The following is a 221,043-nucleotide window of genomic DNA, read 5'->3' as shown; positions in this document are numbered from 1 at the left end:
CCCCCACATACACCCTCACCCCCACACATTGACCCCTACATTCACCCTCCCCCCACACATTGACCCCACATACACCCTGACCCCCACACATTGACCCCACATATCCTGACCCCCATACATTGATCCCACATACACCCTCACCCCCACACATTGGCCCCACATACACCCTGACCCCCACACATTGACCCCTACACCCTGACCTTCACACTGTAAGGGTGTGGATTGATACATGGAAGTGTGATATCATGGCTGTCACAGAAACATGGTTGAAGGATGGACAGGACTGGCAACTCAACATTCTGGGGTATAGGATCTTTAGGCGAGACAGAGGAGGGTGTAAAAAGGGAGGTGGTGTCGCACTATTAATTAAGGAGTCAATTACTGCAATAAGGAGAAATGATGTGGAGATGCCAGCATTAAACTGGTGTGGGCACAGTAAGAAGTCTCACAAAACCAGGTCCAACAGGTTTATTTGATAGCACAAGCTTTCGGAGCGCAGCTCCTTCATTAGGCGAGTGGAGAGGTGGGTTCACAAACACGGCATATATAAACAGAAACACAATTGCAAGATAATGGCTGGAATGCGAGTCTTTACAGGTAATCAAGTTTTTACAGGTACAGACAGTTTTTTAAAAAGTTAAAGTTTATTTATTAGTCACAAGGAAGGCTTACATTAATACTGCAGTGAAGTTACTGTGAAACTCCTCCAGTCGCCACAATCTGGCGCCTGTTCGGGTCAATGCACCTAACCAGCACGTCTTTCAGATTGTGGAAGGAAACCGGAGCACCCGGAGGAAACCCACGCAGACACGGTGAGACCATGCAAACTCCACACAGACAGTGACCCAAGGCTGGAATTGAACCCGGGTCCCTGGTGCTGTGAAGCAGCAATGCAAACCACTGTGCCACCGTGCCGCCCCTGCGTGAGTGGAGAGGGGGATAAATACAGGTTAAAGAGGTGTGAATTGTCTCAAGCCAAGACAGTTAGTAGGATTTTGCAAGCCCAGGCCATATGGTGGGGGTTACATGTAGTATGTCATGAACCCAAGATCCCGGTTGAGGCCGTCCTCATGCATACAGAACTTGGCTATCAGTTTCTGCTTGCCGATTCTGCGTTGTCATGTGTCTTGAAGGCTGCCTTGGAGAATGCTTATCCGAAGATCGGAGCTGAATGCCCTTAACTGCTGAAGTGTTCCCTGACTTGGAATATAGTGTTCAATTCTGGTTGCCACACTACCTGAAGGATGTGGTGGCTTTGGAGAGGGTACAGAAAAAAATTACCACGATGTTGCCTGGTATGGAGGGCATTAGCTATGAGGAGAGGTTGGAGAAACTTCGTTTGTTCTCATTGGAATGACGGAGGTTGAGGGACGACCTGATAGAAGTCTACAAGATTATGAGAGGCATGAACAGAGTGGATAGTCAGAAGCTTTTTCCCAGGGTGAAAGAGTCAATTACTAGGGGGCATAGGTTTAAAGTGTGAGGGGCAAGGTTCAGAGGAGAGGTACAAGGCAAGTTTTTTTACACAGAAAGTAGTGGGTGCCTGGAACTCGCTGCCAGTGGAGGTAGTGGAAGCAGATACGAAAGTGACTTTTAAGGGGCGTCTTGACAAATAGGATGTGATTATCCCTCTCTTCACTCGCACTGTCTATACCTGTAAAGACTTGATTACCTGTAAAGACTCACATTCCAACCATTACCTTGCAATTATGTCTCTGTCTATATATGATGTGGAGATGCCAGCGTTGGACTGGGGTGAACACAGTAAGAGTTTTAACAACACCAGGTTAAAGTCCAACAGGTTTATTTGGTAGTACTTATGGTATTTGCTACCAAATAAACCTGTTGGACTTTAACCTGGTGTTGTTAAAACTCTTACTCTGTCTATATATGCCATGTTTGTGAACCCACCTCTCCACTCACCTAATGTAGGAGCAGTGCTCCAAAAGCTCGTGATTCCAAATAAGCCTGCTGGACTTTAATCTGGTGTTGAGACTTCGTACTGTGCCCACCCCAGTCCAACGCCAGCATCTCCACATCATAACTTCAAAATTTTAAGCTGCTTGATCTCATTTCCAGTTCTTCTTCATTGCAGTGTTAATGTAAGCCTTACTTTTGACTAATAAATAAACTAACTTTTAAAGAAAGGAGGGAGACAGAAGGCAGGAAATGATAGAGCAGTTTGAGCAAATGGCATAGAACAGTTACAGCACAGGAGGTCATTCAGCCCATCGTGTCTCTGCTGGTTCTGCAAAGAAAGAATTCAATGTAGCCCTGCCCATTCATCCTTTTCCAATAATAATCCAAATCCCTCTTGAATACTTTCAGTGAACCTGTCTCCACCACACTCTCAGGCAGTCCATTCCAGATCCTAACCACTTGCTGCATGAAAAGCTTTTTTTTGTGTCTCCATTGCTTCTTTTGCCAATTACCTTAAATAGGGCGGCACGGTAGCAGAGTGGTTAGCACTGCTGCTTCACAACTCCAGGGACCTGGGTTCGATTCCCGGCTTGGGTCACTGTCTGTGTGGAGTTTGCACATTCTCCTTGTGTCTGCGTGGGTTTCCTCCGGGTGCTCCGGTTTCCTCCCACAGTCCAAAGATGTGCGGGTTAGGTTGATTGGCGATGCTAAAAATTGCCCCTTAGAGTCCTGAGATGGGTAGGTTAGAGGGATTAGGGGGTAAATATGTAGGAATATGGGGTTTGGGCCTGGGTGGGATTGTGGTCAGTGCAGACCCGATGGGCCAAATGGCCTCTTTCTGTACTGTAGGGTTTCTAAGATTCTATGATTTATGTGCCAGAGTGTCATAGAGTTTTACATCATGGAAAGAGGACCTCCGGCCCATTGTGTCCATGCCAGTCATTAAGCACCAAGCTATTGCAATCCCATATTCCAGCACTTGGTGGGTCGCCTTGTATGCTATGGCATTTCAAGTGCTCACCTACATACCACTTAAATGTTGTGAGGGTTCCAGCCTCTCCCACCCTTTCAGGCAGTGAGTTCCAGATTCCCAATGCCCTATGGGTGAAAAAGCTTTTCCTCACATCTCCTATAAACCTCCTGCCCCTTAACATAAATAAAAAACAAAGGACAGTACAACACAGGAACAGGCCCTTTGGCCCACCAAGTCTGTGCTGACACAGATGCCTTTTTAATCTAACATTTTCTTGCCTCTACTTGGACCATATCCCTCTATTCCCAGCCTATTCATGTATCTAACCAGATGCTTCTTGACCGTTGTCACGGAATCTGCTTCCACCACCTCCTCCAGCAGCACGTTCCAGGCATTCACCACCCTCTGTGTGAAAAATTTGCTCCTTACATCTCTTTTAAACTTTCCCCCACTCACTTTCAACTTATGCCCCCGAGTAATTGACCCTTCAACCTTGGGAAAAAGACTCTGTCATACTCTTGCGCCATGGTAGCACAGTGGTTAGCACTGCTGCTTCACAGCTCCAGGGACCTGGGTTCGATTCCCAGCTTGGGTCACTGTCTGTGTGGAGTTTGCACATTCTCCTCATGTCTGCGTGGGTTTCCTCCGGGTGCTCCGGTTTCCTCCCACAGTCCAAAGATGTGCGGGTTAGGTTGATTGGCCATGCTAAAATTGCCCCTTAGTGTCCTGAGATGTGTAGGTTAGAGGGATTAGCGGGTAAAATATGTAGGGATATGGGGGTAGGGCCTGGGTGGGATTGTGGTCGGTGCAGACTCGATGGGCCGAATGGCCTCTTTCTGTACTGTAGGGTTTCTATGATTTCTTGCAAACCTCTATCAGGTCTCCCCTCATCCTCTGACACTCCAATGAAAATAATCCAAGTTTGTTCAACCTGTCTTCATAGTCCATATCCTCCAATCAGGCAACATCCTGGTAAATCTCTTCTGCAACCTTTCCAATGCATCAACATCCTTCCTGTAGTGTAGCGACAAGAATTGTACACAATACTTCAATTGCAGCCTAACCAAAGTCTTATACAGGCTGCAACATGATTTTCCAATTCCTATACTCAATGCTCCGACCAATGAAGGCCAGCATTCCATACGCATTCTTGACCACCTTGTTCACCTGAGTTGCCACCTTCAGGGAACTGTGGATCTGCATGCCTAGATCCCACTGTATGTTATTATTTCTAAGGGTTCTACCATTTACTGTATACTTTCCTTCTGCAGTAGACGTTCCAAATCACATCACCTCACATTTGTCTGGGTTAAATTCCATCTGCCATCTTTCGGCCCAGTTCTCCAGCCGATTTATACCCTGTTTTTTCCTCTGACAATACTCCTTCCTATCTACTACTCCTCCAAATTTACTAATCAGACCAGCTACATTTTCCTCCAATTCATTTATATATATTACAAACAACAGAGGCCCCAGCACTGATCCTTATGGAACACGGCTTGTCATAAATCTCCAGTTAGAAAAGTACCCTTCCGCTCCTATTCTCTGCTTTCTATGCCCAAGCCAGTTTTGTATCCATCTTACCAGCTCACCTGGATCCCATATGACTTAACCTTCTGTATCAGCCTGCCATGAGGAACCTTATTGAAGGCTTTACTAAAGTCCATGTGTGCAACATCCACTGCCCTGCCCTGGTCAATTTGTTTTGTCACTTCCTCAAAGAACTCAATCAAGTTTGTCAGTTTCCCAGATTGTCTCTTCTGCCCTTCTTAAACAGAGGAGCAATGTTAGCTACGCTCCAATCCTCTGGTACCTCACCCGTGGCTAAAGAGGATACAAAGATTTTGGCCAAGGCCTCAGCAATTTCTTCCCTCGCCTCTCTCAGTATTCTGGGATAGACCCTATCTGGCCCTGGGGACTTGCCCACCTTAATTTTTTTCAGAACCTCCAATACTTCCTCCCATTTTGCTTCAAAATGTCCTAGAATGTCAACATCCTCCTTTCTACACTCACTATCCACCGCATAATCTATGCTCCCTGGTTATTGACCCCGCTGCTAAAGGGAAATGTTCCTTCCTATTCACCTTAACTCTGCCCCTCATAATGTCATACACCTCAATCAGGTCCCCCCTCAGTCTTTTCACTCCATGGAAAACAACCCCAGCCTATTCAGTCTCTCTTGATAGCTGAAACACCCTATCTCAGGTAATATCCTGGTGAATCTCCTCTGCACCTTCTCTAGTGCATCCTTCTTACAGTGTGGCGACCAGAACTGCACACAGTATTCTTGCTGTGGCCTAACCAGCGTTTTATACAGCTTCAACATAACCTCCCAGCTCTCATATTCAATGCCTCAGTTGATAAAGGCAAGTTTTTTATATACCTTCTTAACCACCTTATCTACCTGTCCTGCTGTTTTCAGGGATCTATGGACATGCACCCCAAGGTCCCTCTGATCCTCTGTATTTCCTAGTGTCCTACCATTCATTGTGTATTCCCTTGCCTTTTTATTCATCCCAAAATGCATTATCTCACAGTTTTCGGGGTTAAATTCCATTTGCCACTGTTCTGCCCAGCTGACCAGCCCGTCTACGTAATCTAAGGCTTTGCTCCTCACTATTTACCACACCACCAATTTTTGTGTTATCTGCAAACTTACTTATCAAACCTCCTACATTCATGTCCAGATCACTAATGTACGGTACAGACAACAAGGGACCCAGCACCGATCCCTACAGCACACCACCGGACACAGGCTTCCAATCATAAAAACAACCTTCAACCATCACCCTCTGCCTCCTGCCACTAAGCCAATTTTGGATCCAGTTCGCCAAATTGCTCTGGATCCGATGGGCTCCTGCCTTCTTCATCAGTCGCCCATGTGGGACCTCGTCAAAAGGCTCACTGAAATTCATATAAACAACATCATTTGCACTACCTTCACACCTAGTCACCTCCTCGAAGAATTCAATCAAATTTGTAAAACAGGATCTCCCTCTGGCTCTTGATCCTTCTATCAATGTGAACTTATTTTTGCCTATCCACTCTGTTCAGAACCCTCATGATTTTGAATACCTCAATCAAAACTCTTCTCAACCTTCTCATATTGAGAAAAACAGTTCCAGCTTCTCCAATCTACCTATATAACAGAAGTTATTCATCCTTTGGATCATTCTCGTTGATCTTTTCTATATTATCTCTAATGCCTTCACATCTTTCCTAAAGTGTGACACCCTGAACTGCATGTAAGACTCCAGTTGAGGCTAAACCAGTGTTCTACACAAGTTTAGCATAATTCCAGAGAAAAAGCGGGGTGCGATAGACCAGTTAGCCTCATAGTTTTTAAGTTTATTTTATGTGTCACAAGTAGGCTTACATTAACACTGCAATGAAGTTACTCCAAAAACCCGCTAGTCGCCATACTGCGACACCTGTTCAGGTACACCGAGGGAGAATTTAGCATGGCTAATGCACCGAACCAGCATGTCTTTTGGACTGTGGGAGGAAACCAGAGCATACAGAGGAAACCCACGCAGACACGGGGAGAATGTGCAGACTCTGCACAGACAGTGGCCCAAGTTGGGAATTGAACCTGGTTCACATGCCACATTCTCTCGAGTCATAGAGAAACTAAACTAATCCCAATTTGCCTGCGTTTGTCCCATATCCTGTCTGCTAGAGAAAATGCTAGAATCCATTATTAATGAGATAATAGAAGGACATTTAGAAAATTATAATACAATCAGGCACAGTCAACATGATATTTGAAAGGGAAATCATGTGTGACAAATTTTTTAGAGTCTTTTTAGAGTCCTTTAGAAAGGAATAAACTCATTAACGATAGTGAGCATGGTTTTGTGAGAGGGAGGTCATGCCTCACTAACCTGGCGGAGTTTTTTGAAGAAGTGACTAGAATGGTTGACAAGGGAAGGGCCGTGGATGTCGTCTATATGGACTTTAGTAAAGCGTTTGACAAAGTCCCTCATGGTAGGCTGGTGAAAAAGGTTGGATCTCATGGTCACAGAAGACAGAGGGTGGTAGTGGAAGGGTCTTTTTCCGGCTGGAGGCCTGTGACTAATATCGGGCAATGGGACCCTGTGCGAGAACCTCTCCGGCTATGTCGAGGGCATCCTGAAACCCATTGTACAAAGAACCCCCAGCTTTTGTCGCGACACGACGGACTTCCTACAGAAACTCGGCACACATGGAGCAGTTGAACCAGGAGCGCTCCTCGTCACAATGGATGTCTCAGCACTCTACACCAGCATCCCCCATGACGATGGCATTGCTGCAACGGCCTCAGTGCTCAGCGCCAACAACTGCCAGTTTCCAGATGCAATTTTACATCTCATCCGCTTCATCCTGGACCACAATATCTTCACCTTCAACAACCAGTTCTTCATCCAGACACACGGAACAGCCATGGGGACCAAATTTGCACCTCAATATGCCAACATCTTCATGCACAGGTTCGAACAAGACTTCTTCACCGCACGGGACCTTCAACCGGTGCTATACACTAGATACATCGATGACATTTTCTTCCTTTGGACTCATGGTGAACAATCACTGAAACAACTCTATGATGACATCAACAAGTTCCATCCCACCATCAGGCTCACCATAGACTACTCTCCGGAATCGGTTGCATTCTTGGACACGCGCATCTCCATTAAGGACGGTCACCTCAGCACCTCACTGTACCGCAAGCCCACGGATAACCTCACGATGCTCCACTTCTCCAGCTTCCACCCTAAACACGTTAAAGAAGCCATCCCCTACGGACAAGCCCTCCGTATACACAGGATCTGCTCGGATGAGGAGGATCGCAACAGACACCTCCAGACGCTGAAAGATGCCCTCATAAGAACAGGATATGGCGCTAGACTCATTGATCAACAGTTCCAACGCGCCACAGCGAAAAACCGCACCGACCTCCTCAGAAGACAAACACGGGACACAGTGGACAGAGTACCCTTCGTTGTCCAGTACTTCCCCGGAGCGGAGAAGCTACGGCATCTCCTCCGGAGCCTTCAACATGTCATTGATGAAGACGAACATCTCGCCAAGGCCATCCCCACACCCCCACTTCTTGCCTTCAAACAACCGCACAACCTCAAACAGACCATTGTCCGCAGCAAACTACCCAGCCTTCAGGAGAACAGTGACCAAGACACCACACAACCCTGCCACAGCAACCTCTGCAAGACGTGCCGGATCATCGACACAGATGCCATCATCTCACGTGAGAACACCATCCACCAGGTACACGGTACATACTCTTGCAACTCGGCCAACGTTGTCTACCTGATACGCTGCAAGAAAGGATGTCCCGAGGCATGGTACATTGGGGAAACTATGCAGACGCTGCGACAACGGATGAATGAACACCGCTCGACAATCACCAGGCAAGACTGTTCTCTTCCTGTTGGGGAGCACTTCAGCGGTCACGGGCATTCGGCCTCTGATATTCGGGTAAGCGTTCTCCAAGGCGGCCTTCGCGACACACGACAGCGCAGAGTCGCGGAGCAGAAACTGATAGCCAGGTTCCGCACACACAAGGACGGCCTCAACCGGGATATTGGGTTTATGTCACACTATTTCACATAAATATTTCTGCTTTTTTCCTCCTGAGTCTTTATCATGCGATCCTAGAATCAGAATTTATGTCACACTATTTGTAACTCCCACAGTTGCGTGGACCTGCAGAGTTTCACTGGCTGTCTTGTCTGGAGACAATACACATCTTTTTAGCCTGTCTTGATGCTCTCCCCACTCCCATTGTTTTGTTTCTTAAAGACTGGATTAGTTGTAAGTATTCGCATTCCAACCATTATTCATGTAAATTGAGTCTGTGTCTTATAAGTTCTGTTTGTGAACAGAATTCCCACTCACCTGAAGAAGGGGCTCAGAGCCTCGAAAGCTTGTGTGGCTTTTGCTACCAAATAAACCTGTTGGACTTTAACCTGGTGTTGTTAAACTTCTTACTGTGTTTACCCCAGTCCAACGCCGGCATCTCCACATCATGACTAATAGTGTTCCGCAGGGCTCTGTATTGGGACCTCTGCTGTTTGTGATTTATATAAACGATCTGGAAGAAGGTGTAACTGGGGTGATCAGTAAGTTTGCGGCCGACACAAAATTGGCAGGACTTGCAGATAGTGAGGAGCATTGTCAGAGGCTACAGAAGGATATAGATAGGCTGGAAATTTGTGCAAAGAAATGGCAGATGGAGTTCAATCCTGATAAATGTGAAGTGATGCATTTTGGTAGAAATAATGTAGGGAAGAGCTATACGATAAATGGCAGAACCATAAAGGGTGTAGATACGCAGAGGGACCTAGGTGTGCAAGTCCACAGATCCTTGAAGGTGACATCACAGGTGGAGAAGTTGGTGAAGAAGGCATATGGCATGCTTGCCTTTATAGGACGGGGCATAGAGTATAAAAGTTGGGGTCTGATGTTGCAGATGTATAGAACGTTGGTTCTGCCGCTTTTGGAATACTGCGTCCAGTTCTGGTCGCCACACTACCAGAAAGACGTGAAGGCTTTGGAGAGAGTACAGAGGAGGTTTACCAGGATGTTGCCTGGTATGGAGGGGCTTAGTTATGAGGAGAGATTGGGTAAACTGGGGTTGTTCTCCCTGGAAAGACGGAGGATGAGGGGAGACTTAATAGAGGTGTATAAAATTATGAAAGGCATAGATAGGGTGAACAGTGGGAAGTTTTTCCCCAGGTCGGTGGTGACGTTCACGAGGGGTCATAGGTTCAAGGTGAAGTGGGGGAGGTTTAACACAGATATCAGAAGGACATATTTTACACAGAGGGTGGTGGGGGCCTGGAATGCGCTGCCAGGCAAGGTGGTGGATGCGGACACACTGGGAACGTTGAAGACTTATCTAGATAGTCATATGAACGGAGTGGGAATGGAGGGATACAAAAGAATGGTCTAGTTTGGACCAGGGAGCGGCACGGGCTTGGAGGGCCGAAGGGCCTGTTCCTGTGCTGTATTGTTCTTTGTTCTTTCGAGGATATAACTAGCAAAATGGATGAAGAAGGGCCTGTAGATGTAGTGTACTGGGATTTCTGAAAGACATTTAATAAGGTGTAATAACAAAGGTTACTTACAAAATAAGAGCTCATGGTGCAGGGGATAACTTTAGATTGAGGTTTTTTTTCTCCCAGAGGATCATTAGTCTGTGGAACTCTCTTCCCCAAAGAGCAGTGGAGGCTGGGTCATTGAATACATTCAAGGCTGAGTTAGACAGATTTATGATCGACAAGGGAGTTGATAGGGTGACGGATAGGAAAGTGGAGTTGAAACCACAATCAGATATCTTATTGAATGATGGAGCATTTGAGGGACCAAACTCCTGCTCCTAATTCTTGTGATCCTGTGTTGATGCATGTTTTTCAGACTGGAGAAACATTTATAGTGCAGTTTCCCACTGATCGGCATTTGGACACCTGCTCTTCCTGATGTATATTAATGATCTGCACCTTGGTGTATAGGGCACAATTTCAAAATTTGCAGATGATAAAAAACTTGGAGGTATTGTCAACTGTGAGGGAGATAGTTAGAACTTTGCAAGGACACAGACAGGCTGGTGACATAAGGGGATATGTGACAAATGAAATTTAACACAGAGAAATGTGAAGTGATTAATTTTGGGAGGAAGAACACAGAGACACAACATAAAATAAAGGATACAACTTTAAAGAAGGCACAGGAACAAAGGGACCTGGATGTATACGTGCATAAATCTTTAAAGGTGGTAGATACTCTTCGGTAGCAAAAATAGGTCGGCAGATTATTTCAATGAGTGTAAATTGAGAAATGTAGATACTCAGTGAGACCTTGGAGTCCTCATGCATCAGTCACTGAAAGTAAGCACGCAATACAGCAGGTAATAAAAAAGACAAATAGCACGTTGGCTATCATAGCAAGAGGATTTGAGTATAGGAATAGAGATGTTTTACTGCAATTGTATAGGGAGTTGGTGAAGCCACACCTGGAGCATTGTGTGCAGTTTTGGTGTCCCAATCTGAGGAAAGATGTCCTTGCTATAGAGGGAGTGCAGTAAAAATACCAGGCTGATTCCTGGGATGGCAGGTCTGTCATATGAGGAGGGACGAATCGGTTAGGATTAAATTCATTTGAGTTTAGAAGGGCATCTCGTATTCCTGTCTGGCACAAAAGCAAAATGGGTAAGAGAGCCAATCCATGACTTACAAAAGAAATTAGAGAGAGTATCCGATCCAAGGAAGAAACATACAGATTGGCCAAGAAAAATAATAGGTCTGAAGATTGGGAGCAGTTTAGAATTCAGCAAAGAAGGCCTAAAGGATTGATTAAGGGGAAAATACAATACGAAAGTAAGCTTGCAGGGAACATAAAAACTGACACACAGAGTTTCTGCAGATACATGAAGAGAAAGAGGTTGGTAAAGACAAATGTAAGTTCTCTGAAGACAGAAATGGGGGAATGTATAATAGGGGACAAAGAAATGGCTCAGCAACTGAATACATACTTTGGTTTTGGCTTCACAAAAGAGGACAGAAATCATATACCAGAAATGTTAGAAAATGCAAGATTTAGTGAGATAGAAGAACTGATTTTTTGAGGAAGTGACAAAAACGGTTGATGAAGGAAGGGCCGTGGATGTCGTCTATATGGATTTCAGTAAGGCATTTGACAAAGTCCCACATGGCAGGTTGGTTAAGAAGGTTAAGGCTCATGGGATACAAGGAGAAGTGGCTAGATGGGTGGAGAACTGGCTTGGCCATAGGAGACAGAGGGTAGTGGTCGAAGGGTCTTTTTCTGGCTGGAGGTCTGTGACCAGTGGTGTTCCGCAGGGCTCTGTACTGGGACCTCTGCTATTTGTGATATATATAAATGATTTGGAAGAAGGTGTAACTGGTGTAATCAGCAAGTTTGCGGATGACACGAAGATGGCTGGAATTGCGGATAGCGAAGAGCATTGTCGGGCAATACAGCAGGATATAGATAGGCTGGAAAATTGGGCGGAGAGGTGGCAGATGGAGTTTAATCCGGATAAATGCGAAGTGATGCATTTTGGAAGAAATAATGTCAGGAGGAGTTATACAATAAATGGCAGAGTCATCAGGAGTATAGAAACACAGAGGGACCTAGGTGTGCAAGTCCACAAATCCTTGAAGGTGGCAACACAGGTGGAGAAGGTGGTGAAGAAGGCATATGGTATGCTTGCCTTTATAGGACGGGGTATAGAGTATAAAAGCTGGAGTCTGATGATGCAGCTGTATAGAACGCTGGTTAGGCCACATTTGGAGTACTGCGTCCAGTTCTGGTCGCCGCACTACCAGAAGGACGTGGAGGCATTGGAGAGAGTGCAGAGAAGGTTTACCAGGATGTTGCCTGGTATGGAGGGTCTTAGCTATGAGGAGAGATTGGGTAGACTGGGGTTGTTCTCCTTGGAAAGACGGAGAATGAGGGGAGATATAATAGAGGTATACAAGATTATGAAGGGTATAGATAGGGTGAACAGTGGGAAGCTTTTTCCCAGGTCGGAGGTGACGATCACGAGGGGTCACGGGCTCAAGCTGAGAGGGGCGAAGTATAACTCAGACATCAGAGGGACGTTTTTTTACACAGAGGGTGGTGGGGGCCTGGAATGCGCTGCCAAGTAGGGTGGTGGAGGCGGGCACGCTGACATCGTTTAAGACTTACCTGGATAGTCACATGAGCAGCCTGGGAATGGAGGGATACAAACGATTGGTCTAGTTGGACCAAGGAGCGGCACAGGCTTGGAGGGTCGAAGGGCCTGTTTCCTGTGCTGTACTGTTCTTTGTTCTTTGAGGGAGATCAATATTAGTAGAGAAATGGTGCTGGAAAAATTGATGGGATTGAAGGTGAATAAATCCCCAGGGCCTGATAATCTACATCCCAGAGTAGTTCAGGAAGTGGCTCTAGAAATAATGGATGCATTGATGGTGATCTTCCAGGATTCTATAGACTCTGGAACAGTCCCTGCAGATTGGAGGGTAGCTAACGTCACTCCAATATTCAAAAAGGGAGGTCGAGCGAAAACAGGGAATTATAGACCAGTGAGCTTAACGTCAGTAGTGGGGAAAATTCTCGAATCCATTATCAAGGACTTTATAGCAGAGCATTCAGAAAGCAGTGGCAGGATCAGATAGAGTCAGCATGGATTTATGAAGGGGAAATTATGCTTGACAAATCTGTTGGAATTCTTTAAAGATGTAACAGTAGAGTTGACAAGGAGGAGCCACTCAATGTGGTATATTTGGACTTTCAGAAAGCGTTTGACAAAGTCCCGCATAGGAGATTATCGTGCAAGATTAAAGTGCATGGGATTGGGGGAAAGTGTATTGAGATGGATAGAAAACTGGTTGGCAGAGAAGAAACAAAGAATAGGAATTAATGGGTCTTATTCAAATTGGCAGGCAGTAACTAGTGGGGTGCCACAGGGATCGGTGCTGGGATCCCAGCTATTCACAATATATATTAATGATTTGGTTGAGGGAACAAAATGTAACATCTCAAAGTTTGCAGATGATACCAAGTTGAGTGGGAGGATGAACTGTGATGAGGATGAAGAGATCCTTCAGCACGATCAAAACATTGAATGTATTCAAGGCACTTGGGATCAAAGGTTATGGGGAAAAAGCAGGATTAGGCTATTGAGTTGGATGATCAGCCATGACCGTAATGACTGGCGGAGCAGGCTCGAAGAGCCAAATGGCCTCTTCCTGCTCCTATGTTTCTAGCTGGTTGGGTGAGTGGACAAATCAATGGCAGATGCAGTATAATTTGGATAAAAGTGAGGTTATTCACTTTGGAAGCAAAAACAAGACGACAGATTACTACCTGAATGGCTGTAAATTGGGAAAGGGGGGTGTGCAGCAGGACCTGGGTGTCCTTGCGCACCAGTTGCTGAAGGTAAGTATGTAGGTGCAGCAGGCGGTAAAGATGGCAAACGGTATGTTGGCCGTCATTGCGACAGGTTTCTAGTACAGGAGCAGGGATGTGTTGTTGCAATTATACAGGGCCTTGGTGAAGCCACACCTAGAATACTGTGTGCAGTTTTGGTCTCCTTTTCTGAGGAAGGATGTTCTTGCTCTCGAGGGAGTGCAGTGAAGGTTTACCAGGCTGATTCTGGGAACGGCGGGACTGATGTCTAAAGATTGACTAGGTTAGGATTGCTTTCGCTAGAGTTCAGGTGAATAAGGGGGGAATCTCAGAGACTTATAAAATTTTAGGACTAGACTGGGAAGATGCAGGGAGGATGTTCCCGATGGTGGGGGAGTCCAGAATCAGGGGTCACAGTCTGAGGATTCGGGGTAGGCCATTTAGGACGGAGGTGTGGAGACATTTCTTCACCCGAGGAGTGGTGAGCCTGTGGAATTCATTGCCACAGGAAGTAGTTGATGCCAAAACATTGAATGTATTCAAGAAGCGGCTTGATATAGCACTTGTGGTGAATGGGATCAAAGGTTATGGGGAGAAAGCAGGATCAGGTTATTGAGTTGGATGATCAGTCATGATTGTAATGAATGGCAGAGCAGTCTTGAAGGGCCAAATGGCCTCCTCCTGCTCCTATCTTCTATGTTTCATAGAAACTTATAAAATTCTAACAGGATTAGACAGGGTAGATTCAGAAAGAATTTTCCCTATGGTGGGGGAGTCCAGAACTAGGGATCATAGTTGAGGATAAGGGGTAAATCATTTGGACTGAGGTGAGAAATTTATTCACCCAGAAGTGCTGAATCTGTGGAATTCATTACCATATACTATATTAGGAAAGATTACAGGGCTATAGGGAAAATAAAGGGGACACTATGGCACAGTGATTAGCACTGCTGCCTCACAGTGCCAGGGACCTGGGTTCAATTCCGGCCTCGGGTCACTGTCTGTGTGCATATTCTCCCCGTGTCTGAGTGGATTTCCTCCAGGTGCTCCGGTTTCCTCCCACACTCCAAAGATGTGCGGGTTAGGTTGACTGGTCATGCTAAATTGACCCTAGTGTCAGGGGATTAGCAGGATAAATATGTGGGGTTACAGGAATAGGGCCTGTGTGGAATTGTGTTTGGTGCAGCCTCAAAGAACAAAGAAAAGTACAGCACAGGAACAGGCCCTTTGGCCCTCCAAGCCTGTGCCAATCATGAGGCCTGCCTAAACTAAAACTGTATGCACTTACTGAGTCCGTATCCATTCAGTCCCATCCTATTCATGTATTCGTCTAGTTGCCCCTTAAATGCTGCTATCGTACCTGCTCCCACCATCTCCCTGGGCAGCGCGTTCCAGACATTCACCGTCCTCTGTGTAAAAGACTTGCCTCGCACATCTCCTCTAAACTTTTCCCCACGCACCTTAAACCTATGTCCCCTAGGTTCTTGACTTTTCTACCCTAGGGAAGAGAATCTGGCTATTCACTCTGTCCATGCAACTCATAATCTTGTAGATCTCTATCAGGTCACCCCTCAACATCCGTCATTCCAGTGAGAACAAACCAAGTTTTTCCAACCTCTCCTCATAGCTAATACCCTGCAGACCAGGCAACATCCTGGTAAACCTCTTCTGTACCCTCTCCAAAGCATTCACATCCTTCTGGTAGTGTGATGACCAGAATTGTATACAATATTCTAAATGAGACCTAACTAAGGTTCTGTACAGCTGCAGCATGACCCACCAATTTTTATACTCAATGCCCTGACCGATGAAGGCAAGCAGCCGTATGCTTTCTTGACTACCTTATCCACCTGCGTTGCCACTTTCAGTGATCAGTGGACATGTACGCCCAGATCTCTCTGCCTGTCAATACTCCTAAGGGTTCTACCATTTACTATATAATTCTGACATGCATTGGACCTTCCAAAATGCATTACCTCACATTTGTCCGGATCAAACTCCATTTGCCATTTCTCCGTCCAAGTCTCCAACCGGTCTATATCTTGCTGTATCCTCTGACAATCCTCCTCACTATCCGCAACTCCATCAATTTTTGTGTCATCTGCGAACTTACTAATCAGACTAGCTACATTTTCCTCCAAATCATTTATATATGCTATGAATAACAAAGGTCCCAGAACTGATCCCTGTGGAACACTGCTAGTCACAGCCTTCCATTCAGAAAAACAGCCCTCTACTGCTACCCTCTGTCTTCTATGGCCAAGTCAGTTCTGTATCCATCTTGCCAGCTCTCCTCTGATTCCGTGTGACTTCACCTTTCGTACCAGTCTACCATGAGGTACTTTGTCAAAGGCTTTACTGACGTCTATATATACAACATCCACTGCCTTTCCCTCATCTATCATCTTCGTCACTTCCTCGAAAAACTCGATCAAGTTAGTGAGGCGTGTTAGTGTTCCTGTGCTGTACTTTTCTTTGTTCTTTGAGTCCGCACCAAGCACAATCGCAATCAGGCCTTATTCCCGTAAGCCCACATATTTACCCTGCTAATCCCCCTGACACGAGGGTCAATTTAGCATGACCAATCAACTCGATGGGCCAAATGGCCTCCTTCTGCACTGTAGGGATTCCATGAATTCTATCTATAAAGGGACTAATTGATTTTACCAAAGAGTTGGCACAGGCACGCTGGTCAAATGGTTTTCTGTGCTGTTAGTTCTCTGAAAGGTTACTTATTTTGTCCTGGTGATTGATTTCTAATTTTGTGTACAGCATTCATTCCAGTGAGTGCTCCTTTCACAATTCTTCACCTTGTCTACAAAACAAAATCCTGAATTTTTGTATTGAGAAGTGATATTGAAGGGTCGACAGCCTTTAGCTGAAAACAAATCACTAAGTAAAGCTGCCTTTAAAGGGAACTAAAAGAATGATGCATCTGTTAAAGTCAAATTATGTGTATTTTTAAAAAATGCTAATTGTGCATGTTTCCTCAACCCCCAGCACTGCGGAGCCCAGGACCCGTCAACAAACTGGAAAGACAGAGTTTGGCAGCCTGTTCTTGAATCCTTATCAAGCTCAGGGCCCAGTGATAACAATACATAGTAACTTAAAGACATTCAGAGCTGCTTCAGTCATGCTACTCTTGCTACTATAAGTAAAATAGTCACAAAATAGTTACAAATTTAAAGTTGGTTTGTGTAAGATTCTTACACAATGTTACATCCCATTTTGTGTAGCTAGGAACAATAGTAAGCTGGAGCCCAGCCTAAAGCAGTCATGTTACAGAGCAGTGGCACCAAGTCTGTACCTGATCCAAGTGGAACAGACTGAGAATGTAAAATCCCTTGTGGCTTCTCTGTTTTCTCCCAATACTTGAACAAATCATTACTTGTCGTCAGCAAGCCAGCCTTTTCATGCACAAATGTCCTGTCAGATTGAAATAAAACTGAATCAAGATCTTTTCAATTAGCTATTTTCATCTCAATCACAATAAATTGGAGGAACAGCAATAAAAATATAAAATATCAGCCCTTGTACAAAATAATGTTACAATAGTGGGAATTGAATATTGAGCAGTATTTGACATTTCAAAGGGGCAGGACAAAAGGAAAAGGAGATGGGGTAGTTCTGTTAATAAATCTATCATTAATAATTTATCATTAAGGAAGAAATAGCAGGACACCTGGAAAAGAATGGTTCAATCAAGCAGATGCAGCATGGATTCATGAAGGGAAAGTCATGTTTGATTAATTTACTGGAATTGTTTGAGGATATAACGAGTGCGGTTGACAGAGGGGAACCGGTGGATGTGGTGTATTTAGATTTCCAGAAGGCATTCGATAAGGTGCCTCACAAAAGGTTGCTGCATAAGATAAAGGTACACGGAGTTGGGGGTAAAGTGTTAGCGTGGATTGAGGATTGGCTATCTACCAGAAAGCAGAGAGTCGGAATAAATGGGTGCTTTTCCGGTTGGCAATCAGTGACTAGTGGCTTGCCGCAGGGATCGATGCTGGGGCCTCTCCTATTTACCATATACATAGACAATCTGTAGGAGGGGACCGAGTGTAGGTTAACAAAGTTTGCGGATGACACAAAGATGAGTGGGAAAGCAAATTGCGTGGAGGACACAGAGAGTCTGCAGAGAGATTTGGATAGGCTGAGTGAGTGGGCAAGGATCTGGCAGATGGAGTATAACGTTGGTAAGTGTGAGGTTATCTACTTTGGAAGGAATAATAGTAAAATGGACTATTATTTAAACGGTGAAAAATTACAACATGCTACTGTGCAGAGGGACCTGGGGGTCCTTGTGCATGAATCACAAAAACTCAGTTTGCAGGTGCAGCAGGTAATCAAGAAGGCAAATGGAATGTTGGCCTTTATTGCGAGAGGGATGGAGTATAAAAGCAGGGAGGTCATGCTGCAACTGTACAGGTGAGGCCGCACCTAGAGTACTGTGTACAATTTTGGTTCCCTTATTTAAGAAAGGATATATTAGCTTTGGAGCGGGTACAGAGAAGGTTCACCAGGTTGATTCCAGAGATGAGGGGGTTAGCTTATGAGGAGAGATTGAGTAGACTGGGCCTGTACTCATTGGAGTTTAGAAGGTTGAGGGGAGATCTTATAGAGACATATAAGATAATGAAGGGGCTAGACAGGGTAGAAGCAGCGAGGTTATTTCCACTTACAATGGAAATAAGAACTAGGGGGCAGAGCCTCAAAATAGGGGGGAGTCAATTTAGAACAGAGTTGAGGAGGAACTTCTTCTCCCAGAGGGTAGTGAATCTTTGGAATTCTCTGCCCAATGAAGCAGCAGAGGCTCCCTTGTTAAATGTGTTTAAGTCACAGATAGATTTTTAACCATTAAGGGAATCAAGGGTTATGGTGAGCAGGCGGGTAAGTGGAACTGAACCCACTATCAGATCAGCCATGATCTTATTGAATGGCGGAGCGGACTTGAGGGGCTCGATGGCCTACTCCTGCTCCTATTTCTTATGTTCTTATAAATGATGAGATCAGTACAGTGGTGAGAAAATGATTTTGGCTCAGAAGATCAAAATGTAGAATCAGCTTGGGTGCAGATGGGAAATAGCAAGGGGCGGCACGGTAGCACAGTGGTTAGCACTGCTGCTTTACAGCTCCAGGGACCTGGGTTCGATTCCCGGCTTGGGTCACTGTCTGTGTGGAGTTTGCACATTCTCCTCGTGTCTGCGTGGGTTTCCTCCGGGTGCTCCGGTTTCCTCCCACAGTCCAAAGATGTGCGGGTTAGGTTGATTGGCCAGGTTAAAAATTGCCCCTTAGAGTCCTGAGATGTGTAGGTTAGAGGGATTAGCAGGTAAATATGTGGGGGTAGGGCCTGGGTGGGATTGTGGTCGGTGCAGACTCGATGGGCCGAATGGCCTCCTTCTGTACTGTAGGGATTCTATGATTCTATGAAATAAGCAACTTGTGGAAGTGGTTTATAGATCCCCGAGCAGTAGCTACACTGTAAAAAACAAAGAGCATAAATCAAGAAATAATGGGAACTTGTAATGAATGTTCTGCAATATTCATGGGAGATTTTAATCTTAATATTGACTGGACCAATCAAATTTGCAAAAATTGCCGTGTGCCCTAGTTCAAAGACTGTATTTAGGACTGCTCCTTAGGACAATATACTGTGGTACCAACCAGAGGAAAAGCTAATTTAGAAACATAGAAACACAGAAAATAGGAGCAGAAGTTGGCTGTTTGGTGCATCAAGCCTGCTCTGCCATTCAATAAAACCACGGCTGATCCTCTATCTCAACACCATACTCCACTACTCTCCCCAAACCTCTTTGCACCTTTAGAGACCAGAAATCTTATCTATTTCCTTCTTAAATATATTCAGTGATATAGTCAGGCCCCCACAGCCTTCTGTGGTAGAAGATTCTGCAGATTCACCACCCTTAGAGTGAAGACGTTTCTCCTCATCTAAATCCTAAATGGTCTACCCTGTATTGTGAGACTGTGGCCCTTGTCCTATACTCCCCAGTAAGAAGTCTCACAACACCAGGTTAAAGTCCAACAGGTTTATTTGGTAGCAAATACCATAAGCTTTCGGAGCGCTGCTCCTTCGTCAGATGGAGTGGAAATGTGCTCTCAAACAATGCACAGAGACACAAAATCAAGTTACAGAATACTGATTAGAATGCGAATCCCTACAACCAGCCAGGTCTTAAAGGTACAGACAATGTGGGTGGAGGGAGCATTAAACACAAGTTAAAGAGATGTGTATTGTCTCCAGACAGAACAGCCTGCAAGTCCAGGAGGCAAGCTGTGGGGGTTACTGATAATGTGACATAAATCCAACATCCCGGTTTAGGCCGTCCTCATGTGTGCGGAACTTGGCTATCAGTTTCTGCTCAGCGACTCTGTGCTGTCGTGTGTCGTGAAGGCCGCCTTGGAGAACGCTTACCTGAAGATCCGAGGCTGAGTGCCCGTGACTGCTGAAGTGCTCCCCCACAGGAAGAGAACAGTCTTGCCTGGTGATTGTCGAGCGGTGTTCATTCATCCGTTGTCGTAGCGTCTGCATGGTTTCCCCAATGTACCACGCCTCGGGACATCCTTTCCTGCAGCATATCAGGTAGACAATGTTGGCCGAGTTGCAAGAGTAGGTACCGTGTACCTGGTAGATGGTGTTCTCACGTGAGATGATGGCATCCGTGTCGATGATCCGGCGCGTCTTGCAGAGGTTGCTGTGGCAGGGTTGTGTGGTGTCGTAGTCACTGTTCTCCTGAAGGCTGGGTAGTTTGCTGCGGACAATGGTCTGTTTGAGGTTGCGCGGTTGTTTGAAGGCAAGAAGTGGGGGTGTGGGGATGGCCTTGGCGAGATGTTCGTCTTCATCAATGACATGTTGAAGGCTCCGGAGGAGATGCCGTAGCTTCTCCGTTCCGGGGAAGTACTGGACGATGAAGGGTACTCTGTCCACCGTGTCCCGTGTTTGTCTTCTGAGGAGGTCGGTGTGGTTTTACGCTGTCGGAGCTGTTGATCGATGAGTCGAGCGCCATATCCTGTTCTTATGAGGGCATCTTTCAGCGTCTGGAGGTGTCTGTTGCGATCCTCCTCATCCGAGCAGATCCTGTGTATTCGGAGGGCTTGTCCATAGGGGATGGCTTCTTTAACGTGTTTAGGGTGGAAGCTGGAGAAGTGGAGCATCATGAGGTTATCTGTGGGCTTGCGGTACAGTGAGGTGCTGAGGTGACCGTCCTTAATGGAGGTGCGCGTGTCCAAGAATGCAACCGATTCCGGAGAGTAATCCATGGTGAGTCTGATGGTGGGATGGAACTTGTTGATGTCATCATAGAGTTGTTTCAGTGATTGCTCACCATGACTCCAAAGGAAGAAAATATCATCGATGTATCTAGTGTATAGCATCGGTTGAAGGTCCTGTGCGGTGAAGAAGTCTTGTTCGAACCTGTGCATGAAGTCGTGCAAGGAGCAAATCTTTGCAGGCCAACCTTGTGAGATCGTTGTTGATGACATCCTGGTTTGGGGTGGTACTATGCAAGAACATGATGTACGTCTTTGTCTCATCCTTGACAGAATCAGGTCCATACAATTGGAGCTCAATCCTGCAAAATGTAGATTCAGGGCCAACCAGGTTCCTTATGTGGACCATTTACTCACAGCCGATGGCGTGAAGTCCAATCCAGACAAGACAATGGCTATATGACAGATAGAAGTCTCACAACACCAGGTTAAAGTCCAACAGGTTTATTTGGTAGCAAATACCATAAGCTTTCGGAGCTTGCTGCTCCTTCGTCAGATGGAGTGGTCTCTGTTCTCCAACAGTGACAGATGGCCATTCCTGTGGACAAGTACACTTCACAGTATTTTCTTACTCTGACAAACTATCATTCTAAGTTCATCCCATGTTATAGTGAGGTCAGTAGACTGCTTTGCCATCTTCTCCACCGGGATATTGAATGGTACTGGCAACAGCATCACACAGTGGTCTTCAACAGACTCAAACAGGCACTCAAAGCCCCAACTGTACTGTAATACATGGACATTTCAACACCTGTACAGCAGATGCCTCCCAGCATGGAATTAATTAACTGAAGGGGAACTAGAGAGTCGGACCAGTAAGACTCAGAGGAAGAGCAGGCAGGGTGTGGTTGCTGATCAAAGAGGGTCTGGTGGACTGAAGTGCATTGGTTTCAATGTGAGAAGTGTAACAGATAAGGCAGATGAACTTAGAGCTTGGATTAGTACTTGGAACTATGATGTTGTTGCCATTACAGAAACTTGGTTAAGGGAGGCAGCTTAACGTCCCAGGATACAAATGTTTCAGGTGGGGTAGAGGGGGATGTAAAAGGAGTGGGGGAGTTGCACTACAGATTAAGGAGCTGTACTGCGGGAGGACACCTTGGAGGGCTCATACAGCGAGGCAATATGGGTAGAGCTTAGGAATAGGAAGGGTGTAGTCACAATGTTGGGGGTTTACTAAAGGCCACCCAACTGCCAGCGGGAGATAGAGGAACAGATATGTTGGCAGATTTTGGAGCTGTGCTCGGGTTGTTGTGGTGGGTGATTTTAACTTTCCCAATATTGACTGAGACTCACTTAGTGCTAGGGGCGTGGATGGGCAGAGTTTGTAAGGAGCATCCAGGAGGGCTTCTTGAAACAGTATGTAGATAGTCCAACTAGGGAAGGGGCCGTACTGGAAATGGTATTGGGGAATGAGCCCGGCCAGGTGGTCGACATTTCAGTAGGGAAGCAGTTCGGGAACAGTGACCACAATTCGGTAAACTTTAAGGTACTGATGGATAAAGATAAGTGTAATCCTCAAGTGAAGCTGCTAAATTGGGGGAAGGCTAATTGCAACAATATTAGGCAGGAACTGAAGAATGTAGATTGGGGGCAGATGTTTGAGGGCAAATCAACATCTGGCATGTGGGAGGCTTTCAAGTGCAAGTTGATAGGAATTCAGGACCAGCACATTCCTGTAAGGATGAAGGATAAGTATGCCAAGTTTCGGGAACCTTGGATAACGAGAGATATTGTGAGCCTAGTCAAAGAGAAAAAGGAAGCATTTGTCAAGGTTAGGAGGCTGGGAACACACGAAGCAATTGTGGAATACAAGGAAAGTAGAAAGAAACTTAAGCAAGGAGTAAGTAGGGCTAAAAGGGGTCACGAAAAGTCATTGGCCAGCAAGAGTAAGGAAAATCCCAAGGCTTTTTTTTTTACATATATAAAGAGCAAGTGGGTAGCCAGGGAGAGGGTTGGACCACTCAAAGACAAGGGAAGGAATCTCGCATGGAGCCAGAGGAAATGGACGAGGTATTAAATGAGTACTTTGTGTCAGTATTCACCAAAGAGAAGGCCTTGGTGGATGATGAGCTGGGGGAAGGGTGTGCAGATAGTTCGGGTAATCATAGAATCATAGAAACCCTACAGTGCAGAAAGAGACCATTTGGCCCATCGAGTCTACACCGACCACAATCCCACCCAGGCTCTACCCCCATATACCCACATATTTACCTGCTAATCCCTCTATCCTATGCATCTCAGGACACTTAGGGGCAATTTTTAGCACGGCCAATCAACCTAACCCGCACATCTTTGGACTGTGGGAGGAAACCGGAGCACCCGGAGGAAACCCACGCAGACACGAGGAGAATGTACAAACTCACAGACAGTGACCCAAACCAGGAATCGAACCCAGATCCCTGGAACTGTGAAGCAGCAGTGCTAACCACTGTGCTACCATGCTGCGAATGCAGGCATTCCAACCATTATTTTGTAAATTGAGTTTGTGTCTTTATATGCCCTGTTTGTGAACAGAACTCCCACTCACCTGATGAAGGAGCAGCGCTCTGAAAGCTTGTGGCTTGTGTTACCAAATAAACCTGTTGGACTTTAACCTGGTATTGTGAGACTTCTTACTGTGCTTACCCCAGTCCAACACCGGCATCTCCACACTACAGGGAAGGACCCAGAAGATTGGAAAATAGCCAATGTTGTTCCTTTGTTTAAGAAGGGTAGCAAGGATAACCCTAGTAATTACAGGCCGGGGAGCCAAGGTCTCGTTGAATATCTACCTCTCTCAGTTTGCACCCATTCAAATAATAATCTACCTTCCTATTATTGCTACCAAAGTATTTATCCACATTATACTACATCTGTCATGCACATGCCCACACGCTCAGCCTGTCCAAATCACGCTGAAGCATCTCTGCATCCTCCTCACAGCTCACCCACCCACCCAACTTTGTATCATCTGCAAATTTGGAGATAATAAATTTAGTTCCTTCTTCCAAATCATGAATATATAATGTGAACAGTTGGAGTCCTAGCACAGATCCCTGTGGAACCCACTAGTCACTGCCTGCCACTTGGAAAAAGATCCACTTATACCAACTCTTTGCTTCCTGTCTGCTTTCTATCCATCTCAAGACATTACTTGAAATCCCATGTGCTTTAACTTTACATTGTAGTCTGCGATGTGAGATCTTGTTTAAAGCCTTCTGGAAGTCTAAATAGACCACATCCACTATACTTCTCAGTCAATTCTATTAGTTACATCCTCAAAAGAATTCCAATAGATTTGTCAAACATGATTTCCCCTTTGTAAATTCATGTCGACTTTGTCTGATTATACCACTGCTTTCCAAATGCTGAGTTCTGAAATCCTTGATAATGGACTCCAGCAACTTCCCCAGTGCTGACATTATGCTCACTGATCCCTGTTTTCTCTCTACCTCTCTTTTTGAATCACGGCCAGTTTTTATGTTCCCCGCTGACTTACTTTCATACTCGAGAGGTGGCGGATGGAGTTTAATGCGGAGAAGTGTGAGGTAATTCACTTTGGTAGGAATAACAGATGTGTTGAGTATAGGGCTAACGGGAGGACTTTGAATAGTGTGGAGGAGCAGAGGGATCTAGGTGTATGTGTGCATAGATCCCTGAAAGTTGGGAATCAAGTAGATAAGGTTGTTAAGAAGGCATATGGTGTCTTGGCGTTTATTGGTAGGGGGATTGAATTTAGGAGTCGTAGCGTTATGTTGCAACTGTACACAACTCTGGTGCGGCCGCACTTGGAGTACTGTGTGCAGTTCTGGTCCCCACATTACAGGAAGGATGTGGAGGCTTTGGAGAGGGTGCAGAGGAGGTTTACCAGGATGTTGCCTGGTATGGAGGGGAGATCCTATGAGGAGAGGCTGAGGGATTTGGGATTGTTTTCGCTGGAAAGGCGGCGGCTAAGAGGGGATCTTATTGAAACATATAAGATGATTAGAGGTTTAGATAGGGTGGATAGTGATAGCCTTTTTCCTCTGATGGAGAAATCCAGCACGAGGGGGCATGGCTTTAAATTGAGGGGGGGTAGTTATAGAACCGATGTCAGGGGTAGGTTCTTTACCCAGAGGGTGGTGAGGGATTGGAATGCCCTGCCAGCATCAGTAGTAAATGCGCCTAGTTTGGGGGCGTTTAAGAGATCCGTAGATAGGTTCATGGACGAAAAGAAATTGGTTTAGGTTGGAGGGTCACAGTTTTTTTTTAACTGGTCGGTGCAACATCGTGGGCCGAAGGGCCTGTTCTGCGCTGTAATGTTCTATGTTCTATATGTTCTACTCTATTTTCCCTTTCTTAATCAACCCCTTGGACCACCTTTGCTGAATTTTAAACTTCTCCGAATCCTCAGATCTATTGCTTTTTCTTACCAATTTGTATGTCTCTTCTTTGAATCCAATACTATCTCTAATTTCCCTTGTAAGCCATGGTTTTGCCATAGTTCCCATCCCAACTCTTGTGCCAAACAGGAATAAACTACTTTTTGAGTTCTCCTATTTGTTCCTTTAATGCCTGCCATTGCCTGTCCACTGTCTTTCCTTTCAGTAATGTTTCCCAGTCCATCATAGCCAATTCGTGTTTCATACCATTATAGTTACCTTTATTGGGATTCAGGACCCTGGTCTCAGAATCAACTACATCACTATCCACCTTGACAAAGAATTCCACCATATTATGGTCACTCATCTCCAAGGGTTCTCTCACAACTAGATTGCCAACTAATTCTCTCTCACTGCACAGTACCCAGTCCAAGATGGTCTTTTCTCTTGTTGGTTCCTCAACGTATTGGTCCAGAGACCATCCTATATACACTCTAGAAATTCCTCCTCTATTGTACTGTGACTAATTTGACTCTCCCAATCTATATGCAGATTAAAGTCACCCATAATCATAGATGTTCCTTTCACAGATGCATCTCTGATTTCCTGTCTAATGCAATTCCCAACATTACCACTACAGTTTGGTGGTCTGTATAACACTCCTACAATTGTTTTTTGCCCCTTGCTATTTTTTTTAACTCAACCCATATACATTCCACATTATCTATGCTAATATTTTTCCTCAATATCGTAACAATATCTTCTTTAATCCACAATGCAACTCCAACACCTTTTCCTTTCTGTCTCGCCTTCCTAAACACTGATAACCCTCAATGTTTACTTCCTATTCTTGGTCACCTTGGAGTCATGTCTCCATAATGCCAACTATATCATAATCCTTTACATCAATCTGTGCAATTACTTCATCCATTTTGTTTTGAATGTTCCAAGTGTAAAAAAATATAAAAGTTGGGAGTGTTATGGTAAGGTTATATAAAGGCATTGGTGAGGCCGAATTTGGAGTATTGTGTACAGTTTTGGTCACCTTGTTACAGGAAGGATGTAAATAAGCTTGAAAGAGTGTAGAGAAGGTTCACAAGGATGTTGCCGGGACTTGAGAAGCTGAGTTACAGAGAGAGATAGAATAGGTTGGGACTTTATTCCCTGGAGCGTAGAAGATTGAGGGGAGATTTGATAGAGGTGTATAAGATTTTGATGGGTATAGAAAGAGTGAATGCAAGCAGGCTTTTTCCGCTGAGGCTCGGGGAGAAAAAAACCAGAGGGCATGGGTTAAGGGTGAAAGGAGAAAAGTTTAAAGGGAATATTAGGGGGGGCTTCTTCACGCAGAGAGTGGTGGGAGTGTGGAATGCGCTGCTGGATAAAGTGGTAAATGTGGGGTCACTTTTAACATTTAAGAAAAACTTGGACGGGTTCATGGATGAGAGGGGTGTGGAGGGATATGGTCCAAGTGCAGGTCAGTGGGACTAGGCAAAAAATGGTTCGGCACAGACAAGAAGGGCCAAAAGGCCTGTTTCTGAGCTGTAATTTCCTATGGTTCTATGAGTGTTCAGGTACAAAGCCTTAAGATGAGCTCTTTTAACATTACTTGTCCTGTTCCTGTGTCCTTATCTGACTCTGGCCCTTGATTACTCTGCTTATCAGAGCAACTCCCTTCTCCAAGACAACCTCCCCCTGGGAGGAAGTAGCCCCTCTGGGACTACTTCCTCCCAGTCCTCTAATACTCTGGGACGGCCTCCCCCTTCCTCTAATACCCATACTCCAGGACTGCCTCTCCCAGTCCTTCCATACCATGCATTGCTTCTCTCCAGTGATCTAAAACCTCAGAACTAATTTCCAAAAGGCGTTTGATAAGGTGCCCCATAAAAGGCTGCTGAAGAAGATTAGGGCACACGGAGTTGGGGGTAGTGTGTTAAAGTGGATTGGGGACTGGCTATCCGACAGGAAGCAAAGAGTCGGAATAAATGGGTGTTTTTCCGGTTGGAGGAAGGTAACTAGTGGCGTGCCGCAGGGATCGGTACTCGGGCCGCAACTGTTTACCATTTATATAGATGATCTGGAGGAGGGGACGGAGTGTAGGGTAACGAAGTTTGCAGACGACACAAAGATAAGTGGAAAAGTGAATCGTGTGGAGGACGGAGAAGATCTGCAGAGAGATTTGGACAGGCTGAGTGAGTGGGCGAGGATATGGCAAATGGAGTATAACGTTGATAAATGCGAGGTTATACACTTGAGGAAATAATAACAAATGGGATTACTATCTCAATGGAAACAAATTAAAACATGCTACCGTGCAAAGGGACCTGGGGGTCCTTGTGCATGAGACGCAAAAGCCCAGTCTGCAGGTACAACAGGTGATCAAGAAGGCAAATGGGATGTTGGCCTATATTGCGAGGGGGATAGAATATAAAAGCAGGGATGTCTTGATGCACCTGTACAGGGCATTGGTGAGGCCGCAGCTGGAATACTGTGTGCAGTATTGGTCCCCTTATATGAGGAAGGATATATTGGCATTGGAGGGAGTGCAGAGAAGGTTCACCAGGTTGATACCGGAGATGAGGGGTTTGGATTATGAGGAGAGGCTGAGGAGATTGGGTTTGTACTCGTTGGAGTTTAGAAGGATGAGGGGGGATCTTATGGAGACTTATAAGATAATGCGGGGGCTGGATAGGGTGGAGGCGGAGAGATTCTTTCCACTTAGTAAGGAAGTTAAAACTAGAGGACACAGCCTCAAAATAAAGGGGGGTCGGTTTAAGACAGAGTTGAGGAGAAACTTCTTCTCCCAGAGGGTGGTGAATCTCTGGAATTCTCTGCCCACTGAGGTGGTGGAGGCTACCTCGCTGAATATGTTTAAAGCGCGGATGGATGGATTCCTGATCGGTAAGGGTATTAAGGGTTATGGGGATCAGGCGGGTAAGTGGTACTGATCCACGTCAGATCAGCCATGATCTTATTGAATGGCGGGGCAGGCTCGAGGGGCTAGATGGCCTACTCCTGCTCCTATTTCTTATGTTCTTAACTACCTCTCCCAGTTGTCTAATACTCTGGGATTACGCACCCCCCCCCTCCCCCCCCCCCACCCACCCCGCCCGCTAATCAGAAGAATGGAATCCCTCAATCCCGGTTTTGTGGGTAAACTTGACCACATACCCTCATCATAGTCTTTAGCGGCACAGTGGTCAGCACTGCTACCTCACAGCACCAGGGACCCGGGTTCGATTCCAGCCTCAGGTGACTGACTGTATGGAGTCTGCACATTCTCCCACAGTCCAGAGATCTGTAGGTTAGGTGGATTAGCCATGGTAAATGTGCAGGACTATGGAGATAGGGTGGAGGGTCTGGGTAAGAATCTCTTTCAGAGAATTGGTACAGACTTGATGGGCCGAATAGTCTTCTTCTGCACTTGTAGGGTTGCTATGGATGGAACAGGATGTGTCCGATGAGAATTTAAATTTGAGGTCCTTAATTTAAGGGCAGAAGTTCTGAAGAAGGCTCATGTGGACTCAAACCCGTGGGCGGCTGGTGGCACAGTGGTTAGCACTGCTGCCTCACGGCACCAGGGACCTGGGTTCAATTCTAGCCTTGGGTCACTGTCTGTGTGGAGTTTGCACATTCTCTCCGTGTCTGCATGGGTTTCTTCCAGGTGCTCTGGTTTCCTCCCAAAGATGTGCAGGTTAGGTGGATTAAGCATGCTCAACAGCTCCTTAGTATCAGGGGGGCTAGCAGCGTAAATACTTGGGATTACAGAATAGGCCCAAGTGGGACTGTTATCGGTGCAGGTTCGATGGGCTGAGTGACCTCCTCCTTCACTGTAGGTACTCTATGATTCTCTGATGTCATCTCTCCAATGTAGGATGATAAACTGATGACTTAAACTGTTTTATCCCAAGCTGTTCATGACTTCCCGAAACAACTGACATGAAATTCAAACCCTGATCGGACCGTATTTTGTTTGGTAAATCATGTCTTGTAAAGAATTTGGTCAACTCTCCTTCAATCCTCTTTGCTGTGATCCCTTATAATAGTATCACTCCTAGGAATCTAGGAGATACATCCATGATTATCAGCAAGTATTAAATTTCCACTTTTGGCTTATGGAGGGGCCCTACATAATCAATTAGGTCCCTTGTAAAATGGTCTTCAAATGCTCAAAGAGGAATTAAAGGTGCAGGGCTAATTACTGTTCAGGTTTCCCTATCACCTGACTTATGTTACATGCTTGACAGAACTTGTATCTTTCTTTGATTTTATTTTATTTTATTTATTGTTGTCACATGTATTAGTTTACAGTAAAAAAGTATTGTTTCTTGCACACTATAAAGACAAAGCATACCATACACAGAGAAGGAAAGGAGAGGGTGCAGAATGTGGACAGTCATAGCTAGGGTGTAGAGAAAGATCACTTAATATGAGATAGGGCCATTCAAAAGTCAGATGGCAGCAAGGAAGAAGCTGTTCTTCAGACTTTTGTATCTTTTTCCCAACGGAAGAAAGTGGAAGAGAGTCTGTTTGGGGTGCGTGGAGTCCTTGATTATGCTGGCTGCTTTTCCAAGGCAGCAGGAAGTGTAGACAGAGTCAATGGATGGGAGGCTTGTTTGTGTGATGGATTGGGCTACATTCACAATCCTTTGTAGTTTCTTGCAGTCTTGGACAGAGCAGGAGCTATATCAAGCTGTGATAGAACCAGAAAGAATGCTTTCTATGGTGCATCTGTAAAAGTTGGTGAGAGTCGTAGCTGACATGCCAAATTTCCTTAGTCTTCTGACATGTTAAACTGAGACCCTTATCTACCTCCCAGTGGGATGTAAATGATCCCAGGGCACTAGCAGAAAGCAGAGCAGTTAATCCTTGTCTCCTGGCCAATATTTATCCTTGTGTCAATAACTCAAAAGCAGGCTATCTGGTCATAGAGTCATAGAGGTTTACAGCATGGAAACAGGCCCTTCGGCCCAACTTGTCCATGCCGCCCTTTTTTAAAAAAAACCCTAAACTAATCCCAATTGCCCGCATTTGGCCCATATCCCTCTATACCCATCGTACCCATGTAACTATCGAAATGCATTTTAAAAGATAAAATTGTACCCGCCTCTACTACTACCTCTACATGAGGGCCCTTTAAAGGAGGAAATCTACCGTCATTTACCCAGCCTGGTCATTGTCACATTGCTGCTTTTGGGAACCTGAAAACAAATTAGCTGCTGTCTTTCCTGCAGTAGAACACTTTGAACTGAAGCAAAGTACTTGGGATGTCCTGAGATTGTGTTAGGTGTTATATAAGTAGGTTGTTTTCTCTGGAGCAAAGAATACTGAGGGGCAAACTGATTGAGGTGTTCAAGATTATGAGGGGCATGGACAGAGTGGATAGGGAGCAGCTGTTCCCCTTAGTTGAAGGGTTAGATGCAAGGGGACACAAATTAAAAGTGAGGTGTGGGAGGTTTAGGGGGGATTTGAGGAAAACCTTTTGTACCCAGAAGGTGATGACAATCTGGAATGCACTGCCTGGGAGGGGATAGAGGCGGATTGCCTCACATCTTTTAAAAAGTACCTGGATGAGTACTTGGCACGCCATAACATTCAAGGTTGTGGGCCAAGTGCTGGCAAGTAGGATTAGGTGGGCAGGTCAGGACCTTTCATGCGTCGGTGCAGACTTGATGGACCAAAGGGCCTCTTCTGCACTGTGTTATTCTGTGATTGTGTGACACACAGGCATTGGTGGGCTTTCTTAACTATTGTGTTGACAATGGGGGATCAGGACAGGTTGTTGGTGATCTGGACACCTAAGAACTTGAAGCTGTCAATCATTCCTACTTCATCCATGTTGATGTAGACAGGGGCATGTTCTCCACTACGCTTCCTGAAGTTGATGACAATCTCCTTCATTTTGTTGACATTGAGGGAGAGATTATTGTTGCTGCACCAGTTCACCAGATTCTCTATCTCATTCCTGTACTCTGTCTCGTCATTGTTTGAGATCCGACCCAAGGTGATGTTGTCTGCAAACTTGAAAATTGAGTTTGAGGGGAATTTGGCCACACAATCATAGGTGTATAAGGAGGAAAGGAATGGCCATATAAATAATGTGGCTCCCAGTGTAGGTCAGAGTCTGGAATCCTGTGGTGAGTAACTCACCTCCTGACCCCCCACAAAGCCTATTCACCATCTACAAGGCACAAGTCAGGAGTGTAATGGAATACTCTCCATTTGTTTGGATGGGTGCAGCTACAACAACACTCAAGAAGCTCAATACCATCCAGGACAAAGCAGCCCCGCTTGATTGCTACACTTTCCACAAACATTCAATCTGTCCACCACCAATCAACTGTAGCTGGACTGCATAAAGGTGACCTCTATACAAGAAAGCCAGATATGATCTACGGAGATCCAACAAAGATGCTGGTTGGAGTCCGTGTGGCTAGTCCCAGGCTAGCCACACAGACTCCCACCGACTATGACAAGGTTTGCAAGACATAACAGGTTACAAGATGAAGGCATGTAGAATTGCCAGCGCCACTGAACCCCTCCCCAATGATTCAACACATTCTATGCCCATTTTGAGCAAGAGATCAGCGAGAGCATGCCTTCCAGTCCAGAATCCTCAGCCGAACCCGTATCTGAGATCACCATCGCAGATGTCAGATTAGTTTTCTCGAAAGTCAACCCACGGAAGGTGACTGATCTGTATGGGGCACCCAGTCAAGCACTCAGATCCTGTGATGACCAGCTGGGGGGATATTTGCTGACATCTTTAACCACTCTTTACACCAATCTGAGGTCCCTATCTGCTCCAAGAAGATGACCATCATCCCTGTACCAAGAAAAGCCAGGCAGTGTGCCTTAATGATTATCGTCCGGTGGCTCTGACATCCATCATTGTGAAGTGCTAAGAAAGGTTAGTCATGGCACAAATCAATCCGACCTCCCAGATTGCCTGGATCCACTGCAGTTCGCCATCTCCCTGGCCCTACACTCAATGCTGGAATACCTAAATAACAAAGACACCTATGTAGGAATCCTATTTATTGACAACAGCTCAGTCTTCAACACCGTTATTACGACTAAATTCATCTCCAAACTCCGTGACCTGGGGCTCGGCTCCTCCTTCTGCGACTGGATCCTGGACTTCCTAACCCATAGACCACATTCAGTAGGATAGGCAACAACACCTCCTCCACGGTCATCCTCAGCACCGGTGCCCCACAAGGCTGTGTCCTCAGCCCCTTACTATACTCCTTAAACATCTATGACTGTGTAGGCAAATTCCCCTTCAATTCAATTTTCAGGTTTGCTGATGATACTACTGTAATGGGTCAGATCTCAAACAATGATGAGACGGAGTACAGGAAAGAGATAAGGAATCTGGTGCAACGACAATAATCTCTCCCTTAATGTCTGCAAAACAAAGGAGATGGTCATCAACTTCAGGAAGCGTAGTGGAGGACATGCCCCTGTCGGGGGAATGAACTGGAAATGGTCACGAGCTTCAAGTTTCTTGGTGTCCAGATTACCATCAACCTGTCCTGGTCCCTCCACCACAGTAGGGGGCTGAGAACACAGCCTTGTGGGCACTGCTGTTGAGGATGATCGTGGAGGAGGTGTTGTTGCCTATCCTTACTGATTGTGGTCTGTGGGTTAGCAAGTTCAGGATCCAGTCACAGAGGGAGGAGCCGAGGCCCAGGCCATGAAGCTTGGAGATGAGTTTTGTTGAAATACTGATGTTAAAGGCTGAGCTGTAGTCAATAAATAGGAATGTGACATAGGTGTCCTTGTTATCTAGGTGTTCCAGGGTTGAGTGCAGGGCCAGGGAGATCGCGTCTGCTGTGGACCTGTTGCGGCGGTAGGTGAACTGTAGTGGATCCAGGCAGTCCGAGAGGCTGGAATTAATTTGTGCCATGACTAATCTTTCGAAGCATTTCATAATGATGGATGTCAGTGTCACCAGATGATAGTCATTAAGGCACGCTGCTTGGCTATGCTTTGGTACCGGGATGATGGTCGTCTTCTTGCAGCAGATAGGGACCTCAGAATGTTGTAAAGAGAGGTTGAAGATATCTGTGAATACCCCCGCCAGCTGATCCGTGCAGGATCTGAGCGCTCGTCCGGGTACCCCATCCGGGCCAGTCGCTTTCCGTGGATTGACCTTCGAGAAAGCTGATCTGACATCTGCAATGTTGGCCTCAGATACAGGTTCATCCAGGGCTTCTAGGGTAGATGGCAAGCTCTTGCTGACTTCTTGCTCAAAATGGGCACAGAATGCATTGAGCGCATCAGAGAGAGGTGCGTTGGAGCCGGAGATTTTACATGCCTTCATCTTGGAGCCTGTTATGTCTTGCAGACCTTGCCATAGTCGGCGGGAGTCCGTGTGGATAGCCTGAGACGCTAGCTTGGTCCGGTACTGTCTTTTGGCATCTTTGATGGATCTCCTTAGATTGTATCTGGCTTTCTTGTATAGTAAGAAGTTTAACAACACCAGGTTAAAGTCCAACAGGTTTATTTGGTAGCAAAAGCCACACAAGCTTTCGGAGCTGCAAGCCATCCCCACACCCCCACTTCTTGCCTTCAAACAACCGCACAACCTCAAACAGACCATTGTCCGCAGCAAACTACCCAGCCTTCAGGAGAACAGTGACCATGACACCACACAACCCTGCCACAGCAACCTCTGCAAGACGTGCCGGATCATCGACACAGATGCCATCATCTCACGTGAGAACACCATCCACCAGGTACACGGTACATACTCTTGCAACTCGGCTGACGTTGTCTACCTGATACGCTGCAAGAAAGGATGTCCCGAGGCATGGTACATTGGGGAAACTATGCAGACGCTGCGACAACGGATGAATGAACACCGCTCGACAATCACCAGGCAAGACTGTTCTCTTCCTGTTGGGGAGCACTTCAGCGGTCACGGGCATTCGGCCTCTGATATTCGGGTAAGCGTTCTCCAAGGCGGCCTTCGTGACACACGACGGCGCAGAGTCGCTGAGCAGAAACTGATAGCCAAGTTCCGCACACACGAGGACGGCCTCAACCGGGATATTGGGTTCATGTCCCACTATTTGTAACCCCCACAGAGTTTCACTGGCTGTCTTGTCTGGAGACAATACACATCTTTTTAGCCTGTCTTGATGCTCTCTCCACTCATGTTGTTTTGTTTCTTAAAGACTTGATTAGTTGTAAGTATTCGCATTCCAACCATTATTCATGTAAATTGAGTTTGTGTCTTTATATGCTCTGTTTGTGAACAGAATTCCCACTCACCTGAAGAAGGGGCTTGCAGCTCCGAAAGCTTGTGTGGCTTTTGCTACCAAATAAACCTGTTGGACTTTAACCTGGTGTTGTTAAACTTCTTACTGTGTTTACCCCAGTCCAACGCCGGCATCTCCACATCATTTCTTGTATAGGTCAGTATACCCTGACTTGACCGCATGAATCGGTTGGAGTAGCAGTTGGATGCAATTAGGAGCATGCAGGTGGTGGAAAGTGTCATAGACAGGAGCTTTAGAGATGTGGTCACACCCAAGGTGCAGGCAGATAGATGGGTGACCGCTAGAAAGAGCAGGCAGTCAGTGCAGAAATCCCCTGTGGCTATCGCCCTCTCTAACAGGTACACCGTTTTGGATACTATTGGGATCCCCCCAATAGTATCCATTCCTATCAGGGGAAAACAGCAGCAACCAGGGCAGTGGCACCACGACTGGCTCTGTTGTTCAGCAGGGAGAGTCAAGGCACAGAAGAGCAATAGTTATAGGGTACTCTATAGTCGGGGGCACAGACAGGCGTTTCTGTGGCCGGGAAAGAGACTCCAGGATGGTATATTGCCTCCCTGGTGCCAGGGCCAAGGATGTCTCTGAACGGGCATGGAACATTCTGAAAGAGGAGGGTGAACAGCCAGAGGTCGTGGTACACATTGGTATGAATGACATAGGCAGGAAGAGTGACAAGGTCCTGGAAGAAGAGTTCAGGGAGTTAGGTAGTAAATTTAGAAAGAGGACCTCTATTGTTGTAATCTCAGGATTATTTCCTGTGCCACATACCAGTGAGGCTAGGAATAGGAAGATAGTACAACTAAACATGTGGCTAAAGAACTGGTGTAGGAGGGAGGGGTTCAGTTATCTTGATCATTGGGATCTCTTCCGGGAGAGGTGGGACCTGTACAAGAAGGACGGGTTACACCTAAACTGGAGGGGCACCAATATCCTGGCAGATAGATTTGCTAGAGTCACTCGGGAGGGTTTAAACTAGTATGGCAGAGGGGTGAGAACCAGAGCAGCAGGAGAAATAACTGAAGGAGAGCTACAGACTAAGGCCAGTAATGATGAAGAGGTAGAGCAGGCAGGAAGTAGTTGTTGAACACAGCGGGACTGGTGGTCTGAGGTGCATTTGTTTCAATGCCAGGAGTATAACAGGTAAGTCAGAGGAATTTAGAGCTTAGATTAGTACTTGGAAATATGATGTTGCTATTACAGAGGCTTGGTTGAAAGAGGGACAGGATTGGCAGCTGAACATTCCAGGATCTTGATGTTTCAGGCAGGACAGAAGGGGATGTAAAAGGGGTGGGGGAGTTGCATTACTGGTTAAGGAGAGTATCACAGCCGTACTGAGAGAGGGCACCTTGGAGGGTTCGGGCAACAAAGAAAAATGGGTAGAGCTCAGGAATAGGAAAGGTGCAGTCACAATGCTGGAGGTTTATTACAGACCTCCCAACAGCCAGCAGGAGATAGAGGAGCAGATTTTGGAAAGATGCAAAAACAACAGGGTTGCTGTGGTGGGTGATTTTAACTTTCCCGATATTGACTGGGACTCACTTACTGCTAGGGGCTAGTTTGGGGCAGAATTTGTATGGAGCGTCCAGGAGGGTTTCTTGAAAACAGTATGTAAATAGCCCAACTCAGGAAGGAGCCATATTGGACCTTGTGTTGGGGAATGAGCCCGGCCAGGTGATTGAAGTCTCAGTAGGAGAGCATTTTGGGAATAGTGATCATAATTCCGTAAGTTTTAAGATGTTTGTGAATAAGGACAAGAGTGGTCCTCGGGCGAAGGTGTTAAATTGGGGGAAGACTAACTACAACAACATTCCAACGCCAGTCCAATGACGGCATCTCCACATCATGGCTACCAGCGACACCGCAAACCGTGCGCTCAAAGTGGACTTCTTACTGTGCCCACCCAGTCCAACGCCGGCATCTCCACATCATAGCTACAACAACATTAAGCAGGATCTGGAGAGTGTAGATTGGGGGAGGCTGTTTGAGGGCAAATCAACATCTGACATCTTTCAAATGTCAATTGATTGGAATTCAGGACCTGTTAGGATGAAGGGTAAGTGTGCAAGTATCGGGAACCCTGGATAACGAGGAATATCATGAACCTTGTCAGAAAGAAAAAGGAAGCACTCGTAAGGTCTAAAAGGTTTAGGACAGATGACGCCCTTGAAGAATATAAAGAACATAGGAAGGAACTTAAGGAAGGAGTTAGGAGGGATAAAAGTGGTCATGAAAAGTCCTTGGCAAACAGGATTAAGGAAAATCCTAAGGCATTTTATATGTATGTAAGGAGCAAGAAGATAGCTAGGGAAGGGGCTGGTCCACTCAAGTATAGTGGAGGGAATCAATGCATGGAAACAGAGGAAATGGGCGAGATACTAAATGAGTACTTTGCCCCAGTATTCACCAAAGAGAGGGACTCGATGGATGAGGAGCCTAGGGTACGGTGTGCATATATTGTGGGTCATGTCGCTATCAAAAAGTATGAGGTATTGGGCGTCTTAAAAAGCATTAAAGTAGATAAGTCCACAGAGCCTGATGGGATCTACCTCAGAATACTGAGGGAGGCAAGGGCGGAAATTGCTGGGGCCTTGACAGAAATCTTTGTATCCTCATTGGCTACAGGTGAAGTTCCAGAGGACTGGAGGATAGCCAATGTTGTCCATTGTTTAAGAAGGGCAGCAGGGATAATCCAAGACATTATAGGCCGGTCAGCCTTCCGTCAGTGGGAAGGAAATTATTGGAAAAGATTCTTAGGGACAGGATTCACTCACATTTGGAAAGAAATGAACTTATCAATGATAGACAGCATGGTTTTGTGAAGGGGAGGTCGTGCCTCACTAACTTGATCGAGTTTTTCGAGGAAGTGACAAAGATGATAGATGAGGGAAAGGCAGTGGATGTTGTCTACATGGAGTTCAGTAAAGCCTTTGACAAGGGACCTTGTGGTAGACTGGTACAAAAGGTGAAGTCACATGGGATCAGTGAAGAGCTGGCAGGATGGACACATTTGGAGAAAAATGTAGCTGGTCTGATTAGTAAGTTTGCAGACGACACAAAAATCGGTGCAGTTGCAGATAGTGAAGAGGATAGTCAGAGGATACAGCAAGATATATACTGGTTGGAGACTTGGGCAGAGAAATGGCAGATGGAGTTTAATCTGGATAAGTGTGAGATAATGCCTTTTGGAAGGTCCAATGCATGTAGGAATTATACAGTAAATGGTAGAACACTTAGGAGTATTGACAGAGATCTGGGTGTACATGCCCACCGATCACTGAAATTGGCAACTCAGGTGGATAAGATAGTCAAGAAGGCATACGACACGCTTGCCTTCATTGGTTGGGGCATTGAGTATAAAAATTGGCAGGTCATGCTGTACAGAACCTTGGTTAGGCCTCATTTAGAATATCGTATACAATTCTGGTTGTCACACTACCAGAAGGATGTGGATGCATCGGAGAGGGTACAGACCAGGATGTTGCCTGGTCTGGAGGGTATTAGCTAAGAGGAGAGGTTGGATAAACTTGGTTTGTTCTCACTGGAACGACGGAGGTTGAGGGGTGACCTGATAGAGGTCTACAAGATTATGAGTGGCATGGACAGAGTGAATAGTCAGATGCTCTTCCCTAGGGTAGAAAAGTCAATTTCGAGGGGACATAGGTTTAAGGTGCGTGGGGAAAAGCTTCAAGGAGATGTGTGAGGCAAGCTTTTTACACAGGGGGTGGTGAATGTCTGGAACGCACTACCAGGGAGGTGGTGGGAGCAGGTACGATAGCAGCATTTAAGGGGCAACTAGACAAGTACAAGAATAGGGTGGGAATGGAAGGTTACGGTCTCTGTAAGTGCATACGTTTTTAATTTAGGCAGGAATCATAATCGGCGCATGCTTGGCGGAAGATGGTTGTGGTGGTTGGAGGTCAATCATTTCACCTCCAGGACATCACTACAAGATTTCCTCAGGGTAGCATCTTACACCCAACGATTTTCAGTTACTTCATCAATGACCTTCCTTACATCATAAGGTCAGAAGTGAGGATGTTCACTGTTGTTTAGCACCATTCACAACTCCTCAGATATTGAAACACCAAGGGGCAAAAAACATTCATGGGGGTGGTATACAGACCACTAAACTGTAGTGGTAGGTAATGTTCGCATGAGATAGGAACTCAGAGATAAAGAAACATAAAATCATAGAATCGCACCGACCTCCTCAGAAGACAAACACGGGACATAAGAACATAAGAAATAGGAGCTGGAGGAGGCTATCTAGCCCCTCGAGCCTGCCCCGCCATTCAATAAGATCATGGCTGATCTGAAGTGGATCAGTTCCACTTACCCGCCTGATCCCTATCACCCCTAATTCCCTTACCGATCAGGAATCCATCTATCCGTGATTTAAACATATTCAACGAGGTAGCCTCCACCACTTCAGTGGGCAGAGAATTCCAGAGATTCACCACCCTCTGAGAGAAGAATTTCCTCCTCAACTCTGTCTTAAACTGACCCCCCTTTATTTTGAGGCTGTGCCCTCTAGTTCTAGCTTCCTTTCTAAGTGGAAAGAATCTCTCCATCTCTACCCTATCCAGCCTCTTCATTATCTTATAGGTCTCTATAAGATCCCCCCTCATCCTTCTAAACTCCAACGAATACAAACCCAATCTGCTCAGTCTCTCCTCATAATCAACACCCCTCATCTCTGGTATCAACCTGGTGAACCTTCTCTGCACTCCCTCCAAGGCCAATATATCCTTCCACAAATAAGGGGAACAATACTGCACACAGTATTCCAGCTGCGGCCTCACCAATGCCCTGTACAGATGCAGCAAGACATCTCTGCTTTTATATTCTATCCCCCTTGCGATACAGGCCAACATCCCATTTGCCTTCTTGATCACCTGTTGCACCTGCAGACTGGGTTTTTGCGTCTCATGCACAAGGACCCCCAGGTCCCTCTGCACAGCAGCATGTTGTAATTTCTTTCCATTTAGATAATAATCCAATTTGCTATTATTTCTTCCAAAGTGAATAACCTCGCATTTGTTAACGTTATACTCCATCTGCCAGATCCTCGCCCACTCACTCAGCCTGTCCAAATCTCTCTGCAGACCTTCTACGCCCTCCACACGATTCACTTTTCCACTTATCTTTGTGTCGTCTGCAAACTTTGTTACCCTACACTCAGTCCCCTCCTCCAGATCATCTATATAAATGGTAAATAGTTGAGGCCCCAGTACCAATCCCTGCGGCACGCCACTAGTTACCATCTGCCAACCAGAAAAGCACCCATTTATTCCGACTCTCTGCTTCCTGTCGGATAGCCAATCCCCAATCCACGCTAACACCCTACCCCCCAACTCCATGTGACCCAATCTTCTTCAGCAACCTTTTGTGAGGCACCTTATCAAACGTCTTTTGGAAATCCAAAAACACTGCATCCACCGGTTCCCCTCCGTCACCCGCATTAGTCACATCTTCATAAAAATCCAACAAGTTCGTCAAGCACGACTTTCCCCTCATGAATCCATGCTGCGTCTGCTTAATCGAACCATTCTTATCCAGATGGCCTGCTATTTCTTCTTTAATGATGGATTCCAGCATTTTCCCAACTACAGACGTTAAGCTAACCGGCCTGTAGTTACCCGCCTTTTGTCTATTTCCTTTTTTAAACAGCGGCGTAACATTAGCCGTTTTCCAATCTGCCGGCACTACCCCAGAATCCAACGAATTTTGATAAATAACCACTAACGCATCCACTATTACCTCTGACATTTCTTTCAGTACCCTGGGATGCATTCCATCCGGGCCCAGGGACTTGTCCACCTTCAGTCCCGTTAGTCTACCAAGCACTGCCTCCCTGGTAACATTAATTGTACTGAGTACCTCTCCTCCTACCAACCCCCTATCGTTAATATTCGGTAAACTATTTGTGTCTTCCACTGTGAAGACCGGCAAATAGAGTACCCTTCGTCGTCCAGTACTTCCCATGAGCGGTGAAGCTACGACATCTTCTCCGGAGCCTTCAATATGTCATCGACGAAGACGAACATCTCGCCAAGGCCATCCCCACACCCCCACCCCCACTTCTTGCCTTCAAACAACCGCACAACCTCAAACAGACCATTGTCCACAGCAAACTATCCAGCATTCAGGAGAACAGTGACCACGAGACCACACAAGCCTGCCACAGCAACCTCTGCAAGACGTGCCGGATCATCGACACAGATGCCATCATCCGTGAGAACACCATCCACCAGGTACACGGTACATACTCTTGCAACTCGGCCGACGTTATGCTGATATGCTGCCTGATATGCCGCAGGAAAGGATGTCCCGAGGCATGGTACATTGGGGAGGCCATGCAGACGCTACGATGACGGATGAATGAACACCGCTTGACAATCACCAGGCAAGAGTGTTCTCTTCCTGGTGGGGAGCACTTCTGATGTGGAGATGCCGGCGTTGGACTGGGGTAAACACAGTAAGAAGTTTAACAACACCAGGTTCAAGTCCAACAGGTTTATTTGGTAGCAAAAGCCACACGTGTGGCTTTTGCTACCAAATAAACCTGTTGGACTTTAACTGGTGTTGTTAAACTTCTTACGGGGAGCACTTCAGCAGTCACGGGCATTCAGCCTCTGATCTTCGGGTAAGCATTCTCCAAGCGTTCTTCATGACACACGACAATGCAGAGTCGCTGAGCAGAAACTGAGAGCCAAGTTCTGCCCACATGAGGACGGCCTCAACCGGGATCTTGGGTTCATGTCACACTATCTGTAACCCCCACAACTTGCCTGGGCTTGTAAAATCTCACTAACTGTCCTGGCTGGAGACAATACACATCTCTTTAACCTGTGCTTAACCTTCTCTCCACTCACATTGTCAGTACCTTTAAGACTTGATTACCTGTAAAGACTTGCATTCCAACCATTATCTTGTAAATTGAGTTTGTGCCTTGTTTGCCCTGTTTGTGAACACAACTCCCACTCACCTGATGAAGGGGCAGTGCTCCGAAAGCTCGTGCTACCAAATAAACCTGTTGGACTTTAACCTGATGTTGTGAGACTTCTTACTGTGTTTACCCCAGTCCAACGCCGGCATCTCCACATCCCAGGTAACTCCTCACAGGCCATTGGGCTGAAGCATGAAGCCGAGCTCCCTCTCTGCACTCAGGCTGCCGGATCCCAGGCTCACCTGGAAACTACATCTCCCAGGGAGCTTTGCTGCCGCGCGCCTGCGCAGCAGCACGTGACCGGGTCACGCGATCTGAAGATGGCGCTCGAGCCGCAGTCCCCGGCCTGGCAATTTGACCGATTCGATGATGGATCCCAGAGTGAGTGAAGCCGCCCCGGGGAGAGAGGAGGAAAGAGCCCTGGGGAGAGACCGGGACCGAAGGGGGACGGATGGGTGGCTGGGTCGGTGTGGCGGGCTCCCCTCCCCCCGCCGCTCTCCGCCTCTCCCCGCGTCCCCCCCCGATCCACCCCCGTTGTCTCCCCCCCCCCCGTTGTCTCCCCCCCCCCCCCCCGTTGTCTCTCCCCCCCCCCCCCCGTTGTCTCCCCCCCCCCCCCCGTTGTCTCCCCCCCCCCCCCGTTGTCTCCCCCCCCCCGTTGTCTCCCCCCCCCCCGTTGTCTCCCCCCCCCCCGTTGTCTCCCCCCCCCCGTTGTCTCCCCCCCCCCCCCGTTGTCTCCCCCCCCCCCGTTGTCTCCCCCCCCCCCGTTGTCTCCCCCCCCCCCCGTTGTCTCCCCCCCCCCGTTGTCTCCCCCCCCCGTTGTCTCCCCCCCCGTTGTCTCCCCCCCCCCGTTGTCTCTCCCCCCCCCCCCGTTGTCTCTCCCCCCCCCCCGTTGTCTCTCCCCCCCCCCCCCGTTGTCTCTCCCCCCCCCCCCGTTGTCTCTCCCCCCCCCCCGTTGTCTCTCCCCCCCCCCCCCCCGTTGTCTCTCCCCCCCCCCCCCGTTGTCTCTCCCCCCCCCCCCCCCCGTTGTCTCTCCCCCCCCCCCCGTTGTCTCTCCCCCCCCCCCCGTTGTCTCTCCCCCCCCCCCCCCGTTGTCTCTCCCCCCCCCCCCCCGTTGTCTCTCTCCCCCCCCCCCCCCCCCGTTGTCTCTCCCCCCCCCCCGTTGTCTCTCCCCCCCCCCCCCGTTGTCTCTCCCCCCCCCCCCCCCCGTTGTCTCTTCCCCCCCCCCCGTTGTCTCTTCCCCCCCCCCCGTTGTCTCTTCCCCCCCCCCCGTTGTCTCTTCCCCCCCCCCCCGTTGTCTCTCCCCCCCCCCCCCGTTGTCTCTCCCCCCCCCCCCCCCCGTTGTCTCTCCCCCCCCCCCCCCCCCGTTGTCTCTCCCCCCCCCCCCCGTTGTCTCTCCCCCCCCCCCCGTTGTCTCTCCCCCCCCCCCCGTTGTCTCTCCCCCCCCCCCCGTTGTCTCTCCCCCCCCCCCCGTTGTCTCTCCCCCCCCCCCGTTGTCTCTCTCCCCCCCCCCCCGTTGTCTCTCCCCCCCCCCCCGTTGTCTCTCCCCCCCCCCCCGTTGTCTCTCCCCCCCCCCCCCGTTGTCTCTCCCCCCCCCCCCGTTGTCTCTCCCCCCCCCCCCGTTGTCTCTCCCCCCCCCCCGTTGTCTCTCCCCCCCCCCCCCGTTGTCTCTCCCCCCCCCCCCCGTTGTCTCTCCCCCCCCCCCCCCGTTGTCTCTCCCCCCCCCCCCCGTTGTCTCTCCCCCCCCCCCCGTTGTCTCTCCCCCCCCCCCCCGTTGTCTCTCCCCCCCCCCCCCCGTTGTCTCTCCCCCCCCCCCCGTTGTCTCTCCCCCCCCCCCCGTTGTCTCCCCCCCCCCGTTGTCTCTCCCCCCCCCCCCCCCCCGTTGTCTCTCCCCCCCCCCCCCCCGTTGTCTCCCCCCCCCCCCCCCCCCCCCGTTGTCTCTCCCCCCCCCCCGTTGTCTCTCCCCCCCCCCGTTGTCTCTCCCCCCCCCCCCCGTTGTCTCTCCCCCCCCCCGTTGTCTCTCCCCCCCCCCCCCCGTTGTCTCTCCCCCCCCCCCCCCGTTGTCTCTCCCCCCCCCCCCGTTGTCTCTCCCCCCCCCCCCCCGTTGTCTCTCCCCCCCCCCCGTTGTCTCTCCCCCCCCCCCCCGTTGTCTCTCCCCCCCCCCCCCGTTGTCTCTCCCCCCCCCCCCCGTTGTCTCTCCCCCCCCCCCCCCCGTTGTCTCTCCCCCCCCCCCCCGTTGTCTCTCCCCCCCCCCCGTTGTCTCTCCCCCCCCCCCCGTTGTCTCTCCCCCCCCCCCGTTGTCTCTCCCCCCCCCCCCCGTTGTCTCTCCCCCCCCCCCCCGTTGTCTCTCCCCCCCCCCCCCCCCGTTGTCTCTCCCCCCCCCCCCCCCGTTGTCTCTCCCCCCCCCCCCCCCGTTGTCTCTCCCCCCCCCCCCGTTGTCTCTCCCCCCCCCCCCGTTGTCTCTCCCCCCCCCCCGTTGTCTCTCCCCCCCCCCGTTGTCTCTCCCCCCCCCCCCCCCGTTGTCTCTTCCCCCCCCCCGTTGTCTCTTCCCCCCCCCCGTTGTCTCTTCCCCCCCCCCGTTGTCTCTCCCCCCCCCCCGTTGTCTCTCCCCCCCCCCCGTTGTCTCTCCCCCCCCCCCCCGTTGTCTCTCCCCCCCCCCCCCGTTGTCTCTCCCCCCCCCCCCGTTGTCTCTCCCCCCCCCCCCCGTTGTCTCTCCCCCCCCCCCCCGTTGTCTCTCCCCCCCCCCCCGTTGTCTCTCCCCCCCCCCCCGTTGTCTCTCCCCCCCCCCCCGTTGTCTCTCCCCCCCCCCCCCCCGTTGTCTCCCCCCCCCCCCGTTGTCTCCCCCCCCCCCCGTTGTCTCTCCCCCCCCCCGTTGTCTCTCCCCCCCCCCCGTTGTCTCTCCCCCCCCCCCGTTGTCTCTCCCCCCCCCCGTTGTCTCTCCCCCCCCCCCCGTTGTCTCTCCCCCCCCCCCGTTGTCTCTCCCCCCCCCCGTTGTCTCTCCCCCCCCCCCGTTGTCTCTCCCCCCCCCCCCGTTGTCTCTCCCCCCCCCCCGTTGTCTCTCCCCCCCCCCCGTTGTCTCTCCCCGCCCCCCGTTGTCTCTCCCCCCCCCCCCCGTTGTCTCTCCCCCCCCCCCCGTTGTCTCTCCCCCCCCCCCCCGTTGTCTCTCCCCCCCCCCCCCGTTGTCTCTCCCCCCCCCCCCCCCGTTGTCTCCCCCCCCCCCGTTGTCTCTCCCCCCCCCCCCCCGTTGTCTCTCCCCCCCCCCCCCCGTTGTCTCTCCCCCCCCCCCCCGTTGTCTCTCCCCCCCCCCCCGTTGTCTCTCCCCCCCCCCCGTTGTCTCTCCCCCCCCCCCGTTGTCTCTCCCCCCCCCCGTTGTCTCTCCCCCCCCCCCGTTGTCTCTCCCCCCCCCCCCCCGTTGTCTCTCCCCCCCCCCCCCGTTGTCTCTCCCCCCCCCCCCCGTTGTCTCTCCCCCCCCCCCCCGTTGTCTCTCCCCCCCCCCGTTGTCTCTCCCCCCCCCCGTTGTCTCTCCCCCCCCCCCCGTTGTCTCTCCCCCCCCCCCCCGTTGTCTCTCCCCCCCCCGTTGTCTCTCCCCGCCCCCCGTTGTCTCTCCCCCCCCCCCCGTTGTCTCTCCCCCCCCCCCCCGTTGTCTCTCCCCCCCCCCCCCGTTGTCTCTCCCCCCCCCCCCGTTGTCTCTCCCCCCCCCCCCGTTGTCTCTCCCCCCCCCCCCGTTGTCTCTCCCCCCCCCCCCGTTGTCTCTCCCCCCCCCCCGTTGTCTCTCCCCCCCCCCCCCCGTTGTCTCTCTCCCCCCCCCGTTGTCTCTCTCCCCCCCCCGTTGTCTCTCCCCCCCCCCCCCCCGTTGTCTCTCCCCCCCCCCCCCCCCGTTGTCTCTCCCCCCCCCCCCCATTGTCTCTCCCCCCCCCCCGTTGTCTCTCCCCCCCCCCGTTGTCTCTCCCCCCCCCCCGTTGTCTCTCCCCCCCCCCCGTTGTCTCTCCCCCCCCCCGTTGTCTCTCCCCCCCCCCCGTTGTCTCTCCCCCCCCCCCGTTGTCTCTCCCCCCCCCCCCCCGTTGTCTCTCCCCCCCCCCCCGTTGTCTCTCCCCCCCCCCCCGTTGTCTCTCCCCCCCCCCCCGTTGTCTCTCCCCCCCCCCCCGTTGTCTCTCCCCCCCCCTCCCCCGTTGTCTCCCCCCCCCCCCGTTGTCTCTCCCCCCCCCCCCGTTGTCTCTCCCCCCCCCCCCGTTGTCTCTCCCCCCCCCCCGTTGTCTCTCCCCCCCCCCCGTTGTCTCTCCCCCCCCCCCCCCGTTGTCTCTCCCCCCCCCCCCGTTGTCTCTCCCCCCCCCGTTGTCTCTCCCCCCCCCCCGTTGTCTCTCCCCCCCCCGTTGTCTCTCCCCCCCCCCCCCGTTGTCTCTCCCCCCCCCCCCCCCCCCCGTTGTCTCTCCCCCCCCCGTTGTCTCTCCCCCCCCCGTTGTCTATCCCCCCCCCCGTTGTCTCTCCCCCCCCCCCCCGTTGTCTCTCTCCCCCCCCCCCGTTGTCTCTCCCCCCCCCCCCCCCGTTGTCTCTCCCCCCCCCCCCCCCGTTGTCTCTCCCCCCCCCCCCCCCCCCCGTTGTCTCTCCCCCCCCCCCCCCCCCGTTGTCTCTCCCCCCCCCCCCCCCCCCCCCCCCCGTTGTCTCTCCCCCCCCCCCGTTGTCTCTCCCCCCCCCCCCCCCCCGTTGTCTCTCCCCCCCCCCCCCGTTGTCTCTCCCCCCCCCCCCGTTGTCTCTCCCCCCCCCCCCCCCGTTGTCTCTCCCCCCCCCCCCGTTGTCTCTCCCCCCCCCCCCCCGTTGTCTCTCCCCCCCCCCCCCCCGTTGTCTCCCCCCCCCCCCCCCCCGTTGTCTCCCCCCCCCCCCCCCCCCCGTTGTCTCCCCCTCCCCCCCCCCCCCCCGTTGTCTCCCTCACCCCCCCCCCCCGTTGTCTCCCTCACCCCCCCCCCCCGTTGTCTCCCTCACCCCCCCCCCCCGTTGTCTCCCTCACCCCCCCCGTTGTCTCCCTCACCCCCCCCGTTGTCTCCCCCCCACCCCGTTGTCTCCCCCCCCCCCCCCCCCCCCCGCGCGTTGTCTCTCCCCCCCCCCCCCCCCCCCCCCCCCCCCCGGCTCTCCCCGTCTCCGGCTCTCCCCGTCTCCCCACCTGTGGGGGGTGCAGGAACGGGAGCAGGAGTGGGGAGGGGGGGTGCAGGAGGAGGGACGGGGTGGGGGTGGGGGAGACCGGGGCGAGGAGAATGGGGGAGGGAGAATGGGGGAGCCCTGGGTGGAGGGGGGAGCATTGGGGGGTGGGGGCTGTGTGGGGAGGGGGGTGGTGGCGAAGGAAGGAGCCCGGGGCGGGGGTAAGTAGGAGGGAGCCGCGTGGGGGGCGGGGGTGGAAGGAGGGATCCCGGTTTTGGGGGAGACGGAGGGAGTCTGGGGGTGGAGCCGGGGGGAGGGATCCTGCGGGGGAGGGGGATGGGGGGACGAGGCAGGGGGAAGAGGAGGGGGGGGAAGAAGAGGGGAGTGGGGGGGGAAGAGGAGGAGAAGGGAGCCGGGATGGGGAAGAGGAGGGGGGGCGGTTAAGGGGAGGAGAAGGGAGCCCGGGGGGAGGGGGTGGGGGGAGGAGAAGCGAGCCCGGGGGGAGGGGGTGGGGGGAGGGGAAGGGGAGGAGGAGGGAGTCCGTGGTGTGTGTGGGGGAGGGGGGGAGGAGGAGGAGGGAGCCCAGGGTCAGGGGGAGCCCGGGGGGAGGGGGAGGAGGAGGGAGGCCTGGGTGGGGGTGGTGGAGGGAGCCCTGGTGGCAGGGGGTGGGTGGGGGGAGAGCCCGGGGTGGGAGGAGGAGGAGGGAGCCTGGGGAGGAGGAGGAAGCCCGGCGGGGGGTGCGGTGGGTGAGGGGGAGGGAGCCCGGAAGGGGCAGGGGTAGGGAGCACGGTGTGGGGGGGGAGAGAGGAGGAAGAGGAGGGAGCCCAGGGGTGGTGGCGGGAGGGAGGGGGTTGCTCCTGGGGGCGGGAGGCGGCCCCCCGGTGTAGGGGCGGGAGGCCGGGCAAGGGGGAGAGGCGGGGGGAGGGAAACCCCGGGCATGGGGCGATGGGAGGAGTGACCCCGGGGGAGGGGGGAAGGAGGGCGGCCGCCCCCAGAGGGGGGAAATGGAAGTGGGGAGAGGGTGGCGGCCCCTGTAGGGGTGGGAGGGGAGTGGGGTCCACTGGGGGGGGGGGGTTGGGAGGGGAGTGGGGGGTCGGGGGGGGGGGGAGGAGGTGGCCCCCGTGGGGGGAGGGGAGGGAGGCGGCCCCCGTGGGGGAGGGGGGGTGGGGGTGGGGGGAGTGGGGAGGCTCCCATGGGGGAGGGGGTGGGGGGAGGGAAGCGGCCCCCGTGGGGGTGGGGGGAGGGAGAGGGAAGCGGCCCCCGTGGTTGGGGGGGGGGGTGGTGGCCCCCGTGGGAGGGGAGGGAGGCGGCCCCCGTTGGAGGGGGGGGGGGGGAGGGAGGCAGCCCCGTGAGGGATGGAGAGGAAGGGAGTGAGGCAGCCTCCGCGGGAGGGGAGTGAGGCGACCCCTGCGGGTGGGGGGGGGGGGGGGGTCAGGACCGGCGGCGGAGGGGAATGGGGTGAACCCCCTGGCGGAGGGGGCAGGCCCCGGAGTTGGGGAGGGGCCCCGGGGTTGGGGGTGGGTTCCCTGGGGAGGGGAGGTTGAGGGGGAGGGATCCCGGGGGAGGGGGATGCATCCCGGAGAAGGGGACGGGGAGAGTTCCTGGGGAAGGGGAGGGAGCCCGGGGAACGGGGAGGGAACCCTGGGCAAGGAGGGGGAGGGAAACTCGGGCAAGGCGGGGGGGAGGGGGAGAAACCCCGGGCAAAGGGGGGGGGGTCCCTGGGTGGGGGAGACCCAGGCGAGTGTGGGGGGAAACCGCGGGGGGGGAAACCCCGGGCGAAGCTGGTGGAGGGGGGGGGAACCCCGGGTGAGGTGGGGGGGGGGGGGGGAACCCCGGGTGAGGTGGGGGGGACCCCGGGTGAGGTGGGGGGGGGGGGAACCCCGGGTGAGGTGGGGGGGGGGGAACCCCGGGTGAGGTGAGGGGGGGAGAAACCCCGGGCGAGGGGGTGGGGGATGGGAGAAACCCCGGGCGAGGGGGGTGGGGATGGGAAGGAGTGACCCCCGAGCGAGGGGGGTGGGGTGGGAGGAGTGACCCCTGAGCGAGGGGTGGGGGGGGGGGGATGATGGGAGGAGTGACCCCCGAGGGGGGTGCGGGGATGATGGGAGGAGTGACCCCCGAGGGGGGTGCGGGGATGATGGGAGGAGTGACCCCCGAGGGGGGTGCGGGGATGATGGGAGGAGTGACCCCCGAGGGGGGTGCGGGGATGATGGGAGGAGTGACCCCCGAGGGGGGTGCGGGGATGATGGGAGGAGTGACCCCCGAGGGGGGTGCGGGGATGATGGGAGGAGTAACCCCCGAGGGGGTGCGGGGATGATGGGAGGAGTGACCCCCGAGGGGGGTGCGGGGGATGATGGGAGGAGTGACCCCCGAGGGGGGTGCGGGGATGATGGGAGGAGTGACCCCCGAGGGGGGTGCGGGGATGATGGGAGGAGTGACCCCCGAACGAGGGGGGGATGGGAGGAGTGATCCCCGAGCGAGGGGGGGGGGGGGGATGATGGGAGGAGTGACCCCCAAGCGAGGAGGGGATGGGAGGAGAGACACCGAGTGGGGGGGTTGGAGGAGCACAGACCTGCAGGCTGGGAGGAGGAGAAGGCGAGACCCGTGGGTGGGGGTGGGTTACGTGAGGTGGGGAGGCCACAGAAACCTCTCCAAGCGCCTGCTGATTCATTTTCTTCATTATTCCCCACCCCAAAAGTTAAACGGACCAGCCTGTAGTTACTTGGAAATGCCTTACTTCATTTCTTCAATCGGGATGTCACATTCGCTCCTCTGCAAGACCCAAACTTTTGCCTGATTGGTCTTCGACGGCAAAGTTAAAAATGTTAAGCAAATGCTCAATTTTCCCCTTAAATGGCAATTGATGCATACATCCTGCTGCTCTTCACTTAATATTGACGGACTGGATGAGGTTATCTGTCCAATCTCAGTTGTAGCAAGAAGTCTCACAACACCAGGTTAAAGTCCAACAGGTTTATTTGGTCGCAAATACCATAAGCTTTCGGAGCACTGCTCCTTCGTCAGCTTACCCCAGTCCAACGCCGGCATCTCCACATCAATCTCAGTTGGACAATGTTGTAAACACCAGAGTTTGTAAAAGGATAAAACATGCAATTTCCTCAGGGGAGAGGATAGCAGAAGCATTACGATGCTTTGGCACGTTCTGGCTTTGCTTTGACTTCGAAAGGGTTAATGAGCCATAGCTCAATTTTTTAAAGCCAGACTATCAAACTATGGCCAGCAAAGTATTCTAAATGTTTAAAATTTCTGCCTCTTTATTTAGGAATCCATGCTGAAGTACAGCTGAAGAATTACGAAAGATTTCTTGAAGAATACACCAATCAGTTGAAAGGAATTGAAGATGCGTTGGATGACTCTATTGGGGATGTCTGGGACTTTACTCTGGATCCAATTGCTCTTAAGGTATGTCTTGGGAAACTTTGCATTTAACAGTCTAGATTTTTGACAATTGAATCGAGTTTAAGTGGACTTCTGAATGTTGATTTGCTGAATTGGGGATGTGAACCAGTGTAGTTCCCTCTACTTAGGATTTGTAACATTTGTGAACAGGGCAAAAATCCATGAGGCTCTTCAATCGATTGAGGAATCATTACTGAGCACCACAGAATCTAAACCAGGAAGTATAAATTTGATTTTAAAAAAGGAAAGCACAAAGATTGGGGCAGAAAGATAGGATTGAGAGAGAGAGATAAGAGATGAGAAAAAGTAAAAAGAAATCTGAATTTCCCTCTTTATTTGCACTGATCACAGAATTGTTACGGCCAAAAAGGAGGCCATTCAGCCCATCATGTCTGTACTGGCTCTCCAAATGAGCATTATGGCTTAGTGTCTGACATTCTCCTGCCTTTCCCCGTACACTATTTCTAATCAAATAATCATACAATACTCTCTTGAATGTTTCGATTGAACCTGCCTCCACCATACTTAGAGACAGTGCATTCCAGAACTGAGCCACTCGCTGTGTGAGAAGGTTTTTCTCGCATCACATTTGTTTCTTTTGCAAATCGCTTTAAATCTGTTTCCCCTCATTCTTGATCCTTTTACAGGTGGGAACAGTTTCTCCCTATCTACACTGTCTCATGATTTTGAATATCACTATTAAATCTCTTAGCCACCTTCCCTCCAAAGAGAACAGTTCAAATCCCTTCAATCTATGCTCATAACTGAAGTCTCTCATCCTGGAATCATTCTTGTAAATCTCTTCTGCGCTGTCTCCAATGCATTCACGTCCTTCCTATAGTGTGGCACCCAGAACTGTACACAATACACTAGCTGAGGTCTAAGTAATGTCTTGTATAAATTCAGCATAACCTCCTTGCTCTTGTATTCTTTGCCCCTATTAATAAAGCCCAGGGCTTTATCAATATACTTTATGAACTGCTCTCTCCACCCATTCTGTGCCTTACATTGTGTTGTTTGTTTGTGTTCTTTCTTCCAAAATGCATCACCTCACATTTACCCACATTGAACTTCATCTGTCACCTATCTGCCCACTCCACCAATATGTCTATCTCCTTTTAAGTTCTACACTGTCTTCCTCACAGCTTACAATACTTCTAAATTTTGTATTATCTGCAAACTTTGAAATGTCCCATGTACTACCAAAATCTAGATCATTAATATATATCAGGAAAAGAAAGGATCTCAACACCGATCCCTGGGGACCACCACTGCAAATCATCTTTCAGCCTGAAAAATATCCATTGACCATTACTCTCTGCTGCCTATTATTCAGCCAATTTTGTATCCACATTGCTCCATTTGTATCCCTTTGCCTGATCAAATGGCAGATATCATCAGGATGTCATATGATCAATCCCTTTAAGTGTCTTGTTCCAACATGCATACACAACTTTACAGTAGAGGTTCCTGTAATGAAATGCAGTATAACTTTTAACAATCAAAATTCTCAACATGAACAATTAATAAACACAGCAGTCAATAGGTTAGATGCTTCGGAGGACTTCAATTTCTGGGTGGTTGTCAGCAAATATCAGGTGTCTGCTTTTTTGTGTTGACTGCAACCTCTGGTGTTTTGGTTTAGTTTGGACGCTGTCCATGGTTGTCTTCACCAGAGTTGACATAGTAATTAGAGGTTGACTCAGTGTTGAAGTGTTCGCAACAGAGGTACTGTCTTCCCCACTTGTTTTGGGTATTGTCAGGTTCTCTAATATGTCCAGATCTTCGCTTGGCACAACTCGTTGCAGACTCTTAATTGATTCTGTCTCTGACAAACTGGTGCTGCTGTCAAAAGTTAGTCTGCATGGCTACTCCACACTACATCGTCTCGAGTTCGTATGGTGTAGGAGACCGGTCCTGTCTGTGCTAAGACGGCACCAAGTATCCACTTCTCACTGGTGGTATTGTTCCTGGCCTTTTTGAAAAACACAGCACTTAGATCTGTTCTCACATTATATAATCTGACTTTGCTGTTTCCTCTCAGTAATTTCTCTTGTCTTAAGCAGCGTCAGCAAATCAAACACTGCATAATTGGTGTTTTATAACGAGCAATGCTGGAGAACTTTGGGTTGTCAAATATGCAGTACGTCATCAGGAATTGGCTCAGTCATTTAGACAATGAACCTTGCTCTCCAGTTACCTTCAATGAATGTTTGATCATCATCTGTACAAACTGTTCTGCCAGCTCATTTGTGGCAGAATGATAAGGAGTGGATCAAATATGTTGATTCCTGTTCTCCTTTAAATAGTTTGTGAATCCTTGCGAAATGAACTGCGGCCCATTGCCACTCACAAGTTGTTCAGAATAATAGACTCTTCCTAAAATCTCACCCAGTCTTTGTTGTTCTCTCCGAGGACTTTATCTTAATGGCAACTTCAGGCCATTTCGAGTGTAAGTTGACCACGATGAGAAACATACCCCTTTAGAATAGTCTGGCATAATCAATGGCCCTTCTGGCCATTGCTATGGGTGTAATGGCACTCGTGGTGGCAGGTTCCGAACTTTACCTCAAGGTGAAAACATCTTTCTCCTCGATTTTGGTATCGAGCCCTCGCCACCAAAAATAGCTCCTGGTTATCTCCTTTATCCTTACTATACCACAGTGACCTTCGTATAGTTGGATTAGTGCATGTTTCCTTAATAATGGTGAAATGATGACTCTCATTCCCCAGAAGAGACAACCAGCTTGTATGTGTAGTTCGAGTCTTTGACTGATGTATGGCTTCAACCTTGGGTTTGCTCCCACCGTCTTGCCACAAAGTACATCCCTAAACTTGTCAGTTATGGATCATTTGTAGTATACTTAACTTGTCCTGTGGTTACAGGAGTGTTATCAACTTACTCGGCTAGAAAATGTTTCCACTCGGATTGTTCATTGACGACTCGTTGGGTAAAGGTAATCGGGAGAGTCCATCAACGTTTCCATGGAAATTTGATTGACGATATTTTATCGCAATGCCCATCTCTGCATCCGGCCCACTGCCAGAGATGGAACCCTGGTATGTGAACCAAATATCATTGTCAATGGTTCATGATCTGTTAATAATGTTAATTCCCTTCCATATAGGTATTACTAGAAATGTTTGATACCTATGGATTCCTATGGAAAATGATTCCTAGGACTTGTTGCACTATCTGTGCACAGTATATTTCTGCTTTGTTCAAGGATTTCGATGCAAACGCTATTGGCTTCTCTTCACCATTGAGAATCATGTGAGAAACCGCTGCCCCCACCCTGTAAGGTGATGCGTCACAAAGTTAAATTTAGATCAAAGTGTGTCAGGACTTTTGACTTTAGTAGTGCCTCTTCAGCTTGTACGAATTATTTCTTGCACTGATCCACCCATTTCCTGTTTGGGCAAAATAAGTTGTGTAAAAGATGGGGACAAACCTTCCATAATTTACTAAGTCCAAAAAGGAATGAAGTTGATTGATGTTTTGAAATGCAGGTGTCTCAGTAATGGCTTTGACTTTTGAAGGCGATTTGTGCAGTCCCTTTATGACATGTTTATGACATGACCCCGTAATCTTCTATCTCCGGAGTGTGGTACCTAGGTTGTGAAGATGTTCTTTCTCGTTCTTTCCAGTAACTTAATATATCATCTATCTAACACTGGACTTTTGATTCGCTTAAAATTTGATCCATGGCACATTGGAACAAAGCAGATGCAGATGTGATGCCAAATGGAAGCCTTTTATACCGAAACAACCCTTTATGTCACGATTGTCAAATATTGTTGTGAATTTGGATCCATGTTCATCTGGAGATGAGCTTGACTGAAAATTTTACTGAACTTGTTTGATTTGATTTATTATTGTCACATGTATTAGTATACAGTGAAGTTGTGGCCTCGAGCCAACCCAGCAAATAAATCATCAATCGGAAAGAGGGTACTCAGTATCGGATTGATAGTGACTTCAAAATGCGTACCAATCATCCCGGGTACATAAGAACATAAGAAATAGGAGCAGGAGTAGGCCATCTGGCCCTTCGAGCCTGCCCCGCCATTCAACAAGATCATGGCTGATCTGAAGCGAATCAGTTCCACTTACCCGCCTGCTCCCCATATCCCTTAATTCCCTTATCGATCAGAATAATTTCTTGCACTGTACTATCGACGTGACCCTATCACTCACATTAACGGGTTTGAAGACTCCCTCTTGACCAACTATTCTAATTCTGCCCCTACCTTAGACCCGATGACCTAGCTTTTAAGCATCTTGCTTAACTCTTGTCCTTAATTTTTAACTTGACTGAGATCCCCTTCTTGCTTTCTAGCTTCCCATTAAAGACAATGGCATGTTTCTTTAAAATCTTTGGTAGACCTGCTTCGGAATCTGAAATGAGATTTATCTCACTCAGTTTAATCTGATCGTTTCCAGCCAGGTTCTCCCCAATAATGCTGGATAATTTCCTTTAACAATGTGCTGGGACAAGGCAATGGTCTTCCACTCAACTGTATGTTTACACCGATATGGCTCCTTAATGGAACCACTTCTCTAATGTAGTTTTTAATGTTATCTTTGATTTTGAGGCAATTTATCGTAGTTGTTCTTGGTGAACAGTTTCTGCTACCAACAAAACTGCTGCTCCGGTCCCACCTCCATTTTCACTGGTTCCAGTATCGATTTGTTGTACCAGCAATTGGCAGTACGTTCAATTACCGTTTCATCTGCTGATTGTAATTCTGGGCTTTTTTTAACGCCCTTATTGTATAATGGAAAGGATACTTTTCCTTCTATTTGGTTTTCCATATGATGCATAGAAACATAGAAAACTACAGCACAAAACAGGCCCTTCGGCCCCACAAGTTGTGCCGAACATATCCCTACTTTTAGGCCTACCTATAACCCTCCATCCTATTAAGTCCCATGTACTCATCCAGGAGTCTCTTAAAAGACCCTATTGAGTTTGCCTCCACCACCACTGACGGCACACGATTCCACTCACCCACCACCCTCTGTGAAAAACTTCCCCCTAACATTTCCCCTGTACCTACCCCCCAGCACCTTAAACCTGTGTCCTCTCGTAGCAGCCATTTCCACCTGGGAAAAAGCCTCTGAGAGTCCACCCGATCTATGCCTCTCAACATCTTATATACCTCGATTAGGTCTCCTCTCATCCTACGTCTCTCCAAGGAGAAAAGACTGAGCTCCCTCAGCCTATCCTCATAAGGCATGCCACTCAATCCAGGCAACATCCTTGTAAATCTCCTCTGCACCCTTTCAATCATTTCCACATCCTTCCTGTATTGGTTCTTGCTTTTTATAGATCTTGCTTGAAACTTGTTTCTTCTCCAACAAGCATGTTCACTGTGCTCCTTTCTGCCACAATTTCTGCACTTTACATCTTTGCTCCAGCAACTTACTGCTGCATGCCCAGTGTTTGCACATCGGTGGCAATTTCAAACCTGTGTCTGTGTTCGGGTCACAGGCTTTCTTGACTGCCATTTCCATTGAGATTGCGACTTCTAAAGCCGTCTCATGGTTTAGGTTAACCACTTTTGGATTACTTCTCTTCTTAACCCACACATTAGTCTGTCTTTAATGGCGTCATTCAAGACATCCCAGAATTCACAGTATGGTTCTTCAAAGTAGCTATGAACTGTGATTGATTTACCACCTTGTTGGTTATGCTAATGGAACTTGAACGTTTGCGATGACCAACGGTTTAGGTGAAAAGTGGCCCTGCAGTATTCCCACCATCTCACCATTTTTTGAGCCTGGCTTTTCCAACTGTACCAGATTTCTCAGGAGGTTGAATGTTTTCCCCCCTCTCCCCACTGAATTCGGGAAGTTTGGGACTGCAATATGTGCCACAATTTTATTCGCTTGGACAAAATAATCAAATCTTTCAGTATATGAGCTTCACCGCTCGGTGTTCTCATCATAAAGTCCCACAGTGCCAAAGATTTCTGCTTAAAATCTAAAGTCTTTCTGGATATCTGCAATGTGGACCAATGATTTTTCTCCTGTTCCACTGGATTTCTGCAATTCTTTCTCGGGTGTTTGTGGTGTGGATCAACGACCTCGATACTAGTTTTCTTTGTGGTATTTTTTAAAGGATAGGCTTGCAGACCACGAAGGTACAAACAGGAGCTTTATTGGAAAGGTATTTACTCTACAAGCTGTTATGGTAGACTGCCCATTTGCCCACACAAACATCCAATGAGGTCACCAGGCATCACATGGTCAGTCCCTTAAAGTGCTCTTATTCCGACTAGGAACAACATGAATGCACAATACTTCCCTCCAGTCTGAAATGCAGCCATTCACTGTTCTTTGCTCCTGTCCTGTAGACAATTTCATATCCACACTGCCACTGTCCGTTTAATCTCATTTTACCAAGAAAATTGTATTTTTATTAAATACTGTTTTCTCTGAATAATCCCCTCAATATCTTTTATCAAAATTTAAAACAAATTAGTCAAACACCATTTGCTTTTGACAAATGAGTGCCAACTTTCATTTATTAACCCATATTTTTGAGTGGAAATTAATTTTGTCCTGGGTTATTGTTAGTGTCTTCACCATACTATCAGGCTGATTGCCTGTAGTTGTTGGATTTATCCCTTTTCTTTTAGAATAGGGATGGAAGATTCACTTCCTATGGCATCTTTCCCAGACCTAAGGAGCTTTGGAAGACTGCGGCTAGAGTTGTCGCTATTTCAACTCTTGTTTCTTTTTTGATCTCATCTGAACAGGATGATTTTTCTATTTCGAAGTCAGCCAAATTTTTAAGTACTTCCTCTCTATATACTTTTATCCTAGACAGTATCACTACTGTCTCCTACTTGCCTGTGACATTGGCTGTACAATTGCAAAATCGCGTAATGTTAGACATGCTCTGTGTTTTGCAAGCACGTGTTGGTTGAGTTTCATGTTGCTATTGTGCAAGAGCAACACGAGTGCTATTTTCTCCCTCAATCTTTCAGTCATTATTTGCTGTTCACATACTGTCTAATCTTGTGGAATCATGCACTACTTCTTTCAAATTGACACTATCTCTAACTTATTTAGCCACGAATGGTTGTCCTTCCCATAGTCTGTCTTTCTGCCTGTAAAAAAGGCTTTCCCATAGTCTGTCTTTCTGCCTGTAAAAAAGAAGGATAGGAAGGGTAGGATTCGAGAACCGTGGATAACCAGGGAAATTGAGCGATTGGTCATAAAGAAAAGAGTGCCGTACGTTAGGTCCAGGCAGCTAAAAACGGAGGGAGCTCTGGAGGAATACAAAGAAAGTAGGAAAGAGCTCAAACGGGGAATTAGAAGGGCAAAAAGGGGTCACGAAATGTCCTTGGCAGACAGGATTAAGGAGAATCCCAAGGCATTTTATTCATACGTTAGGAGCAAAAGGGTTGTCAGGGAAAAAATCGGACCTCTCAGGGACAGAAGTGGGGAATTATGCTTAGAGCCCAAAGAAGTTGGGGAGATCCTAAATGAATACTTTGCGTCGGTATTCACAAAGAAGAGGGATGTGTTGACTGGGAGTGTCTCAGAGGAGAGTGTTGACCCGTCAGAGAAAATCTCCATTACAAGAGAGGAAGTGTTAGGTTTTTTAGGGAATATAAAGACTGACAAATCCCCAGGGCCTGATGGAATACATCCCAGGCTGCTCAGGGAGACGAGAGATGAAATTGCTGGGCCTCTGACGCAAATCTTTGTCTCGTCACTGGACGCAGGTGAGGTCCCAGAGGATTGGAGGATAGCTAATGTGGTCCCGTTATTTAAGAAGGGTAGGAAGGATAACCCGGGAAATTATAGGTCGGTGAGCTTGACGTCCGTGGTGGGGAAGTTGTTGGAGAGGATTCTTAGAGATAGGATGTATGCGCATTTAGAAAGGAATAAACTCATTAACGATAGTCAGCATAGTTTTGTGAGAGGGAGGTCATAAGAACATAATAAGAACATAAGAAATAGGAGCAGGAGTAGGCCATCTAGCCCCTCGAGCCTGCCCCGCCATTCAATAAGATCATGGCTGATCTGACGTGGATCAGTACCACTTACCCGCCTGATCCCCATAACCCTTAATTCCCTTACCGATCAGGAATCCATCCATCCGCGCTTTAAACATATTCAGCGAGGTAGCCTCCACCACCTCAGTGGGCAGAGAATTCCAGAGATTCACCACCCTCTGGGAGAAGAAGTTCCTCCTCAACTCTGTCTTAAACCGACCCCCCTTTATTTTGAGGCTGTGTCCTCTAGTTTTAACTTCCTTACTAAGTGGAAAGAATCTCTCCGCCTCCACCCTATCCAGCCCCCGCATTATCTTATAAGTCTCCATAAGATCCCCCCTCATCCTTCTAAACTCCAACGAGTACAAACCCAATCTCCTCAGCCTCTCCTCATAATCCAAACCCCTCATCTCCGGTATCAACCTGGTGAACCTTCTCTGCACTCCCTCCAATGCCAATATATCCTTCCTCATATAAGGGGACCAATACTGCACACAGTATTCCAGCTGCGGCCTCACCAATGCCCTGTACAGGTGCATCAAGACATCCCTGCTTTTATATTCTATCCCCCTCGCAATATAGGCCAACATCCCATTTGCCTTCTTGATCACCTGTTGTACCTGCAGACTGGGCTTTTGCGTCTCATGCACAAGGACCCCCAGGTCCCTTTGCACGGTAGCATGTTTTAATTTGTTTCCATTGAGATAGTAATCCCATTTGTTATTATTTCCTCCAAAGTGTATAACCTCGCATTTCTCAACGTTGTACTCCATTTGCCATATCCTCGCCCACACACTCAGCCTGTCCAAATCTCTCTGCAGATCTTCTCCGTCCTCCACACGATTCACTTTTCCACTTATCTTTGTGTCGTCTGCAAACTTCGTTACCCTACACTCCGTCCACTCCTCCAGATCATCTATATAAATGGTAAACAGTTGCGGCCCGAGTACCGATCCCTGCGGCACACCACTTGTTACCTTCCTCCAACCGGAAAAACACACATTTATTCCGACATGCCTCACTAACCTGGTGGAGTTTTTTTGAAGCAGTGACTAGAATGGTTGACGAGGGAAGGGCCGTGGATGTCGTCTATATGGACTTTAGTAAAGCGTTTGACAAAGTCCCTCATGGTAGGTTGGTGCAAAAGGTTGGATCTTGTGGGATAAAGGGGGAGGTGGCTTGATGGGTGGAGAACTGGCTTGGTCACAGAAGACAGAGGGTGGTAGCGGAAGGGTCTTTTTCCGGCTGGATGCCTGTGACGAGTGGTGTTCTGCAGGGCTCTGTATTGGGACCTCTGCTGTTTGTGATTTATATAAACGATCTGGAAGAAGGTGTAACTGGGGTGATCAGTAAGTTTGCGGACGACACGAAAATGGCTGGACTTGCAGATAGTGAGGAACATTGTCAGAGGCTGCAGAAGGATATAGATAGGCTGGAAATTTGGGCAAAGAAATGGCAGATGGAGTTCAATCCAGGTAAATGCGAAGTGATGCATTTTGGTAGAACTAACGTAGGGGGGAGCTGTACGATAAATGGCAGAACCATAAAGGGTGTAGAGACGCAGAGGGACCTGGGTGTGCAAGTCCACAGATCCTTGAAGGTGACGGCACAGGTGGAGAAGGTAGTGAATAAGGCATATGGCATGCTTGCCTTTATAGGACGGGGCATAGAGTACAAAAGTTGGGGTCTGATGTTGCGGTTGTATAGAATGTTGGTTCGGCTGCATTTGGAATACTGCGCCCAGTTCTGGTCGCCACACTACCAGAAGGACGTGGAGGCTTCAGAGAGAGTGCAGAGGAGGTTTACCAGGATGTTGCCTGGTATGGAAGGGCTTAGTTATGAGGAGAGATTGGGTAAACTGGGGTTGTTCTCACTGGAAAGAATGAGGATGAGGGGTGACCTAATAGAGGTGTATAAAATTATGAAAGGCATAGATAGGGTGAACGGTGGGAAGCTTTTCCCCAGGTCGGGGGTGACGTTCACGAGGGGTCATAGGTTCAAGGTGAGGGGGGGGGGAGGTTTAACACGGATATCAGAAGGACATATTTTACACAGAGGGTGGTGGGGGCCTGGAATGCGCTGCCGGGCAAGGTGGTGGAGGCGGACACACTGGGAACGTTTAAGACTTATCTAGATAGCCACATGAACGGAGTGGGAATGGAGGGATACAAAAGAATGGTCTAGTTTGGACCAGGGAGCGGCGTGGGCTTGGAGGGCCGAAGGGCCTGTTCCTGTGCTGTATTGTTCTTTGTTCTTTTCTCACTGCGATGCATCTTTTCTGAGTATTCGGAAATATCATCTTAAATATATCTGCCACTGCATCTCTATTGACCTATCCCTTAACTTAATTTCCCAGTTCACTTTAGCCAGCTGTCTTCATGCCCTGATAATTGCCCTTATTTAAGCTTGTAACAAAGAACAGTACAGCACAGGAAACAGGCCCTTCGGCCCTCCAAGCCTGTGCCGCTCCTTGGTCCAACTAGACCAATCGTTTGTATCCCTCCATTCCCAGGCTGCTCATGTGACTATCCAGGTAAGTCTTAAACGATGTCAGCGTGCCTGCCTCCACCACCCTACTTGGCAGTGCATTCCAGGCCCCCACCACCCTCTGTGTAAAAAACGTCCCTCTGATATCTGAGTTATACTTCGCCCCTCTCAGCTTGAGCCCGTGACCCCTCGTGATCGTCACCTCCGACCTGGGAAAAAGCTTCCCACTGTTCACCCTATCTATACCCTTCATAATCTTGTACACCTCTATTAGATCTCCCCTCATTCTCCGTCTTTCCAAGGAGAACAACCCCAGTCTACACAATCTCTCCTCATAGCTAAGACCCTCCATACCAGGCAACATCCTGGTAAACCTTCTCTGCACTCTCTCTAACGCCTCCACGTCCTTCTGGTAGTGTGGCGACCAGAACTGGACGCAGTACTCCAAATGTGGCCTAACCAGCGTTCTACACAGCTGCATCATCAGACTCCAGCTTTTATACGCTATACCCCGTCCTATAAAGGCAAGCATACCATATGCCTTCTTCACCACCTTCTCCACCTGTGTTGCCACCTTCAAGGATTTGTGGACTTGCACACCGAGGTCCCTCTGTGTTTCTGTACTCCTGATGACTCTGCCATTTATTGTATAACTCCTCCCTACATTAACACTCGTCTTGGGGTCCACACATCTCTTCCTCAAGCTGACATGCCTTCACTGAGTCATTAGTTAATCCTGTCTCATTGCACATTACCGGATCTAGTGTAGCCTGCTCTCTGGTTGGCACTAGAACATGCTGCTCTAAGAAACTGTGCTGAAAACACACTATGAACAAATCATCCAGGCTATCTTTGCCAATCTGATTTATCCAACCTATACTTAGATTAAAATTGCCCATGATTAACACTGTAGCTTTTTCATAATCTCCCATTATTCGTCACTGTATATCCTGTCCTTCAGTGTGGTTACTATTAAGAAGCCTGAAAACCGCATCTCACCTTGACTACTTCTCAGTTCAGCATCTGCAAGAGAAATGTCATGAACAAAGGAGACTACAGTATATATATCGTTCTTCAATCTCACTAAGGCTTTTGACCTGTGAAGCAGTCATTTAAGTTGATGGAAAAAATTGTCTGCTGCTTTAGCTGCTCAAAGTGATCTTTTTCTGTAACAACATGATGGGTAAGGTCCGCTATGATGGGGCAATATTAGAAACCTTTGAGACCTGCAGTGGGGTCAAACGGTTGTGTTCTAGCACTGACACGCTTTCGCATATTCTTTTTTAGCTGTTATATAGCTTCAAACATCTACCTAGGGTGTCTACTTATACCAGAACTGATGGAAAGTTGCTCGGCCTTGCTTGCCTGAGATACAAGACAAAGGTGCCCAAGTCGTCATCAGATGACTGCTCTAGCCTGACAATTGCACACTCAGGGAATGTTTTCAGCAGCAGTTGGACAGACTCTTTCATGCTTCCATGGAATTTGATTTAACCATCAGCATCAGGAAGACATGGTTGCTGTCATCCATCAAAATTGACAATGTGACACTGGATGTTGTTTATGGCTTCACATACCCAAGCTCCACTATCAGCAATCTGTCACTTGACACTGAAAGCAACTCGTGCTTCGCAAAAGCGGTTATGTCCAAACTGGGTAAGAGTGTATGGAACAACAGCACCCTGACTGAGAACAGCAAATTGAGTCTACAAAGCCTGTATCCTCAGTATATTCCTCTATAGTGGTGAGACCTAGACAACAGATATAAGGCAGGAGAAAGGACTGAACAATTGACATCTTCACTGTCTCCGACATGTCCTGCTAAGAGATGCTGAGGATAAGATGCCATTAAGATAAGGAGATGAGGATAAGGAATGTGCCATTTCCATTAGTATACTCTCATTGTTAAGTCAATGATGTTTGCGATGGATTGGCCACAGTCATCAGATAGATGACAGCTGTGTGCCCAAGGACCATCTGTATGACGAACTGGTCACTGGATCAAGGTTTCTTGGACGTCCAGCCACGTCCGGTGATGCTTACCACAGTTGACCGCCATGGTGCTAACCATTGTCTTAAGAGGCAGAAGGCTGCAATTTTCCATTATTTTATCTATTTTCATGCATTTTCTTTGTGCCTTTGTTCAATTTTTCAGTTCTCCACTATATTTCTTTGTTCAACCAAGTTCTGTGTTGTCACTGATTGTAAGCTGCCTTTTTACATTTCATTTTAATTTTGATACCTTTAATCAACAATAGAGCTCTAGTTTGGATTCCGCTTCTTTTGTGCCTGTGGAAATTTGCCCAGTCCGTCTCTGAGCTATTTTCTCTTTGAAGGTCTCTGCCTATTTACTGTCTTAGCACCAGTCTTCAATTGCAATCCACTTTGTGGGCCAAATCTTCAGTTTACTGTAATTAGCGATCCTCTAGTTGAGTATTTTCACATTTAATATTTGTTTTTTTTTCTTAACTAATTCATGTCTTAGCACATTTGGAAAGCATTGGCAGAGGCAAAGAACAGAGCAGGGATAATTGCAAGGGGTACAATTTTAAGTGCACATTACTGATCAAAGGCAAAATACTGCGGATGCTGGAATCTGAAACAATAACAGAAAATCTCAGCAGGTCTGGCAGCATCTGTGGAGAGAGAATAGAGCCAACATTTCGAGTCTGGATGACCCTTCATCAGAGCTGGTTAAATTGATTACTGATCAACTTGTTTTCGGTATCATTTTTTTGAACCTTTTTGTGGTTGAGTTTTACATTCCAGTAATGTGAAACTGGAAGTTAGGGTTGCTTTAGTTATTTTGGAACCACTTGATCTGACTTCGAGTTATGAGAGTTTGGAGTATTTTGAGGTCTATGAAAACCTGGTACTAAAGTAAGTTTCTAAACCATTGGACAACTGAGGTGATGAATCAGCCAGTAGGTTACACCAAAGCTGAGGGGTCTATGTGGTTAATGCTTTGGTTATTTGGAATCTAAGGAGCTACCTCAAATGTCCCAGTCACTTTTTTCAACTAAGTTAATGTTGGGCCAGGGAAGAGTTGAAAATCTGTAGAGAAGTCTACTTTCAGCCAGGATTTGCAGCCACCTTTTCAGAGAGCTGATCATGATGCTCAGACTTTTGTTATAGGTAAGCACAGGAAAGCTTGTGACAGTTTGAATCATCTTGTATGCCGTTTGAGACAGTTTGTTTACTTTTGGTTGTATCGGGATAAATGCGCAATATTTCTAGGCTGGTTAAACATTATGATGCCACTTGCAGCCTGAGAGGAGCCTGTTGAATGTGAAACTGACAGGGCTACTTTCTGATCTGATGCACTGAATGTGCTGGTGATGGGGCCAATCTTTGTGCAAAGTAGTGCAATATGGGCCATCCAAGATTGATGCATGATGGGGCAGCATAGACAATGTCAATTAAAAGTCAGTTTGAAATATTTACATTGAAGGGGAAATGTCTATTTAGGGGAAGTGATGGCGTAGTGGTATTGACACTGGACTAATAATCCAGAGACCCAGGGAAAACTGCCATCCTTGCCTAGTCTGGCCAACATGGGATTGAGGGTGATTTAGTGGTTTGGATCAGGAATTGGCTAGCTGTAAGAAAACAGAGGGTGGTGGTTGATGGGAAATATTCACCCTGGAGTTCAGTTACTAGTGGTGTACCGCAAGGATCTGTTTTGGGGCCACTGCTGTTTGTCATTTTTATTAATGACCTGGATGAGGGCGTGGAAGGATGGATTAGTAAATTTGCAGGTGACACTAAAGTCGGTGGAGTTGTAGACAGTGCGGAGGGAAGTGGCAGGTTACAGAGGGTCATAGATAAGCTGCAGAGCTGGGCTGAGGGGTGGCAAATGGAGTTTAATGCGGAAAAGTGTGAGGTGATTCACTTTGGAAGGAGTAACAGGAATACAGAGTACTGGGCTAATGGTAAGATACTTGGTAGTGTGGATGAACAGAGGGATATGGGTGTCCATGTGCATCGGTCCCTGAAAGTTGGCACCCAGGTTGATAGGGTTGTTAAGAAGGCATACGGTGTGTTAGCTTTTATTGGTAGAGGGATTGAGTTTCGGAGCCAGGAGGTCATGCTGCAACTGTACAAAACTCTGGTGCGGCCGCATTTGGGGTAGTGCGTACAGTTCTGGTCGCCGTATTATAGGAAAGATGTGGAAGTGTTGGAAAGGGTGCAAAGGAGATTTACCAGGATGTTGCCGGGTATGGTGGGAAAATCGTATGAGGAAAGGCTGAGGGGCTTGAGGTTGTTTTCGTTAGAGAGAAGAAGGTTAAGAGGTGACTTAATAGAGGCATACAAGATGATCAGAGGATTAGGTAGGGTGGACAGAGAGAGCCTTTTTCCTCGGATGGTGATGGCTAGCACGAGGGAACATAGCTTTAAATTGAGGGGTGAGAGATATAGGACAGATGTTAGAGGTAGGTTCTTTACTCAGAGAGTAGTAAGGGCGTGGAATGCCCTGCCTGCAGCAGTAGTGGACTCGTCAACATTAAGAGCATTCAAATGGTTATTGGATAAACATATGGATGATATTGGAATAGTGTAGGTTAAAGGGGCTTTAGATTGGTTCCACTGGTCGGCGCAACATCGAGGGCCGAAGGGCCTGTACTGCGCTGTTCTGTTCTATGTTCTAACATGTGACTCCAGACCCACAGCAGTTTGTGTGACTCTTAACTGCCCTCTGAAATGGCCAAGTGAAACACTCCAGTCAAGATACAGTTAGGAATAGACCACAAATGCTGGCCTTGCCAACGATGACCACATCCCATGAAAGAACAAAATAAAAACAAAGTCTTCTACAGCTAGTGGGTAACAAGGTTGTGACTAGCTGTACTATCAAAGAGAACAAGACAGTCATTTTACACATTGTGTGTGCAGTTCTGGTCGCCATACTATAAAAAGGAATATGGAGACACTGGAGAGGGTGCAGAGAAGATTTACAAGGCTGAGTCCAGAAATCTGAGACTTTACATAGAAAAGCATTGTCAGGCGAGGCCTCTTCTCTCGGGAGACGGGGGGGGGGCTGGAGGCAGACTGATGAATGGTGATCTAAATGGAATGTTTAGAATTCTGAAAGATTTTATCAGAATGGATGCAGAGTAATCAGTTTCTCTTGTGGGAAAGAACATAACGAGGGGCCATCAATAAAAATAGTAACCAAGAAATCCACTAGAAGGGATAGAACGTAGAGCTAGCTGCTGTATTTTGGTATGTGTTCACAAACACACTGAAAAGCTGCGACCTTCAAAAAATCTTTGTGTTAGCATGTGAGTGAATAGATTACTGAATTTGTGCATGTGTAGGTGGGTAACGGTAGATGAGGTAAGTGGGTAAGGGGGTCGGTAGCTAAGATAGGTGATAAGTGGGTCGGGTGGTAGGCATTTGATACGGTGCAACATCAGAGTTACTACACAAACTAAAAGCCTATGGTGTATGGGGAAACACAAAGATGTGCAGGTTAGGTTGATTGGCCATGCTAAAAAAAACAAATTGCCCTTAGTGTCTTGAGATATGTAGGTTAGAGGGATTAGTGGATAAATATGTAGGGATATGGGGGTAGGACCTGGGTGGGATTGTGGTCGGTGCAGACTCGATGGGCCGAATGGCCTCTTTTTGTACTGTAGAGTTTCTGTGATTTCTATGATTACAGCGCAGTACAGGCCCTTCGGCCCTCGATGTTGCGCCGACCTGTGAAACCAATCTAAAGCCCATCTAATCTACACTATTCCAATATCATCCATATGTTTATCCAATGACCCTTTAAATGCCCTTAATGTTGGCGAGTCCACTACTGCTGCAGGCAGGGCATTCCACGCCCTTACTACTCTCTGAGTAAAGAACCTACCTCTGACATCTGTCCTATATCTATCACCCCTCAATTTAAAGCTATGTCCCCTCGTGCTAGCCATCACCATCCGAGGAAAAAGGCTCTCTCTGTCCACCCTATCTAATCCTCTGATCATCTTGTATGCCTCTATTAAATCACCTCTTAACCTTCTCTCTAATGAAAACAGCCTCAAGTCCCTCAGCCTTTCCTCATACGACCTTCCCACCATACCAGGCAACATCCTGGTAAATCTCCTCTGCACCCTTTCCAATGCTTCCACATCCTTCCTATAATGCGGCGACCAGAACTGTACGCAATACTCCAAGTGCGGCTGCAACATAACCTCATGGCTCCGAAACTCAATCCCTCTACCAATAAAAGCTCACACACCGTATGCCTTCTTAACCCTATCAACCTGGGTGCCAACTTTCAGGGATCTATGCAAATGGACACCGAGATCTCTCTGCTCATCCACACTACCAAGATATCCTCAGAGGGGTGAGAACGTGGAACTCACTACCAGAGGGAGGAGTTTGGAGTGAACGATACAGATACATTCAAAGGGATATGAGATACACGTGAGGGAGAACATAAGAACATAAGAAATAGGAGCAGGAGTAGGCCATTTGGCCCTTCGAGCCTGCCCCGCCATTCAACAAGAAGGGAATAGAGTGTTACCATAGTAAATTTAGAGAAGATGGGAAGAGGTATGAGTGGAGAATAAACACCAGCATAGACTGCTTAGGCTGAGTGGCATGTTTCTGTGCTGTATATCCTGTGTAAAATTCCATCTAAATATTGCAGTTGCTGCCTTTCCTGAGAGGGGACTTTATTTGTTCAGGACCATTCGTCATAGCAAGTGGAGTTGTTCATTGGCTGAAATTCAAACAAGTCTGGCAGTTTATATTCTAAATTGAATTTGATTTTAAAAGAAGCAAAAGAGAAAACTATTGGTAAAAATGACTGAAACTTGGATTGTCATAAAAACTGAATTGGTTTCCTAATGGCTTGTAGGGAGGGAAACCTGTCTCAATCTAGATTTTTTTATGACTTCTGTACTCTACCAACTCTTAACTGTCCTTTGCCATACACTGTAGTGGTTCAAAATAGCTGCTCACTGTCTGTTGTACATGTAGGTATTGGGCAGAGGTATAGGTAAGACTTGCTATGGCTGAATGCTGTCAATACCTGCTTGGAACCTTGGGTGACTGGCACCATATAAACGTATCCCAGCAAGGGAATTACTGCCTTGACAGGATAGGAAAAAGTAGCCACGAGGAAACTAGAATGTTCGTGTTGTGCAATGTTGACTCTTACAGCATGATTAAGTCATCTACATCATTGTCACATCAAATAAACATGTTAAACTCTTCTGGTTAAATAATTTTTAAACATGTTTTTCTTTTATTTAGCTTTTGCCGTATGAACAATCCTCATTACTGGAACTTATTAAAACTGAAAACAAAGTAAGTAACTTGAAACCAGTCTGCATTGGGACTGGGTGGGGGAGGGAGGTGTGAGGTGAGGCGGGGAGAGGGATGGGGTTGATTTGATTTATTATTGTCACGTATTGGTCTACAGTGAAAAGTATCGTTTCTTACGTGCTATGCAGACAAAGCATACCGTACATAGAAAATGAAAGGAGAGGATGCAGAAGTGTTACTGTCAAAGCTAGGGTGTAGAGAAAGATCAACTTGATGTGAGGTGGGTCCATTCAAAAGTCTGATGGCAGAGGGAAGAAGCTGTTCTTGACTCGGTTGGTACGTATCCTCAGACTTTTGTATCTCTTTCTTGGTGGAAGAGATTATGTTCAGGGTGTGTGGGGTCCTTAATTTTGCTGGCTGCTTTTCCAAGGCAGCAGGAAGTGTAGACAGAGTCAATGGATGGGAGACTGGTTTGCATGATGGACTGAGCTTGATTCATGACACTTGTAGTTTCTTGCAGTCTTGGACAGAGGAGGAACCATACCAAGCTGTGATACAACTAGAAAGAATGCTTCCTGTGTTTTATCTGTAAAAGTTGTTGAGAGTTGTAGCGGACATGCCAAATTTCCTTAGCCTCCTAAGAAAGTAGAGACGTTGGTGGGCATTCTTAACTATAGTGTTGGAGAGCAGGTTGTTGGTGATCTGCATATCTAGAAACTTGAGGCGGGGCAGGGAGTTGTGGGGGTTGGGTCAGAGCCAAGCGGTGTTGGGTTGGGCAGGGTGGCGCAGGGTTTGGCTGGGTTAGAATCCCTACAGTGCAGAAGGAGCGTGCACCGACAACACTCCCACCCAGGCCCTATCCCCGTCATCTCTACTAACCCCCTGGTACTAAGGGGCAATTTAGCATGGCCAATCCATCTAACCTGCACATCTCTGGACTGTGGGAGGAAAGCGGAGCACCCGGAAGAAACCCACCCATACACGTGGAGAACGTGCAAACTCCACAGACATTTACCCAAGCTGGGAATTAAACTTGGGTCCCTGGTGCTGTGAGACAGCAGTGCTAGCCACTGTGCCACCATGCGGCCCTTGTTGGGGCTGGGTGGCACTGGGTTGAGTTGAGGCAGTAACAGTTTTAAAACACCAGGTTAAAGTCCAACAGGTTTATTTGGTAGCAAATATCATAAGCTTTCGGAGCGCTGCTCCTTCGTCAGATGGAGTGGAAATGTGCTCAAACAGGGCACAGAGACACAGACACAAAATCAAGTTACAGAATACTGATTAGATTATGTCACATTCTGTCACCCCCACAGCTTGCCCCCTGGACTTGCTGGCTGTCCTGTCTGGAGACAATACACATCTCTTTAACCTGTGCTTAATGCTCCTTCCTCCACTCACATTGTCTGTATCTTTAAGAACTGGGTGGCTGTCGAGATTTGCATTCTAATCAGTATTCTGTAACTTGATTTTGTGTCTCTATGCCCTGTTTGAGAGCAAATATCCACTCCATCTGACGAAGGAGCAGCGCTCCGAAAGCTAATGGTATTTGCTACCAAATAAACCTGTTGGACTTTAACCTGGTGTTGTTAAAACTGTTACTGTGTTTACCCCAGTCCAACGCCGGCATCTCCACATCATGAGTTGAGGCAACATGGAGTTGGGTTGGAGTGAGGTTGGGTTGGGAGGGGCAGCAGGGGGTTTGGATTGGGGCAGTGTGGGTGTGGCGCGGGGGTGGGGTGGATTGGAATGGAGTGGCATGGGATTCGGTTGGGGCAGCATGTGGCGGGGGTGCCACTCTGTAGGCTCAGGGTGGGAACAGATTGGAGAATTGGGGAGACAGCATGGAGTTGTGGGGGGAGGATATGAGAGGAAGGAAAGCGATTGGAGCAGCAGGAGAGGGAGATTTAAAATAAGGATCTTAGCAATAAAGGGTTTTATATAGTTATAGAATTAACAATTTGGCAAAAAGGTAATATTTCTAATATTGGGATTGAGATGTGGCAATGTTTTCTATTGAAACCTGGAGAGCAGCTGTTACAGACATTCAATAAATCTATAACTGGCTGGTGCATCATGCAAACAAATTGAAGTTTGTGTGTTGTTAAATGGTTCAGTTTTGCTCAGTTTCTGTAACTTTGAAGAGTAGATTTGTACAAAGTATTTCTGTGGAATGTTTCTACTCAAAATCAAGATGGTGACTTTTGTGTTGGATTCAAATGTGCTGATGCCAAATTTAAATGTTTAGCAATCAAAATGGACAACTGTCAAATATCTAACATTGAGTTAGTAGTTCCTGCATGTAGATAGTGGCTATGATTGGAATGATTGCTAATTAAGTGGAAACAATCTTTTGTAGGTCCTGAATAAAGTGATTACAGTTTATGCTGCTCTTTGCTGTGAAGTGAAAAAGTTGAAATATGAGGTAAGAGAACTTATCACGTTTCGTTTCCCCTCAATGCAGCTTTGTTTAAAATTAGTTTGTTGCGGCAGAGATGTATTTTAGCAAAATCCATTATATCAGATATTTTTAAAGTATATTAATGACTTTTGTGTCTTTCAGGCTGAAACAAAATTTTATAATGGACTTCTCTTCTATGGAGAAGGAGGTTAGTCATGCTCTTCTTGAAATCTGTCCATTTGCATCCTCAGCAGGAGGGTGCACCTATGCAGAATGTGGTAGAGAGGGAAGGGAGTGAACAGATGTTGTGATGTAACATAGAGTCAGTATTGAGTTCCTGTGGATAGATTTTAATTTGCTATGGCGGAAACTCAACAATAAAACCTCAAAGGTGGTAATGTCTGGATCATGCGCAACTATTAAATATCTAGCATATTGAGTTTGTTGCTGCATGTGGATAGTGCTATGATTTGAATGGTTAATCAGAGTAGAAATTTGAAGATAGAGATGATCTATGTGGTAAAAGCACCGTGCAGGAGGGAGGGCTTCAGATTCATGAAATATTGTGACTGATTTTGCTGCAGGAGGCACCCATTCAAAATACCCAACAGGACCAGTGCCCTCACAAGGAGGTTCACTAATGTAAATTAAACTTGCAGGGGGGTGAGAACTGACGTGTAGAAGTAGGAGAGGAATAAGGTGTACAAAGGGAGTGTGATGGATAGTATTTGAGAAAGAGGGAGTACGATATTTGATAGGAGCAGACTAAGAAGGAATATGAGGAGAACAAAGACAAATTTAGAATGTGCATGTATTAGGTTGGTGAGACACTAGCACAAATATCCTTGTGAGAATATGGTGCAGCGGCAAATACTGAAACATTGCTTAAACTTAGTATTCAAAGATGACAACTATTGGGAAGAAAGGAATAAAGGAAGCCCCTCCCGTAACCCTCATTTATCCTGCTAATCCCCGATACTAAGGTCAATTTAGCATGGCCAATCAACCTAACCCGCGCATCTTTGGAAAGAGAGGATGTCATTGGGGAAAGGGCAGAATTCATTTAGTAAGAGTTAAGAAACAAGAAGTCATGATTGGGCCCCTGGGTGTGTTGTATATGTCTTCAAATTGAGAGAGAAAGGAGCAAATCTGCCAGAAAATCACAGATGTGCAAGAATTACAGCATAGTGATATTGATCCAAGGAACAATTGGGATAGCAGAATAAAGGGTAAGGAGAGGGAGGATTTATTTAACTGGTATGTTCTCAGTCTAACTTTGAAGTCGGCAATACTGGATGTGGTGCTGGGGAATGAAGTGGGCTTAGTGGATCAAGCCATTTTCAGAGGAACACTTGAGCATGATGATGGTTATGTCATAAGCTTTAGATTAGTAAAGAAGAAGAAGTTGTTAGAAGGTATTCTGAGCGACAGGATCTACTGGCATTCAGAGAAGCAAGGACTGATTAGGGACAGTAAGCATGGCTTTGTGAGTGGAAAATCATATCTCATGAATTTGATTGAGTTTTTTTAATGGGTAACCAAGAAGGTAGATGCGGGCAGTGCAGAGGTTTGTTTTTCAAACTGGAGGCTTATGACCAGCGGTGTGCCTCAGGGATCGGTGCTGGGTCCACTGTTATTTGTCATTTATATTAATGATTTGGATGAGAATTTAGGAGGCATGATAAATTTGCAGATGACACCAAGATTGGTGGCACAGTGGACATTGAAGAAGGTTATCTAAGATTGCAATGTGATCTTGATCAATTGGACCAGTGGGCTGACGAATGGCAGATGGCGTTTAATTTAGATAAATGCAAGGTGATGCATTTTGGTCAATCGAACCAGGGTAGGACTTACTCAGTCAATGGTAGGGCATTGGGGAGAGTTATAGAACAAAGAGATCAAGGGGTACAGGTTCATAGCTCCTTGAAAGTGGAGTCACAGGTGGACAGAGTGGTGAAGAAGGCATTCGGCATGCTTGGTTTCATTGGTCAGAACATTGAATACAGGAGTTGGGACATCTTGTTAAAATTGTACAAGACATTGGTGAGGCCAGATTTGGAATACTGTGTAAAGTTCTGGTCATGCTATTGTAGAAAGGATATTATTAAACTAGAAAGTGCAGAAAAGATTTACTAAGATGCTACTGGGACTTGATGGTTTGATTTATAAGGAGAGGCTGAATAGACTGGGACCTTTTTCCATGGAGCGTAAGAGGCTTAGGGGTGATCTTATAGAGGTCTATAAAATAATGAGGGGCATAGATCAGCTAGATAGTCAACATCTTTTCCCAAAGTTAGGGGCAATTAAAACTGGAGGGCATAGGTTTAAGGTGAGAGGGCAGAGACATAAAAGGGTCCAGAGGGCAAATTTTGTCACAGAGGGTTGTGTGTGCCTGGAACAAGCTGCCAGAGGTAGTAGTAGAGGCGGGTACAATTTTATCTTTTAAAAAGCATTTAGACCGTTATATGGGTATAGAGGGTTATGGGCCAAATGCGGGCAATTGGGACGCACTTAGCAGGGGGTGGCATGGACAAGTTGGGCTGAAGGGCCTGTTTCCATGCTGTAAACCTCTATGACTCTATGAACAAGAAACAATCTGCAGTAAAGTTTCTTTAAATTGGGAGAGAGCTAACTTCAATGGATCTAGCCAGGAGTTAGCTGGGAGGCAGCGGTGAAAGCAGACCTGAAAGGAACCCAGGTGTGGTCTCACCAGTGCCCTATACAACTGAAGCCCAACCTCCCTGTAAGAGGAATTTTCTGAGTTGTCCCGCTGGGGTGTCTTAATAGAACATAGAACAGTACAGCACAGAACAGGCCCTTCGGCCCACGATGTTGTGCCGAGCTTTATCTGAAACCAAGATCAAACTATCCCACTCCCTATCATCCTGGTGTGCTCCATGTGCCTATCCAATAACCGCTTAAATGTTCCTAAAGTGTCTGACTCCACTATCACTGCAGGCAGTCCATTCCACACCCCAACCACTCTCTGCGTAAAGAACCTACCTCTGATATCCTTCCTATATCTCCCACCACGAACCTTATAGTTATGCCCCCTTGTAATAGCTCCATCCACCCGAGGAAATAGTCTTTGAACGTTCACTCGATCTATCCCCTTCATCATCTTATAAACCTCTATTAAGTCTCCCCTCAGCCTCCTCCGCCCCAGAGAGAACAGCCCTAGCTCCCTCAACCTTTCCTCATAAGACCTACCCTCCAAACCAGGCAGCATCCTGGTAAATCTCCTCTGCACTCTTTCCAGCGCTTTCACATCCTTCTTATAGTGAGGTGACCAGAACTGCACACAATATTCCAAATGTGGTCTCACCAAGGTCCTGTACAGTTGCAGCATAACCCCACGGCTCTTAAACTCCAACCCCCTGTTGATAAAAGCTAACACACTATAGGCCTTCTTCACAGCTCTATCCACTTGAGTGGCAACCTTTAGAGATCTGTGGATGTGGACCCCAAGATCTCTCTGTTCCTCCACAGTCTTCAGAACCCAACCTTTGACCCTGTAATCCACATTTAAATTAGTCCTACCAAAATGAATCACTTCACATTTATCAGGGTTAAACTCCATTAGCCATATTTCAGCTCAGCTTTGCATCCTATCTATGTCTCTTTGCAGCCTACAACAGCCCTCCACCTCATCCACTACTCCACCAATCTTGGTGTCATCAGCAAATTTACTGATCCACCCTTCAGCCCCCTCCTCTAAGTCATTAATAAAAATCACAAAGAGCAGAGGACCCAGCACTGATCCCTGTGGCACTCCACTAGCAACCTGCCTCCAGTCCGAAGATTTTCCATCCACCGCCACCCTCTATCTTCGATCAGATAGCCAGTTACCTATCCACTATGCCACCTGTCTTGTACTCGGTTGATCTCACACAACCAATACATAGGCTACGAAAGACAGCATGTAGTTAAAGAATGCAAAGGAGTTTTATTTGCTAATGCGTGCATCAGGAGAAAGATACAGTCAATGAGTGTTGACTATCCTCTCTGCCTTAACATTACAGACATAGAATTGATATACTGTCCTCAACCGTTCAATATCCCACCCACCCTGTCTCTCAAACTGGAGGGTTCAATTACAATATTGCACAGGCAATTACACCTTCGGCCATAATGTTCCATTTAGGATCTTCATTTAGGAACTCGCCCATCTCTTGTGGATCCGCACAAGATTTCTCGAGGAATTAAGGGCTATGGGGCTATGGGGAATTAAGGGCTATGGGGAGAGAGCGGGTAAATGGAGTTGAAATCAACCATGATTGAATGGTGGAGTGGACTCGATGGGCCGAATGGCCTTACTTCCGCTCCTATGTCTTATGGTCTTATGGTCTTATAGATGACCTTGTTGATCCTTAAGAGGCCCTACTCTCTCCCTTGTTACTCTTTTTGCCCTTTATGTATTTGTAGAAGCTCTTTGGATTCTCCTTTGCCTTGTCTGCGAAAACAATTTTGTGTCCCCTTTTTGCCCTCCTGATTTCGCTCTCAACTCTACTCCTACACCCCCTATACTCTTCAACAGATTCACTTGATCCCAGCTGCCTATGCATGTCATGTGCCTCTTTCTTCTTGACCAGGGCCTCAATGTCCTGAGTCATCCAGGATTCCCAACTTCTGCCAGCCTTGCCCTTCACTCTAAGAGGAATGTGTTTACCCTGAACCCTGGTTAACACACTTTTGAAAGCCTCCCACTTACCAGACGTCCCTTTTCCTTCCCACAGACTCCCCCAATTAACTTTTGAAAGTTCCTGCCTGATACCAGCAAAATTGGCCTTGTCCCAATTTAGAATATTAACTTTTGGGACAGACCTATCATTCTCCATAGCTATCTTAAAACTAATAGAATTATGGTCACTGGTCCCAAAGTGATCCCTCACTAACACTTCTGTCACCTGCCCTTCCTTATTTCCCAAGAGGAGGTCAAGTTTTGCCCCCTCTCTAGTCAGGCTATCCACATACTGAATGAGAAATTCCTCCTGAATACACTCAACAAATTTCTCTCCATCCAACCCTCTAATACTATGGCTGTCCCAGGCAATGTTGGGAAAATTAAAATCTCCGACTATTACCACCCTATTTTTCTTGGAGCTATCTGTAATCTCCTTACATATTTGCTCCTCAATTTCCCGCTGACTATTTGGGGGCCTATAGTACCCCTATCAAAGTGATTTCCCCCTTATTTCTCAGTTCTACCCATATAGACTCAGTGGCCGAACCCTCTGATATATCCCCTCTCAGTACGGCCGTGATGTTTTCCCTAATCAAAATTGCAATTCCCCCTCCTCTCTCACCTCCTGTTCTATCTTTCTTATAGCATCTGTACCCTGGAACATTGAGCTACCAGTCCTGTTTCTCCCTTAGCCATGTTTCAGTAATTGCTATAGTATCCCAGTCCCACGTACCCATCAATGCCCTGAGTTCATCTGCCTTGCCTGTCAGGCCTCTTGCATTGAAATAAATGCAGTTTAATCTGGACTTCCCTTGCTCTCTGTCTTGCTTCTATCTGATCTGTCTGATACTAGGATTACTGACACTGCCTTTACTAATTAATGTGTTCTCTTTAACTTCCGTGCTGTCCTCAAACTTCTCTTCTGTCTCTCTACTGCTTTGAATCCCACCCCCGGCCAAACTAGTTTCAACCCTCCCGAGTGCTCTAGCAAATCTCCCCACCAGGATGTTAGTCCCCCTCCAATTCAAATGTAATCCATCCCTCTTGAACAGATCAGCCCTTCCCAGAAAAGATCCCAATGATCCAAAAATCTAAATCCCTGCCCCCTGCACCAGCTCTCAAGCCAGGCATTCATCTGCCTAATCCTCCTATTCCTACTCTCACTAGCACGTGGTACCGGTAGTAGTCCTGAAATTACTACCTTCGAGGTCCTGCACGTTAGCCTTCTGCCTAACTCTCTATATTCACATTTCAGGACCTCATCCCTTTTCCTACCTATGTCGTTGGTACCAATATGTACAACGACCTTTGGCTGCTCCCGCTCCCCCTTAAGAATGTCCTGCAGTTGCTCAGAGACGTCCTTGACCCTGGCAGCAGGGAGGCAACACACCATTCTGAAGTCTCGATTGTGGCCACAGAAACGCCTGTCTGTGCCTCTAACTAGCGAGTCCCCCTATTACTAATGCTTGCTAGCTCTTTGCCCGACCCTATCCCACAGCAGAACCAGCTGTGGTGTCACAGGCCTGGCTACTGCTGGTATCTCCCCCTGACAGGCTATCAACAGCATCCAAAGTGGTATACCTGTTTGAAAGGGGAATAGACACAGCAGACTCCTGCACCACCTGCCTGCCTCTCCTGGCAGTCATCCCATCTACCTGTCTGAACCTGTGATGTGACAACCTCCCTGTAACTAGTGTCTATCACACTCTCTGCCTCCAGTATGCTCCACAGTGCATCCACCTGCCGCTCCAACCGAACAATGCGGTTTGTGAGGAGCTGCAGCTGGACACACTTCCTGCAGACAAAGTTGTCAGGGAGACCAGATTGCTCCCTAATTGTCCACATCTGGCAGGAGGAGCATGCCACTGCCCTAGCTGCCATATTGCCCTTATACGGATAAAAGAATTGCAACTCACCTCTCCCTTGCTTGTGGTCCTCCTGCCGACTTTTTTTTTGGTTAGAGGAGGAGGGAGGGAAACATTGAAGTAGTGTTTGGGGTTTAACTGTCCCTTCACAGCAGCTCCTCCACAAACCACCACCTGGTCACAGTGACTGCACTTGTGCAAATGTGACCTGCAACCGCCAATCACCTTCGCCAGTAAGTTAGCTTTATACTCAGATACGCTCTGCTCCGCCCTCCGACCGCTCCCTGCAGACTAGGCCACGGATCCCCGAGCTAAGTTAGTTTTATACTCAGTTATGCTTTGCTGAATATACTCCCATACATTTCAGAACACTAATTAGACTTGCTCCTGCATATCCCAAGCAGATAAGGACGAACTGCTCACTATGCTCCATTGTATTAAAATAATTTGGTCTGTCTATCATTATGTTTCCCATCATGCTGAGCAGCTAGATCATTGTTTGGTCAAGGTTCACAAACACATTAAGCATTCAGTTTAATTTCATAATACTTTGTTAAATTATGGTTATACAGTTTATAATATATAGTTTATTATATAGTTGAATCTCATGAAGAGGAAGAAGGAGACTTATGTAAAGGTGAGATGTGAAGGCTCAGTTAGGGCGCTTGAGAGTTACAAGTTAGATGGGTAAGATGGGTATAGAGGGATATGGGCCAAACGCAGACAATTGGGATTAACTTAAGGGTTTAAAAAAAAAGGCGGCATGGACAAGTTGGGCCAAAGGGCTTGTTTCCATGCTGTAAACCTCTATGACTCTTACAGATGCTGCCAGACCTGCTGAATTTTCCAGTATTTTCTCTCTTGGTTCCAGAAGCAGTACCCTTGAGGAAGATCACAGCAAAAGCTATGATTAAAGAGTTAGTACAATTTATTGCTAGGTAGGAATCAAATTTGCTGTCACATTTCAGGAGGTCATGTATACTTTCGGGATAAAACAGATGAAGTCATCTGCTTATCATCCACAGTCCCAAGCACTTTGCAGACAAACCTTAAAGATCATGTTATGTTGTTTGCAATCAAGGATCCATCAAATGAGTCAACTGTGTTTTGAATTAGTCTGTGGGCATGAAGTTAAGGACAACTTTAAACGCATCAAAGATAGATTTTTGGCACAGGAGGAGGAAACTACCCTCATTGATTTTGTGTTGAAGTTCCAACAGAGGCTGTCAGAAAGTTGTGCAGTAGCTGGAGAAGATTGTGATGTTTCTCAGCAGATGATGAAAACTAAAGTGGATAGAACTGCTAAAGCCTGTAGCTTTAACCAGGGGATCAGTGTTTTGTTACCTTGGTCTGATGATCTACTGGAAGACTACAGTGTAAAGAGATGAGTTATGTGGTCAGTGACTGGGATGGAAGAGTAAAAGAGCATGTCGTGTGACCATGTTGGCGATACAGTGATCATGAGAATAGTCAGCCCAGGTACTGGAAAAGGGAGATGGTGATAGCCCTACCTGTGTTGAACCAGCTGATGAGCAAGATTGATTTGCTGAAGGGCAATTGGATGTGGTTGCGGTGACAGAGACTTGGTTGAAAGAGGGACAGGACTGGCAGCTGAATATTCCGGGGTACAAGTGTTTTAGGCGAGACAGAGGAGGGGCCATAAGAGGTGGTGGAGTAGCGGTATTAGTTGGAGAGCATATTACAGCGGTGCAGAGGGAGGACAATTCAGAGGGGTCGTGTAACGAGTCACTCTGGGTGGAGCTTAGAAACAGGAAAGGCGCAGTCACTATGTTGGGGGTGTACTACAGGCCCCCCAACAGCCCAAGGGAAGTGGAAGAATGGATATGTCAGGAAATACTGGATAGGTGCAGGAAAAATAGGGTTGTTGTAGTGGGAGACTTCAATTTCCCTGGTATAGACTGGAAATCGCTGAGGGCAGGGACTCTGGATGGGGAGGAATTTGTAAAATGTGTACAGGAGGGTTCGTTGGAACAATATGTAGACAGCCCGACTAGAGAGGGGCTATACTGGACCTGGTACTGGGGAATGAGCCCGGTCAGGTCTTCAAAGTTTTGGTAGGGGAACATGTGGCAAATAGTGACCACAATTCTGTTAGCTTTAGGATAGTGATGGAAAAGGATGTGTGGTGTCCCAAGGGTAAGGTGTTGGATGGAGGGAAGGCTAACTTTAGTGGGATCAGGCAGAAATTGTTCTTTGTCCTTTGAATATTAGCAAATATCCTTGATTGATCAAGCTAAAGAAATTGGAAGAATTTTGTAACCCAGACTGTTTGTTTCAATATAAAGTCATGCCATTTAGTATGAAAAATGTGTTGGCAATATTTGAAAGACGAGCCAACCAGGTGATTGTTGGGATGACTAATTGTGTGGTGTACATCGATGACCTTTTGAGGTACAGTGATACTGGGAGTGATCATGTTAGGCATTTTGGAGCCCTGTTTGATCAACTGCCCAGAGCTAACCTTGTCATAAATCTATCATTTGGAATATTTCAGATAGCTCAGGATGGCCTGAATAAGGTGCCAGGCTTGGATAAGCACTTAATTCTAAATCAGGAGGACATTTTGTTTTGTAACATTTACTGAGATAGATTAATGGGCTGGAATTTTACTGCCACGCCCGCCGCAGCTCGCAGAATGGAATTCTCCGTTGGCCTCGGGCGGGATTTTACGAGCCTCGTCTGAGCGAGATCGTAAAATCCGACCGTGGTGTCTGTTATTGGCAGGTTTTTCCTGTGGATTTGGGAACTAGTGGCTTTGAATACTTCAAAGCAAAATGAACAAAGTTAGATTTCACTTGAGTGTTTTTGGAGCTTCATCTCAGATCTTGGTTCATAGAATCATAGAAACCCTACAGTGCAGAAGGAGGCCATTTGGCCCATCGGGTCTGCACCGACCACAATCCCACCCAGGCCCTACCCCCATATCCCTGCATATTTACCCACTAATCTCTCTAACCTACACACCTCAGGACTCTTAAGAGGCAATCTTTAGCATGGCCAATCAACCTAACCCGCACATCTTTGGTTAAGACTAATATTCAAATGACAGTAAAGGGAAAGAGAACCCTTTAAAATTTGTTAAACAAATTGAATTGGACTTGAGGCTGCAATACATTGCTATTACCAACTTGCTGCTACACTTGTTACGAATGTTGATTTTGATGTGTCTGTGCAAATTCCATGTCAACATATCACTGATGTGGAGTCATAACTTGAATTTATAACTGCAAAGCTGATAGCTGCTTTTGGCTCTTTCCTCGGTCAGTGTCCAAATGCAACAAACCCTGGACAATATCGAGGCTTGGGCTAAAAGTGGTGAGTAACATTCATGCCACACAAGTACCAGGTAAGGACAGCATGGTGGCACAATGGTCCACACTGCTACCTCACAGCGCCAGGGACCTGGGTTCAATTCCAGCCTTGGGTGATTGTCTGGAGTTTACATGTTCTCCCAGTGTCTGCATGGTTTCCTCCTGGTGCTCCGGTTTCCTCCCACTATACGAAGATGTGTATGTTGGGTGGATTGACCATTGGCATGGGAATAGGATGGAGGGAAGGGCCTCGGTAGGATGCTCTTTGGGAGCTTTGGTGCAAACTCAATGGGCTGGATGGTCTCTTTCTGCACTGCAGGATTCTATGTTTCTAATATTTATCTCTCTGCCCTGCCTTGCAACCTGGAAGGGTCCAATAACCTTGTTTTCTGTTCTAGTTACAGATTCGGGTATCGTGGAAGGAGAGTCTCAAATCCAGATGGGCAGGTTTATTTCTTTTTTACAGGTATGCTCCCTCTCTTTGGTTCACAGTTGTTTGTCCGTGCTTGTTATAAGGAAATGTGTGTGTTTACAAGCTGCTTTGACGCATTCCTCTCTGGGGAAGAGCAGTTGGTCTATATCGAAACCATTTCTGAGAGTCTAGCTTCATCATTTTTGCTTCAAATCTGGGGAAAATGGACTAATATTTTGTAGTCCCTTCTGTCATCATGTTTTAATCATCTCTGAGCTGTGCTGGATTTTAAGCTATTCAAGTTCCTAGTGCTCTTTTAGAAAGCAACATTCCTATGAACTGTTCCTGTTTGATCTTGATCACTTATTTTCATTATACTCTGAAATATTCCTTTTGATTACTTTCAAAAACTCTGTGCCCAGAGTGTGGTTGAGGGTATGAGACTCTGGCTCCACTGTGTGGTATCACTTAGCAGAATCCCAGACATTACTGGTACCTGCGTAACTCAGCCACTTCAGGGATTGGATGAATTGCCTTTGTTATTTCTGCTTTCCCTTTCTCTTACATTCAATGTATGCCTTATTCTCAAAAATCTGCCCAACAAGCTGCACTAATGCATCCTGAGGAATCCTGCTGAATCCTAATTATGGAGGACGATCTCCCTATGACTGAACATAAAAGCAAACTAATCCAGCAGGTACTGGAAAAATTGCAAGCTCCATGTATAATGCTAATTTAGGACTTAAGTAGGTTAGGGAATACTCAAATGAAAGGCTAGTCAATCTGTAATTGACTAGCTCTTATATGGCATCTGGGTGTTCTTTGGGCTAAAACCAGAAATTGACATGAATTCAGAATTAAACCTCGAGCTGAATGAAATAGAATTTTATTGAAACAATGAGTATTCATTCTGTGTTAGCATTATAGAATAAGTTCTTGTTAAGATCCTTGACCAGAAACCCCCAATTTACAAACATACAAACTAGGAACATGAGCAAGCCACTTGGCTCCTCAAGCCTGCTCCACCATTCAACAAAATCATGGCTGATCTGATTGTACCTTCAACCCCACATTCAACCCCACCCCCGATGACCTTTTACCCCTTGTTAATCAAGAATCTATATACTCTGTCTTAAAAATATTAAAAGACTCTCTAGTTCCAAAGACTCGGACCCTCTGAAAGAAAAAACGTCTCCTCATCTCTGTTTGAAATGACTGGCACCTTATTTTTAAGATGTGGAGATGCCGGCGTTGGACTGGGGTGAACACAGTAAGAGTTTTAACAACAGGTTAAAGTCCAACAGGTTTATTTGGTAGCAAATACCATTTGCTTTCGGAGCGCTGCTCCTTCGTCAGATGGAGTGGAAATGTGCTCTGTGTCCTGTTTGAGAATGTCTCTGTGCCCTGTTTGAGAGCGCATTTCCACTCCATCTGACGAAGGAGCAGCGCTCCGAAAGCTAATGGTATTTGCTACCAAATAAACCTGTTGGACTTTAACCTGGTGTTGTTAAAACTCTTACCTTATTTTTAAACAGTGACCCAGGTTCTGGATTCTCCGACAAGCAGAAACACCCACTCCATGCCCACCCTGTCAACACCCCCCAGGATTTTAAAGGTTTCAATCAAGTCACCTCTTACTCTTTTCAACTCTAGTGGACACGCACCTAATCTCTCCAATCTCTGCTCGTAAGACAGCCCACATATTCCTGGTATTAGTCTAATAAATCTTCTCTGAAATGCTCTTAACGCATTTGCAGTTTTCCTTAGATAAGGAGGCCAGTTCTGTACATAATACACTAGATGTGGTCTCACCAATACCTTATACAACTGAAGCATTACCTCCCTACTTTTGTAATCAATTTCCCCCTCAATAAATGATAATGTTCTCTTAATGTTGCTAATTACTTGCAGTGCCTGTATTCTAGCCTAAATTGTTGGTAAGATCCAGTTAGTGACCAATAATGTATAAAGTGGACAAAAGTTAAGGGAATAAAACCACAAGATTCCAAGAGTTTTGGACAAAGAAAAATAAACTTTACAAGGTCAGAAAGATAAAACAATTTACAATATCTATTCCATATTCAGACATTCTGGGTTAATATGTGAATTAATAGGCAAACTTGGTCGAACCTACAGCATTGCACAGTAAGTACTGGTGGAGGTTTTGTGGTTGACTAATACACAAACATTAAACCATCCATCTCTATTAGTTGCGAAATGTTGAATAAAAGAGATGATTTTTTTGTTCCAAATTGTCTGATTTAAGAGTAAATACATCTCTCTGAAAGCTGCTTTCACAGTTGCTGCTTACAACCATCAAACAGATAAACCACAAAATTAGAATTTAACTCTGCATTGTTTACCTGCAAATTCCTGACTCCCACCACTTCATGCCTGATATGGGCATTTCCTATTGACTGGCTTCCTTGGACATACTGCTGTGGCATTGTTTCCTGTTCTCCATTACCCTGACCTCTGATCAGAGTACTTGCCTATCATTCACTTCCTTACACATACCCTCTTGTTTACTGGTTGACTCCATTTCTCTGTCTGTGAACAGCAATGCAAAATATGTATCAGCATTTTATCGAATAGATGTTTTTACAGGACTGTGGGTCAGTGATTAGAAACTTGCAAACGAGCCATTGGGGAGACAGTAGAGTTTTATGCAGTGACGCACATTTTTTGTGCATGTCTGTACTTTTTGTATTTTGAAGTCCCGACAAGACATGACCTCATCGAAAATACTTCTGATCCTTGGCATTAGTTAAGATGGTGATCTGAATGGTGCAGCAGCATTAAACGCTCAAACAAATTGGAGTCTAGTGGTGAGCCCTTTACATCAATGTTAAGGCATCAGGCGATGTCAATCACCGTGTTACACTGGAGGTTTTTTTTCACAGTCCAGTTTCATATGAATTGGCGCACTCCATTTTAATTTTCTCCCAAATATCATTGTTCAGATCTAGTGAATTATGATGTTTGGTTTCTGTACACAGCTAACCTGTCCTTCCTATGAAAGTAGATATTGCTGAGATCTTTGAATAGTTAGTTGGTAGTCTTTTTGAAACAGGACAATTTCCTGGTTTATTTTCTTCTGGTGCAGTTGGTGGCATTCTCACTTCTAACAGCAATGACCTATATTTAGTTAGTGCCTTTAATATAATTAAATCTCCCAAGCATTTTATTTTTAAAAAATATTTTTTATTAGAGTTTTTCCATTTTCACCAATAACACAATCGCTCTCAAAACTGGTACAATACAGCTTGATCATTTCTTCATAAAGGGGCCCAAAGACATGCAAGTTAGGAGGATTGGGCATGCTAAATTGCTAAGTGTCGGGGGACTAGCAAGGTAAATACGTGTGCTTATGGCAATAGGGCCTGGGTGGGTTTGTGGTTGGTGCAGACTCGATGAGCCAAATGACCTCTTTGCATCGTAGTGATTCTATGAATTATGGTCTGGGGTGTATAACCTAAAGGGATGGTGGATTGGGACTCAGTAGTAACTTTCAAAAGAACATTGGATAGACACTTGAAAAGGGCAAACTTGCAGGATTATGGTGAGAGTAGGAGTGAGACTAATTGACTAACTCTTTCAAAGATGGCGCTGGAGTGTGGCGACTTCTTGCATGCTGCGTCCAGCATACCCCCTCATTCTATCTTTTACTCTCGTTCTATGCTTTTAAAACTCTATTCTTATATTAAGTTGATCTTCCTCTATGACCATAGAACCATAGAAAATTACAGCTCAGAAACAGGCCTTTTGGCCCTTGTCTGTGCCAAACCATTTTTTGCCTAGTCCCACTGACCTGCACTTGGACCATATCCATCCACCCCTCTCATCCATGAACCTGTCCAAGTTTTTCTTAAATGTTAAAAGTGACCCCGCATTTACCACTTTATCCGGCAGCTCATTCCACACTCCCACCACTCTCTGCGTGAAGAAGCCCCCCCTAATATTCCCTTTAAACTTTTCTCCTTTCACCCATAACCCATGCCCTCTGGTTTTTTTCTCCCCTAGCCTCAGCGGAAAAAGCCTGCTTGCATTCACTCTATCTATGCCCATCAAAATCTTGTACACCTCTATCAAATCTCCCCTCAATCTTCTACGCTCCAGGGAATAAAGTCCCAACCTACTCAATCTCTCTCTGTAACTCAGCTTGTCAAGTCCCGGCAACATCCTTGTGAACCTTCTCTGCACTCTTTCAACCTTATTTACATCCTTCCTGTAACTAGGTGACCAAAACTGTACACAATACTCCAAATTCGGCCTCACCAGTGCCTTATATAACCTTACCATAACACTCCAACTTTTATACTCAACTTTTAAACCTCTACACTCTAGCTATGACTATAACACTATATTTTGCACCCTCCTTTCTTTCTCTATGTACAGTATACTTTGTATAGTGCGCAAGAAACAATACATTTTACTTTATACTAATACATGTGACAATAATAAATCAAATCAAATACCTAGAATAGATATGAAGGGCTGAATGGTATGCTGTGTTAGAGTCATAGAGGTTTACAGCATGGAAACAGGCCCTTTGGCCCAATTTGTCCATGCCGCCTCCTTTTTTAAAACCCTGAAGTTAGTCCCAATTGCCCACATTTGGCCCATATCCCTCTATACCCATCTTACCAATGTAACTGTTTAAATGTTTTTTAAAAGAGAAAATTGTACCCGCCTCTAGTACTACCTCTGGCAGCTTGTTCCAGACACTCAACACCCTCTGTGTGAAAACATTGCCCCTCTGGTCACTTTTGTATCTTTCTCCTCTCACCTTAAACCTCTAGTTTTAGACTCCCCTACCTTTGGGAAAAGATATTGACTATCTAGCTGATCTGTGCCCCTCGTTATTTTATAGACTTCTATAAGATCACCCCTCAGCCTTCTATGTTGCAGAGAAAAAAGTCCCAGTTTATTCAGCCTCTCCTTATAACTCAACCCATCAAGTGCCAGTAGCATCCTAGTAAATCTTTTCTGCTATTGAATGATTTTATGATTCTAAATAGCTTCAGCAGCAATTTTACAATTTGCTTTTTTCAATGTAATCTTGGTGAGGAGTGTGAAATTTTTAACCCCCACAACACAAATGCTAGTCGAGAGGAAAGCTGCTGTGGTTTCTTGCACTGGTGAGGTGGCAGCTCGAGGGTTGTCCTGGCTTGGTTGCTCTAATATTGTGGGGGTTGGGGATCTCTGAGAAGTTACCATGAAATGGCCCTGAAACAGTCGCTTTCTTGAAATTGTCACAAGTTTTAAACAGGAGAGTTTTGAGAGAATGACTGAGTGCAATCTTTTCCACTTTTAGGATTTATCTTGTTTTATTACAAGATGTTACGAAGTGGTGATGAATATTGTCCAACAGCTGGCTTCAGTCTACACTAGCAATAAGTAAGTAAACTCTTCATTGTGTCAGTACATCAGTACATTAGATAATTGGAATGAGTGAAGAGGGAATGCTTTATTGCATTTTAAAACTGTTACCAAAACCTTGTGATCAAGGTGAGTGATGTTGGTGCTGGGGAATGGAAGACTTTCACAGAATCACAGACTCGTACAGTGTAGAAGAGGCCCTTTGGCCCATCGATTTTTGCAATGACATGCGAGAAACACCTGATCTCCAACATAATCCCATTTACCAGCAATTGGCCCATAGCCTTGAATGTTATGTGCCAAGTGCTTATCCAAGTACTTTTTAAAGAATGTGAAGCAACCTACCTCTACTGCCCTCCCAGGCAGTGCATTCCAGACCATCACCACCCTCTGGGTAAAAATATTTTTCCACTCCTAAATCTCCTGCCCCTCACCTTGAACTTGTGTCCCCTCATAACTGACCTTTCAACTAAGGGAACAGCTGCTTCCTATCCATGCCCCTCATATCAGATCGCCTCCTAGGTCTTCTCTGCTCCAACGAAAATAACGCGAGTCTAACCAACTTCTCTTAACTTAAATGTTCCATCGCAGGCAGCATCCTGGTAAATCTCCTCTGCACCCCCTCCAGTGCAATCACATCTTTCCTCTAATGTGGCAACCAGAACTGCACACAGTACTCTAGCTGTGGCCTCACCAAAGTTCTATACAACTCCAACATGACTTCCCTGCTTTTGTAATCCAAGCCTCAATTTTTAAAGGCAAATGTCCCATATGCCTTTTTCACCGCCCTACTAACATACCCTCCCGTCTTCAGAGATCTATGGACAAACACATCAAGGTACCTTTGTTCCTCAGAACTTCCTAGTGTCATGCCGTTCACTGAATATTTCCTTGTCAAATTTGTCCTTCCAAAGTGTATCACCTCACACGTTTCAGGATTAAATTCCATCTGCCACTTATCTGCCCATTTGACCATCCTGTCTATATGTTCATGTAACCCAAGACACACACCTCACTGTTTACCACCTGGCCAATTTTTATGTCATCAGCAAATTTACTAACCCAACCTCCCCAAATAGTCATCTATATTACTTATATAAATAATGAATAATAACCCAGCACAGATCCCTATGGTACTCCACAGGACACGGGCTTCCAGTCACTAAAGCAGCCTTCTGTCTTCATCCTCTGTCTCCTACAACTGAGCCAACTTGGAATTCACCTTCTGAAATTACCCTGTTTCCCACATGCATTTGCTTTCTTTATAAGTCTCTAATGTGGGGCCTTGTTGAAATCCATATAGATTACATCAACTGCACTACCGACATACCTCCTCAAAAAATTCAATCAAATTTGTCAGGTGTGACCTCTCCCTCATGAAGCCATGCTGACTATCCCTGATCAAGCTTTGCCTCTCAAATGGAGATAGATTCTCTCCTTCAGAATTTTCTCCAATAATTTTACTGCCGCTGACGTGAGACTCGCTGGTCTGTAGTTTGCTGGCCTATCTCGGCAACCCTCCTTAAATGGCGGAACCACAGTAGCTGTTCTACAGTCCTCTGACACCTTTCCTGTAGTAAGAGTTTTAACAACACCAGGTTAAAGTCCAACAGGTTTATTTGGTAGCAAATTACCATTAGCTTTCGGAGCGCTGCTCCTTCGTCAGATGGAGTGGAAATCTGCTCTCAAACAGGGCACAGAGACACAAAATCAAGTTACAGAATACTGATTAGAATGCGAATCTCTACAGCCAACCAGGTCTTAAAGATACAGACAATGTGAGTGGAGGGAGCATTAAGCACAGGTTAAAGAGATGTGTATTGTCTCCAGACAGGACAGCCAGTGAGATTCTGCAAGTCCAGGCGGCAAGCTGTGGGGGTTACTGATAGTGTGACATAAACCCAAGATCCCGGTTTAGGCCGTCCTCAAGTGTGGAACTTGGCTATCAGTTTCTGCTCAGCGACTCTGAGCTGTCGTGTGTCGTGAAGGCCGCCTTGGAGAACGCTTACCCGAAGATCAGGGGCTGAATGTCCATGACCGCTGAAGTGCTCCCCCACAGGAAGAGAACAGTCTTGCCTGGTGATTGTCGAGCGGTGTTTGTTCATTCCAAAGCATGGTACATTATCCCAAGGCATGGTACATTGCTGTAGCGTCTGCATGGTTTCCCCAATGTACCATGCCTTGGGACAATGTACCATGCTTAGGGATGAATGGACACCGCTCAACAATCACGAGGCAAGACTGTTCTCTTCCTGTGGGGGAGCACTTCAGCGGTCACGGACATTCAGCCTCTGATCTTTGGGTCAGCGTTCTCCAAGGCGGCCTTCACAACACATGACAGCGCAGAGTCGCTGAGCAGAAACTGATAGCCAAGTTCCACACACATGAGGACGGCCTAAACTGGGATGTTGGGTTTATGTCACACTATCAGTAACCCCCACAGCTTGCCTCCTGGACTTGCAGAATCTCACTGGCTGTCCTGTCTGGAGACAATACACATCTCTTTAACCTGTGCTTAATGCTCCCTCCACTCACATTGTCTGTATCTTTAAGACCTGGTTGGCTGTAGAGATTCGCATTCTAATCAGTATTCTGTAACTTGATTTTGTGTCTCTGTGCCCTGTTTGAGAGCAGATTTCCACTCCATCTGACGAAGGAGCAGCGCTCCGAAAGCTTATGGTATTTGCTACCAAATAAACCTGTTGGACTTTAACCTGGTGTTGTTAAAACTCTTACTGTGTTTACCCCAGTCCAACGCCAGCATCTCCACATCATGACTACCACCTTTCCTGTGGCCAGAGAGGAATTAAAACTTGGGGTCAAAGCCCCTGCACCCTCCTTCCACAGCAGCCAGGGACGTAATTCACGATCTGGACATTTGTCCAGTTTTAAGCCTGCCAACACCTCCAATACCTTGTCCTTCCCTATGTTAATTTGCACAAGAGCCTCTCATCTCCTGCTGAGTTCCATACCTTCATCCTCGTTCTTTTGGGTGAAGGTGGATGTGAAGTATTCATTCAGCACTCTACTGAATGTCCTCTGGCTCTACTTACAGATTGCCTCCTTGATCCTTAATTGACCCTACTCTTTTCCTGGTTATCCTCTTGCCATTGACATGCTTGTAGAATATCTTGGGATTTTCCCTACTTTTACCAGCCAGAGCTTTCTTACATTCCTCTTTGCTTTCCTAATTGCTTTCTTAAGCTCCACCCTGTACTTTCTATACTTCACGAATGCCTCTGCTGATTTGCTCCCCTTTTACCTGCTTAAAGCCTTCCTTTTCCTTCTCATCGTATCCTGACTATCTCTGGTCATCCATCGTTCTCTGGGCTTGTTCCTCCTTTCTATCACCCCAGAGGGAACATGCTGGGCTTGTAACCTCCCCATTCCCTTTTTGAACATGCCCCACTGTTCTTCTGTAGATTTCCCCGTTATCTGTTTCCAGTCCACCATGGTCAGACCCTGCTTTATTTTATTCAAATCCACTCTTTCCCCCAATCCAAAGCTTTTATTTTTTTGCAACTTGTCTATTACTTTGTCCATAACAAGCTTAAATTGTACCATGTTGTGATCACTCACCAAAATGCTCCCTCACCACCGCCTCAACCACCTATCCAGCTTCATTCATAGAAACATAGAAGATAGGAGCAGGAGGAGGCAATTTGGCCCTTCGAGCCTGCTCCGCCATTCATCACGATCATGGCTGATCGTCCAACTCAATAGCCTAATCCTGCTTTCTCCCCATAACCTTTGATCCCATTCGCCCCCAAGTGCTATATCTAGTCGTCTCTTGAATACATTCAATGTTTTGGCATCAACTACTTCCTGTGGTAATGAATTCCACAGACTCACCACTCTTTGGGTGAAGAAATGTCTCCTCACCTTCGTCCTAAATGGTCTACCCCGAATCTTCAGACTGTGACCCCTGGTTCTGGACTCCCCCACCATTGGGAACATCCTCCCTGCATCTACCCTATCTAGTCCTTTTAGAATTTTATAAGTCTGAGAACCCCCCCTCATTTGTCTGAACTCCAGGGAAAACAATCCTAACCTAGTCAATCTCTCCTCGTACATCAGTCCCGCCAACCGTGGAATCAGCCTGGTAAACCTTTGCTGCGCGCTCTCAAGAGCAAGAACATCCTTCCTCAGAAAAGGAGATCAAAATTGCAAACACTTTTCAGGTGTGGCCTCAGCAAGGTCCTGTATAATTGAAACAATGCATTCCTGCTGCTGTATTCGAAACCTCTCGCAATGAAGGCCAACATACCATTTGCCGCCTTTACTGCCTGCTGCACCTGCATACCCTTCAGTAACTGGTGCACAAGGACACGCAGGTCCCGCTGCACACCCCCCCCTTTCCCAATATCCAGCCATTCAGGTAGTAAGTAATCTGTCATCTTGTTTTTGCTTCCAAAGTGAATAATCTCACATTTATCCAAATTATACTGCATCTGCCATTGATTTGCCCACTCACCCAACCTGTCCAGATCATTCTGAAGGATCTCTGCATCCTCGTCACAGTTCACCCTCCCACCCAACTTGGTATCATCTGCAAACTTTGAGATGTTACATTTTGTTCCTTCATCCAAATCATTAATTTATATTGTGAATAGCTGGGGTCCCAGCACTGACTCTTGTGACACCCCACTAGTTACTGCCTGCCAATTTGAAAAGGGCCCATCCTCAATTCCTACTCTTTGTTTCCTCTCTGCCAACCAGTTTTCTATCCTTCTCAATACACATCCCCCAACCACATGCGCTTTAATCTTGCGTGATATTCTCTCTGCGGGACTTATCAAACGCTTTCTGAAAGCCCAAATTAACTACATCGACTGGCTCCCCCTTGTCAACTCTACTAGTTACATTTTCAAAGAATTCCAACAGATTTATCAAGCATGATTTCCCCTTCATAAATCCATGCTGACTCTGTCTGATCCTGCCACTGCTTTCTAAATGCTCCACTATGATGTCCTTGATAATGGATTCGAGAATTTTCTCCACTACTGGTAAGCTTACTGGTCTATAATTCCCTGTTTTCCCTGTACCTCCCTTTTTGAATTTTGGAGTGACATTAGATACCCTCCAATCTGCAGGGACATTTTCCGAGTCTATAGGATCCTGGAAGATGACCACCAATGCATCCACTATTTCGAGATCCAGTTCCTTATGTACTCTGGGATGTAGATTATCAGGCCCTGGGGATTTAACCGCCTTCAATCCCATCAATTTTTCCAGCACCATTTCTGTAACAATATTGATCTCCCTCTCACTATATCTTGCATTCTCCAACATTTCTGGTATCTGATTTGTCTCCTCTTTTGTGAAGACAGAATCCAAGTATGTATTCAGTTGCTCAGCCATTTCTTTGTCCCCTATTATACATTCCCCATTTTCTGTCTGTAGGGGGCCTACATTTGTCTTCACCAACCTCTTTCTCTTATATCTATAGAAACTCTTATGTCAGTCTTTATGTTCCTTGCAAGCTTATTTTTGTATTGCATTTTCCTCTTAATTTTAACTGGACTTAATTCCCCAGATTAAGTACAGCACTGCGCCATCCCTTGTTGGACCCTCTGCATATTGACTTAAAAAGTTCTCCTATATGCATTTCAAGAAATCCGCTCCTTCCAATCCCTTAACACTGACTATCCCAGTTAATGTTAGGAAAGTTGAAATCACCTAATATAATTACACTATTGTTATTGTTTTTGCACACCTCCATGGATTGTGTACATATTTGTTCCTTAATTTCCCGCTGAATATCTGGGGGTCTATAATAAACAAATGCTATGTCCCTATTCTGCTAACAGTCTGTGTCCATGCTCCCTGCTGAATTAGTTTAAATTCCTCCCAACATCACTAGCAATCCAGCCTGCAAGGATATTAGTCCCGCTCTGAACAAAGAACAAAGAAAATTACAGCACAGGAACAGGCCCTTGGACCCTCCAAGCCTGCACCGAACATGCTGCCTGACTGAACTAAAGCCCCCTACTCTTCCGCAGACCACATCTATTCCCATCCTATTCATGTATTTCCCCTTAAAAGTCACTCTCGTACATGCTTCCCCTACCTTCCCCGACAGTGAGTTCCAGGCACCCACTACCCTCTGTGTTTAAAAAAAAACTTGTCTCGTGCATCTCCTTTAAACCTTGCCCCTCGCACCTTAAAGCTATGCCCCCTAGGAATTGACTCTTCCACCCTGGGAAAAAGCTTTTGACTATCCACTCTGTCCCATATTCTTGTAGACTTCTATCAGGTCGTCCCTCAACCTCCGTCGTTCCAGTGAGAACAAACCAAGTTTCTTCAACCTCTCCTCATAGCTAACGCCCTCCATTCCTTCCTGGTAAATCTTTTCTGTACCCTCTCCAAAGCCTCCACATCCTTCTGATAGTGTGATGCCCAGAATTGGACACACTGTTTTAAGTGCGGCCTAACTAAGGTTCTATAAAGCTGCAACATGACTTGCCAATTTTTAAACTCAATGCCCCAGCCGATGAAGGCAAGCATGCCGTATGCCTTCTTGACTACCTTCACCTGTGTCACCATTTTCAGTGACCTGTGTGCCTGTACACCCAGATCCCTCTGCCTATCAATACTCTTAAGGGTTCTGTCATTTACTGTATATTTCCCATCTGCATTAGACCTTCCAAAATGCATTATCTCACATTTGTCCGGATTAAACTCCATCTGCCATCTCTCCGCCCAACTCTCCAACCGATCTATATCCTGCTGTATCCTCTGACGATCCATCGCTATCCACAATTCCACCAACCTTTGTATCATTCACAAACTTACTAATCAAACCAGTTACGTTTTCCTCCAAATCATTTATACAGCAAAGTCCCAGCTCTGATCCCTGAGGAAAGCCACTAGTCACAGCCCTCCATTTAGAAATGCACCTTTTCACTGCTACCCTCTGTCTTCTATGTCCGAGCCAATTCTGTATCCACCTTGCCAGCTCACCTCTAATTCCATACGACTTCACCTTTTGTACCAGTCTGCCATGAGGGATCTTGTCAAGTCCATGTAGGCAACATCCACTGTCCTATATGGATCAATCATCTTTGTCACTTCCTCGAAAAACTCGATCAAGTTAGTGAAACATGAGCTTGCCTTCACAAAACCATGTTGCCTCTCGTTAATATGTCCACTTATTTCCAAGTGGGAATAAATCCTGTCTTGAAGAATCCTCTCCAATAATTTCACACCACTGACGTAAGGCTCACTGGCCTGTAATTATCTGGATTATTCTTGCTACCCTTCTTAAACAAAGGAACAACATTGGCTATTCTCCAATCCTCTGGGACCTCCCCTGTAAGAGTTTTAACAACACCAGGTTAAAGTCCAACAGGTTTATTTGGTAGCAAATACCATTAGCTTTTGGAGCGCTGCTCCTTCGTTAGATGGAGTGGAAATCTGCTCTCAAACAGGGCCCTGTTTGAGAGCAGATTTCCACTCCATCTGACGAAGGAGCAGCGCTCCAAAAGCTAATGGTATTTGCTACCAAATAAACCTGTTGGACTTTAACCTGGTGTTGTTAAAACTCTTACTGTGTTTACCCCAGTCCAACACCGGCATCTCCACATCATGACCTCCCCTGCAGCCAGTGAGGATACAAAGATTTCTCTTAAGGCCCCAGCAATTTCCTCCCTTGCCTCTCTCAGTATTCTGGGGTATATCCCATCAGGCCCTGGGGACTTGTCTACTTTAATGTTTCTCAAGAACCCCAATACCACTTCCTTTTTGATCTCAACATGACCTAAACTATCTATATACCCTTCCCCAGACTCATCATCCACCAAGTCCTTCTCTCTGGTGAATACTGATGCAAAGTATGCATTTAATACCTCGCCCATTTCCTCTGGCTCCATGCATAGATTCCGTCCCCTGGTTCAGATGTAGACTGTCCCACTTGTATAGGTAGGTCTCACCTTCCCCAGAAACGGTCCCAGTGATTATAAAACCGTTCCTCCTGCACCAACTCTTAAGCCACGCATTCATTTGTGCTATTCTCCTATTTCTGTGCTGACTAGCACATGACACAGGAGTAATCCAGTAATTACAACCCGACGAAGTCCTGGTTTTTGGTCTAATGCCTAACTCCCATAATTCTTGATGGAAGACCACATCCCTCTTTCAATTTATGAGACTAATAGATAGGTAGCTGTTAAAAATTATACATCATCATGTTTAAGTATTTTCATCAGTAAATGTTCTGCTAGTTATAGCTAAACAGTATTGTTAAATAAAGTTTGTTTCAATAACTTCCTAGTGGGTCAATAGAATCATACCTGGAATAAAACACCTTATGCTCACACTAATGTCAAAATCAAAAAATATTGCGGTCTAAGATAACTTCATAATATACCTTGGAGTTTCTAATCTGGTCCCTAACATAAGGTTATGGCTTTGGAAGGTGCTGTTGAAGGAACCTTGGTGTGTTGCTGCAGGGAGCCTTGCATGCAGTACATGCTGTTGCCATTTTATGTCAGTGGTGGAAGGAGTTCATGTTTAGCTTGATGGATCAAGCAGGCTGCTTTGTCTGGATGGTATTGAGCTGCTTAAATGTTGTTGGAACTGCACTGATCCAGGCAAATAGATAGGATTCCATCATGCCCCTGTCTTGTACCTTGTAAGTAGTGGACAGATTTTTGGGACTGAGGAGAGGAGATAGATATATCTCTAATAGATATATTTCTAATTAAAAAATGGGTTAAAGGGACATGAAGAACAGATAGGAAGGTGGATTTGAGGCCAGAGGGAGATCAACCATTATCTGATTGAATGGTGGAGCAGGCTCGAGGGGCTGAATTTGCCTACTTCTGCTCCTAATTCCTATGTCATTGGTACCAACATGTACCATGACTTCTGCCTTATGATCCTCCCCCCTTCAGCATGTCCTGCAGCCGTTCAGTGACTTCTGGGATCCTGGTGCCTGGGAGGCAACACATCAATCTGGAGTCACGATGACGACCACAGTAGCGCCTATCTGTTCCCCTTACTATAGAATCCCTTATTACTATTGCCCTGCCCCTCTTCCTCCCCTCCTGTACAGACAGGCTGCTTGTGGTGCCAGGAGCTTGGCTCTGTCTGCACTCTCTGGAGGAACCAGAGCCCTCATCAGTCTCGAGAATGAAATACCGATTTGCAAGTGGGACCCCAGGAGACTCCTGAACTACCTGCTTGGACTGCCTGGTGGTCTCACATTTTCCCATACTAACATCCATTGTCAGCCTTAAGTTGTAGAAGTTGTACTCTGCTTTCACAATGTATTTTAATCTCATTCCAACTGCACTAAAACAGCAGGTCATTTCTCATATTAGCCACACCGCTGTCTGAGCAGAAATGCTTGTCGTCGTGTCAGATTTGTCACAGCCTATGCTATAAATTCAAACCCAGAAGTAACGTGATCAGAATTGCTTCCAAGGCAATTGTAAGACCTGGAAAGATACAAGGCAAATTAGCATTTCAACAGCAAGTGTTGTATTTTCAATGTTTCATGTTTGTATTTGATTTGTATTTAATTATTTTATTTTCTAATTTGCATTTGATTTTTAGTATCCACCAAGGCAGCATGGTAGCACATTGCCTCACAGCGCCAGGGACCCGGGTTTGATTCTGGTCTTGGGTCACTATGGGGAGTTGGCACGTCCTCCCTGTGTCTGTGTGGGTTTTCTCCGGGTGCTCTGGTTTCCTCCCACACTCCAAAGATGTACGGGTTAGGTCGATTGGCCATGCTAAATTGCCTCTTAGTGTTAGTTGGATTAACCATGGTAAATGTGCAGGGTTACGGGGATAGGGCTGGGGATTGGGCCTTGGTGGGATGCTCTTTGGGAGAGTTGGTGCAGATGCAATGGGCCGAATGGCCTCTTTGTGCACTGTAGGGATTCTATGGATTCCTTTTAATTGCAAAATAGCTGAAAATGTTTTTCAGAGGATCCTCCCAGGCACTGAGGATCCTTTCAACCATTTACCTCTGGAGTTTGACTGGAGTTCAGGTTAGGTTTTTTTGAGTCATTGGCATTTTCTGTCCCTGCAGTGTTCTTATTCATTCCTTTTAAATTGTAGGAATAAGTTATGTCCATAATTTAATAAATATGTTGTCCATTTTCTTTATTTATTCATGGGATGTGGGCATCACTGACTGGGTCAGCATCTGTTGGCCATCCCTAATTGCCCTTAAACTGAGTGGCTTGCCAGGCCACTTCAGAGGGCAGTTAAGTGTCAGCCACATTGTTGTGGGTCTGTATGCTATACCAGATAAGATGGCGGATTTCCTCCCCTAAAGGTGTTTCCCTAAAATCTCTTGTGAGAAACGTACTAAAGTTTAAATTTTACTATTTGTCCTAATTTCCATCCTCAATGTTATTAAAGCTTTCCTTTTCCTTAGAACTGCACCGAAAGTCATAGAAACAACAGGGGTTCATTTCCAGGTGAGTTAAAATGAAAATGGTCTAGGTTAGCATTTCCGTGATCATTGTTAAACATAATTTGATGTTGAATAAGTTACTATTCTGCTGATTCATTCATGGGATGTGGATAGCACTAACAAGGCCAGAATTTGTTGCTTGTCCCTAATTAATTGAAAAATTAATTCTTGAGCTGTTGCAGCGTAGGTACACTGAGTGCTGATAGGAAGAGTGTTCCAGGTTTTCATCCAGAGACAAGAATATAATTCCAACTCCGGATTGGGATGGGAACTTGCAAATGGTGGCATGCCCCCATGGATACATGTCATTTCCTTCCTTGTTGGTAGAAGTCACAGGTTTGGAATGTGCAGTTGAAGGAGGCTAGGGAACTTGCATCTTGTAGATGATGCATGCTGCTGTCAGTGTGCACTGGTGGTGGGGGGAATGAATGCTTGTTGGAGTGCTGTCAATTGGGCTGTTTTATCCTGGATACTGTTGAGGCTCTTGAGTGTTGTTGGAGCTGCACTCATCCAGGCAAGTGGAGAGTATTCCATCATGCACTGACTTGTGCCATGTAGATGATGGGCAGGCTTTGGGAGTGAGGAGGTGAGTTCCATGCCACAATTCCTAACTTTTGACCTGCTCGAGTAGCCACAATTTACATGATTAGTCCAGTTATGTTTCTGGTCAATAATAACTACGCCCCCTGGCCTCCAGGATGTGAGGGATTTAGTGATGGTAATGTTATTGAATGTCAAGGGGGGTCGGGCGGAAGCGATGGTTAGATTCTCTTGTTGGCGATAGTCATTGCTTGGCACTTATGTAATGGAATGTTATTTACTACTCATCAATCCAAGCCTGAATATTTTTGTAGTCTTGTTGCATGTGGGTATGACTGCATTCGTACACAAGGCGTTGTGAATGGTACTGTGCAGTCATCAGCGAATATCCCCACTTCTCATCTTATGCTGGAGGAAGGTCACTGATAAAGCTGCTGAAGATGGCCAGGGTTAGGACACCACCCTGGGGAACTCCTGATAGGTTCTGTAACTGAGATGATTGGCCTCCTGCAACCACAACAACAATCTTTGTGTTAGGTATGACACCTACCAGTGGAGAGTTTCCACTTGATTGCCATTGAGTTCAAATTTTCCTGGGCTCTTTAATGCCACATTCGGTCAAATACTGTTTTGATGTTGAGGTCTGTCGACACCTCACCTCAGGAATTCACTCCTTTGGCCCATGATTTGGACCACGGCTACAGCGAGTTTTGCAGCCTAGTGGTCTTATTGAAACCCAGATTGGTGAGCAGGTTATTGGTGAGTAAATGTCACTTGATAGCACTGTCAACTACACCTTCCATTGCTTTCCTAATGATTGAGAATAGAGTAATGTGGTGGTGATTAGCTGGATTGAATTTATCCTGCTTTTTATGGAAAAGACGTAACAGGACAGTTTTTCATATTGTCATTTGGAGGCTGGTGTTGTCGGTGTTTTGGAGCAAGGCTTTGAAAGGTGTGTGCAAGATTGAAGTTGGTTGCTTTCTGTTTAACTGTGGAGATGGTATCTTTGTGCAGTAATGCTGAAAATGTGTATATATACATACTGTTGCAGACTGTATATGAACACCTTGGAGAGCTGTTGGCTGTTCTCCTGGTTTTGGATGAAATCATCGCTAATCATGTTACCTTGAAGGACCACTGGATCATGTACAAAAGGTTAGAATGTGAAGAAAAAAGAAAACACAAATTATTTCACTAGTTTATTAATAATTTAGTTTACTGACAGATTATGTTTGTCTGCTAATTTGCCATACCTCAGTACGAGAGCATGGTTTGGACCTGATTCTGTGCATGCTGTAATTCTCAGTTTGAATTGCCTTTCAAGGAGGGCTTGCAGCTCAAGTAAGATGTTTCCACATGATAGATATTATAAGAACAAGTCAGCAAGGCCACTTTCTCTAATAGTTGGCTGACGTTGGGCTGTCCTACTCCTGTCATAGCTGGACCAGTGTTCTCTCTCAAGCTGTGCAGCAGCACAATGATCCATGAAGTGGATCATTACAACCACACACACGCTGCTGGTTAAATGAGGTTTACTATAGAACCATGGAAAAGTTACAGCGCAGAAAGAGGCCATTTAGCCTATTGTGTCTGCACCAGCCCAAAAAGCAAAAAAAGGAACTAGTCACTCATTTTAATCCCACTTTCCAGCACCTGACCCATTTGCAGGTTACAGCATTTCAGATACAGATATCTTTAAATGAGTTCAGCACTTCAGTCTCGACCACCAATTTATGCAGTGAATTCCAAATACCCACCACCTTTGGGGTGAAAAGGTTTTTCCTCACATCTCCTCTAATCTGTCTACCAATCAGTTTAGTTTAAAACCTTCAGCTAGGGGAAACAAGTCTTTGCTGTCTAGGCCCCCTCATAATTTTGTACACCTCAATTAGGTTACTCCTTCGTCTCCTCTGTGCTGAGGAAAACAACTCTAACCTATCCAATCTCTTCTCAGAGCTGCAATTTTCAAGCGCTGGCAACATTTTTGTAAATCTCCTCTGCACTCTCTCCAGAGCAATTATGTCCTTCCTGTAATGTGCTGACCAGAACTGCACACTAAATTCCAGCAGTGGTCTAACCAGCGTTTTATACAGTTCCATCATTCCATCCCTGCTTTTGTATTCAATGCAAGTGCACAGGTCCCTAAAGATAGCAGTACAGGTAGATAAGTTTGTAAGATGGCATATCATTGACAGAGGTATAGAATACAGAAGTAGGGATATAATGATGAAACTGAACAAGATACTGGAGACCACAGCTGGAGTGTTGTGTGCAGTTCTGATCACCACGTTACAGGAGGAAGTGATAGCTCTGGAGAGAGTGCAGAGCAGGTTTACTAGAATGTTGCCAAGGCTGGAGAATTGTAGCTATGAGGAGAGATTGGAGAGGTTAGGATTTTTTCCCTGGGAACTGAGAAAGCTGAGGGGGTGACATGATTGAGGTATACAAAATTGCGAGGGGATAAATGCGTGGCTCAAAGATTGGTGTGGGAGGAATGAGTTTGAATTCATGGGACATTGGCACCAGTATTGGGGAAGAGGGACCTGTTCCAATGGAACAGTCTTCATCTGAATCATGCTGGGACCAGAGTCCTGGCGAATCATATAACTAGAGCTGTAGGTAGGGCTTTAAACTAAATAGTTGGGGGGAGGGTTCAGTTGTATGGGGAATTAGAAAACCAAAGTTAAAGGAGAGGGTAGAAGTGCAGGTTAATGGAGCTGAGAGCTCAGGAGAGGTTAGTAAAGTTTCCAGACCATGTAAAGAACAGAGTATAGCAGGTGGCAGGAATCTAACCTCAGGCAGAGCAAAAAAGGTGACAAGTATGAGAAGGGAGGTGGTCAATGCAGGACTGAGGGCGTTGTACCTAAATGCGCGCAGTATACGGTAAATGAGCTTGTTGCGCACATTGAAATTGGCTTTTAAGATGATGTGGGCATCACAGAGACGTGGCTGCAAGGGAATCAGGGCTAGGATCTAAATATCCAAGGATATGTATCATATCGGAAGGGCAGGCAGGTGGGCAAAGGAGGCAGGGTTGTATTGTTAGTAAGGAATGAAGTTAAATTGATTGCAAGAAGCGATATAGGATCAGAAAGCATAGAATCTCTGTGGGTAGATTGAGGAATCGCAAAGGTAAAAAGACCCTGATGGGAGTTATGTACAGGCCCACTAGCAGTAGTCAGGATGTGGGACAGAAAATAAATCAGGAGATAGAAAAGGCATATAAAAAAGGCAATATTACAATAATCATGGGGAACTTCAATATGCAGGTGGACTGGGAAAATCAGGCAGATAGTGGATCCCAAGAAAAGGAATTTGTGGAATGTCTAAGAGATGGTTTTTTGGAGCAGCTTGTGACAGAGCCTACTTGGGAACAGGCAATTCTGGATTTGGTGATGTGTAATGAGGCAGACTTGATTAGGGAACTTGAGGTGAAGGAACCTTTAGGAAGCAGTGACCACAATATTATAGAATTTACCCTGCAGTTTGAGGGGGAGAAGCTGGAATCAGATATTACAATTAAATAAAGGTAACTACAAAGACATGAAGGAGGAGCTGGCCAGAGTTGATTGGAAAGGGAGCCTAGCAGGGAAGACAGTAAAACAGCAATAGCAGGAGTTTTTGAGAGTTATTCGGGAGACACAATAGAAATTCATCCCAAGGAGGAGGAAACAAGCTGAGGGGAGGACGAGGCATCCATGACTGACAAGGGAAGTCAAGGACAGCATAAAAGCAAAAGAGATAACATGCCAAGTGGCAAGGATTAGTGGGAAGCCAGAGGATTGGGAAGCCTTTAAAAGCGAGCCGAACAAAACTAAAAAAGCAATAAGGGGGGAGGAGATGAAATATGAGTGTGAGCTAGCTAATAGGAATAGTTTTTTTTCAATATATAAAAGGTAAGAGAGAGGGAAAAATAGACATTGAACCACTGGAAAATGAGGCTAGAGAAATAATAATAGGAAACAAAGCAATGGCAGAGGAACTGAATCGTTACTTTGCTTCAGTCTTCACGGTGGAAAACACCAGTGGGATGCAAGAGCTCCAGGAGAATCAGGGGGCACAGGTGAGTGTAGTGGCCATCACTAAGGAGAAGGTTCTGTGGAAACTGAAAGGTCTGAAGGTGGATAAATCACCTAGACCTGGTGGACTACACCCCAGGGTTCGAAAAGAGATAGCTGAGGAAATTGTGGAGGCATTGGTGGTGATCTTTCAGGAATCACTGGAGGCAGGGAGGGTCCCAGAGGACTGGAAAGTAGTGAATGTAACACCGCTGTTTAAGAAGGGAGGGAGGCAGCAGGCGGGAAATTATAGGCCGGTTGGCCTGACTTCAGTCATTGGCAAGATTTTAGAGTCCATTATTAAAGATGAGATCGCAGGGTAGAACCATAGAAAATTACAGCTCAGAAACAGGCCTTTTGGCCCTTCTTGTCTGTGCCTTGGTACTTGGAAGTGCATGATAAAGTAGGACTGAGTCAGCACGGGCTTCGTCAGGGGAAGGTCATGTCTGACAAATCTGTTAGAGTTCTTTGAGGAAGTAACAAGGAAGTTAGATAAAGGAGAACCAGTGGACATGATTTATTTAGATTCCCAGAAGGCTTTTGACAAGGTGCCACATAGGAGACTGTTAAATTAGTTAAATGCCCATGATGTTAAGGGTAAGATCCTGGTATGGATAGAGGATTGGCTGACTGGCAGAAGGCAGAGAGTGGGGATAAAGGGGTCTTTCTCAGGATGGCAGCTGGTGACTAGTGTGCCTCGGGGGTCAGTGCTGGGACCACAACTTTTCACAATATACATTAACGATTTGGAAGAAGGAACTGAAGGCACTGTTGCTAAGTTCGCAGATGGTACAAAGATATGTAGAGGGACAGGTAGTATTGAGGAAGCGGGGGGGCTGCAGAAGGACTTGGAGAGGTTAGGAGAGTGGGCAAAGAAGTGGCAGATGGAATACAATGTGGAAAAGTGTGAGGTTCTGCACTTTGGAAGGAGGAATGGAGGCATAGACTATTTTCTAAACGGGAAAATGCTTAGGAAATCAGAAACACAGGGACTTGGGAGTCATTGTTCAAGATTCTCTTAAGGTTAACATGCAGGTTCAGTTGGCAGTTAGGAAGGCAAATGCAATGTTGGCATTCATGTCGAGAGGGCTAGAATACAAGAGCAGGGATGTACTTCTGAGACTGTATAAGGCTCTGGTCAGACCCCATTTGGAGTATTGTGAGCAGTTTTGGGCCTCGTATCTAAGGAAGGATGTGCTGGCCTTGGAAAGGGTCCAGAGGAGGTTCACAGGAATGATCCCTGGAATGAAGAGCTTGTCGTATGAGGAACAGTTGAGGACTCTGGGTCTGTACTCGTTGGAGTTCAGAAGGATGGGGGGGGATCATATTGAAACTTACAGGATACTGTGAGGCCTGGATAGAGTGGACGTGGGGAGGATGTTTCCATCAGTAGGAAAAACTAGAACCAGAGGTCACAAACTCAGGCTAAAGGGACGATCCTTTAAAACCGAGATGAGGGCAGAGAGTAGTGAATCTGTGGAACTCTTTACCACAGAAGGCTGTGGAGGCCAGGTCATTGAGTGTCTTTAAGACAGAGATAGATAGGTTCTTGATTAAGAGGATCAGGAGTTATGAAGAAAAGGCAGGAGAATGGGGATGAGAAAAGTATCAGCCATGATTGAATGGCAGAGTAGACTCGATGGGTCGAGTGGCCTAATTCTGCTCCTATGTCTTATGGTCTTATAGAGATAGAGTAGACAGGAGGGAGCTGTTCCCTTGGCAAAGACTTCAAAAGCCAGGAGACATAGATTCAAGCTCAGTGGCAGAAGGATTAGAGAGGACATGAGGAAAAACCTTGTTTAGTCAAAGGGTGATGGGTATCTGGCATTTGCTGCCTGACTTTAAAAAGTACCTGGATCTGCATCTTACGTGCTGTAAGTTGCAGGGCTATAGGCCATGGGAATATGGGGATTAGAAATGTTATGTGCTTTATCATTTCTGTGGTTCTATGGTACACACAACCATCAAATTAAACCACTTAAATTTGTACCTTATTTTTAATATTTTTTAATGCCAACACCTAAAGCTGCCTGTTTCCTGACATTTGTCAAATTGAAACAAAAAATTCCTTGTCCTGAGCCAGTGTTACAAATTCAAATTTTCTGTCAAATGACTAAAATATAAGCTATAAAAGCTAATAAATGCGCCTCATGTTTGGTCGTGCAATGGTTATTTTACTGAACTTAAATCTAGAGGCTGAATTCAAATGTCATCTTGGTAAATTTAAAATTGAATGTAGTAAATTTGTTGATTAAATGTAACCACGTCGAAGGCTGGGTGAAATTCTTCCTTCCATAACTTTATGAAAATACATATATTATTTGGGTTTTTCTACTTGTGGCACATATGCACACGCAACTTGATATGTGAGGACAAAGACAGTGAGAGTGAGGCAGAAGGAGACTTAGACAATTCATCAGTTGAACCTCCTGGTATTCAGTTAAGAACATAAGAACATAAGAAATAGGAGCAGGAGTAGGCCATCTGGCCCTTCGAGCCTGCCCCGCCATTCAACAAGATCATGGCTGATCTGAAGCGAATCAGTTCCACTTACCCGCCTGCTCCCCATATCCCCTAATTCCCTTATCGATCAGAAAACTATCTACCCGTGATTTAAACATATTCAACGAGGAAGCCTCCACCACTTCAATGGGCAGAGAATTCCAGAGATTCACTACCCTCTGAGAGAAGAAGTTCCCCCTCAACTCTGTTCTAAACCGGCCCCCCCTTATTTTGAGGCTGTGCCCTCTAGTTCTGGTTTCCCTTCTAAGTGGAAAGAATCTCTCCACCTCTACCCTATCCAGCCCCTTCATTATCTTATATGTCTCTATAAGATCACCCCTCATCCTTCTAAACTCCAACGAGTACAGACCCAATCTGTTTAATCTCTCCTCATAAGCTACACCCCTCATCTCCGGTATCAACCTGGTGAACCTTCTCTGCACTCCCTCCAAGGCCAATATATCCTTTCGCAAATAAGGGGACCAAAACTGCACACAGTACTCCAGTTGCGGCCTCACCAGTGCCTTGTACAGTTGCAGCAAGACCTCCCTGCTTTTATATTCTATCCCCCTCGCGATAAAGGCCAACATTCCATTCGCCTTCTTGATCACCTGCTGCACCTGCAGACTGAATTTTTGCGATTCGTGCACAAGGACCCCCAGGTCCCTCTGCACAGTCGCACGATGTAATTTTTCTCTATTTAAATAATATTCCAATTTACTATTATTTCTTCCAAAGTGGATAACCTCACATTTGCTAACGTTATATTCCATCTGCCAGATCCTCGCCCACTCGCTCAGCGTATCCAAATCTCTCTGCAGACTTTTCGCGTCCTCCACGCAATTCGCTTTCCCACTCGCCTTCGTGTCATCAGCAAACTTGAATACCCTACATTCAGTCCCCTCCTCCAGATCATCTATGTAAATGGTAAACAATTGAGGCCCCAGCACCGATCCCTGCGGCACGCCACTGGTCACCAACTGCCAACCAGAAAAGCACCCATTTATCCCAACTCTCTGCTTCCTGTTAGATAGCCAATCCCCAATCCACGCCAACACCTTACCCCTAACTCCGTGTACCCCAATCTTCTGCAGCAACCTTTTGTGAGGCACCTTATCGAACGCCTTCTGGAAATCTAAAAACACCACATCCACAGGTTCCCCTCTGTCAACCGCACTAGTGACATCTTCATAAAAGTCCAGTAGATTCGTCAAACACGACTTTCCCTTCATGATCCATGCTGCGTCTGCTTGATCGAACCATTCTTATTCAGGTGCTCTCTTATTTCCTCTTTAATATGGACTCCAGCATCTTCCCAACTACGGACGTTAAGCTAACCGGCCTGTAGTTACCCACCTTTTGTCTACTTCCTTTTTTAAACAGCGGCGTAACAGTAGCTGTTTTCCAGTCAGCCGGCACTACCCCAGAGTCCAGCGAATTTTGATAAATTACTACTAACGTATCTGCGATTACCTCAGCCATTTCTTTCAGTACCCTGGGATGCATTCCATCCGGGCCCGGGGACTTGTCTACCTTCAGTCCTATTAGTCTACCAAGCACCACCTCCTTAGTAACAGTAATTGTATTAAGGACCTCCCCTCCCACCAACTCTCGATCTCTAATATTCGGCAAACTATTTGTGTCTTCCACCATGAAGACCGACACAAAGAACTTATTTAAAGTCTCAGCCATTTCCTCGTTTTCCACTATTAAATCCCCCCTCTCATCTTCCAAGGGTCCAACATTCACTCTAGCCACTCTATTCCTTTTTATATACTTGTAAAAACTTTTACTATCATTTTTTATATTTTGAGCTAATTTAGTTTCATAATCTATCTTTCCTTTCTTAATCGCTTTCTTAGTCGTTCTTTGTTTTTCTTTAAAGCTTTCCCAATCCACTAATTCTCCACTATTTTTGGCCACTCTGTACGCATCTGAGTTTATTTTAATACTCTCCTTTATTTCCTTCTTTATCACCGGAATATATTTTTGCTGAGTACTTAAAAAAATCTCCTTAAAAATCCTCCACTGTTCCTCAGCTGTCCTACCTACCAGTCTGCTCGCCCAGTCTACATTAGCCAATTCCACCCTCATCCTATCGTACTCCCCTCTGTTCAAGCAGAGGACACTGGTTTGGGACCCTACTTTCTCACCCTCCATCTGTATCAGAAATTCCACCATATTATGATCACTCATCCCAAGAGGATCCTTCACAAGAAGATCCTTAATCCTACCTGTCTCATTGCACAGATCCAAGATAGCTCGCTCTCTCGGAGGTTCTGTAACATACTGTTCAATGAAACAATTCCGACAACATTCCAAGAACTCTTCCTCAAGCCCTCCACGTCCAATTTGAGTCGACCAATCAATATGTAGGTTAAAATCCCCCATGATTATTGCCGTTCCACTTTTGCACGCATCCATTATTTGCTTGTTTATAGCCCTCCCCACCTCTGAGCTATTATTTGGGGGCCTATAGACCACGCCTACCAGTGTCTTTCTCCCCCTACTATTCCTTATCTCCACCCACAACGATTCCACGTTTTGCTCCTTAGAGCCTATGTCGTCTCTCACTACCGTCCTGATATTATCCTTTATTAACAAAGCTACCCCACCTCCTTTTTCTACCTGTCTATCCTTCCTAAATGCCTGATAACCCTGTATATTCAGTTCCCAGTCCCGGTCACCCTGCAACCACGTTTCTGTGATGGACACTAGATCATATTCATTTGTATGGATTTGTGCCATCAACTCGTTTACTTTGTTTCGAATGCTTCGTGCATTCAGGCAAAGTGTCTTTATGCCAGCCTTTATCTGGACCCGGTTTGTTGAAGCGCTACTAACATCTCCCAAGCCCTCTCCTCCTTTAGCTAGTTGTTTATTCACTATACTCCTGGCATTAGAGTAGACACCTCTCAATCCTATGGTCTGACCTCTCCCCTTCTCTGTTCCCAGTCCACCTGCCCTCTTGCACTGCCTATAACCCTTCTCTGTTTGCGAGCTACCTTCCTCACTCTCAGTCACGTCGCTTTGATCCCCTCCCCCCAGTTAGCTAACATTGAAATATTAGGACAGTTACACAACATTCTCATACTTAGAGATAGAACAATGAGAAGATCAAATGAGGTTACTTACAGAATTTAAAGGAATTTGTCAGGATAAACAAGGATGTACAACTTTAGCCATTTTCTCAAAACTAATGAATTAAGTTATAACCAATCTTCCTAACTGTGTGGTTTACCTGGACAATGTATTGATTTACAGCACTGGGAAAGATAATTTAAAACAATCGGAAGCCCTCTTTAAACAATTAGAGCGAGGTCGCAAAGTGCAAGTTACCTCAGGCATATCGCAGGGCAAGGACAGGTGTTGCCAAGAACAGTGAAAGTCCCGGATTTGGTGGAATTTTCTGCCCTTTGTGCCAAACTTCACAATAGCTGCTCCACCAACATATTTACTGCAAAATAAGGCAATGGTAATGTGGTCAAGAGCGTGCCAGACAGCTCGCAAGAAGTTGAAGGCAATTGTACCCTAATGAACCAGTGTTGGCTGCCTCTAACTTCATTGAATTCTTCAAGGTTGCATTCGATGCGAGTGACTTGGGGGTGTGTGCAGCCTTATAAGGTGAATCGGGCATGGAGAAGCCAGTGGGTCTGATTCTGAAAAAAAAATTAAATCGGCATCAAAAAAAAGTATTTGACAGAAGAAAAGGAAACTCAGAGTGTTACTGGTTCTTAAACATTTTAGAAATGGCTGTAAAAAAAAAACAGATCCCATTTTATATACGCTGAAATAATCCCTTGGCCCGTATAGAAAAGTTTAAGACTCAGAATGTTGGACTGTTCTGATGGAATGTTCTAATACAGCCTTATCACTTAACAGTTGTTCATTTTGCTGGAAAGGTTAATATAATTGTTGATATGTTATCAGGGATATGGGGCAGAATTCTCCAAAAAATTTCTAAGTGTTGAATTCGCATGAAAACTGGAGTAATTCACGCTGGTTCTTTCAGTGGGAGTTCGGAGAAGAATCTCCCACAATCCGTGCACTGCAGAGGCCACCAGTGTGAATATCATTAAATTTAGGAGATGGGGCCTATCCCCGCTGGAGAGGGGGATATCAGCATGCTGAGCAGGCTACAGCATATGCGCTGATCTGTCAACGCCAAGATTGGTGCATGTGCAGTGGTCCAACACTGACGGCCTCCCGATTGCTGGCCAGCTAAATCACCAATGGCACCCTCCCCACCCCGAATGGCCTGATTGTCGGCCGCCTGACCCCCCCCCCCCCCCCCCCGCTGCAATTTCCAGTCCCCCCGACAGTAACCCCCTCAGCAGGCTGACTGCCCGCCCTGATCGCTGGCCTCCCTTCTTCCCCCACCGATCATGCCTGCAGAGTGATAGCAGAACACACCAACCCCCCCATATGCCCTGCCCTCTGGGAACTGCCCGTGCCTGATGGGCAGTACCAAGGTGCCCTTGGGCATTGACACTTTGCCCCTTGGGCAGTGCCAGGGGGCCCATGCCCAGGTGACATCTCCATGTTGCCCAACCCTCTGGGGCCCATGATTGCCCCCCCCCCCCCCCCCAATCTTCATTCCAGCGGTGTTGGGCCACTAACTCCCCAAAAGTGGGGAACTATTCTAAACCCCGCTGGAGTGAAATACTGTGGCGGCGGGGCGGGAGATGCTAGCGGGCCCGGAGACTTCAGTCCCTGGCCCGCTAATTGTATTTAAATTATGTTAAAATAACTGTGTAAATGGTCCTTGCGCCTCCCCGCCGATTTCCGGAGCGGAGCAGATGCTGCCGGAAATCCGGCGCTGGGAGATGCAAGTGGGTCACGAGCGTTTGCGCAAATCGGCTGACACAAGAATCTCCAGGCCCGTTGCGCTAAAAGGTTAGTTTAAAAATTAGCGCAGCAGGGTGGGAGAATGGCGGCCATGATTTATGTTAGAAATATTGGAAATAAAGAAGAAAGAATGCAGTATGGGTCCTACATACAGTGAATGAAAATAAGTGAGGGCATGTTTGAACTTTTTAAACTTGTAGTATATATTTTTCCTGTGCACTTTTCAATGAAAAGTCCCACCGTCACATTTGATAGGTTCTACTCCTTCACATCTTATCCTCTTGCTCTTCACATACTTGTAGAATGCCTTGGGGTTTAATGCCTTGAGAGTTAACAAAGAATTTTACTGAAGCTTCATCTGAAAAGACTTCCAGACATCCACTGCTCTGTCAGATCAACAGTGTCAAGACCTTTTCAAACTTATCTTTTTTTTATAGTGTTCCCTTACGCTAACCTCTGCAGAGACTTTATTTATCTTGTCTTTTGTTTTGTATGCGTGTGTTAGGATTTTAAAAGGGGGTTCATTACATTTCCAGATTGTAAACTTTACGTTAGCCAGTTTTGCAACATATTTTTTAAATAATTTTGTTTCTTAGTAAATCAATTATTCTGAGTTTATTGAAAGAAGCCCGAGTGAAGTCTCTTTTGATCTAGATCTAGTCGTAGTGAAGGTAAACAACTGGTCATTTTGGTGAGTGAATTAAAGATTTCCACTATTAACTTGGAGTAATGGGGCTAGAGAATCTGCACACCGACTCTCCCAACAGATCATTTTATCCAGGCCCACCCACCCCCATTCCTGTAAACCCATGCATTGACCCCACTAATTACCGAACCTACACATCTTGGGACACTAAGGGACAATTTAGCTTGGCGAATCCACCTAACCTGCACATCTTTGGATTGTGGGAGGAAACCAGAGCACCCGGAGGAAACCCACGGAGACATGGGGAGAATGTGCAAACCCCACGCAGTCATCCAAGGCTAGAATCGAACCCGAGTCACTGGCACTGAAGCTGCAGTGCTAACCACTGTGCTGCCCATTGCCACTCTGTTGTAGACTGATTGAGATTGATTGATATGATTAGTCAACAACTCGATTATTGAGGCTGCCAGGATAGAAGGTAGCAAACTAGATGGATCTTGGTCTTTCCTGTCAGCAATTTCTCTCATATGTTCCTCTTCCATTCCCCTACATTAGAAACTGCTCCCCAGCGATGTTCCTTCTAATTTTTCTATCGACATATGAAATGAATTTTATGTCCTTTTATCCTTTGTGATTTAATATTAATGTTCATCCAATCACCTGTTGACCACGTTTCAAAATGGTGCAAGTGTCCCCAATCAATGTTATGACCAGAGTGGAAGGAGTGTGCAGATTTTCCATTACTCCATAGGTCACAGCTATAGTGTAAATGTTTCACTCACTCACTAAAATGGCTGACTGTTTACCTTCGCTCCTGCTAGACCCAGAGTAAAAGAGTTTTAACCAGGCTTCTTTCAACAAACTCAGAATAATTGATTTATTATAAAACAAAACCTTTTTTAAAAACAATTTGCAAAACTCTTTAACGTATAATTTGTAATCTGCAAATGTAACAATTTACCCTCTTAAAATCCCAGCGCGCACGCACATGCACAAACGTATTACAAGACCAGTGCAGGAAGGTGATGTGTAGTGGTATTGTCACTGGACTAGTAATCCAGCGACCCAGGGTAATGCTTGGGTCTTCGGTTTCAAATCCTGCCACAGCAGATGGTGAAATTTGAACTCAATTAAAATCTGGATTTAAAAATCTAATGATGACGATGAAACCATTGCCAATTGTTCTAAAAACCCATCTGGTTCACTTGTGCCCTTGGGGAAGGAAATCTGCCGTCCTTACCTGGTCTGACCTGCACGTGACTCCAGACCCACAACAATGATTCTTAACTGCCTCTAAAATGGCCTCGCAAACCACTCCGTTCAAAGGCAATTTGGGATGGGCAATAAATGCTGGCTCAGCCAACGTTGCCCGCATCCCATTAGTGAATAATGTAGTGGTTAATGTAAGGCAACACTTTAAAAAGGATAAAGTTTGAAACGGCCTTATGCTGTCGATTGGACAAAACACTGGTCAAGACATTATCTGGAAGTCTTTTTGGATGGATCTTTGGTGTAACACTGTCTTTGATAACTCTCACTTGTTGCGGCTTTGCATGCTTCTGACACAGGTGAGTTATTCTGAGATGAGAATTTTCTGGCTGATGGTGAACAGCCATTCAGGACCGCAAGCAATACTGATGGAGAGAGAGACAATCTTCCTTCAGTTTGTTATTCAGGCACATGCTCGCATTGAGTTCAAATTAAAACATCCAGCAAGAACCTTTCCCACATGTGCTTTCAGTCAATTAGCAGGATTCAACAGACTGGCAACAGAACAATAATTGTTTACTCACCAGGTGTCTTGTTGGTCATCGAACTGAAACCATGTGATGTTTTGAAAAAAAGCAGCTTGCTTGCAGACCAAAGTGAACTTGTAGTCTTTTTTTTTAAAAAGCCAATGGAGTGTGTTCAAATGATTGTGTCCTTCCAGTTTAAAAAAAAGTTCTTCAAGATATCGATTCCTCTATTGTTCTCTAGTTTGCATTCTTGAAATTTGTTCAGAATTCTGGATACAGTTATGTGAAGAAAATCAGTCTCATTCTAGACAGAACTGTACTTTGTTAAATGTGTACCTCAGTTGGGCAAGGAGGTTAATTGCAGGGTTTCATATTTGTGAGCATTTACATCTGCGTTTTTGGTGATTTTTAGGTTACTGAAATCAGTCCACCACAATCCGTCAAAATTTGGAATTGCTGAGGAAAAACTAAAACCGTTTGAAAAATTGCTGTTAAAGTTGGAGGGTCAGTTGCTGGATGGCATGATTTTTCAGGTCAGGGTCTATTTGATTATAGCTGGTCAGCACAGTAAAATAATGAAGTACATTACTAACAAAAATAAATTTCCGTTTACATTTAATCAAAATGCAGTCTTAATCCCGAACTTAATATTCTTAAACAGCTTGTTGTATGCATGTGAGATGACATGTTCTCATAATCATTTTTGTATTGAATGTGTTCATTCTGTAGGCCTGTGTTGAACAGCAGTTTGATACAAGGAATGAACCAACCTCCGTCTCAAAAAATAGCATGTTTGCCGAAGAGTTTGCCCACAATATTCGCACTATTTTCACCAATGCAGAATCCAAGCTTGGTAAGAACTTGTTGTACTTCAAAGTATAAGGGCTGGTTTTCCTGAAAGTGTAACCGAGCCACCATCCCATCCCTTTTCCTGGCCATACTAAAGCTGAACCAAACCATTGTAACCACAGTGTCGTTTTTAACCTTGAGCTCACCTTCCAACTCCATATCCTTCATCATTAACCATAACCACCCTTTTCTGGCTAAACTCAGTCCATCTGGTGAAATCTTCAGTTCGTCATTATGGCAAAGAAAGAGGCAATCAATCCATTGAACCCATGCTAGTTCTCTATAGAAATTCAGTCTTGTCTTCCCCTTAGCCCTACACTTATTTCCCATAAATACGCATCCAATTTTCTTAACCATTTATTGTCTCTACTTCCACCACCCTCATAAACACCAAGTTCCTGATCATTCCCACTGTGTTAAAAAAAAATGTTCTTCACAACTCCATATTTTGCTCAAAACCTCATAGTTCCATCCTTTAACTCTGACAGCATCAGCTGATGGGAATTTTTTTTTGTCTGCCTTCTATAAACGTGTCACAGACATGTAAACCTCGATCACATCTCCCCTTCAATTGCCATTACTCCAAGGAGAACAACTGTAGCTTTTCCAACCTAACCCTGTAACTAAATTCACTAATTCCTGGAATCATTCTGATAAATCTCCTCTGCTCAGGCTCAAGCACCCTTACATTCTCCCTGATGTGTGGTGAACAGAATTGGAGGCACTTCTCTAGTTGTGGCCTAACTAGAAGCTTTTATGCAAGGTTCAGAATTGTGTTTGTAGTCTATGGGTCCCAAGATCCTATGTACTTTGCGAACGACTCTCTGAATACCCTACTGTCTTCAAAGATCTGTGCACATGAACCTCATTCCTCCACTCTGCACACTATTTAGAACTATGCCATTATGTTGCCTTTCCCTCTTCCTTCTGTCAAAATGCATCACATTTCTCCCGCTCCCATCAGTCGCTTGTTCCCCAATTCTGCTCATCTATCTTGTTACAGTTGATTGGTGTCATCCTCAATGTAAGCCACACTTCAAAGTTTTGATCATTGACACAGTTTTATTCTGTATTCCAGTATCATAGTCATTATTTCATTTTCTATATATGCAACAGGAAACTTAGGTGTGGGAGTAGGTCATTTGGCCCTTTGATTTATTTAGTGTGATCATGGCTGTTCTCTCAACTCCACTTTGATGTCTGCCCCTCTCACCCTCGACTCCCTTGCTGATTAAAAATCTGTCTAGTATAGCCTTTTATAAAATTAAGATCACCCCTCGGTCTCCTACACTCTAGGGTAAAAAGGTCCCAGTCTATCCAGCCTCTCCTTATAACTTCAAGTCCTGGTAGCATCCTAGTAAATCATTTCTGCACTCTTTCTAGTTTAATAGTGTCCTTTCTATAATAGGGTGACCAGAACTGTACACAGTATTCCAAGTGTGGCCTTACCAAATCTTGTACAACTTCAACAGGACATCCCAACTCCTGTATTCGATGTTCTGGCCAATGAAACCAAGCATGCCAAATGCCTTCACCACCCTATCCACCTGTGACTCCACTTTCAAGCAACTATGAGCCTGTACCCCTAGATCTCTTTGTTCTATAACTCTCCCAACACCCTACCATTAACTGAATATGTCCTGCCCTGGTTCGATCGACCAAAATGCATCACCTCGCATTTATCCAAATTAAACCCATCTGCCATTCATCAGCCTACCGGCCCACTGGTTTATAATTTAGTTAAAAACCTTTTCAAATAAGGAGACCAAAACTTCTCAATATTCCAGATGTATTCTCACCAATGACCTGTACAGCTGCAGTAAAACTTCCCTGCATTTACATTCCATTTCCCTTGCAATAAATGCCACCATTCTATTTACCTTCCTAATCACTTGCTGTACCTGCATACTAACGTTTTGTAACTCTTGTGCCAGGACACCCAGATCCCTTTGTATCACAAAATGTGATCCCTCCCCATTTAGATAATATGCTGCTTTTCTATTCCTGTTGAAGTGAAAAAGTTCACATTTTCCCACATTATACTTCACCTGCCACATTTTTGCTCACTCACTTTAGACTTTACCATTTGGCCCTTTGAGCCTTCTCCACCATTCATTTTGATCATAGCTGATCATTAAGTTCAATATTCCACCTTCCACATTGTATTCCATCTGCCACTTCTTTACCCACTCTCCTAGCCTGTCCAAGTCCTTCTGCAAACCCCCCCGTGTCCTCAATACTACCTGTCCCTCTACATATCTTTGTAACATCTGCAAACTTAGCAACAGTGCCTTCAGTTCCTTCTTCCAAATCATTAATGCATATTGTGAAATGTTGTGATCCCAGCACTGACCCCTGAGGCACACCACTAGTCACCAGCTGCCATCCTGAAAAAGACCCCTTTATCCCCACTCTCTGCCTTCTGCCAGTCAGCCAATCCTCTATCCATACCAGGATCTTATCATTAACACCATGGGCTCTTAACTTATTTAACAGTCTCCTATGTGGCACCATGTCAAAGGCCTTCTGAAAATCTAAATAAATTACATCCACTGGATCTCCTTTCTCCTGTACCTGTGCTTACTTTCAGCCACTGATGCATGAGGACACCAAGATCTCGCTGAGTATCCACCTCTCTCAATTTACAGCCATTTAAATAGTAATCTGTCTTAATATTGCTACCGAAGTGGATAATCTCATATTTATCCAAGTTAGACTGCATTAGCCCACTCACTCAGCCTGCCCAAATCATGCTGAAGCATCTCTGCATGCTCCTCACAGCTCACCCTCCCACCTAACTTTGCATCATCTGCAAATTTGAAGCTGGAATTGCGGATAGCGAAGAGCATTGTCGGGCAATACAGCAGGATATAGATAGGCTGGAAAATTGGGCGGAGAGGTGGCAGATGGAATTTAATCCGGATAAATGCGAAGTGATGCATTTTGGAAGAAATAATGTAGGGAGGAGTTATACAATAAATGGCAGAGTCATCAGGAGTATAGAAACACAGAGGGACCTAGGTGTGCAAGTCCACAAATCCTTGAAGGTGGCAACACAGGTGGAGAAGGTGGTGAAGAAGGCATATGGTATGCTTGCCTTTATAGGACGGGGTATAGAGTATAAAAGCTGGAGTCTGATGATGCAGCTGTGTAGAACGCTGGTTAGGCCACATTTGGAGTACTGCGTCCAGTTCTGGTCGCCGCACTACCAGAAGGACGTGGAGGCGTTGGAGAGAGTGCGGAGAAGGTTTACCAGGATGTTGCCTGGTATGGAGGGTCTTAGCTATGAGGAGAGATTGGGTAAACTGGGGTTGTTCTCCTTGGAAAGACGGAGAATGAGGGGAGATCTAATAGAGGTATACAAGATTATGAAGGGTATAGATAGGGTGAACAGTGGGAAGCTTTTTCCCAGGTCGGAGGTGACGATCACGAGGGGTCACGGGCTCAAGCTGAGAGGGGCGAAGTATAACTCAGACATCAGAGGGACGTTTTTTACACAGAGGGTGGTGGGGGCCTGGAATGCGCTGCCAAGTAGGGTGGTGGAGGCAGGCACGCTGACATCGTTTAAGACTTACCTGGATAGTCACATGAGCAGCCTGGGAATGGAGGGATACAAAGGATTGGTCTCGTTGGACCAAGGAGCGGCACAGGCTTGGAGGGCCGAAGGGCCTGTTTCCTGTGCTGTACTGTTCTTTATTCTTTGTTCTTTGTTAATACATTTAGTTCTCACTTCCAAATCATTAATATATAATGTGAACGGGTCCTAGCACAAATCCCTGTGGTACCTCATAATTGCCTGCCAATCTGGAAAAGACCCATTTATGCCAACTCTGCTTCCTATCTGCTAACCAACTTTCTATCCATCTCAAGACACTACCCGCAATTCCACGTGTTTTAACTTTACATAGGTCTGCTATGTGAGACCTTGTCAGAAACCTTCTGAAAGTCTAAATAAATCACATCCTCCAGTTCTCCTGGGCCAATTCTTCTAGTTACAGCCTCAAAGAATTCCAATAGATTTGTCAAGCATGATTTCACCTGTGTAAATCCATGTTGACTTTGTCTGATTATACCACTGCTTTCCAGATGCTGAGCTATGGAATCCTTGGTAATGGACTCTAGCAACTTCCTCAGTACTGACGTTAGGCTCAATGGTCTATAGTTCCCTGTTTTCTTTCTACAGTTTTGGGCTTACTTTACCTAGCCTCCAATATGTAGGAACCGGTCCAGAGTCCAAAGAATTCTGGAAAATGATCTCCAATGGATCAACTATTTTTAGGGCCACTTCCTTAATCATAGAAATCATAGAAACCCTACAGTACAGGAAGAGGCCATTCGGCCCATCGAGTCTGCACCGACCACAATCCCACCCAGGCCCTACCTCCATATCCCTACATATTTACCCACTAATCCCTCCAACCTACACATCTCAGGACACTAAGGGCAATTTTTAGCATGGCCAATCAACCTAACCTGCACATCTTTGGACTGTGGGAGGAAACTGGAGCACCCGGAGGAAACCCACGCAGAAACTAGGAGAATGTGCAAACTCCACACAGACAGTGACCCAAGCCGGGAATCGAACCCAGGTGCCTGGAGCTGTGAAGCAGTAGTGCTAACCACTGTGCTACTGTGCCGCCCCAAGTCCTCTGGGATGAAGATTATCCAGCCGTGAGATTTATCCACCTTCAATCCCCAATTTCAATTTCCCCAAAACCATTTCTCTACTAATACTGATTTCCTCCAGTTCGTCATTAAAACTTGTTTCTCTCAGAACTTCTGGTATATTATTCATGGCTTCATAACTTCCAAAGTATTGTTTTTTGGAAGAAATTTGTTCAGTTCAAGCATGATGTTTAGCATCTGTTTGATTTTGTATTTAATTGAAAGTTCTGTAACTATTATATAATTCCTTGAAGTTTTTAATTGTCCTTCCTATTTACACAGGCGAGCCATCAGAAATTGACCAGCGAGATAAGTATGTCGGAGTTTGTGCACTTTTTGTGTTGCACTTCCAGATTTTCAGAACATTAGATAAAAAGCTGTACAAATCCTTATTAGATGTTTGCAGGAAGGTGAGTGCAGTCTGCTTTTTGGAATGTTTCACTCGGCCTTTTCAATCCAATTACTTTCTGGGTATTGATTGATGTATTTGGCTCATTGTAGGTACCTGCCATCACACTCACTGCCAACATTATCTGGTTTGCTGATCAGTTCCTGCTATGTAAAATGGCATCTGCTGCCAAGATTGCAGAAAAAAAGAATCTACAATCTATTAAAATTCAGAGAGAAACTTTCCTGCAACAGAAGGCTCAAACTCTGTCCAAGTAGGTTTCTGTTTGTCCATTATTGCTACTGTATAATGTATATTTCAGATACATCACATTGTTGAAAGTACTGCATAGATTCACCAGGATAACGCCAAGGGTTATGAAAGGAGACCATTTCCACTGGAACTGAGAGGACAAGCAATTTAATAATAGGTTTTAAAATAAATGCCAAGGGATATGATGGAGTAAATAGGGATTAGCTATTTCTTCTATCTGGGAAGGCAGTGACAAGGGGTCGCCTGTGGAGCAAATTTCTTTGGTATATAGGATTGATTATGACTTGTAGTTTCCAGATAACGTGTTTTTATCCCTCCCCACCCCACCCATTTCATATCGGGCAAAAATGTAGGTGAGGCATGTGTTTTTAGTCATCTTGTGCATTCTAATCAACGGTTTCTCAGCACCAAGGTGGTTATTCATTACCCCATAGCAAATTCAATAAAATATGCAGCCAAGGCACTTTCACCACTTCTGAGAACAAATTACAGAACTCACCTGCTCCTTGTCCAGGAGAACTTTAATCTGCAGACCTGTTTTTCAAGGCCGAAAGTTGTCTCATTACACTTCGCACAACTTGTAAATTTTTTAGGTCTTGTTACAAACATATGAATTAGGAGTAGATCATTTAGTCCCTCTAGTCTTCTTCACCCTTCAAAAAGATCACGGCTGATCTGATTGTGACCTCATCTCCCTCAGTCCCTCGGTTCTAGTCCCTTCCACAAGGGGAAGCATCTTTTCAGCATCCACTGTCTCAAGTCCCCTCCGGATCCTATGAATAAGATCATGTCTCAATCTTCTGAACTCCACTGGGTGCAAGCCCAGCCTCTCCTACCCTGCCATCGCATGTCTCAGTTGAGTGAACCTTCTCTGAACTGCTTCTAATGCACTTGTATCCTTTCTTAAAGAAGATCAAAACTGTATGAAATGTACAGGCAGCAAGGAACAGATCAGATGTTCGAGGCGTATAAAAAGTGCAAGAAGCTACTTTAAGAGGGAAATCAGGAGGGCTAAAAGAAGACATGAGGTTGCTTTGGCAGACAGAATGAAGGAAAATCCAAAGAGCTTCTATAGGTATGTTAGGAGCAAAAGGATAGTGAGGGATAAAGTTGGTCCTCTTGAAGACCAGAGTGGTAGACTGTGTATGGAACCAAAAGAGATGGGGGAGATACTAAATGGTTTTTTTGCATCCGTATTTACTGAGGAAGCAGGCATGGAGTCTACGGAAATAGGGCAAACAGGTAGGGAGGTCATGGAACCTTTACAGATTAAAGGGGAGGAGGTGCTTGCTGTCTTGAGGCAAATCAGAGTGGATAAATCCCCAGGACTGGACAGGGTATTCCCACGGACCTTGAGGGAAGCTAGTGTTGAACTTGCAGGGGCCCTGGCCGACATATTTAAAATGTCAGTATTCACAGGGGAGGTGCCGGATGATTGGAGGGTGGCTCATGTTGTTCCGTTGTTTAAAAAAGGTTCCAAAAGAAATCCGGGAAATTATCGGCCAGTAAGTTTGACGTCGGTGGTGGGCAAGTTATTGGAAGGTGTGATAAGGGATAGGATCTACAAATATTTGGATAGACAGGGACTTATTAGGGAGAGTCAACATGGCTTTGTGCGTGGTAGGTCATGTTTGACCAATCTATTAGAGTTTTTCGAGGAGGTTACCAGGAAAGTGGATGAAGGGAAGGCGGTGGATGTTGTCTACCTGGATTTCAGCAAGGCCTTTGACAAGGTCCCTCATGGGAGGTTAGTTAGGAAGGTTCAGTCGCTGGGTATACATGGGGAGGTAGTAAATTGGATTAGATACTGGCTCAATGGAAGAACATAGAACATAGAACATAGAACATTACAGCGCAGAACAGGCCCTTCGGCCCACGATGTTGCACCGACCAGTTTAAAAAAAAACTGTGACCCTCCAACCTAAACCAATTTCTTTTCGTCCATGAACCTATCTACGGATCTCTTAAACGCCCCCAAACTAGGCGCATTTACTACTGATGCTGGCAGGGCATTCCAATCCCTCACCACCCTCTGGGTAAAGAACCTACCCCTGACATCGGTTCTATAACTACCCCCCCTCAATTTAAAGCCATGCCCCCTCGTGCTGGATTTCTCCATCAGAGGAAAAAGGCTATCACTATCCACCCTATCTAAACCTCTAATCATCTTGTATGTTTCAATAAGATCCCCTCTTAGCCGCCGCCTTTCCAGCGAAAACAATCCCAAATCCCTCAGCCTCTCCTCATAGGATCTCCCCTCCATACCAGGCAACATCCTGGTAAACCTCCTCTGCACCCTCTCCAAAGCCTCCACATCCTTCCTGTAATGTGGGGACCAGAACTGCACACAGTACTCCAAGTGCGGCCGCACCAGAGTTGTGTACAGTTGCAACATAACGCTACGACTCCTAAATTCAATCCCCCTACCAATAAACGCCAAGACACCATATGCCTTCTTAACAACCTTATCTACTTGATTCCCAACTTTCAGGGATCTATGCACACATACACCTAGATCCCTCTGCTCCTCCACACTATTCAAAGTCCTCCCGTTAGCCCTATACTCAACACATCTGTTATTCCTACCAAAGTGAATTACCTCACACTTCTCCGCATTAAACTCCATCCGCCACCTCTCGGCCCAACTTTGCAACCTGTCTAAGTCTTCCTGCAAACTACGACACCCTTCCTCACTGTCTACCACACCACCGACTTTGGTGTCATCAGCAAATTTGCTAATCCACCCAACTATACCCTCATCCAGATCATTAATAAATATTACAGTAAGAGTTTTAACAACACCAGGTTAAAGTCCAACAGGTTTATTTGGTAGCAAATGCCATTAGTTTTCGGAGCGCTGCTCCTTCGTCAGATGGAGTGGAAATCTGCTCTCAAACAGGGCATACAGAGACACAAAATCAAGTTACAGAATACTGATTAGAATGTGAATCTCTACAGCCAACCAGGTCTTAAAGATACAGACAATGTGAGGGGAGGGAGCATTAAGCACAGGTTAAAGAGATGTGTATTGTCTCCAGACAGGACAGCCAGTGAGATTCTGCAAGTCCAGGAGGCAAGCTGTGGGGGTTACTGATAGTGTGACATTAACCCAACATCCCGGTTTAGGTCGTCCTCGTGTGCGGAACTTGGCTATCAGTTTCTGCTCAGCGACTCTGCGCTGTCGTGTGTCGTGAAGGCCGTCTTGGAGAACGCTTACCCGAAGATCAGAGGTTGAATGCCCGTGACCGCTGAAGTGCTCCCCCACAGGATGAGAACAGTCTTACCTGGTGATTGTCGAGCGGTGTTCATTTATCCATTGTCGTAGCGTCTGCATGGTTTTCCCAATGTACCATGCCTCGGGACATCCTTTCCTGCAGCGTATCAGGTAGACAAAACTGGCCGAGTTGCAAGAGTAGGTACCCCATCAGTCTTGCAGCAGACACAGAGGAATTCATCAGGCGAATGAGGCTGCAGGAGTTGTTCCACAAACCCCAAGAGGCCAACAACGAACACAATGGGACAGCCAATGAACCGGAACAGCCGACAGAGAGACCCGCAGTGCAACCGAAGAGGAAAGTGTCGAATTGGACTCCTCCGGAAGGCCGCTGCCCTCGACTTGACATGTATGCCCAAGCCATCAGGAGGTGCGTCAACACCAAATTCATCAGCCGCACTCACAAGACAGCCCTGAACATCAGCCAAGCACAACGCAACGCCATCCACGCTCTCAAGACCAACCGCAACATTGTCATCAAATCAGCAGACAAAGGAGGGGCCATCGTCATACTGAACAGAATGGATTACTGCAAAGAAGTGTACAGACAACTGAACAACGAGAAACACTACAGACAGTTACCCACAGATCCGACCAAAGAACACACCCGTCAACTCAACACTCTGATCAAGACCTTTGATCCAGACCTTCAGAGCACCCTCTGTGCTCTCATCCCACGTACTCCCCGCGTTGGAGATCTCTACTGCCTCCCGAGGATACACAAGGCAAACACACCCGGCCGTCCCATCGTATCGAGCAATGGGACCCTGTGTGAGAACCTCTCCGGCTCTGTCGAGGGCAACCTGAAAACCCATTGTACAAAGAACCCCCAGCTTTTCTCGCGACACGACGGACTTCCTACAGAAACTCAACGCACATGGAGCAGTTGAACCATGAGCACTCCTCGTCACAATGGATGTCTCGGCACTCTACACCAGCATCCCCCACGGTGATGGCATTGCTGCAACGGCCTCAGTGCTCAGCGTCGACAACTGCCAGTTTCCAGATGCAATTTTACAACTCATCCGCTTCATCCTGGACCACAATGTCTTCACCTTCAACGACCAGTTCTTCATCCAGACACACGGAACAGCCATGGGGACCAAATGCGCACCTCAATATGCCAACATCTTCATGCACAGGTTCGATCAAGACTTCTTCACCGCACAGGACCTTCAACCGATGCTATACACTCGATACATCGATGACATTTTCTTCCTTTGGACTCATGGTGAACAATCACTGAAACAACTATATGATGACATCAACAAGTTCCTTCCCACCATCAGACTCACCATGGACTACTCTCCGGAATCGGTTGCATTCTTGGACACACGCATCTCCATTAAGGACGGTCACCTCAGCACCTCACTGTACCGCAAGCCCACGGATAACCTCATGATGCTCCACTTGTTCAGCTTCCACCCTAAACACGTTAAAGAAGCCATCCCCCACGGACAAGCCCTCCGTATACACAGGATCTGCTCGGATGAGGAGGATCGCAACAGACACCTCCAGACGCTGAAAAATGCCCTCATAAGAACAGGATATGGCACTCGACTCATCGATTGACGGTTCCAATGCGCCACAGCGAAAAACCGCACCGACCTCCTCAGAAGACAAACACGGGACATGGTGGACAGAGTACCCTTCGTCGTCCAGTACTTCCCCGGAACGGAGAAGCTACGGCATCTCCTCCGGAGCCTTCAACATGTCATTGATGAAGACGAACATCCCGCCAAGGCCATCCCCACTTCTTGCCTTCAAACAACCACGCAACCTCAACAGACCATTGTCCGCAGCAAACTACCCAGCCTTCAGGAGAACAGTGACCTCGACACCACACAACCCTGCCACAGCAACCTCTGCAAGATGTGCCGGATCATCGACACGGATGCCATCATCTCACATGAGAACACCATCTACCAGGTACACAGTACATACTCTTGCAACTCAGCCATCGTTGTCTACCTGATACGCTACAGGAAAGGATGTCCCGAGGCATGGTACATTGGGGGGACCATGCAGACGCTACGACAACGGATGAATGAACACCGCTCGACAATCACCAGGCAAGACTGTTCTCATCCTGTGGGGGAGCACTTCAGCGGTCACGGGCATTCAGCCTCTGATCTTCGGGTAAGCGTTCTCCAAGGCGGCCTTCACGACAGCGCAGAGTCGCTGAGCAGAAACTGATAGCCAAGTTCCGCACACATGAGGACGGCCTAAACCGGGATCTTGGGTTTATGTCACACTATCAGTAACCCACACAACTTGTCTGAAAGTTGGGAATCAAGTAGATAAGGTTGTTAAGAAGGCATATGGTGTCTTGGCGTTTATTGGTAGGGGGATTGAATTTAGGAGTCGTAGCGTTATGTTGCAACTGTACACAACTCTGGTGCGGCCGCACTTGGAGTACTGTGTGCAGTTCTGGTCCCCACATTACAGGAAGGATGTGGAGGCTTTGGAGAGGGTGCAGAGGAGGTTTACCAGGATGTTGCCTGGTATGGAGGGGAGATCCTATGAGGAGAGGCTGAGGGATTTGGGATTGTTTTCGCTGGAAAGGCGGCGGCTAAGAGGGGATCTTATTGAAACATATAAGATGATTAGAGGTTTAGATAGGGTGGATAGTGATAGCCTTTTTCCTCTGATGGAGAAATCCAGCACGAGGGGGCATGGCTTTAAATTGAGGGGGGGTAGTTATAGAACCGATGTCAGGGGTAGGTTCTTTACCCAGAGGGTGGTGAGGGATTGGAATGCCCTGCCAGCATCAGTAGTAAATGCGCCTAGTTTGGGGGCGTTTAAGAGATCCGTAGATAGGTTCATGGACGAAAAGAAATTGGTTTAGGTTGGAGGGTCACAGTTTTTTTTTTAACTGGTCGGTGCAACATCGTGGGCCGAAGGGCCTGTTCTGCGCTGTAATGTTCTATGTTCTATGTCTCCTGGACTTGCAGAATCTCACTGGCTGTCCTGTCTGGAGACAATACACATCTCTTTAACCTGTGCTTAATGCTCCCTCCACTCACATTGTCTGTATCTTTAAGACCTGGTTGGCTGTAGAGATTCGCATTCTAATCAGTATTCTGTAACTTGGTTTTGTGTCTCTGTATGCCCTGTCTGAGAGCAGATTTCCACTCCATCTGACGAAGGAGCAGCGCTCCGAAAGCTAATGGCATTTGCTACCAAATAAACCTGTTGGACTTTAACCTGGTGTTGTTAAAACTCTTACTGTGTTTATCCCAGTCCAACGCTGGCATCTCCACATCAATGGAAGAAGCCAGGCAGTGGTTGTGGAGGATTGCTTCTCTGAGTGGAGGCCTGTGACTAGTGGTGTGCTGCAGGGATCGGTGTTGGGTCCGTTGTTGTTTGTCATCTATATCAATGATCTGGATGATAATGTGGTAAATTGGCTCAGCAAATTTGCTGATGATACAAAGATTGGAGGTGTAGTGGACAGTGAGGAAGGTTTTCAAAGCTTGCAGAGGGATTTGGACCAACTAGAAAAATGGGCTGAAAAATGGCAAATGGAATTTAACGCAGACAAGTGTGAGATATTGCACATTGGAAGGACAAACTAAAGTAGAACGTACAGGGTAAATGGTAGGACTCTGAAGAGTGCAGTTGAACAGAGGGATCTGGGAATGCAGGTACAGAATTCCCTAAAAGTGACGTCACAGGTGGATAGGGTCGTAAAGAGTGCCTTTGGTACATTGGCCTTTATAAATCAGAGTATCGAGTATAGAAGTTGGAGTGTTATGGTAAGGTTATATAAGGCATTGGTGAGGCCGAATTTAGAGTATTGTGTACATAGATCATAGAATCCTACAGTGCAGAAAGAGGCCATTCGGCCCATCGAGTCTGCACCGACCACAATCCCACCCAGGCCCCCCCCCCCCCATATCCCTACATATTTTACCCCCTAATCCCTCTAACCTACTCATCTCAGGACACTAAGGGGCAATTTTAGCATGGCCAATCAACCTAACCCGCACATCTTTGGACTGTAGGAGGAAACCGGAGCACCCGGAGGAAACCCACGCAGACGCGGGGAGAATGTGCAAACTCCACACAGACAGTGACCCGAGGCTGGGAATCGAACCCAGTTTTGGGTCACCTAGTTACAGGAAGGATATAAATACGGTTGAAAGAATGCAGAGAAGGTTCACAAGGATGTTGCCGGGACTTGAGAAGCTGAGTTACAGAGAGAGATTGAATAGGTTGGTACTTTATTCCCTGGAGCGTAGAAGAATGAGGGGAGATTTGATAGAAGTGTATAAAATTATGATGGGTATAGATAGAGTGAATGCAAGCAGGCTTTTTCCACTGAGGCTAGGGGAGAAATAAACCAGAGGGCATGGGTTAAGGGTGAAAGGAGAAAAGTTTAAAGGGAATATTAGGGGGGGCTTCTTCACGCAGAGAGTGGTGGGAGTGTGGAATGAGCTGCCGGATAAAATGGTAAATGTGAGGTCACCTTTAACATTTAAGAAAAACTTGGACGGGTTCATGGATGAGAGGGGTGTGGAGGGATATGGTCCAAGTGCAGGTCAGTGGGACTAGGCAAAAAATGGTTCGGCACAGACATGGGCCAAAAGGCCTGTTTCTGAGCTGTAATTTTCTATGGTTCTATGTATAGTGTAATCCAGATGGGGTTTCAGCAATGCCCTGTACAAATGTAGCAAAACATCCCTACCTTTATATTCTATTCCCTTTCCAGTAAATGATAGCGTTCCATTTGTCATCTTAATCACATGCTCTACCTGCATACTAATTTTCTGTGATTCAAGTATGAGGGCACATAGATCCCTCTGTGCTGCAGCACTCTAATTTCTCAGGTACTGAAGGGCAGCAGCCTCTTTATACTATTTGTATTGTGGTCCCCCCCCCCCCCAAGAAACTGCGAGGCGGTCATAGGCCTTCAACTGGGTGAACAGCTTCAGATTCTGAATAAGATCCAACCACACTGTCTCCTGCAAATTATGTCATTGGCTTCTGTGCATCTACGCACAAGTGTGTATGTGCAGACTGGTATCGGCGGCCATCTTTCACAGCTATCTTTTGTTGGCAGTAAACTATGTTAAATAATATACTGCTTTTCTGTCCCAGCCAAAGTGTGGAGGTGCCGGCGTTGGACTGGGGTGGGCACAGTAAGAAGTCTCACAACACCAGGTTAAAGTCCAACAGGTTTATTTGGTAGCACGAGCTTTCGGAGCGCCCCTCTTTCATTAGGTGAGTGGAGAGTTGGGTTCACAAACAGGGAATATATAGACACAGACTCAATTGCAAGATAATGGTTGGAATGCGAGTCTTAACAGGTAATCAAGTCTTTACAGGTACAAACAATGTGAGTGGAGAGAGGGTTAAGAAAGAGGTGTGAATTGTCTCCAGCCAGGACAGTTAGTGAGATTTTGCAAGCCCAGGCAAGTCATGGGGGTTACAGGTAGTGTGACATGAACCCAAGACCCCGGGTGAGGCTGTCCTCGTGCGGAACTTGTCTATCAATTTCTGCTCAGCGATTCTGCATTGTCCTGTGTCGTGAAGGCCGCCTTGGAGAACGCTTACCCGAAGATCAGAGGCTGAATGCCCGTGACTGCTGAAGTGTTCCACGACAGGAAGAGAGCTCTCCAGACTGATGATTGTTGAGCAGTGTCCATTCATCCATTGTCGTAGCGTCTGCATGGTCTCGCCGATGTACCATGCCTCGGGACATCCTTTCTTGCAGCGTATCAGGTAGACAACGTTGGCCGAGGTTGCAAGAGTATGTACCGTGTACTTAGTGGATGGTGGTCTCATGTGAGATCATGGCATCCGTGTCGATGATCCGGCACATCTTGCAGAGGTTGCTGTGGCAGGGTTGTGTGGTGTCGTGGTCACTGTTCTCCTGAAGCGGGCAATGGTCTGCTTGAGGTTGTGCGGTTGTTTGAAGGCAAGTAGTGGGGGTGTGGAGATGGCCTTGACGAGATGCTCATCTTCATCGATGATGTGTTGAAGGCTCTGAAGGAGATGCCGTAGATCTTCCTCTCCAAAGAGAATAAGAGTGGGAAACTGCAGGCCGGTTGGCTAAACATCTGTCAGAAGAAGTGTTAGAACCTATTATTAAAGAAGTCTTTGATAAATTAAAGGTAATCAGGCAGAGTTGACATGGTTTTGTGCAAAGGAAATCATGTATAACTTATTTATTTGAGTTCATGTAGGAAGTAACATGTCTGTGGATGAAGGGGATGAACTGGCGGATGTACTATACTTAGATTTCCAGAAGGCATTTGCTAAAGTGCCACATCAAAGCTTATTGCGGAAAATAAAAACCAAATCGTGGTGAGGGGGTGGCGTGATTGAGGTATACAAATTTGTGATGGGTAGAGATAGAGTAGGAACCTGAGTTCAAAAACCAAGAGTCATAGTTTCAAGCTAAGTGGTAGAAGGATTAGAGGGGAATGAGGAAAATCTTTTTTATGCAGAGGCTGGTGGGTGTCGGGAATTTGCTGCCTGAGTTGGTGGTGGAGGCAGAGACCCTAAACTTGTTGAAAATGCACCTGGATCTGCATCTTAAGTGCTGTAAATTGCAGCGCTATGGACCATGTGCAGGAAGACAGGGATTAAAAAAGGGCACCTGGGTGTATTTGGGTCAGCATGTGCTGTTGTCATTTCTATGGTTTAGGGGTAACATTGGCATGGATAAAAGATTGGCTGGCTAACAGGAAGCAGAGAGGAGGTATAAATTAGTCGTCTTGAGGTTGGCAAGATGTAATAAATGGTGTGCTACGAGGATCACTGTTGGGACCTCAACTGTTTGCAATTTCATAGAATCATAGGATCCCTACGGTGCAGAGAGAGACCATTTGGTCCATCAGGCCTGCACCAACAACAATCCCACCCGGGCCCTATCCCTGTAACTCCACGTATTTACCCAGCTAATCTCCCTGACACTAAGGGGCAATTGAGCATGGCCGATCCACCTTACCAGCATATCTTTGGACAGTGGGAGGAAACTCCCACAGGAGGAAACAATAAGTGGCTTGGGTGAAGGGATGAATAGGGTGGTTACCAAATTTGCTGATGACACAATGGTCGGGAAACAAGTTGTGAACAGGGTGTGAAGTTGCAACAAGATATAGATAGGTTGTTAGTGGGCAAAGATCTAGCAAATGCAGTATAATGTGAGAAAATGTGAAATTGTCCATTTTGGCAGAAAGAATAAAAGAGAAGCATATTATCTAAATGGTGAGAGATTGCAAAACTCAGATGCAGAGGGATCTGGGTGAATCGCAAAGGGCTAGTATACAGATACAGCAAGTATTTAGGAAACATTATCGTTTATCGCGAGAGGAATTGAATACAAAAATAGGAGCCTATGTTTCGGTTATACAGAGCAATAGTGAGACCACATCTGGAGTACTGTGTACACTATTGGTCTATTTATTTAAGGAAGGATGTAAATGCCTTGGAAGCAGTTTAGAGAAGGTTTACCAGACCATGACCTGGAATGGGCAGGTTGTCTTAGTAAAGGTTGGAGAGACGAGGCTTGTATCTGCTGCTGTTTAGAAGAATAATTGGTTGAAACATATAAGATCCTGAGTGGTCCTGAAGGGTGAATGTGGAGAAGATATTTCCTCTTGTGGGAGTATATGGTACTAGGGGTCACTGGTTAATAACTGGTTAAAATTGAGATGAGTTGAAATTGTTTCTCTGAGGGCCGTGAGCCTTTGGAACTTCCTGAAATGATGGTGGAAGCAGCGACTTTGAATATGTTTAAGGCAGAGGTGGATAGGTTCTTGGTAAGTAAGAGGATGATAGATTATCGGGGTTTATGTGATGCAAACTTGAGGTTATATTGGCCATGATCTTATTAAATAGATCGAGGGGCTGAATGGCCTACTGCTCATTGTTTGTATGTTAATCCAGCAATTTCCTGATAATAGGTGTGAAACTATAACTGGCCTGTAGTTTCCTGCTTTCTGCTTCCTTCCTTTCTTGAACATAGGAATCACATTGTATATTTTCCAATCTGATGGGACTATTCCAGGATCTAGGGAATTTTGGCAAATTAAACCCAATGTTTCTATTATCTCAGCAGCTACTTATTTTTAAAACCCTAGGATGAGGTAATCAGGATCTGGGTTTTGTCTGATTTTGGTTCTAGTCATTTTCTTGATGCGCTGTCCCTGATTGCTGTAATTTCCTTGCTCCCACTCTCCGTGTATATGTGGGATGTTGTTTGTGTCCTTTTCAGTGGAGACGGATGCAAAATATATGTTCATTTCAACCCCATTTCCTTATTTTCCATTATTGGTTCCCTAGCTTCATTCTCTGGAGGACCAATGCTCACTTGACTCTTTGCTTTTTTAGGTACCTGTAGAAACCCTGTTCTTATATTCCTAGTTAGCTTTCTCTTGTGCTTTAATTTCTCTTTCCTTATTAATTTTTTTAGCCATTCCTTTCTGTTTATGTTCTGTCCAATCCTCTGACCTGCCACTCATCTTTGTGGAATTATACAATGAACAGCACAGGAACAGGCCCTTCGGCCTTCCAAGCCTGCGCCGATCGTGCTATCTGTCTAAACTAAAACCGTATTCACTTATGGAGTCCGTATCCTTCCATTCCCATCCTATTTGTGTATTTGTCCAGTTGCCCCTTAAATGCTGCTATTGTACCTGCTGCCACCACCTCCCCGGGCAGCGCGTTCCAGATATTCACCACCCTCTGTGTAAAAAAAAAAACTTGCCTCGCACATCTCCTCTAAAAGTTTCCCCACGCACCTTAAACTTATGTCCCCTAGTACTTGACTTTTCTACCCGAGGGAAAAGCATCTGACTATCCACTCTGTCCATGCCACTCATAATCTTGTGGATCTCTATCAGGTCACCCCTCAACCTCCATCGTTCCAGTGAAAACAAACCGAGTTTATCCAACCTCTCCTCATAGTTAATACCCTCCAGACCAGGCAACAACCTGGTAAACCTCTTCTGCACCCTTTCATTCTGGTAGTGTGGTGACCAGAATTGAACACTATTCTAAATGAGGCCTACCTAAGGTTCTGTACAGCTGCAGCATGACCTGCCAATTTTTATACTCGGTGCCCTGACCGATGAAGGAAAGCATGCGCATGCCGCCTTGACTATCTTATTCACCTGTGTTGCCACTTTCAGTGATCGGTGGACGTGTACGTCCAGACCTCTCTCCCTGTCAATACTCCTAAGTGTTCTACCATTTACTGTATAAATCATACATGCATTGGACCTTCCAAAATGCATTAGCTCACAACTGTCCAGATTAAACTCCATCTGCCATATCCCTGCCCAAATCTCCAACAGGTCTATATCTTGCTGTATCCTCTGACAATCCTCTTTGCTATCTGCAACTCCACCGATTTTTGTGTTGTCTGTGAACTTACTAATCAGACCAGCTACATTTTCCTCCAAATCAAAGGTCCCAGAACTGAACTCTGTGGAACACTGCTAGTCACAGCCTTCCATTCAGAAAAGCACAATTATGCACTTTTTCTTTATCTTTGGTTAGCCATGGATGGTGTGTCCTTTCTTTTGATTCTTTCTTTCTTGCTGGAATATGTCTTTCCTGAATATTCTGAAATATCTCTTTAAATGTCTGCCACTGCATCTCTGTTGATCAATCCCTTAACTCATTTTCCCAGATCATTTTGGTCAGCTCTATCATCTTGCCCTCAAAATTCCTTTTATTTAAGTTTAAAACACTGGTCTTAGACTCACTCTTTTCTTGACTTTTCTACCCGAGGGAAAAGCATCTGACAATCCACTCTGTCCATGCCACTCATAATCTTGTGGATCTCTATCAGGTCACCCCTCAACCTCCATCGTTCCAGTGAAAACAAACCGAGTTTATCCAACCTCTCCTCATAGTTAATACCCTCCAGACCAGGCAACAACCTGGTAAACCTCTTCTGCACCCTTTCATTCTGGTAGTGTGGTGACCAGAATTGAACACTATTCTAAATGAGGCCTACCTAAGGTTCTGTACAGCTGCAGCATGACCTGCCAATTTTTATACTCGGTGCCCTGACCGATGAAGGAAAGCATGCGCATGCCGCCTTGACTATCTTATTCACCTGTGTTGCCACTTTCAGTGATCGGTGGACGTGTACGTCCAGACCTCTCTCCCTGTCAATACTCCTAAGTGTTCTACCATTTACTGTATAAATCATACATGCATTGGACCTTCCAAAATGCATTAGCTCACAACTGTCCAGATTAAACTCCATCTGCCATATCCCTGCCCAAATCTCCAACAGGTCTATATCTTGCTGTATCCTCTGACAATCCTCTTTGCTATCTGCAACTCCACCGATTTTTGTGTTGTCTGTGAACTTACTAATCAGACCAGCTACATTTTCCTCCAAATCAAAGGTCCCAGAACTGAACTCTGTGGAACACTGCTAGTCACAGCCTTCCATTCAGAAAAGCACAATTATGCACTTTTTCTTTATCTTTGGTTAGCCATGGATGGTGTGTCCTTTCTTTTGATTCTTTCTTTCTTGCTGGAATATGTCTTTCCTGAATATTCTGAAATATCTCTTTAAATGTCTGCCACTGCATCTCTGTTGATCAATCCCTTAACTCATTTTCCCAGATCATTTTGGTCAGCTCTATCATCTTGCCCTCAAAATTCCTTTTATTTAAGTTTAAAACACTGGTCTTAGACTCACTCTTTTCTCCCTCAAACTAAATGTGAAATTCAATTATATTATGATCACTGCTACCTGGGCACCTTCACGATGGGTTCATTAATTAATCCTGTCTCATTGCACATTACCAGATTTAATATTGCCAGCTTTCTGGTTGATGCTAAAATGTGCTACTGTAAGAAACTGTTCTGAGAACACGCAACGAATTCATCTTCCAGATTACCTTTGCCAATCTAATTTGTGTATAGATTAAAATTACCCATTATTATTATTTCTCAGCAAGTCTGACAGCATCTGTGGAGAGAGAACAGAGCCAACGTTTCAAGTCTGGATGACTCTTTGTTAGAGCCATTTCAATCATCCTTTTAAATGTTAGCTCTGTTCCCTCTCCACAGATGCTGTCAGATGTGCTGAGATTTTCCAGCATTTTTTGTTTTTATTTCAGATTCCAGCATCTGCAGTAATTTGTTTATTTTTCCCCTATTATTTCTTTCTGTATATCCTATCCTACAGTGTGGCTACTGTTATGGGGCCAAAAAAACCATTCCCACAACTGATTTATTTTACAATTTCTCATCCCTGTCCAAAATGAATCTACATCTTAGTCTCCAAAACCCAAGTTCATCTCTCTATTCTACCAATGGCTTGCTGAATTAACTTTTCAGCACTCCACTTTTTCATAACTCCACTTTTTCATAACTTCCTGTCCTTCCTAATTGTCATGTATCCTTGAATACTCAGGTTCCAGTCTTCATCCTGCAGTCATGTCTCTGAAATACCTATCGGATCATACATATTCATTTTAATTGATGCTGTCAATTCATCTGTTCTGTTATGAATGCTACTTGCATTCAGAAACAGAGCCTTTAGTTCTGTCTTTTTACCTTTTTTGTAACCTCTCGGTGTACTTCCTGGTGCACTCTTCACTTTGTGTACACTCTCCCATCACACTCTGATTATCATTTCCCTTATTCTTACCTCTGGTTGTGGGGGAGGGGGGCATTATTTCAGATTAGAGCTAGGCTATTCAGGGTGATGTCAAAAAGCACTTCTTTAAATTACTTAGAAATCTAAAACTCTTGTCCTAAAAAGCTTTTACGGTTGAAGATCAATAGAATGTGTCGAAACTGAAACTGTTAGGTTTTTTGAGTAAATAATCTTAAGGGATATGGATAATAAGATAATAAGATCATAAGACGTAGGAGCAGAAGTAGACCATTCAGCCCATCGCGTCTGCTCTGCTATTCAACGAGATCATGACAAATCTGACAATCCTTAACGCCACTTTCCTGCCATATCCCCATAATCTTTGATTCCTTTACTGACTAAAAATCTGTCTCGTTTAGCCTTGAACATACTTAACGAACCAGCCTCCACACCTCTCCACGGTAGAAAAGTCCACAATTCACTACCCTCTGAGAGAAGAAATTCCTCATCTCTGTCTTAAATGGGTGACCCCTTAGTCTGAGATTATGCCTTCTGGTCCTAGATTCTCCCACAAGGGGAAACATCCTCTCAGCATCTACCCCGTTAAGCCCCCTGAGAATCCTATATATTCTCAATAAGGCTGCCTCTCATTTTTCTAAACTTCAATGAGTACAGGCCCAATTTACTCAACCTCTCCTCATAAGAAAATCCCTCCATACCAGGATCAACCTAGTGAACTTTCTCTGAACTGCTCCAATTCCAGTATAAAGGAACCAAAATTGTTCACACTATTCCAGGTATGGTCTAACTAGTACCTTGTATAGTTTAGCGGCAGGCCCCCGCCCCCCACCCCCTCCTCGGCGCGCCCCACACCCAGCCTTCTGTTCTGAAAGTGATCATTCAGCCCATCCAATCTTACAACATGGGGTGGCATGGTGGTTAGCACTGCTGTCTCTCAGCGCCAGGGACCTGGGTTCAATTCCGGCCTCTGGTCACTGTCTGTGTGGAATTTGCATGTTCTCCCCGCGTCTACGTGGGTTTCCTCCGGGTGTTCCGGTTTCTTCCCACAGTCCAAAGATTAGGTTGATTGGCCATGCTAAATTAGCCCTCGTTTCAGGGGGATTAGCAGGGTAAATCTGTGGGGTTACAGGAATAGGGCCTGGGTAGGATTATGGCTGGTGCAGACTCGATGGGGCGAATGGCCTCCTTTTGCACTGTAGGGATTCTATGATTCTATCTGTGAAGAATGGTTACTTGGAATTTGTTATAAGAGGATACTTGGGGTCAATGGGAAAATGCAGGCGAGGATAAGTACTCTATTTGAGTAGGTTTAATCTTTTCTGATTGAAGTATATTATTATTTTGTAGAGATGTGCAGTCATATTACTTGTTTGTAAGCTCATGGATGATGAAAATGGAATCCATCTTGTCCAAGGTGCAGAGTGTGGACAAGTTTACTGAGGATCTGTCCAACAGATGCAACATTTTTATACAGGTAAGAATTTAAAATCTGATTTATTTACTGCTCAAGATAAAGGCAGATCATGAATTTTGTTGGTTTGGAAACTAGCTGGGATCTTAAAATTTTTGTGCATTTTCTTAAGTATTCTGGGCCTCGGTTTTGTATGAAAATTGACAATTGGTGTCTTAAGTCATATAATGGCCCAGAATTTGCTGAAATAATAATGGTGTCTGAGTGATGCACACCATTTTTAATGTGCAAAATGTCTAGCATCTCATGACGGGGAAGAAAAACTCCCAGCAATTGCCAGAAGCCACTAGTTGCAGGGCGATTATATGCTGTTCCATCATTTATTTCTTTCATTTATGGGTGTCGCTGGCCACGCCAGCATTTTCCACCTATTCCTAATTGTCCTTGCGAATGTAATGGTGAGGTACTATCTTGAATTTATATAATCAATGTGCTGTAGGTATACTCTTGGAACTGTTAGGAAGCCAATTCCAGGATTTTCACCCAGTGACAATGAAGGATGATATGATTCCAAGTTAGGATGGTCTGTGGCTTAGATGGGGATCTTTCAGATGGTGGTTATTCCCATGCATCTGCTGCCTTTGTCCTTCTAGGTAATACATGTGATGATACTGTGCCTTTAAGAAATAGAGTCATAGAGGTTTACAGCATGGAAACAGGCCCTTTGGCCCAACTTGTCCATGCTGCCCTTATTTTTTAAAAAAACCCCAAGCTAATCCCAATTGCCCGCATTTGGCCCATATCCCTCTATACCCATCGTACTCATGTAACTATCTAAATGCTTTTTAAAAGATAAAATTATACCCACCTCTACTACTACCTCTGGCAGCTTGTTCCAGACACTCACCACTCTCTGTGAAAAAATTGCTCCTCTGGACACTTTTGTATCTCCCCTCTCACCTTAAACTATGCCCTCTCGTAAACCTATGCCCTCTCGTTTTAGACTCCCCTACATTTGGGAAAAGATATTGACTATCTACCTTGTCCATGCCCCTCATTATTTTATAGTCATAGAGCCATAGCCATAGAGGTTGACAGGATGGAAACAGGCCCTTCGGCCCAACTTGTTCATTGCGGCCTTTTTTTTAAACCACTAAGCTAGTTCCAATTGCCCACCTTTGTCCCATATCCCTCTAAACCCATCTTACCCACGTAATTGTCTAAACACTTTTTAAAAGACAAAATTGTACCCGTCTCAACTACTGCCTCTGGCAGCTTGTTCCAGACACTCACCACCCTCTGTGTGCAAAAATTGCCTCTCTGTGCACTTTGTATCTCTCCCCTCTCACCTTAAACCTATGGCCTCTAGTTTTAGACTCCCCTACCTTTGGGAAAAGATATTGACTATCTGGCTGATCTGTGCCCCCCATTATTTTATAGACCTCTATAAGATCACATGTATTTGTATAAATGTATTTGTGTCATGTTTCTTGTGAAGATTCAACTCTGTTTAACAATTCTGAGCATGCAGAAGAATAATTGCTCCTAATTATGGGAGTGTTTGTTTTAATCTTGAGTAAATACAGTTTTGTTATTATCGGTTTGTCCTTTAGGGTTGCAGAGTAGGGTTTCATTAGGTTGATTGACAAGAAGAAAATCATGTGAATGGGAGGAGCTAGGCTTCCTTTGAATTTGTACAGAGCAGTGTCTCTGCCGGCCTCTGCTATAGAAAATGCGTATCTCTCTCCCGAGGTCTGCAAAAGACACCAAAGGTGTTTTCTCCCCCTCTCTCTGGTGTTCTACTGTTTGAAGACAGGTCCTTATCTGTAGGCTGTTGCCTGAGAGTCAGAAAACACATGTCTCTCTGCATCTCTGAACAGAAGAATCAAAAGGCTGGAGTACTAGCAACCTACGTATGCCTGTGTGGTTTGTTAACTGAACCTGAAGAGGAGCTGAAGTCTTTGGGGGATATTGCTTAAATTGGAACTAATTTATAGCTAGCTGTTACGAATTATACCTGTCATGCTCAAGTATTTTGATTAGTTATGCTTATTCTGCTAGTTATAACTAAATAGTATTGTTAAATAAAGTTTGTTTTAATAAAAGCTTCCTAGTGGGTCAATAGAATCACACCTGGAGTAAAAGAGTAAAACACCTTATGCTCACACTAATGTCAAAATCAAAAAATATTGCGGTCTATGATAACCTTGGAGTTTCTAATCTGGTCCCTAATATAAGGTTATGGCTTTGGAAGGTGCTGTTGAAGGAACCTTGGTGCGTTGCTGCAGGGAGCCTTGCATGCAGTACCTGCTGATGCCATTTTATGTCAGTGGTGGAAGGAGTTCATGTTTAGCTTGATGGATCAAGCAGGCTGCTTTGTCTGGATGGTATTGAGCTGCTTAAATGTTGTTGAAATGCACTGATCCAGGCAAATGGATAGTATTCCATCATGCCCCTGTCTTGTACCTTGTAAGTAGTGGATAGATTTTTGGGACTGAGGAGGCGAGATCGATATATTTCGAATAATAAACAGGTTAAAGGGACATGCAGACCAGGTAGGAAGATGGATTTGAGACCAAGGAGAGATCAGCCATGATCTTTTTGAATGATGCAGCAGGCTCGAAGGGTTGAATCTGCCTATTTCTGCTTCTAATTTCTTTGTCCCTATGAGTTACTTATCTCAAAATTCCCAGTGTTTGATTTACTCTGGTAACCACAGTATTTTTATGCTGGTCCACTTCAGTTTCTGGTCAATGGTAACCCCCAAGTGGCGATAGTGGGAGATTCAGCAATGGTAATACCATTTGAATATCAAGGGGAGATAAGAATCTCTCAATGGAGATGGTCATTGCCTGGCCCTTATCAGCATTTCAGGAATGCTGCTCACCTTCAGCTGCCACAGTTTCATGCAGGAGAAGGGAATAGAGGGTTACAATTGTAGATTCAGTGGGAAGAGATAGGAGGGGGTTAAAGTGGATCATGAACACCAGGATATCCTGGTTGAACTGAATGACCTGTTTCCATGCCGTGCTTTCTCTGAATCTATCCTGTGAATCCATTCATGGAGTTGCTGCATTTGAGCATCATTGTCCTTTACGGCACAGTAACATAGTGGTTAGCACTGCTGCTTCACAGCTCCAGGGACCTAGGTTCGATTCCCGGCTCGGGTCACTGCCTGTGCGGAGTTTGCACATTCTTCCCGTGTCTGCGTGGGTTTCCTCCCACAGTCCAAAGATGTGCAGGTTAGGTTGATTGGCCAAGCTAAATTGACCCTTCGTGTCCCGGGATGCGTGGATTAGTGGGTAAATAGGGTAAGAGGGATTAGCAGATGAATATGTAGGGATACGGGGATAGGGCCTGGGTGGGATTGTTGTCGGTGCAGACTCGATGGGCCGAATAGCCTCTTTCTGCACTGTAGGATTTCTATGGATTTAAATGTAACATCGAGAGTAAAGAATTACCAGCAGATATCCTTTTAACAATGTGATAACTGCCAATCATCTTAACTGACACAGGAAGTGAATTTTAAAAGTGGGGGGTCCACATTCCTTCAGGGAGTAAATTGTTCGAGATATTAATGTCAAATTGTACATTTTTATTTTGTAGATGTCTTTTTCCTCTTTCCTTTAATCTAATCTATCTTTCCCTTTCTATTTCTGTTCCTGATTTGATATTGAATTCACCCACTTAGCTCTGTTTATTCTTCAATCTTAAATTTCAGAGGTTAAGGAAATGCCCCATTGGCCCTGGATTTTGCCACGATTTCAGATGTCTCCTTGCTGTTTGTAGTTTGTACTTCCAGCAACTTCGAGCAAAGCATTTGCAGCTGAAGATTGCAGGAAAATGTCTAACTAACTAGCTTGGTACGCCATGAGATGCTCCACTCCAACAGATTTTGGATCCATTATGCTTGTGAACTTGAATTGACATCGTTTGTAATCAACTATAAATGAATGCAGTGTGGTATGTTCTATGGAAGACCAACTCGAATTTAACCTTTTTTTTTGAATCTTTAGGGTATTCTTTATGCAAACAGCCTCGGTAATATTGTCCGAACCACAATGAATCTATACATGTCCATGCAGAAACCCATGACCAAAACATCTGTGAAAGCTCTATGTAGACTTGTGGAACTTTTAAAGGTAAGCAGTTAGAAATATAGGCCACTTAATATCCGGTTCATTTATTTATTAATATCATGAAAATTGAGCTTAGATTTTATTTCTTTTAACTTCATGTGAGTAAAAAGTGATTTTTAATTATCTGTATGAATAACTGCAGAATTGACCAGAGGTGACCATTTCTATTGCACTTTTCATGTATTCTCCGTCAGATTTTTTTGATACCATGGCAGACAGTTCATTAATTTCCCACTTGCTATTTTAACTTCTCCACATGAAATTTATTTATGTACTTGCATCTTCTAATGGCACTCTGGGATAGTGGGGTTGTAATGGATATTGGTAGATAGTCTATTGCCGGAAATGGAGACAGAAAGGTCAAAGAAGAGAAGGGAAGTGTCTGAGATGGACCAGGTGAAGGTGATGGAGGGGTGGAAACTGGAAGCGAAGTTGATGAATTTTTCCAGGTCCGGATGAGAGCATGATGTGGCACCAAAATAGTCATCGATGTACCGGTGAAGGAGCTGTGGGAAGGGGCCTGGGTAATCCTGGAACAAGGAATGTTCCACATACCCCATAAAAAGACAAGCGTAGCTAGGACCCATACAGGTATCCATTGCTACACCTTTGATTTGGAGAAAGTGGGATGAGTGAGAAAGGAGTTGTTGAGAGAGAGAGAGAGAGAGAACGGGTTCAGCCATACAGAGGAGAGTGGTGGTGGATGAGGATTGTTCAGGCCTCTTTTCAAGATGTATGTACACTTGAGCCTCCTCCCAACATTCCTCACTAAATCTACCATTGTAAGCATCAATACTCTTCTACATAAAGAACAAAGAACAGTACAGCACAGGAAACAGGCCCTTCGGCCCTCCAAGCCTGTGCCACTCCTTGGTCCAACTAGACCAATCGTTTGTATCCCTCCATTCCCAGGCTGCTCAACTGACTATCCAGGTAAGCCTTAAACGATGTCAGCGTGTCTGCCTCCACCACCCTACTTGGCAGCGCATTCCAGGCCCCCACCACCCTCTGTGTAAAAAACAAAATCCCTCTAATATCTGAGTTATACTCCGCCCCTCTCACCTTGAGCCCGTGACAACTTGTGATCATCACTTCTGATCTGGGAAAAAGCTTCCCACCGTTCACCCTATCTATCCCCTTCATAATCTTGTACACCTCTATTAGATCTCCCCTCATTCTCCGTCTTTCCAGGGAGAACGCCCCCAGTTTACCCAATCTCTCCTCATAGCTAAGACCCTCCATACCAGGCAACATCCTGGTAAACCTTCTCTGCACTCTCTCTAACGCCTCCACGTCCTTCTGGTAGTGCGGCAACCAGAACTGGACGTAGTACTCCAAATGTGGCCTAACCAGCGTCCTATACAGCTGCATCATCAGACTCCAGCTTTTATACTCTATACCCCGTCCTATAAAGGCAAGCATACCATATGCCTTCTTCACCACCTTCTCCACCTGTGTTGCCACCTTCAAGGATCTGTGGACTTGCACACCTAGGTCCCTCAGTGTTTCTATACTCTTGATGGCTCTGCCATTTATTGTATAACTCCTCCCTACATTATTTCTTCCAAAATTCATCACGTCGCATTTATCTGGATTAAATTCCATCTGCCACCTCTTCGCCCAATTTTTCAGCCTATCTATATCTTGCTGTATTGCCCGACAATGCTCATCGCTATCCGCAAGTCCAGCCATCTTCGTGTCATCTGCAAACTTGCTGATAACATCAGTTACACCTTCTTCCAAATCAATTATTTATATATATATCACCAAATAGCAGAGGTCCCAGTACAGAGCCCTGTGGAACACCACTGGTCACAGACCTCCAGCCGGAAAAAGACCCTTCGACCACTACCCTCTGTCTCCTATGGCCAAGATGTGGAGATGCCGGCGTTGGACTGGGGTAAACACAGTAAGAAGTTTAACAACACCAGGTTAAAGTCCAACAGGTTTATTTGGTAGCAAAAGCCACACAAGCTTTCGAGGCTCTGAGCCCCTTCTTCAGGTGAGTGGGAATTCTGTTCACAAACAGAACTTATAAGACACAGACTCAATTTACATGAATAATGGTTGGAATGCGAATACTTACAACTAATCCAGTCTTTAAGAAACAAAACAATGGGAGTGGAGAGAGCATCAAGACAGGCTAAAAGATGTGTATTGTCTCCAGACAAGACAGCCAGTGAAACTCTGCAGGTCCACGCAACTGTGGGAGTTACAAATAGTGTGACATAAATTCTGATTCTAGGATCGCATGATAAAGACTCAGGAGGAAAAAAGCAGAAATATTTATGTGAAATAGTGTGACATAAACCCAATATCCCGGTTGAGGCCGTCCTTGTGTGTGCGGAACCTGGCTATCAGTTTCTGCTCCGCGACTCTGCGCTGTCGTGTGTCGCGAAGGCCGCCTTGGAGAACGCTTACCCGAATATCAGAGGCCGAATGCCCGTGACCGCTGAAGTGCTCCCCAACAGGAAGAGAACAGTCTTGCCTGGTGATTGTCGAGCGGATAACCTCACGATGCTCCACTTCTCCAGCTTCCACCCTAAACACGTTAAAGAAGCCATCCCCTACGGACAAGCCCTCCGTATACACAGGATCTGCTCGGATGAGGAGGATCGCAACAGACACCTCCAGACGCTGAAAGATGCCCTCATAAGAACAGGATATGGCGCTAGACTCATTGATCAACAGTTCCAACGCGCCACAGCGAAAAACCGCACCGACCTCCTCAGAAGACAAACACGGGACACAGTGGACAGAGTACCCTTCGTTGTCCAGTACTTCCCCGGAGCGGAGAAGCTACGGCATCTCCTCCGGAGCCTTCAACATGTCATTGATGAAGACGAACATCTCGCCAAGGCCATCCCCACACCCCCACTTCTTGCCTTCAAACAACCGCACAACCTCAAACAGACCATTGTCCGCAGCAAACTACCCAGCCTTCAGGAGAACAGTGACCAAGACACCACACAACCCTGCCACAGCAACCTCTGCAAGACGTGCCGGATCATCGACACAGATGCCATCATCTCACGTGAGAACACCATCCACCAGGTACACGGTACATACTCTTGCAACTCGGCCAACGTTGTCTACCTGATACGCTGCAAGAAAGGATGTCCCGAGGCATGGTACATTGGGGAAACTATGCAGACGCTGCGACAACGGATGAATGAACACCGCTCGACAATCACCAGGCAAGACTGTTCTCTTCCTGTTGGGGAGCACTTCAGCGGTCACGGGCATTCGGCCTCTGATATTCGGGTAAGCGTTCTCCAAGGCGGCCTTCGCGACACACGACAGCGCAGAGTCGCGGAGCAGAAACTGATAGCCAGGTTCCGCACACACAAGGACGGCCTCAACCGGGATATTGGGTTTATGTCACACTATTTCACATAAATATTTCTGCTTTTTTCCTCCTGAGTCTTTATCATGCGATCCTAGAATCAGAATTTATGTCACACTATTTGTAACTCCCACAGTTGCGTGGACCTGCAGAGTTTCACTGGCTGTCTTGTCTGGAGACAATACACATCTTTTAGCCTGTCTTGATGCTCTCTCCACTCCCATTGTTTTGTTTCTTAAAGACTGGATTAGTTGTAAGTATTCGCATTCCAACCATTATTCATGTAAATTGAGTCTGTGTCTTATAAGTTCTGTTTGTGAACAGAATTCCCACTCACCTGAAGAAGGGGCTCAGAGCCTCGAAAGCTTGTGTGGCTTTTGCTACCAAATAAACCTGTTGGACTTTAACCTGGTGTTGTTAAACTTCTTCCTATGGCCAAGCCAGTTCTCCTTGTATCCCATGAGCCTTAACCTTTTTAACCAACCTGCCATGTGGGACTTTGTCAAATGCCTTACTGAAATCCATATAGACGACATCCACGGCCCTTCCTTCGTCAACCGTTTTTGTCACTTCCTCAAAAAACTCCTCCAAATTTGTAAGGCACGACCTCCCTCTTACAAAACCATGCTGTCTGTCACTAACGAGATTGTTCCGTTCTAAATGCACATACATCCTGTCTCTAAGAATCCTCTCCAACAACTTCCCTACCGCGGAGGTCAAGCTCACCGGCCTATAATTTCCCGGGTTATCCCTGCTACCCTTCTTAAACAACGGGACCACATTCGCTATCCTCCAATCCTCAGGGACCTCACCTGTGTCGAAAGAAGCGACAAAGATTTCCGTCAGAGGCCCAGCAATTTCATCTCTTGTCTCCCTGAGCAGTCTAGGATAGATGCCAGGTCCTGGGTTTTAATGTTCCCTAAAAAATGTCAGTTTTAATGTTCCCTAAAAAACCTATCACTTCCTCCCTTGTAATGGAGATTTTCTTTAACGGGTCAACACCTCCCTCCGAGACACTCCCGGTTAACACGTCCCTCTCCTTCGTGAATACCGATGTAAAGTATTCATTTAGGATCTCCCCTATTCCCTTGGGTTCTAAGCATAATTCCCCTCCTTTGTCCCTGAGGTCCGATTTTCTCCCTGACAACTCTTTTGTTCCTAATGTATGAATAGAATGCCTTAGGATTCTCCTTAATCCTGCCTGCCAAGAACATCTCGTGACCTCTTTTTGCCCTTCTAACTCCCCGTTACTCTCTCTGTATTCCTCCAGAGCTCCATCTGTTTTCAGTTGCCTGGACTTAACATATGCCTCCCTTTTCATTTTAATCAGATCATCAATTTCCCTGGTTATCCACGGCTCTCGAATCCTACCTTTCCTATCTTTCCTTTTTACAGGCACATGCCTGTCCTGCAGCCTTATCAATTGTTCCTTAAAAGACTCCCACATGCCAGACGTGGACTTGCCCTCGAACATCCTCTCCCAATCAACGTCCACCAATTCCTGCCTAATCCGGCTATAGTTAGCATTCCCCCAATTTAGCACCCTGCCCATAGGACAGCACTCATCCTTGTCCATTACTATCCTAAAGTTAACATAGTTGTGGTCACTATTTGCCACATGTTCCCCTACCGAAACTTGATCTGACCGGGCTCATTTCCCAGAACTAGGTCCAGTATAGCCCCCTCTCTAGTTGGGCTATCTATATACTGTTCCAAAGAACCTTCCAGTATGCATTTTACAAATTCCTCCCCGTCCGGAACCCCAGCTCTAAGCACCTTCCAGTCTATAGCAGGGAAATTAAAGTCCCCCACTACAACAACCCTAATTTTTCTGCACATATCCAGAATCTGCTGACATATCCTTTCCTCCACTTCCCGTGGGCTGTTGGGTGGTCTGTTGTACACCCCCAGCATAGTGACTGCACCCTTCCTGTTTCTGAGTTCCACCCACAGTGACTCAGTACATGACCCCTCTAAGTTGTCTACCCTCTGCACCGCGGTAATATGCTCACTAACTAATATCGCTACTCCCCCACCTTTTTTAGCCCCTCCTCTGTCTCGCCTAAAACACTTATACCCCGGAATATTCAGCTGCCAGTCCTGTCCTTTTAACCAAGTCTCCGTCACCGCAACCACATCCAAATTCCGCGTAAGCATTAAGGCCCTAAGTTCGCCTGTCTTACCTGTTACGCTCCTCGCATTGAAGCAGATGCACTCCAGACCTCCAGGCTCACTCAGGTCATCCTCCTCCAGAGTGCTCCTCCTCTTAGCTAGTCTTGCCCTGGCCTCCAGCTCAACCCCAGCCTCAGTACTTACTGACCTACTGCTTTGTTCCCCACCCCCCTGCCACGCTAGTTTAAATCCTGCCGAAACACACTAGCAAAGCTCCCAGCCAGGATAGTTGCTCCCTTCCAGTTAAAGTGTAACCCATCCTTTCTGTACAGTTGTCATCCTGACTTGAAGATTTCCCAGTTATCTATGAATTTAAAACCCTCCCTCTTGCACCAGTCCTTTAGCCATGCGTTCAACTGTAGAATCTCTCTGTTCCTAGCCTCACTTGGACTAGACACCGGGAGCAGTCCAGAGATTGCTACCCTGGAGGCCTTACTTTTTAGCCTAGCACCCATCTCCCTGAATTTCTCTCGTATGACCCGCCTGCTCTTCCTACCTACATCATTTTCACCAATGTGTATAATTACGTCCGTTTGACTACCTTCCTTTTTTAATATGATTCCAACCCTCTCGGAGACATCCAGTACCTCGGCACCAGGGAGGCAGACTACCATCCTCGATTCCCGTTTGCTCCCACAGAACCGCCTGTCCGTGCCTCTAACCATTGTGTCCCCCACCACTATCGCTCTCCTAAACCCCTTCTTTCCCTTCCGAACCCCTGAGCCTGTCTCTGTGCAGACGATCTGGTCCTCGTGGCTTACCCCTGGAGGGTCATCCCCCTCCTCAGAATCCAAAACAATATACCTATTTTGGAGGGGGACAACCACAGGGGATCCCTCCACAGACTGCTCACTCCCTTCCCTTATCCCATCTGTTGCCCATCCCTTTCTTTTATGGGAGACTGCCACTGGGGTACTTTCTGGCACATCACCCTTCTGACTATTACCTCTCCTAACTGTGACCCACATGTCTTCCTTCCGAGACCCTGGTGTCACTACCTGATTATAACTTCTATCTATTAATCTCTCATGTTCCCTCACTAAACTGAGGTCATCGAGCCGCAGCTCCAGCTCCCTTACACAATCCCTCAGGAGTTGCAGTTCCACGCATCTGGCACAGATATGGACTTCCGGGAGGCATTGGCTTGCCTACTTTCCCCTTAAATGCATCTATATTAATTGTTTAAAACATGCCCTATTGTAGTGAATTTTACGTTCGTACCACCACTGAGGTGGACTGTGGCAGGAAACCCATGCAGCCACAGGAAAATGTGCAAACTCCACACAATCACCCAAGACTGGAATTGAATATGGGTCTGTGGCGCTGTGAGGCAGCAGTGGTAACCACTGCACCACCATGTCAATACAGAAACTATCAATCATAGTTTTATGGTCACCATTACTGAGACTAGCTTTATGTCCCTGATTTATTAACTGAATTTGAACCCTTGTCCCCATAGCATTAACTTGGGCTAATGTCCAGTGACATCACTATGCAACCATCTCCCTATATCTAACTGCTGTCCTCATCTTTGGACATGGCGTCAACTTCCATTTAAAAAAAAAATAATAATTTAGTGATGTGGGCATTGCTGGCTGTCCAGCATTTATTTCTCATCTTTAATTGCCTTTAGGAAGATGGTGGTGAGCTGCCTTCTTGAACCCTGTGATGTAGGTACACCCGCTGTGCTTTAATTCTTTTGACCTCCGAATCAATGCTTGTCTGACACCCTGTTGTGAATGAGTTGCAATTTTCTCCAGTTAAACATTGGGAAAACCAGAGAATTTTTTTTTCCAGCTCATGCCAGGACTCTTGACACTGCCATCAATGTCAACTCCAGCTCTGTCTTGGGTTGAATCAGACTGTTCACAGCATCAATGTGCTCTGAACTTTGAACTAATTTCCCCTCAATCACATAAAACACCTTCCACAGCCAGAACATCACTTGTCTCACCCCCGACCTCAGCCTATCTGCTGCTGAAATTCTTATTGATTTCTTTGTCAGTTCCAGACACCACTAATTCAATGTTCTTGCCACCTTACGTTATCCACCTATTGTAAACGTCAACTGAACAAAGGTCCTGCTGCCCATAGTCAAGTGACAAACCCATCCCCATGCTTGCTGACCTACACTGGTTTCTAATCCCACTTATCATTTATTTGCCTTGTAATCGTACCTGGTGATCCTTCTAAACCTCTGTGCCTCCCTTTCCATGTTTAAAAATCCCATGCAACCTACTCTTGACCAAGATTTTGCTCATCCATCACAATATCTATTCTTTTGGTTTCGCATCTTTTCCTGATTGTGCCTCTGAAGTGCTTGGGATATTTTCCTATGCTAAAGATGCTCTGTAAATGCAAGTTGTGTAAAGTATTCATCAGGAGAGATATTTTGGTGGTTCTAGTATCTATTGGAAGTTTGGGCAATCCAGTTTAAGATGCCCAAGATCCAATTGGTCGGTATTGATAGTACTCAGTCGGAACATAACTTTGCTGGGAGCTGATTGAAATGTTTTCTGATAATTTTTTTAAGGTAGGTTATCAAGTCCTCACTAATTAAAGCATGTAAGATGTGTTATATTTTGAACGGATTTATAACTTACAATAAATTATTTGGCATTCTTGTTTTTTAGGCAATTGAGCACACTGTCCATAGGAGAACAATGGTTATCGCAGATTCTGTGTATCATATTGCTCACAGCCTTCAGCATCAAGCCCTTAATTCAATAGCCATTGCTAAGGTTTGTACATTCAATTTCTATATACATTGTGTTTTTGTGGGGCGGTTAATGTTAGTCTGAGAGCTATGCATTCACTATATGTGAAGATCGGTGCCTTTTCCTGTATCAGTTTTCTATTCTTCTGCAGCTCAGGTGATTCAGCAACAGCTCGTGCTTTTTGAATTGTTTAATTTGTCTTGGTGTTGATGCTTAAAAACCTTTGTAAAAATGTCAATTTCTGACCTCTGGGAGAGTTAGCGTTCCTTTGGATCCACAGTAATGGGGAGATAAACCAGGGAAAAATATTTTAAAAACTTTCATCTGTAACTACCCAGTTTGGAGCTTTAATTTAAGAATTATATATACTGTGGGTAAAACACAATAGCTGCAACTTCAGACAGTCTGAGCTTGAATTTTTTAAAATAAGTGTATAACTACTTTGGGAATCTTGTTGCCTATGCCAGCTTGTGTTGAAGATTTAGATTTCAGGCCAAGAAGATTGGTCATTTGGAAGATAGTTGATTATATTGTTATGGAGTCATACAGTACAGAAGAGGCTCTTTGGCCCATTGAGTCTGCACTGACAAAAACTACACTAAATCTACACTAATCCCACTTTCCAGCACTTGGCCCATAGCTTTGAATGTTATGATATTTCAAATGCTCATCCATGTACTTTTTAAAGGTTGTGAGGTTTCCCACCTCTGCTACCCTCCCAGGCAGTGAATTCCAGATTCCCACCAGCCTCTGAATGAAAAACATTTTCCTCAGATACCCTTTGAATCTCCTCCTTAAAATTATACCCCCTTGTTATTGTCCCTTCACCGAAGGAAAACAGCTGCTTCCTATTTACCCTATCCAAACACCTCATAATCTTATACACTTCAATCATGTGCCCCCTCAGCCACCTTTGGCCTAGAGAAAATAATCCAACCCTATCCAGTCTCTCCGAACTCAAATTCTCCATCCAAGGTAACATCCTGGTGAATCTCCTCTGTACCCCTTCTAGTGCTATCACATCCTTCCTATAGTGAGGTGATCAGAACTGCGCACACTACTCCAGCTGTGGCCCAACCAAAGTTTTGTGCAGCTCCAACATAACTTTTCCATGTGCCTTCTTAACTACCTGTCCTGCCGCCTTCAGGGATCTGTGCGCAAGCACCGTCACCCCTAGATCCTCTGTGACTCTCAGCATTCTAGTATCCTGCCATTCATTGAGCACTCCTTTGTCTTGTTACTCCTTCCAAAGTGCATCACCTCTCATTTTTCAGGATTAAATTCCACTTGCCACTGATCTGCCAACCAGTCTATATCTTCCTGCAATCTAAGACCATCTTCCTCACTATTAACCACCCTGCCAATTTTCGTATCATCCATAAGTTTACTTATCATCCCTCCCACATTCTCATCTACATAGTTTATATATATCACGAACAATAAGTGTCCCAGCACTGATACTTGTGGTATGACACTGGCCTCCAGTCGCACAAACATCCTTAAACACTGAAGATAAGAACAGGGGGAGGCCACTTGGCCCTTCGAGCCTGCTCTGCCATTCATTATGATCATGGCTGATCGTCCAACTCAATAGTCTCATCCTGCTTATGCCCATAACTTTTGATCCCATTTGCCCCAAGTGCTATATCCAGCCACCTCTTGAATACATTCAATGTTTTGGCATCAACTACTTCCTGTGGTAATGAATTCCACAGGCTCACCACTCTTTGGTGAAGAAATGTCTCTTCACTTCTGTCCTAAATGGTCTACCCCGAATCCTCAGCCTGTGACCCCTGGTTCTGAATTCCCCCACCATCAGGAACATGAAAGTAGTAGAAAGGGTCGAGAGCTTCAAGTTTTTAGGTGTCCAGATCACCAACAACCTGTCCTGGTCCCCCCATGCTGACACTATAGTTAAGAAAGTCCACCAACGCCTCTACTTTCTCAAAAGATGAAGGAAATTTGGCATGTCAGTTACGACTCTCAACAATTTTTACAGATGCACCATAGAAAGCATTCTTTCTGGTTGTATCACAGCTTGGTATGGCTCCTGCTCTGCCCAAGACCGCAAGGAACTAAAAAAGGTCGTGAATGTAGCCCAATACATCACGCAAACCAGCCTCCCATCCAATGACTCTGTCTACACTTCCTGCTGCCTCGACAAAGCAGCCAGCATAATTACGGACCCCACGTACCCCGGACATTCTCTCTTCCACCTTCTTCCTTCAGGAAAAAGATACAAAAGTCTGAGGTCACGTACCAGCCGACTCAAGAACAGCTTCTTCCCTGCTGCTGTCAGACTTTTGAATGGACTTACCTTGCATTAAGTTGATCTTTCTCTACACCTTAGCTATGACTGTAACACTACATTCTGAACTCTCTCGTTTCCTTCTCTGTGAACGGTATGTTTTGTCTATATAGCGCGCAAGAAATAATACTTTTCACTATGTTAATACATGTGACAATAATAAATCAAATCAAAAACATCTTCCCTGCACCTATCCTGTCTAATCCTGTTAGAATTTTAACACCAGGTTAAAGTCCAACAGGTTTATTTGGTAGCACGAGCTTTCGGAGTGCTGCTCCTTCATCAGATGATGCAAGTCTCTATGAGATTCCCCCTTCATTCGTCTGAACTCCAGCAAAAACAATCCCAATCTAGTCAATCTCTCCTCATACATCAGTCCCGTCATCCCCGGATCAACCTGGTAAATCTTTGCTGCATTCACTCGAGAGCAAGAACATCCTCAGCAAAGGAGACCAAAACTGCACACAGTATTCTAGGTGTGCCCTCACTAAGGCCTTGTATAATTGCAACACATCCCTGCTTCTGTATTCAAGACCTCTTGCACTGAAGGCCAACATACGATTTGCTTTCTTTACCGCCTGCTGCACCTGCATGCTCACCTTCAGTGACTGGTGCACAAGGACACCCAGGTCCCGCTGCACACTCCCCTCTCCCAATTCGCAGCCATTCAGGTAGTAATCTGCCGCCTTGTTTTTGCTTCCAAAGTGAATAACCCTCACATTTATCCAAATTATACTGCATCTGCCATTGATTTGCCCACTCACCCAACCTGTCCAGATCATTCTGAAGGATCTCTGCATCCTCATCATAGTTCACCCTCCCACCCAACTTGGTATCATCTGCAAACTTTGAGATGTCACATTTTGTTCCTTCATCCAAATCATTAATTTATATTGTGAATAGCTGGGGTCCCAAGACCGATCCCTGTAGCACCCCACTAGTTACTGCCTGCCAATTTGAAAAGGGCCCATTAATTCCTATTCTTTGTTTCCTCTTTGTCAACCAGTTTTCTATCCATCTCAAAACACTCCCCTTACTTTCATATTGTATTTTCCCCTTCTTTATCAATCCCTTGGTCCTTATTTGCTAAATTCTAAACTGCTCCCAATCCTCAGACCTATTATTTTTCTTGGCCAATCTGTATGCTTCTTGTATCGGATACTCTCTCTAATTTCCTTTGTAAGCTATGGATTGACCCTCTTATCCATTTTGCTTTTGTACTAGACAAGAATAAACAGTTGCTGCAGTTCCCCCATGCGTTCCTTGAATGTTGCCATTGCCTAACCATTGTCATCCCTTTAAGTAATTCTCCCCAATCTATCAAGGCCAACTCACGCCTCATATCTTCATAGTTTCCTTTATTAAGATTCAGCACCTAGTCTCTGAATCAACTATATCAGTCTCCCATTTTGATAAAAGATGCTATCATGTTATGGTTGTTCATCCCCAAGGGGTCTGGTACAATTAGATTGGCAATGATTCCCTTCTAAGATGGGAATCTAAGATGGCCTGCTCTTTTATTTGAATTTAATTTGATTTATTATTGTCACATATATTAGCATACAGTGAAAAGTATAGTTTCTTGTGCGCTATACAGACAAAGCATACCGTTCGTAGAGAAGGAAACGAGAGAGTGCAGAATGTAGTGTTACAGTCATAGCTAGGGTGTAGAGAAAGATCAACTTAATGCAAGGTAGGTCCATTCAAAAGTCTGATGGCAGCAGGGAAGAAGCTGTTCTTGAGTCGGTTGATACGTGACCTCAGACTTGTACCTTTTTCCTGAAGGAAGAAGGTGGAAGAGAGAATGTCCGGGGTGCGTGGGGTCCTTAATTATGCTGGCTGCTTTTCCGAGGCAGCGGGAACTGCAGGCAGAGTCAATGGATGGGAGGCTGGTTTGTGAGATGGATTGGGCTACATTCACGACCTTTTGTAATTTTTTGCGGTCTTGGCAGAGCAGGAGCTATACCAAACTGTGATACAACCAGAAAGAATGCTTTCTATGGTGCATCTGTAAAAGTTGGTGAGAGTTGTAGCTGACATGCCAAATTTCCTTAGTCTTCTGAGAATGTAGAGGCGGTGGTGGGCTTTCTTAACTATAGTGTCGGTATTCCTCCACATATTGATCAAGAAAACCATCCCGTATGCACTCCAGGAATACCACCTCGACGGCATTGTGGCTAATATTTGATTTGCCCAATCGATGTGCAGATTAAAATCATCCATGATCACTGATATTCCATAATCATATACATCTCTAATTTCATGTTTAATGCCATTCCCAACATGGCCACTGCAGTTTGGGGTCTATATGTGACACCCACTAATGCTTTTTGCACCCTTGGTATTTCTCAACTCTACCCATACAGACTCCACGTTGTCAGAGCTAATATCCTTTCTCACTATTGTGTTAATTTCCTCTTTAACCAGCAGCTACTCCATCACCTTTTCCTTTATGCCTGTCCGTCCTAAATACTGAAGACCCTGGGACATTCAATTCCCACCCCTGGTCACCCTGCAGCCATGTCTCTGCAATGCTAATTATACTGTACCCGTTTATATCTATCTGCACGATTAGTTCATCCACTTTCTTGCAAATGCTCCGCGCATTAAGGCACAGAGCCTTTAAGCTTGTCTTTTAAACATTGTTTGTCTCGCTCCCAATATTTTTCTCTCTTGTCCTGTTTGAATTTTGTCCTTGGATTCTCTGCCTGTCACTTACGTTATTCCCTTTTCTACCTTTTGTTTTTGTCCTTGCTCCCTCCTTCTCTGACTCCTTACATAGGTTCCCATCCCCCTGGCATATCAGTTTAAACCCTCCCCAACTGCTATAGCAAACAGTCCCCCTAGGGCGTCAGTCCCAGTCCTGCCCAGGTGTAACCCATTTAACTTGTACAGGTCCCACCTTCCCCAGAACCGATCCCAATGCCCCAGGAATCTGAAACACTCCCCCGACACTAATTCTTCAGCCACATATTCATCTGATATATCCTGTCATTTCTAGTATAAAATCATAGAATCCTGACTGTGCAGAAGGAGGCCTCTCGGCCCTTCAAGCCTGCATTGACTGCAGTCCCACCCAGGCCCCATTCCCATAACCCCATGCATTCACCCTACTAATCCCCTGACACTAGAGCAATTTAGCATTGCCAATCAACCTAACTCGCACATCTTTGGAGTGCGAGAGGAAACCAGAACACCCGGAGGAAACCCACGCAGACACAGGGAGAATGTGCAAACTCCACACAGACAGTGACCCAAGGCCGGGTCACTGGTGCTGTGAAGCAGCAGTGCTAACCACTGTGCCACCCAAGTAAGTTCTACTGAGTAGCACGTACCACCGGTAGTAATCCTAAGATCACTGCCTTTGAGATCCAATTTCTTAACTTCCTAGCTCCTTGTATTTGTTTTTTACCTATGTCATTTGTACTGATGTGGTGGCCTTCTGCCACCACCCTCAGCCTCCTACCACTAAGCCAGTTTTGGAACCATCCTGCCAAGTTACTATGGATCCCATGTTTTACCTTCTTTATCAACCTCCCATGTGGCGGCATGGTGACACAGTGACTGGCACTGCTGCCTCACAGCGCCAGGGACCCGGGTTCGATTTATGGCTTGGGTTACTGTCTGTGTGGAGTCTGCATGTTCTCCGTGTCTGTTGGGTTTCTCTGGGTGCTCCGGTTTCCTCCCACAGTCCGAAAAATATGCTGGTTAGGTGCATTGGCCATGCTAAATTCTCCCTCAGTGTACCCGAACAGGCGCCGGAGTTTGGCAACTAGGGGACTTTCACAGTAACTTCATTGCAGTGTTAATGTAAGCCTACTTGTGACACAAATACATAAATAAACCTTGTTAAAGGCTTTGCTGAAATCCACATAAACTACACACCTGGTCACCTCCTCAAAAAATTCAATCAAATTTGTTAGGCATGACCTCCCTTTGACAAAGCCATGCTGACTATTCCTGATCAAACCTTGCTTCTCCAAGTGGAGATTAATTTTCTGCTTCAGAATTTACTCCAGTAGTTTTCACCACTGATGCGAGACTCATTGGTCTATAATCCCTTGTTCCTTCAGAAAAGAGTGATATCTGATAAGAAGTACAGTGAGCGACGTCTGGATGTGTTGTCAGCTCTGGTTTTGGCTGAAAATGCTCTCAATGGACCTAGTACCAAAGAACGTAGGCTAGTAGTTGCACTAGCGTTAAGTGTGGGAACGCAGATGGTAAGCATAATGTGTTGCATCTTAAGGAACTAAAGATAATTGTTTCTTTGAAATGCAAGTGTAACATTTACATTCTCCGTATTATTAAAGTTAAATTATGATATGAAACTTTTTCAATGCATGTCATTAACTGGTTCTGGGGTATTTGTTTAAGGTCCTGAACATTGTAATCTTTCAAATCCTACTAAGAGGTGATGTTCACTCGCTCCTTATCTAACAAGGGCTGGTTGCTCATTTTGGTTTCTGCAGAAAACATTCCGAGATGAAGAATTATTAGTATTGCAAGTAGTGCTGAAGAAATTAGACCTGATCAGTGAGCTGAGAGAGAGGTGAGCAAAACAGAGAGAAAGCGTTCACGTTACGAGCTACTCTGGGCCAAGTAGCAAAGTTTAAATCTTTTTGATGTGTTTTGCAGGATTCAAGTTCTATGTAACTGCAACTTCTTATACTGGCATCGAACCATTTTCCCCATCTACTTGGATGATGTTTATGACAATGCTGTAGATTCTGCAAGAGTGCATGTAAGGGCGACAAATTGTATTGGTGATTACATAACTGGACGGCTTGGATTAATGAGAATTGCAGGATTCATTTCAATGTACAGGAGTTAACTGTTTCTGTATATTGGATGATATATGCTTATTACTAACAAAACAGATAGCATTCAAAAGTAAAGACCATGTTACTGGACCAGTAATCCAAAGAATGAGTGTTCAAATCTCACCTTGGATTTGACCATTTCAAATAAGTTTGTAATTTTAGAAACTTAAACACAAGGCTGGTATCAGCAATGGTGACCATGAAACTTTAGAATTGTTGTAAAACGGTAACTGGTTCACAAATGTCCTTTAGTTGAGGAAGCTGCCATCCTTTCTCCGCCTGGCCTGAATGTGACTTCAGTCCCATGCAAATGTTGTTAATTGTTGACTGCCCTCTGACGTGATCGAGCAAACCACTCAGTTGTATCAAACTGGAACAAAGAATAAGAACCTGCTTCTCAGGATAACTCGGAATGAGTAATTTATGCTGGTTTTGCTACAATGCCCACATCCCAAAAACGAATAAATGATTTTGTATGGAACAAGTTTGAAAGATATTTTTATACAACCTGAATGCTAGAACCATATGTTTAAAAGTGCAGGTAGTGTTTCGAAACCGGCAACCTTGGGACTGAGTCCATGCCAGCTTTTGGACTTTGCCAGTTTTTGGGTTGGGCAATTTGGGCCGGGTTGAGCCAAGGGTTAACATAGAACATAGAAAAGCTGCAGCACAAACAGGCCCTTCGGCCCACAAGTTGCGCCGAACATGTCCCTACCTACTAGGCTTACCTATAACCCTCTAGCTTACTAACTTCCATGAACTTATCCAAAAGTCTCTTAAAAGACCCTATCGAATCTGCCTCCGCCACCTCTACTGGCAGCTGATTCCACGCACCCACCACCCTCCGAGTGAAAAACTTACCCCTAACATCTCCTCTGTACCTACTCTCCAACACCCTAAACCTGTGACCTCTTGTGGCAGCCATTCCAGCCCTGGGTAAAAGCCTCTGAGAATCCACTCTATCAATACCTCTCAACATCTTATACACCTCTATCAGGTCACCTCTCATCCTTCGCCTGTCCAAGGAGAAAAGACCTAGCTCTCTCAACCTATCCTCATAAGGCATGCCACCTAATCCAGGCAACATCCTTGTAAATCTCCTCTGCACCCTTTCTATGGCTTCCACATCCTTTCTGTAATGAGGCAACCAGAACTGGGCACAGTACTCCAGATGGGGCCTGACCAGGGTCCTATACAGCTGCAGCATTATCTCCCCATTTCTAAACTCAATTCCTCTATTGATGAAGGCCAGTATTCCATACGCCTTCTTAACCACAGCCTCTACCTGCGACGCCGCTTTGAGCGTCCTATGAACCCGGAGCCCAAGATCCCTCTGTTCTTCCACACTGCCAAGCGTCTTACCCTTAATATTATATTCTTTCATCCTATTCGACCTGCCAAAATGAACCACCACACACTTATCTGGGTTGAAGTCCATCTGCCACTTCTCCGCCCAGTCTTGCATCTTATCTATGTCTCGTTGCAACTGCTGGCATCCCTCTACACTATCCACAACACCACCAACCTTTGTGTCATCAGCAAACTTGCCAACCCATCCTTCCACTTCCTCATCCAGGTCATTTGTAAAAATCACAAAGAACAAGGGTCCCAGAACAGATCCCTGGGGCATTCCACTGGTGACCAACCTCCATGCTGAAAAAGACCCATCGACAACCACTCTTTGCCTTCTGTGGGCAAGCCAGTTCTGAATCCACAAAGCAATGTCCCCTTGTATCCCATGCCCCTTCACTTTCTCAATAAGCCTTGCATGGGGCACCTTATCAAACGCCTTGCTGAAATCCATATAAACTACATCTACCGCTCTTCCCTCGTCTATGTGTCTAGTTACATCTTCAAAAAATTCAATTAGGCTCGTAAGGCATGATCTGCCTTGGACAAAGCCGTGCTGGCTATTTCTGATCATACTATTCCTCTCCAGATGTTCATAAATCCTGCCTCTCAGGATCTTCTCCATCAACTTACCAACCACTAAGGTTAGACTCACCGGTCTATAATTTCCCGGGCTATCTCTTCTGCCTTTCTTGAATAACGTCCACAATCCTCCAATCCTCCGGAACCTCTCCCGTCTCCATTAACGCAAAGATCATCGCCAGAGGCTCAGCAATCTCTTCCCTTGCCTCCCACAGTAACCTGGGGTACATCCCATCCGGTCCCGGCGATTTATCTAACTTTATCTCACTAGGTCTGTACTGCAACTACCAAGATCCTTTTCCACTGTGAATACTGAAGCAAAGTATTCATTGAGTACCTCTGCTATTTCTACCGGTTCTATACAGACTTTCCCACCGTCACATTTGATAGGTCCTACTCCTTCAGATCTTATCTTCTTGCTGTTAACATACTTGTAGAATGCCTTGGGGTTTTCCTTTATCCTGTCTGCCAAGGCCTTCTCATGACCCCTTCTTGCTCTTCTAATTTCCCTCGTAAGTTCCTTCCTACTAGTCGTATATTCTTCTAGATTTCTAACTTTACCTAGCTCCCTGAACCTTTTGTAGGCTTTTCTTTTCTTCTTGACTAAATTCACTTCAGCGTTCGTGCACCATGGTTCCTGTAACCTACCATAACTCCCCTGTCTCATTGGACAAATTTTCCTTGAAAATTTGCCACATTTCTTCTGTACATTTCCCTGAGAAAACCTTGCAATTTATGCCTCTAATTTCCTGTCTAATAGCCTCATAATTGCCCTTACTCCAAATAAACACTTTCCTAGCTTGACTGATCCTATCTCTCTCCAATGCTAATGTAAAGGAGATAGAGTTATGATCACTACCACAAAATGCTCTCCCACTGAGAGATCTGACACCTGCCCAGGTTCATTCCCTAATACCAAATCAAGTACAGCCTCTCCTCTTGTAGGCTTATCCACATACTGTGTCAGGAAGCCCTCCTGGACACACCTCACAAACTCTTCCCCATCTAAACCCCTTACCCTAGGGATATTCCAATCAATATTTGGGAAATTAAAATCTCCCATCATGACCACTCTGTTACTATCACTTCTCTCCAGAATCTCCTTCCCAATCTGCTCCTCCACATCCCTGCTACTATTGGACGGCCCATAGAAAACACCCAGTAAAGTTATTGGCCCCTTCTTGTAGGCTGGTGAAAAAGGTTGGATCTCACGGAATAAAGGGGGAGGTGGCTAGATGGGTGGGAGAACTGGCTTGGTCACAGAAGACAGAGGGTGGTAGTGGAAGGGTCTTTTTCCGGCTGGAGGCCTGTGACTAGTGGTGTTCCGCAGGGCTCTGTATTGGGACCTCTGCTGTTTGTGATTTATATAAACGATCTGGAAGAAGGTGTAACTGGGGTGATCAGTAAGTTTGCGGACGACACAAAATTGGCATGACTTGCAGATAGTGAGGAGCATTGTCAGAAGCTACAGAAGGATATAGATAGGCTGGAAATTTGGGCAAAGAAATGGCAGATGGAGTTCAATCCAGATAAATGCGAAGTGATGCATTTTGGTAGAAATAATGTAGGGAGGAGCTATACGATAAATGGCAGAACCATAAAGGGTGTAGATACGCAGAGGGACCTGGGTGTACAAGTCCACAGATCCTTGAAGGTGACGTCACAGGTGGAGAAGGTGGTGAATAAGGCATATGGCATGCTTGCCTTTATAGGACGGGGCATAGAGTATAGAAGTTGGGGTCTGATGTTGCAGATGTATAGAACGTTGGTTCGGCCGCATGTGGAATACTCAGTTCTGGTCGCCACACTACCAGGCTTTGGAGAGAGTACAGAGGAGGTTTACCAGGATGTTGCCTGGTATGGAAGGGCTTAGTTATGAGGAGAGATTGGGTAAACTGGGGTTGTTCTCCCTGGAAAGACGGAGAATGAGGGGAGACTTAATAGAGGTGTATAAAATTATGAAAGGCATAGATAGGGTGAACGGTGGGAAGCTTTTCCCCAGGTCGGTGGTGACGTTCACGAGGGGTCATAGGTTCAAGGTGAAGGGGGGCAGGTTTAACACAGATATCAGAAGGACATATTTTACACAGAGGGTGGTGGCGGCCTGGAATGCGCTGCCAGGCAAGGTGGTGGAGGCGGACACACTGGGAACATTTAAGACTTATCTAGACAGCCATATGAACGGAGTGGGAATGGAGGGATACAAAAGAATGGTCTAGTTTGGACCAGGGAGCGGCATGGGCTTGGAGGGCCGAAGGCCCTGTTCCTGTGCTGTATTGTTCTTTGTTCTTTGTTTGTTGCGAACCTCCACCCACAGAGATTCCGTAGACAATCCCTCTGTGGCATCCATCTTTTCTACAGCCGTGACATTATCCCTGATCAACAGTGCCACTCCCCCACCTCTTTTGCCGCCTTCCCTGTCCCTCCTGAAATATCTGAAACCCGGCACTTGAAGTATCCAGTCCTGTCCCTGAGATTTCCAAGTCTCTGTAATGGCCATCACATCACACTTCCAAGTAGTGATCCACGCTTTAAGCTCATCCATTTTATTCACTACACTCCTTGCGTTAAAATACACACATCTCAACCCTTCGGTCTGAGCGCTCCCCTTCTCCGTCACCTGCCTATCCTCCCTCTCACACTGTCTACAAGCCCCTTTTATTTTTAAGCTAACCTTCTCTCTCCCAGTCACCTCATTTTGATTCCCACCCCCCCAACCATTCTAGTTTAAACACTCCCCAGTAGCCTTAGCAAACCTTCCTGCCAGGATATTGGTCCCCCTGGGATTTAAGTGAAACCTGTCCTTTTTGTACAGGTCGCACCTGCCCCTAAAGAGGTCCCAATGATCCAGGAACCTGAATCTCTGACCCCTGCTCCAATCCCTCAGCCACGCATTTATCCTCCACCTTATTTCGTTCCTTTCCTCACTGTCTCGTGGCACAGGCAGCAATCCCGAGATTACTACCTTTGCGTTCCTTCTTAACTCCCTACCTAACTTCCTATATGCTCTTTTCATAACCCCTTCCCCTTTCCTGCCTATGTCAGTGGTACCAGTATGCACCACGACCTCTGGCTCCTCTCCCTCCCACTTCAGGATTTCTTGGATACGGTCAGAAACATCCCTGATCCCGGCACCAGGGAGGCAAACCACCATCCGCGTTTCTCAACTTCCTCTACAAAACGCCTGTCTGACCCCCTCACTGTAGAGTCCCCGATCACCACTGCCTTCCTCTTCCTTTCCTTACCCTTCTGTGCTACAAGGCCGGACTCCGCGCCTGAGGCACGACCACTGCTGCTTCCACCAGGTGGGCTGTCCACCCCAACAGTACTCAAACAAGAGTACTTATTTTTAAGGGACACAACCACTGGGGTACTCTCTCCCACCTGACTTTTCCCTTTCCTGACTGTGACCCACTTGCCTGCTTCTTGTGGCCCCGGTGTGACCACCTGCCTATAAGTCCTATCTATCACCACCTCGTTTTCCCTGACCAGATGAATGTCCTTGAGCTGCAGCTCCAGTTCCCTAACTCGGTCCCTTAGGAGCCGCAGCTCGACGCACCCAGCGCAGATATGCACTTCTGGGAGGCTAGGAGACTCCACGACCTCCCACATCCAGCACTGAGAACAGCAAACTGGCTTCACATTCATAATGCCCCTTTTCCTCAGATTCCACAGGGAAAGAACTTAAGATTTAAAAGTTGAAGCAACTCAAAACTGAACCTACCCTCCCTCGCCCGTTTCCTCCTAAGCCCATTGAGCCAAAGCCCTTCAGCTCTCACTCTGCTACCTGCTCACTCCGCTGCCCGCTATAACGCTGCCTGCTGAATAGTGCGTTCTCCTCTTTAACCCTCACTTGAACTACCGACTGACTCCAGGCACATGCGCACAAAACATTAAGAAAAATCGCTCTGTCTTCCTGCTGTTTAAAAAGTGTCCATTCTGTGTTCCTTCTCTGTTAACTGTCTCAACTCCCTTGGTTGCTCGGACCATGCAGAACATGGGAAAATGATGTGGAGATGCCGGCGTTGGACTGGGGTGAACACAGTAAGAAGTCTAACAACACCAGGTTAAAGTCCAACAGGTTTATTTGGTAGCAAAAGCTACTAGCTTTCGGAACAGGCTGTCCCTTCGTCAGGTGGGTGGGAGTTCTGATCACAAACAGGACACAAAGACACACACTCAATTTACATGAATAATGATTGGAATGCGAGTCTTTACAGCTAATCAAGTCTTAAAGGTACAGACAATGTGAGTGGAGGGAGCATTAAGCACAGGTTAAAGAAATGTGTATTGTCTCCAGACAGGACAGCTTGTGAGATTTTGCACATCCAGGCAGGTTGTGGGGGTTGCAGATAGTGTGACATGAACCCAATATCCCGGTTGAGGCCATCCTCGTCTGTGCGGAACCTGGCTATCAGTCTCTGCTCAGCGACTCTGCGCTGTCGTGTGTCGTGTTAGCTGCATTGGAGAACGCTTACCCGAAGATCAGAGGCCGAATGCCCGTGACCGCTGAAGTGCTCCCCAACAGGAAGAGAACAGTCTTGCCTGGTGATTGTCGAGCGGTGTTCATTCATCCATTGTCGTAGCGTCTGCATGGTTTCCCCAATGTACCATGCCTCGGGACATCCTTTCCTGCAGCGTAACAGGTAGGCAACGTTGGCCGAGTTGCAAGAGTATGTACCGTGTACCTGGTGGATGGTGTTCTCGCGTGAGATGATGGCATCCGTGTTGATGATGCGGCACGTCTTGCAGAGGTTGCTGTGGCAGGGTTTTGTGGTGCCGTGGTCACTGTTCTCCTGAAGGCTGAGTAGTTTGCTGCGGACAATGGTCTGTTTGAGGTTGTGCGGTTGTTTGAAGGCAAGAAGTGGGGGTGTGGGGATGGCCTTGGCGAGATGTTCATCTTCATCAATGACATGTTGAAGGCTCCAGAGGAGATGTCGTAGCTTCTCTGCTCCGGGGAAGTACTGGACGACGAAGGGTACTCTGTCCACCGTGTCCCGTGTTTGTCTTCTGAGGAGGTCAGTGCGGTTTTTCGCGGTGGCGCGTCGGAACTGTCGATCGATGAGTCGAGCGCCATATCCTGTTCTTATGAGGGCATCTTTCAGCGTCTGGAGGTGTCTGTTGCGATCCTCCTCATCCGAGCAGATCCTGTGTATACGGAGAGCTTGTCCGTAGGGGATGGCTTCTGTAACGTGTTTAGGGTGGAAGCTGAACAAGTGGAGCATCGTGAGGTTATCCGTGGGCTTGCGGTACAGTGAGGTGCTGAGGTGACCGTCCTTAATGGAGATGCGTGTGTCCAAGAATGCAACCGATTCCGGAGAGTAGTCCATGGTGAGTCTGATGGTGGGATGGAACTTGTCATCATATAGTTGTTTCAGTGATTGTTCACCATGACTCCAAAGGAAGAAAATATCATTGATGTATCTAGTGTATAGCATCGGTTGAAGGTCCTGTGCGGTGAAGAAGTCTTGTTCGAACCTGTGCATGAAGATATTGGCATATTGAGGTGCGAATTTGGTCCCCATGGCTGTTCCGTGTGTCTGGATGAAGAACTGGTCGTTGAAGGTGAAGACATTGTGGTCCAGGATGAAGCGGATGAGTTGTAAAATTGTATCTGGAAACTGGCAGTTGTCGGCGTTGAGTACTGAGGCAGTTGCAGCAATGCCATCATCGTGGGGGATGCTGGTGTAGAGTGCCGAGACATCCATTGTGACGAGGAGTGCTCCTGGTTCAACTGCTCCATGTGTGCTGAGTTTCTGTAGGAAGTCCGTAGTGTCGCGAAGTACTACACTTCTTGCCTTCAAACAACCGCACAACCTCAAACAGACCATTGTCCGCAGCAAACTACCCAGCCTTCAGGAGAACAGTGACCACGACACCACACAACCCTACCACAGCAACCTCTGCAAGACGTGCCGGATCATCAACACGGATGCCATCATCTCACGCGAGAATACTATCCACCAGGTACACGGTACATACACTTGCAACTCGGCCAACGTTGTCTACCTGTTACGCTGCAGGAAAGGATGTCCCGAGGCATGGTACATTGGGGAAACCATGCAGACGCTACGACAACGGATGAATGAACACCGCTCGACAATCACCAGGCAAGACTATTCTCTTCCTGTTGGGGAGCACTTCAGCAGTCACGGGCATTCAGCCTCTGATCACCGGATAAGCGTTCTCCAAGGTGGCCTTCACGACACACGACAGCGCAGAGTCGCTGAGCAGAGACTGATAGCCAGGTTCCGCACACATGAGGACGGAGTTATTGTGTCCCTGTGTAATGCAGCACCTAGAGTCATAGAAACACACAAAAGGCCCTTCAGTCCGGCCATCAAGTTCCTATCTATTCTAATCCCATTTTCCAGCCCTTCGTCCGCAGCCTTATATGCTATCGTGTTTCAAGTGCTCATCTGAATGCTTTTTAAATGTTGAGGGTTCCTGCCTCTGCCACCCTTTGAGCATTGAGTTTCTAGCCCAACAAGCTAGGAAGTTATTTTACTTATTTAAGAGTAAAAATTCATGCATGGCAGCTTTACAAAATGTCTGGCTTTCAGACATTGCAAGAGTTTGGATAGCCGTATTTCAGACACTGTACCTGTATTTGTGTATGAATGATGAATGGTATTGATGTAGAGCAATTATCCTTTTGAATTTTGCATTTAACTTCCGTTCCTTGAAATGACATGCTAGCAAATGATCATGAGCCTAATCAAATTTAACTCATGAAACAGAGATTATCTAGGTTCCCCTCCCTCTCCCTTAATTGACCAAGTTTAAGAAGCCACGTCCTGTAATTTAACAGAATGTTCGAACCTATAATTAGTATATTTCAATCATCTCTTTCAAGATTAAATTGAATGAAGATTATTGATTTGAAAATGTGCTTTTTAAATGAAGTGGATTCTATCAATGACCAGGGATAGATATACGATATGTTGGAGAAGTATGTGGCGGACTTGATATAAATTTGAAAATATACTTAGGTGCAAAAGGTTAATTTGTTTTGTATGATCTGATATTTGACATTTTTTAGTACATGTTCAGTGCTTTGAGGGATTGTGTCTCACCCATGATGCATGCAAGACATCTGGAATCCACTCAAGTGTTGCTGGAATGTTTTGATAAAGAAATCATGGATGTCCTAAACGAGGTAACTGGTATGAAAGTACAAAATATATTTTTTGTTTTCAGTGTAATATGGATGCATTTAAAATAATGCCCCTGGTTTAGAATTTGGTGAATTCAGATCTTTACCTGCATTTAAAGTATGAATTGAAGAACTTTCATGTTTTTAGTTTTTATCCAATGAAATCTTTACAGTGCAGAATGAGGTCATTCAGCCCATCGGGTTTGCACTGACTCTCCGAAAGAATATTCTACCTAGACCCACTCTCTTGCTTTATCCCATAATCTTGCACGTTCTTTCTTTTCAGATAACAATCCAATTTCATTTTGAATGCTTCAATTGAACCTGCCTCTCGGGAACGTTTGTTGCAGACTCCAAGCACCTTCTGGGTGAAAAATCTATTTCTCACATCACTTCTACTCCTTTTGCCCATTATTTTGAATCTGTGCCTTTTAGTTCTTGATGTACTCTTGAGAGGGAACAGTCCATAGCCCTAAAGATCTCGAATCAAGTTCTTTTATCCAAGGAAAACAGACCCAATCTCTTGAATTTATCCTCATAGATGTAATACTGTAAAATGACCTTAAGTAGTCAATGTTCAGGTAAGAATGTAACCATCCTACCATCTTTTTCAAAACTTGAATTAAGTTTGAGGTGCCATTGGTGAACTTATAAATGAACCATTCAGAAGTCATTGATGGCACAGAAGTCTAATTAGGTTTATATCTCTGTAGAGCCACTCCCCATACCTCATAACCCCATAAGTTTATTTGTCCATTTAGTTTCCTTTTGAAATCATTCATTATCTCTGCTTCTACCACCCTTCTAGACAATGTTTTCCAGGACATTACCACTTGCTGTGTGTAAAAGCAAAAAAATTCTTCCTCACATTTGCTCTGCATCAATTGTCCAAAATCTTAAATCTATGTTGCCTAATCCTCATGCCATCAGTTTTACTTTGTTTACCTTATCTAAACCTGTCCTAATTTTGTACATTTCTATCAGTCTCCACTCAATCATCCCTCAATTTCCTTTCCTCCAAAGAGAACAACCCCAGCTTCACCACACCTAACCATTTAGCTGAAATCCCTCATCCCTGGAACCAAAGTTAAAGTTTATTTATTAGTCACAAGTCGGCTTACATTCACACTGCGATGAAGGTACTGTGAAAAAGTCCCCTAGTCGCCACACTCCGGCACCTGTTTGGGTACACTGAGGGAGAATTTAGCATGGCCAATGCACCTAACTGATGAGAGGATGCAAAGGAGATTAAGCATTCTGGTTAACCTCCTCTGTGCCCTCTAGGACCCTCGCAGCCTTTCTGAAGTGTAGTGATCACAACTGGATTAATACTTTAGTTAGGGTCTGTAAGGGAAAGTTTCTCGCTTCCTACCAGCACATGACAAGCAGGCATGAGTACAGTACAAAAGGCAACACAAACTTAATTCTCTGTTTAAAATAACAAAATCCACAGGCCTGGGGAGAGACAGCTGCTCGTCAACTGCTCTGCCTGGCCATTGTGCGCTTTACAATTTATAGGGTTTTGAACTTCGCTCCAAACATATGGTAATAGGCTCATCATTTACTCCCAGTTACATGATCAGTGCCTGCTAATAACACAAAGCAGTGGCACAATAGCAAGATATTAAAAAGCCATTATAGATAGGTGGAATTGGTCTGTGGCTGATGATGATGTGAACCCATTTCCCTGGGCTGATCTCTTTCTGGAGGGTTCCCTTTGTGTTTTGAGCTTCTTACATAATCTATTCAGTTGAGTTATTGTCTATGCTTTCCCTGCCTGGAGTCTAAAGTGATGAGGCTGTCTGAAGTGATTAAGGGGTGCCCATGAGTCATCGCATTGCTGTGAGCTGCTGATAATATTTTAAAATAAATTTGATATACACGCGTAAAAATGTCCATGATATTAAGCATAAAAGTCGTCTTAAGCATAAAGGTCGCCCCCTTCAGGGTCGAACCAGAAATTGATTAAACCTTAGCATAACTTGCCTGCTTTTGCACTTGATGTCTCTGTATATGAATCACATATGTTTTGCTAACTGCTCTCTCAATATGTCCTGGACCTTTGAGGACCTGTGCATATGATTCCCCAGGTACCCTTACCCCTGACTATAGTACCTCTCCCTATCCCTTTTGCCAAATGCATCACACTCCTCTGTATTAAATTCCATTGCTACTTGTTTGTCCATTCTAATCTATTTGTGTCCTGCTGCAGTCAAATGTTGTCATCCTTGCTGTTTGCCACACCTCTAACTTTGGTATTATTGACAAATTTTATAATTTTACTCCATATTCCAATATCCAAGTCATCTACTGTGTTTTATAAATCTCTCAATATAAAATATTAGCATGCCCTTGCTAAAGTTAGGGTGTGATTTTCATGACGGCTCGCTGAAGGAAATGTAGCTTTGTTTCCAAATGTGGACATTCCATGGCAGGGGGTGACCCATCATGCCTGTCATTGTACTGGAGTTAGAGGTTTTGAGGGGGCTGAGAGTGGTACCAGACTGACTGGTTGAGATTCTGGTTCTTCAATCTAGTTTCATAGTTGGAAAAGTTCTCTAACAGGGAAGGTTACAATTTCACTTGGTTTTAGCATCCTTTAAGAAAGGTATCTATCATAGTTTTTATCTGTCTGGACTATTTTGATTGGTCAGTTTAAGGGCATGTTAGAGGGTCTATACTAGTGACTGATGCTGTATGAATCTAACTCTTTCAGAAAAACATCAACCATTAGCAGTTTTATTAAAATGAGGCAGGATCTCACCAAGGTAGACTGGGAACAGCTTCTGGTGGGGAAAATCTACAGCGGAGCAGTTGGGGGGGGGGGCGGTATTCAAAAAGGAAATGGGGAGTGTATAGGCCTAGTATGTTCCCTTTAGGGTGAAATGTAGGAGCAATAAGCCCAGAGGGCCCTGGATGTCTAGGAATATTCAGGACTGGATAAGAAAAAAAGAGATGATTTTAGCAGGTACAAATCAGCAAAGGCCTAAGTGGAGTATAGAAAATGCAGGACAGAACTCAGGAAAGCAATTAAGAAAGCAAAGATGGGATGTGAAAAATGACTGGCGGGTAAGATTTGGCAGAATCTGAAGATTCTATAGGTATAGAGGGATAAAAGATAACCAGGCGAAAGACTAAGGTTCATTAGGGAGCAAGGAAGCAACCTTTATGTGGAACTGGAGGACAATGGTAGGGTGTTAAACAAATATTTCACATTTGTCTTCACTCAGGAGAAGAAGGATGTGGGTACAGAATTCGGAAAGAGGGACAGTGAGGCAGTATTAGAGGTTTTGGGGGGCTTTAAAGTGGACTAATCCCCAGGTCCAGATGAGTTGTTTCCCAGGCTGCTGCAGGGAGTTTGTTTATTTGGTTTGACCTAAAAAGAGGGCAAGGGAGGAAATTACAAGGTCTCTGACCCAAATTATTAATTTCTCCCTGGCCACAGCAGAGGTCATGATGTGGAGATGCCAGCGTTGGTCTGAGGTAAACACAGTAAGAAGTTTAACAACACCAGGTTAAAGTCCAACAGGTTTATTTGGTAGCAAAAGCCACACAAGCTTTCGGAGCCTTAAGCTCCTCCTTCAGGTGGGTGGGAATTCTGTTCACAAACAGGGCATATAAAGACACAAACTCAATTTACAGAATAATGGTTGGAATGCGAATACTTACAGCTAATCAAGTCTTTAAGATACAAACAATGTGAGTGGAGAGAGCATCAAGACAGGCTAAAGAGATGTGTATTGTCTCCAGACAGGACAGCCAGTGAGACTCTGCAGGCAAACCTGTTGGACTTTAACCTGGTGTTGTTAAACTTCTTACACAGCAGAGGACTGGGGGACAGCTAATGTGGTTCCACTTTTCAAGAAGGGTGGTAGAGATAAACCAGGAAATTATAGACCAGTGAGTCTCCATCATTGGTAGGGAAACTATTGGAGAAAATTCTGAAGGAGAAAATTAATCTCCACTTGGAGCAGCAAAACTGAATCCGAGAGAGATGGTGTGGCTTCGTCAGAAGGAGGTAATGCCTAACAAATTTGATTGCATTTTTCGAGGAAGTGATCGGGTATGTAAATGAGAGTAGAGCAGTTGATGTAGTTTATATGGATTTCAGCAAAGCCTTTGACAAGATCCCACGTGGGAGACTGATAAAGAAGGTAAAAGCACATGGGATACAAGGTAAGTTGGCAAGATGGATCCAAAACTAGCTTAGTGATTGGAGACGGAGGATGGTGATAGAAGGCTGTTTGTGTGATGGAGGTCTGTGTCCAATGGCATAGAATAGGGATGGGATCAGTGCTAGGTTACTTATTGTTCATGATACACAACAAGACAAGGGGATATTTAGTGAATGGCAGGACACTAGGAATCTCAAAGGGATCTCGGGGTGCTGTGCACAGATCCCTGAAGTCAGCAGAGCTGGAGAATAGGATAGTTAAGTAGACATATGGGACACCTGCCTTTATTAGCGGTGGCATAGATTCTTAGAGCAGGGAGGTGATTTTGGAGCTGTACAAAACATTGGTTCGGCCACAGCTGGAATACTGTGAATTCTGGTCACCTCACTATAGGAAGAATGTGATTGCACTGGAGAGGGTACAAAGGAGATTCACCAGGATGTTGCCTGGGATGGAGCATTTGAGCTATAAGGAGAGACTGGATAGGTTGGATTGTTTTCTTTAGGAAGGTCGGTAAGTCCCCTGGGCCTGATGAAATATATCCTAGGATTCTTTGGGAGGCAAGGGATGAGATTGCAGAGCCTTTGGCTTTGATCTTTGGGTCCTCACTGTCCACGGGGATGGTGCCAGAGGACTGGAGAATGGCGAATGTTGTTCCTCTGTTTAAGAAAGGGAATAGAAATGACCCTGGTAATTATAGACCGGTTAGTCTTACTTCGGTGGTTGGTAAATTGATGGAAAAGGTCCTTGGGGATGGGATTTACGACCATTTAGAAAGATGCGGATTAATCTGGGATAGTCAGCACGGATTCATGAAGGGCAAGTCGTGCCTCACAAATTTGATTGAATTTTTTGAGGAGGTAACTAAGTGTGTTGATGAAGGTAGGGCAGTTGATGTCATATACATGGATTTTAGTGAGGCGTTTGATAAGGTCCCCCATGGTCGGCTTATGATGAAAGTAAGGAGGTGTGGGATAGAGGGAAAGTTGGCCGATTGGATAGGTAACTGGCTGTCTGATCGAAGACAGAGGGTGGTGATGGATGGAAAATTTTCGGATTGGAGGCAGGTTGCTAGCGGAGTGCCACGGGGATCAGTGCTTGGTCCTCTGTTCTTTGTGATTTTTATTAATGACTTAGAGGAGGGGGCTGAAGGGTGGGTCAGTAAATTTGCTGATGACACCAAGATTGGTGGAGTAGTGGATGAGGTGGAGGGCTGTTGTAGGCTGCAAAGAGACATAGATAGGATGCAAAGCTGGGCTGAAAAATGGCAAATGGAGTTTAACCCTGATAAATGTGAGGTGATTCATTTTGGTAGGACTAATTTAACTGTGGATTACAGGGTCAAAGGTTGGGTTCTGAAGACTGTGGAGGAACAGAGAGATCTTGGGGTCCATATCTACAGATCTCTAAAGGTTGCCACTCCAGTGGATAGAGCTGTGAAGAAGGCCTATAGTGTGTTAGCTTTTATTAACAGGGGGTTGGAGTTTAAGAGCCGTGGGGTTATGCTGCAACTGTACAGGACCTTGGTGAGACCACATTTGGAATATTGTGTGCAGTTCTGGTCACCTCACTATAAGAAGGATGTGGAAGCGCTGGGAAGAGTGCAGAGGAGATTTACCAGGATGCTGCCTGGTTTGGAGGGTAGGTCTTATGAGGAAAGGTTGAGGGAGCTAGGGCTGTTCTCTCTGGAGCAGAGGAGGCTGAGGGGAGACTTAATAGAGGTTTATAAAATGATGAAGGGGGTGGATAGAGTGAACGTTCAAAGACTATTTCCACGGGTGGATGGAGCTATTACAAGGGAGCATAACTATAGGGTTCGTGGTGGGAGATATAGGAAGGATATCAGAGGTAGGTTCTTTACGCAGAGTGTGGTTGGGGTGTTGGATGGACTGTCTGCAGTGATAGTGGAGTCAGACACTTTAGGAACATTTAAGCGGTTATTGGATAGGCACATGGAGCACACCAGGATGATGGGGAGTGGGATAGCTTGATCTTGGTTTCAGATAAAGCTCGACACAACATCGTGGGCCGAAGGGCCTGTTCTGTGCTGTACTGTTCTATGTTCAGAGAAGGCTGAGGGGGGACCTGACTGAGGTGGCTAAGATTGAGGGGGATGGATAAAGGAGTATTCCCCTTAGAAGGACAACTAGAAGAGGGCAGCAAAGGAGTCTGGGAAGGGTTTTTATTTTAACTTTAAAAGTCAGTTACCTGGGTGGTTCCCCCTCATTGATCCACTGGAGCAAGCTGAGAGGGGTGATTGAAAAGCAGCAGTGCTGGTAAGAGATTAATTGGATTAATTGAATTGTTTATTTATTTAATTAGTCAGCTAGTGTGTGTATTTTTTTGGCCTTTACTTTAACAGCAGTTTTTCAAGTTTAAAGTGAAAACTAGAAGAGGGCAGCAAAGGAGTCTGGGAAGGGTTTTTATTTTAACTTTAAAAGTCAGTTACCTGGGTGGTTCCCCCTCATTGATCCACTGGAGCAAGCTGAGAGGGGTGATTGAAAAGCAGCAGTGCTGGTAAGAGATTAATTGGATTAATTGAATTGTTTATTTATTTAATTAGTCAGCTAGTGTGTGTATTTTTTTGGCCTTTACTTTAACAGCAGTTTTTCAAGTTTAAAGTGAAAACTAGAAGAGGGCAGCAAAGGAGTCTGGGAAGGGTTTTTATTTTAACTTTAAAAGTCAGTTACCTGGGTGGTTCCCCCTCATTGATCCACTGGAGCAAGCTGAGAGGGGTGATTGAAAAGCAGCAGTGCTGGTAAGAGATTAATTGGATTAATTGAATTGTTTATTTATTTAATTAGTCAGCTAGTGTGTGTATTTTTTTGGCCTTTACTTTAACAGCAGTTTTTCAAGTTTAAAGTGAAAACTAGAAGAGGGCAGCAAAGGAGTCTGGGAAGGGTTTTTATTTTAACTTTAAAAGTCAGTTACCTGGGTGGTTCCCCCTCATTGATCCACTGGAGCAAGCTGAGAGGGGTGATTGAAAAGCAGCAGTGCTGGTAAGAGATTAATTGGATTAATTGAATTGTTTATTTATTTAATTAGTCAGCTAGTGTGTGTATTTTTTTGGCCTTTACTTTAACAGCAGTTTTTCAAGTTTAAAGTGAAAACTAGAAGAGGGCAGCAAAGGAGTCTGGGAAGGGTTTTTATTTTAACTTTAAAAGTCAGTTACCTGGGTGGTTCCCCCTCATTGATCCACTGGAGCAAGTTGAGAGGGGTGATTGAAAAGCAGCAGTGCTGGTAAGAGATTAATTGGATTAATTGAATTGTTTATTTATTTAATTAGTCAGCTAGTGTGTGTATTTTTTTGGCCTTTACTTTAACAGCAGTTTTTCAAGTTTAAAGTGAAAACTAGAAGAGGGCAGCAAAGGAGTCTGGGAAGGGTTTTTATTTTAACTTTAAAAGTCAGTTACCTGGGTGGTTCCCCCTCATTGATCCACTGGAGCAAGCTGAGAGGGGTGATTGAAAAGCAGCAGTGCTGGTAAGAGATTAATTGGATTAATTGAATTGTTTATTTATTTAATTAGTCAGCTAGTGTGTGTATTTTTTTGGCCTTTACTTTAACAGCAGTTTTTCAAGTTTAAAGTGAAAACTAGAAGAGGGCAGCAAAGGAGTCTGGGAAGGGTTTTTATTTTAACTTTAAAAGTCAGTTACCTGGGTGGTTCCCCCTCAGTAGTAGTTTTTTTTTCTCTCGGGCCCCTAGCCCTATAAATTGGTGCAGTGGAGATACCCGATCCTCTACACTGGTAGAGGATCCCACCCTTCCATCCTCCTCTAACCTAATTATAAGTGTGGGGAAGTTTTTTTGTTTTCTTTTTTTTCTTGCTGGTAATGGCTTCAGGGATGGCAGTTCAGGCAGTATGCTGCATCTCCTGTGGGATGTATGTGGTGAGGAAATCCAGTAGTGTTTCAGGAGATTTTAGTTGTAAGAAGTGCATTAGATTGCAGCTTCTGGAGGAGCGTGTAAAGGAGCTGGAGGGGGAGGTAGAGGAACTCCGCATAATTCGGGAGGCGGAGGTGGAAGTTGATAGGAGTTATAGAGAAATAGTAACTCCTAGAAATGAGGCTTGGGTTAATGCCAGGAGGAGGGGTAAGAAGCAATCGGGAAGACAATCCCCTGGGGCGGTTCCCCTCCATAATAGGTTTTCGGTGCTGGAGGCTACAGTTGAGGAGGAATCAACTGAGCATAGAGAGCAGATCTCTGGGGGTGAGCCGAGTGAGAAAGCTCAGGTGGTTAGGGGCTGTAAAAGACTGGGCCTTGTGATTGGGGACTCCACAATTAAGGGGACAGATAGGAGGGTCGGAACTAAAGGTAGGGACTCAGGGTTGGTGTGTTGCCTACCAGGGGCTGGGGTCCGGGATGTGTCTGACAGGGTATTCAGGACTCTTAGGGGGGAGGGAGATAAACCACAAGTTATTGTACATGTGGGGACACACGACATAGGGAGGATAGGGGAAGGGGATATTAGGCAGGGATTTATGGAGTTGGGGTGGAAACTAAAGGCCAAGACTGACAGAGTGGTTATCTCTGGACTCTTGCCTGTACCACGGGATAGTTTAGAGAGGAATAGGGAGAGGGAAGGTTTGAATTCATGGCTGAGGGGATGGTGCAGGAGGGAGGGGTTCAGGTACTTAAGCAATTGGGGCTCGTACTGGGGAAGGTGTGACCTCTATGAGAAGGATGGTCTACACCTTAATCAGAAGGGGACCAATATCCTGGGGGGTAAATTTGCTAAGGCCATGCAGGGAGGTTTAAACTGATTCGGGGGGGGGGAGGGATCCTGAGTAGTGGGGCTGAAAGTGAGGGATGCATGGATGGGGACTGCAATGCACGGCATTGCAGAGGTGGGGTGGAGCAGGGTTTGAAATGTGTATACTTCAATGCCAGGAGTATTCGCAATAAAGTGGGTGAACTTGCAGCGTGGATCAGTACCTGGGACTTCGATGTTGTGGCTATTTCAGAGACATGGATAGAGCAGGGGCAGGAATGGATGCTGCAGGTCCCGGGGTTCAAATGTTTTAGTCGAAGTAGGGAAGGAGGTAGAAGAGGGGGAGGAGTAGCATTATTGGTCAGAGATTGTATCACAGTGTCAGAGAGGAGGTTTGATGAGGACTTATCTGTTGAGGTAGTATGGGCGGAGATTAGAAATAGGAGAGGAGAGGTCACCCTGTTGGGAGTCTTTTATAGACCTCCTAAAAGTTCTAGAGAGGTTGAGGAAAGGATTGCGGAGTCAATCCTGCTTAGGAGTGAAAGTAATAGGGCAATTGTTATGGGGGATTTTAACTTGACTAATATTGACTGGAATTGTTGTAGCTCTAGCTCGTTAGAGGGGTCAGTTTTTGTTCAAAGCGTGCAGGAAGGTTTTTTGACTCAGTATGTAGACAGGCCAACTAGAGGTGAGGCTATATTGGATCTGGTGCTGGGAAATGAGCCAGACCAGGTGCTAGACTTGGAAGTTGGTGTGCATTTTGGTGATAGTGACCACAATTCGGTTACGTTCACCTTAGTGATGGAAAGGGATAGGCATGAACCTCGGGCCAGTGGTTTTAGCTGGGGGAAGGGTAATTATGAGGCTATTAGGAGAGAATTAGGAAACATAGGTTGGACTAGGAGATTACAGGGACTGGGAACGTCCGACATGTGGAGTTTTTTCAAGGAGCAGCTACTGCGAGTCTGTGATAGGTATGTCCCTGTCAGGCAAGGAGGAATTGGTAGGGCTAGGGAACCGTGGTGCACCAAAAAAGTTTCTTTGTTGGTTAAAAAGAAAAAGGAGGCTTATGTTCGGATGAGACGTGAGCACTCGGGTAGTGCACTAGAAAGCTTTAGATTGGCTAAGAGGGAGTTGAAGAGCGAGCTTAGAAGGGCTAAAAGGGGACATGAGAAGACTTTGGCGGATAGGGTTAAAGAGAATCCTAAGGCGTTCTATAGGTATGTCAAGAACAGAAGGTTGGTTAGGGCAAGTTTAGGGCCAGTTATAGATGGCAGAGGGAAGCTATGTGTGGAACCGGAGGAGATTGGTGAAGCATTGAACCAATATTTCTCTTCGGTGTTCACGCAAGGGGACATGAATATAGCTGAGGAGGACACTGGGTTGCAAGGGAGTAGAATAGACAGTATTACAGTTGATAAGGAGGATGTGCAGGATATTCTGGAGGGTCTGAAAATAGATAAATCCCCTGGTCCGGATGGGATTTATCCAAGGATTCTCTGGGAGGCAAGAGAAGTGATTGCAGAGCCTCTGGCTCTGATCTTCAGGTCGTCGTTGGCCTCTGGTATAGTACCAGAAGATTGGAGGTTAGCGAATGTTGTCCCATTGTTTAAGAAGGGGAACAGAGACTTCCCCGGGAATTATAGACCGGTGAGTCTCACTTCTGTTGTCGGCAAGATGTTGGAAAAAATTATAAGGGATAGGATTTATAGTTATTTGGAGAGTAATGAATTGATAGGTGATAGTCAGCATGGTTTTGTGGCAGGTAGGTCGTGCCTTACTAACCTTATTGAGTTTTTTGAGAAAGTGACCAAGGAGGTGGATGGGGGCAAGGCAGTGGACGTGGTATATATGGATTTTAGTAAGGCGTTTGATAAGGTTCACCATGGTAGGCTTCTGCAGAAAATGCAGATGTATGGGATTGGGGGTGATCTAGGAAATTGGATCAGGAATTGGCTAGCGGATAGGAAACAGAGGGTGGTGGTTGATAGTAAATATTCATCATGGAGTGCGGTTACAAGTGGTGTACCTCAGGGATCTGTTTTGGGGCCACTGCTGTTTGTAATATTTATTAATGATCTGGATGAGGGTATAGTTGGGTGGATTAGCAAATTTGCTGATGACACCAAAGTCGGTGGTGTGGTAGACAGTGAGGAAGGGTGTCGTAGTTTGCAGGAAGACTTAGACAGGTTGCAAAGTTGGGCCGAGAGGTGGCGGATGGAGTTTAATGCGGAGAAGTGTGAGGTAATTCACTTTGGTAGGAATAACAGATGTGTTGAGTATAGGGCTAACGGGAGGACTTTGAATAGTGTGGAGGAGCAGAGGGATCTAGGTGTATGTGTGCATAGATCCCTGAAAGTTGGGAATCAAGTAGATAAGGTTGTTAAGAAGGCATATGGTGTCTTGGCGTTTATTGGTAGGGGGATTGAATTTAGGAGTCGTAGCGTTATGTTGCAACTGTACACAACTCTGGTGCGGCCGCACTTGGAGTACTGTGTGCAGTTCTGGTCCCCACATTACAGGAAGGATGTGGAGGCTTTGGAGAGGGTGCAGAGGAGGTTTACCAGGATGTTGCCTGGTATGGAGGGGAGATCCTATGAGGAGAGGCTGAGGGATTTGGGATTGTTTTCGCTGGAAAGGCGGCGGCTAAGAGGGGATCTTATTGAAACATATAAGATGATTAGAGGTTTAGATAGGGTGGATAGTGATAGCCTTTTTCCTCTGATGGAGAAATCCAGCACGAGGGGGCATGGCTTTAAATTGAGGGGGGGTAGTTATAGAACCGATGTCAGGGGTAGGTTCTTTACCCAGAGGGTGGTGAGGGATTGGAATGCCCTGCCAGCATCAGTAGTAAATGCGCCTAGTTTGGGGGCGTTTAAGAGATCCGTAGATAGGTTCATGGACGAAAAGAAATTGGTTTAGGTTGGAGGGTCACAGTTTTTTTTTAACTGGTCGGTGCAACATCGTGGGCCGAAGGGCCTGTTCTGCGCTGTTATGTTCTATGTTCTATAACAAGGGGACATAATTTTAAAGTGAGGGGCAGGAGGTTTAGAGGGAATTTGAGGAAAGATTTTTTTTCACCCAGAGGTTGGTGGGTGTCTGGAAGGCACTGCCCAGGAGGGCAACCCTGAAGGTATGTGGATGAGCATTTGAAACGTCATAACATTCAACGCTGTGGGTCAAGTGCTGGAAAGTGGGATTAGTGTAGATTTAGTGTAGGTTTTGTTGGTGCAGACTCAATGGGCCAACAGACCTCTTTTGTACTGTATGACTCCATGATATGTTGCTAAATCTGTTAAAGAAATTTTATTTATTGCATTCCTCCTCTGGCTTCCTCATCCTTTCATCTCTTCTCCAACAGCACCTTTTGGATAAGCTCTGTAAGGAGATCGAGAAGGATCTGAGACTGTCTGTGCACACGCATTTAAAATTGGATGATCGAAACCCATTCAGAGTTGGCATCAAAGACTTGACAGATTTCTTCTCTATCAAACCAATCCGTTTCTTTAACCGATTCATTGACGTCAAAGGTTAGCTTCTGTTCAGATTGTGGCTTGTTCAATGACTGTTTATTAAACATCACATTGTGTGCGGTTGGCAACAGATAACGTCAAGCTAAAAGTAATTTTCACAAATATTTATTACAGCATATGTAACTCACTATTTGGACAAGACTTTCTACAACCTGACAACAGTGGCTATTCATGACTGGGCCACCTACAGTGAAATGAGGAATCTAGCAGCCCAGCGCTACAGTCTCTCCATGACTGAAGCACACCTTCCAAGTCAGACCTTGGAACAGGTAAGTGCTGAGCTGTTTCTAAGTGTGTGGAATTCACATTGGTTTGTATTGATGAATGGGAAGACATATGGCTGATTGATGTTTGACACAGTGACACCTGGTGCTAGACTGTGGCAGGACCAGGGAATCCAGATCTAATTTATTTTTAGCTCATTATCCATGTTTAATTTTACGTGCTGATAGCTTGATTAAAGCTTCTATTACAATGTAACTATTTACCAGTAAAGTAAAGCTAGTGAAAGTAATTGCATCATTCTAAGATGGGCGGCACAGTGGTTAGCACTGCTGCCTCAAAACTCCAGGGACCTGGGTTCAATTTTGGCCTTGGGTGATTGTGTGGAATTTGTATGTTCTGTGTGGGTTTCCTCCGAGTGCGCTGGTTTCCTTCCACAGTCCAAAGATGTGTGGGTTAGATGGATTGGCCATGCTCAATTGCCCCTTAATGTCAGGAGAATTGGCAGGGTAAATCATGGTGTTATGGGGATAGAGTCTGGGTGAGTTAGTTGGTGTAGGCTCGATGGGCTGAATGGGCTCCTACTGCACGGTAGGGATTCTATGATTCCTAACATGATTTCTTATTGTTTTCAGGGATTAGATGTTCTTGAGATAATGCGAAATATCCACGTGTTTGTTTCAAGATATCTCTACAATCTCAACAACCAGGTACTTTTTAAGGAGCTGATGGCATAGACATTTGAGATGCATTGTTAGGAGAAACTTTAATCGTCAGAATCACCGGATTTTCAATGTTTATAAGTCGACTTGATTATATTTCTGATTTTTCTGAACTCCATTCATGCACAAGTTGAAGCAATGTACAAATCCAGACCAGAAAAATGGCTTCAATTCATATCTTTTTTGGTACATTTATCTATGAAATAGAAAAATCATACAATTTTTTTAGCAAATCCAAATCTGGTTCACTAACAAACTTATAACTGACGTGACTCCTAAGACCACTGTGAAACCGTATGTTGGCACATGATGCGCCAGTCCCAAACATTTATGCTCACTGACTCTGTAGTTACAGTGAGCAGCTGTGTTCCTGCCATTTCCTCCCATATATTTCACAACTTCCAAATTGAATGCTGCCATACAGGATTGATGTGACTTACTGGAGGCATTTTGGTACGAGGCATAGATTATCACAGAATAGTGATAATGCAGAAGGAGGCCATTTGGCCCATCATGCCTGGACTGGCTCTCTGAGCAACTCACTTAGTGCCATTCTCCCGCCTTCTCCCCATAACCCTGTATGTTCTTCCTTTTCAGATAACCGTCAATCTAATTCCCTTTTGAATGCTTCAATTGAACCTGCCTCCACCACACTCACAGGTAGAGGCTTATAAGCCCTCACTCCACAAAAGTTTTTCTCATAACACTTTTGCTTCGTTTACCTATTACTTTAAATCTGTGCCCTCTCGTTCTTGATCCTTTCACCATGTGGGAAGTTTTTTCTGATCTACTCCGTCCAGATCCCTTCCCAATTTCTCCAATGTTAGTGCTTAGCTGAAGTTCCTCATCCCTGGGATCATTGTTATGAATTTTTTCTACATCCTCTCTAATTCTAGGCTTCATTGAGAATAGTTCTGGGCACCTTCCTAACGTCCTGCCACCTTCATGACATACCCGGGTCCCTCTACTCCTGCACCCCCTTTAGAGTTGTACCCCCTATTTTATATTGTCTCTCCATGTTCTTTCTACAAAACTGAATCTCTTCACATTTCTCTGCACTGAATTTGATTTGCCCCTGGCTATGTCTTTTTGAAGTTCTGTACTATCCTGCTCAACGTTGACAATGCTTCTGAGTTCTGTAAACTTTGAAACCGTGCTCTGTACACCAAGGTCTGAGTCATTAATATACATCAGGAAAAGGAAGGGTCCCAATGTTGACCCCTGGGAAAGACCACTATAAATCTTCCTCCAGCTGGAAAACCTCCATTAGCCACTACTCTGTTTCCTGTCACTCTGCCAATTCCATATCCACGTTGTTACTGTCCCTTTTATTCCATGAGCTATAACTTTGCTCTCAATTCTGTTGTGTGGCAGTGTATTAAACCTCATGACATTCTGATCACCATTCCCAAGGACCTGACCCAGAGTTACCTGATCTAACTCGATGCCCAGCAGCACCAGTTCCAGCAATACCTCTGCAGCATCAGCTGCCTAACAGCCAGCTGCAAGAGAGAGTCCGTACACTGCAGGAATTCTATTCCCCTTACCATCCCAGTTGATGTGTTTGGATTTACTTATAAGGCGCTGGTGTCTAAAACCCACTTAAACGGTAGATAAGTTGAAGTGGTGTATTAGATAAAGCTTCTGGAGAAAAAGTCTCATACACCAAAAGATGCAATGAATTAAATTCAGATTTATTGTATGTTACAGATCTTCATAGAACGCACAAGCAACAATAAACATCTGAATACAATCAACATTAGGCATGTTGCAAACTCAATCCGTACGCATGGGACAGGCATTATGAACACAACAGTAAGTCCTTTCTGCTTGGGTGAATTTTTAAAAGAAATGTACTGGAAGAATGTGCACAATTTGGTGTTACTGAAGGTTTATGTAGGTTCATCATTGCCTCTTGGCCTTTATATTCTATACCTCGAGTGATAAAATCTAGAATTCTAGTAGCTTAGTTTTTTTACAGCCTTATCGGTCTACGGTGTTGTTTTTTTTATCTCCTGTAAACCTGCATCTCCAACTGTCCCTTCTTTTCCACAGTACCAAGCCTACATCCAGTCGGTACAATTATTGCTATCTAAAAAACAAAGTAACGTTGCTATGTTCCCAGCTAACCATAAGCTGCTGTCCCCTTTAAGGGGGAGAGCTGACTGGTGGTGATTTAACCTGATGATCACCGCACCTTAGGAGAGGGGCAAGGTTGAAAAGGCGGGACCTTCATGAATAACCTCGGCCAGTATGGGAATTGAACCCGTCACTCTGCATCACAAATCAATTGTCCAGCCAACTGAGCTAAGCCAACCGCGATGTATCTACCTCCGCCTTAAATATACACAAGGACACTGCCCTCATGGCTCTCTGTGGCAAGGAGTTCCAAAGACACTCAACCCTCTGAGAGAAGAAATTCCTCCCCATCTTAGTTTTAAATTGGCACTCCTTTTTCTGAGACTGTGCCCTCTGGTCCTAGACTCTTCCATGAGGAGAAACACCCTCTCATTATTTACCCTGCCAAGCTCCTTAAGAATCCGATATGTTTCAATGAGGTCACCTCTCATTCTTCTCAATTCCAATGAGCAGAGTCCCAACCTGTTTAACCTTTCCTCATAAGACAATCCATCCATAGCGGGGATTATCCGAGTGAACCTTCTCTGAACTGCCTCCAATGAAATTATATTCCTTGAATAAGGGGACCAAAACTGCTCTCAGTACTCCAGATGTAGTCTCACCAGTACCTTGTACAGTTGCAGCAAAACCACCTTACTCTTATACTCAAACTCCCTTGAAATAAAGGCCAAAATTCCATTAACCTTCCTGATTACCTGCAGCACCTGTGTGCGAGCTTTCTGTGCTTTGTTTTTTGTGCACAAGTACCCCCAAGTCCCTTTGTGTTGCAGCTTTCTGCAGTTTTTCTCCATTTAAACATTATTCTGTTCTTTTGTTCTCCCTTCCAAAATGAACAACTTCACATTTTCCCACATTATACTCCATTTGTCAACCTTTTGCCCACTTAACCTATCAATATCTCTTTGTAAACTGTTTGTATCCCTCTTGCAACTTGACTTTCCACCTATTTTTGTGTTGTCTGCAAATTTGGCCAAAGTACATTTGCCCCCTTTCTCCAAGTCACTAATATATTGTAAATAGTTGCGGTCCCAGCACTGATCCCTGTGGAACCCCACTGGTTACAGGTCGCCAACCTGAAAAAGGATCCCTTATCCGCACTTGGTGTTTCCTGTCCATTAGCCAATTCGCTATCCATGCCAGTATACAACCTCCAACACCATGGGCTTCTAACATATAACTTAACCTTTTGTGAGGTATCTTGTTGAACACCTTCTAAAAGCCTTAATACAACACATCTACTGGTTGCTTGAAAAATTCTAATAAATTAGTGAGAAACAATTTTTCTTCCATGAAGCCATGCTGACTGTTTGATTAGATTATGATTTTCCCCATGTGCTACTATTACTTCCTTAATAATTGATTCCAACATTTTTCCAATAATAAATGTGAGATTAATTGGCCTATAATTACTACTTATTGCCTCCCTTCCTTTCTGAATAGGGATGTTATCATGGCAGTTTTCCAATCCTCTGGTAGTTTTCCAGAATCCAAGAATTTTTAGAAAATTACAACGAATGCATCGACTATCTCTGTAGCTATATCTACAAAGTGGTAATGTTATAAAACTGGCAATCCAGAGGCCCAGCTAATACTCTGGGTACATGTGCTCAAATCCCAATTTGACAAATTCAATTCGTGAAGTGATGCATTTTCGTAGGAAGCACATGGAGAGACAATATAAAATAAGGGATAAAATTGTTAAAGGGGTACAGGAAGAGAGGACAGGTGGAGGGAGCAGTTAGTAAAGCATATAGTGTACTGGGCTTTATTAATAGGGGCATAGAGTACAAGAGATTATGTTGAATTTATATAAGACACTAATTAGACCTCAGCTGGAATATTGTGTACTATTCTGAATGACACACGAGGACGGATGTGAACACATTGGAGAGAATGCAGAAGAGGTTCACAAGTGTAGTTTACAAATGTGATGTGAGAAAAAACTTTTTCACACAAGTGGTTGGTCTGGAATGCACTGCCTGAGTGCGTGCATGTTGGGGTGGCGGGGGAGGGGGGGGGTGGGTGCGTGCGTGCATGTTGGCGTGGGGGGTGGGTGCGTGCGTGCATGTTGGGGTGGGGGGTGGGTGCGTGCGTGCATGTTGGGGTGGGGGGTGGGTGCGTGCGTGCATGTTGGGGTGGGTGCGTGCGTGCATGTTGGGGTGGGTGCGTGCGTGCATGTTGGGGTGGGTGCGTGCGTGCATGTTGGGGTGGGTGCGTGCGTGCATGTTGGGGTGGGTGCGTGCGTGCATGTTGGGGTGGGTGCGTGCGTGCATGTTGGGGTGCGTGCGTGCATGTTGGGGTGGGGGGTGGGTGCGTGCGTGCGTGCATGTTGGGGTGGGGGGTGGGTGCGTGCGTGCATGTTGGGGTGGAGGGGGGGGTGGTCAGTGTGTGCTGCATTCAATTACTAGGGGGCATAGGTTTAAGGGGCAAGGTTTAAAACAGATGTACGAGGCAGATTTTTTACAGAGTAGTGGTTGCCTGGAACTCGTTGCCAGGGGAGGTAGTGGAAGCAGATACGGTAGTAACTTTTAAGGGGCGTCTTGACAAGTACATGAATAGGATAGGAATAGAGGGATATGGTTCCTGGAAGGGTAGGGAGTTTTAGTTAGGTCGGGCAGCATGGTCGGTGCAGGCTTGGAGGGCCAAAGAGTCTGTTCCTGTGCTGTATTTTTCTTTGTTCTTTGTTCATTGGGGTGGGTGCGCGTACAGGTTGGGGTAGGGGTTGGTGTGTCCGTAATGAGTACTAGATGGGGCTACTGGTTACGTTGGAGTCGGTGTGTGCGTGCGCGTGTACTGTTCCTGGTGATTTGTGTGCACCAGGCAGGGTGGCGTGGTCTGACTGCCACAGGATACGGCAGAAGACCACAGTCGGATCCAGAGAGAAATGTTCTTCAGTGCGTGCTGTTAGTGTCCAAGTGCTTCACCGAGTGTCTGAATATATATGAATAATTTAACATTTGAAGTTTTCACACATTGATCACTCAAACTGTATCCTTGTGATTTATATTCCAGGTCAATTTCACCTACCAATTTCTGAGGAAAAAGTTTTACATTTTCAGCCAGTTCATGTATGATGAACACATCAAATCTCGCCTCATCAAAGATATTCGATCCTTTAAGGAGACAAAGGACCAAAATGATCAAAAGGTGTACTTGCTAAAATATTGAAGTTTAGTTTATTTTGTGTTCAATGCCCTTGAATGTGCACTGTTTCAGTGATACATTCCAGGTGATCAGGTTAGGGATCTAAATGGAAAATATACCAACCGTTGTACTTTCTGATCCATTACAAGCAGCCTGACTCCTGTGGGAGGAGGAATAAGTGGGAAGGGGGGAAATTCAGAGCAAAGAATTACACAACAAACTTGATTCAGTCATGGTCTGGTCAGATAATTTCAAGTAATTGGTGGACGGATTAGAGGGGACATGAGAATTATTTTCATCCAGAGGTTGGTGGAGACTGTCTGAAGCAGAGGCAGAGTCCTTGCAATAAAAGCAATATTTGGTGACCTAAAGTTGGAGTATGGGATTAACTTGGATAGGTCTTTTCAGCTGCCAGAGATGTGGTGAGCTGAAAGGCCTCCTCTTGTGCCACAACTCTTGTGTTTCAATGAACCAATTTACTCTCATTCACAGTATCCATTTGACCGTGCAGACAAGTTTAATCGTGGCATCAGAAAACTTGGGCTAACTCCAGAGGGACACAGTTATCTTGATCAGTTCAGGCAGCTCATTAGCCAGATAGGTAAGTGACTGAAGGAAATTTTTCAATGCAAGTAAGATTGGAATTACAATGCAAGAATAAAAAAGCAGAGTACACTTAAATGAAGAACGGCTGCTGAATTCTGAGGTGTAGAGAGAACTAGATATTTTAATGCATGAGTCGCAAAATGTTAGTATGCAGGTACAGCAAGTAATTAAGGTGGCAATTGGAATGCTATTCTTAAATTACGGGAGGAATTGAACATAAAAGTAAGGATGTTATGCTTCAGTTATACAGGGTATTGGAGAAACCACATCTCAAATACTATGTGCAGTTTTGATCTTATTTAAGGTAGGATGTAAAGATGTTGGCGGTGTTTCAGAGGAGCTTTACCAGATTGATACCTGGAATGAGCAAGTTGTTTTATGAGGTCACGTATTTCGGCATTTTTTTTGTCGAACCCCCTGCTCACTTTTATACGTGAACATGTTGGCCTGGACACAGGAGTCGATAAAACTAACTATTTAATCCCACTGTCCTGGAATTGTGTTGGGTGTGAAGATTTTCCAGATTGATTGTGAACTGTACTTGGAATTCCTCTCCGACTTTTTTAGAGCTGAGACATTGTTTTCCTTTTGGGTCTTGTGATGCCTTGATAGTTTGTCACCAATGGAACAAGTTGATGATCTGTCCAGCAGGCATTAGTCTCCCGCATGGATCGAGTGATACAGATATCATTGAGATCTTTGATTTAGTAAGAAGTCTCAACACCAGGTTAAACTCCAACAGGTTTATTTGGAATCAGGAGCTTTCAGAGTGCTGCTCTTTCAACAGGTGATTGGAGAGGTAGGTTTCACAAACAGGGCATATATAGACAAAGACACAATTGCAAGATAATTGTTGGAATGCGAGTCTTTTCAGGTTACCAAGTCTTTACAGGTACAGACAGTGCGAGGACAGCTAGTAGGATTTTACAAGCCCAGGTCAAATGGTGGGGGTTACATGTAGTGTGACATGAACCCAAGATCCTGGTTGAGGCCATCCTCATGCATGCGGAGCTTGGCTATCAGTTTCTGCTCGGTGATTCTGCATTGTTGTGTGTCTTGAATGCTACCTTGGAGAACACTTACCCGAAGTTCGGAGGCTGAATGACCTCGACTGAAGTGTACCCCGACCGGATGGGAAATCCTGCTTGGTGAGTGTTGCGTGGTGTCTGTTCATCTGTTGCCGTGGTGTCTGCATGGTCTCGCCGATGTACTAAGCCTCAGAACATCCTTTCCTGCAGTGTATGAGGTAGACAACATGGGCCGAGTCGCACGGTATGTACCGTGTACCTGGTGGGTGGTGTTTTCACGTCTGATGGTGGTCTCCATGTTGATGATCTGGCACATCTTGCAGAGGTTGCCGTGGCAGGGTTGTGTGGTGTCATGATTGCTGTTCTCTTGAAGGCTTTGTAGTTTGCTGTGAGGAAGGGTCTATTTGAAGTTGCACGGTTGTTTGTAGGCGAGTATGGGAGTGGCCTTGGCGAGATGTTCATCTTCATCGATGACATGTTGAAGGCTCTGAAGAAAATGTTGTAGTTTCTCCACTCCGGGGGAGTACTGGACGATGAAGGGTACTCTGTCCATCATGTCCTGTGTTTGTCTTCTGAGGAGGTCAGTGCGGTTTCTCACTGTGGCAGGTCGGAACTGTTAAATGATGAGTTGACTGCCATATTCTGTTCTTAGGTCTTTTAGCATCTGTAGATGTCTGTTGCGTTCCTCCTTGTCTGAGCAGATCCTATGTATATGGAGGGCTTGTCTGTAGGGGATGGCTTCTTTACTGTGTTCAGGGTGGAAGCTGGAGAAGTGGAGCATTGTGAGGTTATCCGTGGACTTGCGGTAGAGTGAAGTGCTGAGGTGACCGTCCTTGATGGAGATGCATGTGTCACAAATGCAACCGATTTTGGAGAGAATTCCATGCTGAGTCTAATGGAGGGATGGAACTTGTTGATGTCATCATGATAGAGAAGTTCCGCACGCATGAGGACAGCCTCAACCGGGATCTTGGGTTCCTGTCACACTACATGTAACCCTCACCATTTGGCTTGGGCTTGCAAAATCCTACGAACTGTCCTGGCTTGAAGACAATTCACATCTCTTTAACCTGTGATTATCCCTCTCTCCATTTGTACTGTCTGTGCCTGTAAAGACTTGATTATCTGAAGAGACTCACATTCCATCCATTATCTTGCAATTACGTCTTTGTCTGTATATGCGTATTTGTGAAACCTACCTCTCCACTCACCTGAAGGAGCAGTACTCTGAAAGCTCGTGCTTCCAAATGAATCTGTTGGACTTTAACCTGGTGTTGTGAGACTTCTTACTGCTGCCTTACCCCAGTCCAATGCTGGCATCTCCACATCATGGCTAACATCTTTGATCTAAACAGTTACATAATCCAGGAGGTGCCAATGCTTTGATGGGGGATGCCTCCATGTAATTTTGAATTTGTCCTTCTGGCAGAAAGGGTGTTTGTTATAACAAGGTCATGCTGAGCACATTTTATCATAATTTGCAGTGACATTCCCCAGTGGTTTTTCTCCAGATATCAAAGTCTTCACTTTGTTTTCATGCTGACATTTATGTTTTCTGCCTACTGCACAGTTCCAGTGAAGGTAAGCTTAAGAAACAGCACCTCTTTCTCAAACAGGCTCAGCTCTAAAGAAGTCTGACCAAAGAGAGGAATTCCAAATACAGCTCAGTCAATCTGGGAAATCTTCACCCACAACCCAATTCCAGGGCAGTGGGATCAAATAGTCAGCCTTCAGAACTCAACATTGAGTTCCTCAATTTCAGTCCATGATCTTAGAGCTCATTTTGTTTTCGGTTTGATGGTTGGGCCTTTTCTTTTGACTCTCCTCATGACATTGTTGATGACATGGATTCACCTGAATCAGTCTTATCTGGATCCTCCGTAACACGATCTGCCGTGTATAGTTAGTGCTGGTCAATCAATTCCTCCAAAATAACTGAAGCAGCAACAACCACCTTATTTTCCCTGATCCCCACTCCAACTGTCCGATGCACTTGTTTTCAACAGCCTGCACTGAACACTGGGTAATCTGAGCTCAAATGGCTCTGTCTTCCATTTGGTTTCAACCAGTTTCAGTTTTTGTTTACCTCAAAACCTGAAATTGCAGTTTGCCTTTCAGTTAGTTTAACTGAAAAAATAGAAATTTTAAAAACCCCGGTCAGTGCACCCAACAGAACATTCAACAACTCATCTGCTCTCACACATACTCCCACTGGTCCTACAAATAGTATAGATGCATGATTATCCTGGATAGCTAGATAAAGGGAGAGAGGAATAGAAAAATATGTTTAATGTGGTGAGTTAAAGTAGAGGCTTGTGTGTAACATGAATACCAGCATGAAGTGGTAGGGTCAAATGATCTGGATTCATGCTGTTCTGTATATTCTACATACCTGTAGAGGATTAATCTCTTCAATGAACACAGTTCATAGGGAGAAAAGTAAACTGGTTGTTTACTTATATCAAAAGTGTCTGTGGTGTGATGAAAATATAAGTTGTGGAATAATCTGTGCTTGTTATAAGAGAGCATCTGATGTTTGGAGGATGAGTGTGTGCATTGTTTTCCTACTCAATGGTTTTTCTTTTAGGAAACGCAATGGGTTATGTTCGGATGATTCGATCTGGTGGACTACATTGCTGTAGTAATGCAATAAGGTATCAAATACAAAAGTATATATACAGTTCAAACCTGGTACAGCCAGCACCGAACTTACATTGACTCAATCCTGCTTCAGATTTGTTCCAGACTTGGAGGATATTGTGAACTTTGAGGAGCTTGTGAAAGAAGAAGGACTTTCAGAGGAAACTCAAACAGCTGCCAGGTAACGTCAGCAGTGATTGGCTACAGTTGAAATCGCACCTTAACCCTGGAGAGGTACTGTCAAAACAAGTAGCATCAGTATGATAGTTAATCAAAATTGCACATTTGCTTCCTTGTTTTCCAATCATCCCAGCTGGAATATTTTGATCAATTCAGGGCAAAAATTTGTAGAAGGATGTGAAAGCTCTAGCGAGTGAAAGGAAGAGATTTACTAGAATGGTTCCTGGGATGAGAGGTTACAGTTAGGTGGATAGACTAGAGAAGCTGGTGTCCAACCCTCTGAGAGCGGAGAAGGCTAAGAGGAGATTTGATAGAGGCATTTAAAATCCTGGAGGATTTCGATAGAGCAAATAGAGAATTTATTTTCAGTGATAAAGGGGTCACTAACCAGAGGACATCATTAAAGGTGATTTACAGGGGGTGACATGAAGAACATTTTTAGAACTGGAGAAAAAAGAACTCAGAACAGGAGGAACAGAGAGATCTTGGGGTCCATATCCACAGATCTCTAAAGGTTGCCACTCCAGTGGATAGAGCTGTGAAGAAGGCCTATAGTGTGTTAGCTTTTATTAACAGGGGGTTTGAGTTTAAGAGCCGTGGGGTTATGCTGCAACTGTACAGGACCTTGGTGAGACCACATTTGGAATATTGTGTGCAGTTCTGGTCACCTCACTATAAGAAGGATGTGGAAGCTCTGGAAAGAGTGCAAAGGAGATTTACCAGGATGCTGCCTGGTTTGGAGAGTAGGTCTTATGAGGAAAGGTTGAGGGAGCTAGGGCTGTTCTCTCTGGAGCGGAGGAGGCTGAGGGGAGACTTAATAGAGGTTTATAAAATGATGAAGGGGATAGATAGAGTGAATGTTCAAAGACTATTTCCTCGGGTGGATGGAGCTATTACAAGGGGGCATAACTATAGGGTTCATGGTGGGAGATACAGGAAGGATATCAGAGGTAGGTTCTTTATGCAGAGAGTGGTTGGGGTGTGGAATGGACTGCCTGCAGTGATAGTGGAGTCAGACACTTTAGGAACATTTAAGCGGTTATTGGATAGGCACATGGAGCACACCAGGATGATAGGGAGTGGGATAGCTTGATCTTGGTTTCAGATAAAGCTCGGCACAATATTGTGGGCCGAAGGGCCTGTTCTGTGCTGTACTGTTCTATGTTCTAGAACCACTTCCTTACCAGCTTTGTTTCTGAGTTTATATTAACCTCCAAGCTCCTTGCTCATGGAGCTGGTATATGTTGCTAACCATTTAATAATAGATTTTGGTGTTTGCAGTGAGATTTTATTTTAGCTTTCTGTTTTTTTTCAATGTTAGACAGTTGGATGCTGTTCTTACTGATCTCACGAGAAACTCTGCCGAAGGGACGGAATATTTCAAGATGCTTGTGGATGTCTTTTCTCCTGAATTCCGAAACTCTAAAAATATGCACCTGCGTAACTTCTACATCATTGTGCCACCGTTGGTAAATAGACCTGTCTGTTTTGCGTTACACATGCATTTTCTGATATAATTCATGTCCCTTATGTGAGGAGTCATGACTGAATAGATTTCAGGTGGAACAAGTTGAAAAAATAGAAACTCAGCTAGCAAGATCCAGCCCTGGCTTGCCAGGGCAGCTAAGAATAGTATTTGATTAAAAAAGGAGTTTATAATGTTGTGAAGATTAGTTGTAAGCTTAGGGATTGGGAATGCTGTGGAAATGGTTGAAGGATAAGCAAAAAATTAATGGGGGAAAAAATAAAATATATGAATAAACTAACCAGGAATATAAAAACAGATTGAGAGATTTTACAATATATCAAAGGGAGAGAGTAGCTTAAGGAAATATTGGTCCCATAGAGACCGAGAAAAATTATCATGGGAAATGAGGAGATGGCAGAAACAAAAATTTTCTATCTGTCTTTCATGGTAGAAATTATGTATCAGAAATAGAGGGTAACCAAGGGATTAATATAAATGAGAATTTGTTTTGTTCTTTCATGGGGCACGGACTGAGATGAGATATTTTCTTCAAAGGTTGTAAATCTCTGAAATTCTCTATCCCAGAAGGTTGTGGATCCGCCATCTTTGAATATATTTAAGGCTGGAACAGATATTTGATAGTTATAGAGTGCCATGGTAAAACCACAACTGGAGTATTGTGTACAGTTTTGTTCCCCTTGCTAAGGAAAGATGTATTTGCCGTGGAGGAAGAGCAGCAAATATTGACCAGACTAATCCCTGATGAGGTGTGATTGAGGAGACTGAAGTTGTTTAGCTCTGACGAAGGGTCATCCAGACTCGAAACGTTAGTTCTATTCTCACCCGATGTCGAGATGCCGGCGTTGGACTGGGGTAAACACAGTTAGAAGTCTCACAACACCAAGTTAAAGTCCAACAGGTTTATTTGGTAACACAAGCCACTAGCTTTCGGAGCGCTGCCCCTTCATCAGGTGAATGGGATTTCAGTTCACAAACAAACAAGAACAAAGAACAATACAGCACAGGAACAGGCCCTTCGGCCCTCCAAACCCGCGCCGCTCCCTGGTCCAAACTAGACCATTCTTTTGTATCCCTCCATTCCCACTCCGTTCATGTGGCTATCTAGATAAGTCTTAAACGTTCCCAGTGTGTCCGCCTCCACCACCTTGCCCGGCAGCGCATTCCAGGCCCCCACCACCCTCTGTGTAAAATACGTCTTTCTGATATCCATGTTAAACCTCCCCCACCTCACCTTGAACCTATGACCCCTCGTGAACGTCACCACCGACCTGGGAAAAAGCTTCCCACTGTTCACCCTATCTATGTCTTTCATAATTTTATACACCTCTATTAGGTCACCCCTCATCCTCTGTCTTTCCAGTGAGAACAACCCCAGTTTACCCAATCTCTCCTCATAACTAAGCCCTTCCATACCAGGCAACATCCTGGTAAACCTCCTCTGCACTGTCTCTAAAGCCTCCACGTCCTTCTGGTAGTGTGGTGACCAGAACTGGGCGCAGTATTCCAAATGCGGCCGAACCAACGTTCTATACAACTGCAACATCAGACTCCAACCTTTATACTCTATGCCCCGTCCTATAAAGGCAAGCATGCCATATGCCTTATTCACTACCTTCTCCACCTGTGACGTCACCTTCAAGGATCTGTGGACTTGCACACCCAGGTCCCTCTGCGTATCTACACCCTTTATGGTTCTACCATTTATCGTAAAGCTCCCCCTACATTAGTTCTACCAAAATGCATCACTTCGCATTTATCTGGATTGAACTCCATCTGCCATTTCTTTGCCCAAATTTCCAGCCTATCTATATCCTTCTGCAGCCTCTGACAATGTTCCTCACTATCTGCAAGGGCATATAAAGACACAAACTCAATTTACAAAATAATGGTTGGAATGCGAGTGTTTACAGGTAATCAAGTCTTATAGGCACAGACAATGTGAGTGGAGAGAGGGTTAAGCACAGGTTAAAGAGATGTGTATTGTCTCCAGCCAGGACAGTGAGTGAGATTTTGCAAGCCCAGGCAAGTCATGGGAGTTACAGATAGTGTGGCATGAACCCAAGATCCCGGTTGAGGCCGTCCTCATGTATGCGGAACTTGGCTATCAGTCTCTGCTTAGTGACTCTGCGTTGTTGTGTGTCATGAAGGCCGCCTTGGAGAACGCTTACCCGAAGATCAGAGGCCAAATGCTCGTGACCGCTGACGTGTTCCCCAACAGGGAGAGAACACTCTTGCCTGGTGATTGTCGAGCGGTGTTCATTCATCCGTTGTCGTAGCGTCTGCATGGTCTCCCCAATGTACCATGCTTCGGGACATCCTTTCCTGCAGCGTATCAGGTAGACAACGTTGGCCGAGTTGCAAGTGTATGTACCATGTACCTGGTGGATGGTGTTCTCATGTAAGATGATGTCAATGATCCGGCACGTCTTGCAGAGGTTGCTGTGGCAGGATTGTGTGGTGTTGTGGTCACTGTTCTCCTGAAGGCTGGGTAGAATGGTCTGTTTGAGGTTGTGCGGTTGTTTGAAGGCAAGAAGTGGGGGTGTGGGGATGGCCTTGGTGAGGTGTTCGTCTTGGCGAAATGTATCCTGGCTGGAGACGATACACATCTCTTTAACCTGTGCTTAACCCTCTCTCCACTCACATTGTCTGTACTTTTAAGACTTGATTTCCTGTAAAGACTCGCATTCCAACCATTATTTTGTAAATTGAGTTTGTGTCTTTACATGTCCTGTTTGTGAAGTGAAATCCCACTCACCTGATGAAGGGGCAGCGCTCCGAAAGCTAGTGGCTTGTGCTACCAAACAAACCTGTTGGACTTTAACCTGGTGTTGTGAGACTTCTTACTCTATTCTCTCCACAGATGCTGTCAGATCTGCTGGCATTTTCCAGCATTTTGTGTTTTGTTTGAGATTGAAACTGTATTCTGGAGAGTTTAGAAGAATGAGAAGTGATCCCATTGAAGCATTCAAAATTCTTACATGGCTTGACAGGGTAGATGTAGAAAGGATGTTCCCCCTGGTTGGTTGGTCTGCAACTACAGAACACAGTCTCAGAATTAGAAGCAGGCCATTTAGGACTGAGATGAAGAGGAATTTCTTCTTTGGAGCTCTCTACCTCCAGAGGGCTGTGGAGACTTAGTCATTGAGTCTGTTCGAGACAGACTGATTAGATTTCGAGATATTAAAGATATTGAGGGATACATGGATAGTGCAGGGAAATGGCTCTGAGATAGACCATCAACCATGGTTTAGTTGAATTGCAGAGCAGGCTTGAAGGGTCGAATGGCCTAGCTCTTTCCTATCTTCCTATGTAAGATCAGCCATGATCATAAATGATGGAGCAGTCTCAAGGGGCCATATTGTTTACCCCTTCTATTTCTCATGTTATAATTAGAAGAAGTTATGGAAGTTTATCTCTATTTGCAATTGTATATTCTGTCCTCAGTTCTACATAGTCGAAAGGCAGTCCAAAGATGTGTGGGTTAGGTTGATTGGCCATGCTAAATTGACCCTAGTGTTAGGGGGAGTAGCAGGGTAAAGCCGTGAGGTTATGGGAATAGGGCCTGGGTGGGATTGTGGTCAGTACCAACTCGGTGGGCTGAATGGCCTCCTCCTGTACTGTAGGGATTCTATGATTCTATGATAGTTTGATTTTATTTATAGTTAAATAATAAAAGGTGCAGCACTTTGGTAAGTGAAGTACTTAGTTGATGACCAGGAGTTTCTCTCGTACAAAGAAATGTGAAACTGCAGTATGATTACCACCATTGACAGTGTAATTACAGTGTGAAGCCAGTACACAATCAGTTATCATTCTAAATGCCAAGTTCAGAATTTATATTGGGGATGGCTGACATAACATCTGCAAACAAGATTTTTATAACTAAATTGCACGTATAAATGATATTGAACTCTTCATTTGGGCCATTTGTAGATTTATCTGTATAAAGTCCAAGCTAATTGTAGGCAATTAATTATTTATAGCAGTGCATTAATTTCTATTGTGCTTTTTTCACATGACTAATAGTTGTAGATGGTTCCTTTCAGACACTGAACTTCGTTGACCACTCGATAAGCTGTAAAGAGAAGTTGAATAAGAAGAATAAAGTTGGAGCTGCTTTTACCGATGATGGGTTTGCAATGGGTTAGTGGAACTACATTGCTGTAATTTTCCAGGGATTTTCTGTAATAACGTGGAAGTTTGTGTCAGTGGCTAACTAAAATGTTAACAAATGAAGAAGTCAGTGGCCAGGAGCTGAGGGTGAAACCTGCCAGCTGCTTATCTACATTCTAATGCTCTGCACACCATTGTCGATGAGAACTGAGCTGGTGGAAAATTAACTTCCCTTTGCCTCTTTAAATGTTGAAAATTTAAAGTTTTCCAAACTAAATGCCACCTTGACATGTATTTGAAACTGAATGCAGAGCACCACTGTTAACAGTGCAGCCAGCTTAATCCTCAAACTTACAGCGCACATTGAATGGAGCTTGCCTTGGAGCAAGATCCTTCAATACAATAAAAATCCAGCTAAGTAAAGTGGTAAAAATAATGAACACTTGTGCAGTGTTGAAGGAAGGAAACAGTGAGCCTCATTTTGCATCACATGAAGTGAAACCGACACAGTGGCTCTGACTGCCTTTATCCCTTCCAGTCAGTGAAAGAATCATGTCGAGTTTGTCTGAAACTAGGTATTGGTCAATGCTTGTTTTTCAGAATGGAGGAATGTATATAGATGTTCGTCAGAGGTCAGTCAGTATTAGGATGATACTTTATCTGATCTATAATAATGATCTAGACTTGGGTACGCAGGGCACAAATTCAAAGTTGGTAGGTGACGAAGTATTGGAAGTTGTGACATGATAAGCATAGTGATGGACTTCAAGAAGCCGAAGGCTGTTGGAGTGGATGGACAGGTGGAAGATGGTAGTGCAGAAAGAGACAATATCAAATGAAGGACATAATTCTATGTGTATGTGCAGAAATTGCTAAAGGTGGCAGGGCAGCTGTGAAAGTGGTGAAAATTAGATCCCGGCGTTTATCCCGGCCATCACCTGGTAAAGGAGCAGGGCTCCGAAAGCTTGTGCTACCAAATAAACCTGTTGGACTTTAACCTGGTGTTGTGAGACTTCTTACAAGATCCTGAGGAGTCTTGACAGGGTGAATGTGGAGAGGATATTCCTCTTGTGGACGAATCTGGAACTAGGGGTCTTTGTTTAAAAACAAAGAGTCACCAATTTAAAACTGAGATGTGAATATTTTTTCTGAGTATGGAGAGTCTTTGGAACCCTATTACTGAAAAGTCGGTAGAAGCAGAGTCTTTGAATATTAAAGCAGAGGTGGATATATTCTTAGTTTAGTTTATTTAGTTTAGTTTATTTATTTGTCACAAGTAGGCTTGCATTAACACTGCAATGAAGTCACTGTGGAAAATCTCCTGGTCGCCACACTCCGGCATCTGTTCAGCTACACTGAGGGAGAATTTAGCATGGCCAATGCACCTAACCAGTACGTCTTTTGGACTGTGGGAGGAAACCGGAGCACCCGGAGGAAACCCATGCAGACACGGGGAGAACGTGCAGACTCCGCACAGACAGTGACCCAAGCCGGGAATCGATCCCAGATCCCTGGCGCTGTGATTCCTGGCTTGGGTCATTGCCTGTGCAGTCTTCAGGTTCTCCCCATGTCTGTGTGGGTTTCCTCCAGGTGCTCCGGTTGGTAACCAAGGGGGTGATTGGTTATTGAGGGTAAGTGGGATGCAGATTTGAAGTTGCTATCAGATCAGCCATGATCGTATTAAATGGCAGAGCAAGCTCGAGGGGCTGAATGGCCTTCTCTTGCTCCTTGGCATGTTGGTATGTTATGTTGAATCTGTGTAAAACACTGGTTCAATCTTGACTGAAGTATTGTGTCCATTTCCGGATGCTACACTTAAGAGAGAATGTGAAGACATTAGAGAGGGTGCAAACAGATTAATGAGAATGGTTTCAGTGATGAGAGACTTCAGTTACGTGAATGAATTGGAGAAGCTGAGGTAGTTCTACGTGGAGAAGAGAAAGTTGCTGGAGATTTGATAGCAATATTGAAACCATGAGAGGCCCCGAGAGGATAGGGAGAAACTGTTGCCTTTGACAAGAAGGGTTGTGAACTAAAGGACGCTGATTTAAGGTATTTGGCAGAAGAAGCAATGATGACATGAGGAAAATCTTATTCAGGATCTGGAGTGCACAACCTGAATGTGATAGAGACACGTTACAGTCAAGACTTTCAAAGTGGAGTTGGGCTGTGAATTCCAGGTTATTACCACTCACTGCCTGGAAAAATTCTTCCTCACATTTCCCCTGCATCTCTTCCCAAAGTCTTCAATATATGTACCCTAGTCCTTGCATTTTCAACTATTTGGAGCAGTTTTCCTCATCTTTCTTATCCAAAACTTTCGTAAATTTGTACACCTCTATTAAATTTCCCTTCGGTCTCCTTTGCTCCAAGAAGAATGATGCCACCTTTTCCAACCTATTCTTGTAGATGAAATCCTTCATCTCTGGTAAATTTCTTCTGTTCTCTTTCAAGGAGCCTCACATCTTTCCTAAAGTGTGCCGATCAGAACTAGATGCAATATTCCAACCAGAGCTTTATAAAGATTCAGCATAACTTCCCTGGTTTTGTACTCAGTAACTCGTATTTATAAACCCACAATGCCATTTGCTTTGCTAACCACTCTCAAGGTGTACTGCTGCCTACAAAGATGGATGCATGTGCATTCCAGGTTCCTCTGTCCCGAGACACTGTTTACAACTGTGCCTTGGAGTCTATATTGCTTCTCCCCACTCCTGCCAAAATACATCACCTCACATTTCTCTGCTCCATTTGCCATATCTCTGCCCATTCTGCCAACCTGTCAGTCAATTTGTTTCATCCTTACTGTTTGCCACTCCTCGAAGTTTGGCATCTTTGGCAAACTTTGTATTTCAAAATCCAAGTAATACATTAAAAAAAAATCATGGACCCTTGTGGAAAACCATTGTCTACTGTCCTGAAAAATAACCATTTACAATGATTCTACTTTCTGTCTTTCAGCTAATTTATCTACTTGGAACTGGCCATCCTGCTCCAGGAGACTCCGTTTTGTTAACCAGCTGTTTGTGTGGCACCTTGTCACAGGCATTCTTAAAATCCATACAAAACCTCCATTGCATTCCCTTCATCAATCTTCTGTGTTATTTCATCAAAGCTAATTATTCAAGCGTGATCTTCCTTTTACAAATCCATCCTGGCTCTCAATTAACTCAAACCTCTCCAAGTAGTGCCGGCTGATTTTCCGCCCCCCCCCGTTTATTGTTTCCAAAACTTTAACCATTATTGATGGTTAAACTAAACTAACTGACCTGTGATTGCTAGAAATGCCCTTCTTGAATCAGAGTTTCACATTTCCCACTCTCCAATCCTCTGACACCTTCCCCATATTTAAGGAAGTTTGGAAAATTGTCAAGCCTTTCTGTCTCCACTCCCACACCTTTAGCAATGTCACTGGGCCATTGGGCCAGATGACCTATCTACCCCATGTAAAGCCAGCCTTTCCAGCACCACCTTCCCCTTAATTTTAACCCAATCTATTGTTTCTACAATCTCCCCTTCTGCTGATAATTTGTCATACGCCTTCTACTTATTCTCTTGTGTTTCTAAGCATGTTTCAGCTTCTTATTCCCTAATAGGGCTCACTTCACTTCATGATACCTCCATGTTGGTAGAAGATTTATGCGTTTGCTTTTATATTGACCACCATTCTCTCTTTACCAGTCTTATTTTCTTATTCACCTTCCTTTAACTGATTGTATTTGACCAAATTCTCACGTGAACAATTCACCTATCATACATCATGCACCTTTTTTTGATGGCATAAAATTCTCTATCTCCTTCAGCATCAAAAGAGCGCTGGTTTTTGTTCCCCTACGTTTTGCCACTGTTGGAATGTACCTAGCTTGTACCTGAAGCATCTGTTTCTGAAAGATCGCCCATTGTTCTGTTACAGATCTTCCTGTCAGTCTGTGCTCCCAGTTTGTGTGTGTTACTGATGGTTCCTCCGTGATTGCAGGTGTTGCCTACATTCTGAAGCTGTTGGATCAGTATCAGGAATTTGACTCGTTACACTGGTTTCAGTCAGTGAGAGAAAAATATATGAAAGAGAAGAATGCGGTTGTCAAGCAACAAAATGTGCAGTCGACTAATCAAGATGAAAAGCTCATGCAAACAATGAATCTAACCCAGAAAAGGTTGGACATCTATTTACAGGTACACCTACTCCTTTCTGATTTTTGTCCTGCCACCTCACTCTTCACAGACAGCAGCACAGGTGAAAATGCAAGTCCAGCTTGATCTGACCATGTAATTAAAAGTGTGTGTGTTTAATTAAAATACTGGGTGGCAATTAAGCTGTACGGCTGAAATGTTACGAGCAAAAACAAAAGCAGAATGTTTTGGTGAATGAAATCTGCCCACATGCTCCCAGTTAGAATTAATCAAAAAGGGAACATGAAAAGATAAAGTGAGATGAATTGTCACCAAAGCATTTTTAGAAAGCTATTAATCGGAATTTATTATAGCTGCTCATCCTCAGGGCAAAGCAACATGGATTAATGTAAGTGTAATGTCTTTCTGACATTGTATGGTTCTGAGTGAATAATCAGTCTGCTTGTTGAGGGTGGCATTTTGCTCTTTAAATATTGCCATGGAGCATTTTGCCTGCAACTGGGCAAGCAGATAGGGCTTTGGTTTAATGTCTCAGCCACAATTTGGCACTTGTGCCCATTCAGCACAGTCTAGGTAGTGTTCTGAAATGCCAGCCCGGATTTTGTGGTTTGCAATTCTGGTCAGACAGGAGCTCTTGATTTCCTGACTCCTGTAAAAGTGTGACCACCTAAACCAGTAGCAGAACAGGCAAGACAACTAAAACTGGTTCATGGATTAATTAAAAACTGACGTAAATGCAGTTCGAGGAATCTGGAATTAGAACTTGTCTATCTATTACATTCCACCAGCTGTTTGTTGAATGAGGGTATCCTTTTATTTGCATCTTCCAAACATTTCCTGAAGATACAGATTCCAAAAAATCTTACTATTTGTGATTGTTAAGGCAGGAGACCATTTAAATTTTTGTTATGTGAGTTAGGAAAGTATGACTGCTTTATGGGGGAGAGATTGACTATGGAAACCTCTTTCTGAATACATCTTGCTATTGTGTAATATTGGAGCAGTGTGACCAGTTAATAGGGCTGGAGAACGTTTTGCTGGTTTGTGTGACATTGTATACTGCATCTTTCCATTCAGGAGTTTGAGCTGCTGTATTTCTCACTGAGTAGTGCTAGGATTTTCTTCCGAGGAGATCAGTCTGCAGCTGAAGAAAGTCAGGAGAGAAAAGAGAGGGATGGTAAGTATTGAGTGGATGTGTGGATACTGACCCATTAGAAACCAGATATACATTGCGTTGTTATGTACTGGCTGCATCCTCCAGCAACGCAGTGTAATACTCTCCGCCAGACTTTATCAGAAATCATGTCTTTGCGAGAACATAATTTCAGCGAAACTGGAACCCTAGCATTGCGGTTAAAAAAATGCCTGGATCTTCAATGATAACAGTCAAATATGGGGGGATAGGCGGTGTTGGGGGGGGGTGGGGGGGGGTGGGGTGAAGGACAGGGATGAGGTGTGGGGGTGAGAAGGGCAGCGAGGTGATGTTGGGGGTGGGGGAAGGGGAGAGGGGTAATGAGGAGGTTTGGGGGGGTGGGGGCAGCATTGGGGAGATGGGGGTTTGTTGAGAGCAGTGTAAGGTGGGTGTTTTGGGGAAGGGTGGATGGTGTCAGGGTATTTGGGGACTGGGGTGTGTGGGGGTGTCCACGGGTGGGAACTGAAGCATGTCGGGGGGGTGGGGGATGAACATTGTTGGCAATGCGGGGTGGGGGGGAGAAGATAGTGAGCAGTGACTGGGTTGGGGAGAGAGTCTAGCTGAAAACAATGAAGCTGAAGTGTGTGCCCTCAGTTCATGAGAAAGGGCTGGGATTTTATTATAGCTACCTTCAATCACCAGAGCCTCCTGACTCACCTCACTGCCGTAGCATTAGGAAGCACACAGCGTTGAACTGGCTCGCTGTGTGCTCGCTCTCTGCTGCTGACTAGAAGATCCGGGCCATTATTACCAACCTTCCAGAGAACAGGAATTTGTTGTCTTATTTTTGACATTCACTTCAGTGAAAGTCACACCTAGCATGGTCACTGTTGTATAATCCCAACTCGTGATCTGGCTGAGAAGAGCTGATTTGACTTGGATATGGGAACAATCTGAACTGGTTGGTCTGTACCTTTGCCAGTGGTGTACAGAGTAAATATTAGTTAAGTACAGCTGTACTGAGAGGTGACATTAAAACATTGCTTCTTGACTTCACATATGATTTGTAACTTTAAAAGCTGTTAGTAAGACCAGGAGAAAATTAATTGTATTCAAAGATATATATATATATTGCGGAGTCTGCACGTTCTCCCCATGTCTGCGTGGGTTTCCTCCGTGTGCTCTGGTTTCCCCCCACAGTCCAAAGATGTGCAGGTTGGGTGGATTGGCCATGCTAAATTGCCCCTTAGTATCAGGGGGACTAGCTAGGGTAAATACATGGGGTTACGGGATAGGGCCTGGGTGGGATTGTGGTCAGTGAAGACTCATAGAGTCATAGAGGTTTACAGCATGGAAACAGGCCCTTCGGCCCAACTTGTCCATGCCGCCCTTTTTTTTGAAACCCCTAAGCAAATCCCAATTGCCCGCATTTGGCCCATATCCTTCTATACCCATCGTACCCAGGTAACTATCTAAATGCTTTTTAAAAGACAAAATTGTACCCGCCTCTATTACTACCTCTGGCAGCTTGTTCCAGACACTCACCACCCTCTGTGTGAAAAAATTGCCCCTCTGGATACTTTTGTATCTCTCCCCTCTCGCCTTAAACCTATGCCCTCTAGTTTTAGACTCCCCTACCTTTGGGAAAAGATATTGACTATCTAGCTGATCTGTGCCCCTCATTATTTTATAGACCTCTGTAAGATCACCCCTCAGCCTCCTACGCTCCAGAGAAAAAAGTCCCAGTCTATCCAGCCTCTCCTTATAACTCAATCCATCAAGTCCTGGTAGCATCCTATTAAATCTTTTCTGCACTCTTTCTAGTTTAATAATATCCTTTCTATATTAGAGTGACCAGAACTGCACATAGTATTCCAAGTGTGGCCTTACCAATGTCTTGTACAACTTCAACAAGACATTCCAACTCCTGTATTCAATGTTCTGACCGATGAAACCAAGCATGCCGAATGCCTTCTTCACCACTCTGTCCACCTGTGACTCCACTTTCAAGGAGCTATGAACATGTACCCCGAGATCTCTTTGTTCTGTAACTCTCCCCAATGCCCTACCATTAACTGAGTAAGTCCTGCCCTGGTTCAATCTACCAAAATGCATCACCTCGCATTTGTCTAAATTAAACTCCATCTGCCATTCGTCAGCCCACTGGCCCAATTGATCAAGATCCCGTTGCAATTGGAGATAATTTTCTTCACTGTCCACTATGCCACCAATCTTAGTGTCATCTGCAAACTTACGAACCATGCCTCCTATATTCTCATCCAAATCATTAATATAAATGACAAATAACAGTGGACCCAGCACTGATCCCTGAGGCACACCACTGGTCACAGGCCTCCAGTTTGAAAAACAACCCTCTACAACCACCCTCTGGCTTCTGTCAAGAACTGTGTTACTGTGTTTACCCCAGTCCAACACCGGCATCTCCACATTCTGTCAAGAAGCCAATTTTGTATCCATTTAGCTACCTCTCGCTGGATCCCATGAGATTTAACCTTATGCAACAACCTACCATGTGGTACCTTGTCAAAGGCCTTGCTAAAGTCCATGTGGACAACATCAACTGTACTGCCCTCATCTACCTTCTTGGTTACCCCTTCAAAAAGCTCAATCAAATTTGTGATGGGCTCGATGGGCCGAATGACCTCCTGCACTACGATTCTATGATCTATGATATATTTTAGGACAGACTGTTTAAGCAATGGTTGACAGTGACCCTCAAGTTCAAATGTCACCGAAGTATTCTGTATCAGCAAGCTGTGTGGATCAGTCAGTGAAACATACTCAAATGAACTTTTGTCTTTAGAATTGGTTGGTTTCAGATGGATGGGGCTGAAGTGTTGACGTTCTCTGCTGTAGTCCTGCCTTGTTTCTTTATTGCTATAGTTTTTTTTGTTCACTGCCAGGTGGGTGGTTTCGGCAATGGGAAGCTGGGGCTTTGAAGGGACAAAATGTACTTTTTGAAACTTGCAGCTTGATGGTGGAAGCTGATGCTGAGTTGATGCTGTTAACTGCTTTCGGTCCTCGGGTAATGGCAATCTCCCCTTTAAATTGGCTGTCACCAGTTCTTTTCTCAAAGAATTATAGGAAGAATGTGGAAGCTTTGGAGAGGGTGTCATAAAGTCATAGAGGTTTACAGCATGGAAACAGGCCCTTCGGCCCAACTTGTCCATGTCGCCCTGTTTTTTCAACCCCTAAGCTAGTCCCAATTACTCACATTTGGCCCATATCCCTCTATATCCATCTTACCCATGTAACTCTCTCAACACTTTTTAAAAGACAAAATTGTATCCGCCTCTACTACTACCTCTGGCAGCTTATTCCAGACACCACCCTCTGTGTGCAAAAATTGCCCCTCTGGACCCTTTTGTATCTCTCCCCCCTCACCTTAAACCTATGCCCTCTAGTTTTAGACTCCCCATGGAAAAGGTATTGACTATCTAGCTGATCTATGACCTTCATTATTTTATAGACCTCTATAAGATCACCCCACAGTCTTCTACGCTCCAGAGAAAAAAGTCCCAGTCTATCCAGCCTCCTCTTGGTGCAGAAGGGGTTTACCAGGGTGCTGCTTGGATTAGAGGGTGTGAGCTATAAGGAGAGGCTGTACAAACGAGGGTTGTTTTCTCTGGAGCAGCGGAGGTTGAGGGGAGACCTGATAGAAATCTATAAAATAATGAGAGGCATAGATTAGGTTGACAGTCAGAATCTTTTTCCCAGAGTTGAAATGTCTGATACTAGGGGGCATGCACATAAGATGTTTTTAACAGAGGGTGGTAGGTGTCTGGAACGCACTGCCAGGGGTGGTGGTGGAGGCAGATACGATAGAGGTGTTGAAGGGCCTTTAGATAAGCACATGAATATGCAAGGAATAGAGGGATATGGAGCAAGGGCAGGCAGAAGGGTTTAGTTTGATTTTGCGCCATGTTCGGCACAACCAACATCGTGGGCTGAAGGGCCTGTTCTTGTGCTGTACTGTTCTATGTTCTATAAGCAACTCTTGACTCCATCTCTCCTGGAACTTTATATTTGAATTCCTCTATTTAATATCTGCCCCTGCTCAGTACCGAAACTGCTCTTAAACTCTCAAGTGACATCGAAAGTGATTTTGATCGAGGTAAAAACTTCCCCTCAACCCGTCTGCAGCCTTTGACACAATCCTCCATCAATACCTCTCCACTCATGTCCAATAGGATGGGACCACACTTGTCAAGATGAGCCCCTGACCATGTATTTCCTTATTGTGATGATCATCTATTTTCATTGATGTAACATCACCTGATTTTGCCCTATCGCATCCTATCTTCCAAAATCTCCTGTACACGTTTTGCTCAGATTCTGGCCAGCCTCTCATCATCCACTTTCCGTAAACCTGTGATTCTCCAGAATAACTCCAAGTTGCAACGGAAATGCCAAACATTCAGATCTGTACAGAATGGATCAAAGGAAAGGAAATTTCAGTCACAAGGTATTATTTAAAAAGTTGGCATTCTACAAAAATGATGTGGTGGCATAGGCTCTAAACACTGGAATCTCCTCTCTTAGACTCTTTTTCCTCCATAAAAGTAAAACTTAACTCTTGACCAAGATTTTGGTCATTGCCACTTGTGGCCCAGTGTCAATTTTTGTTCTGAAAATTTGCTGCAAAGCATCTTGAGATTTTTAGTATGTTACCAGTGCCTTATCAATGCAAGCTGTTATTCCCCACTTTTCTAGTCTCTTCTACTCAGCTGAGGTTACAATTATTGCGAACACCTGAAGGGAGCAAACTGGGACGTTGTAAAGAAGGGTGGGAACACCTTCTCAATGTTTGTATAGTTTGAGGTGAAAGTAATTTTAATGTCTCTCAGTCAGAATATTACATTGGAAAGATTGTGTTTTTTGATCCTGTAACATTTCTTTCTCTAGATGAAGTGGCCAAATCGAACAATGATGATTCATGAAACAATCTATCATTGGACTCAAACATGGAAATATGTCATGGTGCCATTTACAAAGAAACTGGATAGTGTATTTCTCTTTTCGCACACTCTGTGTTTACTCTATGGTTTTTGTAGCTAATTTATATTTTCATGTGGCTTGTTTGAAACTATGTTATTGTGCATTTTGCAGTGTTGGACTTTCCGTCACAGAACGTGAATCTGCCCACTCGTGTCCTGGCTAGTTTCTCCAGTATGAAGAGCTCTAACTATAGTGGAGAGCGGCCAGCAGTACCCACATTACCTTTAGAAATCCCAGCACTTGTTACAGAGCCTTCTCCATTTTGGTTTTCCTTTTGACAATCTAATTTATTTGGCTTAATTCAAGCTTTGTCTTACACAACAGAAAACCAGGGTCCAAATATTACTGAATGGAATTGTGGCCATGTATTGAAACTACATATATCAAAGTTCTAATTTGCATTAGGCAGTGTGCTTTGCATAACATGAAGCAAATGCTGCGAATTATAATGTGGTTTTGGGTGCAGTAAGTAGAACAATTATAATTATTGCAATTAATCCAGATGGGGAGCGACAGGATGATTAATAAAGCTTTTAGGTTCATATATTAATTTCTGAGGTTATATTTGTGCAGCACTGCCCCAGTGTCTCAGTCTAAACTCCACAAGCACTGAATTATTTTGCATCAAGCTGTTGTTCTCATGATGTAACATCCTTCAATACAGAAGTAAATGTTCCTGTAAATTGACCTAATTCTACAAAACAATATAATATTATATAAAATTTCATATTTTAGAAATATCTAAAATTTGTTCAACGGAATTCTCATTTGAATAAATCATTGCACATTTTAAGAACCAAAATGTTCGATAAAGTTTCTTGAAGTTGTACTTGGTATCTGACAGAACCTGCTGTTTGTCAATTTTTAATTGCAAGCTATCCGGTGTAAAATATAACTTTGTGATTTTTGCCAGTTTATAAGCAGTAAGTTTGTAATCCTCAGGAACATTGGACCAACAAAACAGTTTGTTCATTTGCTTATTTCAAAATAATTAAAGAGCATTAAAATGTGAAACTAATTTCACTAATCTTTCAGCATTTACAACTTCTGTTCTGTGACCCATCACTCAATATTAAACATGTTACTATAAGAGCAGATAACATTTTTATGGCTGTTCTAGAGCAATCGAGGAGACTGAAAGTTAGGAGAATAAGAAGTGATCTAATTGAAATGTGTAAAAGCTTTCCCTGCCGGGGAGTCCAGAAGTTGGGATCAGCCAAGATTGAGATGATGAGAAATCTCTTCACTCAAAGATTGTGGACCTTTAGAATTCTCTACTCTAGAAAGGTTCAGTCATTGAGTTTATTCAAAACGTTGGAAAAAACTGAAGGCTCTGCTTCTGACCTGAATCTGTTGCTTTTGCACTTGTTGAAAAGATCTGAAAAAAACCAAGATTTCCAACATTCCGGTTTGGCTTCAAACTCCTGGATTCATCATCAACAAGACACTTCTGCTCTGGACTTTACCAATACCCAATGCCTGTCTCTGTCTTCCTGACCTTTCATTTAGTGACATTTAAGGTACCTTGAGTCAGTATACTGCCTTTCCTTCGTCACTGCAATGACTGGGAGACTTCAGTCTCCTGTTGAGTGTCCAGCTCCTGAATTTTCTGGACTTTCCTGGCAACAGGTTACATGTACACCTTACATCTGAGACAGTGCAAAAGAAGACCAACTGAAGGAACATCTTTCCTTAGAAAGACAGTGCCACCTGCTAGTAAGCACAGAAATAGAGTAGTGCAGATGAATGTGTGGCTTAAGCGTTGGTGCAGGAGGAAGGGTTTTAGATTTCTGGATCACTGGGACCGTTTCTGGGGAAAGTGGGACCTGTACAAGTGGGATAGTCCCGCTCTGGTTCAGATGTAGACCAACGTCAATGTGGGATATTGTGCTGGTGCTGTTGGGATGACTTTAAACTAATTTGGCAAGGGGAGGGGACAAAGGCTGTTAGGAAAATAGGGGCACTACATTATACAGTAAAACAACCAAGTCAGAGGGAGTAGAGATGTATTAAGTTTCGAGGAAGCAAGGCTTGATACCCTGTAGTTTAATGCCAGGATTATTACAGGTAAAACGGACGAGTTAAGGGTGATGATTGACATGTGGAATTGTGATATAGCAGCCATCGCAGTTATGTGATTGAGGAAGGGGCAGGATTGGCAACTCAACATTCTAGGATATAGAATCTTCAGGAAGGGGTTAAAAGAGGAGGAGGCATTGCAATATTAGTTAAGGAGTCAGATACTGCAGTAAGGAGAGATGCCATTTGGAGGAGGCATCGAATGAAGCTTTGTGGGTGGAGCTTAGGAATAAAAAAGGGACAGCTATATTGCTCGGTGTTTATTATAGATCCCCAGATAGTGCACAATTTGCAGAAATGTGTAAAAACACAAATCACTTTTACCCGAAAAACTTTTCCAACATTCACTGGGACAGACATAGTGTTAAGGGCTTAAATGGAGTGGATTTATTGCAATGTGTATGAGAATTTTTTTAGGTCGATTTGTAGAGTCCACCAAGGGAAGGAGCTGTGCTGGACCTAATTCTGGGGAATGAAGCAGGACAGGTGATGGGGAGCATTTTAGTGATAGTGATCACAACATGGTACAATTTAAGCTTGTTATGGACAAAGAAGGAGACAAGTTGCCAAAAAAAAGTTTTGAATTGAGGGAGAGCAGATTTTAGTAAAATAAGGCAGGATCTGGCAGACTGGGAACTACTTGTAGGGAAACCTACAGAAGAGCAGTGGGGGATGTTCAAAATGGAAATTGGGAGGGTACAAGCACAGCATTTTCCCTCTAAGGTGATAGGAAGGAGGAACAAGCCCAGAAAATGCTTGAGGCAACAGGTGAAACCAAGGAGGGATTCTGCACTGACCTTGAGTAATCCTTACTTTATTGCCTGCCAGGACACAGACTAACAAAGAACAGTACAATACAGCACAGGAAACAGGCCCTTCGGCCCTCCATGCCTGTGCCGCTCCTTGGTCGAACTAGACCAATCGTTTGTATCCCTCCATTCTCAGGCTGCTCATGTGACTATCCAGGTAAGTCTTAAACGATGCCAGCGTGTCTGCCTCCACCACCCTACTTGGCAGCGCATTCCAGGCCCCCACCACTCTGTGTAAAAAAACCTCTAGACCATGGTTATAAGGAGAAGTGTTTTTGAAGTATTTTTAAGTAGTCTGTGACTTGTTTTAACAAGCTTTCAGTTTGTGAATCTCCTTCAAACCTGGGATGGTGGGAGGGGATGTGTGCAACCTCACACATAAGAGATCGAAAAAGGAGTTTTTACAATTATGGATGACAACACCAGAAGAATCAGAGACATATTAGTTGAAATGATTTCCAAAGTTCAGAGGGGGTTTTCCTCCTGGTGAAGTTGAATCCCTGGCTGGGAATAGGACGGTAGCACAGAAGTCCTTAAAACTAATGACAAAGCACCACAATGGGATCTCTGCTTCGATTGCTTAGCCAGCTAGGAGCAGAGATCTTTATAATCAAACAGGCTTTGAAGAACTTAGAAATAGTGGCTGGCTTTTTGGTCAGATAGATGGCCTGCTGGAGTTCTACCTGGTTGGTGTTAAATCAGCAGCTCTCAAATGAATATAGAAATTTCAAAATGGTCATGAGTCATGTGACCACCTTTCTCCACAATTTTGAATGGTTTACCATCTGGGACTAGTTTTGGTTTCAGGACTGATAATGTCCTGGCATTAGCTTTGGAAAGTGATTCCTGGATGATGGTGACATTGCTTGATGGAAGTGATGTCCATTGTCCTCTCAATGCCCCTTTTGACAGTCCAGGTGTGAAAGCCACACGGGCACTCCGCAGACATTACTTGTTTGGCATCTTGTTGGGTTCAGCAGGAAGTTCATTTTAAAAACATAAAAAGAATAACGTCTGATGTACAGTTTTGTTTTCTTTCATGTCTGAGTGACATGTTTTAAAGTCTAGGAATTGAGCAGGTGAAAAAACAAGTAATTTAGCTACAGATTTCAGTGGCATATTCTTTGTAGAGTTTAATGGTAAAACTTTATAGGTTGTGTCCACTGAAGTTCAACAACTAAAATCAGCGCAATTGTTGTAAAGATCAGGAAAAGAAATCCACCAGATAAAACAGCTGGGAAATATCAGGAGCGGAAGAAGGCCATAGAATCGTAGAAACCCCACAGTGCAGAAAGAGGCCATTCGGCCCATTGAGTCTGAACCAACAATCCCACCCAGGCCCTATCCCTGTAACCCCACATATTTACCCTGCTAATCCCTCTAACCTACATATGCCGGGATACTAAGGGGCAATTTATCATGGTCAATGCACCTAATCAACACACCTTTGGACTGTGGGAAGCACCTGGAGGAAACCCATACAGACACGGGGAGAATGTGCAAACTCCACACAGTCACTCAAGCCGGGAATTGAACCCGGGCCCTGGAGCTGTGAGGCATCAGTGCTAACCACTGTGCCACCGTGCATAGGAAAGTGTATTTCACCAGCAATCCATGTCAAAACACTTCCTTTCATTTATCTTTTGTTTCCACAATGTAATGATGTAAAAAAAGTACATATTCATTTAAATGGTTATTACCTTGTCTAAAAAGAGTATGAATAAGAGCCATTCCCCCCCACAGATGAGTTAACTCAATAACTAATATGGAATCATGGTTCAGCAATTTGGGATAGCAGCTATTTTGTCTTTCTGAATTGTATTCCCAAGGGTGTAAATAGTGACTTGATGTGGCAGTATGACAGATGATAGCAACAGATAGCTCTTAGCTGAAACAGCCATGAACCACGAGAGCAGGGATCAGAGGAATCATCCAGAAAATCAGCCCTGGTCTGCTGAGAAGAAACCAAGCAAGTTTTCAGTGCCGACACCTGCAGTCTCTTGCGAAAGAAAGGAGCCTTTGCTCTCTCTCAGCATCTGCTCTACCCATCGAGCCCACCACAAAGGAAAACTTGGATTCTTCAGCTTCACAAGCCAATCCAACTACCAAACCGTACCTCACCTTTAAACCTCTCCAGGGGGAAGGAATTCAAATCAAAAGGTTCACAATATCTCACAAAGTCTGGTTTGAAACAACTTTAAATATTTTTTCCTTTACTTGCGTTTTCATCTTTATTAACTAAAATACACATACAAAGTAACTTTCAACATTAGTTTTGTACTAACTTTTATCTTGCTTAAGAATAAAGCTTGACTGCTGCTATTTTTAAGTTGAATCATTGGAAATTATAAATTAATTGTGCACACACACTCATGGACCATTTTGAGTAAATGCCTTTCACATGGCTATAGAACATAGAACATTACAGCGCAGTACAGGCCCTTCGGCCCTCGATGTTGCGCCGACCAGTGAAACCAATCTAAAGCCCCTCTAACCTACACTATTCCAATATCATCCATATGCTTATCCAATAACCATTTGAATGCTCTTAATGTTGACGAGTCCACTACTGCTGCAGGCAGGGCATTCCACGCCCTTACTACTCTCTGAGTAAAGAACCTACCTCTAACATCTGTCCTATATCTCTCACCCCTCAATTTAAAGCTATGTCCCCTCATGTTAGCCATCACCATCCGAGGAAAAAGGCTCACACTATCCACCCTATCTAATCCTCTGATCATCTTGTATGCCTCTATTAAGTCACCTCTTAACCTTCTCTCTAACGAAAACAACCTCAAGCCCCTCAGCCTTTCCTCATATGATTTTCCCACCATACCAGGCAACATCCTGGTCAATCTCCTCTGCAGCCTTTCCAACACTTCCACATCCTTCCTAAAATGCGGCGACCAGAACTGCACGCAATACTCCAAGTGCGGCCGCACCAGAGTTTTGTACAGTTGCAACATGACCTCCTGGCTCCGAAACTCAATCACTCTACCAATAAAAGCCAACACACCGTATGCCTTCTTAACAACCCTATCAACCTGGGTGCCAACTTTCAGGGATCTATGCACATGGACACCCAGATCCCTCTGTTCATCCACACTCCCAAGTATCTTACCATTAGCCTAGTACTCTGTATTCCTGTTACTCCTTCCAAAGTGAATCACTTCGAACTTTTCCGCATTAAAAGGAGGTATTGGGGAAGGTATCAGGGTCAAGGGTGGGTACCGTAGACAGGTAGGTGGGTTGAAGTGTGTCTACTTCAATGCAAGGAGCATCCGGAATAAAGTAGATGAACTTGGGGCGTGGATTGGTACTTGGGACTATGATGTTGTGGCCATTACAGAGATGTGGGAAGAACAAGGACAGGAATGGTTGTTGGACGTTCCGGGGTATAGATGTTTCAGTAAGTGTAGGAAAGCTGGTAAAAGAGGTGGAGGAGTGGTATTGTTAATCAAGGATAGTTTAACGGCTGCGGAAAGACACTTCGAGGGGGATCTGCACACTGAGGTAATATGGGCTGAGGTTAGAAATAGGAAAGGAGCGGTCACATTGTTAGGAGTTTACTATAGGCCCCCAAATAGTAATAGAGATGTGGAGGAAGAAATTGCTAAACAGATTATGGATATGTGTGGGGGTCACAGGGTAGTTGTCATGGGGGACTTTAACTTTCCAAATATTGATTGGAACCTTTGTAGGTCAAATAGTTCAGATGGGGCAGTTTTTGTGCAGTGTGTGCAGGAGGGTTTCCTGACACAATATGTGGATAGGCCGACAAGAGGCGAGGCCACATTGGATTTGGTACTGGGAAATGAACCAGGCCAAGTGTTAGATTTGGTTGTGGGAGAGCACTTTGCAGATAGTGACCACAATTCGGTGTCTTTTGTTATTGCAGTGGAGAGGGAGAGGGCCGTACGGCAGGGCAAGGTTTACAATTGGGGGAGAGGTAATTATGATGCGATTAGGCAAGAATGAGGGGGCATAAGTTGGGAACAGAAACTGTCAGAGAAAGGAACTAATGAAAAGTGGAACTTTTTCAAGGAACAAATACTGGGTGTCCTTGATAGGTATGTCCCTGTCAGCCAGGGAGGAAATGGCCGAGTGAGGGAACCATGGTTCACGAAAGAGGTAGAATGTCTCGTGAAAAGGAAGAGGGAAGCTTATGTAGGGATGAGGAAACAAGGTTCAGATGGCTCGATTGAGGGTTACAAGTTAGCAAGGAACGAGCTGAAAAAGGGGCTTAGGAGAGCTAGGAGGGGACACAGGAAGTCCTTGGCGGGTCCGATCAAGGAAAACCCCAAGGCTTTTTACTCTTATGTGAGGAATAAAAGAATGACCAGGGTGAGGTTAGGGCCGGTCAAGGACAGTAGTGGGAACTTGTGTATGGAGTCAGTAGAGATAAGCGAGGTGATGAATGAATACTTTTCTTCAGTGTTCACCAAGGAGAGGGGCCATGTTTTTGAAGAAGAGAAGGTGTTACAGGCTAATAGGCTGGAGGAAATAGATGTTCGGAGGGAGGATGTCCTGGCAGTTTTGAATAAACTGAAGGTCGATAAGTCCCCTGGGACTGATGAAATATATCCTAGGGGTCTTTGGGAGGCAAGGGATGAGATTGCAGAGCCTTTGGCTTTGATCTTTAGGTCCTCACTGTCCATGGGGATGGTGCCAGAGGACTGGAGAATGGCGAATGTTGTTCCTCTGTTTAAGAAAGGGAATAGAAATGACCCTGGTAATTATAGACCGGTTAGTCTTACTTCGGTGGTTGGTAAATTGATGGAAAAGGTCCTTAGGGATGGGATTTATGACCATTTAGAAAGATGCGGATTAATCCGGGATAGTCAGCACGGATTCGTGAAGGGCAAGTCGTGCCTCACAAATTTGATAGAATTTTTTGAGGAGGTAACTAAATGTGTTGATGAAGGTAGGGCAGTTGATGTCATATACATGGATTTTAGTAAGGCGTTTGATAAGGTCCCCCATGGTCGGCTTATGATGAAAGTGAGGAGGTGTGGGATAGAGGGAAAGTTGGCCGATTGGATAGGTGACTGGCTGTCTGATCGAAGACAGAGGGTGGTGGTGGATGGAAAATTTTCGGATTGGAGGCAGGTTGCTAGCGGAGTGGCATAGAGATCAGTGCTTGGTCCTCTGCTCTTTGTGATTGTTATTAATGACTTAGAGGAGGGGGCTGATGATACCAAGATTGGTGGAGTAGTGGATGAGGTGGAGGGCTGTTGTAGGCTGCAAAGAGACATAGATAGGATGCAAAGCTGGGCTGAAAAATGGCAAATGGAGTTTAACCCTGATAAATGTGAGGTGATTCATTTTGGTAGGACTAATTTAAATGTGGATTGCAGGGTCAAAGGTGGAGGAGGAACAGAGAGATCTTGGGGTCCATATCCACAGATCTCTAAAGGTTGCCGGGTAATTATAGACCGGTGAACTTGACGTCCGTGGTGGGGAAGTTGTTGGAGAAGATTCTTAGAGATAGGATGTATGCGCATTTAGAAAGGAATAAACTCATTAATGATAGTCAGCATGGTTTTGTGAGAGGGAGGTCATGCCTCACTAACCTGGTGGTGTTTTTTGAAGAAGTGACCAAAATGGTTGACGAAGGAAGGGCCGTGGATGTCGTCTATATGGACTTTAGTAAAGCGTTTGACAAAGTCCCTCATGGTAGGCTAGTGAAAAAGGTTGGATCTCATGGGATAAAGGGGGAGGTGGCTAGATGGGTGGAGAACTGGCTTGGTCATAGAAGACAGAGGGTGGTAGTGGAAGGGTCTTTTTCCGGCTGGAGGCCTGTGACTAGTGGTGTACCGCAGGGCTCTGTATTGGGACCTCTGCTGTTTGTGATTTATATAAATGATCTGGAAGAAGGAGTAACTGGGGTGATCAGTAAGTTTGCGGACGACACAAAACTGGCAGGACTTGCAGATAGTGAGAAACATTGTCAGAGGCTACAGAAGGATATAGATAGGCTGGAAAGTTGGGCAAAGAAATGGCAGATGGAGTTCAATCCTGATAAATGCGAAGTGATGCATTTTGGTGGGAATAATGTAGGGAGGAGCTACACGATAAATGGAAGAACCATAAAGGGTGTAGAGACGCAGAGGGACCTGGGTGTGCAAGTCCACAGATCTTTGAAGGTGACGTCACAGGTGGAGAAGGTGGTGAAGAAGGCATATGGCATGCTTGCCTTTATAGGACGGGGCATAGAGTATAAAAGTTGGGGTCTGATGTTGCAGATGTATAGAACGTTGGTTCGGCCGCATTTGGAATACTGCATCCAGTTCTGGTCGCCACACTACCAGAAGGACGTGGAGGCTTTGGAGAGAGTACAGAGGAGGTTTACCAGGATGTTGCCTGGTATGGAGGGGCTTGGTTATGAGGAGAGATTGGGGAAACTGGGGTTGTTCTCCTTGGAAAGACGGAGGATGAGGGGAGACTTAATAGAGGTGTATAAAATTATGAAAGGCGTAGATAGGGTGAACGGTGGGAAGCTTTTCCCCGGGTCGGTGGTGACGTTCACAAGGGGTCATAGGTTCAAGGTGAAGGGGGGGAGGTTTAACACAGATATCAGAAGGACATATTTTACACAGAGGGTCGTGGGGGCCTGGAATGGGTTGCCGGGCAAGGTGGTGGAGGCGGACACACTGGGAACGTTTAAGACTTATCTAGACAGCTATATGAACGGAGTGGGAATGGAGGGATACAAAAGAGTGGTCTAGTTTGGACCAGGGAGCGGCGCGGGCTAATTGTTCTTTGTTTCTCGTTTCAAGGCTTCATTCTATGATCATCTTGCTGGTGCCAGTACAGAGCGAGACTGCGGATAGTTGGGAACCTGTCTCGGGGGCAGGGAATTCATATGGTGTTCGTGGAAGTGGAAATGAATCGGGTTGGGAAGCATTTTCCGATCAGGGCCAGTGTGATCTCCTGGACTCGTTTCGATCGCCTCAGGGGGTCGGAGAGGAATTTCCCAGATTTTCTTTTCCCCATATTGGCCCTGGGGTTTTCACTCTGGGTTTTCGCCTCTCCCTGGAGATCACATGGTCTGGAATGGGGGGCTAGGGGTGAGTTAATAGGTTGTGATGAACAAAGCATCATAGCTGTGAGGGACAGCTCGGTGGATAGGATATTAGTATGTAGATAGGCTGGAAAATTGGGCGGGGATCCTGGATTCAGGATTCAATCCTGGACCGGGGAGCGGCGCGGGCTTGGAGGGCCGAAGGGCCTGTTCCTGTGCTGTATTGTTTTTGTTCTTTGTTCTTGTTTGTTGCCACTCAAGTGGATAGAGCTGTGAAGAAGGCCTATAGTGTGTTAGCTGTTATTAACAGGGGGTTGGAGTTTAAGAGCCGTGGGGTTATGCTGCAACTGTACAGGACCTTGGTGAGACCACATTTGGAATATTGTGTGCAGTTCTGGTCACCTCATTATAAGAAGGATGTGGAAGCGCTGGAAAGAGTGCAGAGGAGATTTACCAGGATGTTGCCTGGTTTGGAGGGTATGTCAGGGAGGGAGTTTCTTATGAGGAAAGGTTGAGGGAGCTAGGGCTGTTCTCTCTGGAGCGGAGGAGGCTGAGGGGAGACTTAATAGAGGTGTATAAAATGATGAAGGGGATAGATAGAGTGAACGTTCAAAGACTATTTCCTCGGGTGGATGGAGCAATTACAAGGGGGTATAACTATAGGGTTCGTGGTGGGAGATATAGGAAGGATATCAGAGGTAGGTTCTTTACGCAGAGAGTGGTTGGGGTGTGGAATGGACTGCCTGCAGTGATAGTGGAGTCAGACACTTTAGGAACATTTAAGTGGTTATTGGATAGGCACATGGAGCACACCAGGATGATAGGGAGTGGGATAGCTTGATCTTGGTTTCAGATAAAGCTCGGCACAACATCGTGGGCCGAAGGGCCTGTTCTGTGCTGTACTGTTCTATGTCCTATGTTCTAAACTCCATTTGCCACCTCTCAGCCCAGCTCTGCAGCTTATCTATGTCCCTCTGTAACCTGCCACTTCCCTCTGCACTGTCTGCAACTCCACCGACTTTAGTGTCATCCGCAAATTTACTAACCCATCCTTCTATTACTAATTTACTAACCCATTACAAATTTACTAACCCATCCAGGTCATTAATAAAAATGACAAACAGCAGTGGCCCTAAAACAAATCCTTGCGGTACACCACTAGTAACTGAACTCCAGGACGAATATCCACCACCCTCTGTTTTCGGACAGCTAGCCAATTCCTGATCCAAACCACTAAATCACCCTCAATCCCATGTGTCCATATTTTCTGCAAAAGCTTACCATGGAGAACCTTATCAAACGCTTTGCTGAAATCCATGTACACCACATCAACCGCTTTACCCTCATCCACCTCTTTGGTCACCTTCTCAAAGAACTCAGTAAGGTTTGTGAGGCACGACCTACCCTTCACAAAACCGTGCTGACTATCCCTAATCAAATTATTCCTTTCCTGGTGATTATAAATCCTATAATAATCCTTTCCAATACTTTGCCTACAACAGAAGTAAGGCTCACCGGTCTATAATTACCAGGGTTGTCTCTACTCCCCTTTTTGAACAAGGGGACAACATTTGCTATCATCCAGTCTTCTGGCACCGTTCCAGTAGACAATGACGACCCAAAGACCTAAGCCAAAGGCTTTGAGAATCCTAGGATAAATCCCATCCGGCCCAGGGGACTTATCTATTTTTACCCTTTCCAGAATTGCTAACACCTCCTCCTTATGAACCTCAATCCCATCCAGTCCAACAGCCTGCATCTCAGTACTCCCCTCGATACTGTCCCCCTCCAGTGTGAATACTGACGAAAAATATTCATTTAGTGCCTCTCCTATCTCTTCAGACTCCACGCACAACTTCCCACTCCTGTCCTTGACTGGCCCTAATCTTACCCGAGTCATTCTTTTACTCCTGACATACCTATAGAAAGCTTTAGGATTTTCCTTGATCCTACCTGCCAAAGACTTCTCATGTCCCCTCCTGGCTCTTCTTAACTCTTTCTTTAGTTCCTTCCTGGCTAACTTGTAACTCTCAAGCTCCCTAACTGAGCCTTCTCATCTCATCTTAACACAAGTCTCCTTCTTCCTCTTCACAAGAGATTCAACCTCCTTAGTAAACCACGGTTCCCTCACACGTCTGCTTCCTCCCTGCCTGACAGGTACATATTTATCAAGGACGCGTAGCAGCTGTTCCTTGAACAAGTTCCACATTTCAATTGTGCCCATCCCCTGCAGTTTCCTTCCCCAACCTATGCCAGCTAAATCTCGCCTAATCACATCATAATTTCCTTTCCCCCAGCCACAACTCTTGCCCTTTGGTATATACCTATCCTTTTCCATAGCTAAGGTAAATGTAATCAAATTGTGGTCACTGTCACCTACCTCCAAATCTAACACCTGGCCGGGTTCATTACCCAGTACCAAATCCAATGTGGCCTCGCCTCTTGTTGGTCTATCTACATACTGTGTCAGGAAGCCTTCCTGCACACATTGGACAAAAACCGACCCCTCTAAAGTACTCGAACTGTAGCTTTTCCAGTCAATATTTGTAAAGTTAAAGTCCCCCAGTACAACTACCCTGTTACTTTCGCTCCTATCCAGAATCATCTTTGCAATCTTTTCCTCTCTATCTCTGGAACTTTTCGGAGGTCTATAAAAAACTCCCAACAGGGTGACCTCTCCTTTCCTGTTTCTAACCTCAGCCCAAACTACCTCAGTAGACGAGTCCTCATCAAAAGTCCTTTCTGCCACCGTAATACTGTCCTTGACTAACAATGCCACACCTCCCCCTCTTTTACCACCTTCCCTGCACTTACTGAAACATCTAAACCCTGGAACCTGCAACAACCATTCCTGTCCATGCTCTATCCATGTCTCCGAGATGGCCACAACATCGAAATCCCAGGTACCAACCCATGCTGCAAGTTCACCCACCTTATTCCGGATGCTCCTGGCGTTGAAGTATACACACTTCAAACCACCTTCCTGCCTGCCAGTACACTCCTGCGACCCTGAAACCTCATCCATGACCTCACTACTCTCAACCTCCTGCACACCGGAGCTACAATTCAGGTACCCAACCCCCCTGCTGAATTAGTTTAAACCCTCCCGAAGAACAAAAAGAACAAAGAACAGTACAGCACAGGAAACAGGCCCTTCGGCCCTCCAAGCCTGTGCCGCTCCTTGGTCCAACGAGACCAATCGTTTGTATCCCACCATTCCTAGGCTGCTCATGTGACTATCCAGGTAAGTCTTAAACGATGTCAGCGTGTCTGCCTCCACCACCCTACTTGGCAGCGCATTCCAGGCCCCCACCACCCTCTGTGTAAAAAACATCCCTCTAATATCTGAGTTGTACTTCGCCCCTCTCACCTTGAGCCCGTGACCCCTCGTGAACGTCACTTCTGATCTGGGAAAAAGCTTCCCACTGTTCACCCTATCTATCCCCTTCATAATCTTGTACACCTCTATTAGATCTCCCCTCATTCTCCGTCTTTCCAGGGAGAACAACCCCAGTCTACCCAATCTCTCCTCATAGCTAAGACCCTCCATACCAGGCAACATCCTGGTAAATCTTCTCTGCACTCTCTCTAACGCCTCCACATCCTTCTGGTAGTGCGGCGACCAGAACTGAACGCAGTACTCCAAATGTGGCTTAACCAGCGTTCTATACAGCTGCAACATCAGACTCCAGCTTTTATACTCTATACCCCGTCCTATAAAGGCAAGCATACCATATGCCTTCTTCACCACCTTCTCCACCTGTGTTGCCACCTTCAAGGATTTGTGGACTTGCACACCTAGGTCCCTCTGTGTTTCTATACTCCTGATGACTCTGCCATTTATTGTATAACTCCTCCCTACATTATTTCTTCCAAAATGCATCACTTCGCATTTATCCGGATTAAACTCCATCTGCCACCTCTCCGCCCAATTTTCCAGCCTATCTATATCCTGCTGTATTGCCCGACAATGCTCATCGCTATCCGCAAGTCCAGCCATCTTCGTGTCATCCGCAAACTTGCTGATTACACCAGTTACGCCTTCTTCCAAATCATTTATATATATCACAAATAGCAGAGGCCCCAATACAGAGCCCTGCGGAACACCACTGGTCACAGACCTCCAGCCGGAAAAAGACCCTTCGACCACCACCCTCTGTCTCCTATGGCCAAGCCAGTTCTCCACCCATGTAGCCACTTCTCCTTGCATCCCATGAGCCTTAACCTTCTTAACCAACCTGCCATGTGGGACTTTGTCAAATGCCTTACTGAAATCCATATAGACGACATCCACGGCCCTTCCTTCATCAACCGTTTTTGTCACTTCCTCAAAAAAACTCCACCAAATTTGTAAGAGCATTAGCAAATTTCCCCCCCCCCAAGATATTGGTACCCCTCTGATTCAGGTGCAGACCATCCTGTTTGTAGAGGTCCCACCTACCCTAGAAAGAGCCCCAATTGTCTAGGTATCTGAAACCCTCCCTCCTGCACCATCCCTGTAACCACGTGTTCTACTGCTCTCATAGAACAGTACAGCACAGTACAGGCCCTTCGGCCCTCGATGTTGTGCCGAGCTTTGTCTGAAACCGAGATCAAGCTATCCCACTCCCTATCATCCTGGTGTGCTCCATGTGCATATCCAATAACCGCTTGGAAGTTCCTAAAGTGTCCGACTCCACTATCACAGCAGGCAGTCCATTCCACACTCCAACCACTCTCTGAGTAAAGAACCTACCTCGGACATCCCTCCTATATCTCCCACCACGAACCTTATAGTTATGCCCCCTAGTAACAGCTACATCCACCCGAGGAAATAGTCTCTGAACGTCCACTCTATTTATCCATCTCATCATCTTATAAACCTCTATTAAGTCGCCTCTCATCCTCCTCCGCTCTAAAGAGAAAAGCCCTAGCTCCCTCAACCTTTCCTCATCAGACCTACCCTCCAAACCAGGCAGCATCCTGGTAAATCTCCTTTGCACTCTTTCCAATGCTTCCACATCCTTCTTATAGTGAGGTGACCAGAACTGCACACAATATTTCTATGATTCTATGATTCTATATTCCAAATGTGGTCTCACCAAGGTCCTGTACAGTTGCAGCATAACCCCACGGCTCTTAAACTCAAACCCCCTGTTAATAAACGCTAACACACTATAGGCCTTCTTCACGGCTCTATCCACTTAAGTGGCAACCTTCAGAGATCTGTGGATATGAACCCCAAGATCTCTCTGTTCCTCCACATTCCTCAGAACCCTGCCGTTGACCCTGTAATCCGCATTCAAATTTGTCCTACAAAATGAATCACCTCGCACTTATCAGGGTTAAACTCCATCTGCCATTTTTCGGCCCAGCTTTGCATCCTATCAATGTCTCTTTGCAGCCTACAACAGCCCTCCACCTCATCCACTACTCCACCAATCTTGGTGTCATCAGCAAATTTACTGACCCACCCTTCAGCCCCCTCCTCCAAGTCATTGATAAAAATCACAAAGAGCAGAGGACCCAGCACTGATCCCTGTGGTACACCGCTGGTAACTGGTCTCCAGTCTGAAAATTTTCCATCCACCGCCACCCTCTGTCTTCAATGAGACAGTAAGAGTTTTAACAACACCAGGTTAAAGTCCAACAGGTTTATTTGGTAGCAAATTCCATTAGTTTTCGGAGCGCTGCTCCTTCGTCAGTTGGAGTGGATATCTGCTCTCAAACAGGGCATACAGAGACACAAAATCAAGTTACAGAATACTGATTAGAATGCAAATCTCTACAGCCAACCAGGTCTTAAAGATACAATGTGAGTGGAGGGAGCATTAAGCACAGGTTAAAGAGATGTGTATTGTCTCCAGACAGGACAGCCAGTGAGATTCTGCAAGTCCAGGAGGCAAGCTGTGGGGGTTACTGATAGTGTGACATAAACCCAAGATCCCGGTTGAGGCCGTCCTCATGTGTGTGGAACTTGGCTATCAGTTTCTGCTCAGCGACTCTGCGCTGTCGTGTGTCATGGAGAACGCTTACCCGAAGATCAGAGGCTGAATGCCTGTGACCGCTGAAGTGCTCCCCCACAGAAAGAGAACAGTCTCGCCTGGTGACTTTCAAGTGGTGTTCATTCATCCGTTGTCATAGTGTCTGCATGGTTTCCCCAATGTACCATGCCTCGGGACATCCTTTCTTGCAGCGTATCAGGTAGGCAACATTGGCCGAGTTGCAAGAGTAGGTACTGTGTACCTGGTTGATGGTGTTCTCACGTGAGATGATGGCATCCGTGTCGATGATCCGGCACGTCTTGCAGAGGTTGCTGTGGCAGGGTTGTGTGGTGTCGTGGTCACTGTTCTCCTGAAGGCTGGGTAGTTTGCTGCGGACAATGGTCTGTTTGAGGTTGTGCGGTTGTTTGAAGGCAAGAAGTGGGGGTGTGGGGATGGCCTTGGCGAGACGTTCGTCTTCATCAATGACATGTTGAAGGCTCCGGAGGAGATGCCGTAGCTTCTCCGCTCCGGGGAAGTACTGGATGACAAAGGGTACTCTGTCCACCGTGTCCTATGTTTGTCTTCTGAGGAGGTCGGTGCGGTTTCTCGCTGTGGCGCGTCGAAACCGTCGATCGATGAGTCGAGCGCCATATCTTGTTCTTATGAGGGCATCTTTCAGCCATCCCCTACGGACAAGCCCTCCGAATACACAGGATCTGCTCAGATGAGGAGGACCGCAACAGACACCTCCAGACGCTGAAAGATGCCCTCATAAGAACAGGATATGGCGCTCGACTCATCGATCAACAGTTCCGACGCGCCACAGCGAAAAACCGCACCGACCTCCTCAGAAGACAAACACGGGACACGGTGGACAGAGTACCCTTCGTCATCCAGTACTTCCCCAGAGCGGAGAAGCTACGGCATCTCCTCCAGAGCCTTCAACATGTGATTGATGAAGACGAACATCTCGCCAAGGCCATCCCCACACCCCCACTTCTTGCCTTCAAACAACTGCACAACACTCAAACAGACCATTGTCCGCAGCAAACTACCCAGCCTTCAGGAGAACAGTGACCACGACACCACACAACCCTGCCACAACAACCTCTGCAAGATGTGCCGGATCATCGACACGGATGCCATCATCTCACGTGAGAACACCATCTACCAGGTACACGGTACCTACTCTTGCAACTCGGCCATCGTTGTCTACCTGATACGCTGCAGGAAAGGATGTCCCGAGGCATGGTACACTGGGGAAGCCATGCAGACGCTATGGCAATGGATGAATGAACACCGCTCGACAATCACCAGGCAAGACTGTTCTCTTCCTGTGGGGGAGCACTTCAGCAGTCACGGGCATTCAGCCTCTGATCTTCGGGTAAGTGTTCTCCAAGACGGCCTTCACGACACACGACAGCGCAGAGTCGCTGAGCAGAAACTGATAGCCAAGTTCCGCACACATGAGGACGACCTAAACCGGGATCTTGGGTTTATGTCACACTATCAGTAACCCCCACAGCTTGCCTCCTGGACTTGCAGAATCTCACTGGCTGTCCTGTCTGGAGACAATACACATCTCTTTAACCTGTGCTTAATGCTCCCTCCACTCACATTGTCTGTATCTTTAAGACCTGGTTGGCTGTAGATATTTGCATTCTAATCAGTATTCTGTAACTTGATTTTGTGTCTCTGTATGCCCTGTTTGAGAACGGATTTCCACTCCATCTGACGAAGGAGCAGCTGTCCGAAAGCTTATGGTATTTGCTACCACATAAACCTGTTGGACTTTAACCTGGTGTTGTTAAAACGCTTACTGTGTTTACCCCAGCCCAATGCTGGCATCTCCACATCATGACTTCTATGAGATAGCCAGTTACTTATCCAATCAGCCAAATTTCCCTCTATCCCACCCTCCTTATTTTCTTCATGAGCCGACCATGGGGAACCTTATCAAACGCCTTACTAAAATCCATGTATACGACATCAACTGCTCTACCTTCATCTGCACACTTAGTTACCTCCTCAAAGAATTCAATCAAATTGGTGAGGCAAGACTTACCCTTCACGAATCCGTGTTGACTATCCCAGATTAAGCTGCATCTTTCCAAATGGTCATAAATCCTATCCCTCAGGACCTTTTCCATTAACTTACCGACCACTGAAGTAAGACTAACCGGCCTATAATTACCAGGGTCATTCCTATTTCCTTTCTTGAACAGAGGAACAACATTCGCCACTCTCGTCCTCTGGCACTATCCCCGTGGACAGTGAGGACCCAAAGATCAAAGCCAAAGGCTCTGCAATCTCATCCCTTGCCTCCCAAAGAATACTAGGATACATCTCATCTGGCCCAGGGGACTTATCGACCCTCAGGTTTTTCAAAATTGCTAATCATCTTCGCTCAGGACATCTACCTCCTCCAGCCTATCAGCCTGTATCACACTCCCATCCTCATAAACATGGCCCCTCTCCTTGGTGAACACTGAAATATTCATTTATCACCTCTCCTATCTCTTCTGTCTCCATGCACAAGTTCCCACTACTGTCCTTGACTGGCCCTAACCTCACCCTGGTCATTCTTTTATTTCTCACATAAGAGTAAAAAGCCTTGGGGTTTTCCTTGATCCGACCCACCAAGAACTTCTCATGCCCCCTCCTAGCTCTCCTAAGCCCTTTTTTTTATCTCATTCCTTGCAACCCTCAAGCGACCCAACTGAATCTTGTTTTCTCATCCTTACATACGCTTCTTTCTTCCTCTTGACAAGACATTCAACCTCTTTTGTGAACCATGGTTCCCTCACTCGGCCATTTCCGCCCTGCCTGACAGGGACATACCGATCAAGGACACGCAGTATTTGTTCCTTGAACAAGCTCCACTTTTCATTTGTGCCTTTCCCTGAGTTTCTGTTCCCATCTTATGCTCCCTAATTCTTGCCTAATCGTGTCATAATTACCCCTCCCCCAATTATAAACCTTGCCCTGCCGTATGGCCCTATCCCTCTCCATTGCAATAATGAAAGACACCGAATTGTGGTCACTATCTCCAAAGTGCTCTCCCACAAACAAATCTAACACTTGGCCTGGTTCATTACCCAGTACCAAGTCCAATGTAGCCCCACCTCTCGTCGGCCTATCCACATATTGTGTCAGGAAACCCTCCTGCACACACTGTACAAAAACTGCCCCATCCGAACTATTCGACCGATAAAGGTTCCAATCAATATTTGGAAAGTTAAAGTCACCCATGACAACTACCCTGTGACCTCCACACCTATCCATAATCTGCTTAGCAATTTCTTCCTCCACATCTCTATTACTATTTGGGGGCCTTTCGAAAACCCCCAACAATGTGACCGTTCCTTTCCTATTTCTAACTTCAGCCCATATTACCTCAGTAGGCAGATCCCCCTCGAATTGCCTTTCTGCAGCCGTTAAACTATCCTTGATTAACAATGCTACTCCTCCACCTCTTTTACCACCTTCCCTACTCTTACTGAAACATCAATACCCCGGAACTTCCAACAACCATTCCTGTCCCTGTTCTAACCATGTCTCCGTAATGGCCACATCGTAGTCCCAAGTACCAATCCACGCTCCAAGTTCACCTACCTCATTCCGGATGCTCCTTGCATTGAAGTAGACACACTTCAACCCACCTTCCTGTCTGCCGGTACACTCCTGCGACCTTGATACCCTCCTCAGTACCTCACTCCACTCAACACTGGCTTCTGGACTACAGCTCATTTTCCCACTCCCCCGACAAATTAGTTTAAACCCCCCCGAAGAGCCGTAGCAGACTTCCCTCCCAGGATATTGGTGCCCCTCTGGTTCAGGTGCACCCCGTCCTGTTTGTACAGGTCCCACCTTCCCCAGAATGTGCTCCAATTATCCATGTAACTGAAACCCTCCCTCCTACACCATCCCTGTTCCTCAACTCGTTAGCCCGTGGCACCGGCAACAAACCAGAGATGACAACATGGTTTGTCCTGGCTCTCAGCTTCCACCCTAGCTCCCTAAATTCCTGTTTTAAATCCCCATCCCTTCTCTTACCTATGTCGTTGGTACCGATGTGTACCACGACTTGTGACTTTTCCCCCTCCCCCTTAAGGATCCTGAAAACACGGTCCGAGATGTCACAGACCCTGGCACCCAGGAGGCAACATACCATCTGTGAGTCTCTTTCGCTGCCACAGAACCTCCTATCTGTCCCTCTATCGAGTCCCCAATAACTATTGCTCTCCTGCTCTTCCCCCTTCCCTTCTGGGCCACAGGGACAGACTCAGCGCTGGAGATCCGGTCACCGTGGC

At 45.6% G+C, this 221,043-nt stretch overlaps 1 protein-coding gene across 1 annotated transcript; it reads left to right on the top strand.

Annotated features, from left to right (window-relative positions):
* The first annotated feature begins 41,973 nt into the window (after positions 1-41,973).
* washc4 (WASH complex subunit 4) lies at positions 41,974-201,883 on the top strand. Its single transcript, XM_078235144.1, has 33 exons — positions 41,974-42,054; positions 50,081-50,220; positions 67,972-68,025; positions 70,340-70,405; positions 70,544-70,589; positions 80,664-80,731; positions 85,995-86,077; positions 96,450-96,492; positions 98,083-98,186; positions 111,234-111,354; positions 111,551-111,674; positions 116,618-116,745; positions 116,837-116,997; positions 133,220-133,346; positions 137,300-137,425; positions 145,574-145,681; positions 152,039-152,185; positions 152,435-152,514; positions 152,601-152,706; positions 161,760-161,876; positions 174,119-174,287; positions 174,405-174,559; positions 175,148-175,222; positions 176,945-177,049; positions 180,386-180,520; positions 181,010-181,118; positions 184,739-184,805; positions 184,886-184,972; positions 186,293-186,440; positions 190,507-190,603; positions 194,550-194,746; positions 195,782-195,881; positions 200,763-201,883. The coding sequence occupies exons 1-33, from the start codon at positions 41,994-41,996 to the stop codon at positions 200,795-200,797; spliced, it is 3,489 nt and encodes a 1,162-aa protein (XP_078091270.1). The 5' UTR covers positions 41,974-41,993; the 3' UTR covers positions 200,798-201,883.
* Positions 201,884-221,043: the final 19,160 nt, after the last annotated feature.

The sequence above is a fragment of the Mustelus asterias genome, chromosome 19 (genome assembly GCF_964213995.1).
Source record: "Mustelus asterias chromosome 19, sMusAst1.hap1.1, whole genome shotgun sequence".
NCBI classification, from domain to species: Eukaryota; Metazoa; Chordata; class Chondrichthyes; order Carcharhiniformes; family Triakidae; genus Mustelus; species Mustelus asterias.
This window is presented reverse-complemented; position numbering and strand designations above follow the sequence as displayed.

What these genes read in the sequence shown, in the direction of transcription:
- washc4 (XM_078235144.1), top strand. Translation starts at nt 41,994, where the DNA reads ATGGCGCTCGAGCCGCAGTCCCCGGCCTGGCAATTTGACCGATTCGAT. An exon ending in CAAGTCAGACCTTGGAACAG is followed by an intron (nt 174,560 to 175,147) that starts GTAAGTGCTGAG and finishes TATTGTTTTCAG; the next exon opens with GGATTAGATGTTCTTGAGAT. An exon ending in CGATGATGGGTTTGCAATGG is followed by an intron (nt 190,604 to 194,549) that starts GTTAGTGGAACT and finishes CCGTGATTGCAG; the next exon opens with GTGTTGCCTACATTCTGAAG.